This window comes from Crotalus tigris, unplaced genomic scaffold (assembly GCF_016545835.1).
Source record: "Crotalus tigris isolate CLP2741 ecotype Arizona unplaced genomic scaffold, ASM1654583v1 scf7180000018105.1476442, whole genome shotgun sequence".
NCBI lineage: Eukaryota > Metazoa > Chordata > Lepidosauria > Squamata > Viperidae > Crotalus > Crotalus tigris.
Window position 1 is genome coordinate 352,034 of NW_024096826.1, and position 210,133 is coordinate 562,166.

The 210,133-nt window shown below is 37.6% G+C and overlaps 2 protein-coding genes across 12 annotated transcripts; both read right to left on the minus strand.

Moving 5' to 3' along the window:
- Window positions 1-1,704: 1,704 nt before the first annotated feature.
- ANKRD44 (ankyrin repeat domain 44) lies at window positions 1,705-167,416 on the minus strand. Of its 7 annotated transcripts, none has more exons than XM_039347981.1 (28): window positions 165,398-167,415; window positions 94,287-94,370; window positions 79,304-79,382; window positions 72,520-72,590; window positions 65,207-65,407; window positions 64,856-64,943; window positions 60,851-60,993; window positions 58,756-58,968; window positions 57,396-57,474; window positions 55,194-55,308; window positions 53,947-54,029; window positions 51,304-51,421; window positions 46,285-46,353; window positions 44,731-44,871; window positions 39,711-39,791; window positions 36,921-37,032; window positions 31,043-31,114; window positions 28,292-28,493; window positions 26,305-26,383; window positions 24,806-24,923; window positions 23,327-23,540; window positions 22,559-22,646; window positions 21,145-21,228; window positions 19,487-19,632; window positions 17,436-17,518; window positions 16,407-16,489; window positions 15,747-15,838; window positions 1,705-2,996 (listed from the first exon to the last, which is right to left on the minus strand). In XM_039347981.1, exons 1-28 carry the CDS (start codon window positions 165,422-165,424, stop codon window positions 2,968-2,970), a joined length of 2,994 nt encoding a protein of 997 aa, XP_039203915.1. In that variant the 5' UTR covers window positions 165,425-167,415; the 3' UTR covers window positions 1,705-2,967. The 7 variants fall into 7 exon arrangements, with proteins under 7 accessions (XP_039203915.1, XP_039203914.1, XP_039203909.1 ...); XM_039347980.1 differs by lacking the exon at window positions 1,705-2,996 and adding an exon at window positions 4,457-9,756; XM_039347975.1 differs by lacking the exon at window positions 1,705-2,996 and adding an exon at window positions 4,457-11,184.
- Window positions 167,417-168,440: 1,024 nt separating this feature from the next.
- SF3B1 (splicing factor 3b subunit 1) lies at window positions 168,441-196,663 on the minus strand. Of its 5 annotated transcripts, XM_039347972.1 has the most exons (25): window positions 196,529-196,556; window positions 192,025-192,191; window positions 191,732-191,833; window positions 190,659-190,773; window positions 188,792-188,871; window positions 186,135-186,302; window positions 185,587-185,824; window positions 184,899-185,111; window positions 184,330-184,451; window positions 183,635-183,832; window positions 183,444-183,545; window positions 182,948-183,127; window positions 182,151-182,237; window positions 181,614-181,884; window positions 180,602-180,747; window positions 180,372-180,518; window positions 177,368-177,493; window positions 176,689-176,910; window positions 173,269-173,451; window positions 173,063-173,174; window positions 172,855-172,975; window positions 171,842-171,973; window positions 170,943-171,215; window positions 169,675-169,891; window positions 168,441-169,057 (listed from the first exon to the last, which is right to left on the minus strand). In XM_039347972.1, exons 1-25 carry the CDS (start codon window positions 196,554-196,556, stop codon window positions 168,899-168,901), a joined length of 3,909 nt encoding a protein of 1,302 aa, XP_039203906.1. In that variant the 3' UTR covers window positions 168,441-168,898. The 5 variants fall into 5 exon arrangements, 3 of the variants coding, with proteins under 3 accessions (XP_039203906.1, XP_039203908.1, XP_039203907.1); XM_039347974.1 differs by lacking the exons at window positions 191,732-191,833; window positions 192,025-192,191; window positions 196,529-196,556 and adding an exon at window positions 189,189-189,244 and having other exon boundaries at window positions 168,899-169,057; window positions 190,659-190,680; XM_039347973.1 differs by lacking the exons at window positions 190,659-190,773; window positions 191,732-191,833; window positions 192,025-192,191; window positions 196,529-196,556 and adding an exon at window positions 189,189-190,637 and having other exon boundaries at window positions 168,899-169,057.
- Between the last annotated feature and the right edge of the window lie 13,470 nt (window positions 196,664-210,133).

The window sequence follows — 210,133 nt, forward strand, 5'->3', positions numbered from 1 at the left end:
TTAGTGGAGTTTAATCCAAATTAACCCTGTTTGCAAATGAGTCCAACATTTCTATTGCTAAGCAAAACAGTTTAGTGAACTTTGCCCCATTTTATATTTCTTTCCACAGTTGTTGTGAATCCCTGTACTTATTAAGTTAATAACACAGTTGTTAAGTGAATCTAGCTTCCCCATTGACTTTGCTTATCAGAGGGTCTCAAAAAGTGATCATATGACCCCAGGACACTGTAACAGTCATAAATGACAGTTGTCCCAAGTGTCCTAGTTTTGATCATATGACTATGGGAATGCTGCAACGGCATAAGTGTGAAAATTGGTCATAAGGCACTTTTTTCAGTGCTGTTGTAACTGAGTAGTTGCTAAGCAAATGGTTGCAAGTCGACGACTACTTGTATTCTATTGACTAAGCCACAATTGACTGGGTTTGCATAACATACTGTCCTATGCTTTAAATCATGATTGACATCTACAAATTTATGGAACAGGAAAAATCAAAACAAAGCATATGATACCTTAATGCAATGCATAATCAGATTTCATTTGCACCATAAATATACCTCTGTTTATACTATGCTGGATAACAATAAATAAGACCAATAAAAACATTACTCTAAATCAGTGGTTCTCAACCTGTGGGTCGGGACCCCATTTGGAGTCAAACGACCATTTCACGGGGGTCGCCAAACAACGCAGTCCGCCATTTTTTCCCCCTTTTCCTTAGCTGTGCTACTCCCTTTTATTCTATTGGCTTTTGAAAGCCAATAGAATAGACTCTCTTGAATAGAGTCTAATTCTATTGGCTTTCAAAAGCCAATAGGAATTGTCCAGGCTGTCTCTGCCCTGCTGAGCCCACCAAAAGTCCCATTCTGCAAACGGTGCTGCACCAGTTGAGTAGTCCTCGACTTACGACCGGTTGGGGGTCGCGGCATTAAAAAGGTTCAGAACCACTGCTCTAAATGCACTCAAAGTAAGAACTGGTTAAGTTTCATTAGATTAAAAGGAAATTATGTATATGCTTCTACTTGAATTCTGGTCCCTTTTTTCTAAAAAGATAAAGATATTCCACAATTATTTTGAAACCTGCCAAACTTGAAATGTAAGGTGCAAACATCTATGCCCAGCCCTTAGTTAAAGTTACGCCTGCTTGATAAATAAATGTTTAATGAAACACATATTCTCTGCTCATGTTCTTTATTTATACTGTGTGCAAAATGCCTCCAGAAGGGAACGCGTCCTTTCTCTTTGAAATATATAAAAATTCAGGAATCAGGGTGAGGCAGAAGATTTTGTAATTAAGAAAATGTCATAGAGCTATTGTGTTTTTCCTACCAAAAGATCACTGTTGTACTGAAGATTCAGATATTTGTGATTTAGAAATAAATTGGTTTAGTCTCTGTATGAGCCAACCTCATGGCCCTGAGTCCCTAGGGATTGGGCGGCATATAAATTTTATTAATAAATAAATAAATAAATAATAAAATAAATAAAATTACAGTGGTTTGACTTTTTTTTCCTAAAACCAGTATAGAACTACTAAGTGAAAATGCTCTGTCTAAAGGAGCCCTGGTGGCACTATGCTTAGAATGCAGTATTGAAGGCTAACTTTGTCCACAGATTGCTGGGGGCAACATGGTGACTCTAAACCACTCAGAGAGTGCTGTAAAGTACTATGGGGAGGTATATAATCTAAATGCTATTGCTAAATGATTTTCATTGAATTATTTTGTTGTGAAAATCATGGAACAAATATCCATGCTTCACATTTGCAGGAAGAAATGAAGAAATCAGGCAATTAGAATGTTGGAAAATTAATCTTAATACATAAATTTAATACATAAATTTCCAGTTGAGAAGCTTAGAGAACATATAAAATCGCTTCCTACAAACAATAACTTTTTACACAATTATATACCAAACAATTTGGGAGGTAAAGCAAACCATCCAGCACTATGGTTCCAGCAGCAGTCAGCCTGATGTCTTCTGGAAGTTTCCAAACAGTTTCCCTATTATTTACAGTATGTTTTCCCCACCTCCAGTAAATAAAGATGAGGCAAACTCAGTCAAAAAAGTACTTTCTGACCAGGTTTACAAGGGTTTCAATCAAACAATTTTTAATTATGGTTCTTAAAAATAGAAATCAAATTTCAACAGATGATTTGAAAGAAAGAACAATTGCAAAACAAAATAAGAATTTTTTCCAGCAATTTATTCTTGTTTGGAAATGATAGCTGTGATTTCCTTTCTTACATATTGAAATTAACAATCCAATAATTGATTATGGGCCTTCAAGACATTTTTGACTCCTAGCAACCAAAAGATAGATTTGCTATTTTTAATCTCTGACTTTCTCTGATTACAGCAATGAGTAATTTTATTAAATTATTTCAAAGACCTGTATAAAATTGACTCAAAGTAGTATGTGGGCTATCTTTTTTATTTCCTGCAATTTATATGGGCATATTAGTTCTGTTTTTTGGGATGTTGTAACATTTCGACTACTGCAATTTGGTCCACATTGGGCTGCCTTTAAGTACCAGACTGAAGAATCAATTTGTACAAAATGCAATGACCTCAGTGCTCATGGGTGTTTATAGATACTTGTCACACCTGTCCTGAAGGTTTTGCACTGGCCTATCAGATTTTGGGTGTAATTTAAAGTGCTGATCTTAATATATAAAAAAAAGCAGTTACAACTTTGAATCTGGTTGTATGATACCTCAATTTATGATCACAATGAGTTACCACAGCAATTCTGGGTTCAATTACAGTTGTAAATTGGCGGACTTATTGGCAGCAGAAGTGAGAAGACATTAGGAAGATGAGGAGGGTACATCTAAAGTAGTTGTTGCCTCAGTTAGATAGCATCTCCCATCCAGTGTGGTAGAGTGGCTCTGGAGTTGGACTAGGAGTGAGAGTGGAGACCCAGATTCTATTCCACTTTCAGGCCTAGAAGGTCACTAGGGGACTTTAGGCCAGCCCAATTCCCAAGGTGATGGCTGTGGGGAAAAAACAGAAAGGAGTCTATATAGTAAGACTCAGTAAGTCACACTGAGTTCCTATACAAAATATGGGATATAAATCAAACAGATAAACAGATGAGCAGCTGGATAAATCCTTTGATTTTGGAAACCATCTGGCAATGATCCAAAAGATCCATTGTATATAATGCTGTCTCACCCTTAGGCAATAAGTTTTATAATGGATGGCCCGCCTACAGCCTTCTTCTACAATGATTTATAACCGTCAGTGGTTAATCTTTTTACTTGGGACTTATTTCTGGATAACTGATTTTGAGAACACTGCAATACTCAACTCTGGTTTCTGTACAGTTTACTACCTATGCAGTTATTGGACATGGAAATAAGTAATAGGCCACATCCATACAAATGCCTTTCTCTAATAGAATGGAGAAAAAAAAAACATGTTATGAATGAAATTTACCAAAGCTGTTTCATGCAACTCTATAGTTTAATGATGGATGAAGGCTGCTTACATAGGCACACTTCTTCAATTAATAGGCAATTAATTTGTTTCCCAATTGTCACAGATTCAACCATCACATGTTGCTCTAATTGCTAGCAGTAAAACTGTTACAGCTCTGAAGTGCAAATAATTTAAACTGGAAGAATCTTAATGCAGAAGAGAGCCATCTAAGGAATCATATTTGGTTCTTCTCTAAAAGTCGTTTCTCCATTCATGCCTGCTCCTTCAAGAATAAGCAACAGGGCCTTCCAAATTTTACCATACACTTCCAATCAACTGAACTTAGTATGATAATTGATAGAAGTTTATAGAAAATGCTGTTTTTCAAGATCTCCAGAGGCATATTTGTTATACCCATGCTATAGAACAGTGATATCGAACCTTTTAGAAACTGAGTGCCCAAACTGCAACCCAAAACCCACTTATGCATCGTCAGGTGCCGGGTGGGTATGGCCTATTGGCTGGGTGTGGCCCATTGGCTGGGCGTGGTCAATTGGGTGGGTGTGGTTCCCATTGGCTGGGTGTGGCTGCGGTGGTAACGGCAGACTGGGTGGGAGTAAAAAGTTCAATCAATTCCAACTTTGCAAGATCTTTTTTTTCCTGCAAGAAGTTGAAATTGACTGATTGATTGGACCTTTTTTTTTGCACATGGCGGCAGAGGCCTAAAGCAAAAAGGTTTTATAAAACCCAGCTAAAGGCCTAGGACTGGGCGACGGCGCACATGCCCACAGAGAGGGCTCTAAGTGCCGCCTCTGGCACCCATGCCATAGGTTCGCCACAACTGCTATAGAAGAACACATTTTTATTTTAATACCTGGATGAATATTATATAATATAATATTATTCTAATATAAGCACTATATCAGAAAGCTGTACTGACTAGTATTTTTTCTACAGTTATGTATTTCTTTTTGTTTACAGGTATTCAGAAACCTGAATGTATGTAAAAGTACAGATGAATGAATTTGGAGTATGGTATTTGTATCATTTATTTGTAAAAAAATCCATCTGAATGCATTTTAATATTACTGTAATTTGCAGTTAAAAGTGCCCATTACAATTAATACAGCATTCAGTAGTCGAAAGGATATTAAACGTGAATGCACCTAGTATATGGTTCAAAATAATATTTCATATCCATTTTTACAACCATGTAATTTAACACTTTGGATAATTAAAATTCAGTTTACATTTTTTAAAAATTAGCAACAAACCAACAATATTTCATACTGTTTATTACAAATATTTCATACAAAATGTAACACTGGCACCAGATTCATGACACCATGGTTTGTAAAGATATATTGCACATGCTAAAAGCATAAAATATACAGACAAAACTACAAAACATTAGATATTGGCTTTTTAAAATGTATGTCACTGCATTACAAACACAGATAGCTGCATTTAATACACACTCAAGATTGTCACCATTTTAAAACATCCTTCCCAATAACACTGACTTAAGTTTTGCTTTGTGTAATAAGAAAATGTATAAATTCCTATACAAATTTAGCATATTAATTTTATGTCAACACAAATAGATTTTTTTTAAAAAAGACAAAGCTGTAAAGCTTTGAAATGAAAACATATAGGTATTATATTGCTTCAGTATGACTCATATGAAGGAAAGACATGTTCACAATAGATATCCAGCATACACAAATATAAAAAGGCACTCTAAAAGTTTCTTACATTATGAAACCCAGGTGCATTATCAAGTTTCTAAACAGAGAAGACAAGAAATTGAATTTACTCAATTCATAGTTAAATACAAAGGTTTGCTATAATAGTACCAAAACACAACATGGTGCCCTTTTAGTAGTGATACAGATATCCCCTGAGCTAGTTTATCTTAACACTTGAAACAATACAGATCAGCAAGGGGTAAGTGCCATGCATTGTAACCTGGCAGCTGAAGTTTCACATGAATGGAATACAAGCTGCTAACACGGAATCGTAATTATAGAGAGGTGCATGCGTTATTACTCACCTTCTAGATCATGCTTCTCAATCTTTATCAAATCAACACCACTGATTTCAGTAGAATAGAGTGCTTATTTTTTGACAAAAGCTAATGAAACAAATCAAAACAGGCCATAACTGACATTTATTACTATAGTTAAAATACAGTACCTTATTTGCTACTAACAGTATTGCCATTTAGATAAGAAAGTGATTAGAATGGAATCCATACTCCAGTGAGACTAATTACAATTTTCCCATTTTAATTATGATGGTTTTATTACTCTTTTATATGAAAATAATACATATAAAAGAGCTAGGTAAGCATAATTTTGGGGAAGATGGCACTACAAATGAATACAGATCTATTCAGAAACAAATTTTGTATAGCCAGGGATTTTAGCCCTATTGTCTTTTCATGACAGTAGGCTGGGATTGTTGATAGGACAGAAACACACAATGCAGTCTGAACTCAGGAACTCAGAACTATATCCTATTATATTTCTACATAGCTGTGCAAAGGATTTTAGCGTAACATATTGAAAAATGTATTTATAGAAGTCACTATTAAATCATTTGGGTGAGAAGATTATTGTACTATGAATGATGTTGTAGAAGATTTCTGTTTGCATGGTGGACTGTCCTTTGACCTCTGTTCCCCAAACTTGCTCTGCACAGTATGCCCCTGCTCTCCTGAGGTTTTGTGGAGGCTGTGATGGTGTGTGTGCATGCGTGTGTATTTCATGGTGACTAACTTGATATGATCAGCCAAGAAGAAGGAAGAAGAAAGTGATACGTTTTTACTCAATTCTACATGGAAACATTGGTGCTTTGTTTCAAGTGATGTTTAATTAATATTTAGTAATGTTCTAGAGAATTCACTTCAGTTATAAAACATTACAGTATTAAGAGAGAAAACTTATAGATTTGTAAATGTAGTTTAATTTCCCTGATTATTTGGTGATCCATTTTTTTGGTCATTCTGTTTATTTCATGCTTTTCTTCATAGCTATACCATTATAACCAAATGCATTGCTTCTTATTTGAAAAAAAGAAACATAACAGCAAACTATTGCTAATAGATGACAAGTAGGCTCCGGGTGATTCACAACTATGAGGGCATCTCCACACAACCACTGTTGCCATTCTATGAACTCAGAATTATTCTGGCATCAACCTGTTATAATCCTAATTTTAGCTGCCGAAAACCCCTCATGAGCTGATTAATTTTCTTTCTAATGGACCAACAGGGAAGTGCCAAAAATAACATCCCCTCAATTTTCTTCCATACTTTCTTTTTCTAGAAAAAGCATAAAAAGAGAGAGACTGTGAGAAAACATGGACAAGAATGCAAGGCCTTTATAGCCGGAGCTGCAAAGCCACATTTCTACAACACTAAAGCCTGGCAGAAGGACATGATAGTGCTATGGCAGCTTAGGAGTTATGGAAATATGTGAGGTGAGAGTTCCCACCAATAAGAACACAGTCTGTCCCCAAAATCTAATGTAATTTGCTGAAAAGTAGAAAACTAGGGAATCCTCTTGAGCTGCAGCTGAGCTGGATATCTATTGGCTCAGCTACCTAACAAAAATTATAATGTAAAATTATAGAGTGTTGTCCTGATGCAAGCATGGCATGAAGCATCATATAAAAATTTTCTTAGTTCTTCTATAGCAGAATTTATTAAAGTGTGATCCAGAGGGTCTCAAGTTTATAAAATCAAAATAATTTGCCTGCCTAGATTAAGAAATAATATAATATTAAAATCCCATCAACAATCATGAGAAGCGAGAATGTCAATTTTAATTCTTAATATAGTAAAGATTGATAAATATAACCCATTCAGACAAAAGTTCTTTTGGAATCCTCCATGATTTTCAAAAGAGGGAAGAGATCCTGAGAGGAAAAAAAAAGTTTAAGAAACCAAAAGATTTAACAAGCAGAAATGACTCAACATTAACCTTTTCCTCTTAAAGCACATTTAGAACATACAATAATCTCCCACTTCTTGAAGTGCCATACAACTGGGCTATTATGCTCTATAAAATGAAAGTATTCTAATTGTTGGCTCATTAATGAAGTTTGTGACTTGTGCAGCCCTGGGAGATATCCAAGTGAAATTTTTGCTGAACAGTCAAGAAAACAGAGTGACCTTCCTATATTTTCCTCACTTGTTTCATTTCCTTTTCTTTTTTCAAAATCAACTAAGCTGTAAAACTACTTTTTATAAATGATTAAGATCTTTCTGCTGGGAAACACCCATAGTTTCACTGCAAAACTTTATTTCTGGGTTTTAAGGAACATCCAGTAGTCCTCAGGATTTAATAAATACCTTAAAACTCATAACAGGATTTAACATCCTCCATATTTAATAGGAATCAAGGCAATAACTAGTGAGGCCTCTTACATTATAGTTCCTAGTCAACATACAAATATCATTTAAAAATACATATATGCTAATATTGCAATTTCAAAATATGTGCATAAATATTGCCTTTTACTTAAAAATTCATAATTACCGTTTTGTGTTTTAGAGGTCTGTGACAATTTATACACACTTGCATTCTTAAGAAAAATAGTCTCTTTTTATTTTATCATTGCTAGAGAATGCAAATTGTAGTATGAAAAACTTTTCTAAGACCTGGCTGAAAGTGTGTGTCGTGATGGAGAATTTTGTTAATTATCATGGATCAAATTGAAAAACAACTGGAGAATATTTTATTACCCTAATTCATTCAAATAGAGCTTGTGGTAGTAAATGTTCTTAGAAAAGAAGTGCATAACTTTGTGCTTATTTATATGGTGAGAGAAAAATTAATTGCTAATATGTTAATCAGTAGTTGGGACAAAAAAAAATCAGCCATGTGGCAGAAAGATCAATTGATTTATGGGAGTACTTCTGATTGTAGTTTTTCTTTTGGTGGGGGTTGAGAAAGAAATTTCGCAGATATCATATCTGTCACAGCAGTATTTGCTGGGAATTTTCTCTCTCAATAGATATACTGGCTGGGGGTTAAAAAAAAGAAACAACTGAGAGTTTTGGTCAGTTTTAATGATACCTTTTCATCTCAGGCATTTTTGTGTGTGAGTGTAACTACAAAATGGCTGAAATCTGAGGAACATTGTCACCTGTCTGAAAATAAAGGGTCTCCTACAAGGATTACATTTTAGATATGTACAAAGCATTTTGAATTTGTAACATTTCAACAAATACTGGTACAGTACAGCAACAGAACACTTTCAGTGAAATCAGAACAATATTGTGCAGAAACAGCTATTTCAAAGTGGAAATATTTGTAAATTCCATTACAATGCAAGATATCTATTTCTGTCTATTTTTTGCAACATACAGTCCAGAATGAAAATACATTTGACTTAGAGGAAGGTGCAGTTTCAAGATGGAAGCTTTTCTGGCAAATCTTGTTTATAGAAGCAGAGCGAAACTGTTGTGCTGCTGTTTGTTACTGATCATCCAAGAATAAATTCACATATTCTGTCTCCAACATACTTCGATATATAGCAATGAGTGGTTATATTAAATTATTTCAAATACCTGTGTAGAATAGATAACAAAGCAGCAGGCTACTGCTTGTATTTCAGGTAAAAATATATTTTGCTTCCATAAACGAGGAAGGACACTTTCCTCTTTATTCTACAATTCTCCTTTTGAACTTTGACAAATTTTCAACCCCTTTTAAAGACTAAATCACACTTTTTTTTCTTTATATGTTCCCCTTTGCTCTGCCAACAGTTATTGTGCAATGTACTCCTCCACTGCGTTTGATAAAATGTGCATGAACAACACTTGGCTTTTGAAGCTATTTCCAATTGGCTATATAAGAGCTGAAAATAATAACTATGTGCATTTGTTCCATCAAATTCAGCACACTAAATTTGCTTAAATTCATAACTAATAACACATTATAGAATTAAGAAGGAGGACAAACCATGGTCAATTTTTCTGGGCACTTGTTTCATTTCAAATAAATATAAACACATTTAACATTACAAGTACGAACATTGGTCTGGAAAAATAAACTGTGATCAACACATCATCATCGGTTACAAATGTCGAAGTATCTACTAGAAATAACCCAAGACTCTTAATTACAGAAAACACTATTTGTGCATTTGTGATTAGAAAAGTTACTTGTTTTTTTTCCTTGCATTATTAAAAAAAAAAATAAAGTCTTCTGAAGCCTTTTGGTCCTCGTGGTATAGCTGGTTAGTTCTTTATATTTTAAGAGTCTCACTCTTCTTTCTGTACACCTTTCTCAGGCGAGGAAAAGGGTCCGTTCGACCTAGAAGCTTTGGCAGAAGGAGTAGATATTCATAATGCAAATGTTTAAAAAGTAAACTGATGCCAGCAGGACTGTTTTAGTACAAACTAGTTCCCTTTTGTATGATTACTTAACTTTTCCACTTTATGTTTTGGTTTTGTCTCCTGTTTGCATCTTAGCACAGCAATGGTAAATATGAAGGACTGCAATCTATCTCGTTGTATACTTTCCAAAAAAGTCAGACAATGCTTATGATAAAAATCACATTACACATAAAGATAACAAAAAGTCAATTCAAATGAGCAGGGTGAAACATTTAGGTGCGTTAGGCATTATATTTAGAACCGGTTTTTCCTAAAACAAGTAATTGCTGGACAGCACAGGTAAGACAAGTTCCCAAGGATCCCTACTTGGAGAGTGCAAATAAATCACGCATGCTTGTGCTGAATGGTAACAAAAATAAGGCAAATCTCATCTGCCTTTACAATAATCTCTTTGTTGCAGCTGCAGGTGGGTATGTTGTGACTGAGGCAAACAAGATTTGATCCTAATGATTTTAAATTGCAAATGGAAGCAGCAAATATCTGTTGTTCTAAAAACACCTATTGGGTATTACTGTGATGAATTTAGAAGTCTGAATTGCCACAGAAAATGGTGATATTGGCAGTATTTGTTCAAACCCAAATCAAAATTTGTGGCTTTACCTTTGGTTTTTATAACAAAGATACCTAAAAATGAAGACTATATATCTATACAAGAGATACTAGAGATGGAAAGGTCTTCTGACAATCCAGAAACACCCTTCTTGAAAAATGATTTTATATCAGCGATATAATATAGCTAACATATTAATATAAACATAACAGTTCCCTGTTTACTTGTGCTGTCAAAACAGAAAAAGGCAGCTTCTTTTTTCTGCATATAATAGGAGGTAGAGACTTCCAAAAGAGCCCTTAGAATTTATGGAAAGCACAGTAGTGCCGGAAGCAAAACATTAATTAGAGTGCATTTTAAAAAAAAAAAATCCTTAAATTTTCTAAAAGGCTCTATTTAACTGCAAATTTTAGTCTTTGCTGTTCTCATTCATAAATGAAGGTCAGGTGAAAATCAGGAATTCGGGTGTTTCTAAAGAAAATTTCAGATTAAATGCAAATGCAATCAAGAAAGGGGCACTGAATGTTAAAAAGTCAAAATGTTTCAGAATCAGAATCATTGTCATTGTATCCATTTTCTGCTCCTTCATCATTCATTAAGGTTTTACTATATGAATTAAGAGTGTTGCTCATATTGGAGCTACTGCAGAGAAGAGTCCTGCTCAAAGGGTCTTTTTTAAAAGAAACGAAGTTGAGCGGCGTCATTGTACTGGAAGGAGAAAAAGGCATCATGGTAGCCAAAATGAGTGCCAGGCAGTCAGCCACGTCTTTGTTAGGAGCGCAAGCCAGGGCTGGTGTATGACCTGGGCACAAATGCAGACAAAGCCATGGTTAGTACTAAGGGAACTAGGAAAAGATCTGAGCATTCCTTGGATACATCTCCAGATGAGATCATAGCTAGGAGATGTATGTTTAGTCACCATCACAGCAGACAAAGCCAGGGTTACTTTTAAAATTAGACATGCTGGGAAGGTATGTAATTCACAAAGTGGTTCTCATAACAAGCACTATTTAATAAAAAGCAAAAGGCAACTTAAAATCTCCACAAAATGAAATAAAAACAGATAGACCACGGTCCTGGAGGACAATGTGAATTAATATGAGCCAAGACACTGTTAGACTTAATCACAAGGTAGAAGTTCATATAACAGTTATTCTGAGAGCAATGGCTTTCACTCAAAAGAAACTATGTAATATTTAAGAAAACAAATTAATAATATAGATTATTGTATTTTACAGAAATAATAATCTGATTAGCATTATTATAGTAGATGATTAATTCTGCAACATTTTCTATTAGAAAATTAAATATTGGCAAGCTATAAATAATCCAAATGTTCAATTTTAGCTAAATTCAATCATGTTTATTAAAATGTGACAGCTGAGTCTCTCTGTAGGACAGTGTTTCTCAACCTTGACAATTTTAAGGCATGTGGACTTCAACTCCCAGAATTCCACAGCCAGCATTGCTGGCTGTGGAATTCTGGGAGTTGAAGTCCACATGCCTTAAAATTGTCAAGGTTGAGAAACACTGCTGTAGGACAAGCAATGTGCTCTTTACTATATATTGGCTATTGAGATAGAGAAATCTACTCTCATAGGGAAAGTGAAAAGCAGGTGGCATCTTAAGAAAGTGGCAACTTCTTTCTTTCTGCTTGTATGTTTCCAGAATATCAGCGAAGCTTGTTGGATATCCCATGACAAATAGCATCACAGAAATTGGATGTCAATACACACACATACATGCACATACACACAAGTGTCTTTTTAAAAAGCCTGTTCATAAGCTGTCTTGCACTGTGCAATGAGAAGGAAGCTTGATATCTTTCCACAGATAAGAGAAATAAAGTATTAACAACAACAGCAACAACAATAATCCATAGAAAAAGACACAGATATTTTTTTCTGCATAGGCAATACTTTCCTTAGTTTAAACACAGTGCAAATGAGACTAGCTTCCCAGTTAGGTCTTTCCATATAGTCAGGAAATTGAAATAATTTTTTTTTCACTTCTGTTCCAAAGCAATGTTTAATATTAGTTAAAACTACACTTGCTGAAGCAGATGAACTTTTCAGAAGTCCTTATTGCTAGACAGGGAATGGGAAGAATACTCAGCCCCAGGGGGAGAATAGGTTCATTCCATTTCACTAACTCAATGAATGAAGACTAAACACAAATACTATGGGCAATCTACAGTCAATATCCCAATAATTATTGTGGTGCACTAAATGCTAGATTGTCTATTTGAGACATAATATTAAAAAAAATCAGAACATGTAGCAAACCATCAACATGCTGTAAAAGTATAAGAGATGTTCATAAACTATGTATTTGCTGAATCTCCCCCCCCCATACCTCTACTATTAGTGGATTGCCTTTTATACACACACATTTAATATGGAAATTGATATGGATACCCTTTGCACTTATAGTAATAATTTATTTAGAATATGGACTTCCATGCAGCAGTAAGATATTTAATGGGTGTTTTCTATCTGCTGTGAAAATAAAGGGAAGCTTCAGAATAGATCTGAAGCCATACAGATGCAATTACAGTTTCATTCTAATTCAGTGGTTCTCAACCTTTTTAATGCTGCGACCCCCAACTGGTCATAAGTCGAGGACTACTCAACTGGTCGTAAGTCGAGGACTACTCAACTGGTGCAGCACCGTTTGCAGAATGGGACTTTTGGCGGGCTCAGCAGGGCAGAGACAGCCTGGACAATTCCTATTGGCTTTTGAAAGCCAATAGAATTAGACTCTATTCAAGAGAGTCTATTCTATTGGCTTTCAAAAGCCAATAGAATAAAAGGGAGTAGCACAGCTAAGGAAAAGGGGGGGGGAAATGGCGGACTGCATTGTTTGGCGACCCCCGTGAAATGGTTGTTCGACCCCAAATGGGGTCCCGACCCACAGGTTGAGAACCACTGTTCTAATTCAAATACTACAGTATATCTAGATAAATAAATGGCTCAAAACCATTTTCCAATGGAAATGAAGGACACAGTGCCATACCCTATTTCATGTAGAATATTAACTGGAAAGGTAGTTGAACTTTACTTTGAAACTGATAAGACAACATTCATTACCAGAGAAGGCAGTAGGCTAACTTAGGGGATTCAGGGAAGTCATTAGCATATCCTCTTTTGTGCACCAGTTACTACTGCTCTGCAACCTTCCAGCAAGAGCAGCAGCGGCAGCACTAGATATGTAGTGATACAGTATGTAGTGTATCACATAATTAGAGCAACAAATGTGCATGCATAATGTCTACTGGAAAATATATCTTATTCGGGTTGCCTACCACCTGCTTGCTAAGCCTTTCCCAACCATTTTGCCTTTGAGGCTTTGAGAGATGTTAACTACTGGGGTAGCTAGACAATATAAGCCAGTATTATACAGCAGCATGATCTCAAAATTGTGAAAACAATCTGGATGCCAACTCTTTGCAACTACCCAATCTAGCTGGAGTTTTTTGATTTAGGTCTTGCTACGTAAATCGGCATGTCCTACACAATGGTTTTGGATGATTATAATGCTTAATAAATTCCTTTAAAGCACACAAACTTACAAATAAGTTACTCATTTGGCTGAAAGTGCAACCTCTAGGAATGGTTACTGAAATAAGGAAGGTGACTCTTGAATGTTATTCAAAGCTTTCTGAATAACTGAATCAGGGCCAGTAATGAAGAATTGCTGGGAGTACTATTATAAAAATCTCTATGTAAGTGTTTGCCTTTCCTCCTGTTAGTGGGCAGAACTTCGTATTCTGTCTCCTGCGAAGTTCAATAAATTTGGCTTTTCACTTGTATATTGGATCTAGGGACTTTTGCCCTTCAATTAGTATCAGCAGCAGTATTTATTATACATGTATCAGCAAACCACTGGTGGAGTGTGTATATTTTATAAAAGTACTTTTTTATAAGGTAGTCTCACTTAACAATGGTAACTGAGACCAGAATTTCCATCACAAAGCAACAGTCGTAAATGCAATATCACATGACCATGCTGCTTAAGGACAGAAATGTCAGCACTTCCAGTTGCCTTCATTAAGTGAATTGTCACAGATTGAAACTACTCATGTCTTTTTCAAAATTTCACAGAATTGCGAAAAATGCCTCCTCCAAAAACTGAGAAAGAAGACTGGTTTGTGTTTGTGTGTATATGTTTGTGTGGGTGTATCTTACTTCAGTCCTTTGTTCTTATTTTAAAAAGTTATAAGTTTAACTGCCATCATACAATTCAAAATTATTTAAGAACTAGCTTAGCATTTTTAATAAAAAAATACATAAAGTAATGGGCCTTCCTTCCCCTATGAAATGTCTTTAGAATTTTATGGACTTTTGAATATTAAAAAAAATACCTCTTCTTTAATAAGTACAGAAAGAAGCAGTCAATGACTTCATAAAAACATGCCAGTATTTTTTGATATAACTTTTCTTCAAAAGACCAATTTCTATCTTTGGATTCTAGTTAGTATTTTACTTCCAAGTGTGCAATATCTGGCCAATATTTAATTAAGAATATGGTTAATATGATTAATATTTAGCTCTCAAAGGCCAAAATCCTAAAAGCTATATTAAGTATATCCTTAAGACTTTCATACATCCATATAAACATTTGGCATATTTAATATAAATCTCCTTTCAAACATGACAGTACATGCCAAATGGAATTTAAACTTCTCTCAATGATTTGTAATTTAGTATAGGAATGACTTATGGGAAACCTTCATCCAAAGCACTCAGAGTCTACAAAGCCAAGCTCATAAGATCCTGATTGAGATATAGTTGATTAGAGATTGGTGTACTTTTCCTAGAAGATTACCATCTAATGATCAGATATGTCAGTTGCAATAGTATATGTAAATTCAGGATGAAAAGTGATTTGTCTAAATATTATTCATTATATTATATTTGTTTTATTATTCATTATATTTCACCCAAGGCCACACAATGGCAGTGACTTATTGTGAACAGAACAGGAAATATAGCTTCAGAAAGAATCAGGATACAGTTAAAAATTATGTTATAGGCTTTGCATTCTTCTATAAAATGAATGCATCAATACATTTAAAATGCAGCCCTCTTCCTTATCAGAGTTCTGATGTCTTTATGAAACTAGAAAATTCTAAGTTGTGTTACTTTACATAAGGTATAGTCAACAAAATACTTCAAATGAAATAATAATGGGAGTTGTTTTTATATAATAGTTTAAACAAAACTGTTTGTGATAACACAAATTCTATTTTTACAATTTGGAAATTAATAACCACTGTCAGCAAGCTTAAAATATTTCAGAAAAACATATTCATATATTGTTCATTTATTGTTCATAAATGATAATATGAATATCTTCACTTACCATTTTCATCTACTGCCTGTACACATGCCCCCTTTGCTAACAATTCCTCAACTACCATCTTCAAGCCATTCTGTGCAGCAATATGAAGAGGTCTAGAAAATGTAATATCTAGATTCAGTAGGTTTGATGTATTTCAAAAGGTCTACTACAGTGGTTCTCAACCTTTTTAATGCCGCGACCCCCAACCGGTCGTAAGTCGAGGACTACTCAACCGGTCGTAAGTCGAGGACTACTCAACTGGTACAGCACCATTTGCAGAATGGGACTTTTGGCGGGCTCAGCAGGGCAGAGACAGCCTGGACAATTCCTATTGGCTTTTGAAAGCCAATAGAATTGGACTCTATTCAAGAGAGTCTATTCTATTGGCTTTCAAAAGCCAATAGAATAAAAGGAAATAGCACAGCTAAGGAAAAGGGGGAAAAAATGGCGGACTGCGTTTTTGGGCGACCCCCATGAAATGGTCGTTCGACCCCAAATGGGGTCCCGACCCACAGGTTGAGAACCACTGGTCTACTATAATATTATGCACAGTTTGTTCAAGTGCTTAATTACATTAAAACACTATGTGAATTCTGTTTCCAAAATGCACAAATATAAATTATATGACACTTTGATGTTATCAAAATTGTTAAAAAAATACACATTAATTAATATACTTACGTTTGCAATGCATTGTTTTTTGCATTAATAAGGCTCGGTTCTTGTATCTTGTCAAGTATCAACAAGGCACATTTTTCATGACCCTGGAAAACAAACACACATACACAATATCTAACTATATTTGTAACATTCTAGAACACATATGTTTTTTTTAATCTGATCTTAGTTAGCTATTAAGGAAGTCTAGCAGATGTGAAAACAGGGATTTCCATCTGAAAACCATGGAAATGCATTGAGCTGAAAGAACAAGATGCTTCGATTGAAATGCATTTGTTAGTTTATGGGTACTTTTCATTCTTTCTACTGATAGAACTTGTAGCTTGTAGCCCCCCCCCCCGGTGATGTACTGCAGGGTTGGGGAGACAAACAAGCTACAAGTTCTACAACAGAAGGAATTAAAAATGTTGGAAGGCAACCTAACATCCAAGTTTCCTAAATGCACATTATTATTGCCTATATCTTAGTCACCTGTCTCTTGTTTTCTACTTAGCCAAAGCCATCACACTGCAGATGGGGGGGGGGGAATACACTCAGTTATAGCAAGTCATGATATTCAAGCAAAAGAAAAAGTGACATAAATTGTTCTTCAGGTTTAGAGAGTTTTCCTTGTTCTGTAAGCTTCCTCTATCACCATTCCTACTGATGATTGTTTGGCTCAGTAATAATTGGCTGAAAGAAAATCCAAGGATTGGAAAAAGACTGCTATAAAGCTTTTTTTTTTAAAAAAAATCACTTTACCTTACTTGATCTTATTTAAAAGATTTCTTTTGGCACCCATCTTAAACACAACTCACAACAATAAAACAAATAACTATAAAATCATAATTATAAAACTAAGATCAAAGAACAGGAGTTCCCTAGGATAAGACAGATTATTACTCCCTGTCTACAGGATTATTTCCCTTAAGAATATAATAGTGAAGACTCAACAGAAGCTGATATATATGGGAAAGCTATCTTGGGTTATGGGTTCATACTGAAATTAGAAATTCTCAGAATTAACAAAGAGCAAGCAAATTTTAAACATACTTTACTGCTAGCCAAGTGCAATGACGTATTCAAGTCATTATCCATCAAGGTTAAATCAGCTTTAGCACTGTTCACCAAAAAATCTAAAATACCAAAGAAACAAAATATTTCGTAAGTTTACATACATAACATCAGTTCAATTATCTTCAAACTCTTCAGATAAAGTTTACATAATAAATTAGTAAGAAAAATAAAACTATGATAAAAGAGATGAAAACAAAATTCAATAAAGTAGCAACATAAAAGCAATGTTTTTCTCCCCAAATGGCTTTTAGTGTTACTATTTTAAAAAGCACAGTGCAACTATTCTACATTTTTCTTCTTAATTGATTTTCTGTAACATGAAAAATGCTGGAAGAAACTGTAGAAAAGGTAGGATCACATATGGTGAATGATATTGTCTGGGTCATGTTTGTTCCAGGATATCACCTTGGGTTAGAAGTATAAATGGGCTCCGGGTGTTATGAGGAATATGGATGGAGGGTTTTGATCACTACTTCTATTGCTATGGTTATTTGGTACTGTTGTTTGAATTTTGTAAAGCTGTCCAAAGTCATCTGGAATGGGGCATCTTATAAATTCAGTTGCTCAGACAATCAATTTTTATTCCATATTTTATGTTTTCTGAATTCTGTACATCCATAAGCCTGTATGGTAAACAATTTATATGCGGCCTAATTTCTTCAACATTGCTTTAGAGATACATTTATTTATTCATTTAATTAATTAATTAAATTTATTTGTCACCCATCTCATTTCAAAGTGACTCTGGGAGACTTACAGCATTAAAAGCATTAAAGTCACAAAAGATAAATATTTCCATAATAACTATGGAAATTACAATGAAAAATAAAATTTTAGTTAAAAGTTGGAAAGGGAGGGAACAGGTTGTGCAGCGGAGGAGGTGGGATTCCCTCTTAACTCATCAACCATCCCCCAGCGGGATGTCCAAGTCGTCTGGTACACCAAGTCATCTGGCACAGCCAGGTCTTCAGGCAAAGGTCAGAAGGATGGGAGCTGATCTCAACCTAAGGGGTAAGATGTTCCAAAGGACAGGAGCCACAGCAGAGAAGGCTCTTTTCCCAGACCCCATCAGCTGGAATTCCTTGACTGATGGGGCCTGCAGCATGCTGATGCGAATGGGGCAGGCCAGTCTCAGTGGAGTGAGACAGTTCCTCAATAACCTGGACCCGTGCCATGCAGGGCTTTAAAGGTGATAAGCGACACCTTGAATTATACCCAGAAGCGAACCAGCAGATAGTGCAGCTCTTGGAGCGCCAAGAACTGCCCATGCTGCTGCTGCACTCTGCACCAGTTGAAGCTTCTGAATGCTCTTCAAGGGTAGCCCCACGTAGCGTGCATTGCAGTAGTCCAGACTAGAGATAACCAGGCTTTAAATGACTGTTTAACATTTCATTGCTACTATTCCACAATAATAAAGTAACAAGTTCTTATACTGCTGATGTGTTCCCTCATATGCTCTTTCCTGGTAGCATAGTACAAATGATGGAAATTTTATATTTTACATTACTCAGAGGACCAGTTGATAATGAATAATTAAAACTTTATTTAAGAATGACATTATATGAATAGATTATATAAAAGTTTCTCTTGAAAAGGATAGCATATTTATTAAAGACAGGTAAATGGATGGGGAATTTTAAGATTGCAACTGCTGATATAAATATATTGCAAGGAATATTTATTGAAAATATAGGAGGTAAAACCAGAAGAGGTAGTCTACAATAAATGGGTGCTGGATAAATGAATGTGGACTGAATACAAAAGTGAATGGCCAGTATGAAAATACATTGAATGGACTGGTCATATAGAAAAAATTAATAAAACTGAATTGCAAACCAAATATCTAAAGAAATAGATATTGGAATGATATGAAAGGAAGGAGAAAATGGAGAAAGATATAGCTGGATGGAGTTAAGGAGATCCTAAAAAGAGAGAGATATAGCAAGATCTGCAGACGTCATACGCAGAAGCAATAAAGATATATAATGATATCAGTTTTATTCAGTTCCTAGGAAGCAATTCCTTACCTACAGTCCCTACATGCCCCTTTTCAGCAGCGATGGTAAGTGGAGTTTTCCCTGAATTATCTGCAGCATTTACTTGTGCATTGTGACTTAAAAGTAGCTGCAAGCATTCCATGTGATCAGCAAAGGCTGCTGCATGAAGTGGCGTTCTAGGAAAAAAACGGAACATAGAAACATTTGGCTACTTGAGTGATTTATTATTTCTATCATTTATCTTTATTTCTAATCCATCTCTTAAGGTAATATTTCAGGACAAAATATATTATCATTTAAAATAAAGTAATATTCATAGGTAAAACAAAATTCGACACAGAACAAAAGCCACAAAAAACCAGGGATGCTCAATAGCAACACAAATCTGATTCCTTCAAATCTTAAAGAAAATGGATAGGTTTTAATAATTACTTAAAAGGAGACAAGTGTAAATCTTATAAAATAAAAGGCGAGGAGCCACAACTGACAAAGTTTTGTTACAAAATTTCTGTGAAGATTTCTTTATTAAGGCAATCAATACTTGGTTTTAGCTGAGTTCAGCACTAATTATCAACAGTATCACCATGCCATCACTCTGCTAATTCCCACAGCATTGTCTTCGGTCTAAAGATATTTACCCATGTAGTAGGCTGTATTGCTGTTATCCTTCTCATCTTCTCATCTTTTTCATTTCTCATTCTTTATCATCTTCTCATCTATCCTACTATCTTCTTCTATTGGTATCTTATGATTTATTACTTGTTTGTATCTTATGATTAATTATTGTAACTATGATTTATGATCTGTAACCTATCACTTTGTTGTTTGACTGAGAGCTTATGCACCAGAGACAAATTCCTTGTGTGTCCAATCACACTTGGCCAATAAACTCTTCTCTTCTCTTCTCTTCTCTTCTCTTCTCTTCTCTTCTCTTCTCTTCTCTCCTCTCCTCTCCTCTCCTCTCCTCTCCTCTCCTCTCCTCTCCTCTCCCCTCCCCTCTCTTCCTCTATGAAATTAGTAAACCCAGCTTTTTAAGGGTTTACTAGTTATATTTCAACCCATCAAATACAATCAGTTTGGTATTTCTTCACTGAAGCAAGTATCTATGACGGTGAAAATCTTTATTAGTGGAAATAGACTTCCTTTTATTTCTTCTAGCAATCTTCTTTTGGACAATTGGGTGAGGTAAGTGGGCCACAGGGTGCTCAATAGGGAGGAAACATTTTTAAATTGTTTTTTCGTTCCATTTTACTGACATATGAAATGATTTTCCATTAATAAATGAATACAAACCACTGTCTCCATTTTTAAATGGAACTATAATTCATTATATACATTTATATATTAGAGGCGAGAATTATATATTAGAGGTGAGGTCTCTGCCCACATTCTTGGCCTTCTGGTAGAGCCTAAAACCTTGGCTCTGCTACTTGGCCTAAGGCTCCAATAGGGGCCTACTACATTGCAGGTGGCTGACTGGACAGAAAAGATCCTCACCACAAGGCGCCCATCATCATGATTTTTAGTTTTTCTATTCAATTTTTCTGATTTTAATTGTTTTCTAGCACTTTTTTACTTTTTATTATAAGCCAGCCATCATCACTGTATCAGTGAGATGGGCAGCATAGAAATTTAATGAATAAAACAAGTTAATAGACTGCATAACACTTCATCAAAGTAATTCTTACCTTCCTTTTTCATCTTTGCAATTAACAATGCCAGCACCAAATGCCCCAATGAGTAGTGAAGCACAATTTTCATGATCATTTATTCTGTTAAGGAAGGATACTATTTAATACAATGTAATTTATTTCATTAATTTGATAGCATACTTCAACTGGATTTCCCTGGGTTTATTTTCAATACAGGTTTACCATTACATTTCACTCCAGAATTTTGGTAGCCTTAGATTTATAGCTTTGTCCATAGCACAGTCTGCACAGTACGTGTATAATTTATAAATCATAACTGGTTAACTGATCTTTACATATTATTCTCCTTAGAACTGCTTATATGTTCACATGCAGGAACAAGGAACCACTAATGCACACAAATCACACTCCATTGGCTTTTTCAGGAATTATAATAAATGAATATGAGATCAGAATGGGGAATCAAAACATGAATGAGGACGGTTCCCACTTCTTCCTTTGTACGGTCACTTTAACCTTTATACATATTACATACAGTATATAGACCTCCTATAATTTTTAATAGAAATGTGTGAAATGACTTCCTTAAAAGATATTCATTTAAAGCAAGATAATATATTTTTTAATTTGTTTCTTATTATAGCTTTCCTGTTCACGTAACTCTGCCACTCTGGGATGCTGCTTTCATAGCTACTTAGCAGCAATAACAGAAAAAAGCCACAATAATATAGACAAGGGAGCTAAATACTCTGTCCCCATTTTTACTTTGACTACATCAGTATTATTAAGGATAATAACATCCCCAGACATTGATTAAAGGGAGAGTGGGAGTTATTAACATAGTATCACTATGCAGACTCATTGTCACTAAGTACGTCTTCTCCAATTTATTTCCAGTAATCAAACATCCCTCAGCAATCATGAGTTAACACTAAAAGTTTATGTAATAAATATATTAATGATCAAAGTGTCCCAAGACTTTTTCCTGTTTCTGATCTGTGCCCATTTAATACCTGGATGGGTGATCAACAGAGTATATTGTACTGTAGGCTAAACATATTAGCCTCAAAGTAATGGCCAATTACTTTTGTACTACAGGCAAAAAATGAAAATAATTATGACCATGTCTCATTAATGTTCAGTTCAGGTCAAACCCATCTTTACTTTTGCTTTTATTAAAAACCTCCAAGCACAATTTGAAATTAAAGTTTATGGTACAGAAAAACTGGCAATCAAAACTACATAAATTATAATGAAAATGGTTCATTTCCTATTACAGAAATTTGCTGAGAAGGCATTTTAACTGCTGATAACTGTGTGCATGTTTGAATTGGGAACTAATATTATAAAAATAGCATTATCTCAAAGCTTTACTATTTTTTAAATTCCAGCTTAGCTTGGCACACAGCCTATGCTATAGGAAGTGAAATTGATTGTTGTTTCTACTTACACCGCACAGTGCAATGGAGAAAAAGAGTTTCCATTAAAGTTGCAAAAAGCTTTATGTTCCAGCAGTACCTCTATACAGTTTTCATTTCCTGTAAGAGATTAGATGATAATTTCAAGTTCCAAAATAAAAAAAGTGCTTAGTATTGTCAAAAGAACTATATTGTACCATTCAGTTTGGTATTGATTCTATGAAGATACTTTATCCAGAATCAAAATGGTGCCCTCCGTTTCTAGTCAGCATATTGCTCATGCTGATTAGAAAAAAATTCTCCAAAGTGGTTGATCTGAAGATACAAGTTATTAAACCTGAGACAGTCTGCATATGCTTTATGACTCCCAGTTTTTTTAAATAAAATAATTTTATTCATTCGGTAATATAAAAAAGCGATTGTGATTGCTGTTTGGGAGTGCTGCCACAACTCCACCATATTGCTCAATACAAAGCATCAATATGTTCAAAACACAGATAGTGCCCAGTTTAAGAATGAGTTCCATTTCCAAGGTCTGTCCTTAAGTCAAATTTGTATGTAAGCCAGGACAACATTATTGTATAATACTGTCTAAGTAGTATGGTGTAATGAATTGAACTATTGTGAATTTAACTTGAATCACTGTATATTTAACTTAACTAAAGATCATCCTTAAATTGGGGCATTCTTAAATACAAGATACCTTTTATTTTAGAAGCTCTGTAATCTCTCTTTGCATGCAGTTTCCCATACCAAACTTAATAGTCAACAATAAATATCTGCTTCACATAAAAGATTACCGTTATAAGAAGCCCAGTGCAATGGTGTATAATTCTGATTATCTTTAAAATTGTAGTCTTCTGAAAGTGCCATCTGCATTAATTCACTCAGCCATGTGGCATGACCACGAGCTGCTGCATAATGTAGAGGTGTCCTGCCTCTGGCATCTTTACATAGAATTAATACTTCTTGTTCCAACAGCATTTGAATGCATTCCTCATGCCCTGTCATAATCTTTTTCAAATAAAAACTAAAAATTAGATTCATTTTAATAAAATATGCCTTTCATCCCATAAAGCTACACAAGATAATCAACAATCCCAAATAAATATAAACAAAAATTGATTATTATTATTTTTGTACTAACTGAAAAAGCTTGTTTGAAATATTAATGATAACGTTTGGGGTTGTTTCTGAAATAAACATGTTCTACTTGGGCAGTCAGTGACAAAGATTTTTTTAGTAGCTTGCATATATGGAAACATGGACAATGGATTCTGTCTTCTCTAAAAGTTTAATGAAAGGAAATAATTTTTAGTGTTCTTTATAAAAATATCCATCAGGGTTCCTTCCAGACTTCTAGACCAAGAGCTCCTATCACTATCAGTACAAACACAACAAGTTTCAAAAGTGTTCCAAGCATGCTGGGAGTAATGACATTTTCAGTAAACATCCACAAGAGCTAATCTAAAGTGTTTATGGTGATGGTGCACTGCTAGGAATTATTTTAATTTTCCCCTGTGCATTCTTGGGATAAAAATTGGGCTACTTGAAAAAAATGATTAAATAAATACAAGAATGAGGTATCTTTGAAAAACATGTTCCAAGTATTTCATTATTTAAATTTGAAAAATAGAGGAACTTAGATTAGATATGCTAAATAAAGCACTGACATACGTTAGTACGCATATACAATCTTACTATGAACCCATGACTATGCTATGTGTGAAGGATTTTTGACAAATCCGATGTGTAAAACTATGAGCACAGTCTCCTCAAAAAAGAACTGTCTTTCTTCTGATCATCATAAAACCTTAAAGCCTTGATAATAAGTAATTAAAATCTGGATTACCAAAATTCTGCCTCTCTATCTCCATAAAGGCATTTTTCTGGTACTTTTCCCAACTCCAACATATATTTAACTCTAAATAGTATGACCAATCTCTCTCTCCAGGGTAGTGCTATATAGCTGTGTACTGCAAAGCTTTTGTCATATTTTCTTCTCCAATCAGGATACATATTATAACATTCTTTTATAAAACACTGCTTTAAAAAAAAATTAATTAAGGACTAATTTAGGCATCTAATAGAGCAGTTTCCAGCAGTTTTCAGCTTCCAGGTCATTGTTGCTGGTCCTAAGCAATTTGCATTCAGAGGCTTGCATGATATATGTTACAATCAAAGTCAGCTTTAGCGTTCTATATTCTTCTCTACTATTATTAGGCATATGTGCAGTTGAAAAAAATACAGCAGAAATACAGGATAAAATGAGAAATTACCCCTCGATGTAAAGCAGTACATCCCAGGATATCAGCTGCATCAACGGATGCCTCTTTTTCAAGTAACAAAGAAACAGCGTCTATGTGCCCATAAGCCACAGCTAGCATCAGTGGAGTTCTAAAAAATGAGAGGCCCATAACTATCATCATATATTCCTGGATTTGTGACTTTATTCAATGTATTATCCAAAAGTATTTGCCACTTCTCGAAACATTGTAATATTCATTAGTTACTCTCCATGTTGCCAGAGATAGCTAGATTCAATAATATTGGAGGTTCATGAAGCATTAATATTCAATTTTTGTCCATTATCTAAAAATGAGCAGCAAATGTTTATTTCTTTACCTAGTGCTGCTTCTCCTAAATTAATTGTTTCTGTTTACATGAAAAGGAATAGACATCAATCCAACCTTCAATTATGGAAATAAAACAGCATGTTAAATTTCTATCCCAGACATATCTCCCACTACCATTAATTTAAAAAAAATTCAAAACATAGTAGTAACACTACACATAAATAAAACTATAGTTAATGATAGTAAATAAAGCCATTGTATGTAGCTAAGATTTTTATTTGAAATGAGACTGCATTTAAAAAGCCTCCATATTATCACTGAATCGTTTCTTTGTAAAATGTTATGCTTAATTCTTAACCTTATTATTGAAAAAAATAAATGTAAAGTTCAATTTATGGAATAGGCCAGAGTCTACATAAAAAGGTTTATATGGAAACATTTTCCCATATCTACTGGGGAATTTGCCCATTTTGAATTTGTCCATTATGGGAAAAAACGAAGGGATAAAAAGTTGTGGTAGTTCTATTCTATCCTATTGTCCATAACGTATAGCTATATTTATGAACCAGCCTCTGGATTTTAATTCTTTGTCACACTGCAGTATTATCAGAGTCAGTTTATAAAATCTAGAAGAAAAAAAATGTTTTCTGCCCTTCAGCAATTCACAGCTGGATGTTCTGAGGGAAAGCCATGCATGCTGACTAAGGAATTCTGGGAGTTGAAGTCCACAAGTCATAAAAGGGCCAAGTTTGAAGACCCTGGTCTAATATGTAAAATAAAGAACACATGTCTGGCATCTGGCATGGGGTGGAATGCTTTCTGTACCAGAAATCCCAGAAAAAACATCTACTGAACGTACATTGGCAGTGCAACGCTGCAAATTTGCTTCTTCTATTTCTTGCCTCATACAGACTTAACCATGATTCTTGTCCTTCGTCACCAGTTTCTTACAGCTGTAACTCTTGTGTCCAACTGCTTTTCTCCTCTTTGCCTCCAGTGTTATTAGCTGAAGAGTTCATAGCAGCACCATTAACTGGCTTGCCATGGCATGGGGAGCCAATCCTTATCTTAACCTGAAGATATTAAATTAACTTCTGAACATCCTTGAATGAGGACATAGCCACGATTGATATCTAAATGTTACTGCCTAAAATGTTCTCAAGGTCACTCAAATTATAAATGACAAAATGAAACAAACTTACTGTCCTTTGGCATCCACCACATCAGGGTTATCTGTTACTTCTAATAAAAGTCGTAGACATGATGTATGCCCATTGATGACTATAAAGGGGAAAGACATACTTTAAATGTTTTTCAAATAAAAGCCATGAAGGAGTCATTATATCAAGTAACATTTAGGAGAAAATGTCTATGAATAATCCATCAAGGAAAAAATATATCCCTATATACTCACCCTGAAGTTCATCTTCTAATATAAGAAGTAAATTTAGATATGAATTTTGGTGATTTAATTCATATTCATTAATATTTCAATTATTTAATCTTATTCTCCAAAAATATTGACTATCATAGGAAGAAGAGCCAAATACATATTTTCTTTGATGGGATGAGAAAATATAGAGTTGAGAAACGACGTTCAGATTTTTGTATGTGCATTATATTTTTCAAGATTGTTTTCAACACTGCAGTAGCACCCAAAGACATATGGCAAGTAGCAGCAGCAGCAATTTTGAGTTTCTAGTATAAAGAAATCCAATCTAATTATAGTCAAATATGGCCTGCTTCAACTGTTATTGGTGGACAATGTAAACCTATATTCAGCCAACAGAGGTCTCTATCAGGCTATGCTAAGATAATGCATCATTTCAATGCAAAATATTATACAGTACTTGGTTTATTTGTTAACTACTCTAAAATTAATGGTGACACAGCTATATATATCATCAGTTCTAAACTATGGCATAAGGAAAACTAATAGGTATATCCAATTACAGATGAGTTGATCTAAATTCAAAATGCCTAACAGGAAGTACAAGTCAGAGAAACAGATTTGTCACCTCTAATTCACACAGTACGCTGAGATCACCAACAGGAGCCTGGTTCAGGTGAGGCAGAATTCCGAACCCAGGAATTTTGTTCTAAGGGCTAGAACTTGAGTGGAACTTCATAGGCCAATCCAATTTTGGTTATGCTAAGCTTTCTTCATTTCAGTGATATATTTATGAAGTGTTGGGGTACTGTTTGGTTGGACAAAATGATCATGCACAACTAAGCGTCAGAAGATCTGTAAAGCCATTACTACTCAACCCTGCAATAAATCATAATTTGATGAACTGGTAATAAGATTCAAGGATCATGATTCATTATAGATATCTGATCACACATCCTCTCCGTTTTGGGAATATAGGTAGTCCTTTAACAACCATTTATTTAGCGACCATCTGACATTACAGGGACACTAAAAAAGTGACTTACAATTGGTCCTCACACTTACAATTGTAGTATCCCATGCTCATATAAGCACAATCCAGGCACTAGGCAACAGGCACGTTGCAGGGTCCTGGGGTCACATGATCACCACTTATGACTTTCTCAGCTGGCTTCCAATAAGCAAAGTCAATGGGGAAAACAAGATTTGTTCAGCGACAGTGTGACTCACTTAATGACCAGAGTTATTAACTTAATATCTATGGCACAATCATGGGATTATTCACTTATCGACCGTATCGCTGATACGGAAATTCCAGTTCCAATTGTAATAGTAAATCAAAGACAAGCTGTAAGAAGTTGTGCTTACCTTATTTCTTCATTTTTGGAGATTTAGTAAAAATTCATTTTGAGCATAGCTCATTAACAAAGAAGGAGGATTTACAGGGGAAACAAATTTCAGAGATTTTCACTCTTATTATATTTTCTTATTCGTGAAGAACTCATGTGGAATAATAATTTTCTAAAATGGCTATAATTTGTTTCACTCTTCAACTTGAATTATTATGTAGAACTCTGAGGTCATACAATACACAAAATGACCCCAGCATACCAACGGGAATAGATGTAAACTACAGTTTGCAATTTTTGCTGCAGTTATCTCCCACTACTAAGGAGGTAAGAGGTTTTTCTGTTTAAAAAGAATCCAGACTTTGTCATAGCCGATATCCCCATTAGCTTTTCTACATACTGTTCTTTTTAACTGTAGTCAGTGTCTCAAAATAATAGCATCTCACCTACCTGAGGCATGGAGCGGGGTTCGTTGTGTGATGTTATCTTTCACTGTGACAGAAGCACCCTGACTGATGAGCACTTCAACACATTCCATGTGTCCTTTAAATGCAGCAAGGTCCAGGGCAGTACGTCCTTTTTCATCTTTGATATCCAGATCTACTAATGACTGAAGCAGCACCTCTAATGCTTGATGGTGACCATTATAGGCCTAGGGAATAAAATGAGCTATTTAAGACCAGTGATTTTCAAACATTGAGAATACACCAAGATTTCTCCTGATATGAAAACTGAACAGTGAAGAAATCTCATTAGTCCGGTGAAGTTTCACAATGTGATATTTATCTCTTCAAAATAAACTATATTTTTCAGGGTTTTCTTCTGGAATTGCATTTTAAAAAGATAATTAAAACTGGGACATAAACTAACCCCATAGGGATTTTAACCTATTAAAAATTAAATGAATTAAGAATAATTTTTGGAAATAAGTAACATGTGTATCCCAATAGAAAAGAATCTGAATTGGGTGACAAACATTTTTTTATTTATATATATATATATATATTTAAAAAAAAGTTTTTATAACTCACACCAATCCAAAAGAAACCCGGGAGGCATATAACATCAAACAAAAAAGAAAACAGAGAAATGGAATACTAATAAATACTTAAATCCAAGAACCATCAACAAGTAAAAATAACCACACAGCTAAGATAAAGTCCTAGATCAAAGGCAAGGTAGATGCCACAGTCAGTCAGCTGGACCAGAAGCTGAAGGAAAAGTTTACATAATCACAGAAAAATGGAAGCTGGACATAGTTTGGAGGGAGAGTACTTCGTAAGCTGTTCTGTGTATGTATTTCTGTACACGTGGTAATGAATATTAGCCAACTATTTTGCAAGAAAATTTGAGCGGGAGCTCAGCAGGGTCTATGACAACTCGCCACAGCCAACTCGCCACGGGACAAGAGTTACACTAATATCGAAGAAATAGTAGAATGGAATCATGAAAGAAAGGATGCCAAAGGAGGAACAAAATGAAATGTGAATGACAGAAATTAAAATAATTTTTAAAATTATTTTAAATAATGAAAGTGAATTGTTAAATGGTCCTGCAGCAAGTTGTACCTTGATGAGTAGGCCACGGTGAATTGTTCTACAGTGAATTGGCCATGGCAAATTGGCCATGGCGAACTGGCTGCGGCGAGTTGTCCCATTCCGAACTCAGCAATGGGCAAATTAATTGTAAATAACTTATATAAACAATTCAATTTAAACCTTCAAAAGTTTCTCAGATTCCATAAAAAGTATTTTACAGGTGGTCCTCGAGTTACCGCCTCATGGAGCCAGTCATATACCTGTATGGCAATTTTATGACTTTTTTGCAGCAATCGTTAAATGAACATGGCAGTATGTACGAACACCATGGTAGTTAAGCAAAGGCCACAGTTAATATTGTTCACTATAGCATGGTTTTGCTTGCTTTACTTGCTTATCCACTTTTGCTTCTCAGTATGTGCAGCTGCAGCTGAATTGATGTCCTGAAATTAATTCTTAAGTGCACAAAACTACATTTAATATTAACTAGAGAACCTGTGATCCATTGAGTCATCATTTTAGCGATATTTCCTTAACTCAGTGGTTCTCAACCTTTTTAATGCCGCGACCCCCAACTGGTTGTAAGTCGGGGACTACTCAACCGGTCGTAAGTCGAGGACTACTCAACTGGTGCAGCACTGTTTGGAGAATGGGACTTTTGGCGGGCTCAGCAGGGCAGAGACAGCCTGGACAATTCCTATTGGCTTTTGAAAGCCAATAGAATTAGACTCTATTCAAGAGAGTCTATTCTATTGGCTTTCAAAAGCCAATAGAATAAAAGGGAGTAGCACAGCTAAGGAAAAGGGGGAAAAAATGGCGGACTGTGTTGTTTGGCGACCCCCGTGAAATGGTCGTTCGACCCCAAATGGGGTCCCGACCCACAGATTGTGAACCACTGCCTTAACTAAACAAAGAAACAGAATGACCACGGGTGGGGAAAAAATCAGTTGGAGCTGGAGTGAGTTATGACTTCCTATTAGCTTCCCCACTGAATTTCCTTGTGGGAAGCTGGTAGCGAGCATTGGAAATCTCCCTCCCTCCCCTTTCCCTTCTCAAAGAGCAGGTAGATGACCACAGCAGTGTGATAGTGGCACTAAAGCGGCAGAACCCTGGCAATGCTGAAGCAGCCACAGATTCCCCAGAGTCATTGACTGAAATGAGTGGCCGTAGAAATTGAACAAATAAATAAATAAAATTTTCATTCTCTTTGTAGTAATAGGTCCCAGCATTTTGTAAGTTAGCCCATTTGAGGTACCTTGGTTGAAAACATTTTGCCCTGAGAGGCTTAATTTTGACCAGTTGAGAATTTAGTTATCTATAGATATTCCTTATATGAAAAATTTGGACATAGCAAAGAAATAAATCCTCACACAATTCTTGGATTTGTTATCTAACCAGTAATATATTTAGATCAGCCCCAAAACTAGCTTAAATAAATCTGACTTTGACTCTTTCCCATCTCTAAGAGGAGGCGTCTGCTTTTTAGAAAGTGCTGGCTTTCATGCAATAGCAATGTTTTCACTTGGTATCTTGGCCCATGAATTTGGTTAGAGAGATTTGGGTATGCCTGAAAGAAAAACAAGTAATAACCAATAGATTTTAGATAAGAAACAGAAAGCCATGTGATCTTGTTAGAACAGCATTTATCCTAATCTATACTTACAGCTAAATGCAAAGGACTTCTTGCTGATGTTGAATCTGATTCCTCAAAAAAGTTATTTGTTTTCTCCAGGAGCTATAACAAATAAAAGAAGGAAACCATTTATATCTATGGTGAAGAGGTAAAGCAAATAACATGCACATTTAACATATATCTCCTGAATTAATAAGAGATACTAAACCTGGATTGAAAGGAATGGATTTTTGTGAATTGGTCCTCCCTAAAACTTTTCCTTTCTTCTAATTTGCTCTGAAACATTGGGGACTCTTCAGAACATCTGGGAAGTTATGCAGGGATTGCAAGGAAGATAACAGCAATATTTACATTGCATCTTTATTTATACAACTCAAGGCTTGATACAGAATGCTCCCACCTCCTATTTTCTCCACAACAATAACCCTGTGAGGTAGGTTGGCTGAGAGTGACTGGCCCAAAATCACCCAGATGGTTTTCTTGCCAAAAGAGACCTCACTGTCTTCCAGTTTTTAGTTCAGCACCTTAGACCAAACTGGCTCTCAGTTGTTAATTATCTTTTGTTTTTTAAATTTCCCACCTCTTTTTCCAAATCATATCAACACCACCAAATTATGGCTTCCTCTTTTTTCCTTTCTCTTCACCCACTCAATTATATCCTCATTCATTCTCTCTTTAACCAGAACCTTTCAAAGCATTTCTTCTGTAGTGCTGGCTCACTTCAGTCAGTCATATCTTCTTGACTCTGTATTTTCTTATTTTTTTGTATTCAACTCTTTTTAGGTTTCTTCTGACATACCAGGCCCATTTGATTCACTTCCAGAAAAAAAGTCCAGAAACACTCTTCTATACATAAAAAGTATTGCTTTTGACAAATATTCATTCCTTACAACAGATCATGTACTATTCATTATTTTTATGCTTCCTCTTTTTCCAACAACTTTCCCATTTTAAGAAAACATTCTATCAAATAGACAAAGTCATCTACTTGCTCTCATTTTTAACTATTTAGGTATAATTGATACATTAATTTTCAGATCTATACTCTTTTCACTGCATCACACAAATTGACTAACATTTATTACGAATCATGTATTTCTCAATAACTTACTGAAGAACAAATCATAAATCTCTAAAATACTCCTTCCAGCATTCTTTCATTTTAGTTTCATCCCCAAATCATTTAATCACTAAATCAGTTCTATTTTTAATGTCATGCATTCTGATGGAAGTTCTTTGTTTAGCTTCTTCATGTACTTCCAAAACAATGTTTTATTTCTCTCAGAATTACCCTACATTTTGTCTGCCTTTTAACATTTTAACTGTAAATTGATTTTTTTATTTCACTCTTTGTAATTATGTTTTTGTCTACATATACATTATAAAACTTTTATTGTTTTTTGCAGCAATTATTCTTTTATGTGGTTAATAATATATCATTGTTATTAATGCTCAAGCAAATTGCATTCATTCAAAATGTTGTAATTTTGAATGTTGTAATTTCTCCCCCCAAACTATTATGGTTATTATATTACCACCATTCACTGGAACACAACATGCAACTATCACCAACCTATGGATTTTGACTTCATACATAATCAGAACAACTTAGATCAGGGGTGTCAAACTCAATTTCATTGAGGGCCGCATCAGCATTGTGGTTGCCCTTGGGGGCCAGGGTGTGGCCAGGGTGAGTGCGGCTGACTGGGTGGGCGTGGATGGAGTGGGTGTATGCGACTGGGTGGCTGTGGCCAGCTCTACATCATTCGCGTCAAGGGTGCCTGTGGGGGCCTGGGCAGGAATGGGACAGATCTGAGGGTCTCTGGCAAAAGGGGGTGGGACCAGGGCAGAGCCCATCAAGCCAGATATGTGAAATAGGCGAGGGCCATTTGCTGGCCACTTCCAGGCGATGGTGCATTTCTTCATTCCTCACAAAGGATGACACCTCCCAGCATTCACCCAGGGGGTGGGGCCAACACGGCAGGGGCTGGTTCCTTGCTGTTTCCAGACGGCCTTATGGAGCTAAGATTGAATGCGTTTCAGCATAGATGGCCACCATAAAATTGTACATTGGCTCCCTCCCGGCCGGCCTGGGCCAGGCCCAAGGCAGCAGGGGCCGTTCCCTCACTGTTTCCAGGATGGCTTCGCGGGCCACATGAAACCACTTCGTGGGCCGCATCCAGCCCCCAGGCCTTGTGTTTGACATGTCTGACTTAGATTGTATCAATTTGCTATATATTTTCTGACATGATTTTAACTTTTTCATCACTCCACAAGATCAGATTACTTGCATTCAGATCTATGTATTCTTTCTCTTAACCTTAGTTTTGTCGATTGTTTTCTTATTTCACATATATCTGGAAGAATATCAACATTAAGTAGATGTAGGGGAACATACTTTTTTTTTGGACTCCAACCCTTTAGATTTTTTTAGACTTGTTTTATATATACATAACATATATGTTCAAGGTTTTTTCTTTTTAAATTAGACTTCAAAATATCTTTTATGCTTTTTAATGTACCCTATACTCCTTATACTGATTGTATCCTACCCATCTTATGCTGGACTACAATGTAATAAAGATTTGATTTGATCATATACTTAATACTTTTCAGATGTAGATCAGTTTACCAGATTACTTAACACAATTGTAGCTATGCCACATGCAAATTCCATACAAATAGTAAAAATAATATCAGCACATTTAGCAAATATAGGATATCAGCAATTCAATCAAAGCCCTGTTCACCAGAAGCACAAGCACACTCACACTATTCTATTCAAGCTAAGAATACTAATCTAGAGGCTATGCACTCTTGCCTGCGTGACACCAACTAGAGTATGTGCAATGTACTGACACATGAAATGATAATTGAACTGAACATTTTGAATGGAATGCTGACTGTCACTACAGTATATTTCTTTTCAATCTGTGTGAGACAGACAAGCTGCCACCTTCATTGGAAGGCAGATGCCACTGTCTTTTTAACATTCTTTTAATGTGTTTCAGTTAAGATGTCAAGAGAAACAGACCTCGGCAACAGCCGCAATAGATTTTATTAGATTTTTGCCAGTGCATGGTATGAGTATAGTACTTCAACCATTTGTTTTCAGTTTCATGAGCTATGACTATGTTAATCTCTGTTCTCGGTCTTTGCTGCTCATTCTCCAAAAGGCCTTCCAAATAAAAATAAAAATAAAATTTTATTATTTCTGATTATTTTTATCTTAATCCATGAATATGACTCAGTTACCCAAGGATCAACATGAAAACACTAGAAATCTTTTTTGTACAAAGCGACAAGTTGATTTCTGAATGAAAAAGGATGAGAGATAGTCATTTTTTAATGGGGGAAAAATTGGTAGTATTTTTTAAAATATCATCAAGCTATTAATCAGAAAGCAAATGAGATACAGGTAAATAAAGGTTAATTGGCTTGCTGCTGAAAAATATCTGATGTAACGTCAAGCATAAACACAAAGTTAAAACCGAGAGCTCTTTAGGTTTTCAGTTGCAAGAAAATAGGCAATGACAAACTAACTGAAGAAAATGAAACATAAAAAACCTTTAATGATTTTCTAGCTCTTAACAAACTTACTTCTTCATACTAATTGAAGATAAATTACCATGGGAATTTTGTATAATTTTATATGGTACTATAAAAATTGATGCCCTGGAAAAATGCTTTTGCCAAATTTCTGTATAAATACCTCCAGGCAACAGGATTTGTTAGACTAAACTGGCTCAACATTAGTTCATAATATCTATTTACTGACACATTTGAAAAAGGAATAATGTGCCTTTGGGGCGTACAGTTATGACTCTGAGTCCTCTGTGTTTGATCTGCAACTATAATCACACAAATTAGGTATCTGATATTATGCATATTAAAGCACTAGTAAGTTGCCAGTTTCACTGGTGATGCTCTCACCCTTCTGTTTAACATCTATATGAAACAGTTGAGAAAGGTCATCCATCAATTTAGGGCAGGATTCCACAAAGTGATCAATATCAACCCCAAAGTTTGAGGGGCCTATCCACTATTGTTATTGTTGTTGATATATTATATCAATATAACTATGAATGTTGTTATTCATAGTAATATTAACTAAAGTAGTATTAAATTATTTTCATGTCATATATAGGGGTAGTTGTACAATCTGAAACCTCATGAAGGGGTTGACATGCTGAAGACTTTAGAGCTCTCTGGTTTAGGGTCTAGTACCATCAATATATTGTAGGTTTTGCCCTAGGCCCCCTCCAAGCAGTGCTGTTGATGTTTCTCTCCTGATGCTTGAGGATGTGCAAATCTGACTGGGGAGAAACAGACTCAGGCTCTATCTTGACAGTGTATTTGGATCCCCCAATTCTGGGAATTCTCTGTCTTCAGCTTGGGTGGGATTGTACTTCCCCATTTGAAACTAGTGTACAATCTGGGGAGTTTCTTGGATTCATATTTCCTGCTCAAAAAAGCAGGTGGCAACTATGGTCAAGAAGGCCTTTGCAAAGATTCATCTAGGGCACTGTCTTTGTACTTGTTGATCATCAGGAGATCCTCAAAATAATCAAACATCCCTTTGTGATCTCACAATTGGACTGCCACAGTGCATTCTAAATGGGGATTGCCCTTAAAGACCATTCAGAAACTACAACTAGACCACAATGCAGAGATGCAAAGAGTAATGGGCACACATCGGAATGCCCATGTGACATTATTGCTCTGTAAACTACATTGGCTGATACTTGGTTTCTGGGTGCATTTCAAGATGCTGGTTATCCTGAAAGAAAGCCCTTCATCTTATGATTGTGAAATATCACTGAATGATCACACTTACTTTTTCTGATCACTGCAGGCTCAAAAGAATTAGCACAATCAAGAATGAATTCATTGTAAAATGAAACTAATTTTAACATAGTAAAAGCAGACTACTATAATGCTCACTCATCCACTAATGCCTAGCTCTGTCATTCACATATTTTATGAATGCTTGTCTACAGAAAGAGATGGTAAAAGTCAAGAATCTCTTCATTCCTTTTCATACTGAGACATTATTATGAGAGCACAACTACTTTTACTTCTGGACTGACATTTGGTAGATGGTCAGGTCAGCATGCTTATTTTAAAAGTAAAGAAGTTGAACCATGATAATAAAAGGGAACTCAAACTTGTAAATTGTCAAAAGCTACAAATTTAACAGCTTTAAATACTCCTGTTTTCCTATGGGTCAGCATCTTCTAAAAAAAATAGTAACAAAACAACTATTATCTAACTAATTTCACAAACAGTCTTGTACTCATCAAGTATATTGCTATGGGGAACCTAAACAAAGGCAGGTATGAAATTCAACTAAATAACTGCACAGCATATGGTAGAGTTGATAGTTGCTTGGGTGGATTACAAAGAACAAAACACAATGATTCAACTTTTCTTGACAAATTAAGGAAAATACTAGTTTACTTTGGTAGTTAACTATCAATCAATGGTGTTCTTAAACAATGTAGAACGTACATTGAGTAGACTATCAAGGAAGTTAGCCCCAAACATTTTCACCCATCACATTCTCAGTACATATCCCAAAGGAAGACTGTTTTGACCATGACAAGAGCGTTTCTTTTTCATCTCCTCATCACTACATATTCCATAGGCTTCTGAACTTGCAATGCAGAAGAATTTCATAAGTCAATTCTAATTATCCCTCGTTTCTCTATCAACTTTATGTTGGAGTAGTAAAGTAATGAAAATGTTTGTATGTCTCCCGCATAGCCATAATCCTAGGCAAATTTACAAATGTAACATTGTTCAATGTTACAAAATAATAGTAATAGCTCTGCAAATTTAAGAACATGTTAAATTTGGAAGCCACTTTTGCAATGCAACATCTCAGCAGTGATTCAGACCTACTCACCAGTTCTAGACACTGCCTGTGTCCATAGGCAGCAGCATAGTGCACAGTATTATAGCCATCTCTGTCTTGGATTGAAGGGTTTGCTTCATTTTGAAGAAGAAATTCTAGACACCTGTGGATTGTTTAGAAATATAAACAAAAATGTTACCATTTAAATATATGTAATGACTGATACCAAGATAAACATCCACTTAATGTTAAAATATTTAATACTAACTTTTTATTTCTACTTAACTGAATCCTGTACCTGTTGAATCTTCAGTTCTGCCATATTCACTGGGCTTTTGTACAATAGTAATGGCCTGGAAATTACATATTTGCTATAAGATGCAATTAAAAGCATTTCCACTATACCATTTTCTATAATGTTTAGTTTCTATGAGTGAATTAACCATATATTAAATATGTTTTCTTATGCGGAGGTTTAGCCAGATTTGAGTTACATTTTTCTCAACTGAGGGTTCCAAGATGCAGCAATAAAGTTGCTATCTATACAGCCAAAGACAGCTTTTGTGTTTCAAATAACCACACAGTGATAATGAGAAATGCTTTTGTCACTTTAGCTCTTCAATGACTATCTATTGAAATGTTATTTGCTATGCAGCTACTCAAACTGAAGAAACTATTTGGGATATTGGAGTCTAACATAGTTCCCAATAATGACTAATTTTTAATGTCAATTGCTTTTGTTATGTTACTTTTTTTAGGATTTTTTTTACGACAGAGATTTGATACATCACTAACTATTATGTATATTCAAGATATTGGTTATTGATATAACAAAATCTACAACAATAATCAGAAAGATACCAACTCAAAGTATCAAGTTTATGAAGAGAAGATTTTTCTTACAGTAGTGATTACAAAATTCATGACATAAAGACAACAGAGCCAATCTTCAAGCCTTATTAAAAGGCTACAGCAGCAGCTAACACACATATACACACACATCTTTAAAAACACAGACATACATAGACATAACTAGGTCAACACATGTAGACTATCTTCTATGGACTTCTGGGGGGCGGTGCCAGGAAAGAGTATAGCAGTTTGAAATTAGGGGACTTTAAATCTATTCCTTGCAAAGGTCAAATTTGCTAAACTTTTTAGACTTCTGTCAATTATTACTTGCTGTAGGGGTGGGGAAATCTGTTAGAGTTAAGATTATGATTCTGAAAATTAATGAATTCTAGTTGATTCCAGGTGGCATAAAGGGAAATTTTCTGGCATAGACAACAGACGTTTGTTTCTGAACTTCTTCTAAATCCTTGACATGTACCAAGCTGAAATAAGTAGAGACATCTGCAGCAAAACTCATTTCAAAGTTTTTGGTCACTATTAAGATCTCATTATTACATTTTCCCGCCACCACTGTATTCTTTTAGTGATATCCAGTGAACTTCTCCAAGTGACTTGGAAACTTCTGAGTTCTCATCCAATAGAAGAGAACCTAAGGTAGTTTCATGTGACATGCCAATCAAGATCCTTTGAGAGCAAAATTTATTGTAATCATCTTGACTTGGATTCTGCAGTTTTGACAATTAGATAGTAGAGGAATCCAGGACAGCTTTAAGGCATGACAATATGTTCAAGGAACTTCATAGAGTTCAAACAGGCACTTATTTGCTAAAACTTTGCTTCTCGTGGCTTATTCAAGTAATAGAAAGGGAGTGCTTAGCTAGATCCAGGCGTTTATACATTTCTTCTTCTTCAGAAATGGTACAATCTTAATTAAAGAAAGCAGGCAAACATCTTTCAGGGAAAGGTACTTGAGCTGTTGGTAGATAATCAGATCCAGACAGTCTTGAATAAAATTGATTTTTAACAGAAGTAAACCTTGGTCTTGGCATTAAATGTGCCTTGATTAGGTGGTGGGATAATCCCCTCACTTTACATGCAGAGAAATGTGGAATTGCTTCTACAGGACCTTCCAGGTGTTTCTGATACAATCCATTATTTTGGAGGGATTGAGTTAGCTCAATCTCTATATCAGGGGTGTCAAACTGCCAGCCTGCGAGCCGGTTGCATCAGACGGAAGGCACGCCCACCCCAGCTCCAGCAATGCAAAAAAAGTCGTGATACATCGCAACATGTCACATGAGGCGGCGAGTTTGACACCCGTGCTCTAGATAGTGCTACTGGGGAATTTATGCTCAAGGCTATATCATTTAAATGGTTTGGTGCCATGCTGTTCAATGTTTACATTAAACTGTTGGGGGAGATCATATGAAATTTTTAATAAAGTTCCATCAATTTATTGATAATATGCCAGTTCTGTAGTACTTTTTTATCAGTTTCAGGTAAAGATTAGTCAGTGTAACTCTTCAGTAATGTGGTCTATTGGATAAAAGTCAGTAAATCTAGCCTCAGCCCAAACAAGATGGATTTCTGTTAGTGGACGGTTAATCAATTTAGGTGAATGAGTGACTCAGGTTCAGTCAAAATGATTAAAGCAATATTATTCCCTCAAACTGTAAGCATTGCTCTTTTTAGCTCTGCATGCATTGTATGAAAGAAGGCCCTGCCAGTGTCATGATATTGCTTTCATCATTTTGCAGATGGCTATGTAACTTTTAAAGTAGCTAAATATGAAATAAGCCAGTACACATAAACATATATCTACATCAATACACAAGAATGCTATGGTTAGCATTTTATGGTTTCAGATGTCAAATCCAGCACTAAACAGAGAGACAGAACAAAACTAAGGAATGGACATAACTGCAGCCCACAGAAGGAGAAGCGTAATGCAGAGATGTGGTCAAAGCACTGTACTGATGCCAAACTTACAATGCAGCTTCTTTTTCTTTCTTTTCATTGGATCTTTCAATTTCTTCAGAGTTTTCATGGGAGTTACCCAAAATATTCTTTCTGAATGAAAAAGGCAACTCATTTTGAGATTCTTTGGTATAAACTACTCTTAATCGTTTCACTTCAAACAGTAAATACATTTATGAGTGCTACCAGGAAACTTTTTAATATAAATGTTTCACAGATTGGCATATGGCAGGAGTCATAAAGAGTACTCAGAAATGGGAAGTATTTCTAGGGTCCTCATTCTACACCACAGCATCACATTCAGCTACAGTATTTTTGGAACTGCTTTCTGATATTTATCATTTCATCTCGTCTTTGCTAGATACAGTCTCCCTCACCAATTCTAACCTGTCCCTCACCAATAAAAGTCTTCATGAAACTACCTATTTGCAAGGAGAAAGTAATATATCTCATCTATAAGAAATGTTCTATTGGATCCTCTACACAAATACTACTTATGTGTTCAACTCCTCCAGAATCCTCTCTATTCTAGACCCTTCCTAAAAGGCTTCTGCAATGGCAGAAATTGCAATCATGTCTAATTCAATGCAGGTACAATATGAATTGGTATTAGCTGTGATACCAATATCAAAAGACAGTGGATAATAAAAAAAATGTTGAGAATACTAGAGTATAAAAGTATTATTCTTATTTTAAAGATATTCTCCCATTGGTAAAAGTATAGATGAAACACCCAGAGTAGCTAATCAGAACAAGTAACAATGACAGCCATAGTTTCTTTCTCTCTAAATCCACACACCATTTCTTATGTAAGCACAAAGATCTATAAAACACTGTTTGCAATAGCTTGCTGATTCACTGAAGGAGTCATGAGGCCTACAGCTTCATAATTGCTATCTTAGCAATGTATTATGTTAGTAATTCATCTTGATGATGATCTTAGTATGTTCATTATTATAGTCATATTCTTCCTCAATACAGAAGCCTTTTATGTATCCATTTAACTTACAATTTAATTTAATTTACATTTAAATTTAATTTACATTTAAATTACAATAATTTACAATGCCTTGGTAAGGCCACACTTGGAATACTGCATCCAGTTTTGGTCACCACAATGTAAAAAAGATGTTGAGACTCTAGAAAGAGTACAGAGAAGAGCAACAAAGATAATTAGGAGACTGGAGGCTAAAGCATATAAGGAATGGCTGCTGGAATTGGGTATGTCTAGTTTAATGAAGAGAAGGACGAGGGGGGACATGATAACAGTGTTCCAGTATCTCAGGGGCTGCAAAGAAAAGGGAGTGAAGCTATTTTCCAAGGTGCCTGAAGGCAGAACAAGAAGCAATTGATGGAAACTAATCAAGGAGAGAAGCATCCTAGAATTAAGGAGAAACTTCCTGACAGTTAGAACAATTAACCAGTGGAACAACCTGCCTCCAGAGGTGGTAAATGCTCCAACACTGGAAGTTTTTAAGAAGAGACTGGCCGGCCATTTATCTGAAATGGTATAGGGTTTCCTGCCTGAGCAGGGGGTTGGACTAGATGACCTTCAAGGTCCCTTCCAACTTTATTATTATTATTATTATTATTGATCATTGCACAGTCAGCCAGATGTTCAGACTCGATTTGGCATTTTGTCTACCTATCGAGTCCTTACCCAGGACCTGGGATAGGCAGATGTGGATGTTTGATGGTATTACAGATATCGTCGCAGGATGGAAGCAGTTCCTAATAAGGCCGCCTTTTGCAATTGACTAATAGCGAATTTGTCAATGCCAATGGTGTTCAAGTGGTGCTCCAGTTGTTTTGGGATTGCACCCAAGGAGCCTATTACTATTGGTACTACCCTTGCTTGCTTTTGCCACAGTCTTTCTATTTCTATTTGTAGGTCTTTGTATTTTGTTATCTTCTCCAGTTCTTTCTCGTCTATTCTGCTGTCTCCAGGCACTGCCACGTCCACTATCCAGACTTTTTTGTCTTTCTTATCGACAATTGTTAAGTCTGGGGTGTTATGTTGCAGGTGCTTGTCTGTTTGAATTCTTATATAATATATATTATATTATATTATATTATATCAATAATATAATTATAATTATGATAATAATAATTATTATTATTAACTTGCAACTGACAAATGAGCCAACAACAGTAAGACAACATCATCATAGTTTCTCTCCAATGTTTAACAAAAACATTGTGGTCCATTTAAATTCTTCTGAAATTGGTTTGTTAATTTTTAATTTTAACTTAGACAAAAAATTTTACCGAAAATGGCAAAAAAAAAAAAATCTAAATGACCAAACACCACGTGTGTATTCACAGTGATGGACAATACATGCAATTATAGAAATACAAGTGGTATTTTAATTTATGTATACAACTGTATACACACAGGTAGAAAATTTGCAATATACTGTATGGAACTGGGATTTAATTTATTTGTGGTTAAAAGCATTATTAATAATTTTACACATAATATTGTCTTCAAAACACAATATAAATACCATGGATATGTGAGACATTATTTCATTAGATTTCATAAATCCACCCAAAATAATTGGAAAATGATGTAACATGGAATTTTTAAATTTTGACTGGTTGCATCTCTGGTTAATATACAGTATTATTCTCATTACTAAACCAGTTCTTCCATCATCCTTAAATGTTTAATTAATACTGCATATGTCCCTTCAAGTTCACTGTCTGCAGAACAGTGTAGCTCTTAGAATTACAAAAACTATTTTTTCCCCTAAAGCAGGGGTAGGCAACCTTGGCTCTTTTATGACTCGTGGACTTCCTGAGCTAGCCATGCTGAGGGGAAAGGGAGAGGTTTCCAAGCTGAACCATGCTGGCTCAGGAATTCTGGGAGTTGAAGTCCACGAGTCATAAAAGAGCCAAGGTTGCCTACCCCTGCCCTAAATCAATCTGTTTATCAAGACAGCTCCAAGTAACAGTATGTTAAACTAGGTATTTTTTCTATGCATGACTTTATTTTTCAATAATAAGACTAAAGGGGGGGGGGAATTGACTCAGTCATCCATCATAATTCTCTATCTTCAGACACACTTTTCAAATAAATCTTTTTATCAAGAGTTAAACATTTTTCTAATAACCTACTGGAGAAAAGGTCATGGATTTGATGGCACACAGTAGTATGATCCACCAGGGAATTTTTATGATCTTAATGTGTAAATTATATAAAATTTAACTTCCAGTGGGAAAGATGAACCTATTTTTTTTATTTCAACTGTATGGAAATTCATAGCTCCCAAAAAACCAGCTATTCAATTATAGCCTTTCCCCAGAGTTCAAGATATTCTTACTTGCTCTCAGTAATAGAGGCAAAAGTGCATGAAGTTTATCATTTTTAAATATGAATAAATCATGAATCCATTCTGTTTTATAAGCACAAATCTTGGCTGAGCCCCAGAAGCTTCTTTCCGATTTCAGTTTTCCAATTAACAATGTGTGTACAGTCACACAAATGGTATAGATAGATATACATATGTATATGTTTCTCTATGCATTCCCATATGTGGGTGTGTTTGTTCAGTGAAGTCCTGCTGACATTGGGATAAAAAGATAGGATTGTTAGGATAATTGTCTTTTAGGAGACTGGAGAACACTTCAGATCAGCATAGGACAGGAGTGTCAAACTGCCGGCCTGTGGGCCAGATACATCATGGCGAAATGGCACCCACCCATTGCTGCCAATGGAAAAAAAAGTAGCTATACGTCACAACACATCACATGACATTGCGAATTTGACACCCCTGGCATAGGAGAATATTGGGGTCCTGGCTAATTAAACTAGGGGAGAATAAAGTACACATGAGCTATATTACTTATCCACTCACTATGGTAGAGTTGTTCTTTTAACTGAAGACAAAACTCCTTTCACAATAGACTAATATTTTTCTTAAGGCATACTAAGGAAAGATTCAGTTCATAAGGTCTATTTGATACATCAACATGGCAAGCCTTATACATGTAACTATAAATCAGATGCAGATACCAAAGACAATAAATTTACAAGGACAGCAGAGATTGTCCTTGTAAATTGCAGCTGCCCATATATGCAAATGGTATCAATATACATATTTACTCCTTCAATGCATGAAATTATAAATTTTCTCCACTCCCTAAATTTCATCATAATAAAAAATTGATTTCTTCAGAATTTGATGGAATTGTTTTACATATTATAGGATATTTAGATTTTGAGAACCAGTTTATAGAGAAATACTTCATTTAACGTTATCATTTTAAAGAATATATTGCTAGAAATCTTGTGCTTCTGATATAAAGAACTATATTATGAAATGAGCACCAAAGCCAGAAATATTGTGGCATAGTGGAACACAACATGCTTACAATTTCAACATTCATTCAAACTAAAAGAAAATGTAAAGTTTCAATCACAGGGATCAGGAGCATTAAGAATATAAAGAGGATATTTTAACTCCATCATAACGTCATGCTCCTTACAAACTTTTATCCCATTGCTTGAAACTTAAAACTATTTTACATTTTCATATGACAAGAGTTTTCTGAATGTCTCCTCTAATTCAAGAAAATTTAATATTCAGAAAAAAGCTTAATACCAGTCTAGAGGATTTTTGAGCAACTGGATAGTTTTATATGCAAAAAATAATGATTTTTTTTTAAAAAAACTATCATTTTTGTTGTTCAGTAGTTTTGTTAACATTTCGGAAAACAGATTAAACATTTATATGCCATATCTAACCATGTGAAAAGCAGTAGCAAGGTAAACACAAATCAGGGAATAAAAGATAAAGAAGTTGAAGCTGGTTTATGCAGAAATCAGCAACCTAGAAGGAACCATGCAATTGCAAAAGTAACTCAATATGCAGGAGCAAGTAGTTACTGAAAGCAATTCTAGTAGCTGGGACATTAAAGAGATATTTGATTCAAAGGGGGAGTTTTTGCTTAAATGAGATGAAGAGAATAGAAATGACACCGGCTTAGCAATGAATTAGAAACAAGGAATACAAATAAGCTTGTTTACTTTCTGTCCATGTCGGAGGCTGCAGCATAATGTAAAGCTGTTCGTTCCCAGTCATCAGTTTCATTAATATTGGCCCCCGCAGTTACCAGCATCTCAATACATTGAAAATGACAATTTGCAGCTGCATAGTGCAAAGGTGTTCTGAAAAATAAATAGAAACATATTAGCCAAGGCACTACTTGAGTAACAGGATACTATTATGTTAATTGTTTCTGACAGCAACATTACTATAGGGAGAACCCATTTCAAGGTACAACAGCAGTATTTAATTGAATGCAGAACATATTCGTTCTTTTGCAGTGAAGATTTGAAATAAGCATACAAGAAATGGCTAAGAAGTGAACCAATAAAAAGGGTATGAAATGCTATTCAGCTAACTATAAAGAATAAAGCATAATAAACCATTGGCTTAGTGTAAAAATAAATAAGATTTGTTAGAAAGGAAAACACATACAGAAAGATATCTAAGCTGTTGTCTTTATAGCAGTTAGCAAACAAAATACTCGTATGGCTTTTACTGCGTGCCTAGTAAAAAAATATTTAATTTTAGGGTAGAAATGTTCAGAAGGTAGGGTAGGAGCTTTGTTTCTTCTTTCAGATGTTTAAAAGTTGCTTAGTTAAAGTGCAGAAATACAAGAGATAGAGTGACTAGAAGAAAGGTACCTTTTAGAAAAACTCCTGATTCAGCTGCTTAAATGATAACGGAGACAGTGCAACTGCCTATTCTACACTTAATTTTTTTATACTGAATCGTTATTTCTAGGCAGCCATATAGATGAACTCTGGTGCAAAATAATATAGAACAAAACTATTCAAATCTTACTAGGAAAGGGGAAAGAATATACCATTGATATAGCATATATCTGTCTCTTTTAGGATTACACTTTGGACAGGAAAGGTTTATTTCCTATAAAGGAAGTTGTAACCTTATACTGTAATAAACATAGCCATTGCTGTCATATGTCTGAGTCTTAATTCTATCCTGTTATGTTTGCACTTCACCTAGTAGGTATAGTATAAGTAAATGTATTATTGTTATTATTACATAATCTCAAACTTTGCTTTTACTTTGGGAAGCAGAGGGGAGAGGAGAGGAGAGGAGATCATCCCAGGTTTAGGATGCTAGTTAACCTATATCCTTCAATGGATTCCCAGTCTGGAAGCAACATGTTTCTCCATTGCCAAAGAAAGGTCTCCTGCATTATCGGTCAAAAAATACTGTGTAAACATTATATATATATATATATTTCTCCCTGACAGATTTCCTCAGAGGAGGATTACAAATTGAGACTGTTCACATCTGAATTCAATGCTAATCCCACGAACAAAGAAGGATAAGTAACTGAGCAATAATAGTCTTGTCTGACATCCTACATGATATTCTTGATCTTTCCAGAACATTGTTGGCATTAAGAATTGTAATAGATGTTTTCCAAAGATGAAGTATGACAGCCAAGCATGAACTCCTCTTAATCCTGCTCAGCTAATTCCAGTATCATGAAACTGAGATCTAGATTTCCACATTGATTTTTAAAGTTTTTGTAAGTTACAAACCTTCCATATTTGTCTTTTTTATTTACATCTGCTCCACTGCTCTGCAAGAGTTTCACACAATCAACATTGCTGAAAAGATACAGAAAGAAAAGAATGCATAAATAGAATAAAATAGTGCTGATGGGGGAAAAAAATCTAAAGTTGAAAAAAAAACATGGTTAACCATTCAGGAACTGGGAAGAACAAACTATAACATAAAATATGAGTAAAACAGTAACTATTAGCCTTTCATGACATGGGTCTAGGTTACTTCAGGAACTGTTTAATCCCACTGGGATTGGCCCACCCTACACGTTCTAGCAGAGAAAGAATGCTGCAGGCTGTGTCAGCAAAAGAATTCCAGCTGATGGGGTCCAGGAGAAGAGCCTGCTCTTCTGACATTCCCACTCTCCTGACATTCTGCAAGGGTTTGAAGACCTGGCTCTGCCAGTTGGGCAATGGGGCAACGTCACACTGGAAGTGGTTGATAGATTAATAATAGATCCCACTTCTCCCCCACTCGTCCTACTCCCTGCCTTCCCATCTTTTATTTATAACAATAGCAATAGCACTCTGACAGAAGGCCACCTGAAGAGACTAGAAGCATTTGAAATGTGGATTTACAGGCGGCTGTTACGTATAAGCTGGGTTGACAAGATCAGAAATGAGGAGGTAATAAGCCGCCTGGGAAAGCCAAGGGAAATCATCAAAACAATTAAAAAACGAATATTAGAATATTTTGGACATGTGATGCAACACCCAGAAAAATACGGCATACTCCATTTAATCCTCCAGGGAAAGATTGAAGGTCCAGGCAGAAGAAGGACATCATGGCTTCAAAATCTAAGGGACTGGTTTAGACAAAACTCAGCAGCACTTTTTCGTGTGGCTGCTGATAAAAACAGGATCGCCAACATGATCGCCAATGTCCGATAACGGATATGGCACAAGAAGAAGAAGAATAGCACTTAGATTTATATACTGCTTCACAGTGCTTTACAGTCCTCTCTAAGAGGTTTACAGAGTCAGCATATTGCCCCCAACAATCTGGGTCCTTCTTTTACCGACCTCAGAAGGATGGAAGGTTGAGTCAACCTTGAGCCAGTGAGACTCAAACTGCCAAATTGCTGGCAGCTGGGAGTCAGCAGAAGTAGCCTGCAGGATTGCACCACCAGAGATCTTATAGCTGATAATTTGTATTTTATAGTGTTTTATTCTTATTGGATACATATTGTTGCATTGATTTTTTCTTTTTAACTTTATAAGCCACCCAAAGTCACCTCATGGTAAGATGGGCAGCAAAAACATTAATAAATAAAAAAGAAATTGAGAAAATAGTGTGTAACCCTGTCTTCCTCAAACTCTAAAACATCATTTGTACTGGTTAGCATGTATAGGAATGTATCAGAATGTACCAGAGCTCATTTTAGATGACAACGCAATCAGCCCTTGGAAAAGAAGGATTCAGAATTCACACCTGCATACATGAGCCTCTGAGCTGATCATTACAAATGAAATCAAGCATTTTCCAAGGCAACAATCTTGTGAAAATTTCCACATAGGGATCCCAATGTGCTGTCTTAATTGCTGTCTGAACAAGGTTAAAAAATATTTGGCTCAAATTGAGAGCAGCATCTAAATTTATGTACCAGCACTGCACTATTAAAAACAGACTTGCTAATTTACAATTAATCTGTTCTAAAGCTTTATCAACCATAAAACTATATGTTATAAAATTGTTGAAGATGATATGATAGAAACATACCAAATACATATTTCACGTGGCTTGAGAATCTTAAAACTGGCCAAAAACGTTCTTCAGTGGGATGAACATGGTAAAAATGTGTGTACCATATTATTTTAATTTAACTCTCGGGGAAAAAATATTATTACTATATTTTGTGACTGGCCGAATACTGACTTCACTGTTGTATTCAAACATTCTAACTTTTCTCCTCTCTGTGATACAGTAGTATGAATGTTTGCAAGTTCAAAGGTAAAGACATTCCAAAAATAATTATTTAAACCAGTACTGTAAAGGCTCAGCTTCATTGTCTTTACTCATTGCACATTCACAACTGATTGAACATAATGGATGCTGAGTTGTTTTGCTTGAAACAATGGAGTAGGTATAGTCCTTTTCAATAGCTACTTAACAAAAAAACAAAACAATATTTTGTGGACATACACCTGTCAAGGTTGCTATGACAGTAAAGCACTTTATTGTTAAGACAAGAATCTATCGTGTGTTAGATTAGCCTGGCACCTTCCAGATATACGGAGGTTTCCAAACCAGAATGGTCTTTAAAAAAAAAAAAGTACTTAAACCTCACTGAGGGATGCAACATAAGCAAATATGTCTATTTAGAAGAACATCCGACCAAAACTCAGAGAACTTTAGTTCCAGTTAAACATATTTAGCAATATAACCCTAGGACAAGCTGTATTTAGCATATTTATTTATTATTTATGTATTATATTTTTATCTGCATTTATTAGTTTATAACTCAAGGGAGCAAAAATACATAATACTCCTTTCTCTATAACAATAACCTTGTGGGAGAGAGTGACTGACTGGCCCAAAGTCTCCCAGCTGGCTTTCATGCCTAAAGTGGGACTAGAACAGTGGTTCTCAACCTTTTTAATGCCGTGACCCCCAACTGGTCATAAGTCGAGGACTACTCAACTGGTGCATCACTGTTTGCAGAATGGGACTTTTGGCGGGCTCAGCAGGGCAGAGACAGCCTGGACAATTCCTATTGGCTTTTGAAAGCCAATAGAATTAGACTCTATTCAAGAGAGTCTATTCTATTGGCTTTCAAAAGCCAATAGAATAAAAGGGAGTAGCACAGCTAAGGAAAAGGGGGGGAAAATGGCGGACTGCGTTGTTTGGCAATCCCCGTGAAATGGTCGTTTGACCCCAAATGGGGTCCCGACCCACAGGTTGAGAACCACTGGACTAGAATCAGTTCCCTGATTTCTAGGCCAGTACCTTAACTGCTACAGCAAACTGGTCCTCTCATATGGCCAGCATACAAGAGGTTCATTCTAGAGCAGGCAGGTCAAACTCGCGACATCATATGACATTGCGTGATATATTGTGACTTTTTCCCCATTGCCGGCAATGGAGTGGGCACGGTTTCAATATGATGCATCCGGCCTGTAGGCCGGCAGTTTGACACCCCTGTTCTAGAGGACCCTAGTTATGCTTATTGCGATGAAAGTTAGGCAAGAACAGGAAAAAGCTGGCCTACAGCTGCAATACCTTGTTTCCTTTCCATGTATGGAAGGACATATGAATAGCTGAACAATTCAAGGAAGAAAGTTCCTTAGTCTCACTATTCTTCCTTCTCCTGGCTAGAGAAGTAGACATTGCACTTTGATCCTTCCCAGATCTACTGAGATTGCTCTGTTCTCTATTACTAATACTTACCAGTCATGTTCAGAATTACGATACATACCCTTAAGGAATCTTTTTTTTCCTGAACCTTTAGACAATTCTTAGTTAAATATGTGAATAACAAGAGCATTCTTTTTAAACAAATTATATAAATTTAATCTCATTAATTTAGTCAGGAAGAACACTGTATTCAATTCATTTTAACACGGCTTAATTTGTTCAAGACCCTTTGACTCGAAGTTATCTTGCACACAGCCTACTGTGATGAATGAGGACAGCAGAAAAAGACAAAAAAAGCACAGCTTTAGATCATTTCAATACATTTATAAAGTGCAGGGGACTATTCTGTTGAGAAATGTCTTGAATGAGCTAAGAAACCTTGAAATAAATTTGATGCATCGGCTCTTTCAAGTGTAACTAAAAGAATTGTTTATATTCTTCTTCCATCAATCTCTTGACTGGAAGAATTGTGTTACTGTGCAGTCCATGGCCTGCTTTTTTCTCTCTTATCCCTTAAAACAAGTCTTCAGATGCATAAATTTTAGAATAGTAGATGTTCACCCTTCCTTTTTATAGCTTGCCTTTGATACAAGGGAAGGCACACTCTATTAAAAGGAGTGATCTGGCTGTAGAACTATGAGTATTTATTTTCTTTCCTGTCTGGCAACTCTGTTTTCCAGGACAGTAATTTACAATTTGGCCTATATTATAGAACGAAGTATGGGCTTGTCTGGTCTAGCCTGAATGTGCAACGAAGAGAAATCCTACCCATTTGGGAAAGAAAGTAACAAACCTAGAATGTAACTTTTGTCCTTGAATGCATGTCCATTTAGTGTGTGTGTGTGTGTGTGTGTGTGTGTGTGTGTGTGTGTGTGTGTGTGTGTACTGCTATCTGGGCTAATTCAAATTTGCAAGTGTAGAAACCTGAAATAATTCTGGTTCAGTATAGGAATGGATGTGAACACACTGCCCCTGTCCTGCTTTTCCTTTATGGCACAGCAGCCAATTCCTTGCAATACACTGGAGGGCAACCTCCGTTTCTGGGTGAGGGGAAATCTGCCCTATTAAATGGTAAAGAGAAACAGCCCCTAGGCCCTGGAAAGGATTCCCCACATGCCAGTGGATAAAAAAGGGCAAAAGAGAAGCGGCTCAAAATTTGGGTCTCATTATCTCTTCTTTTACACTGTTCCCACATTACTTGGCCCATCAAAACATTTTATGCAAGAGACAGAACCCACCATTAATTTGTAAAGATTTATTGTTACAGATGGGGTTTTCAGCCTGATAAACTGCAATGCTTGTGTGATGGGTTAGGAATACAATGACCAAAAAAGGAAGAAAAACCAGCTGAGGGTGAGAAAGCCTAGTCTGTGATAGGGAAACAATGGTACCTACTTAACTGAAGCAAAACATAGTTTGTCATGTGCAAAAAGAGTTTTTTTTTCTAAAGTGAGGTAAGTGTGTGTGTGTGTGTGTGTGTGTGCCTGCGTGCACTCATGCATTCCACAAAAGAGGCCTCATAAATTACAGTAGTTTTTGTGTCATTTTGCTGTTCCTCTTTGGGGGGGGGGGAATTGCAGGGAAACCACAGAGCTAAAATTACATATATCTATTGCAGTTGTAATTTTAAAACTACTCACCCTCCTGCAGCAGCAGCATGGAGGCACGTCCTTCCAAATTTATCTGGGGTGTCTATTTCAAAGCCTGCAGACAGCACGTGCTCATTACTAAACAAGGACACTATGCTATACTTTTGTCCTAGTTAAACCGCAAGAAACATTGCAGAGATAGAAAAATCAGTTAGTAAGAAAAAAATTCAGAATGAAGACACAACTGTAGTCAGCAAAAGGTTGTTATGGAAACGGACAGGGTCTGTTCAAGCTTGGCCGCTACAGAAAAAAAAAGAACCATAAAGCCAAAAAGAATCTATTTTCACATCCAGCCCATTGCTATTGAAGTATTTAAATCATGCAGCAGGCATTTCAGGAGCAGACTTTCAAGAGAAGTGACAGCAGGCATGAAGGCAGAGACCTCTGTGAGGAAAATGAGGAAGTCACAAGAATTGCCTCAGCATGCATCAAAAAGAGTTTTATTTACTAATGGCTTCAGATTTTGCACAGGAACAGGAAATGATGACTTTCTAGAGAAGGACAGATATTTTGTATGGAGAGCAGCACATTTTTACTGCAGCAAGAACTACAGCTAAGGAGGGGGTGGATTATCTGTGAAATTGCAAAAAAGGAGAAATGATTATCATTTCCCTAAGGCAACAGACAGTGGATTCACAAGGATGTCAAACTGACTTCTGACTGCTTCTTTATCTGCATTATCCCCATCTCATTCCTTCACCAGAAGTTGATGGGGGCTTCTGCCATAGAGAGATGGAGAAAAGGAAAATGACCAAGGCCACAAATTGTTTGAAGTGACTAATAAAAAAAGAACTTAAGCTTCACTTAAGATGTTCTATGGCTCTGAAACTAGATTTAACGTTTGTTTAGTATGATGATGATACGGATAAAAACTAAGATTAAAGAGACTCATCATAATTTTCCCACACTTCTGCAATCTCATCCACCTAGAGAATACAAGTACTCTAATCTTGAGCATTTGAAAATGCAAGCAATGACTATCTTATTAAAAATGTCTAGAAATGTACTTGCAAACCAGTTTTCATTATCTTTCCTTTGCCATACTGTACTGATTTTAACATTAATGGACAAAATAACAGATGCTCCCTCTACAGAAAGGCATCTTGTAAGGATTAGAACTGATGGCAAATTTTGCCCAATGGAGGACAAGGCCTAGTTGGTAGGCCAGATCAAAGGACAGCTGCTTCACTAATTTTGGAGAACAAGTAGTTAGCCACTTGGAATAGCCCATATTGTGGGAAACTGATATTCCAAAATCAAAGACTAGCATATTGGTCTTGGATAGTGAAAACAGCCATTAGTTCTATTGTCTCTCACCATTATTGTTCATCAAAAATGGTGATAAAAAATTGCACATAGAGTCCCTGAGCATTGCTTGCTGTAAGTTTGATCCTCTCATACAGTCAAATTAAATTGCCTTAATTTATGATATCAAAAATATTTACAAGACAAAAATAATTGTATGTAGCTTGCTTTAATCCAGTTTATTATTTACGTATTTCTATAGGACTGCAGAGTGCCACACAATTCAATAATAAAAACCAAATGAGATTGAAATTAGAAATTTGAAATAAGATTAAGCTTTCAACAAAGGATATAGTAAAAAAACAAGTGAAGGCTACAAAAGAGAACAACCTGATTTCCTGTTTATACAATGCATTACATTTTTATCATGTACCTGGGAACCAAAAAACAGCCCTACTCTAAAGTATGTCCTATTGGCTTATTATTAAACTAGATTTGTTGAGAATTCTGGCTTATTAAAGGTAACAGTCAAGCAAGCTAGTACATACTTCCCAAGTATTCCTATCTTGAAACCTCCTACAAGCCAGAATGGAAAAATAATCAGAAACATACCAGCCATAGAAAGTTTACCATTGGTGAGATCTGCAAATCCTCTAACAAGCCAGAATTGTAAATAAATTATGAGTCCTCTCAAACTTTGCAGTTTAGGTTTGGATGTAAAATTAATCTTATTTTGACTGACAGAAGTCATTGTAATTTACTTGAGGGGATAAGCAGAAGCAACTGTGGATTTAGTAAATTCCTGGTGGTGAGAATAACTAAGAACCAAAATCCACACAAACCTGGTTTACCTTGTGGCAAATTATTGAGAACGAGCCAGCTTATTTCCAGGTAATCAGATGGTTATTTCATAAACAAAAAGCTCCTTTGATTCATAGAAAGGAATTCAGTTTAACAAAGGCTTGTTCAATGATGCAGCTGTGTTCCTCCACCCACAATCAAGACCCATAGAGTTGCTCTCCACCTTGTCCCCCCTGCCTGTAGATTTTGCAAGGCTCCACAGATAGAACAGCAAATGACAAAAAACACCCCCCCTCTTTTCCTTCAGAAATAGTACAATGTTCTATAACGGGTGCTCAAATGACCATTCTCTATGGTCATTAAAGAAGGGAACAGCATTCAGCATGCTTTAAACACAGACTATACATAAAACAGGATTGTGTATACATTCAAATAGGAACACGTAGATTTGCACATATAAGCATACAACAGCGTGTGTTTGAAACAAAATGTAAGGCCTTCAGTTTCTAAGTACATGGACATACATTAGTGACCTATAAACAGCTCATTCACAAGGTTAGTTTTATATTCTCTTTTGCATTTGCTTACCTGATGAAAGCAACTTCCTGCAGCAGTCAGCATGTGCATTAAGTGCTGCCAAGTGTAAAGGAAACATGCGATGGATACCACATCTGCAAAACAAACCAACCTCTGATATAAACATTTCTTCAAATAAAGTTTTTAGACCTCTCTCTGTATATGTCTTTCTTCTAAATCTATTTGCTACAGGGAAATTAGGGGTTATTTCAGAGTGATAGGACGGCAATATGTTTTCTAGTGATATATGGTAAAGCATTACAAAAATTTCCTGCTTACTAAATAACGATCCCTTCCAGAACCAATTTGTAATCTCCCTGTCATGCAAATATGTTATCAGACAGATTGTACATGTCCAAGAATAATCTATTAGGATTCATTAGAACAATTTCCAGGTTACATCTTAAAATTTTCCTATCTCAATATAAATAAGTCAAATTTAGTTATTTACTCCTTCATTCCCCCTACACATAATTATCTTAAATAATGCCCTTTGACTTTACTTCTTTGAGCATTCTATTTGCAAAGCTTCTGCTTCTGGATGTCAATCTGGAAGGACACAAAATGATCTTCACAAAAAACAATTCAAATTTTCATTTTAGATCCCAGATATATTATCCCATCCTGACATTGATGTCTACCTATTTCAAGCGGGATTCTCACTTCACTGGACATCTCAGGCACCGACAGAGGTGTTTTATTTGATCAACATACAGGTCACTGAAGCATGAAATAGAAATTTTGAGTGGATAACCTGGATTGCTGAACCCTTTTCTCTCACTGATGCTCATTTCTGTCTTCATCAGTTAGAAAAAGAATGGATTAAAATTCATATAGAAAGAAGCCCAGAATATTGTAGATCATATCCTTGTAAACCTCTTTTCTAATAACAGTTTGTGGTATTTTTTACCAGAAAGAAAATATAGCAATAGTTCTGAATTATACATTCCAATCATAATATTAGATATAGAAATCGTAAAGGTTGAAATAAAAATATAATTTCTGTTAATTGCAACTATAATTAATTTGTTGATCCTGTCTTGCTATGGACTTTAGTCAAAGCTATTGGTGTCATACAGAATTATTGGGTTTAAAAACAAATTTAAAAAGGGTTCAGCAACCATTAATCCACCTTAAATATTCACAAGATATTACCAACTGTTGCTAAATAGGCCACCTTCCCAATCCAAGGTGATGATACACTCTAAAGTTAATGATATAATTCTATAATGTGGAGTATTACTTCTTCAGAAACTTACTTGGCAGCATCAGCTCCACTGGTTATTAAGGTATTAATCAAAAGTTCATGTCCATATCTTGCAGCCACATGAAGGGGAGTATTGCCATCCTTATCAACACAGTCTATTTCACCTCCTGAATATGTCATTTTAATATGAAAATATTATGTAAGAATCAAGTGCAATTTAACAAAAAAAAAACCTAACACATTATTTGCAAGGAGTAGAGAGTTTCAAGCCAGCAAAAGAAATTATACAACTGTCTTTTCACTATATACACTATATTATCTGAGATACAAATATGAAATTATTAGCAATGAATTTATTGAATTATTATATCATATATTACTAATCAAGAAATTCTGCACTATTGGATCTGGTACTATATATTCTGAAGGGGCAACCAAAGTACATAAAATTATTACTATACAACTTTGATACTGATACACAAAACTGCTAACAAGCCTTAACACAAACAGAACACATTATGACTTAATATGATGACTTGATCACTATAACACATTAAGGCAATGGAACATTACGAACTACAAAGTACCAAATTCCATCATTCAAGGACTTGACCAATTGACCAATTCAAAAGAAAAAAAATAAGACAATTCCATCAGGTGAAAACCCGTGGGTGGCATTTTAATTTCTCATACAATATTTTACTTAAATGAAACAAAATTATCAATGGAAATCAAAAGTGCCAAGACAAGGGGGGGAGGGGGAAAAGTTTGAATCAATATGAGAGGATAAGAGTCTCAGGTTAGGCTAGGCTGGCCTTACAACAAAAAACACATATCTTCCTTAAGAGTTAGGCTGCATCCTCTCCAAGGTAGTGAAGAAGTTATGTGATTCCAACTGGGTTTTGCACAGAAGTTGTGCCTTAACCCCATCCAAAAATTTTATTGCAGCAAACATGAATTATGCACTTTTAGAATATCACAAAGATTTCAGGGATATTGCCAATTTCTGTGCATTTTGAACAACATGTTCCATGTGTGCCTTGCATTTACAGGTAGTACAAAATATTACCCTTAAATACTGTTCAACTGCATATTTGGAATGCTTCTGTTTTACAACATAAATTATAAAGTCAGAACTTGTAAGACAATAATATTAAAAGTGAATTTGAATCAATAAAAATCTATATAACAGAATCTGGTCCTACCCAACTCCATTTTTACTAAGGCTAGCATTTTGTGCGAACCCAATCTAGAAGTTCCTCTAATTAATTTACCACACATTTAAATAAGTTAGTTCATCTTCAAATTTTCCCATGAATTTTTAGCTGACCCACATTGTCCGACATATGTTTGCTTTTCTTTTTCTTTTTTTTAACTAAACTTTTGCTAATGAAATTCAGAAATTCATTAGCCTATTTTTAGCTTGTTAGTATTCCTATTGCTTTGTCAATTACACTTAAACTATAATGAGATTATGTTTATTACACAATTCAGTTCCACGCCAAACTGATGAAAAAATTTGAGTAGGAAGCTTGTAGGTTTCTACCATCCTCAATATTTTTATAATTAAAAATATTAGTAAAACGAAGAAAAATATTTAGTCCCTATAGATTAGTATAAGAGATCTATTTTTTTAAAGACTTTGGATAAGAGCAATCTGTTCCTTCTCTGAACAGAACAGGTTGACAAAAAGCTAAAGAGAATGAGAAAGAGAGAGAAATTATTATCCATTCAGGGTGTTTGATGTAGGTTTTCTGGATCATTCATAGTGATAAATTATATAGTGGACTAAATTCCCACTGTGATTTTGTGGCTGTATTTCCTTTTAAACTGATATCTATGTGTATATGTATGCATACCTACAACATATGTCAAATATATATTTATTGTTTCTACTATTTTCCCATGGTCCAAATATTTTTTACCTGATTAAGAAATCAAGAAATAATAGTTTTGTACCAGATCTGTGGATATTCCAATTGTGCCCCACTTATATCTTCTTTGGACATGTTCTGCAACTGTCTGCAAACTTAATGAACATTAAAAAGATAACAAGAAACTAAAAATGCTGTTGCATCCAGAACGGATGCAGAAATGTAAGCTCTTAATTCCATTATTTTTCACTCTTGCTTCTTTTGACTGTATACCCAAAAGAAAGAAAATACACACAATTCTTCATTTTCTAAAAGATTAAAACTTGACAAAATTAGTAAAGACGCTTTAAAATGATACAATATTAAAAATACTAGCTTACCATTCTGAATGAGAGTTTGTGACCGTGTAAACCTCCCATGGACAGCTGTCATATGCAGTGGGCTTTTCCCGTCTTTACTCTGTCGAACAAAAAAACAAACATAGCACAGATCACACCTATTGGTAGTGATGTGCCTATTTCCTTTAAGGTGCTCTCGATGCCCCACATTTAGATGTAAAACGGCAACATTGGACACTTCCTAAATATACAAAAAGATGGCTTTCTGTATATCAATTAAAATCATATTCAAAGCACCTCAACATTCATGGCTCGGTGAGCTTCTAAGACTTTATAAAGGTAAGGTTTTTTTACACTGTGTTTGCCTCTTGATCAGGCCGTTTATAAATAACTGGATTCATGATCTGAAAAGATTTAAAATATAGAGAACAGATGGGTAAGAAGAAATTAACATACACTTCTAAGAAGGGACAGCATAGCAGTAGCCTAATGCAGGGGACCCCAATCCCCAGTCCATGGACCGGTACCGGGCTGCGGCATGCCAGCAACTGGGTCACACAAACAAGCAAAGTCTCATACGTGGGATGCAGGAAGTACACAAAACCACACCCCCTCTGGTCCGTGGAAAAACCTCTCTCCACGTAACTGGTCCTTGGTGCCCAAAAGTATGGGGACCTCTGGGCTAGTGAATCACATTCCCCCCACAAATATCTTTTTCTTCCCAACTTTAAATTATCTAGTGATAGTAAAACAAAAAGATTCAGGGATGGTTGCCAAACTTCTAAGTAACATTGCAAAAAAACGTGGGGAAGAAGAAACATGTCTCCATTTTCAGACTATACCATTGTAGTTAGAAGTAATCCTGCTAAGGGATGGAGCAAGAAAGGAACATTTTGTTTCTGATCCCATTTGTGATATACAGAATACCTATAATGGACAAGATGTGTCTACGTGTTTAATGAAGGCAGTATCTTAAGAGAAACTGAATAGGCCTTGATTTCAATTCTTTCCCTCTGAACCATGTGAAGGACACTGCCTCATTTTTCTTTGTTCTCCATGTAAATTCATATCTATTTATTATTTATCTATTTATTATATTTATATGCTGCCCATCTTGCTATCCAGAGAAACTTTAATGTAACAGTTATCCATTCCAAGCGATTTTTGCACAAAAAGAATATGTCTGAATTGGAAAGTTAAAAATATTTTTCTCTTTCAATAGTCTTACTGTTCAGAAAAGAAATGTACTCTATATTTAACAGGTATACCTCAAAGCTCAACATTTAAATGTGTAGGTGTAACACATAACCTTCACTTACCTGATCTCCATTCCATTTATCCGCTGTTTAAAGATGTAAGAAATGGAAATCAAAAGGAAGAGATGTGAAACCTGTAATTTTACCTGAATGTTTACATCTGCCCCATTATTCACAAGCAGTTCCAGACAAAGGGCCCCGTGAGTAGAAGCAGCAGCAAAATGGAGGGGAGTGAATCCACTGTTATTAGGCTGATTGACGTTAGCTCCATAGTCTATTAGCTCATTAGCCACAGAATCCTGGCCATTATAACAAGCAATGTGAAGGGCAGTATTTCCATAGATGTTCATTTCATCAATCTGCAAGAGCAAAAGATCACGTGAAATCACTCACATTAAGGCATTACTTTTGTCTACTCATGTCTCATTTCAATTTTTTATTAGTTTATCAGAATATAAAATACAAAGGAAAATGAAAATAATGGGAAACTGGGGAGGAAAAAGAGAAGAGGAGAGAGTGTGGGGTAGAAGAAGAAGAAGAAGAAAAGTGTTGACCTCCGACTTAGCACAGTAGAAGAGAACATTGCATGTTGACTTAGCTAGAGAATTGCAGGACATGGTTTGTTATTAATCAACAAAATATAATCTAACTATTATAACTATAAAATATTAACAATGCCATATGAGTTTGTGTAAAAGAAAAAGAGTTTCCAGTAAGGATAAAGTGGTCCTTAATATTTCAAATAGAAGGTAATGCATTTCTTCCAGAAAAAGTACAACAAAAGGTCTAAATATCACATGACTACATAAAACATTATATGAAAAAAAATAATTTCAACTTAACAATTTCCCTCCTATGGCTACAAAATTAATTATTCAATTTTATGAATAAAGCAAAAAAAAAGTTATATCCTCCACGAGGATGTCTGCTCCTGAACTTGTTCTTATAATATTGATATCAAACTCTGAAGAAAGGAGAACAACCAACAATAAACAAAATAGTGGAAATATGGCCATTCATTTAAAGCAGGCCTTGAAGAAGCTAAATGAGATTATTTTAATTTGGATTTAAGCAGGGGAGATAATAGGAACTTGCAGAACTATGGATCCAGATCCAAAAAATATACTTTATAGTATTAAAAATATTAGCTTTTGACTTTTTAAAGCACCATATTGGAAAAATACATTGTCACTTAAAGAGAGACAACAGATACTGCACTGCATTTTCACTTTTGCACTGTGTTCCAATTCTATGAAATTTGTTCCAAAGGAAATATGGCTGGTCTCCATGTAGTTTTTTTAATGTGATATTAAAGACAATGTTGGAAATTTTGCTTTAGCATTTATAGGATAATTCCACGGCCTGGCTTTTTTTGACTGCATTTTAAAATATTTTTTAAAAAGAACCTTGTTATATTGTTATTCTTTTAAGATTGTTGGTTTGATCTTTGATGACTTTATTTAATGTTGTTTTATTGTTCTGTTACAAACTGTTTTGGACTCCTCAAAGAGTCGTGGAGAAACTGTGAATTAAACATAACAATGTTGTTTTTTAAAAAAAGAACAGGTTTGCATTTTTTTCAAGAAATTGCATTTTTCCCAGGTTTTAGGTTTGCACAAAAATCTTGCATATTGCTCTTAAATGCTTATCTTTGTTTGGATTCATTCAAACTTGGACATATGTTAGTTGGTAGCAGAAAAAGGAAAGAAAGAAAGAAAGAAAGGAAGGAAGGAAGGAAGGAAGGAAGGAAGGAAGGAAGGAAGGAAGGAAGGAAGGAAGGAAGGAAAGATCAAAAATAGCATGGTTACCTATGTTACAGCTATCAGTGTTAAAACAAATTATTTATGCAATAAATTAAGAAAATTTGTCCAATCATATAGGAACAATTACTCTATCCTCATTTCAGTATAAATAGTGCATATGGTCTGTTGCACATCATATACTTCAGTGGCACCTCTATATTTTTATTATTACATCATATCTAAAGGACAGAGGAAGTTGGAGAATTACACTTGTGGCTATATTCCCAACAGCTATATTAATATTTAATATTATGATCCAGAATGATTAAAATAATTTATAATCCAAAGAACAGAACAAAGGTTCCTTCATCAGCCTTGTCAAAGACAGTTTACGTTTTTAAAAGATTGTAAAAAGTTCATTTCATAGAAAAATTAAAGTTTCCACAGCCAGGATTTATAACAATTCAATCTTTATTAGCTTGTAGTATTAACTTCTTACCTCTACATCAAGATTGAGCAAATGCTTCACTACACTGATCTGGCCACTGGAAGCAGCAGCATGAAGTGGAGTGTAACCCTTCTTATCTTTACATGTCACTTCAGCACCATGACTGATCAATAATGAAACAACTTCCAAATGGCCTAAAAAGAAAAGGAAATTTGTAGTATTTCTTGTCCATCTCTGCAGTGCAATTTAATAGGCCCTCATTGTTGGCATGCCACTCTAAGTTCATAACCGAATCACAAACAAAAAGATGCTCATTCATTAGACAACTTTTATCACATTAGACAACAGAGGGATAGAATCAAGATCACGTGAAGTATTAATATCACTTTACAATGCCTTGGTAAGGCCACACTTGGAATACTGCGATGTAAAAAAGATGTTGAGACTCTAGAAAGAGTAGAGAGAAGAGCAACAAAGATGATTAGGGGACTGGAGGCTAAAACATATAAGGAATGGTTGCTGGAATTGGGTATGTCTAGTTTAATGAAGAGAAGGACGAGGGGGGACATGATAGCAGTGTTCCAATATCTCAGGGGCTGCCACAAAGAAGAGGGAGTGAAGCTATTCTCCAAAGCACCTGAAGGCAGGACAAGAAGCAACGGATGGAAACTAACCAAAGAGAGAAACAACCTAGAACTAAGGAGAAATTTCCTGACAGTTAGAAAAATTAATCAGTGGAACAACCTGCCTCCAGAAGCTGTAAATGTTCCAACACTGGAAGTTTTTAAGAGACTGGACAGCCATTTGTCTGAAATGTTCCTGCCAGAGCAGGGTGTTGGATTAGATGACCTCCAAGGTCCCTTCCAACTTTATTATTATTATTATTTTAGTGTGTGTGTTTAAGACAACTGAAGGAAGTTGGGAGATCTAATTGTATATGATGCATATAAAATATAAAAAATCCTGGATGAGTGTTGCTCCTGGACAAGACAATAAAAGCAATAAAACCTGTCTATCTGAAGATGGAAATTTAATTGTAACACACACAGAGAGATATATATCTATAACCCTTCAAGTTGTCTTCAGCCCTTTGAAAAAAGAAAAGGGAAAGCCACAACAGACAATGCCAAAATACCAGTTTTCGGATATCAGAAGATGAAGAGATCTTCATGTAAATCATTCCCCTTTTTAAAAAAGAAATTATTTTAATTCCATTGTATTCTACTTTGGGCTTACTTGCATTTCTAAGATAATTCAAAAGTTGCATTTTTTCAGTTAGATAAAGGAACATGAACAGCTGTTTTTAAGGAATTGTATTTTTTTTACACTTCTTCTAACATAATTACTCCAATTGTGAGTCTTTCACTTTCATAGGGAAGAATCTATGAAAAGGCCTTTTAAAGTATGAATGCTGATTAGTCCACTTTCTGCTATTAACTAGCTGAATAGTTGTGCTATGAATTATTTTCATAATAATCAAGTTACCATCATATACCTGGCAGCAAAAGAAAAGATTACAAAAAAGGGTCATTAATATGTGATAATCGTTCTGTTGAATTTCACAATACAGCAGATAAATGTTAATTTCTTGTCCTTAACAGTTGCAGTTAACTCTATTGATGCTTATTAGTTAGTAATCCCATTTTCAAATATCCTATAAACATAAGTATTTAAAGATGGGGCTGACTGAGAATTCAGGGTTTTTGGATTTCTGGGGAAGAAATGGGGAGTTGAAAAAAGCTCCACTAACAGTGGCGCCAAGAAGCACAGCAAAATAAAAGAGCCAGCAAGCAGATTGGCTCTTCGCAAGTCCTCTTTGGACAAGGAAAGAATTTACGATTGCCGACAAGTGCTCAATACAGCTGTACCTTCGAAGGAGACTGCAAGACAGCAATCTCCAATGGGTTTAGAGATTTGGGAGACAAGGGAAGGGCCACCTTGCTTAAACCATGGTTGGCAACTTTAAAACTGGGTTCTCACACTTTCTTTGCTAAACACTTTTAAAAATTGCTGGTTAACTGCTCTTCAGCTATAAGGAACCATTGGATTGACAAGTCTGAAAACACCTGGTGAGTTTCCTTTAATCCTTAGCAAAATAGCAATAGCAATAGATTTAGACTTAGATACCACTTCACAGTGCTTTACAGATCTCTCTAAGCAGTTTATAGAGTCAGTATGTTGCCCCCAACAATCTGGGTCCTCATTTTCCTGACCTCGGAAGGATGGAAGGCTGAGTCAACCTTGAGCCAGAGATACTCAAACTGCTGAACTGCTGGCAGCCGGGAGTCAGCAGAAGTAGCCTGCAGTACTGCACTCTAACCACTGCGCCACCTTGGTTAAATAAGTTTTAAATACAAGTTTAAGGACTTAATTTGTTTTAATAAACAGCAAAAGGCTGATTAAAACTTTGATTTTGGAAAGTTTCAAGTAGATTTCAAATAAGATTTTGGAATTCTCTGTGGGCAAAAAGCTTTTATTTTGAATTCTTTAAAAGAAACCATAGGCTGGGAAAGTTAGAACTACAGGGAATTAAATTAAAGCAGAAAAATACACTTACATTCGACTTACAAGTACAGAAGGAAATGAATTATTTTAATATTGCACACACTGGAGGATAGTTTTGAACAATGGACCCACACTTATTTTTAAGAGTGTCTGCCTCTGTAGATAGATCGCCTTGAATTTCTGCAAACTGCAGTTCCTGAACCAGCATCACTGGGCAATGACAACATCTAACTTGTATCAGTAATTCCTGCAAAACTGTCCCAACCATTTTCAATCAGACTTGCTTACAAAGCTTTGCAAAGAAAAAGTGTCAATTAAGAGCAAAAGTCTTCCTTGTGCAGCAGAATATGGTTGTTAAATCTAAAGGATGAGCTCCATATATTAATGACCTTGATCTTTTCCCATATGTTTTACACATTTTTGCCTTTCAGCTAACATACAGAGAACTCTTTTGTAAGCCACCATATGGTTTCCTGATCAAAAAAGATACGTAATTGAAAGCAATATTTCTAAAGAATAGGTTCCTTAGCTATCTCGTAAGATGAAGTTCTATACATAATAAATTACATGCGCTCTCTGATATAAACTAAAGATATGATTCAGTTCAAAGATAGGGTCCCATTTCTATTTGTGATTTCAACATACTGTAATTTTAAAAAGAAATCATGATTTTCACAAAGCTAGGATCCTTGAGAGTTCTTCTTAAAAAATTCAGTTGTTGATAACATATGTCAACTTCAGTTTGACCCAGATATTATGTCCCGAGTCATTTTTGCTTTAATTCTTTTAATTCTTTTTTTGCTTTATTTTGGATAAATTATATACCTGTATCATTTTATGACTAATGCATTTTGATTTTCCTTTCTGCTTAAAGACTGTGTGTCAGTCATCTGTTTTCATGTGCATCAGTTGGTAAAATTTAATGCTTAATGTTTGACCTTACTGGTAAGAATGAGCCTACCTTTCCCTGAAGGAAGATGCTAAGGTCTCCACAGAAAGTTTCACTGATATCTGCAATGGCTCTAATGCATATTTTATTTATCACTACATGAACTCTGAACCATACAAAAGCTGAAAAAACACTTTAGTTTGAAATATTTAAAAAATATTCAAATGAACAGTGGCCAAGTATTATTTTTAATTTAAAGACATTTAACTTTTTCTCCTTATAATATGATATAAACCTTTAAAGCTGGGGTGTCAAACTGCCGGCCCGTGGGCCTGACACGTCACCAGGAAACCATGCCCACCCCATTGCTGGCAATGGAGAAAAAGCTCCGATACGTCGCACGACGTCACGTGACGTTGCGAGTTTGACATGTCTGCTTTAAAGGGATTTATTTAACCCTACGATACAAACAACAACAGAAATAAATTATCAAATATCAGCATTAGAAGAATATATCAAACAATAGAAGAAGTTCAAAGCACTACATGAGATATGCTTATTAAATTAAGGAGATATTGAGTATTGTAATTAGACTATTGCTACTTATTGCCAATCACGTTACAGACATTTTGCCAACAAGAAAAAAAGAAAAACTTTCTTACCCTTATATGCTGCCCAATGTAAAGCTCTTCGGTCCTTTTTGTCAAACGCATTAATATTTGCCCCTTTAGCCAAAAGTAAACTCACCATCTAAAACAAGCAAACGGCCCCCAAATGTATGTCAGTCAATAGTTATAGACCATGCAACAATTGACTTGATGTTGATTTGTACTTCACAAATGTATTTATTTTTATTTATTGATTTATTATTTATTCATTTACCCAATCCATTGGATACAAATTAATAGAACAATTCTGAGTCTATTAGCTCACATCACCTAAAGGAAAATGATTTTGCCAGACCAGACCAGACAGATTTCAAAGTAAAAGAACAATTTTATTAAGGCACTCACTTCAACATGACCATTCAGAGCTGCATGGTGTAATGCTGTCCGACCTCCTCTGTCAGAGACATTGACACTACTCAGAAGTGGAATTATCACTTCAGCACACTTCACAGCTTTATTTGCAGCTGCAACATGTAAGGGTGTCTGCCAATTCTTGTCTCGGGCATTGACGTCAGCTGAATGCTTAATCAATACTTGTACGGCTTCCTAGAAGATCACACAATTAAATCATAAGGAAAGCATTTATTAGAAACTATAGATTATATTTACAAATTTTGTACTGAGCAGTGGGGTGTGTATGTGTGTGTGTGTGTGTGTGTGTGTGTGTGTGTATGTGTGTGTGTGTGTGTGTAATAAAAACAAACACGAACACCAGGAAAAATTTTTAAACTAAAAGTGCTCCTCCTCGCTCCATTGGTCCGTGCGCTGGGTATTCTCCTCTCATCTTTCCCCCCCGCTATCCTTCCCATATGTTCATGGCCATGTCCTACGCATACATCACCTCCTATGGTCTCCACCCCTCTTCCTCGTCTCCGATGCTCATTACGTTCGCATCGCCCCGATCATCGCATTGCAGTCTCCGTTTTAATCCGTTGCCTTCGTCTAATGTGGGTCATATGCATTCCCTCTCTACAGGGGTATTGTTGCATTGTGTGTTTGAGCCTACACCCCTCTTTCTCGTGGCCCTATGCTTGCATATAGGGTTAGTTGGTGGGGTGGCCCAATGGAGGAGGAGCAACTGGGAAAACACGGAGGAAACGAATGGCCAAAAAGGGGGGGGAAGGAGTATGCCAAACTCAGGAGCCTGTAGTGAGGAGATAGATAACAACACACGCACAAAGAAGGAGAGTGGAAGAAGCAGAGCAGGTAACGGAGCAGTAGCATCAATCAACATCAGGAATATAACCAACATGCAGCCCAATCAAGTAGGACCGATGACGAGGTCCAGGAGCCGTGTGCACAAACTGACTAGCACTACAAAGGAGACTCTCATCGACTGGTTTTAAGCCCTGATGATGTCGGCAGTTGGCCGACAAAAGCTTGGCACTAGATTAAATGCTTTTAGTTTAAAAAATTTTCCTGGTGTTCGTGTTTGTTTGTTTTTATAATATGACTTTACCCAGGATTCGTGTTTTTAACGAAATTAGTAATATATTATATATTAGTAATATATATATATATTCTCTCCTGTAAAGTAAAATGGACGCCATTACCTTTATACATACTGAATAGCTATAGAAATGTTTCTCTAGCTTGACTGAAGTGTTTAAATTCAATATGGAAGAAAATGCTATTGTTTTTTTAAAGTTTTTTTATTTATAACACAATTAAAAAAAAGAAAACATTGGACATGATGTAACATTCCAGTTTGAACATTTCTATCAAATTATTTCTCCTCTTAAATTCAATTCTTTATCTCTATAAATACCGTATATGCCGGCGTATTAGGCGACCCGGCGTATAAGACGACCCCCGTCTTTATAGCCGGGCCGCATTCCTAGAACGTCGTGTTATACGCCGGAAACTACCAGTATTTCCGGCGTATAAGATGACTCGGCGTATAAGACGACCCCCGTCTTTGGTGCCGATTTCAGCGCTCGCAGAAGTCGTCTTATACGCCGGCATTTACGGTATATATAAACTTTTTATACAATACTTAATACATTTTCTCTATTTGCTAACCTAAGAATATATATATTTCCATCTTATTGCTAATCTATAACCCCAACAGTCCTCTTCGATTCCCACCAATGGTACAATTTATCCCAGATTTCAAAATATTCTGATCCGCTTTTATCTTTCAATTCCATCGTAAGCCTGTCCATTTCAGCACAAGATAGTATTTTATGCAGTATGTCTTCATCTGTGGGAGTTTCTTTGTTCTTCCATTTTTGTGCAAAAGCCAGTCTAGCAGCAGTCAAGATGTGCAACATCAAATAGACTATTCCCTTGTCATATTTATCTGTGGTTATGCCCAATAAAAAGAGTTCAGGTTTTAGCTCTATCTCCAACATTAATATTTCTTTCAACCATTAAGAAAATGTTATTGTTGACATCCTACAGTGAGATAAATTCATACTCTGGTATGATTTCCTGTAAATCATACTTCTCCAACTTGATATGTAGGGTTGCAAACTCCATCATTCCCAGCCTAGCGATTCAAACCCTGTTTACTCAAAATTAAATCCAACCTAGTGGAGCCTACTTATCAGTAGGCTTAGATTTGGACTGTTAAGCTACTGAAAACACTTTCAAATGTGTACTCTGCACCAGTCTGAAGACTTCTGTTATCGCACAGCATTGGCAGGAGTTGTAAGCTGAGCTGATGTTTACCTGGTTGGGCTGTATATGTATATGAAATCACACTTAAAATGGTTTCTCTTTTGCTAGGCTAACAGTTCTGGAGAGCTTGTCAATTTTCCACTGGTAGGAATTCTTCTGTTTAACCTCCCTCCAAATGCCTTAATTCAATCTAGCCTCTCCCTCCTCCCACAAAGAATCAGCTGTCATTACTTGGGACTGATGCACTATTATTAACTTTTTAAAAAGTATCAAAAGACAAAGCCTTGGTGGCTTTGTAGCTCCCTCTACTTGACCAGATAACTTTCCAATTGTTTTGGAGAAATTACCAATCAAATATATACAACATGTAAATAAAAAAGAAAAGGGGAGATGAGGCACTGACTGAACACAGTGTTTGCTGCTTGATGATTGATCAGCTGAAGGAATACTTAAGGTTTCCCTGCAGTGTGAGAGGCAGAAGCAGTGCGGAAAGTTATGGGTTACTTCAAATCCTTTTTAAGGGATTGAAGGGGAGGGGTGGAAATGGCAAAGTGAAAGTACATTTTTACTGGTTTAATCTAGATTATATAGTAGTTAGCTTTTTCACAGTGGTTGCCTTCTGAAGAATTCTGGCCTAGTGTGAATGAATTCAGTCACTCCAACTTTGCTTCTGCTGCCATTGTGAATGATTAAACAAACCACAGCATAATTTCTTCTTAGTGTATTTTAATGTGATGTGCAGCTGGGGAATTCTGGCTTTTTCTCATTCTAACAAGCCAGATTTGAAAGCCAAGAATTCAGTATGTAAACCTGCTATCAAAGACATGGAAAGAGCTGGAAAAAAACTTGCATCTTACTAAACTATTAAGGAGAGAAGAAGGAGGAGTAGAAAGTGCTTTTCAGCTTGAGAAAATCTGGGAAACCTAGGGAAATCATCTGTAATCAATGATTTTATCCACATGGACATTATTTGGCTATATAGTTATGTAGTTTCCCCACTGATTGAGAGTACTACATAAAGACTTTTGACTAGCAGACATCTGCCCACAATGCATGGGTGACAAGGGGATAGTGAAAAACCATGCAGCTTCCAGAACTGTACCAACAGTGTGGCTCCACCGTTCTTTTACTTGTCCCTTCAGACTCGTTATATGCTTAAAGCAAAATGATGATCAATCTACACATACATATATGTGAGCTACAGAAATATAACTGCATAAAACAAACAAAAAAAAAACCATGTGAATACTTTTAACTGTTCAATTATATATGACACAGATTACAAACCATCTAAACCAGAGGTGTCAAACTGCCGGCATGCAGGCCAGATGCATCACAGTGAAACCGCGTTCACCCCATTGCCGGTAATGGCAAAAAAAGTCGTGATACATCACGTGATGTTGCAAGTTTGACACCCCTGATCTAAACACATTCAATAGAAATCAACAGGTTTGACAAGGTAAAACAACTCCAACACCTTCTATGTCAAGCTTGTAGCTTTATCACTTTTCTTTTGAGATTGATGTTAAATTATGCCACCAAGGAAAGGCAATTTCTATCCACCTTCCTTTCTTTTCAAGGATTTGTAATGTATTAGAAATCCCCTTCAGTGGACTTTTACCAAAAGCCAGCAGCTGGGAAACTCCATTAGTGTAGTGGCTATAGAATGCTCAAGTTTAGAAAATCATCCCCTTAGGCTTGGCAAGGACCCAGATAGTTGCAAAAGCAATTCCACCAATCTTGGGAGAAATGCCAAGCTGGCAACTTTTTAAAAAGACTTTCTCAACAGCCAATTCATTGGCATGCATTGTGTAGACCCAACTTTGGAAAATGAAAACACTCAGCAAAATGGCAGCTTAGAATGAATACTTAGCCACTCCTGGTTATTTCTCTCATTTATTAAGTCTTAAGTGAGTAAAAAGAAAGAAGGGATAGAATATTTAAAGTATAAAAAATACCATTCTGAGCTATTTAAAAAATAACTCCAGATAGGATAACATAGAATTGACTTGCAGACAGTAGACATATAAGGAACTTGTCAAACAGGTTTTGCTGGATTGTGCATCATTTTCAATATTTTGATAAGGGATGACTGGATGGGGGGAGGAGAATGTGCACAACCAAACCTTCATGATATTACTTTCTGGCACACTGCTATCTCCTTCTAATATTGTCCTGTTCTTAGCAGGTGTCCTAATCTCTTGGGAAAGTTCCATTAAAGATAAAGTTACACCATGTTTTATTAGCCCATCACATAACTTTTCCTGTTACAGGAAAATGCAAATGTTTTCTGCAAGGATGTTAGAAGGCAGTGAGACAATATTCCTGAGTCTTTAAAAATGAAATTGCTTTTAGCAAAAGTATTCATTCTTCACAGGGAGTCTGACTTTAGAAGATCGCTAGCTAAAGTGAAGAACGCTATGAATGATTAATTCTATTTGTAGTTAAAATCACTAGGGACTTAAATGTATCAATCAGCATGTTAAAAATAAGTTTCACTCTGACCCCAAGATTCGCAAAGTGGTCGATTAACAAAGGCAGATATGTCATTTCTTCTGCTTCTGAAATGGGTTAGAATGTGGACATTTTGCCGCCTTCCCTCTATCCCTCTGGTTGCCCTGTTCAGTGGAATTAATGGCTCCTTGCATAGTAGATTTCTCTTGTGCGAGACCACCTGCCTGAGGCCTTAAGCACAGGGCTCAGCCAGGTGGTGATGGTAGTAACTGGCTCATTCCCAGAAACCCTAGAAGCAACAGCAGTGGAGGGGAGATGGCAGGCAGTTGTAGTTGTCTCATCTGTGAAAGAAGAAGGGGGAAAGAATGGGGGAAAAGAAGCCTACTGCCCTGCTGTGGCAACAGCACTGTTGCAGAGCATACTGGTATTTGAAAGAGGATGCTCACCAATGGCATTGCAATGGTTGTTTCAGAGGTTTGAAACCAATAGAAGAGATCTCAGTACTGTATGCTGGTTCTATTCCATTTTGAGACCAGCATAAGAGCAAACTAGACAGAAGCTAATTCCTAGAGACTCCAATATTTCCTCAACCAGTTTCTGTCTCCATCAGAGAGAGTTACAGAAACTGTTTCTCCTGGATTGTTCATTCAAGAGAAACCAAGCAATATTGCTGAAATTTCAGCGTTCTCTTTAAATCCAGAATCTGATAGCACTTTACTGGTTAATAAGTTTTATTTTTAAAAAAATAAGCTGTTGTGAACTGCGGTTCACTCCCTCAGATGCCTTTTTGATCTGATAAAATGAGTTACTACGCATGAAAGCTGAGGCCTTTTAATAAACGTGATGGTTGAAAAAGATGCTACCAAACTCCTTTGAATTTTAGCTACCGTTCACTAAAACAATTGCAAAGCATTCTCTATAGTCTCTCTTACTTTACCAAATATATGGGTTGGATCCATTTCCCTTTTTTTTAATAGCACAACTTGTGCTCTCCAAATACAAGTCAGGAGATAAATCATAAGCAACGCTAGCTCAAGATACTATGGTTCTTGTTTTCTTTCCTTGCACCAAAACAGAGATTAATAAATTGTGGATCATTTCTTCATTTTAGTTCAGGTAGTCCTGGCAATCTTATTTCAACACTAGTAACAAGACAGTATTGGTCAGCGACCTGACTACATCAAGCTACGGTAGTTTAGAAAGTACATAGTTCTGCTTTAAGAAATAAAGAATCGAGTGTGCTCTAAGAGAGAGTATCTCTCTTTCTGACACTGACTGCAATGTAGGTAACCACATTGTCTAAAACAGAGGTAGGCAACCTTGGCTCTTTTATGACTCGTGGACTTCAACTCCCAGAATTCCTGAGGCAGCCAAGGTTGCCTACCCCTGGTCTAAAATAAGGTTAGGTTGAACTGATTAAGTTAATGTGCTTTGTAATCACATTGCCAAACATTTCTCTTAGACCTGCTACCTTTTAAGTGGTATTTATTTGCAGCTTATCCACAAACCTTGCCCCTGTGATCAAACAAAGTAAATGGAAGGTAATGGAAGTTGTCTTCTCTTCTGTTGTTTTGGCAAAGTGAAGGCTGGGATCCAGTACAATTACTGGATTCATAATTATGCAAGAAATACAATCTCAGCTTCTGTTTCTTGAAGATGTTTATGTTCTTCACACTTCTGAAAACTTTAAAACTTTCAGATAGATTTCAATTAATTTTCTTGCTAGCAACAATGGAACTTGGTGAGTGTTTATTACTGTTTAGGCTTGTCCAGAAACGGAATTCTGGATCAGCATGCGATATCAACTTTTAATTTTATTTCTCTTCCCAAGTAAGTTTTTATATTTCCTATATTTATGCTTTCTATTAGTGACCATGGAATTATATTTCATGGTACAAATTCATTAAGTAAACCAGATGCAGTATGGCCATCTAAACCACAAAAGCTTTGCATACTAGCCTCTTTAGGTTAAAGTCAGACTTTATTCATTTGTGTCATAGACAAAAATGATCACCGGATCAAAGAATACAATGTAATCATTACCAGGGCCACAAAGAATTTTGGGAAACAACTACTATGTTTCCATTTAGTCACCAAATAGTTAATGTAAAGAAGCTTGTGCTGTAATTTAATTTATTTATAAACCCTTTGGAAGTCTCAGGAAGACAGAAAGACAGAATGTTTATTGGGGTTTTACAGATACAAATGAGCTGCATCTTCCTGGCCCACATGAATTGGTTGACAGTACATGACACAATAGACATAATGGTGAATGTTATACCACATAACCTGCAATGCAGCATATACCCTCTTCCTCCTTTCCTTCCTCTCCCCACCCCAGCCCTCAAATGTATCTGCTTCGCAGCTTTGATTCCCTGATCCAGTTGACTACTAAATAAACACATTAAATACACACAGTGGCCCATTATTCAAGACACTTAACTTGGAATTACATAGACAATTATATTGAATTGTTCCTTTATGGATGTGTGTATAAGGGACGAAGTAACAGTAGTGCATCTTTTTTTTTAAGTTGAAACCTGTGAAACACATATTGTTGAAGCATTGGCTGTATTACTCACTTCACTCCTTGAAGCAACAGCTCGGTGGAGAGGAGTCAGCCACATGTTATCCTTTGCATTGACACGGGCTCCTGCAAATCAAATGGACATCTCTTAAATATCACCTCACCCAAAACTGATGTTTGGTAAAGAGAACCGCATGCAATATGGAATGCATTCCAGACCATACTGCCCCTTTTTGGGTGTTTGTTTCAAGATGGCTGCTAACAAAGGCAAAGTAACCTTGCTGACTCCCAAAATAATCCTGGAAAGTTGGGCAGGAAAGAGAAGCAAAAAGGATTGATTTTCTGAAATTAATACCGCCTACAGAAAAAGAAAACTAGCAGTAGGAAAGACTAGTGAGGCCATGGATGGAAATATCCAAAGAATAATGACTTTAAAAATGATCAAAGGCTTCCCAAATGCAATAAAAGCTATTCATTTATTTATTGCCTTCATTATTTTTATACATAACTCAGGATGGGAATCATACCTAATACTCTTTCCTCCTCTTATTTTCTCCACAAAAACAACACTGTGTGGTAGGTTGGGCTGAGTGACTGGCCCAAAGTCACCCAGCTGGCTTTTATGCCTAAGGCAGGATTAGAACTCATGGTCTCCCAGTTTCTAACCTGACACTTTTACCAAAAAAATCATGAGAGGCATCTGCAGGTAAGCACCAATAGTTTGCTTGGAATGCTATCAAAGGTCAGACAGTTCAATCACTTGCATTGTTGATACTGATGCTGCTCATACACACCCTATTCTGTAGCTATCCATACTCACAGTATACAAAAATTAAGTCCATGTGCCCTGGCCAACTGCCCTTCAAACATGGAGCAAATGAGAAAGCGGAGAAGCAGGGGAAGGGAAGGTCCAGTATTTATACTGTAGCTTTACCGAGACAGCATTTTATTGCTTTATTGGATTCATTGTCTAAGACCTAAAATAAGCTAGACATTCATTCATTCATTCATTCATTCATTCATTCATTCATTCATTCAATATCTATACCTGCCCATCTAAGCTAAGTGACTCTTTCCTATTCTACTATTAGTAGAATCCTCATTCTACTATTTTTTAAACAAAAGAACTTATCAATACTACTTATTTTCTTCATTCTACCCAAATCCTTTCCATTCTGTCAATAGGTTCTGTTTTTCCAGTTGTGTTTTCTATCTCTACTGTCCTATTGTTGTTTAATAAGATTTAAAGAGAAGATGGAAGAAATCTTTTTGTCATCAATAAGCCCAATATTCTAATATATAGTTTGGATATAATACCTTTTCTTTTTTTTCTTTTTTCTTTTTTTTTTTTAAAAAAGGGAATTCACATTTTACTGATAGCTTGACTGCAATCTCCGAAAAAATAAGGTGTAAATTTTCCTGGGGGCTGCTAAGCCACAAGGTTGGCAGAAATGAAACACATTTCTAAGCACACCACAGAAGTACAATAGGTGCCTATGTTAATCAGATCTGGTTTCCACATCCTCTGCCTTTGCCAATTTTCAAGGTGCTGTTTATCTAACGTAGAGAAGTTATCTGCACATCATTGATGTATTTAAATGTATTTTAAAAGCAACTATTCAGAATGTCTGATTAAGAATGCAACCTTTCCCACTTGAAAGTCATACGAATCTGATATTATAGCCTCGCTGGCTCAAAGAACATGGCTCTGTTACATGAAATTCCTCTCTAGACCACTCTCAGGCAACATATTTTAGTTTACAACTTCCATAAGTCTCAACCAGCAACTCTCAGGGTTCTGCCACTTGTACCTGCCCTTCAAAAACATCTGACGAGCACAAGGTTGTCTACTGCTCCCAAAGTGTTGGGCGACAGAAGAGCATGAATCCATAAACCAAGTTCTCTTTCCTGATCATCTGGCCAATGTTCTGTATTTGACAGCACAGTATTGAATTGGGGAGAAGGGACTATACTAATCAGAGCTCTTGTAACTCTTGGGTAGAAATGTCACTGTGCAGTTCACCCTTTAACAAATCTAACACAGTCCTAACCAATATTAAGCATCCTGCAGATGTGCTCAGACATTCATTTTAGCAGCTTCAAAGAACCAAGCTTCTCTTTGAAGTTTGCTGTGCTGCTGAACACTGCCTTTGGCCCACAGCTATCCAGAATCAAGCAACCTAATCTGCTCTGAATTGTGTAGCTAATAATCATATCATAACATGGTTCTTTATTAAATTTAAAGCTGTGCTGATGGGGTGATTTCATCAGGGGCACAGCAAACATGGAGGGGAGATTTATACCGCTATGAGACTGTGGCCCTTAATGGCATAAAAATTTAATCAGATACATAAATAAATTAACATTAGAGGGGAAGGAGAAGTCTCCTTCGTGCCAAAACTAAGCAAGAGCTATATTTGACAGGATTGCAGAAAGGGGAGAAGGGTAGCCCTTCTCTTTTTGCAGCATGCTCCTGACAGATATCTGTCTCGCCCAAACGGTTTTCAATTTTAAAAATTCCAGAAACGGCTGCTAGCCATAGAGAGCAAGCAACTTTTGGTGGGGGCCTTTTGATGTTATACAGTTCAGATATTGAAGCGCAAATCTCTGGTGTGAGAACACGGGCTCTGTGATTCGGCTACATATAAATTCAGGCAAGATTTCCAAAATCCTTGCAATCTCAATCTGACAGCTTCAACCTACATAAACAGTCACGCTGGCTACAGTTTCACTATGCTGCTTTGAGACATCTGGCTGCTGGTCTTTTGCATTAACTCTGAATAATTTTTGTTTAATGGTAACCCAGAGGCCCATTCCTGATATGTCTCAATGCAAAGGACATATGCTTTATTCATTACACGCTATGTTTATTTGTACTGCTGGTGCACCAGTTCATGTGCCACAAGACTAACTATGAACATATTTCACCAAATGTCTCTCCTGAGCCTTGAGGGAAATTCAATGGGCCAATTCTTTTTGCAGGATCTAGCCTCCCCAACAGGATTGCTACAGGTTATAAATCCTTCTTGCATTACTTTAAATATAAAAAATGAACAGAAAAGATTTGAGGAGTTTCGCTCTCTGCCGTTTATGCTGATCAGTATTCAACAAATCCATCCTTTATGAAGCATCACCCAAAATGTAGACCTTTTTTTTAACAAACGAAATGGCATTAGTTTGATAGAGAGGAGCTTGCTTCCCATCCATTGGGGCACTACAGCGAAGTAATTTATGAGTCATAACCTTGTATTACTCAAAAGGGGTACAAGCAATGATGTGCTTGATAAATAATGGCACTTCAGAGTTTTGCAAGAAAAAAGCAGCCAGAAAACACACACAAACACAAAAAGCTAGCATTGCCCAAACCTCAAAAACATGACTGGGCTGTACTGCTAGCTCAGAAAGGGAAGGTGTATTTATTTATTGATATACATATTTATTAATTAGTTATTTTATTTACTTCATTTGTGTGCCACTGATTCCCTTTGAGGATAACTTAAATTACTACTTTAGAAGGAAGAGTCCTCGAACATAGGTTTTTGATTTTGAAGATAGGATCCCAATGTTTTCCCCAATGTCTGCAACAATACTGAAGCACAATACAAGGCTTGACATCCAGAAAACATATTTCAAGCTTCCCAATGGGTTCATACTCATTATCTCCATCATCCTTACACACTATCATGGGAGAAAGGCCAGTTTTATCAATTCAGTAAAGAAGAGTCAGGGAGGAAAGCTGAGGAAAAGAGAAAAAACTGGAATGTGGATTCTTCTACAGGTAGCCCTTGACTTATGACCATTTGTTTAACAGTGGTTTGAAGTTATGATGGTGCTGAAAAAAAATGACCTATGACCCACCCTTATAGATAGTCCTCGTGATCATGATTTGTGATTTTCCCAGCCAGTTTCCAACAAGCAAAGTCAATAAGGGAAGCCAGATTTGCTTAACAACAGCATGATTCACTTAACGACTATGATTTGCTTAATAATTGGATGATTTAACAATCACAGTAAGAATGTCATAAAATCAGGTCTTCTATCTCTGGGGCTCTGCTAATACAAGTACATTCATTGTAAGGGCTACCTAATAGCAAATCAATAAAGTATTATTAAGTAGATTTGTGTGTTTTCACAAACAGAATTAATTTTTGGATTTTGGTTTTGAGTATCTGCTCTTATTTGAAGACGTTTTGGCCACATATTAATTATTCAGAATGGGGAAGAAATAATTTTAACAAAAAATGTTGGTGCTCCCCCAATTATATAGATTTTCTATTCCATTGCTTAATTTTCTTTATTCATTTTCTCCTGTTATTTTATCTCCTTTGAATGACATTAAGTAGCTTGGCTCATTAGTGAAAAAAGTAACAACACGGATTTTTATAAAGCTGATAGGATGTTATTAAGTTTTTAATATTACTATTTTAATTGTAAAATATAAAAAACTTTCATTTATTCAAACCTTAAAAAAAAAATACAGAGCGCTGATTAGGCTCACAAGTCCTGTTTCATTCTAAAATACCCCAAAACATTTTTTTTCCTCTTAAAAAACATATGGCTTGAGTTTTGACAGCTAATAAAAATATTTTTATGCATCTGGAGGAACTATAATTAATCTGACATTGTAGAAATTACCTGTCTCCACAATCAGCAGATTTGGAATCTGCAAGAATTGAATAAAGGCATCTAAATGTTAAAATTCCAGCCAAGATTTCTCATGTGATACCATGCTGTATAATAATAAGAACTGGAAAAAAGCTACATCTACATAAAGCAAGGATGACCAACCGGCATCTTGCCTTCTCAGATGTCTTTTTGGGTAATGGTTGATCTCAGCAATGTCTGATTTTCCCAAATTGGAAAGTTGTGAGGAGTAAATGGGGTCTTCTTCATCTCTTAACCTTTCACTCAACTCTTAACCTTCCAAATTGGGCCTCATGGCATTATCAGCAACACACCTACAGACTCCAAGGTCAAATATATACATTTTTAAACTGTACAGCACTCTACTGTAAGAAAATTGCCTACTTTGGCTAATGGATACTATCCAATTTCCAATGACTCTGGGAGGTTCTGCAAATAAATAACATTAAAGGGAACATTAAAAGGAATAAAACAATATAATAATAAGCAAGAACAAGGAATAAAAGGCGGCAGATTAGACAGGAATAAAATCAAATCCGCACAATCTAAAAGGGCTTTGCAAAAAGCTTATGCAATAACCCAAGCCTTGAAGAGTGGGGACCATCCACTTCTCGAGGGAGGTTTGTTCCAGATGGCAGGTGCTGTGTCGGATGGTATGGTTTAAACAAAGATACCCAGAGCATGCCAAATCTACCAGATCAAATCAGCTGGGCAGATACTATGGAAGACAGAGTAACCTGGCTCATGTAGGGCTTCATAGATAACCAGCACCTTGAATCACACCTGCTTGGAGACAAACCCGCAAACAAACTTGTGAAGCAGAAGTGTTACATGGGCATATCAAGGAATACCAATGATGTTGCATTTGGGCCAGTTGAAGCTTCTGAGTGGTGTTCAAGGGAAGCCCCATGTAGTACTTGTTTACTCTGAAGTTTACAAAATTCCCTAATTTTAAGAAAAGGCTCCAGCAAAGTAAACTGCTGTTTGGGGCACTCTTTTCAATATCTCTTTTCTCAGTCTCCCCACCACTTTCCCTACCCCCACCACCATTTCCAGTCTTTATTCCAGGAGCTCAATAGTTACTTAGACTTTTCGGGGCAGTTGTCTTGATTACAATGCCCACTTAGATCTAATACGTTAAAGAAAAATTTTCTTGTATTGTTAAAAAACCTTGTGTTTCCTATTTCTGACTTGTTTTGATTACAAGCCTGTTTTGATTACAAACCAGAAGCACTCAGACTTATACACTGGAAACAAATGGTTGTCTTCTTTTTACGTGATAATGGAACATTCCTTATTTTTTAGACATAGGTATCGTACAAAATTCTGGACCTCTAGAAAGGATCTAGAATTAGTGATATTGGAAAGGGGATAGTCATTTATTAAGAGTTAAATGCCATCAGAAATATTTGGCTGGCACCTATTACTTGAATAGGGCAAGGAACAATTGTCTCAAAGCCTACTCTTTAACCAGGTGATTGCAACCTTATGCCCACTAGATGTGCTGGCAACAATTCCATAAACCTCCACCTAAGGGAGCCACAGTAGCTCAGAGTAATGTAATCAGTAATCCAAACTCCAATATTGCAAAAAGCTGCTTTCAGAACCACAGTGTTTTTCAAGGCATTCCAGCAACAGAGAATATAGCCAACTTTTCAAAGTGATTTAAGTAAAATAAGCTTTCTACTGAGTCCTTCATAACACCATATTCAGTCTTTATATTAGGTTATGAAAAAATAGCATTACTGTTCATTTTTAAAAGTTATATGACTAACACTCTGGCATTAATAGGTAATCATCTACAAAAACCATTTTGTGAGCCAAAGCAGTATTTGAGAGAAACTTAACATTTGACAGTGTCAAGTTGCTACAGATTGAACATGGAAAAAGTAGTATTTAGAATACTTTCAACAAAAAAAGTAACTTTGTACAGTTACAAACCCAGACACATCATGCAGCCTTTCTTACCATGGTGCCCTTCACATATTCAATTCTAGTAAATCCCAGCTGGTGTGGAAGTTGAAATTCAATATATATGGAGGGTACAAAGCTGGGAAAGGCTGATGTAGTAACTGATGTATTACATATATTAAACCTCTTAGTTTGCATTACAAAATGAGGTATTTAACTCTGTAGCATTTACGAGCATTTCAATCATTTGGCATTCATAATTGCCAAACAGAAAAGATACATACCGGACAAGATGAGGAGTTCAATAATCTCTGCATCTCCCAAGAAAGCAGCAACATGAAGTGGAGTGCGCTTCTCCGTGTCCTAACAAAAAAAAAGAAAAGTGATGGTAAAAAAAGGCTATTGTAGATCTTGTGCCATATGAACTAGAAGGCTAAGACCATAACTTTATAGTAGTGTAGATGGTTTTTTGAAAGAGAGAGAGTCAGTGTTGACTCCTGGCAACTATTTGGTTTAGTCCCTGAAGTTTTCTTCGCAAAGTTTTTGGAAGTGGTTTCCTAGGCTGAGAGCGGCCCAAAGTCAACCACTCAAAGTTTAGTCTGGTGCTTTAACCAGTACATCAAACTGACTTTTTCTGTAGGCTTTAGGTCTGTGAAAAAAGAAAGGTTAGGTTTTATTTACTCTTCAAAATCAATACAGAATGGCAGGTAGAGACTTCTATGCCACACTTTCTCTTGTTCTAGCTGCCCTTACCTCCCTTAGCAATAGTACCAAATAATCGGCATCATAATGATAACTTCCCTATGTGAGACACTGGTATTTGTTACCCCTACAGTACTGACTTGAGGACCAAGAAAGACCTTCGGAAATTGTCTTATTATTTTATAAACAATGGATTACGCAAAGTCATATGGCATTGCTTACTGGGACAGGAGTGAGAAAGTTGGGTTGATGCAGCCAAACTTTAGAAAGTCAGCGACTTCCCATCCTCCTTCCCCTTAGTTCATTAATTGAAATCATATTCAGATTTTCCTTCCTTGGGCTTCTTATATGTTGTTATATTGTTGGGACTGTACATTTTGCTCTAAAACTGTGGATTTGGGGGAAGATTAATCTGCAAATCAGACAACACATTTGTAATTACTGCAGGTATATGTTGTATTCCTGATATTGTTTTATCTGCTTAAGACTTTAAGCATAAAGATCAAAGACATGTAGTTGATACTTTGGGGGCTGCGTATGAATTCAAGTTGCCATCTGGATTTTAATTAGTTAATGATGGCTGGTATCTCATCAAAGTTTAAGGTTATTAAATACAAAAATGCACTTATTGTTAATTTTCCTTATAGAAACAATACATTTGCAATTTATGTAACAAAAAACAAACAATGTAATGGTACTTAAATTTATGAACTGCTACTTGAAAGTTTAAAAGAGAATAATATTTATGTGTTGTGTACCATCCATTTTTTATTTTGTTGCTGTTCTTTCTTGCACATTAAAAGTTTTTTTTAAAAAAAACAGACTCCTTATTCTTATTGTTCCATTTTTTCAAAATGATGTAACAGTCCCAGAACGGGTAGAATTTAGTTTGTGGTCTGTTCTCTCTCTTGCAGGTAGCATCTATTTGGATGCTACAAGAATGGTTTGGTGGGACTAATGTTCACCTATATAGAGTACCTTGTTTGTTAGATGAAGCTGTAAGGTAGAAGTCTATATGGGTCCCACAGTTTTTTCCACTGTAAGGCTTTTGATTTAAGCTCTTGAAATATTCCATTTGAACTATTTGTATCCAGGTCTGGTTTCAATTCTCAGGGGGCAGAACTTAGGAGTATTTTTGTATTATTTTGCAAAATGGTACAAAGCTTTTTGTGCATGGAGGCCAAATTTGGAAACAACACTATGTTTAAGTAATACCTATATCATGTTGTTGGGGATGGTAGAAACTGAGAAATTGGAATGATTTGTAAATACTATATCTTTTTAAAATAAGAAAGCACCTGCCTTATACTCTGCAAATAACAGGCATATGGTGACTTAGGCAGCTAACCCATAAAATGATTGTGTTATGTACGTTTGGATCCAAATGAAAATAGTGTCTCTATGTGTGTGTTGTGGTCTACGAACTGCTATGAGGTCTATCTAGTTCCCCTCCTGTCTTTAATCCTAAAACCGCTTTTCCCTATAGTGCTAACAATTCATGCGTATTTCCATAGTGAGTGACCAGCACTCCAGTATTTGGTTTTATCATATTTATCTACACTGGAATTTCTAAATGAGTGCTGTCTGCAGGTTTTGTCACCTATTTGATAATATGTCCTCCATGCCCCCAGCCTGAAGCAGGTCCTCTCTCCAGAATGTTATTATTATCTGCCTTCTGCTTTGTGTCCAATCAGGATAATTTGCCTTCTGCTTTGTGTCCAATCAGAATAATTCCTCTGAAGGTAAAGGCAAGGGGAAAGGAGCCCCTCCTTGCTGTTTCTTTTACCGATTTATGCCACTACTTATTCATTTATTTAAAAGATTTATGCAAATGCCCATCTTATAAAGCACAATTCTGGATGGCTCCAGAATAAAACCAAAGGCAAGAAAAACAAGAAAACTATGCATCTCACAATATCCAGTCCATTACACCATACAGTTCTCTGGGTCCTACCTCACCTTCTTCTAGTGCAGTGGTTCTCAACCTGTGGGTTGGGACCCCATTTGGGGTCAAACGACCATTTCACGGGGGTCGCCAAAACACGCTGTCCGCCATTTTTTTCCCTTTTCCCTAGCTGTCCTACTCCCTCTTATTGGTGGCCACACCCATTTGGGGGTCACCACAACATGGGGAACTGTATTATGGGGTCACAGCATTAGAAAGGTTGAGAACCACTGTTCTAGTGCCTGGTTTTTGTTTTTTGTGTGTGTGTGTTTAGAAAGCACTAGAAGAAAACAGTATTAGAAGCTACTATTAAACAAGCAAATCCAAAATTTCTCAGTGTGTCTCCTAGCCTTAATATAGAATAGGCTTCATTTATCCTGTCATTGTTACAGTATCTCACTGATACGGTTTTAAAAATTAAGTCTAACCTTCTGAAATTATCCGGAAACATCTTACACTGCATCACTGCAGAACTTCTGTACCAAAATAAGTACCGCCCTTAAATCTACCATCTGGGGCTTTCTTGAATCACAGGGCTCAAAGTAGAAACTACAAAGGTAGCAATTAGCTAGAAGCAGATATTCTGAGTTTCATTCAAGTTGCAGCAAATTTACTGTAGACCATATTTTAGGAACATGTGGACATCCTAGATATAGCATTAAGCTCAAATAAAATTAAAACACTTCAATCAAAGATTTCCTCAAGTTGCCCTTGACTCTTGATGATGATATATCTGTGTTTTCGTGCCAACAATATAGAAATGTTTTGTGTTGCCTTCCTTCTCATTTCTTCCCAATGTAGCCTACAGAGCTGGCATTTTCTGATAACCTTTTATTAATCTTTATAATCCTACTTGGCTTTTTCACTATTAGTTAAAATAGGCCAGATATTCAAGAACAAATGGCAACTGGAGATCGATTTGCAATATGTAGAAGTTATCAAGTTCTATACCAAAGGACAGAAAAAAACAAATATCAGGGCTCATATATTGAAGACATCTGTTCCTTTATAAATATTTTGAAAGATACTAGTTTAAATAAATAATTGAATATAAGAAAGTTGACTACAGAGGAAGGTCAGTTCACCTTGTTAAGATAAGCATGGTATGTTTTAAGCACAGGTCTTAAACAAACTAAAAAAAGTTGAGCCAAAAACAATAGCTACATTAAACAATGCCAAGGATATATTTGTGGGATGCAGAAGCAAGATTAATTTGTTTTTTTACTTCGTTCTTCAGTAAAAGTATTTTGCATTGTTATATAAGTTAGTACTAAAAAAAAAGCAGACTGATATATGAGGAAGATAACTTTTGCTGAGAAAATCAAAAGAACAATGAACGGACAACTGCATATGGGTATTGTTCAATCATTTAAACGTATCTTCCTTAATCTAATTAAACCTAAATGTGTTGGACTAGAATATTGATCATTATGGAATTATGGGAACTGGAATCCAACTAAAGTGGAGAGCACTAAATTGTCATCAGCCATTCAGTCGTGTCTGCCCCTCGACCACTGTATGGATTAACACTCTCCATGCCCCTCTGTCTCGTACCGCCTCCTTCAGATCCACCACAGTCATCCCAGTGTCATCTTTAATAGTGTCCAGCCAGCGGGCACTACATTGTGAAAAGTTATTATTTACATGGATTTTCAATTATTCTGTAATAATGTGAAAATAATCAATTTTCCAACATTGCCAAGAAAACTGAATGCACTTCTCAAAAGCAGGGAAAACAAAAACATTAACATACTGACTGCATTTTTTTTAAGTGATAGTTCAAGCAGGATCAAATACTGTAAGCCTATTGCTAGCGCTTACCAATTAGGGAAGTATGACTACATACATGCATAGGAGTCACGAAAATACTTTGACACTGTTACTAACAGAACACAGCCAAAATACTAGTAGAAGAGAATTCTGTCAAAATAATTTTAGGGACTGGATCACAGCTCCAAAACATGAAACCTACCTGCTCTAAATTCAGGACACAAAATGGCTCAATCTCAGAATTGGTCCATCCATCTTAAAATATTGAAAAAAATCCTATAAACCCTTACACTAATTGTCAATTCATTGCAGCTTCATATTCCCTCAGGCTCAGGATAACTGAATAGATCCTCATAAGATACAATGGATTTCAGACTGTGCAAAGAATAAATAAGAAGAGCAACCTGTCAATATAAAAAACTTATTAATTATAGCCGTGAAATATTAACTTTCACTGAAATTTAGATATACAATAATGGGAACCAGCCAGGTCTCTAAACTATTGTTAGATCAAGCAGATATATTTGTGCTGTATAAATTCAGTATGAGGAATTCTAAGTCCCCTTGTTCCCTGTGGATAGTTAGCCTATGAAACCACATGCAGGAACACTGGGTTTACAACCAGTACCATAAAGTAAAAGATACAGAGAGGAAATACGGTACCTTGAAGAAAAAATAGAGCAATCAACATATCTGAATTAGCAAGAACAACCTGAACTAAGTAAATCCATAGTGAAACACTCCCTATTTATGCCCACATATAATCATACTATATTTCTACACATATTCACATTAGGAAAGGAAACAAATGCTGTATCTATTCTTTTTACATTCTGCAGCCAAGACCGTTATCATTGTAGGAAGCCCAAAATCACACCTTACTGATTCTGAAAATTACAACCCAACACCAGCCCTTCATCAGTAAAAAGTTAGATGTTTTTTCACATAGGTGAAAACACAGCAAACTGCACTGACTATGCAGTAAGAAAGAGACTGTTAGAAAACCCTAAAATAAATTACACATAATGGCCAGGATCACTCAAATAGAAGTCTCATACACACACACAAACACAAATACAGAATGTGATCCTCTTCTCACACTTTTTAGTAATGACCTAATTTTGTGTTTAATATTAAATATTAGGTCCATGAGCTTTTGCAATCCCTAAGCAAGACTTAACTGCTGTACATCTAGAAAGAGAAATGGTTTCACTCCTCACAATAAGACTTAATGTGCTTTGTTTGGTTTTCAGGTATTCTGAACAAAATTGCTATGGTTTATTCACCAACCCCTGCTTAAAATATTTTTATTTTATTTTATTTATTTTATTAAATTTATATGCCACCCATCTCACTCTACAAAGCAATTCTGGGCAGCATATAAAACATATTTTGTAAAACCAGTATTACATATTAATTCCATTTTTCCTAACTTCTGAATTGCATGTTGTGGCTGTTGTTCAGTCAGTCAGTTCAGATTCAGTTCACATACCGCAATCAGGGAATCTATGACATTAATAATTAGTGTGATGTCTCTATAGTTTAACATTTTGTCTAGTTCTGTCGTATTTTTTGCTCAAGTAGCAGATGTTTTTGCATTTCATAGCTTTAGTCACCATCCTTGTGAAGTTTGGAGCCCACTTTTTCATTACTTCAACTTCACCTCTTCGTGTTTCCATTTTATTGGCATTGCCTGACATAACCTTAAGGACTTTTTAAATAACAGGTAATTGACCAACCTTTGTACTCTCTTCTCTTACCTTTAATAATGTATAATTATTATAATTTATAATTTAGTCTTCTTCATTTCTTGCTATAATAAATAAGTTTTATTTTGCGGTCACAGACCAAAATACAAGTGCAACAAAAGAAAACACAAGAAAAATATAATCACAAACAATTAACACCAGAAGTGTTAGCTAAGGGGGATTACAACATTCTCTTCTAATAGTTACAGCTCTTAAAAGAAATTTAGAAACCTGAGAAGTAATATAGGAGGAGCCATCCCTTAGACAACATAAAACGAAGTTACTAACATTAGAACCAGAGGGATCAATTCCAAGGAGAGTCAATAGTTTAATTCTGGCTGTATTATACATGGGGCAGTATAATAAGTCATGCTCCACAGTTTCAACTTCAGCCCTATCACAGGGGCATAATCGCTCACTAAACGGGAGCCTCCTGAATCGCCCGTCGAATAGTGCTGAGGGCAAGACATTGAAACAGGCTAGGGAAAAGACTCTTCTATACTTGGGATGGTTAGAGTATAGAAATAAAAGGCCATCCTCAATCGAGCCGAAGTGGCGCAGCAGTTAGAGTGCAGTACTGCAGGCCACTTTAGCTGACTGTGTTCAGCAGGTCAGCGGTTCAAATCTCACCGGCTCAAGGTTGACTCAGTCTTCCATCCTTCCGGGGTAGGTAAAATGAGGACCCAGATTGTTGGGGGCAGTGTAAATATATATATACATTGCTTACTGGTGTACACCGCTTAGAAAGTGCTTGCACTTAAAGCGGTATATAAGTCTCATAAATAAATAAATAAATAAATCCATAATTATTAGAATGGCTAAAGATCAGAGGGGAGCAGGTTTTGTTGGCTCTGGCTCTTAAGTATTGCAAATCTATGTCCACAAGCTATTGGACTACCCTAAACTGGGCGTCCTTGAGACCATAATCTCCCAGAGCATCCCCCGTAAAAGCTAGCAAGTGGAGTTTCTTCGTCAGCTCCCTCTCCCAACGAGAAGTATGAGAGTCAGCAAACACCAGGGAGAGGTAGCTACCAGTGGCTGCCAAAAAGAGCACCCGAAACTACCATTTGAAGGTGTTAATCCACGCCATGCATTCAACTGAACGAATGCCCAGTTCCAGGTACATTGAAGCAAATCCAACACAGGGAGGAAGACCCAGAAGTTTCCTAAGAAAAACAGCCTGGGTACTTTCAATACAGTTCTTGAAGCCTCGTATCCATATGGGAATTCCATAAAGAGTTTGGGCCAGGGTTTTGGCTTGATATATACGCAGAGCAGAAGGAATAAACTGGCCTCCTTGGGTAAAAAAAAAATCTTATAACTTGCTGATGGCTACAGGAGGCCGAATTCAGCACTTGGGTTCAATGATTAGTCCAAGCACCAGTATTCTGAAATTGAATACCTAAATACTTAAAATGGAAAACCTGCCTAACAACATTACCACTGATAGCCCAGTTGTATAATTTACGGGCTCTAGAGAATACCAATACTTTGGATTTGTCATAATTAATAGACAAATGGTTCTCAGCACAGTAGAACCCAAATGCAGAAAGTAATCTTTTTAGACCGAGCCTTGATTGTGATAGAAGGACCGCATCGTCAGCATAAAGCAGTGCTTCTCAAATAGTGGGGCATGCCCCCCAGGGGGGGCGTGAGGCTCCGTAAAGGGGGGCTCGTTTGACCTCGGCAAATACTGTCATATTGGATTTCTAGATCGGATCATCCGACTCACCCGCAAGCGGCAGCCCGACGCGGAGGACAACATGACCGCCAACGCACGTGACACGTGCAAAGGACCCGATTGGATAGACATGATGCTCTATCCTGATTGGCCAAACCCGCCCGTGTGACTTTTAGACCCGGAAATCAGTCCTCTGTACAGAAAAAAATTTTTTACAGTCGCGCGGGGGGCGCGAAATGTTTTCTTCTTCCTAGGGGGGCATGACAGAAAATAATTGAGAAGCACTGGCATAAAGAAGAAGCGGAATCTTCGTATTTAACAACTTTGGGGTATGGGACTCAATGCATTCAATATAAGAGGCCAGGTCGGATAAGAATAGATTAAACATAAGAGGGGCCAGGACACATCCCTGCCTAACTCCACTCTGAATCGGGATAGGATTTGAAAGTTCTCCCTGAAAGCCGCACTTAACCTGGCTAGAGGTCTGATTATACAAAGATCTGATTAAGAACAAAAGATGTCTGTCAATAGAACTTTTGCGCAATTTTGACCACAACAGTTCCCTAGGGACTGAGTCAAACACTGTCTTTAAATCAATAAAAGCAGTAAAGAGTTTGCCACCTGGTGTAATAGCGTATTTATCAACCAGGTGTGCTAGGACAAAACAGTGGTCCAATGTGGCACAGCCCGCTTTAAACCCAATCTGCTCTGCACCAATAATGTTAGACTCCTCAACCTAAGTGAGGAGTCTACGTTGAAGATATTTAGCATACAATTTCCCAATGATGGAAAGCAGGCTTATAGGGTGATAATCGGCAGGGTTGTTCCTGTTTCCTCATTTAAACACTGGAATAATAATTGCTAGACTCCAAGAGATAGGAATCCTACCAGAGGAATTAATATGGGTGAAGAATGTTGCCAAAAGAGGAATCCACTACTCGGGATTAGATTTTAGCAAAATGGGGGGGTATAGCATCGGGGCCAGGGGCTTTGCCTGACTTAAGTTCTGAGATAAGCTCAGCGATTTCAGCATGAGTCACGGGTTGCCATATAGGAATTGCAAGAGGCAATTGTGATCCAAGCTCGGTCAAAATTATTGATGCCTGAAAGATTGACAAAAAATGATTTTCCCAATCTCTGTTAGAAATACAGCAAAGAGGGAGTTCTTGGTAATCAGAGAGAGAGCTGGCAACAATTTGCCAGAATAGTCGGGTGTTCTTCTGCTGGATAGAGAAGAGAAGTAAATCCCATTTCTCTCTCTCTTTAGCCCTCTTTTTCTTAACAATTAGCCCTTTATACTCCCGCTTCAGATGGTAATAGTCCTCTGGTGAGCGTTTGTCCCCACGGTTACGGTAAAGCAAGTAAACCCGGTTAATCTGGTTCCTAAGCATCAGACATTCTTTATCAAACCAGGAATTGCTTCTTAAGTGATATGGACCCCTTGGCCTACAATCAGCTCCTAGCTCCCTTTGAACACTATTAATTAGTGATTCAAAGGCTAAGATTGTCTTTGAGCCACTACATTATAAAGGCTAAGACATTCCGGAGATGATAAAAAGGAGTGGAACTTTCTTTCGGTATTAGAAGACCATTTGATCCTCTTTATATAGAAGGCCACATGGGGATCCAATATCTGGGGGCCTTTAGTTAAGTGTATATTTGAGGAAAGCCCAATAATTGTAACCAGGGGGTAATGATCACTCTCTGTGCGGCAGTCCACATAGAAAGCATGGACTGCCTTTCTTAGTAACTGAGAAACCAGCACAAAATCAATAATGCTACTCCCACGCGAGGAACTAAAAGTAAACTCACCGACTAGATCGCCTGGGGTACTCCCGTTAAGGATTATCTTGTCATGTTGGGATGCTAAAAGTGCTAACTGAATACCAGCAAAAGGTGTTAGTTCATCCTTAGAATGTCTAGCTGAAATCTGATGGCCTATTACCTGAAGGATTTCTTGGGAGTAAAGTGCCTCAATCGATGGAGGAACTTGGACTTCCAGTTGGGCATTAAAGTCACCCCCTATAAGGGTGTATAGCCCTGGAAATTTTGTTTCAATACAAGTAATATAGTTCTCCAGTTCATCCCATTGAGACTTAATGTTGGCTTGCCTCACCATCGGGGAGAGGTAGACTTTAAACACTAGCAATTTGCTGTGTCCTCTCTTAATTAGGAGTGCCATAGCTAAAGAGCCACAGGGGGACAACTCCACTGTCTCCAGCTTTAAAGAGGTAGAGACCAAACAAGCCAAACTACCCTTGGGTCTTCCCGTTGCCAATTGTTTGATGGTGGCCAAGGAGGTGGCCGTAAACCCTGTAAGGGATATCTTATCACATGCCCAAGTCTCCTGAAGCAGAACCACATCAAATGCCTGAATATAGTTGGTAAATTCTATAGTACCACACCTTCTCCACCAACCTGCTATGTTCCACGAAAGACATTTAAGAGTACAGAGGGGGGTTGCCAAATTTGATAGTCATTCTACATAATTAATTTTTTCAAGGGAGCCCTTCTGGTCCAAAAAGATACACCCGTTATTAAGAGGCAGTGTCACCCTCATGGGAGATAAAGGCAGGGAAGGGAGGTGAACCTTGTTCATGGGGCTGTAGAACTCTAAACGCACTCCAGTTCGTACTTGTAGCATTAGTTGGATGCTTGGGTGGCAAGCATTCAGTGGCATCAGCAGACGGGGTCTGAGGGAGCCCACGATCTTCATATTGATGAGTGAGACATCCTGGAAAAGGGGCCAGGAGAACTTCCACTGATGAATTGGTATGGGCTCCCTGTAATCCAGTGAAATCCTTATCAGATAGTGAGAGACTCCAAAGCTTGGCTTTAACTGCAGCCAGACGCTTAATAATTTGGGTCCTTTCTGAATGTGGGAGCACACGAAAGGAGTCGAAGAGCTGTATCTCCTCCTGGTTCCAGAAATTATCTTGAGATAAGTCAGTCACATGAATAGATGGAATCCCAGAGTCACTGGCCTGGGGCTTATTCGCTAAGAAGCCTTGAATACCCTGGGCTGATGTCGCTTCCTTTGAGGCCATTTCTTCCCAGAATGATCAAATCAAGGCAAGGATTCTGAAGAGATGTTACTTGCTGAGAGGCGTTGGTTGGATTGACAGTAGGAAGATCAGTCAAAACCCCATCAGAGAGGGCACCATCAGGAGATTTTACAAGCACAGATGTATATTTAGTAGATGGACTAATATCAGAGACGACATTCAAGGTTGGCACATTAACACATGCTACTGAAGATCTTTTAGGGGCAGTAATTCTCCTAACACTCACAGGTGGTCGATTACTTAAAAGAGGCTTAGTCGACATATCTTTGAAGACTCTTCTTGGCAAAATGCCAAAAAACCTTAATAGAGATCTTCTCTTGAAGAATAGTTTTGGGGTGTTAGAATTGTCAAAACTAAGTAACACTCGAGTGCAGTATATAGAGGAGGGTAAAAATTCAACCTTCTTCAAATCATCAGCTTCCAACCCCAATAGCTGTAGTATATGACCCCTTGCCAGCCATACTGAGCCCCAGCACGGCAAGTAGCCGTTAATAGGATTAATATTTAGGGCCATCTGTTTTGGCTGTAAAACCAGGTGACCGTTTGCATCTAGGAAATGGTTCGAACTGTTGATTTATTTATTTATTTATGAGACTTATATACCGCTTTAAGTGCAAGCACTCTCTAAGCGGTGTACACCAGTAAGCAATGTATATATATATTTACATTGCCCCCAACAATCTGGGTCCTCATTTTACCTACCCCGGAAGGATGGAAGGCTGAGTCAACCTTGAGCCAGTGAGATTTGAACCGCTGACCTGCTGAACACAGTCAGCTAAAGTGGCCTGCTGTACTGCACTCTAACTGCTGCGCCACCTCGGCAGGGTTACATTGAGCAGATCTTTTGCTGAGGCTTGACAGGGGAGGCCCTGCTACCGCATCGGGATGCCAAGTGGCCAGCCCAGCATTACCACTAGCAACTCAAGAAACCAAACAATTTAGGGTACTTATTACTTTATCAAGCTGGAGCTGTATGTTCGCTGTTTTATCTGCAACCAGGAAACATTGCTGAGCCAGAAGTTCTGTAAAGGTAGGCTCGTTTAAAGATCAATTGGGGACCGTAGCTTTAAGGGAGCCTTTGTTCTCAACTTGAGGGGTGACACCCTCAACCATCGAAGGATCGCCATGACTCGCAGCAGCCAGTAAAAAAGGAGCTGGAGTTTTCAAACAAAGAGGCCAAGCCAAAACAAAGTCTTCCATCTTGGATTGTTTCAAAAATGGTTGAGGAACCAGGTTAGTAAGGGATCTGCACCTTTCCTTTGTCTTCATTGTGTTAAATAACACAATAAAGGAGGAGCAGTGTAATATAACAAGAGACTAATCCTCAAGACAAGTCCTGGATCCAAAAAAGCCAAGGGCCAAGAGTCAAGAACAAGCAAGTCCCAATGCAAACAATAGAAAGGCTTCTCACAAGTAAGGCAAAAATCCTACCCTCCCGCCAAAGCAAGGAGTAGGGAGTGAATAAAAAATCACAAAATAGTAAAAAGAAAATACTAATAAAAAAGAAATGGTAAAAAGTAGTAGGTATATAAATAGCTCAAATAAAATTACTCAAAACTAGAAAATACTAGGTTTCCTGACAAAGCAGAAAAACCTATATAGCAACAGCAAAAAACAAAAAGCAGCAGCAAGGCATTCCCATAGCTGAGGCCCAGCTCGGGATATCAAAAATACGGCTAAAACACAGCTAACCCGTAGCTGAAATATAGCTGAGAGTGGATTAGTGACCACACTGCATAAAGTTTCAAAAATGTAAGAGATTTAAATTTAAGAAGATTGAAACAGTAAATTGGTTTAATCTCGGTAAAAAGCAGAAAGCCTACTTGCCTGCTGCTGCTATCAAGGTGGTATCATTAAAATATTCAAAACTATTAATGTTTCTCCTAGCAGTTTTAATTTAAATTCTCTTTCTTCTAGCCAGCTTTTTAAAGATACATTCTGCACATAAGTTAAATAAATATAACTACATAACCTTGACACACTTCTTTCATTATTGTTAACTATTTTGTGCTTTAAAATAAACTTAGGCTGTAAAATAAATCAGAATCACTGACTTGTTAAACAGCTAGTAGAATTTGTTCTAAGCTCCTATTCCTAGTTCTTACTAATAAGAATAGTAAGGAATTCAACAATCATAAATATGCTATTTCTCTACCTGAAAAATCATAGGAAACACACATGCTCTGAGAGCTTTAGCTTATCTACAAATGTCCTATTATTTAAAGTTTGAAAAGTATATTTAGTATATTTTCATACAAAGAATAAAAGATACTTTAAATATAAGATGGCAGTTTTATCTATTAATCCATCCATGTTTTTAAATTCTGTTTTATTATATGCTATGCAGCAAAATTATATTGTGTTTAATTATTTTATTTTCATTAACTGCAGAAGACCTGTGTAATAGGAGTTCTGTTGCCATTAAAAATTCATTGCCAAACCAAACCCTGAATCTTTCTATTCATCCAGCTTTACAAATATCTAAAGTGAGAGAAAACATGCATGAACTCATCAGGATTCATTTGCTTTATTCCAGATCAGGACTGGAGAACAACCTAGATGTTTAAATGCAAGCTAATCTAAATAACAAGCAATTACCCATTTTATTTGCTCTTTCTTGAATAAAGAAACTTAAAAGAGAACCACCAAAGTACACCTTTTCAAGAAAGGCAATTCTATCACTCAGTTGGAATCACACACTCCCAACCACCAAGAACTGCTATGTAGCCTCATCATGAGAGGGGAGAAGCGTATGTCAAGAATATACAATCCAACAGAGTCATCCAAGATATGATGGTCATCCCAACTACCTACCTAAAGCAAGCAGGTGGCTATATTGGTCAGTAACTAAATGGAAAGATGCTGGAGGCAGAAGATCATTTTAATGATAAAGAGTAAGGTATCATTTCATATTGTAATACAGAAACCAATGGTAAACTGTTCCTATTATACCAATATTTTACAAGAAGACCACGTGAATGCAAATTATAAAATGATTGGTGATCATCAGTGCCTGATGATGGCCCCACCTCATAATGCATGGTATTCAGCATGCTTCTGAGGAAGAGCTAAGGATCTCTCGGAATACTAATGGTGATTGTGACATAGTTATATTAAAGCCTTCAGGACATCTAGTTATTGATGTTGCCATACAGAACATCTTTATACGTGGACATTACCAAACAGAATACATAGAGGTATCAAATTGTCCACATTAATGGCACAAGGAAGTAGAAAGTACTCAATTATAAGAGCAAACACAGTCAGAGGCTGATTGTGGAATGGATCATAAATTGCTCAGGTGAAAATTCCAAGTTAAACTAACAGCAGAAGAAAGCCAACCACCTTCACTGATGTAGTCTTAAGCACACTCCCATTACTTTCAAGGAGAACATCAGGGATCACTTTGAAGTCCCAAACCTCATTGGGAGCCAATGGAACTGTGAAATGGACTTAAAGTTGTTAAGGATCAATGTAAAAAGAGTAATAAAAGGAGAGGGAAAATGTGATAATGGGTGTGCTATTTGAAGATTTGAAGAACCAGGTTGAGGACAGACCCTCCTAAAGAAAATCTCTCTATATGGTCCCTAAGAGTCAACACTGATTTGATGGCAATTAATCCATGTAGTTTGAATAAATACTGTTAACAGAAGCTGTGTTTATCTTGCATACAATCAAAGTGTCCCACAAATGTCTTAAAGATCTGATACTTTTAATGTGTCACAAAGCCTTTGTATTTTTGTTAAATTTGCCTGCCCTCTGGAATTTTTTCCTTACACTATAAGTTGTATCTCACAAAAAAATGCAAGTTTTACACATCTTCCTAGTCTTTTAAATAAATGCCTTGCAAATTTTGTAGTCTTAGTAACAAACACATCATCTTGCCCCAGAAGAGCAGCTACTATTTTTGAAATGTCAGTATTTACTGTCTAGCTGATGACTAACCACCTCACCATAAAAATGTTATTGCAGTGGATTACAAAAACAACATACTATGCAGCAGCAAATACAAACAAACAAAAAAGCACTTCCATGAAGAATGTAAGAAGAGAACACCGGGGACCATCCATAGAGGATGGGAGCAGAACTGCTCGATTCTATTTCCAAGCACAAGGTCACATGGTTCAATATTGGAATACCTGTGTGAGCTTAGCATGTATTAAGTTAACAAAAAAAGGAGGAATTATTTGTGGTAGTTTACCAAATCACAATTGTACTTTGAAGGTAAGAGGCAGAGAAAATTATTCTGAAAGATTCCTGACTTTGCTATGAATCTTGTCTCACCTCCACCAGACATTTTCCTCCTATTGATGAAACACCAACAGAATTAGAAAAGAAACGTATGAAGTTCCTTACCAACGCATTAACATCTTCAGTTTTGTAGATTAATATGCGTATCTCATCAGGATCGCCATTGAAAATTGCTTGGACCAGCGGTGGCTAAAGAGATAAAAACAGGAGGGAGGGTGGTGGTAGAAAGAGAGGTAAATGTATTTATTGAAGAGATTCTACAATCAACAAATGTTCAAACTGTTGCATACATAGAAACAACTGAGCTTTCTTGAACAGCCTCTTTTCATAGAAAAAAAAGGCACCTTGATGAAGCTGATGATACAGTCCTAGAAATACAGGTACATTCAACCTCTTAATAAGGACAAATTATTTTGGTTCTCCAAATTCTGTAAATAAGGTTATGTCAAATTCATTCCAGAATAAAAGTAATGAATACTTGTACTGTACATACAAGACTTTCAAGCGACATAAATGTTGGGCTCAATTGTGTTTGTAACTCAGTACAGAGAAGAGCAACAAAGATGATTAGGGGACTGGAGGCTAAAACATATAAGGAATGGCTGCTGGAATTGTGTATGTCTAGTTTAACAAAGAGAAGGACGAGGGGGGACATGATCGCAGTGTTCTAATAGCTCAGGGGCTGCCACAAAGAAGAGGGAGTCAAGACGCCTGAAGGCAGGACAAGAAGCAATGGATGGAAACTGATCAAGAGCCGAGGTGGCATAGCAGTTAGAGTGCAGTACTGCAGGCCACTTTAGCTGACTGTGTTCAGCAGGTCAGCGGTTCAAATCTCACCGGCTCAAGGTTGACTCAGCCTTCCATCCTTCCGAGGTAGGTAAAATGAGGACCCAGATTGTTGGGGGCAATGTAAATATATATATACATTGCTTACTGGTGTACACTGCTTAGAGAGTGCTTGCACTTAAAGCGGTATATAAGTCTCATAAATAAATAAATAAAATAAATAAATAAATCAAGGAGGGAAGCAATTTAGAACTAAGGAGAAATTTCCTGACAGTTAGAACAATTAACAATTAACCAATGGAACAACCAGAAGCAGTGAATGCTCCAACACTGGAAGTTTTTAAGAAGAGACTGGACAGCCATTTGTCTGAAATGGTGCAGGGTTCCTGTCTGAGCAGGGGGTTGGACTAGATGACCTCCAAGGTCCCTTCCAACTTTACTACTACTATTACTACTACTACTACTACTACTACTACTACTACTACTACTACTACTACCTGTATAAGGAAAATTTTTTCCCAGATCCTATTTTTTCCAGATTCTTGGTTGGGATTATAGTTTTAGTTTTAGATGATATTAAATGATGGCTTTTCTTGTGGAATGTAGCTTTAAAATAAATATTTTGTTACAATATTATATGCCCATATTTTGGATGTCATCTGAAGTGATGTTATTTGACATGTTTTCTTAAAAAGACTGACTCTTTTTATGTTTCCTGACTAAAATAAAGATTGGCTATACTTGTACAGAAATAAATAGAGGTTTATTTTTTTGCTTCCTGCACTATTTTTGGGCAGAGACTTGGTTTCAAAATGGCTGATATCCATTTTTATTTTTATAACTAAACTGTTGCCCTCAGGATCACTGTTTCCAGGTGAACCAAAGGCCACTTCCTGTAATGCCCTGGAATCTGGCCATTTTCCTATCCTAGAAAATTACAACAAAATAACTTACATTTCCAAATGTATCAAATAGGGCTTTGACAACAAGCACTTAAAAATGTGTGTTGTTCCTGGAAAGAAAAATATCAAAAGCATATTCTGTTCTGAACCATTTCTTTTGGAATGATATCCCCCATCAAAAATCCCTTAGTTTTGTGGTACTCTAAATATATAGAGCTATAAATTAAAATGACATAATTATTCATTCAACAAATGTTTTATTCTTAAAACATACAAATAAAGGTGAAAAAGCCGGAGCACTAAAAAAAAAAAAAAAGCTCCAATAAAAATTCAAAGACAAGAACATGGGCAACAAAGGTTCCAGATCAGGTCTTTTCTGCCTCCTTTCCAAAGTTTCATGGGGAGTCCAAACAACAAAATAATTATTCCACTGTTTCCTCAACTTCCTTTAACCTTACATATGCAAAACACTAAAGGAAAGAAAAATGCCTTTTAATTAATAGTGTCTTTCAGGATGCACCCTAATATGAGGAATGTCCAAGATGAATTTTGAATAGTAACAGAGTCAGCAGAAAAAAATCACACTCTCCATTCACATAAACATAGGCTAATAATTTGCATAGACCCATCCTGAAGATTAATTTCTTTTTTTACCAGGCAGAGGCCCTTTCCCCACAGCATATACAGTACATGTCCTGGCAGCATCTTTTCTTCTGAAATATCCTTACATTGTTGCTGTCATCTTTTCCATTCCTCATGAGTTGGACAGATTTAAGACATCACAAATGCTTGCACAAGGACTAATTCGTTAGGTTCAACGTGGTGACACACAAACTGAGACACAAATTACTTTTAATCATTCTTTTGTAATCTATCATAGGTGGGCCATCAGCTGTTGCATTCCCAGAAGCACCACCAACCTGATAAAGGATAAGTAACATTGTGTCCTACAGTATTAGAAAGACTGTTGCTGAAGATAAACCTTATTTTTTTTTTAAAAAAAAAGAAAAAGCTTTAATTCCCAGGAAAGACATGTTTATTCCTGATCCACTGCCTCTGGAAGTTGGAAGTTTCTATTGAAGGAAAAATGGAACAAAGACTTCATAGACACTCCTGTGTCTATGAAGCCATTCGACAAGCATTTGAGACAGTTGTTACAGCTCACTCCTGCTTCTTCAGTGCACATGTTGGTACTGAAGGGGCTCTTTCTAGCTTTCACCTTACAGGAACAACCTACCCAACTGACTGTCCCTCCTAGAGCAAACCACTAAGCTACACTGGGGCTCCTTTGATTCAGATAAGGCAGTGGTGGGATTCAAATATGTGAACAACCGGTTCTCTGTGTGGATACCGCTTCTGGAAGTCCATTCTGGACTGCCAAAGTGGTGCAAACCAGCTGAATCCCACCACTCAGATAAGGCCCCTGGACTCTGTTCAGCCCTTTCATGGGTCCAGAGGGAAGATCACTTGGAAGGGTGATTCAAATTTTCTTCTTTGTTCTTTCTCCACTTCTTTGTGGGAAGAGAGAATTCTTTCACATGAGAACCTTGTTTATAAAATGTGTGAAGGAGGTAAATCAAAGCACCCTTTGCTCCCCCTCCTGACTTTCCATCAAGGAGGTGGAAGAATTTGTTGAGACCCATGGCCTTGCAACCATTTATCCAGCAAAGCTCTGACTGGTGGATGTTTTTATAATCAACTATTGATAAACAGTATAGAGAGGCTACAAAGACAGAGGATTCAATCAACCACCTTGCTTATCATGTGATGTACACACATTTTCAAAACATCACCTTTTAGTAATGAAACAGATCAGGGATGATAAAGGTAGGACAGAGATTGGCAGTTGGGTCAATAAATTCCACACTGGATTGAATAGATACAAATAGATTACAATGAACATGTAATTGCTAAAATGTATGAACTTTTACTGAAATTTGAAACTGAAAAACAAGTACCGTAAAAGAATGTATGATACATTGAGCTAAAAAAATTGGTTATAGTATACGTAGGAAAATATTGTCAAGAATATATAAAGGTACTTCACATTTACACTGGAAATGTGGACACAAGAAGGAACATTTGTAGTGGATGTACAAAAAAAGCTAGAAAATTCCAGATTAAAATACATATGCTGATTCAGAGGATTTTAAAGATTAACATGAAATTGAGGCCAGAGGTTTTTCTTATAGGAAAACTATATCCATATTGACGGATAAATTGTAGGAAAAAAGTTAGATTTTTTTACATGATAACTGCACTATGATTATTATATGCCCAAAGATGGAAAGATTAAGTACTTACAATGAAGATTATGGATTTTGCTGAGATCGCTAAACTGACTTCTTTAATCAAAGACAATAGTTATCCTTATTCCTGACAGGAAACCCCCTAAGGACTTTTTGTGTAAAATAGAAAAAATGAATTTATGGTTTATGGTTTTAATGGTTAGACAGGATAAATTATAGAAAGAAGAAAGTTATACTGTAATCACAAAGTTGAAGGTAAATTTATAATTGTACTTTTAACAGATACAAAGAAGATCAGAAGCTACTTCTTTGTGTCTTTTTTCTTTCTTTTCAATTTTAGTTTTTACTTTTTTCTTTCTTTTCTTGCACTTTTAGCTTCCTCTTTGATTACTTTAATTTTGTTTACTTTATATTAGTTTTTCTCTTCTTTTAAAAAATACCTTTAATAAAAATTATATGAAAAAAATAAATTCCACAGTTTTCTACCAATTTAAAAATCGATAGATAACTCTTACATTCACTTTGGTTTCCTTGGTTCTGGGATGCCTGCTGAAAACACATTTTATTAATAAATATTTGCAAGCCACCACTGACTTTATTTCAGACTAATTAATTTATTAAGGCAATAAATTATTCAAAGTTCAGTGTCCAGTATCCTTTTCCAATGTACTGGCTGTAACTGGTAGGAAATGTAGCATTGGTTCAGAGGAATACCTTGCTCTTCTATCTTACTACAGCAAGGGTGTCAAACTCAATTTCATTGAGGGCCGCATCAGCATTGCAGTTGCCCTTGGGGGGGCCGGATGGGTGTAGCCAGGGTGGGTGCGGCCTACCGGCGTTGGCGTGGAGGGAGTGGGTGTGGCCTACTGGGTGAGCATGGCTAGCTCTACATTATTCACGTCAATGGTGCCTGTGGGGGCCTGGGCAGGAGTGGGACAAATCTGAGGGTCTCTGGCAGAAGGGGGTAGGACCAGGGCAAGTGCCAAGGCATGGTTCACTGGAGGAGCCTCACTGTTCCTCTCAGGCTATGTGGGGGAGGGGGCTGGATGGTGGTGCGGACTGCTCGGAACCCTGGGCAGCAGAGGTCAAATGCCCAGCCTGGCCCTTGAGCACCTGTGGCACCAAGCTCAGCCCCACTTCCCCAAGGGGGGGGCAGCTGCACTTACCTCCTCCTCAAGGCTGCTGCTGCTGTGCTTGCTCTCCTTAGCCAGGTTGTTCATAATGGGTACCAGGGCAAAGTCAGAGGGAAACTGAATGCATTTCAGCATAGATGGCCACCACAAAATTGTACATTGGTTTCCAGCCAGCCGGCCTGGGCCAGGGGCAAGGCAGCAGGGGCCATTCCCTCACTGTTTTCAGGATGGCTTCGCGGGCCACATGAAACCATTTTGCGGGCTGCATCCAGCCCCCGGGCCTTGTGTTTGACATGTCTATACTACAGAGTCCTCTTTTTCTCTCCTGAAATCTATTTGCCAAAATTATGTTATTATTGCAAGAAGAAGAAATGAAGAAGCCTCCATTATCCAGGAGTTCTTTATTTCTGACTGATTTTTTTAATGGAATTTTGATAGAATGTGCTTTCTTCAGGGGAAGATTGCTAGACTGGAGGAAAAGACTGAAATTCCATTTCAACATACCCTGCATTACCTCCTCCTATATTGAAATAGGAGCCTAGGAATAGGGAGATTAAAATTATTTAGGAAATGAGTGAAAAGGCTTAAACAAGGTGCCTCCGGCAGAGTGACTGGAATTAATAACAGAGGTGATGAGGAAATTTGGGATGAGACTGAACTGAGAGAATTCTGGAAGGAGTACTTTAGAGATCAGTATGGAAATGCTAATAATAGATCAAAGAGTAAAACTGAAACGAATACTATAAATATTAGAATTCAAAATAAATTGATGAAAAGGAAGTCATAAATGCTGTGAGAATGTTGAAAAATGATAAGATTGCAGTCATAGTTTGGAGAAATGTTAAAATATATAAGTAGTCTACCGGTAAAGGTTAGGCAACTTGCTCAATGTGTTTACAAAGATTGCGTCTGTTCCTGATGATTGAAAGAAGGCTATTATTGTTCCCTTATAAAAATGGAAATGTAGCAGAGTATGTGCAAAACTATAGAGCATTCATGTGTTAAGTTTACCTAGAAAGGTGTTTGGCAGAATTCTGTTATATGGAATAAGAGAGATGGCGATTAAAGCTGTCCATGAATTGGGAAGCATGCTTTGTTTCATGTAAAAGCAGACCCACTGTGTCTCAAAAGTTCTGCTGAAGCATTCTAGGTGGTCTTTGGTTGAGCAGAACTGGAACATGGAACAGTTTTTTGTTCCAGGTTCTGTCCAACTCACTTAGAAAACTGAATGGGCCAGCTGGATATGCTGCATCTGAAACCGAAGATATTGGTGGCACAACCCACCCACCTCTAATCTCCTTAACACCTTCCTTTCCCTACTTCCATTTATATGTCACCATTGCTGGTGTTCTTGAGCATCAAAGCAGGTTGCCTTCCCATGCACTTTCCAATCTTCTATCTACTTTTCTGTTCCTACTTCTCCTTAGGAAAGAGCAAACCAGCCATGTTTAAAGCTAGGGACATTAGCAGCAATGGCTTGTTTAACTTTCACCACCCCCATCCTCCTAACACTTTATTTTCCCTACTCAAATTTTCATATTGCTGGCACTATCACCAGTATCTCCAGTTTCAGGTGAAGTATATTCAACTTCACTCTGATCTTTCCTACTGTTGGCTGTGTTTTCCTTGAAGCCAAGGACATGAATGCCAGCTAAGTGGATGTATGTAATCAGGAAATGCCTATTAATCTAACCCCCTTAAAATCTAGAATCGCTGCCAAGTGCTGAAGTGTTTTCAGGCAAATAGAGCAACTTCTCCTTCGCTACAGCTCCCTTAAAACAATTCAGCACCCATTGATTTCACTGCCTCTTTAGTTCCTTTAATTCCCCCTGCTACTGCCTTTTTAAATTTGGTTTGCTACATCAAGTAGCAATCAGGAAACTTTTTTTTAAAAAAGAGCCTCAGGCAGGGATATTCTACACAAGCTCCTTCAGAAGATTTAAGCTCCGGAAATCTAAAGCTTCGCTGTCTTCTCTGCTTCATTTGGTGATAACAGGAAATTAATGCAATGAGGTTTTCTGTCAAAGCCACAGGCTGAATATTTTTGTTTTACACTAGAACCATGTGTGAAACTTTTTCTGTGGCAATATAAAAGTACAGCCCATGTTTTAAAGGCATGAGGAGAGGGAGGGAGGGAGGGAGAGAGAGAGAGAGAGAGAGAGAGAGAGAGAGAGAGAGAGAGAGAGACTCTGTCACTTGACATTATATCTCCAAATGGTAGCAATTTCAGAGAGCGTAAAAAATTTTGCTAATTTTTTAAGCATGCCACATTTAAGCATGCCGCAGGAAATGGAATGAAGCTGAGAGATTCACAACTTTCATCATACTCAGGACTCGACTTCCTAAAACATCCAGTACTGCTCACAAAGTGCATAAAACTGAACCAACTCAGGATTTTTTAACTCCCTTCTCAATGCATGAATCTACTTATAATCTTCATGATCAATTTTACAAAATTTATCCAAGATTTTGAGTGATTCCAAGATTTGCCTGATTCTCACAAAATCAGATCCTAATCCTTCCCAGCATTTTTCTTGCAAGTGCAGAGTCTGCGTTTTGAATCAACTGAATACTGATTCATTGGTTGCGACAGGAATTGACTGACCAGCTTATTTCCCAAGCTTGATGTTGTGGGCTGGGAGAAAGTAATTGGCCCAATGTCTTCCAGCCAGCTTTCATGACTAAGGTGGGACTAGAATTCAGTCTCCTGGTTTCTAGCCAGGTATCTTAACCATAATGTCTACAGCAGTGGTTCTCAACCTTTTTAATGCCGCGACCCCCAACCGGTCGTAAGTCGAGGACTACTCAACCGGTCGTAAGTCGAGGACTACTCAACTGGTGCAGCACCGTTTGCAGAATGGGACTTTTGGCAGGGCTCAGCAGGGCAGAGACAGCCTGGACAATTCCTATTGGCTTTTGAAAGCCAATAGAATTAGACTCTATTCAAGAGAGTCTATTCTATTGGCTTTCAAAAGCCAATAGAATAAAAGGGAGTAGCACAGCTAAGGAAAAGGGGGAAAAAATGGCGGACTGCGTTGTTTGGCGACCCCCGTGAAATGGTTGTTTGACCCCAAATGGGGTCCCGACCCACCGGTTGAGAACCACTGGTCTACAGCAAAACCATACTTTTGTAAAAATTAGAAAAATTACCCAGTTACAAAGGTAATTAATTGTAGGGTGATGTTATTTTTAACATGTAGAAAAAGGTACAGTACAATATAAAGAAGTATTTCAATTTCTTTTGTTAATACCAGATTTACTCCAGCAAAACATTGGTAAACAATACTTTTTCTTTGATGGACATAATTGCAAATATAAGAAACTGCATTGGCTGAAAAATTAAATATAAGCAAAGAGCCTTTGACAATCTTTTAGTTACAGACTATTCCTCTCCAAATTGATCTCTATTTATAGTTATATTAGTAAAGTCACATTATTCCCTAATAATTGCCTCTTTTTTTACCTATAAAAATGCCTTTTGGGATACAAATCTTGAAAATAGAGGAATAAAATATTGTATATGTCAAATATAGCAATAGCAATCATTGTCATCATTATCCAAGTTTATCATAATAATACAATCATTCATGTTATAAGCAGATCCAGACGGTCAATAAACCAGCACCCCACAGAATGTATTTTGGATTCAAACATTTCTTTTTTATAAAAAGTAACCAGACTGAACACAACAATATAAAACTGAGTTTTCATTAAAACTTTTCAAGATGTAATTTTTGTAGTGAGCTCACACAGCTAACCCTATAGCATCTCTGAAAACATATGGAGTGAATTTGCCATATGCACATGGAAAGAAAGGGTCATAAGGAAATTTTAAAGAGACTCAAATATATGTGCAGACAGTTGTGTTTCTCAAGTAATAAAGTATGTGTACAATTTAATAACATATCTCAAAATAAGCTATTTGTCTTTATGCAAATCAAAAAATACTAAGAATCTGGTATTTCACATTTAGTTTGTACAGGTGTGCAGGATTGTTCATTTAGAATAACATATAAAGGAATCCAATCCTAATTAGGATTAAATACTATATTTCCATTTTGTCCCAGAAAACCCTGCATCTGTTATTTTGCACAGGAAGAAAGGCACTAAATGTTCTCTAGCTGCAGCCTTTTCCCCAATCAGGTTGTAAGCATAGGACAAAAATGATTAAGGTAAGACCCACAATAGGAGGTTAAAAAATTGCACGTACACTTGCTGAATAATGTGGTTGCAACTGCACACAGAAGCCCTACATTGGCTACTCAGAGAGAAAAATCATGCACTCAAGAACATGCTGTGTGATTAACAACCTGTCTGGTTTGCCCCAGTGCCATATTCATAAGAAGCATGCTAGACAATGAATATTATAAACAACCCTACAGTGCAATGCAGAGTTGTGGACTTGAACCATTATGACCTAAAGCAGACCTAAATTTTATGCTAAAGCTTACTGATACAAATTTTAATCAAGAAAATGAGTATAATGCTGTTTGTTTTAAGCCTGAAAGGAAATGTAGAAGGCTGCATGGACTCCTGACTCTGGATTTTTATCAAAACCTGCTCCCTGATCCTCTGAACTGCAAATAATGGATAGGATTTAGGACTTTTCTGAAGGCAAAGTATGGATACTGCCTCTGACACGGAGTTATGGTTTTTCTTGGAAAGGCAGGCCGTAAGCAAGTCACTAGCTCAGTTCACACATGACATTAATTTGAAGTTTGATTCAGTCATGGCTCAAGGCACAAAACCATGGAATCAGATTTCTTTTTACATTAATTCAATGGTTTAAAAATCACATTGGCTAATGCATCACACCAGGCCAGAATCAAATAAAAAGCATTATGCTTCAATATGAAGTGTGATCACAACCATTTTCACTTAGGCTCCCATTCGCAGAATGAGGAAATGCAAATGCTTGTTGGTTTCCTGAATGCACCAAATTAGTCACAGGACCAAGTAACCTCTTGTATTTTTATATATTACAACAAAAATAAGTAGTAAAGGTTCAAATGTTTGGAATTCTAGTGGAACACACGTTACCTCATTCATCAAAGAAGAAAATAACTTTCAAAAAAATGAATATTGATATAATTTCCTTCTTAATTATGGTTTTCTTGAAAGAAGTGAATGAATTTGGTGATGAAAAGATATAATTATTTCCATTTTCAGTACTGGAGCAGCAGTATGCAATCAGCAAATTATTGGCTACCAGTGAAACCGTGCCAAAGTTCATTAATGGCTATGCATTTACATTTAGGTGGTTTTCTAATTCAGCCATTTCTTGGGAGGGATAAAACAGGGATGTTTGAAAGGTTTATTTGTCTCAGTGGAATCCAGATTTATGAAATTGAAACAGAGGTTCAGCTGATGACTGGAATAGTACATTAAAAAGATAATGACACTTTCTTTTTCAATCACCATGACACAAGCTTAAATTTTTACAGGGAATCCCATGATTTTTCCTTGTTTTTTTCCTTCTTCATACCCCATAAAGATCCCTAGGATCGTTTCCTATCCAAGCACAAATCAGGTCGGATCCTGCTCAGTTTTTGATCCCACAGGTAAGCCAGGTGGAATACCTGTATTTAGTTTTCATAAAAGACATTGCTTACCATTATGCAAATTGCAATTGTTGTCTGTTTCAAAGCTGATATAATAGCCAATTGTACTAGAAGAATATAGCAATGATATACAACAAATGAAAGCTCCATATTATAATAAAGCCAAGTTAACTCAGGAAAATATGTGAAGGCTTACTATAAAATAGAGAAGCAGCAGTATGATGGTATTAGGTGATAGCATATCTGATCCACCAATTCAGACAAAGCTCACTACCTATGAATTATTGATGGTGAACATTTAATCCACTTCATTCTGTAACAAGAGCTTATGCCCACTTGCAAAACTCTTCATAAATAAGAATAGAACTTCAGATCTTAGCAGCAGAATAAAGATAAAAGCAAAAGGTCAGATTATTTGTAGAAAGTATATTGTGGCCGGCAGAGATGAATTTGGATGAGTGGGATACACATTGGACAGGCTCGGTATAACCAGGGGGAAAATTACACAAATTGCTGTCTCAGTTATGTAAGTAACCAACATAAGCAACTACTATATCAAGAGGCACTTTCATCTCCCATGCAGTAAAAGTGGAAGAAAAGCACATATTAGGAACAGCCTTATACTCAGGAAAGGAAGAATCAACTGGTTGTTGACACAGTACAAGAACATGCAAATAGACCTTTATGCATGCCATTCCAGTTCTTCACTACCACTCTCTTCTGCCATACGGGACACCTATGATGCCATATATGCTAAAATATGATCCTTCCAACCTACCCCTCTCCCCCTCCCAATCCTGTGAGAACTAATCCTTCCATCGTCCCTACCATCCTGCTGGAACCAATGAAGCTTCTTGGATGAGAAGCAAAATGTCTTCTTCTTCCTCAATGAGGAAAAGCACCTTTGAGACATACATGCTAAAAAAACTATTCCTATCTATGATCTGAAGAGCAAGAACAGCTCCAGAGAACCAAAAGATACATGCAAACAAGTTGCTGGCTGCATTCAGCCCTCCATTTCTAAAGGCCTTGTTCCATTTCAATCAGAACAGAGCTGGAAGGGATCTTGAAGATCTTCTAGTCCAACCCCCTGCTCAAGCAGGAGACCCTATACTATTTCGGACAAGTGACTGTCCAGTCTCTTCTTAAAAACCTCCAGGGATGAAGCACCCACAACTTCTGATGGCAAGCTAATATTTTAAACTTTCATCTACTTCAGACATGTCAAACACAAGGCCCGGGGGCCGGATGCGGCCCGCGAAGTGCTTTCATGTTGCCCACAAAGCCATCCTGGAAACAGTGAGGGAATGGCCCCCGCTGCCTTGGCCCTGGCCCAGGCCAGCCAGGAGCCAATGTACAATGTTGTGGTGGCCATCTTGGCACTTGCCCCGGTGGACCATGCCTTGGCACTTGTCCCGGTCCACCCCTTCTGCCAGAGACCCTCAAATCTGTCCCACTCCTGCCCAGGCCCCCACAGGCACCCTTGACGCAAATGATGTAGAACTGGCCACACCCACCCAGTAGGCCACACCCACTCCATCCACACCCAACCAGTAGGCTGTGCCCACTCTGGCCACACCCACCCAGCCCCCCAAAGGCAACCTCAATGCTGATGCGGCCTCAGTGAAATTGAGTTTGACACCCCTGATCTACTTGTCCTAAAGGCAACCATCCAACTATTTTGCAACTAAAGATCTCTCACTCTGAGTGTTTCGGATTCTTTTGTGCCAATTAATCTCAGCTTTCAAAGTGACTTACTTCTAAAGGTTCATCGTGAATATGTGTAATTTTTGTGTGTGTGTTCCAAGTGACAAGCATTTCTGCTCACATTTAGATAACTCTTCCTGTCTGCATTTTCCTGGTCATGCCTTTGCTAGGCTATTTATTGCTATTTGGTATTTTACCCGAAGAGAGAAAACAGCATTACGCCTAATTAATGTTGGGTTTTTGATAAAGGAGAAGGCAAGTGCTTTAAATTCCTATTCTACAGAGCACCTGCTAGTTGCCAGTGCTTAGATTATACAGTTATCTATTTAGCGGTTCCAAGGCCTCCTCTATAATTTCCCCGTTTCCATGTCCTTGTCATATAATGAGTCTATTTCCCAGACATTAACTATGATCAATTGACACCAGTGTGTTTACATAGCTACCTTGACACTTTCACCTTGCCCAAAATAAAATGGGATTGTGGAAAAGGAACAAGGAGAGGAAATGTGCTGCCTATTAATTCCAGAAATCTCCATGCTGTTTTTCCCTGCAAGCTTTTCTCTATGGGTTACATCTTTCAAAGGGGTTCTTCCTAGGAACTGAAATGTGCCATTAAGCCGGGGTAATGTAACAGTTGTGCGTCTGCAGCAATAGCAGCAGGTGGCTCTCGTTCAAACTTCCTTTTATGCCTGATTGACTCTACCAGGCCTGCCTCTTGGACTTCTCAGTTTTCATCTCTCTGCAGAGGAATGATAATGTATCTATCTCCTTACCAGGCTGGAATAAAGATTGGGAGGTTGCACCCAAAAGTTCTCAACACGTAGAAAAAAACGCTATGAAATAACAAAAAAAGTAATAATCATGATTATTAATATTTGAGCACCAATACCATTTCTAATTACAAGTGATATGGGCAACTGTTCTTTGGAATGGGCTGCAGCTCTTCTGAGAGGGGATGAGCCTTTTACAGGTAGTCCTTGACTTACAACAACAATTGAGGCCAAATTTTCTGTCGTTCAGTGAGACATTTGTTAAGTGAATTTGCCCCATTTATTATTATTATTATTATTATTATTATTATGGATCATTGCACAGTCAGCCAGATGTTCAAACTGGATTTGGCATTTTGTCTACCTATCGAGTCCTTACCCAGGACCTGGGATAGGCAGATGTGGATGTTTGATGGTATTACAGGTATCGTTGCAGGATGGATTATTATTATTATTATTATTATTATTATTATTATTATTATTATTATTATTATGTTGGAAGGGACCTTGGAGGTCATCTAGTCCAATCTCCTGCTCAGGCAGGAAACCCTATACCATTTTGGACAAATGGCTGTCCAGTCTCTTCTTAAAAACTTCCAGTGTTGGAGCATTCACCACTTCTGGACCTGTCTTGCCACGGTTGTTATGTGAATTATTGCAGTTGATAATTTAGTAACATGGTTGTTAAGTAAATCTGGCTTCCCCATCGACTTTGCTTGTCAGAAGGTCGCAAGAGGTGATGACGTGACCCCGGGGATTCAGCGACCGTCATAAGAATGAACCAATTGCCAAGCATCTGAATTCTGATCACATGATCACAGGGATGCTACAAAGGATGTAAGTGTGAAAAATGGTCATAAGTCACTATTTTCAGGGCTGTTGTAACTTTGAACGGTCACCAAATGAACTCTTATAAGTCGAGGACTACCTGTATTTTGATTGAGGTGGGGGAGGGAACCCTACCTTCCAGCACTTCTTATGGAACCCCCATGGTTATAATCCTTTCATGGCTCCAGACCGAAATACTGTTCTTTATTAAGCTGTTATTTTGATTTTATTCTTATGCATATCCAGTTTGTTTAGTTTTAATCTTATTGTTATTCTCAAGATTTATTAAGTTGCTCAATCAAACATGACTGGAGAATCATCTAAGCCTAATAAAGTAAAAATTTGGGGAATCACTTTCCCCTAATAGTTTGCTCACCCAATAAGATCGGGTGGGCTCCCTCCATGTTGTCCTCTTTGAAAGAATAACATCACGCAAGCTGTCTGAGGAATGTCTTCCTGATCACCACCCCTCTGAAGTAGTAATCCCTGGTGATCTGATTTGTCCCAACTTTACAGGGAAAACGATAGAAAAATAATAAAAACTCATTATCTCAACAAGGCTCCATCCTCCAGATGGAAACAAATTGATTTAGCTCCCTCCTGTTGGAAGAATGTTTTTGATTCCTCAGTTTTAATTAGGCCATTATTATTTTTAATCATTTGTTATTTTCTGTAAATGATAAAAAATTGTTGGATTGTTTATATCTATTGTTTCAATAACAGTTATGTAAAGAGCAAGTATTAAACTGGAGCAGCATATAACTTTAAATAAAACAAACAGATTAATTAATTGATATGCATACTTGGTGTTTCAGAAGAGGAACTTCCTAGTTAGACTTTCCTGAGAGAATGGAGCAAAATGGTTCCAAGAGATATAATATCCATCTATTTAATTGTTTTGACAGGATAGAGCAGCAAGCTAATAGTTTTCTCTCTCTTTCTTTCTCTCTTTCTCACTCACAATGACTTAGATGAAGGAATAGAAGTGGAACTCATCAAATCTACAGATAACACTAAACCGGCAGGAACAGCCAACACCCCAGAAGACAAGTTCAGGATCCAAAAAAATCTTGACAGACTTGAACAATGGGCCTTATCCAACAACATGAAATTTAATGAGAAAAGCAAGGTTTTACACTTAGGCAGGAAAAACCAAAGGTACAAGTACAGATTATACAAAATCTGGCTCAAAAACAGTAACTGTGAGACAGACTGTCAGAGCGTGCACAGTCTTATTGCACGAGATAACCCAGGAGTAAACAGAGTAAACAGTGGTCTATGTTAAATGGTGGTTTATCTTACACTATCGACAATATCACACACCAGGAACAATATATGTACACATGCTAATACAGCAGGATCCAACAAACCACAATTACAGCAGGAAATGGAAGAGAGAGAACACATCAGCAGAGCCTTCCCTTTATACAAAGACTCTTAAAGAAACACAGACCCTGCTGAGTCATTCCCATCATTACAGCTTATAGTATATAAGCTGTTTAGCCGTTAAATCATTACCTTGACACTCTTCCCATTTAAAGCTAACAGCTGTTAACCCAAATGTTTTTACATACTCTTGATACTTCTTTTTATATACCCATTTACACCCCACAGCCTTTTTCCTTCTGGTAATCTCATAAGGGTAAACACCTGATGCACATTCATAGACTCCATTTCTCTGTCCACGGCCTCCTTCCATTTATCCTGTTCTACTTTAGACAATGGTAACATCTCTTGGTAATTACAGGGTTCATACCTTACACTATACACTCTAACCCCACTTGCTGACAACCGATTGGGAGGTACGCCTTTATTGCTATGTTCAGACCTCCTCGATATCATCTGTTCCTGTGTTTCTGTGACTTCTTTCTTTATCTCAGGTCTATCCTCTTCTATTCCTGCTATTTTAGACTTGCTATCCTGTCCTTCCTTCATTGGGCTTTGTGTAGCCTCTCCTTCCTGAGAACTAGCTCAACGTGTTGGCATGAACACCTCGGTGTTAGCATGCACCCTGTCCCAATTGTTTTGTTCTGCAAAACTAGCAGACTTTGAAATCATAACCTTCTTTGTTCCATGTGTGAATATATACCCTTTGGAACCTGGTTCATATCTAACAAACCTAAGTTTCCTGGTCTTTTTCTGTCCTTTTCTTCTGGTACTTTTGTGAATATGCACCCAGGCATAACTGCCAAATGTCCTTAGGAAAGCCAATGAAGTTTTCTTCTATATAAGAGATAATATGGAGTTTCATTGATAGCAACGCTCCATACCCAGATAGTTGGCTGTTTTCATGGCTTCCCCTCAGTACGTTTTATTTATTCCTGCATCTGCCAGCAGTTAGTCTTTCATGGTTTGTAATACACCATTCCTCTGTTCAGCAACTCCATTTTCTGCTGGCGAGGACGGATCCATATGTCTATGCCTTATACCTAAGCCACTTTTGGAAATTGTTGGACATGAACTCTGTTCCCCTGTCTGTTTGCAGCTGGCATACTTTATGACCATATCTCCACTCTACAAAGTTCACCTACTGCCTGAACTGTTTTAGAACTTCTGTTTTGCTCTTTAATAAATAGCAAAACCCTTATCTGGTGTAGTCATCTACTAAGACTAGTACGTACCTAGCTCCTCCTAGAGAGGGTGCCATAGGACCAATTAAATCAGCATGCACTAACTGCAAAACTCTGTTTGCCTTGAGCTTTTCTTACAGGATACACTCTGGACTTTGACTCTTTGCAAATAGTGCAATCTAAATATGTATTGCATTGCTTAATTTGTAGTCCGTCAGCTAGGTCTTGCATCCTTTGCAGCACTCTAAAACTTGCATGACCTAACCTGTTTAATAAATGTACACAATTATCATGAGCGGGAGTGTTTGTAAGTGTTTGTGCACAACCATCCTGCTGCTTCCCTAACATGTATAAATTATCCAGCTTAACAGCTTGTACACAAGTCCTACCACCTTTCCTGGTGGTGTATAGACCCTTTGCAAACAGTACTTCATACCCCATATTACCCAAGCTCAAAATACTGAGTAAATTATGGTCTAACACTGGTACATATAATACATTATCCAATGTTTCTCCAATACTAGGTACATAAACTTTACCTTCCCCTTTAACAGCAGCCTATTGTCCATTAGTCAAGCTAACAAATGTTTGTTTAGTTGGTCTTAGGTTTGAAAACATTTGTAGCTCATTTGTGATATGCTGACTCACCCCACTGTCCAACAGCCAAGTGTTTTTTTCAGTTAACGTTGCTGCCAGGGAAAATGTCGGTTGTATAGCTCTATGACCTTGTTTCACTGCTCCTCTGTTTCTCTTCTCAGGGCAGCATCTCTGGAGATGCTCTGTAGAACCACATGTGAAGCAGTGTTTCACCATGCAAATGTTCTCAGCTGCTCTGCTGGCATCTTTGGACATTACAGTTTTAGGCCTGGTCTATGTGTTGGCGTCACCTCATCTCTGCTGCCTTTCCAGCCGTTCCGGTTCCTTCTGCAGCAACCAGCTAGTCAAATAATTCATGATTAAGTCCCTTTCTTGCATGGACTCTAAATTAGTCACTAGGACATCCCATGAAGTATCCAATGAACTGAGCACCACATACACCTTGTGTACCTCAGTAAAAGTCATTCCACTTTCTTCTAACTCTAGGAATGTCTTTCTCATGGACTGCAAATGCGTAGACATGCTTTCTCCCATTTTCAGTTGGGCTTATATAGCTTTCTTCTCAGCTTTACTTTGCTGCTCGTAGTCTCTCTCATGTACACACTGTGCAAAGCTTCCCAGTACTCTTTAGCAGACTGGACACCCCTCATCTGTATCAGCTGGCTATCCTCCAAACTCAGGATTATGCTGGCCAATGCTTTCTCATTCTTTCTCTGGTCCCCATCATCCAGGGCTGCAGGTGGATCAGTAACTATCATCCACAATTCCTCCTTTCGCATGGTATTTTCAGATACCAGGAGAGGTAGTTTGTCTCATTCAGGCAAGATACTACGAAACCTCCTCCCATTACACTGACAGAGTCCATGTTATCTGCTACCACCACAAACCATAACAAACCACATGCCTTAACTCCTCTGGCTCTGGGTCAAGGTCTCACTGGGTTTTTCTTCACTCTGGGCTCATAACCTGTCAGAGCATGCACAGTCTTATTGCACAAAATAACCCAGGAGTAAACACAGTAAACAGTGGTCTATGTTAAATGATGGTTTATCTTACACTATCGACAATATCATACACCAGGAACAATATACATACATGTGCTAATACAGCAGGATCCAACAAACCACAATTACAGCAGGAAATGGAAGAGAGAGAACACATCAGAAGAGCATTCCCTTTATAAAAAGGCTCTTAAAGAAACACAGACCCTGCTGAGTCATTCCCATCATTACATCTTACATTACATAACCTGGTTAGAGACTTTGGAGTCCTAGTGGACAATCACTTAAATATGAGCCAGCAGTGTGTGGCAGCAACCAAAAAAGCTAATACAATCCTTGGTTGTATAAACAGAGGAAAAGAATCAAAATCCCGTGAAATATTAGTACTACTTTATAAAGCCTAAGTAAGAGCACACCTGAAATACTGCATCCAGTTTTGGTCACCACATTACAAAAAAGATATTGAGACTTTGGAAAAAGTGCAAAGAAGAGCAACTAAGACAATTAAAGGCCTGGAGACTAAAATAAATAAAGAATGGTTGCAGGATTTGGGTTTGGTTAGTCTAGAGAAAAGAAGGACTAGGGGTGACAAGATAGCAGTATTCCAGTATTTGAGAGGTTGCCACAAAAAGGAGGGGGTCAATTTATTTATCAAAGCACCTGTGGGTAGGACAAGAAACAATGGATGGAAACTAATCAAGAAGAGAAGCAACCTGGAACTAAGGAGAATTGTCCTAACAGTGTGGACAATTAATCAGTGGAACAGCTTGCCATCAGAAGATGTAGGTGCTTCATCACAGAAAGCTTTTAAGAAGAGACTGGACAGTCACTTGTCTGAAATGGTATAGGGTCCCCTTCTTGAGCTGGGGGTTGGACTAGAAGACCACCAAGGTCCCTTCCAGCTCTATTCTGATTGATTGGTAAACATATACAATCATCTAATTGCTCTGGATTTATTGCCCCTGGATTGTTTTTACAAATTTTTTTTTCAGTGAGTAAAAGCAGAAAAAAGGCTCTTGACGCTTCTTTGTATACTTAATATGTGCATTAAAGATTAATTGCATTCTTTCCCAGAGCGGTTACTTTCTCCTTATTTGGACAAAAAAAAAAATGATGAAGAAATGTCCTCTGAAGAATATTTATGGACTTAAATGCCACGTTGAACAAAAAAGGTGAAGCTACCTCCAGAATCAAAGTGAATGGTTTACAATGTTTTGTGGCCAACAGAAATCTGGATTAAAAAAAAATATTATAAGCCCAGCCGGGATGTTGCATAGTAATTTACCTCCACATTGATAAAGCATAGTAAACAAGGCAGAATTCTCAGGCCCAGTCCAGAGAACCTAGGCTTTGTGGCTCTGATTGCACAGTGTTAATGATAAAGGGAGCAATTGCAATTGATCAATAATATTGCATACTTTTAAGAACAGCCTTCTGCCTCCCTCCTACAACTATGAAAGGCTATCCTGCCTTTCCCACTGGTCAGAGAATGAAAAAACGATTGCATACACACACACTTATCTTTGCTGTCCAAATGCCTGCCCTCTGGAACTATGTTGCCCCAAAGATTTATATGGCTTCCATCCTAACAAAAAATTTTGAAAGTTTTTAAGGATGTTTCTTTAGGATTTGGGTTACAGGGACGGAGAACCTTATATAGTACTTTATATTTAGTTTGAATGTTTTTTCTCTGGAGCTACATTTATTGTTCTTACTGCTTTTAATCTTGTATGCTGCTCAGAGTTTTCATGGAGTTGGGTGGCCATAAATACATATCTGATGTGTCCACATCCCGAATCTGCATCATTAAGTGAAAACAGACTGACAAGCTAATCTGTATGCCACATGTTTGTCTGTTTAGCAAATTATTAAAGGCAGAGAGAGAGAGAGAGAGAGGTGGGAACAATGTGATTTCCATTATTACATAGCTGTATGTAAAAGCAGAGTCAGATATGACGATTAGTTCTGTTAGCATGAAAAGGATCCAATGAAACTAATTGAAGAACTTGGCTCTCATCAAGGCTGTCCTATTATTAATCATAACATATAACTACAATAAATGCACATAAAAGATTTTGCTGGAAACAGATATCAGATCAGTTCAATTAGTCTTTGCCAAAAAGTGCTTTTGGTCAACTCACCAGCTACAAGACCATGTTTTCACACTCCTTCTATGTTGTTACCTCCAAATCTAGCAGTAGAAAATCTGTCAGTTTTAGATATTTTTTTAACCTGGTTTTTACTTCTTCCTCCTTCTATTTCCCCCACAACAACAACTTTGTGAGGTAAGTTGGGTTGAGAGAGAGTGACTGGTCCAAAATAACCCAGGCAGCTTTCCTACCTAAAGCAGGGCTAGAACTTACAGTCTCCTGCTTTCTAGCCTGCTTTTTTCTTTTCACAATATAGAGTTTTTCCAAACAAATGCCCAGAAGATCCTGCCATTCAGATTATCTTGCTTTGCTTCAATCTTGTTTGCATACCGAGCTGGCTCTCTCAGATTGCTAATTAAGCCAAAGCACAGGAGATGGAAGCCAGCAAGACTGCATGCAGTCTCTGTGCATCTGCTAATCTCCACATACTGCATAAACTCCAGAGGATATCATGAGTTAATGCCCCCAAGTATTATGAAGCAACATAATACCGTAGTTGCAAAACTGTGATGTGGGAGCTAGAGGGTGGTCAACGCTGAAAAAATGGAATAGCCCTTTATTTATAAGCAATCTATGTTTTAAGTTTCTTCAACAGGCACTTTTCTTGTATCTGGTTGCAAACAGACTACACACCCTGATGCCAGCATCTTCGAGGACTAGTCAGCAGCACAATTTCCTTCTTTTTATTCCATGGAGGTGGATCCAGATCTGACTCCTTGAAGATTTGAAATCCCTCTAATTAGCCTCTAGGCTCCCATAACCAAACTCTCAGGGAGCAATGTTTTCAAAGAGGTAACTGGAAAAGAAACTTTTTCTTTTGTTCAGCTGCTACATGACCAACCACCATCTGCAAAGGGTTTGATGCTATTTTAGAAACTGTCAGAAGACTGGTGCTCATTCTTACTATTTGCCTTGCATTGGATTGGCACGACAAATTTTTATAACAGAATCTATGACGCATCATTTCTCATTTTTGTCTCACTGCGGCTCAGCAACTGGACCAAATATTACATTTCTTGAATCCTACCGTTTTTAAGTTTTAAAGATTTTGCTGAATTGCTTCACTGAGACAAACAGGAAGAGCCATGTCTGCAAAAGAGCTTTCCTATGGTAATTTAATACCTACCACAGGAGGAAAAAAAAACTTGTTGTAAAATTATTTCAAACATATAGAATCAAACTTACTGGGATTTCTCATTTTGGCAGAAGCACTTGAAACAAGGCCAGGATGAAATCATTTCAAATGATATTTTGCGCTTATCTTACATACATCTGAGTTTTGCAAATAAATATAACAGAATATACCTCTTACCATTTAATGGTTTTGAGGGCCATACAATTTATTTTTGCATATTTCTAATGTATATACCTAGTATGATTCCTTTTTGTCTTCAATTTCTGGTTAAAACATTAATAGTAACAAATTCATTTTCAAATACTGGGGGAAAAGGTATCCTCATCTTACCATTTTCTGCAGATCCCTCTATGACTGTTTACAGACTAACTTGGGGCACCTTAAAATTAAGTGTAAGCATGCCTTGCATTTGCATGCATTAAAGGCCAAAATCGATCCCAAAGTCTTATCTACAGGGTACATGTTTTAGATATATACATTAGAAATATGCAAAAATAAATTATATGGCCCCCAAAATCATTAAATGGTAAGAGATATATTCTGTTATATTTATTTGCAAATATCATGACCGGACAAGGGAAACCTTTACCTTTACATATTTATGTAAAGGTAAAGGTTTCCCTTGTCCAGTCATGTCCAATTCTAGGGGGTGATGCTCATCTCTGTTTCGTAGCCGAGGAAGCCAGCATTGTTTGAAGACATTTCCATGGTCATGTGGCCATTATGAGTATATGCCGAGGCACATGGAATGCTGTTATCTTCTTACCAAAGTGGTACTTATTTATCTAGTTGCATTTGCATACTTTTGAACTGCTAGGTTGGCAGGAGCTGGGGCAAGTAATGGGAGCTCACCCCGCCACACAGTGCTTGGATTTTGAACTTTGGCTGTCCGCTTTCCAGTTGACAAGTTCAGTGTCTTTAATTACTAAGCCAATGTGCCCCCCCTAAATTTATAATAATAATAATGATGATGATGGACTTCCGGTGGTTAAAGCGGTGGAGATGGCGGCTACTTTGTAGCCGTCCTCCTGAGAAGGTGTCAGATCCGCGGAGCACAGCGTTTACCAGCTGGCCCGCGGCTCGCAATCCCCTTCCCGGGCGAAGGGAAGGGGTAGAGATCGCATGAATAGAGGTAGAACCTCTTAACTCTCCCTGGATTTTTATTTTTAGGGGGGTAGAAAGAGGGTTCCCTCGGAGTTCATTGCCTTCTCCGCCTCTCAGCTGTCTTTGTTTCTTCGGAAACAAAGCGAGACGCCGCTACCATCTCCGTACTTAAAGAAACCGTGAGTAATCTTAAACCGGACAGAACTGTTTAAAGGATTTTATTTATAGTTTAGCTTTATTTTATTTTTTTTTAGTTTATTTAGTTTATTTAGTATCTGCTGATTTTTTTTTTATTTTTTTGAGCTTTCTCTTTTTTTTTCGGGCGGAAAAGTGAGAGTGAAAGTAAAATGGCGTTTTGAAAGTTTTTTCCTTTAAAAGACGGATCGGCTGAATTGTTGTTTAATACTGCTTTTTTTTTACTTTTTTTACTTTTTTATTCTTGGGGACTTTTAGATTGATCTTATTTTATTCTATTTTATCTTATTTTTAATTTTTTTTTGGATTACTTATTTTTATTGGTATTTTTAAGAAGAAAGGAAGATAAATTAAAATGGCTTCAAAACGACAACCAGCTACTGCAGCTTCTAAAGTAACTTCTTCTCCTGCTACTTCTACTGTGCAACAACAACTTAAAATAATACCCTCAGTGCAGCAACCTAAATCCACTCCACCTTCACCTCCCCCATCTGGCACATCAGCACAAGACATTAAAGAAATAATGGTAAGTGCTGTCTCACAGTTTAGGGAGGAAATGAAACAACTTTTGGACCAGAATAAATCTGAAACTAAGGAGGAAATGAAGAAAGAAATGAAGGAGCTTTTAGAACAGAATAATGCTATTTTGAGGGATGATATACTTCTAGCTCTATCTGGAATGGCCTCAGTGGTTGTGAAGCTGGACTCCAGAGTAGAGGAAATTGAAGAAACAGTTGAACTTTTGGATTATAAATTTCAAGATATGGAGAAAAAAGTGGAGACTTCACAAGATGATATTCTTATGTTCCAGTATAGACAGATGGAATATGCTTTGAGAATAAGGGGTCTGAAAGAAGATAAAACTCAAGATTTGATGGAAATGGTGATTAATGACTTGGCTGTTATTTTGAATATTGATAAAGAAGAGTTACGTGGGGATGTGGAAAGAATTTATAGAGTTAATTCTTGGATTGCAAAACAGAGGAATTTGCCTAGAGATGTGGTGATATATTTTGCTAAGAAGTCTCTGCGAAATCAGATTCTACAAATTTTTTATAATAAAAGATTTCAGATTGCTGCCCAAGATATTATTATTTTAAAGGAAATTCCACCTAAAATTTTAAGAAGCAGAAAAGATTTTGCTTTTTTAGCAAATGAACTTAAAGCAAGACAAATGCCATTTAGATGGGAGATTCCGATGGGCATTGTTTTGAGCCATGCGGGGACACGTTATAGACTTAATACAGTTGCTAAAGCTAAGGAATTTTATAAAACGGTCCTGGGAGCAGGCTCTCCTTTGCCCATGATGCATAAAGTCTTGAGTGACAAAGAGATGGAACAGAAATCTGAAGGTACAGGGATGATGACTGCTGGACAGGTGGTATGGATTTCTCAACCAGAGGTTAAAGAACAGAGAATGACCCGTGCAGCACATAAACGTAAAGAAAAAGAACAACAGAAAAAAGAAAAAGAAAAAGAAATTGAAGAATCTACTCAGCAAATTGCTTCACTGCCGGTGGGAGGAGCAAGACCCAAAAGCTCTGCTACATATTCATCAGCAGCAGAATTTGAGCGGATCTTCTCCAGGCTGAAGGCCAAGGGAGATGGCAAAGCTCCTGTCCTGGAATGTTAATGGATTAAACATTCCTCAAAAGAGAAAAAAAATTTACCACTATTTGAAACAACATAACAATGATATTATTTGCTTGCAAGAAACTCATATTACAGCTAAAGATCAAAAATATTTAAATAATCCTCGCTTGGGATCTCATTTTGTATCTCCCGCCCCTGGGAAGAAAGGGGGTGTGGTAATCTATGTTAAACAGAATTTATCTGCTACCTTGTTAGAATCAGATCCTTACGGAAGATATGTTATGCTTGAACTTGGTTTATATGGCAAGAAAATTCTTATTGTGGGGTTGTATGCACCAAACCAGCAACAGGAGCAATTTTATAGGTTACTACATCAGAAAATAACTTTGTTGGACTATAGATCTGTGATTTTAATGGGAGACTGGAATGGTGTCTTAGATATACAAATGGACAAAAAAGGCTCTTCTACCTTTTTTAAACAGGCTAAATTACCTAAAGCCTTTTTTGATATGAAAGAAGATTGGGAATTGAGAGACTATTGGCGTGAACGTAATCAAGAAGAAAAGGATTTTACGTTTTTCTCAGATAGACACCAATCTTTCTCAAGAATTGATTTCTTTTTGATCACAACAGATTTATACAACAGGGTGAAGAATGTAAAAATTTTTCCTAGGACATTGTCCGATCATAGTCCAGTTTGGATGGAACTGTTTGTAGAGAAGGAAGATAGGAGATCCTGGAGGGTGAATGAGAATTTATTTAAACAAGAAAAAAATGTTCATAAATTAAAGGAATGTTTAAAGGAATATTTTACTTTAAATATGAACAAGGGAACATCAATCTCAATGGTCTGGGATGCAAGTAAAGCTTTTATGCGTGGTATTTTGATAAAAATGAATAATTTGCATAGACAGAAACAGACTCAGAAACGGAAAGACTTGGAAGAGGAGATTAAATTAAAAGAGAAACTTTTAATTTCAAATCCCTTAGATGAAAAGGTTAAAGGAGCTTTAAAATTGTTAAAAACACAATTTAACATGCTGATGGCTGATCAAGCTGCAACTAATTTGCTATTTATGAAACAAAATACATTTTGTAATGCTAATAAACCAGGGAGATGGTTGGCTTATCAGTTAAGAAAAAAACAGAAACAGAGGAATATAGATAAAATAAATTATAATGGTAAATTGGTTTATCAGAAAGAATTGATTAAGAAATCTTTTTTAGAATACTATCAAAAATTATATAAGGGTACTAATATTCAAATTACAGATATAAATAATTATTTAGGCAAAGTTAACTTTCCTAAATTAACAGAAGATCAGGAAAAAAAGATTAACGGTTTAATTACTAAGGAAGAAATTGTTACAGCTATTAAACAACTGAAATTGGGCAAAGCGCCGGGTACGGATGGGTTGACATCTATTTATTATAAAGCTTTAGTAGAAGAGATGATTCAACCGTTGTGTGAACTGTTTAATAATTTATTACAGGGGTTAGAGATCCCTCCATCCTGGCGTAATGCATTTATATCATTGATTCCAAAAGATAGTCAAGATCTTACTTTGCCTAAAAATTATAGGCCTATATCTCTTTTAAATGTGGATTATAAAATTTTTGCAAAAATTTTAGCTAACAGGCTTATGGGGATCTTGCAGCAGTTTATACATAGGGATCAATCGGGTTTTATAACTGGAAGGTATATGAAGAATAACGTTAGACAAATTATTAATTTATTAGAGTATTTAGAAAAGAATAACCAAGTCTCTGCAGGCCTGATATTTTTGGATGCTGAAAAAGCCTTTGACCAAGTGAATTGGCAGTTTATGCTGTGTTTAATCAAGGAGATGAATTTTGGACAAAATATATTACAAGTATTATCCAATATATATCAAAAACAGACTGCTCAAATTATTGTAAATGGGGGTTTGTCAGAGGCTTTTGTAATAGAAAAAGGAACAAGACAGGGATGCCCGTTGTCTCCGTTATTGTTTGTTTTAACACTGGAAATTTTGTTGATTAAAATTCGGGAGTCTCAAGAAATAAAAGGAATAGAAATTAATAAAAAAGAATATAAATTAAGAGCCTTTGCAGATGACTTGGTTGTTACTTTGTCTCAACCTGTTTCTTCGGTGGTGAAATTATTACAATTGATTCAACAATATGGACGTGTTTCTGGCTTTAAAATTAATAATAATAAGACCAAAATATTAGCTAAAAATATGACTAATGGTGATAAACAGGCTTTAGTTAACTTAACAGACTTTGAAATCGTTGATAAGGTAAAATATTTGGGGGTTACATTATCTGCTTCTAATGTAAAATTGTATAAAAATAATTATGAAAAGCTGTGGATGGAGGTACAGAAGGATTTAAAAAACTGGAATAATTTACAGTTATCCCTTATGGGCAGAATTGCAGTTATTAAAATGAATGTCCTGCCAAAGTTTATTTTTTTGTTTCAAATGTTACCTATTTTAAAGAACGAACGTAATTTAGATGAATGGCAAAAAGGTATTAATAAATTTGTTTGGGCAGGGAAAAAACCAAGGGTGAAACTTAAAATAATGCAAGATTTTCGTGAGAGAGGTGGACTCAAGGTACCAAATATGAAATTGTATTATGATGCTGTAGTATTGACATTGATTAGCGACTGGGTGAATTTAACAAATACAGAAATACTTCATTTGGAAGGCTGGGACCTACTTTTTGGATGGCATGCCTACTTAATATTTAATAAAAAAGTGGATTGGGTTTTTAAGTCTCATATTATAAGAAACTCTTTGCTAAGAGTGTGGAGAAAGTATTATAAAAGTGACTTCAAAATACCATTATGGGCTATACCTCGGCATGCCATAGAAGGTATAAGGAAAGGGGTAAATATGGACAAGGTCTCTTACGTACAGTTACTAAGATGGGATGGCCAAGACTGGCAGTTAAAATCTTTGGAAGAATTAACACATGAAAATTTAACTTATTCATGGTTCCAATATAGACAAATAGTGGATAGATGGAAGATGGATTGTAAAACGGGCTGGCTTAGAGAAGATGAAATTTTTTTAAAACAAGTAAGAGATCAAAGGCCAACCCATATTAAGAGAGTTTATGGGGTTTTAGTGGAATTAGATTCAGAACCTGAACTAGTTAAAGATTGTATGATTAAATGGGCACAGAATATTGGTGAAACGATTTCAATGGATACTTGGGAACTTATTTGGATAAGAAATGTTAAATTCACACAAGCGCAAAATTTAAGAGAGAATTTTTATAAGATGTTTTATAGATGGCACCTTGACCCAAAGAAAATGTCCATTATGTACCCTAATCTACAGCCGAAATGCTGGAGATGTGGATATTTGGATGCTACCTATTACCATATTTGGTGGACGTGTAAGCATATAAAAGCTTTTTGGATTAAGATATGGTGGAATATTCAAAGAATTTTTAAAAGGAGGGTAAAATTTACTCCGCAATTATTTTTACTAGGTATTGTTATTGACTGTGATGCTAAGGAGGTTATATTGATGTTAAATTTGATTACAGCCGCTAGGTTGTTAATAGGACAATATTGGAAGAAGGAATCTTTGCCTACTTTACAAGAATGGTTTCATAAAGTTTCGTATTTGGCAGAAATGGCAAAGATTTCGGCTTTCTTAAAGGAGCAATCTCAAGAAAAATTTTTTGCGGTATGGGAAAAATGGATAAATTTTATACAACATAATTTGGATATGGAAAAATATTATTTAGCCTTTTTATAATTTGTAATGATTGTTTTTTCTTTCTTTCTTTCTTCTTTTTCTTTTTTATATATATACATTTTTTACGTATTATTATTCATATATATTTTTTTTTATATATATATGCTTTATTCTTCGTCTACTTTCTTCTTTCTTCTTTCTCTCTCTCTCTTCTTTTCTTATTTCTTTTTTTTCTTTTTTAGTATATATTATTCATTTTAAAGTTTATGTTATGTATATTATTATTATATATATTATTACTGTGATTTTTATTATTATTATTAATTATTTTATAAATTGCAAATGTTATTTTTAAAATATTTGTTAAATAATCCTATATTCAGTTCTGGGAAGTCGGGGGGGGGGTGGGGTGGTTGGGGAGGGGGGGGTGGATTCTTATTTGTAAAACTTTTGAAAAATTTCAATTAAAAAAAAAAAATAATGATGATGATGATAAAATTGGAAGGGACCTTGGAGGTCATCTAGTCCAACCCCCTGCTCAGGCAGGAAACCCTATACCATTTCAGACAAATGGCTGTCCAGTCTCTTCTTAAACACTTTCTGTGATGAAGCACCTACAACTTCTGATGGCAAGCTGTTCCACTGATTAACTGTCCACACTGTTAGGACATTTCTCCTTAGTTCCAGGTTGCTTCTCTCCTTGATTAGTTTCCATCCATTGCTTCAGGCGTTTGGAGAATAGCTTGACTCCCTCTTCTTTGTGGCAGCCCCTGAGATATTGAAACACTGCTAACATGTCACCCCTAGTCCTTCTCTTCATTAAACTAGACATACCCAATTCCAGCACCGTTCCTTATATGTTTTAGCCTCCAGTCCCCTAATCATCTTTGTTGCTCTTCTCTGTACTCTTTCTAGAGTCTCAACATCTTTTTTACATTGTGGTGACCAAAACTGGATGCAGTATTCCAAGTGTGGCCTTACCAAGGCATTTAAAGTGGTATTAATACTTCACGTGATCTTGATTCTATCCCTCTGTTAATGCAGCCTAGCTTTTTTGGCAGCTGCAGCACACTGTTGGCTCATATTTAGATGACTGTCCACTAGGACTCCAAGATTTATTTATTTATTTCTAAAATTTATATGCCGCCCAATCCCAAGGGACTCAGGGCGGCGTACAAAATTTAAAACAATAATAAGACAATAAAACAATAAAATAAATACATTCATACAGTGTGTCCGATCATATCCCCCCCCCCCGGGGACATCAGCCCCAGGCCTGCCGGAACAGGAGAGTTTTAATGGCTTTCTTAAAGGCCGGCAGGGTGGGAATAGTTCGAATCTCGGGGGGGAGTTGATTCCACCAGGTCGGAGCCACCACAGAAAAGGCCCTTCCTCAAGGGCCCGCCAGTCGACATTGTCTAGCCGACGGGACCTGAAGGAGGCCCAATCTGTGGGACCTCACCAGTCTTTGGGAACTGTGCGGCAGTATGTGGTCCTGTAAGAAACCTGGTCCTATGCCATGAAGGGCTTTAAAGGTGATAACCAACACCTTGAATTGCATCCGGAGACCCACAGGAAGCCAGTGCAGCTCACGGAGGATAGGTGACACGTGGGCGTACCTTGGCGCGCCCACAATCGCTCTCGCGGCTGCATTCTGAACCAACTGCAGCCTCCGAACGCTCTTCAAGGGTAGCCCCATGTAGAGCGTGTTACAGTAATCCAGTCTTGAGGTGACAAGGGCATGAGTGACCGTGAGTAAAGCCTCCCGGTCCAAATAAGGCCGCAACTGGTGCACCAGGCGAACCTGGGCAAAGGTCCCTCTCACAGTTATTACTATTGAGCAAGGTACCTCCTATACTATACCTATACACTTGGTTTTTCTTGCCTAAATGTAGAACCTTACTTTTTTCACCACTGAATTTCATTTTGTTAGATAGTGCCCAGTGTTCAAGTCTGTCCAGATCTTCCTGTATCCTAAGCCTGGCTTCTGCAGTGTTGGCTATTCCTGTCAACTTGGTGTCGTCTGCAAATTTGATAAGTTCCCCATCTATCCCCTTGTCCAAATTGTTGATGAAGATGTTGAAGAGCACTGGGCCTAGAACAGAGCCCTGGGGCATCCCACTACACACTTCCCTCCATGTAGATGCAGTTCCATTGAGGACCACATGCTGAGTACGGCCGGTCAGCCAGCTACAAATCCATCTGGTGGTGATGCTGTCTAACCCACATTTTTCTATCTTATCAAATAGTAGGTTGTGATCTACTTTATTAAATGCCTTACTGAAGTGTATCCATAGCATTCCTCTGGTCCACTAATTTTCTCACTTGGTCAAAGAATGCAATAAGATTTGTCTGGCATGATCTGTTTTTGACAAACCCATGTTGGCTTTAATAATGACTTTGTTTGCCTGTAGGTGTTTGCTGATTCATTGTTTGATCATCTTTTCCAGAATCTTCCCAGGTATTGAGGTCAGGCTGATAGGTCTGTAATTTCCTGGATTGCTTCCCCCCCCCCTTTTTTTTTTTGAAGATGGGAACTGCATCAGCTCTTTTCCAGTCCTCTGGTAGTTCCCCAGTGTTGAAAGAAGCTTTTTTTGTTATTTTTGACTTTGGTCGCAAGACTTAGTTCATTTTGAGCCTTAGCTTTCCTCACTTCATCTTTGCAGGCTCGGGCTATTTCTTGATATTCTGACTTAGTTATGTGCTCCTCTTTCCACTTTTACTACTTGTCCTTTTTATCTTTCAATTGATCAGAGAGTTCTTTATGCAGCCATGCTGGTTTCTTTTGAGAGCTCTTTATTTTTCCTCTTTGTTGTTGGTATTGTGCTAGACTGGGCCTTTATTATCTCACTTTTGTACTAAGTTGAATAGTCATATGAACCAATGGTTAAGGAGATACCCCATACACACGTTACTCCTGTGCATGGAGAAGGTGAAATAATAAACTGGGCTTTTATTATCTCACTTTTCAAAATTTCCCAAGCTTCTTGAGTTGTTTTTCCCTTGAGGATTCTCATTCATGGAATCCTTCCCAAGCCCTCTCTAAGTTTATTGAAATTAGCTCTCTTAAAGTCCATGTCTCTAGTTTGACTGTGTTCTATTGCTTGTGCTTCCAAAATGTTGAATTCCAATATTGCATGATCACTTCCCTCCAAGGTTCCTGTGGCTTCAACACCTTCTATCATTTCATCTCTGTTAGTGAGAATTAGATCTAATATGGCTAATCCCCTAGTTCCCTTCTCTACTTTTTGGGAGACAAAGTTGTCTGCTAGGTTTGTCAGGAATCTGTTTGATCTTCCACTTGGTGCAGAGTTTGTCTCCCAGTTGATGTCAGGGTAATTAAAGTCCCCAATTACTATTGTGATATGCTTCCTACATACCTTAGTTAGCTGACTAGCAAAAAGTTCATCTATTTCCTCTGTTTGGTTGGGTGGCCTATAGTATATACCTATGCCAATGTCATTTTCCTCTCTTTTATATTTAATTTTAGAAGAATTTGAGACAGTACAATTTTGAATAGTTGATTTCTGTTTGAGATAAATATCTATAAATTTGACTGAAGCTCTCTAGCAGAAGAAAAAGACTGACCACAATTTGTCTGACATATTGGCTGGCATAATATTAAGCTGTGCTATGGTCCAAAGGGTACAGTTCTTCTATTAACAGTCCCTGGGCAATTGTCAAAATGGAAATGAAGGCTTCCAGTTTCATTCATCCTACACAAGGGATGTATGTGTTGGGCCAGCTGAAGGAGGGGATGAGGGGGCTTAATCTCGTCAAAGGCAGAGTTCATTCCCAATTCAACCCAGCTAAGTAAATTCCCAATGAGCAATTTATGGAATCGTAATATCTTAACTAAGTATAGGATCATATCTAATCTGCAATTTTGAATATCCATTACAAACATCTACACAACTCCTGTTTTTGAAACATATACTGTAAATCATGCATAACAGGGAGGATCAGAAAGTTGTATTTTCTTCCTGGGCTCTGTTAGAAGACTTGCCCAGATTGACAATGTCTATCTAAAATAAAAAGCTTAAGTGAGCAATATTTGTCATTTATAAAATCTGATTCGTTTCTTGTATCAGAAGAAGTTTAGAATTTAGAAACTCAGAGTCAGGCTCATCCACATGTCTAACCAGCTTGAGTTCATACCATTGCCTGGGTTGGCCAATTTGTGTCCTAGGCCTGCATGTGGTCCCTGAGCCCTTCTATTGCCTCTGATTACAACATCAAAATGAAGCAACCTAACAGTAATCAGTAACCATCATAATCCTTTCTCTCAGAATGGAAAAAGAGAAAATTCAGTCCTGTTACAGTCCCATCCATTGTGTGTCATTGCCTCATTCCCTGTGGCCTCCACTCATCCCCCTTCATGGAAATTGCAGCCTCTTGCTCTAAATTCAACAAAGCATGGTGAATGGGAAGAACTGATACTCCTGGTGGAGAGCAACTGCTGGAGCTTAAAAAACATGATTTCTGTATTCTCAAGAAGTCCTATAGTTGTAAAGGACCTTCAGCTCCAAAGTCAGATGAATCACGGAAATGGTGACAGCACCTGATTGCAAAAGGAAGCTCTCATTTTGAAATTTCCTATCTTCTTTTCTCCTTTCTGAATCTTCACAGCCTATGTCAAAACTGAAAAAAAATCATCATTGGTTATCCCAAATATGCTTTTTCACAAGGTAATTGGACTTTCTTGTGTTTTTTTTTTTTTTTTGAAGACGTTTCGCTTCTCATCCAAGAAACTTCTTCAGCTCTGTCTGGATGGTGCGGAATGGAAAGATTTATACTTCTTGCAGAGAGCTGGTCATTTGCATTCTTTTAGCAAGTTGTTAGTGTTACCTGGAGGTTTATCTATGTCCTCGGGTCACCTGAGTGGTGCAAACCGGTGTGGAGCCTTCTTGGAACTGCTGAAAGGACTGTGTTGTAGACTGGAGATAGATGATGTTGTATCCCTCCCCCTCTGTTGAGAGAGGGCTGTTCAGTTTTGACATAGATGGCCTCTTTGATCCCTCTTTCAAACTAGTGGTCCTCTCTGTCCAAAATGTGATGGTGGGTCCATTCCCTACCATCCAGTCAGAGCTGAAGAAGCTTCTTGGATGAGAAGCGAAATGTCTTCAAAGAAAAAACAAGTCCAGTTGCCTTGTGAAAAAAGCATGTTTGGGATAACTTTGGGATGACTGAGAATCTCCATAGACAATCATCATTGGTTTTTACTTTTTTAGTACTAGGCTGATCTTCAAATGTATTAATTGTGGATAGGTCTATAATTTTGCCCTATAAATACATCAATAATGGTCACAAAGAATATGAACTAATCAAAAGTCTCTTTTGAAGACTCAACCTAGCTAGCAGTCAAATGTCCATCCCAATCATGGATAAGCAACAACTGATGTACACCTCCAATTATCTAAATAGCTGTCATTTGCCTTGTGCCTAACAAATCTCTAAGGAGTTTCTGTACTTGAATGAGGTGTGAAGGAAGTATAGTTGTTTAACTATAAGTGATCCTGCCTTTATTAACTTTCTTGCTGTAGTTGGCTAAAGAGGAACATCTATCTGAAATATGACCAAACTGGCAAATTATTAAACTTATTATGGTGAGAAAAAAAGATCAGTTCTGAGTGATTAATACACACATAGCAGAAGTTGCTGTATGTGCTCTGGTTAACCATGAAACAATTATTGAACAAAGGAACTAAGAAAAGGAAGATCAGGGACAGTGACAATTCGCTCTGTGGCAAACAAATCACCTCTTTTTGGCTGCAGAAATGTGGCAGTAAGCTTTCTGAATTTAATAGCAATGCTCATAAGGTAGCAAATTTTAGATAAACAGAAAATAACAGGACAGAGGCATACGGATCACTTTAAAGGCTATGACAATTATGAAAACTGTGAATAAACAATGCATTCTCCTGATGGATTAATATAATCCTCCGCAAGAAGCTGTGATCTGCCTCAGAAGAATGTTGTTTTTTAATTTCTTTCCTTCCCATATATTAACATATGTTCACTAAGACCTCCAAAGTAACACATTTTTTGACTGAGAAGAGTGCCTTTGCATACAGTACTTTTATCTTTCATACTTATTGGCGAGACGTGGCCTCAGGTTCAACATAAAACATAAGCATAGCCTCATAGTTATAAAACGCAATGACACGAAGAATAGCAGTTCTCTTTCTAAAGTTTTGGCACAGGAAATGAGGCCAGGTTTTGAAGGGTACTGCACCAACCCGTTAATGTAAAAGTGATAAGAAATAAACAAGGCATCCAAATTCTCTGAGGGAAATGAATCAGAAGTTTACATATCAAGTACTTTTTGTTCTACTTTAGAAATGCTAAATTACTATCAAAATTCCTCTTCCACAAAAATACAGAGTAAAAGTGAATTCTTCGCTCATTAATTTGGATGGTAAATCCTTGACTAAGATGCTTGTCACTAATCATGCATTTTTACATGAAAAATGAACTGGAGTATTCACTGCCCCTGTCAAGCAGCCAAGATATGAGGAAAACTGTCCCAAAATAAATCTGTCTTGCCTTCCTAGCTAGAGAAAGAATGCAAGACTTCAAATGGTCCAAAGTTTTCAAAGTCATTTAATTTACTGATTTAAGAACAGTGATGATTGCAATAAATACAGAGAACACCTTTAAATCTTGTGTTATTATGACAGGCCTCTCCTTAGTTCAGAATTCTTCCTAACAATGATAAAACTTGAAACGTCAGGGTATGAAGTCCCGTGAAACATATTAGCAGCTTTCTCTCTATGAATAATTGTCCTTTCAGAGCTATGTAAAAAGAAATAAAGAATTGGCATGGGTGAGTAAGGACTACAAGAATAAATGAAGGCATTTGATGCCACTTCCTGTAGTACATTCTGTTTTCTGGCAACATTAATAATCCATTCAAGAGCATAGACTATTCTAGCCCTCATCCTCCTGAAAATAAAACATGAAATCCTCAGACTGGCCAGAAGCCAAGCCCGTTGGGCACTTAAGGCCTTCCTGAGTTTCTTGCAGCACTGGATTTCTGAAAATAGCCAGGATTAGCAACAAACCACAGAGCACTGCCATGTGGTGCTCAGAATGCAAATACTTCTTCGGCAGAAGGTTTCTACTTCAACCACAGACAGCAAAATTAAACAAGCAAGAATGGGCCTAACTGCAACGTAAGAGTATCTGAGAAACACCTTCTTTTCCCCACTGAAATTGTATATTTTCTCAAATTTGGAATATTTCCTTTTACCAAGTTCCAGGATATGCACAGACCATGTTTTTTTAAGAATTTGTGTTCACTTATTAAGCCTCCAGTATAGATTCTGGTCAAAGAGATTTGGCATATATTTCTAGCATTTCAAAAACTGATCGGTAGAATTGTACCATCATTAATATTCTCCTCAGTTGGACTCCTCTATGGGACTTTTAAAATCTGTTTTCCCCATATTTTTAGTTTGGTGGGGGGGAGGGACGCTGCACTTTTTTTCTCTGTTTCACATAAGTACTTAAGCGATTAGAAGGGCTGATTAAGGACAAAATGAACCAGGAGATTATTATTGGTGCTTCATGGAGTGTTTCACTTGCAGGACAAGGAAAGCCTTGAAAACGGGACACCAGGGGTTGAAAACTGGTGCCTCAGCTTTTGTTGAACTACCTCTCTCAGCTGCAACTCTCAGCCATCAAGGCTAAAGAGAAGGGATGCTGGGAATTAAAGTTCAGCAATGAAGTACAACTAAGTTACTACCTCTGATTCTAGGATCTTAGAATTCTGAAGTCCTGGAATGTTTCAGATGCATACCAAAGCAAGAAAAATACCGGTGGCAAGATAAAAATTTAAAAACCAAAGCAGTGGGATGTGTGATTGTCTAGCAGCTTCAGGGGAAGAAGGTCCCAAAAAACAGACAAGTGATAAAACACTTGCTCCTTTCACAAACATGAAGGCAAGCTGCCTCGCTTCATTTCTATCGATTTTGGGGCTCCTCCTCATTTTCTCCTAACTGCTTTCTTCTGACATATCCTCATGACACAGCCTGTGCCAGTGCAGAGGCAACTCAATTATTCTTAATTGTTCCAGTTTTAAAATGGATTGGGTTTTCTTGTTGTTGTTGTTGTTGTTCTCCTGACACAATTTTTGCTGTGGATACAATCTGGTGCACTTTGCCAATTATGTGATTGCTGTCACACACAGTCAGGGATCAATTTATGCAGATGGTCAATGTAAACCAGTGGTTCTCAATCTTTTTAATGCCGTGACCCCCAACCAGTCATAAGTCGAGGACCACTCAACCGGTCGTAAATCGAGGACTACTCAACTGGTGCAGAATGGGATTTTTGGCGGGCTCAGCAGGGCAGAGACAGCCTGGACAATTCCTATTGGCTTTTGAAAGCCAATAGAATTAGACTCTATTCAAGAGAGTCTATTCTATTGGCTTTCAAAAGCCAATAGAATAAAAGGGAGTAGCACAGCTAAGGAAAAGGGGGAAAAAATGGCGGATTGCATTGTTTGGCGACTCCCGTGAAATGGTCGTTCGACCCCAAATGGGGTCCCGATCCACAGGTTGAGGACCACTGATGTAAACCATGAAAGAAAGTCACGTTTTGCCAGCTGTGGGTTGCCAGTTCTGTTACTATTGGGCACATTATGGGTTTTTCGCTGCTTCTGACAACAAGGGGTTTCAAGCGGCTGTATTGTTTACTATTTTTATTACCTTGATCAAGTGCCTATTCTACTCTGACTTTTTATTGCAATAGTTGCCCTAAATGTTTCTTACAGTTTTTACCATCCACTTATGGATTTTGCTGACCCTGAGGACAGAACCGGACTCCACCCACTCCAGTTATTAAGTGCTAGCCCTGGCATTTACTTGCAATATTAGCTGAAGGTGCTGCTCACAATTATCATTCCATTCTGCTAAGTTGTACGCCACTCCTCCAGGCTTGAGACTTGTCATGTTGTCTAGGGAGACTCTCAGTCATCCAGATCATGGTTGAAAAAGCATCTTTGGGACATGTCCAAGAGGTTATTTTTGAACACACGTTTTGCACTCTTTCAGAAGAATGGCAAACTTGTGTTCAGAAACAGCCTGGTCACGAGTACGGAGGATTTGTGTTCAGCCTGAGCATTGGGTGATGCTTCCTCCTGTTTCACTACAGGCATCCCACTCTGCTTGCAACTTGTTAATCTAGCAACTTGATAGAGAGCTAAATTTGCAGTTCAAGCATCCCAATCCATCTCACCTCATATTAGGGAGGGTGATTACTGGTTGTTTTCTCATTAGCAAGTGGAAAGAAAATGAAACAGGGGAACCATTTCCATGTTAAGTTGGTCAGCAACAGGTGCTTAAGGATAGCATTCCTCATCTGCCTGTTTACTGCTGCAGAACAGGAACTGGCAATAGAGACAGGACAATTTTCGCCAACATGCTGGCTTAAGGTCTGGAGGATCATTGTGATGAGGACATCTGCAAGAGCCTCTCAATAGTGTGGATCCAAAATGAAAATCAGAAGTTGCATGCTGACTTTGATGTGTCAGGCAGATCTCACTATTACTATTCTTTCCCGTACTTTTCTTTTTAAATTCCTCAAAGCTTGACTCTTACTTTGTTCTCGTTTTTGGAACTGTTGTATGTTCCATCTTTGTTGTGAAAAGGCCTGGCTAGATTCTAATGATTACAGTGGCAGAATAAGACAACAAATTTGTTATAAACAAAATGTGAATTAATATGCTAAACTTTATCAAAGAGTCCCTACACATTCTCACTTGACTCCATGATCTCTGCAGAAATGAGATACTATTATTCACAAAAAGCAAAGGAATGGTTCCAGCACATATGGCATTATGAATATGAATCTCTGTTTTGCTCAGACTATTTATATTAAAAGCAGCAAGAATTTAAAAAACAACAAGAAAGAGGTTTGTTTATATTCATTTTTATACCATGTGCTCCCAGCCTGAATGCAAATAAATCACAGAAATCAAGAATGCTGAATATTAAAACAAGAGGAATGTTGAAATTCTCCCTAAATTGTACAATAGGTCCACAAGTTTCAAATATGCACAACTTCTGTTTCTGGCAAATAACAGGTTTTGCTTCCCTATTATTCCAATATTTGATTGCCTATTATTTGCAAAAAGAAATTCTCTCCTAATGGAACAGTGCAGTCTGTTGATTTTAAGCCTGATGCTAAAATAGTATATGAACTCTGGAGTTGCTTAATATCACTTCCTGTTTGTGTCCATCTTTCATTTCTCTTGGGGCAGGCAGAGAAGAGAGAAAGAATTTTGAATGAATAGAAAAAAAAAATGAGCGATTAAGCCAACATGTTCTAAAACTTGTAGTTTTAATTCATTTCTTTTCCATATCTAGACTTTTATTTTGTCTTTTTCTTCCATTTTGGCCCAATGTTCTTTCTAAATTACCAAAACATTCAAAAATATACAGGAAAATATTGGCTGACATATGCTAAATCCATCAAGGATCATGTGTTACCAACTTGGTGAGCAGAGAAAAGACTTCCTTTTGTTAATGATGCCCACAGAAAAAAATCCCTGAGAAAAGTTTGCTTTATTTTTAAAAGGCATGTAGAAAACAATCCACAAATACATTTTTAATGATTAAAATATACAGGGCTCATCCACATAGCAACCTTAAACTGCTTACCTCCTATGATGAGCCCAGATGGAAGTGAAGTTAGCTTAAGAATTTGTTGCGTGGATTTTAATCTGTTGGCTTTGGCAATGATAATAGTCAGGTGTTCCATTCAGACAGTGTTTACCATGGACCTTGATTTACAGATTCCCCTGCTATTTTCCCCCTTGTACCCATGCCAGGACAGCCAGCACCAACCATGTTCATTTTTGTGGGTGGGTCTTTAATCCAGGGTTTCCATTTCTCAAGCTTTTCCATCAATCCCATTCTGGATGGAAGGCAATGACCAAAGACTGGGGGGGGGGGGGGGCTGGGAGAATGTCTGCTACAGCACACATAAGGTCAGCAGTGATGAGTGACATAGAACTGCCATCTTGTCAATATACAGCAGTAACATATTAGATTTTATATAGATAATACTTAATTTCAGTTGAACATTTATCCATTAAGTTTATATAAAAATCAGGATTATTTGCTCTGTGTCTGTTTTCACCATATTACATTTTTACAAACTGTAGGCAACACAGTATTAGAATCTTATTTGTATGATCTATAGAACATGGAGAGAAGGTAGTATGTCAACTCCCTTTCTTCCGTTCATTGAGTTAATTTCTGAGGTGGGGGTGGAATTATATTTTGATCATTCTTAACATTAAATGATACTAGAAAGGGTCGTGCAAGCAATGCAACAGCCTCTCATCCTGTCCATTGTTTTTTCTTACTGTCCTCTATTCCTTAAGCCATCTCCCCTCCCCACCTCTTTATGAATTAAACCAGGTTGTGTGAAATGGAAATAAAGTAAAAATGAAGCAAGAAAAATAGTAGAAGCAATAATTTTGCTTTTCCCTCTCCCGTCATTCTTTTTAGAATTAAAAATACCCCACCTTCACAGTCAGACAGCCAAAATGCATTTAATAAGTGGACATCCACTTGATTTGACTCTCTTCTCCAGTGATATTTTCAGACAAGGTCTTTATTGTGCTACCACATTGCCTCATTCATGGAATTTTACATAAAATAGTTAAAAGAATCATTGCAGCTTGATAGCTAGAGCCAGGAAGATGATAGATATAGGCCATTAAAGTTAAGATAAGTAGCTAAAAAGCCAGGAATTGATAAGAAATATGAAATTATACATTCATCCTAAGGTTCAATTAGTTAAAGGGCCACATTTAAGCAGCACAATAATATCCATGGGATGATTTATTTACTGATACAAAACTTAATCTCTAGCTTCCACTGGTCACCCAAAGTGGAAAAAAAACTTTGACGAGTTGCTACAAAGCCAATATGGACACCCAACCAAACACAGGAAATAAATGAACTTTTTGCTAGTCAGCTAACTAAGGTATATAGGAAGCACATCACAATAGTAATGGGGGACTTTAACTACCCTGACATCAACTGGGAGACAAACTCTGCACCAAGTGGAAGATCAAACAGAATTCTCACTAACAGAGATGAAATCATAGAAGGTGTTGAAGCCACAGGAACCTTGGAGGGAAGTGATCATGCAATATTGGAATTCATTATTATGGAAGCACAAGCAATAGAACACAATCAAACTAGAGTCTTGGACTTTAAGAAAACTAATTTCAATAAATTTAGAGAGGGCTTGGGAAGGATTCCATGGATGAGAATCCTCAAGGGGAAAACAACTCAAGAAGCTTGGGAAATTTTGAAAATGAGATAATAAAAGCCCAGTCTAGCACAATACCAACAAAGAGGAAAAATAACAGCTCTCAAAAGAAACCAACATGGCTGCATAAAGAACTCTCTGATCAATTGAAAGATTAAAAAGGACAAGTATAGAAAGTGGAAAGAGCGACACATAACTAAGTCAGAATATCAGCAAATAGCCCGACTCTGCAAAGACGAAGTGAGAAAAGCTAAGGCTCAAAATGAACTAAGGCTTGCGACCAAAGTCAAAAATAACAAAAAAAGCTTCTTTCAACATGTAAAAAACAAGAAAAAAGTGAAGGAAACGATTGGTCCATTAGTGGGGTAAAGTAGCAAGAAGGTGACAAGCAACAGGGAGAAAGCAGAACTATTTAACTTGTTTTTCGCATCTGTCTTTACACAAAGGGAACAAACAGACCAACCTATCAAAAATAGTGCCATAAAAAACAAAATAGAAATACAAGTTAAGATAGGCAAGAAAATGGTAAGTGAACACCTGACCAGCCTAGACGAGTTCAAATCACCAGGACCAGATAGATTACACCCCAAGGTTCTCAAGGAACTGGCAGATGTGATTTCAGAACCACTGAACTATATTTTTCAAAGATCCTGGAGCACTGGGGAATTACCAGAGGACTGGAAAAGAGCTGATGTAGTTCCCATCTTCAAAAAAGGAAAAAAAAGGAATCCAGGAAATTACAGACCTATCAGCCTGACCTCAATACCTGGGAAGATTCTGGAAAAGATAATCAAACAACGAATCAGCAAACACCTACAGGCAAACAAAGTCATTACTAAAAGCCAACACGGGTTTGTCAAAAACAGATCATGCCAGACAAATCTTATTGCATTCTTTGACCAAGTGACAAAATTAATGGACCAGAGGAATGCTGTGGATATAATTTACTTGGACTTCAGTAAGGCATTTGACAAAGTAGATCACAACCTACTACTTGATAAAATAGAAAAATGTGGGTTAGACAGCATCACCACCAGATGGATCCATAGCTGGCTGACCGGCCGTACTCAGCATGTGGTCCTCAATGGAACTGCATCTACATGGAGGGAAGTGTGTAGTGGGGTGCCCCAAGGCTCTGTTCTGGGCTCAGTGCTCTTCAACATCTTCATCAACGATCTGGACAAGGGGATAGATGGGGAACTCATCAAATTTGCAGATGACACCAAGCTGGCAGGAATAGCCAACACTCCAGAAGACAGGCTTAGGATACAGGAGGATCTGGACAGACTTGAACACTGGGCGCTATCTAACAAAATGAAATTCAATGGTGAAAAAAGTAAGGTTCTACATTTAGGCAAGAAAAAACAAATGTATAGGTATAGTATAGGGGGTACCCTGCTCAATAGTAATAACTGTGAGAGGGATCTCAGAGTCCTAATGGACAATCATTTAAATATGAGCCAGCAGTGTGCTGCAGCTGCCAAAAAAGCCAACACAGTGCTAGGCTGCATTAACAGAGGGATAGAATCAAGATCACGTGAAGTATTAATACCACTCTACAATGCCTTGGTAAGGTCACACTTGGAATACTGCATCCAGTTTTGGTCACCACGATGTAAAAAAGATGTTGAGACTCTAGAAAGAGTACAGAGAAGAGCAACAAAGATGATTAGGGGACTGGAGGCTAAAACATATAAGGAACGGTTGCTGGAATTGGGTATGTCTAGTTTAACGAAGAGAAGGATGAGGGGGGACATGATAGCAGTGTTTCAATATCTCAGGGACTGCCACAAAGAGGAGGGAGTCAAGCTATATTCCAAAGTGCCTGAAGGCAGGACAAGAAGCAATGGGTGGAAACTAACAAAAGAGAGAAGCAACCTAAAACTAAGGAGAAACTTCCTGACAGTTAGAACAATTAACCAGTGGAACAACTTGCCTCCAGAAACAGTGAATGCTCCAACACTGGAAGTTTTAAAGAAGAAACTGGACAGCCATTTGTCCGAAATGGTATAGGGTTTCCTGCCTGAGCAGAGGGTTGGACTAGATGACCTCCAAGGTCCCTTCCAACTTTATCATTATTATCGATCATCGCACAGTCAGCCAGATGTTCAGACTGGATTTGGCATTTTGTCTACCTATCGAGTCCTTACCCAGGACCTGGGATAGGCAGATGTGGATGTTTGATGGTATTACAGATATCGTCGCAGGATGGAAGCAGTTCCTAATAAGGCCGCCTTTTGCAATTGACTAATAGCGAATTTGTCAATGCCAATGGTGTTCAAGTGGTGCTCCAGTTGTTTTGGGATTGCACAAGGAGCCTATGACTATTGGTACTACCCTTGCTTGCTTTTGCCACAGTCTTTCTATTTCTATTTGTAGGTCTTTGTATTTTGTTATCTTCTCCAGTTCTTTCTCTTCTATTCTGCTATCTCCAGGCACTGCCACATCCACTATCCAGACTTTTTTGTCTTTCTTATCGACAATTGTTAAGTCTGGGGTGTTATGTTGCAGGTGCTTGTCTGTTTGAATTCTGAAGTCCCAGAGCAGTTTAATTTTATCATTTTCTATGACTTTCTCTATTTTATGATCCCACCAGTTTTTGCTTACAGGCAAATGATATTTTTTGCAGATCTTCCAATGCACCATTGTTGCTACTTTGTCATGCCGCTGCTTGTAATCAGTCTGTGCAATCTTCTTGCAACAGCTTACCAAGTGGTCCACTGTTTCTTCAGCTTCTTTGCATAGGCGGCACTTACTGTCTGTTGCTGTCTTCTCAATTTTGACTTTGTATGCATTTGTCCTTAAGGCTTGGTCTTGTGCAGCCAGAATTAGTCCCTCGGTCTCTTTCTTCAATTTTCCTGCTCTTAGCCATTGCCAGGTTTTATTATTATCTGCTTTCCCAGCTATTTTTTTCATGTATTGGCCATGTAGTGCTTTGTCTTCCCATGCCTCTATTCTGTTCTTCATTTGGTCTTTCTTGTAGGCCAGTTTGGTCTCTCCAGTAGTTAGTAAGCCTTCCTGATATACTAATTTCAGTGCATCTTCATCATTGTTCTTCAGATATTCTTCCAAAGCCATTTTTTCTTCTTCAACCATCTGATGTACTTGTAGCATTCCACGCCCACCTATTTGCCTTGGTAGATAAAGTCTATCAATGTCACTGCGTGGATGAAGGGCATGATTCATTGTCATTATTTTTCTGGTCTGCCTATCCATTGCTTTTAGTTCTGCTTGAGTCCAGTCCACTATTCCAGCTGTGTACCTAATGACTGGGATTGCCCAGGTGTTGATTGCCTTTATGGTATTTCCTCCATTGAGTTTGGATTTTAAGATCTTCTTCACTCTCTTGATGTATTCACCTCTAATCTTTTTCTTGACTTCAGTGTGCTTGATGTTGTCAGCTTGAAGGATACCCAAGTATTTGTAGTACTCTTCCTCATCCAGACTCTTAATGTTATTTTCGTGGGGCATCTTGATTCCTTCAGTTTTCACTATTTTTCCTTGTTTGATAGTAAGTGTGGCACATTTGTCCAAGCCAAACTCCATTACAATATCTTGGCTATATATACGGACAGTGTTGAGCAGCGATTCTATTTCAGATGATGTTTTTCCATACAGCTTCAGATCATCCATGTAAAGGAGGTGGGATAGTCTGGCAGATGTTTTTGATGTTTGATAGCCATGTCCTGAGTTATTCAGTATTGTTGACAGAGGAAACAGTGCAATAACAAATAGTAATGGTGATAATGAATCTCCTTGAAATATTCCTCTCTTGATATTAACCTCTCCCAGCCTCTCACCATTGATCTGCAACTGTGTCTTCCATTGTGCCATCGATCTTTGCACAAATTTTCTGATGTTTCTACTGACTCCTGTTATTTCTAGGCACTTTATTATCCAATCATGTGGCAGAGAGTCAAATGCCTTTTTGTAGTCAATCCATGCCACATTCAGGTTGGTCTTCCTTCTCTTGCAGTTTTCCAAGATCATTTTGTCTATTAGGAGTTGATCTTTTGTTCCTCTGCTGTTGGGGCGGTTTCCTTTCTGCTCAGGTGGAAAGAGATTGTTTTCAACTAGATGCTGTTGCACTGCATCAGCTACTACACCAGTTAGTAATTTGAAAGTTGTTGGTAAGCAGGTAATTGGCCTGTAGTTACCTGGTGTTGCCCCTTTTGCTGGATTTTTCATTATTAGGTAGGTTTTCCCAGTTGTTAGCCACTTTTCAATTTCTCCTCCTTGTAGTATATTGTTGAACTGTTTGGCAATGAGTGGGTGTATAACAGTTAGATGTTTCAACCAAAACCCATGCAGTTCATCTTCACCTGGTGCTGACCAATTTTTGATTTTTTTTGCTCTTTTTTCTACCATTTTTGTTGTTATTACTAGTTCTTTCATTTCAACTTCTGTTTTATTTGCATCCACCTCTTTTAACCAAGCCGCATCCTTGTTGTATTTCTTTGGGTTATCCCATATCTGCTTCCAGAACTGCACTGTTTCTTCCTTGTCAGGTACTGACTGATTCCTTGCAGTTTCTCCATTGATGGATTGGTAGAAACGTTTCTGATTGGATTGAAATTGGAGGTTCTGCCTATAGTTTGCAATTCGAGCTTCATATCTACTGATTTTCCTGGCTATAGCTGTTATTTGTTGCTTTATTATTTCCAGTGCTTCCTTGATCTTCCTTGTTTCTAAGTGGTATTTCTTGATTAGGTATTCTTTGGTCTTCTTGTTCTTCAGCTTCTTTTCTTTCATCTGTTCTAGCTTGCTTGCATGTGATCTTAACTTGCTGATCTTATTTTCTAGTCTAACCTTCCATTTTTCTGGTGCACTGTTTGTTTGTTTTTCTTCTTTGTTGATTTTGCATCCCAGGTATTCTGTTATAACTGCAGCTGTGCTGTACATTAGTTGGTTTGTTTCTTGCAATGAATTGGTGCTTATACTTGATATTGCAATATTTGCATCTTTTAATGCTTGTGCTAGCTGTTTCTTTGGAACAAGCTTCAATGCAGGTAGCCTTATTCTGTTGTTTTTGTGCTGTTCTAGATGCTCAGTTATTCTTTGTTTCAATTCTTTTATTTCTTTAGTTAGAGGGTTTTGTTCTTCCTGAGGTAGAGGTGCCTGGTTTCCAAATGAGAACAGTTGTATATCTCTGCTGGATTCCTTCACTGCCAACTCCCCCTGGTTTGCCTCTACATTCTGAATTACTTCTGGTAAGGCTTTGATTTCTTTGCCCTGGGTAAACCTTTGCAGTTCGTCCAATTCTGTTTCTGTGAATACTTTATTTCGTGTTATAAATCGGCGTTGATCTGCTAGTCTCTGTTCTGTTATTTCTGATTCTGGATGTTGTTCTTTCCAGAACTGGTGCATTCGTTTTAGATATCCTCTTCTTGTTGGACTTGATCTGTAGTAACAGATCATTATTTCTTTGTTTTCCATCACTGTGTATCTGCGACGGGTAAACACCTTTTCTTCCAGTAGTTCTGCAGCTGCTGGCCCTGGTTGCTCAGCCAACAGTCCTGAGTCCTGTAACCCATTTTTCACCAGATATCCAGGAACTCCAATATCTAGTGCGGACCTTGTTAACCCGGGCGACGTCCGAGCCGGTATGGCATTCTGAAATTTACGTCTCACCATATTTTTTATGGGAGAGACACTCTTTGTCTGACTCCTCTGATGAGACCTGTCCAGTATGGTTGAACCTCTGGCATAGCTCTCATCTTCCTCAGAGTACACAAGCCCCACAACCACGTCAAGGTAGTGCCTCACTGGGGGGGGGGGGAAACAGGCTGTTTTTTGTGGAAAAAACCAGGCTAACTAGATAGGTAATAATAATAATTATTATTATTACCTATCTAGTTAGCCTGGTTTTTTCCACAAGCAGGAAGCTATTATCTTACATCACCTTTAACTAACCTTACAGTTCCCATAATTCCCAGTTACTTTAGTTACCTACAATGATGCACTCCTAGCAACCACAATTTATATTTTATATTTCAGTACTGAAGACAAGATTCTCCATCTACTTTCAACAAGATTGAAATGAGTTTTCTGAGTTATATATTAGACACAGTCCTTTCTTTAAAAAGCCTCATGCTGGGTTGTTAGCACTGCCTATTATTTATATCTTTCATTATTAATCAGTCACTGCGAGATAAAAGCCTTGGAACAGCAGGTAAACATTATAAAATGTGTTTCAGACATATGAAATACAGAAGGATTCTGAAAGATTGTGGGGAGGGAGGGACATTACTATGGTGCAGACGTTCTGGAAATAGCGATGGCTCCACAATCAGACTTTGTCTCTGGATGTAGAAAGCTTAACAAACAGGTTCAGGCTAGTTAATGAAGACCATAACCAGGTTGGGCTGCCAGATCAAGGAAAGGATTCATTCATTGTAAGACTAAAGTGAATCTGATGATAAGCATACCATTTAAAAATGCTATGATGAGGGTAGTTATTTTTATACATTTCCTCAATAGTTACCATGGAGAAAGGGGAGAGAAGTAGTGGTTTTCACTAGGACAACAGGGCAAAATGTGAAGTCATCCCTCTGCCTTCCTCAGGAACAATAGCAACAACCCAAAAATGTCCTCCAAAGGCAAGAGCTGTCCCCAAATTAGGGATTCTGGTTCTTTACACAGTATTTTTATTTTCCAGCCAGTTGTTGTGAAAGTAAGGATAAAGACTCTATTCTTTTTTCTTTAATTTTTTTTTTCCTGGAAAACAGAAAAAAAAAAGAGATGGAAGAAATGTTGGGAAGGTTTATAAATGGAAAGGTGAACAATTTACGCGATCTGAAGAGAAACCAGAGAAAAATAATATAATGCGAATCTCCTGTAAAATTGTATGAATGAAGCAAAAAGGTTATATGACAAAGGTTTTGTCAGGAAGCACCTTGCTTCCATCGAAATCTGTTAGTTTATAAATAAATGGTGCAAAATATTCTTTCCAGTTATTCTTCCTCCTAATAGAATAGAATAAAGTCAGTAATCCTGGAGCTCCTAATTACTCAGAGAAACAGGGCAAATACATGCTTGCCTATGTTGCACATCTATTTTTCTTTGTCAATATTTGGCAACCCTAACAGAATATATTACTCAATTTTCCTTCCTCTGTGGCTTTTAGCTCCTGCATTTGTGCTACTCTGCTGGAGATGGATTTCATGATACTCCTTTTTTAAAATGATCATATTTGGTTTTGTTCTAAACTGTTGGGTCAGTCAACCACAAGATAATCAATAAAGATTGAGCCAAGATATTACAATCAAACTAGTACCTGAAAGAGAAATTTAAGATGTTAATGGCAGGAAGGCATTGTGATAGCAAAGATACTTAAGAGCAAAGGAAGAGAGTCTACTTTGGAAACCAATAAACCAAGCATGAGAACAAGTTCTCAGATGGTCATAGGCAAACAGCCTGAGAGGCAAGTGGAAACCACCACTCTAACCCCAAAGAACTTTTAACTTATTACTAATGAGAGCACCTTCTAGTAATGGCCAGTGACCTATGGCCCAATATTTTATGGTCAATTGTGAAATTTGCCCATTAGATATCACTTGAGACATGCAATGTTTCTGATGTAACTCCTAGAATGAAAGCAGGGCAACAATAAAAAATGCATGTGGGGGCAGCTGTTGGCTTAAATGCCCCCTTTTCTCCATCAAGACTTATTACATTAATCCTGGCAGACCAATTTCATGACTAGGGACAATGGCCAAACTACCTAACAAAATCTTACCCAGGTATTTATCTCATTGTTGCCATGGTCTGAGATGCCACCTGGTGATAACAACACTGTTTATATTCCTGGGAGTATAACTGAAAGATCAGTGAGGAGGAGATGGTCATAATTTAAGCTTATAATATTTGACCTGGTTTACAAAACCAACAGAATAAAATAGATTATATCACTGAAATTAGAGATGAGGTTGCTGGTTTTGAGTACTCTCTGATATTGAGAATATTAAAAAAAGATTTTTATGCAATAAATTTGATTTTACCTATGCTCCAAGTGCAGACCTGAAAGGAAACAAAATAAAATATTGCAAATGTGAGTTTCTGAAAACATAAATCTGAAAGGAGTGAAGGTGTTCATGCAGGAGCAATGGGCTCTCTTTGCAGATATGCTGATTTGGAGAAGTTTTTTCCATGAGAGTATTCAAAATAAAAACACCCATAACTGCAATCCCAAGCAACACATTTAAAAATCTGCCACTTTATTGCATTGCATATACCAATTTGGGCTTCACTGGTTTAGGACCACATCTATAAAAACTCTGGAGAAGGCTGTAATCTTGGGAAAAGTAGAAGGAAAGAGAAGAGAGTTCAAACATCAATAAGGTGGATAGACTCAATTACAATAGCAATGAGTGCACCACTGAAACAGATGAAGGCCTGGGCTAGGGACAGAAAATCATAAAAAAAAATCTATCTATGTGGTCACTAAGAGTTGACTGCAACTCGATGGCACATAATCAATCAATATCAATCAATCAATGTAAGCTGTTTGAATCTATGCCACAGCAAATGACCAGCATAGCCTTCCCCACCCAGATGCTCTGTATTGGGGATGTTGGGAGACATGAGAGAAATTGCAGTTAAAAGTATCCGGACAGCAACATGTTACAGAAGAATGGACTCCAGGACTCAAAATGCAAATATTTATTTAAACTATGAGCACATACAGTAAATGAAGGTACACAAGATTCTTGAACTGAAGTGGAATATTGAAGAAACGAAGACAGGAACAACTATGAAAATCACTTCAGGAAATTTTTTAAAAACAGGAGATATCCAAGATAACTGTGTGCCTGTCCATTGATTATTGTGGTTGCTTTTAAAGGTAGGAAAGGCGGTCAAGTGTGCATGTTCGAGTTCTAGAAAATGCCTGCATTATACGTTCCTCTTACGCTGGAAGTACATTAAATAACAGCACAACATTCTCTATTCTCTAAAGCAACCAGAGGCAAAGATCACATGTACAAATGCCCAGCCATTTCTGTACTTTGAACAAAATACAGCACTAAAAGACTGAAGCAATATAATGAGACTCCTCTTCACATTATACATTCACTTGATCCTATATTTTCTTCTGTAGGTATACTTGTCTCAATTCTATTCTGATTTATTCTGTAAATAAGTGTATGTAAATAAGGGGACGGGGATAGAAAGTATCTATTCTACTAACAGAATAGATTGGTTGAATACAATTCAATAAAATATTACACTATATAAGACTTCATGGGACATACGATGCTGATGAAGTCTGTTTATACCACATAATTGTAACTGCCTTTCAGAAAGAGTGTGTAACTTTTTAGGGGCTGACCACATGCTTGGCTTTCAAATGGCATGCTGTTTCCAAGATGAAGTAGTGTTGGTAGGCCAAGGAAAGAAATAAATTTGATTTAATTTAAACGTGAACACAGTTAAAAGTGATTCGATACAGGCTATATGATTATTCTTTGTACATTCTTTTTTTTTTTTTACTTTTTCACATTACAAGTGATAATTTGACAACTAATTCTGAATGGATTCAGTGGCCACAATGTCTACATATACTCAACAGTGTGTGTAATACAATTTGTTGATGTGTAAGTTTTGGCTATAGATTTGAATAAGGTCTCCTCTCAGTTCCTATCACCACCATCAAATTAAGAAGGAGAACCAGAAGGTGAGGAGAAAATGCTGACGCACTGAGAGCAAGAAAGAAGAGCAGTAGCAGATGGAATATGGCTGGTGAATCAACACTGGGACTTCTCATTAGGTGAGCCTCAATAACACGGAGCCCTTGGATATGTTTCAGGAATAGTAAGTTATGGCTTTATTTTTAGACCTATATAATACTCCAGCTATATTTTATGATATCTCAAATGGCAGCCATGAACAGGCTTTCTTTTCATCTTAAAAACCTGCTCTGAAAATATCTCTCTCTCTCTCTCTCTCTCTCTCTCTCTCTCTCTCTCTCTCTCTCTCTCTCTCCCTCCCTCCCTCCCTCCCTCCCTCTCTCTGCAAGCCACAAATAATACATTTAGTTATGTTAACCTGAATCTATGCAAGTTCTGTCATCAGACTGATAACAAAAGCCTAGAGGGCACAGTAAAGGAAATGACAGCCTCCCGTTTGTTATTCCATCCTTCATAGCTTTATCAAAGGCATCCTCATATTACATTTTCCTTTGCTTCCTACCAGCAAGCAACATTCCATAAACACAGTTTCATCAGCTTTTTCTCATTTCAAATGCTTTCTTCCATCACTGCAATTCCAGAATTCAGTCTACTGGGTGGACTTGGAACAGAACTCTTTCTGAAATGTATGTCACATGTAGAGCTTTTCTTTCTTTTCTTCCCAAAAAATGTTACTTTAAAAAAGCAAAGGGAAAACAAAATTACTATTCATTAAATTCTATTCATGAACTTAAAACTTGAAAATTCATGAACTTGAAACTTGATTCCTGAATTATCTATTTTTTTTTTTAAGAGTCCCCTCTAGCTCATTCAATAAGGTTTGACTTTTTACTTTCTGCTCTTACTTCACTGAAGCAGAAGAAATACTACAGGCGGTACAATTGCCTCTCTTGGAGAAACCTGCTGCTATCCTTAGGATATTCACTGAAGCTTTGTCTGTATTTCCTGAGGTTTGGAAACAGAGCCCATAATTCCCAGAGAGTTATGGTACAGTGCATACAAGAATTGTTAAACTTTAGATTGTGGTGGTCTTAAAGAAGTAGAGCTATATTTGAGATGTTAATGGGAAACATTTATTTCAATATGTAGTAAATCATATCTACTGCACTTCTCCATCCCTAGACACTCTTCCTGCAATGCTTCTTTATCACAGAAGGTCTTTTCTGGCATGACATCTCACTCACCAAGCAGAAAGACCAAACAGGCAGCAATGTGAATGTGCTTTTGGCCCTAAGTAAAATCATTTTGACCTAGCCAAGCTTTCCAGTTTGAATCCAGTTCTGCAACATTGAAACATCAAGGTTGGGGTGTTTTTTTTAGTTAGTTCTCTAATTATAAGGTTTGTCAAACATTGCTTGTAATTATTACAGGGTTTTGTTGTTGTTTTGTTAGTCCAGTTGTAGGACTAGAAATACTGAGGGATGGAGTGAAAATGATTTAAATTAAATATTTTGTTGTTGTTGTTAGTTGCGAAGTCGTGTCCAACCCATCGCGACCCCATGGACAACATTCCTCCAGGCCTTCCTGTCCTCTACCATCTTCTGGAGTCCATTTAAGTTCACACCTACTGCTTCAGTGACTCCATCCAGCCACCTCATTCGCTGTCGTCCCCTTCTTCTATTGCCCTCAATCTTTCCCAGCATTAGGCCCTTCTCCAGTGAGTCCTTCCTTCTCATTAGGTGGCCAATGAATATTAATTAAATATTTAGGCACAAGTAAATATTTAAATATAGGCACAAACAAGGTGTATATGGGCATTTTATCCCATACACACAAAATAAATAAAAAGTATGAGTATGTTATCTAATTAAATATATGTAGTTTCACCCTCAGTGAAGAGCCTCCTTCTGTGTTGAAAGGGGCTTTGCTTCAATGGGATTCTACATAGTTATTTTCTTCTCACCTTGTATCAAGGGCAGATCACAGGAACAGTGAAACACTACTACTTTTAGGAAAACAAGGACCGCGGTAAAGAGTTGTTCCATTGCACGCAGTTACAACAGACCATGGTAAATCACACACATGCACAAAAGTTGCATATATCTGTCTATTTGTACACCGTTTTTTGACTATAATAAATAAATAAATAAATGCATACCTTTGAGCTTATACCTCAATCCTGTCTTCTCTAAAGCTCATCAAGAAGTAGTTCTGAATCTGCTGATACTGAGGTTACTGAAAATTACTGGATGATTGATTGGTAAATTACTCCCAACTGCTCTTTATGCAGTTAGTCTAGGACAGTGGTTCTCAACCTTCCTAATGTCGTGAACCTTTAATACAGTTCCTCATGTTGTGGTGACCCCCAACCCCCATCCAGCTGGCTGGGGAGGGGGGGGCAGGAAGGCCACTCTGCCGGCTCCGCCCAGCCTGATTGAAGAAGCGCCATTCCTGTCCCTCTTTCTCTTTCCTCTCTCTTCTCTCTCTTTCTCTCTTTCCTCTCTTCCTCTTTCTCTTTCCTCTCTCTTCTCTCTCTTTCCTCTTTCTCTTTCTCTCTTTCCTCCCTCTTTCTCTTTCTCTTTCATCTCTTTTCCTGTTTCTCTCTTTCCTCTCTCTCTTTCTCTTTCCTCACTCTCTCTTCTCTCTCTTCTCTCTCTCCCTCTTTCCTCTCTCTTTCCCTCTTTCCTCTCCTTTTCTCTTTCCTCTCCCCCTCTTTCTCTCTTTCTCTCTCACTCTTATGGAAGCATCGTCAGGGGTCCCCGCTGCCCCCGGCCCGGCCTCCGCCGTGTCCTCAGCCGAATGGGCGGGGAGCAGGACGGGAGGTAGCAGGTCTGGGGGCGATGGCACGGCTGCATTGTCGGGGGTCCCTGCCGCCCCCGGCCCAGCCGCCGCCCCCGCCGGGACTCCACGCTGCCTGGCCTCGCCCTCTGCCCATCAATGGAGCCATGGTGGGGACAGCACCCGCCCGAGCCACCTGGGAGGCAGCAGGACGAAGAAGGAGAGGAGGATGGCGAGGAAGCAGCCATCCCAGCCGGGACTCCGTGCTGCCCAGCCTCGCCCTCCGCCCATCGATGGAGCCACGGTGGGGGCTGGTGCTGCGTGGCCTCTGCCAGCCCCTTCACCAGCCCGGCTGCTCCCTCCCAGGCACCCCTCTTGTCCCAGCACCCGTCTGAGCCACCTGGGAGGCAGCAGGAGGAAGAAGGGGAGGAGGAAGAGGAGGGCAAGGAAGCCACCGCCAGGGCCGGGCCCCAGGAGGAGGCTCTCCTCTCCTACCATTGCTGCATCTCCTTCTTCCTTCCTGGCAGCCTGGACTCCGGCGCACCTTCCCGGCCAGCGGGGCCAATGGTTGGGCTGGCTGGGCATCGCAGGGGCTGGTCTCCCTTGGGCCACGGCTTGCAGGAGGGCTGGCCCGCTCAGCGGAGCCTCCAGCGGGCCGCTCCCAGCAGGGATCCTGGGGCTTCCCCAGGCAGCTCCAAGGCCACGAGGCCCTGGCCACACTTCTCCCACGGGGTGGGGCACCCAGGCACAGGGCTTATCAGGAGCCCTGCAGGAGGTAAGTCCACCTCAGAGAGAGAGAAGGGAAACGAAAGTGCCTCCTGTCTCTCTCTCTCTCTGCAAATGGCAGAGGAGGCTATGCGGAGACAGATGCGGAGTGGTGTCTCGGTTCCTAAGACCATCGGAAATATGTGTTTTCCAATGATCTTAGGCGACCCCTGTGAAAGGGTTGTTCGACCCCCAAAGGTTGAGAACTGCTGGTCTAGAACATGAGTGTCAAACTTGATCGCATCAGCCGGGGTGGATGTGGCCTGTACATCCGGCCCATGGGCCGCCAGTTTGATACCCCTGCTCTAAGAACAGGAGACCCAGGTTTTAATCCACTGTGATTGTGGAAGCTCAGTGGAAGACTTTGGGACAATGGTTCTCAACTGGGTTGTTTATAAAGGAAAAATAAGAGGAGTTTTATATGCATTTCTTGACTTCCTATACAAGAGATAGGATGTAGATTAAATATAAAAATTAAAATCAACCAGCAGGGATTTCTGATTGCATGTTATTCCTAGAAACAAAGTACATGAGATGAAATACAGATATCAGGAGTGGATATTCTTGTAGAGAGAGCTGAGAGTTCCATTCCTGGATTTTTATTTTTTTTTTTTAAAGTCTAACCATATGTATTTTGCTGAGGGTTACAGAGGGTACTTAAGGCTGTAGCAGAAAACTAAATTGCTCTCACATACTGTATATATAGTCAGCCTTCCCCTGGTCTTCTTTTACTGGGCTAAGGGAGTCTTTCCATGTCTCAGGTGATGGCTATAACCATCACTTGCTACCTGACACCTTTTGGGAGGACGGTTTTAAAAAATATAATGAAAATTTAGGGTTGTTTTAGCTCGGGATTCTGCAATGTAAAAAGAAAAAAAAGAATCTACTAGATTTCTTTCATTACATTTACTATGAATCTTAGATAAATTTTATAGTGATATGGTTGGATTCCCGTTGCATGTTATTTCCAAGAGCCTTTATATTGTGTAAATCAAAGTTTATGTTATTATTTGAGAAATGATATATACATAACTGACAGTTTAGCACAGGGGTGTCAAACTAGTGGCCCACAGGCCTGATGTGTCATGCACAGGCCACGCCTACTCCAGTTCCACAGAGGCAAAAAGCGTCACGATATGTCATGATACGTCACATGACACGATTGAGTTTGACACCCATGGCTTAGTACAATGGGGGATGATAGTCTTCTATTGTCGCCCTTACTCCCAACTATATTTTTTTTACAGGATTTTCCTTTTAATGTTTGATACACATACCACCGTAACATTTGCTAATGCCAAAGCTATGTAGCAACCAATATGGACAACCTTGTAGTTCTTAACCAAAATCACTGCTCATATTGATACTATTGACAACTTACATCACAACTTGTATAGATTGTGATTTTTCTCCCGCCTCAACTTTATCCATATGACTTTGTTCACGCTTGTATTAAATACATTGTTTATTTATTTATTTATTCAGATTTATATAACGTACAAAATTTTAACTATGTCTTACAAACAATGTTAACAAAACACATTAAATCAAGACCAAATAAAATATACTTTGACTTTAAGTAACTTCCTCCAACCTGCAAGTGTTCCAATTGGACTTTGAGTCCAAGAATTCACAACAAATGGCTATGTTAGGCTACCAGCTTAGGAGAGGCAACTTTAATATAATTTGTGAACCCAGCCATACAAAACTAAATTTAAAAAAACTAAGAACTAAAGATGTTGCTACTATTCCTGCTATCATGTCTACAACCAAAACAAACTACCAGCATGGGAAAAAAATTGCTTGAGTTTTCTGTCTTTGAAGGAAACCAGATGTTCGGGGCAGCAGCTAAGGAGGGAAACAGATCACAGCAGATCCCTATTGGTAAGGTCAGAAATCTTCTATACAACATTCACTTCATGTTAGCTAGAATGACATAGTTTGGAAAAGAACAAGTAATTAGCTTAACATTGGAATGTGGACCCAAGGCAAAATGAAATCAGCATAAAGAAACTGAATAATGATGAAACCATGAATAAATACCAATTACTTCTAAGACAACTCTTTCCACAAGTATAAAGTTCTTTATCTTCTAAGCTAATCATTTTCTTGACAAGTCTAGGAAAGCTGAAAACAGAGCAGTATGCTTCAAGAGGAAAGATATGCAACATCTAGCTGAAGGGGAAGGAGACAAGGAAAGGAAAAGCAATTGTTGCCACATGCCAAAATGGCAGGTGCTGAAAGTTGGCTAAGGGCAACTATATAGACATTTTAGATCATGCAAATCAAAAGCCAGGTCCTTAAAGTTCTGCCACTCTAACAGCCCATATCACTCAGTAGCCTAGCAAAATAATAATAGATTTTACATTGCCATCAGGACTTAATTAGCTACAAGAACGGCTTTTAAATTAAACAGTAGAAAAACATATCTACCCAAATCCAATAAATCTTAATGCAGTTTTGGCACTGTAGGCAGTTCTGTTGATTTTCCTTATTTCCTTATTAAGATCTTAGTGCTTTTCTTCTAGAAACTTTCACAGCTTTGACATCAATCTCAGCCCCATCTTCCTTAACCATGTTCTGTTACCTTGTGCAAATCAGCAATCATTATTTTCATCCTAAAATAACTATCTCAAGTTCCAACCCCAACAATCCGATCTCTAACATACAGCTTCTCCATCTGACTACACTAGCTTTGGTACCAGTTTCTTGATGTAGTGCAGGTACACACAGAAAATACTTGCACATTGGAATTCCTTTCTCCTGTATATAAAACTATTCATAATCTTGGATCTCCGTCTGAGGCTGTTGTATATTCTACCACTCAGAATGGCAAGATTGGTGAGAAATAGAAATACAACAACTAGCATTTGGTGCACAATTAAAAAAGATGGGATATGTGTCTCTATTACAGGGGTTCTCAACCTTGGCAACTTTAAGACTTGTGGACTTCAACTCCCAGAATTCCTCAACCCCTGCTCTATTAGATTTTTAAAGTTAATTTGGCCTGTTTTAGACAATTTTTCTTTTCTTTTAATATTTTATTGAATTATTTTTTACACAAAGATTAAAATATTGGACTAGGTGTGGAGACCCAGTTTCTGGTCATCTCAGCCATGGAAGCTCATTGCATGACTTCAGGCCAGTCACTCTCTCAGCCATTACTTCACAAGATTATTGTTGAGAAAAATGGAAAAAAGGAACCTATTGTACATTGCCTTGAGCTCCAGAATAGAAGGCAACATATACATTTAACAAATAATAATTGTACCTTGACTTTTGGCAAAGCAAAGGACTCAACCAATTTTCAGCACCTGCCATTTCACCAAATGGCAACAAATACTTTTAATAAATGGCTTAATGTCTAATAGTTGTCTAATATGATGTATTGGTAAAGGATCAAGCTAGAGACTAGGAGATTGTGAATTCTAGTCCTGCCTTAGGTACTAAGCTAGCTGATGGGTCACTCAACACTGGCTTAATGATATCTAACTTAATGGTTGAAAAAAGGAATAAACAGTCCATCTGTGAAAATAAATCTAAGTTTAGGTGACAAAGCAGGCTTAATCACATTACTTCAACACAATAAAACACAAACACCTGAAATACTTGCAACCATTTACGGAACATTGTGGTCTCCAGAATGAAAAAGAGAATTGAGTCAAACATTACAACTCTGGCTAGAAACACAGTGGCCCAACATTCTTCCCAGATATCTTAATGCAGCGGTTCTCAACCTGTGGGTTGCGACCCCATTTGGGGTCGAACGACCATTTTACGGGGGTCGCCAAACAAGGCTGTCTGCCATTTTTTCCCCTTTTCTTTAGCTGTGCTACTCCCTCTTATTCTATTGGCTTTTGAAAGCCAATAGAATAGACTATTCAAGAGACTCTATTCTATTGGCGTTCGAAAGCCAATAGAATCTATTAGCTTTCGAAAGCCAATAGAATAGACTCTCTTGAATAGAGTCTGGTTCTATTGGCTTTCAAAAGCCAATAGGAATTGTCCAGGCTGTCTCTGCCCTGCTGAGCCCGCCAAAAGCCCCAGTCTGCAAATGGTGCTGCAAGGCGAACTTTCTGGAAAGCTTCCCTCTCTGCTGAGCAACTACTAAAAGTAAATAAAAGAGGGCTAGGGGTGGGAGGTGGGAGGCCGGCGAGCGCAGGGAGGGTTGCTGGCGCACATGGGGCCTGGCGGGTACCTTACCTGTCTTGGGTTGAGCCAGCTGGTGGCCCAGCCGGTAGTTGGCCTGCGCCATCACTGCCGCTTGCCATGGCTGCCCAGGAGCACCTGGGCCTGCCTGCCGCTGCCCCGAACAGGTGGTGGCCAAGGTAAGGCTAGCAGGGCAGCGGCGGGCACAGGGAGGTTGCTGGCACGCGTGGGGCCCGGCGGGTGCCTTACCTGCCTTGGGCTGGGCCAGCTGGTGGCCCAGCCGGTGGTTGGCCTGCGCCGTCTCTGCCGCTTGCCAGCTACACCTCGGCCGGCGCAGGGGGCAGCACCACGCATGTGCGGCACTCCCGGGCAGAGAAATACAGGTAGTCCTCGACTTACGACTAGTTGTGGGGTCATGGCATTAGGAAGGTTGAGAACCACTGTCTTAATGCCAAATAAGTAGGTGGAGCTACAGCTATTCTGGATGGGTTTGGGCCATTTAAGTTATGCTGAGCTTTTTGCAGAGCTTAATCTATTTATTCTTTTTCCAAGAAACTCAATTGTTGTTGATGGCATGACTCCGCAAGATTCTAAGGAATTAAAAAACATCATAGGCACCCCACAGATGAAATATCTGCTTTCTCGTTAATAGTATTGATTTGACTCAATTTCTAACCCAGAAATACTCAATCTTCACAAAACAGATACTTTCATCAGTAAAATAAAATATCCAAACCCTGAAACATCGCTCCTAGTATTAGCAGAACCAGCTGACAGAATTAAACAATAAAACTATTATTGCCTTCCATAAAGATTGAACTATTTTTATGCCTCCCTTTTAAATAAAAATGAATATAAATTTAAGAAAGCATAGTAGCCTTCGGTTAACAAAACAGGTTGCTTTATGGTGAAGTAACTGATTAAAAGTCAGGAAGCAGTGAGGGGGAGTACATGGATGTTACTTCTAGAAATAGGACTCTTGAGACAGATGTGTTTCATGATTTTTGGTTTCATCCTACAATACAGTATAGCTGAATCCGAGGCAGTTGTTACAGCAGGTTTGTGGAAGTACAGAGGACAAAAACAAGGAAAAGCGCATTTCAAAAATGAAAGCCATTTTCTCTCTTTCTGCCGAAGGAAATGGCTCTCCCTTTTAAAATTTGAAAAATAGAAATAATAAATATTCAGACCTAGTGTCTAATATATTTCTTTTAAATGTATATTTTTTTTGGTTCTGGCTCTTGGGTATGCTATTTTAATATGCTGCTTTAACATCCCATTTTGCAGGAATCCATTGGCACTGTTTATCTAGGATGGTGTTTCTCAATCATGGCAACTTTAAAATGTGTGGACTTCATGCTGGCTGGGGAATTCTGGGGGTTGAAATCTACACGTCTTAAAGTTGCCAAGGTTGAGAAACACTGATCTAGAGCAGTGGCCCCCAGCTTTTGGGCACCAGGGACCGCTTCTGTGGAGAGAGGTTTTTCCACGGACTGGAAGGGATGTGGTTTTGTGTGCTACCTGCATTCCGCAGATGGGGTTTCACTTGTTTGTGCGGCCCGGTTTCTGGCATGCCACAGTCCGGTGCCGTCCATGGCCTGGGGTATGGTATGTATAGGTGAAGCCAACAAATCTAGTATTGCATTTGAACCCTAATTCCTTTAAGTCAGTGGTGGCGAACCTATGGCACGGGTGCCAGAGGCAGCACTCAGAGCCCTCTCTGTGGGCACACGCGCCATCACCCAGTCCTAGGCCTTCAGCTGGGTTTTATAAAACCTTCTCACTTTAGGCCTCCGCCGCCATGTGCAAAAAAAAAAAAAAATGTTCAATCAGTCAATTTCAACTTCTCGCAGGGAAAAAAAAGATCTCGCAAAGTTGGAATTGATTGATTGAACTTTTTAGTCCCACCCAGTCTGCCGTTATCACCGCAATGGGCCACACCCACCCGGCACCCGACAATACATAAGTGGGTTTTGCGTTGCAGTTTGGGCACTCGGACTCTAAAAGGTTCGCCATCACTGCTTTAAGTAGTCTTTCAGAAAAAAACTATGAAACAGTATGAGATTTGATACACATACCTCAGGGTCTATTACACAGTATTGCCATAAGCACATCTGCAGGGACTGCAACTCCCAGAATTCTCACTCCTCATAATTCTGGGAGCTGCAATTCCAACTCACCTGAAATTGGAAGGTGTCAAAACAGGGCAAGATACATTACAGCACATGAAAAAGTGCAGCCAAGGCCCAAAAGGGCTGCATGCTGGAGGAAAAGTGGAATTTGATGCTGCAATGTTAAGAAAAAGTAGGAGTGAGCTCTTAATTGAAGCCATATTTCTCCAAACCCACACCTTCTGGCAAAATAACAGCATGAACATACAATCTCAGTAGATAACAATTATTTCTAGATTCTTGTTTCTTGGGAAAGAGCACATATGGCCAGAGAGAGGGGGTTGCTAATTCAGTGTTTACGGCTGGAGATTTAAACTCTGCCTGCTTCATACTAAACAGGTAACTATAAACAGATGTCAGAAGGGCAAATCTGGTGCACTGATTGGATTGCTATTTTTGTTTTCCTGGAAGGGAAGGGAAGAGAAGGGAGAGGAGAGGGAGAGAGAGAGAGAGAGAGAGAGAGAGAGAGAGAGAGAGAGAGAGAGAGAGAGAGAGAGAGAGATGCCAGTTGGCAATGCATGCTATATAGTGAATAGTTTGCCTAAACTGCAAACTTTTTTTGCCTCTGTATAAACAGTGTGAAACCAGCTTTTGACAGATGTCTGCCGTTATTTAGCCCCTGCTTTAGTAGATCACCAGGTTTTAATAACCAGCACAAAAGAATGGGGCCTGAATTGCAATTGACCTGCTGGTTCTGGGTGGTCTCAGCCCAGCCATAGAAATCATAAACCTCAACATACTAATCATGACAGAAGCAAAGAGTAAATCCTATCCCAGACAATTGTTTGTATTTTCGTCTTTGGAGAAAGCTGCAGCCCAAAATTTGCTGAAAGAATCATTGCTTGCAGTTTCAGAGCATTTGATCTCTGCCTACCACAGGGGGTCTTGAGGATGAGGTCATATGGCTTGCATATGAACCAGAGATTTAAACCACCAATTGCAGACAGAGTTTCTGTACTAGAACTTGCTCCCTTCAGATACAGTACTGGAGGCTCTTCATGTGTTCAGGTGGCCCCTTCAAGGGCAAATCATCAAGCCAAGAGAAAGTACCGTACGTTCACTTCAGCTAAGTGAACTTCAGCCCAGTCTAGAGGAACTGCAAGTCTGTCAGTTATAACTCCAGAAGATCTCAAAATATATTCAAACTTCTTCACAGGGAATGAAATATTAACTGTGTACTTTGCAAAATGTCTGTCCCAGCAGCAGGCTGAAAAGTCTCCCTTAATTAGATTTTACCTGTTCTAAATAGTTTTAAGTAATATTTAACTACTCCTGTTTTAACACTTTAAAAACAAAATAAGACCATTCCAGCTTCCTCCTAACTCTTACACAAAGACAGAGCAAGGTTTGACAAAGGACTAGCCCCAACTCCTTTAACCATCTGACAACACCCATCCCACATTAAGATAAATGACTGATGGATGTTTTTCCTGCCATCCTACAGTGAGAGAGTGAATGAAACCAGGAAAATCCATCATTAAAACTGTAGTAACATCACCACACCCTGGCTTCATTATTAAAGCTGAATAGGGATCAGCAAAACATGTTGCTCTATTTTTCTGTCCCTTCAAGGCCTTAATGCAGTCATGAGGAAGAGCCCAAAGCCAAAGTTCATAATTGATATACGACCACAATAATGCTAGTCTTAGACTAACAAGGGCCCACTGTGAAGATGAGAACAGCCAGATAATTTGGCATGCTCAAGTTGGCAAAATGTGAAGATGCTTTGGCAGTGTAGCTAGCTATCATTAGTTTAAAACTTCTTTTGTTCCCATGTTAAAGATCAATAACTAGGGCAGGTCATTAAATAAGCAGGAGGCCTATCACTACAGACAGCAAGTACTGTATCTAGCACGTCTTATTAGATCTTCTTTCCCACAACAGAGAAATACACTATTGGCCAAGGGCATAACTAATGTGACCAAAATCCTGTAAACAGGAAAATGACAAGGCAGTACTAGAGAGCTGTACTGGATTTAACGATTTACACATCTAAGTCAAAGGCAAAAATGAACACTCCTTTATTAGTGAGTGGCTTATTAACACTTCTAAGCTTATTCTTACTAACCTAAAGGACTCATAAGACTCTTAGTATATGCAACTGATAAAATGAGCTCTCATCTATTAAATATGTCATAAGAAATGTATGTTGACTCTTAATATTCAAAGCAGCTTTTTTTAAAACAAAATATTCTTACAAAATACTCATTTCCTCTTTATATGCATGCACCAAATGATTTTTGAGGAAGTAAGAAAGGTGTAAGAACTGACACTCTCAGGCTTGCAGATCATTATAGAAAAAAAAAAGAATGAAATGGTGAATTAGTCAAAGTGCTGCTGAAAGACCAGTGACCTAACTACAAGATTTAGGATTAGGCTGCATTTCATAATACTCATTCTCTTTGAACAACAATATGGCATTTGAGAGCCATTTCCCAGAAGAATAGCCCATTCTTTACTACAAAATCTTATCTAACTATTCAACCCAGGTTTCTCAAACCTGTTATCTTCTCAAGTTTGAGACTAGCTTCAACTAGCCTGGCCAAGTGGCACATAGACAGTTAATTCCAAGTCTTGCTATATTATACACTTGTTTATTCAGATCTATATGGCATGCCACTCTAATTAAGACTCTACTTACAAATGTTGCAGAACAACATTTTGCATTCTCAGAAGAATAATTCTAAAATAAATTTTACCCAAGATGGCATGTTTTTTCTAAAATTATGCCTTTGGTGGGGATAGTGCCATGATATCATTTAGTCACTAGATGGCAATGAGCTCCTAACTGTATGGGTGAGTTAGGAATTTCCTATTTCAGTTTTTACTAACAGAAATAAAAGGGAAAAAAATTGGCTGGCTTGCCACCTAAGTATATCCTCTAAAAATCTTCTTTGCCATCAACAGCAATGCATTCAGTTTGTATTTTATCTAAAAATGAAAAAATTCATTTCAGAACTATTGTTTTATTGAACTAAAAATGAGTAAATAAACTTGAATAATCTGCTAAAGTATATTTAAGCGAGTGATATTCCTACTAGTTCTACAATATTATGTTTTATTTTAGGAGTTATGCTTTTAATCATTGCATTATTCATTTTATTACATTTTATTACATAGCATAGAATATTGAATGTTCTACATGTAACATCTGAGAAAAATACATGCAAAGGATCAATCAGTATTCATTGCCTACATTTCTTAATCACATGACAAAGAAACTTCAAGTACGATGCTACTGAGCCAAGTTTCACCCAGTCTGTTCATGTACAAATGGCTTTTCTTGACTAAGTGTAAAGTCTTACTTTTATCCACATTCAACTTTATTTTGTTAGATGGAGCTCAGTGTTCAAGTCTGTCAAGATCCTTCTGGATCTTGAGCCTATCTTCTGAGGTATTGGCTATTCCTGCTAGTTTAGTGTCATCTGCAAATTTTGATAAGTTCCCAATACATGATAATATTTTGATGAGTTCCCAATACATCCAATACAATATTCTATTAATGTTTATTCTGAAGATTAGGGGTGCTTCTGAAATGCAGGTAGGCTCACACTGTGCAAGGGGACAGAGTGATAGATACTGGGCCTGTCTCCTATATATCCGTGTCTTCACTTTTAGCTGAAACATGAATTCATTTGAACATGAATAGGACTTCCCACAGCAGTCTCTGTTCACTTTGTTCAGGAATTCTAGAAGTTGAAATCCACAGGGCATAAAAGGACCATAATTCCCTACCCCTGATTTAACCTAACTCCCATCCATCCCATGGATGTTGTGGCCATCGAAGTCTAACATAACTTCACAGCCTCAGGTTGGGGATCAGGATCAGGATCAAGGAACCTGATAGAGCTACGACTAAAACCATGAAATGTCATTGATACATGAAAAAAATATCTTCTTATCCCAAAAGAAAACAGGATTGGACCACTCATACTGAACTCAATGGGGCATCCTATTTTTCTGAACTATGAATCCAGTTACTGAGTCCAAATGTCACATATAGCAATTCCTACCTTTTCATTATGGCAGCATGGTAAAACAAATATATGTAAGTTCTGTTGTGATGAAAGTTTATTTTATAAGCCAGATGCTTTTAACAGGCAACTCCAAACAGTATTGTGACTAAATACATTTAAATACTTGTTTCATGATTCCCTTGAAGCTTGAGAAGGAAAAGGAGAAACTATAAAATGTGTAACATGCATAGAGAAGATAAGCAATATGCTGTTTTTTATATTTTTGGGACTATAAATTTCCATAAACCTGGTTCTTTAATATGTAAATGGGTTTGTGATGTTTGTAAGTCCACTTTTGTCACCTTAAAAATAACAGCTCAGTAATACCACAAGATTTGAGAGAAGTATCTATAGAACATTAGATTGCTTATTTCTGGATAGATCAATCAGTTTGGTCCAAGGAAGATAAAGAAGAGAAAAGAAAATTTTAATTTAATGTACAATTAAATTAACTTTTACAGACAAATCAGACTCCATTCATGATTCCAAAATACTCAGGCTGGTTAAAGCTGTAGTGGGGATTATGCTGGCATTTTATAGAAGGAACCATATTATAAGAAAGCTATAAGCAAAATTTACCTGCCTCTCTAGACTTATCCAAAAAACATTCGTTATAAGGTCAGATATGGCCTTGGGATTACGAGAGGACATCTATGAATGTTTGCACAGTGTAGGGTTCTCGTCTATTCAAAGGTTGGCATGACAACCAAATCCCTTTGCTGCAGCTGGGTGGAAAAGGTTACAAGTCACACATTAGGCACAGGAAAAAAATGTACCTTAAGAATCAAGAGTTTTGGTGAATTACATTTATATTTCAAAAAAGTGCAATTTGCCCAGCATGCACACCCAACCGATAGGCATAATATAACAGACTTTTATAGACTGCTGCACTTCCCTATTTGAAAAGCAAAGTTGTAGCTAATTACTTTCTGGGAGAAGCACATATTTTGATTAGGTTTCTTTTGGACGAGCCATTTGATAAACACAGAGTTAATTTTATCTCTTTCTTCCTTGAAGCTAAAGTATAAACACGAATCTTATCTGCAAGGCACTGAGGGGATGGTGGCAACCATCCTATTCCTAATACTTAGGAATAGCTCTGAAAATGTCACAAAGGTACAGAGATTCTCTGAAATTCTGTGTTCAAAAAGCAAACAATGAACTGAATAAAAGAAAAAGGCATTTTTTAAAAAACATCATTACTCCCGTTAGCAAGTTTGCAGAGTTCACAGTTTTGTAAAAATACTGAATTTTGACCACAGGCTATAGAGTGACTCTGAGAGAGAAAGAGAGAGATCTTTAAATGCAAACAGACATAAATGACTTGTCAGCTGAACTTTACACTAATAGTAATGTCTACTCTATGGTGAAAAGGGCTGTTGGACTAAAGTCCTGCTTGTGGGCTTTCGACTGGCATCTCCTTGCCCTTTGGAGGAGCAGAGTGTTGCATGAAACAGGCCTTTGGTCATATTGACTACAGTGCTTCCTCTAGATTTATCTAATCTTGACTGTGATGACAGAAAAATAATGAGGAAAGGGTTTATATCCCCTCAGTGATGGCTGGGTTATGCCAGAATACAATATAAATTACCTGAAATCAGTAAATGGTTTCTGTCAAATTTAGGATCATTTTGGTTTCCTCAACATATTGTGCTATTTTCCGAGGGCAACATTAAAGCTATTTCTACCCTCAGAAATGGACTCGTTATTGTTCCTGTGGCGTTAGTGGGGGTATGGGATACAACAAATGGTTGGGGTGGAATTAAGTACTGTAATCTAGGAGTTACAGCTTAAAGAACATTTAAGACTCAACTCTAGGGTTGATCATTTTACTCTAGGTCTAACTCAGTTTATGGCTGTTTGCTTCCTAAACCATACCCAGTCTGGTGAGGCAACGATATTACTTCTCCCACTAATCAGCTATTCTGCCTCTCTGTTTTTAATGGCTCATCTACAAGAGGAGAAAGATAACAGATAACAGAATAACAGAGTTGGAAGGGACCTTGGAGGTAGTCTAGCCCAACTCCTTGCTCAAGGAGAAGACCCTATAAAATTCCAGACAAATGGCTGTCCAATCTCTTAAAAACTTCCAGCAATGGAGCACTCATTCCATTATACAGGTTATACGCTCACTCCATTACGCACTCACTCCAAAAATACAGGTCATCCCTAACTTGCGACCATAATTAAACCCAAAATTTATTTTGCTAAGCAAGACATTTGTTAAGTGAGTTTTGACCCATTTTACGACCTTTCTTGCCACAGTTGTTAAGTGAATCACTGCAATTAAGTTAGTAACATGGTCGTTAAGTGAATCTGGCTTTCCCATTGACTTAGCTTGTTAAAAAGTCACAAAAGGTGATCACATGGTCCCAGGACACTTCAACTGTCATAAATACAAATCAGCTGCCAAGCACCTGAACCACATGACCTTGGGAACACTGCAATGATTGTAAGTGAAAAACTGTCATAAGTCACTTTTTTTCAGTGCCATTGTAACTTCGAACAGTCACTAAATGAGCTGTTGTAAGTCGAGGACTACCCACAACACGGGAGGATTAGTAATGGAGGATCATACTGATCACAGTTTGTGTGAAAACATGATTTGGTTTTGGATTAGCATATTAAGTCAAGCACCTGATTACTATTTGTAATTCATGATTGGGTTTGGTGAAATATGTAACCTCTCCTATTGTGATTTATTCAATAAACCATAGAGGAGCTAACCACAGCATAATAAAACATGCAAAACCAATCAACGTGTGGATCTAGGGGTGCCCAACCCCCAGTCCGTGGACTGGTAGCGGGCCGTGGCATGCCAGCAACCGGGCCGCACAAACAAGCAAAGCCCCATCTGCGGGATGCAGGCAGCACACAAAACCACGCCCCCTCCAGTCCACGGAAAAACTTCTCTCCACGTAACCGGTCCCTGGTGCCCAAAAGGTTGGGGACCTCTGACCTAGGAAGAATCTATGAGTTACGTCAACAAGATTCTCATCTGAAAACACTCACCTACACAATTCTACCAATGGCTATATATGGTTTTGCTGGGTATTTCCCCTGGATGTTTGTTTTACTAGTAGGCATAATTTTCTTGACACTTGCAAAATAATGTTCTATGTTTTATCATAGAACCAATATTCTACTCCTGCCCAGCACTTTCCCTGTGTTTAGAAATGGTTTTTCATATAATACACTATTTCAAAGTATAACATGAAAACAGGTACATTTATTTCTGGCTGAGCATGCAGTAACAATTGCATTCAGATTCATAGACTTGAAGCAAATCCAGGGGCATGGTATCTTGTAACATGTGTCACAAGAATTAATTGCAGAAGTTCTTGCATGTAACACTCACAAGCAGGATGTTTACACAAACCACCAAGTCTCTTCTCTCCCTAAAAAGCCGAAATTGGTTCTTAACAGTATAACGCATTGACTGAAATGGGCTTTTGCTGAAACACAGCCAATCTTAAGTAGCAAATGTGGACAGTATCAGCTAAAGACATCTGGCAAAAATCAATCATTTCAACAATATGAACATATAGTGTCTGCTATGACAGCTGCAATAAGCCACAAGTGTGCAACTTTTGAGGAGTGGAGAGCCGATATAGATTTGAATTGCTTGTAAGTAGTCATGCTGGAGCCAGAACAAAAATGTAATTAAAATTAAAATTTTATTTACATTTAAATACGTTTTAAAAGACTGTTTGGTCATTTTGTTTTATTAAGAAAAATAATCTGAAAACAACTTTGGGATATGTTTAGGGTCAAAACTAAGATAACGGAGCATTTTTGTGTCACACAGAAGAGATTACCCAAGTCTATTGTAAGGGAGGCAACTCAAGCATGCATAATGTTTGGCTGTTGAATGCAGGATAATTTATTAGAAATGCATACCTTTCTAAGGACTTATTTTATTATGGCCATTGAATTGTCCACAAGAGTGACTGGATTCATATATTACATTGATCCATGCTCTGGAATAAACTGAACACATAAGGACAAATCATACAAATCTCATTAAACTGCTCTAGTAGGCTGAATGTAAAATTTTCATTCTATTCATGCTTTTTCCATTGGCAGAAATTTTATTTATTTGCAGTTATTTTCTCCCCAGCTTTGCTATTTGAAAATGGTTAACAATGATAATTCAAAACAGAATTTGAAGTACAATGGTCTCAAAAGAGGGGGGAGGGGGTGGCAGGGTGGACCAGTCTATCAAAGACTATTAATCCTGAAGACTGAATGTTACCTCTGGAAGCAGCACTCCTCCAAATACCAGCAGGAGAACAAGGGTGGAAAAATGGTATGTCTGTGTTTCTGCCCTACTAAGCACCCAAGGGGCATTTGGTTGCCTATTTTCTGAGGAGTAAAATACTGGATTAAGATGACCAGCAGGGCTCTTATCAATATTTCAATATTCAAAAACCCAACATGTGCACTTTATTGCAATTGGTAGGGATAGAAACAGTCTCTCCCTGTGCATCTTTACGGCCACCTCTCCCACTTCTGGATTGCTCCCCAGCCTTCAGGGGAAAAGGCTGCTGGCAAGGATTGGCTCTTCTCTTATTTAACCAATGAAAAAGCTCCAGGGAATCAGAAGGCTTCCTATTTGGGATGGGATGGAGAGGGGATGTTTGCTGGAACTAGCTCAAGAAGAGCAGGAATTCTTGCCTTTACCTTCCAGATGTGTCTTAGATTTCTTAATGCTACATTTGGCTGATTAAAACTAATTTGCCTATGACTAAAACTAAGCAACATGAGGAAAAAAGTAAACTCCTTTGCACTTTGTGCTAAAATATTGGTTTGCTTATTCATGGTTTTTTAAATAAATCACAACATGCTAAGCCAAAACATAATTTTTACAGAATGCTAAACCTTAAAAGTAATTCATTTAGTTTGGATTTACTATGTTAGGCAAACAGTAATACCTCTCTCTCTCTCCCTCTCTCTCTCTCTCTCTCTCTCTCTCTCTCTCTCTCTCTCTCTCTCTCCCTCCCTCCCTCTCTCTCTCCCAGTTCTAGTGGCTTTGGTCAGCTTAAAAACTAAAATAATCTCTGAATAACACATGCCATTAATCATCAAGGCTCATTAAAGTTTTTAAACTCTTATAACTCACTCCCAGGAAAATCTGGCTTCAAGAAAAAGTCTAAGCATTGAAATGATATCTAAGCACAAACACCTTTAGTATTCACTGCAGCAAAGATGTTCAGTTTACAAATCTTAGCTGGATTAATGGAACTTGGAGGTATGCTGTAGAGGCCAGAGAAAGCCACCCAAAATGAAAGAATTTTGTCATAAATTAGAAGTATCTATATAAAAATAAAGTAGTATCAAGAGGTAGATCAGAGACAGCACTTATAAATGCTACTGGCCATACAATTAAAAAAAATATATCTAGGGTACCAAAATGTATAGTCTACTTTACAGAATAAATGCAGATTATTTCATGTAAGACTACATGAAGTTATTAGCTAACACTACACTGCAGTGCAGTATTGGATATAGAGAAGAGGAGGTGTATCCTATAAACAAAATGTAAGTAATACTTTAGGAAAAGACTTAGACCAAATCCATGTGACAAATTATACACACACTAAATTAAACCAAAATTAGTAGATTAAATTAACTGAATGTAGAATAGTCAGCATATTTTAGAGACAAGTTAAACTACTAAAGGAACTTAATGTCACCCTTAAATGCTTTGACTATTGATAAGAGAATTAGAAATTCACAATTAAATTGTGCTATTTAAGAATAAATGGTTTAGAATGAATTAGGTCAAAGTGCTCCTTAATATGCATTTAAAAGTTCTTTCCCAAACATCTCTAAGAAAATAATTCTTGCCCAATGAACAGCATATACTATTTCATACAAAGACAACCAACAATTTCTTCTCTGCAAATCTAAAGGGATAATCCCTACTGCTGGAATTTTTGAGACAATTTTATTACAAGGTTCCAGGATAATATTTAAACTGAACATTTTGAACTGTGATAGTTAAAACTTCCTGTTAGTTTTTTGAGTGTGTTCCAAAGCTAATGTGTTATAAATCTCTATTTTTCAAATTAGATGTATAATGTGTGGGCTTTGGAGCACACTTGAGGAAGTTTAATTCTCACACCCCACATTTCACTCATTTATGAATCTCTGCCAAACTCACCCACCGCCTGCAGCCTAGAGAAACATTAAAGGGCTCTATTTGCCTGGAATCTAAGGCATAGCATCCCTGGGCTTGGAAAACAGCGAGGTTGGTCCTTCTTATTCTTTGACAAGGATGCACTCAAGAGCACTTTTCACAGGGGCTTGTGTTGCTTTTCATCCTACCAAGCGCTTTAACCCAGTTAAGGCAATCAGCTCTTCAATCCACTCCTCCTAGGCTTGTCCTTCACCCAATCTAAAAGTTCTGAGGATTGGTTCAACAAACAGCCTATTAGGAGCGGCTCCTTTTTTTAGAATTCTGGCTTATAAAAGCTGCATAAATAGTTGAGCTCACCAGCAACTGAGGTATGGCCCTGACTGAACAGCCTATTAACAGCCACGAATGCAGAACACTATAAAGTATCAACGTTTCAACAGGGGAGATGAGAGGCGGGGGCGCAATAAAGATGCATTAACGTTTCGGGTGAAGCCATTCGTGCCAAAGCTGGGACTGAAGGGAATCACCACTAACAGAGTAATTCAACGATTTGCTCTATATCCCCCGTCGCTCCGGAACACATTACAGGTTTATTAGGAAGTGCCCTTATCCATTTCCCCTCTCCTCCCCCCCCCCACCCCCAGCAGTAGAGATGCAGGTCAACACGTGAAAGCATCTCTCCGGCTCGATAAATGCCAAGACAGTCAAGATGAAGGCAAAATGCGCCAGTATGTATTAAAGCCGTGGGTCGGAACTGATGGGGGGGGGGAGAGGCGGGCACGAAAACATAATCCGCTACTTTGAGGTTTGGGACGGGTAGTCCGTGTGGTTCATTTAAAGGTCAGCCTGCCGTGCGAACGCCGAAAGCTCGGTGGGGTTGTGCGAACGCAGCCAAAGCGCTGCAGTTCCGAGATGCCCGCCCCATCTCCTCCTGTTTTGACAACTGCTCCATTTCCTAGACAATGAGAAACTTGACGGGCGATCCGCCGCCTCGACCGTATCCTCACACTCCACTCTCCTCTGCCTCCGCCCCTGGGGCAGCGCGGCACCCGCAAAGTGGCTTGCAAGGCTCGCGCCCGAGAGGAGGAAACCCCGGCGCCCAGTTTGGGATCCCCGACCTTCCAAAACGAAGACCCGGCCTCCGACCTGCTGCTGCTGCTGCGGCGGCGGCGGCTGCTCTCCAAAAGCCTCCCAGCAACGCAGCAGCTATTCGTGGGCTTCCCCCACCTTCGCCCTCCCCCGATTCTATTGTTGGTGGTCTCTCTCTCTCTCTCTCTCTCTTTTTTTTTTTTTTTTTACCTGGTCGGTCAGTTTGAGCACTGCCATGATCTCCCCCGGGCTTTGCTCGGCCACATGCAGCTCTCCCGCCTGCAAATGCCAAGCCACGTTCCGAAGGGGAGACGCGGGCTGACAATCCTCCTCCCGCAGCAGCTCGCTAGGTCAGGAGGAATAAAACCCGCTGGTATTTAGCCAAGCCTGCTCTGATACAGGAAGTACGGATGCATTCAACCCAGCTAGCCCTGACATCACTCCAACACACTCTCCGGGCCGCGCTCGCTTTGAGCAAGAGCGCCCCTTGCCGAGCGTAGCTTCAAACTGCGCCTTGGCTCTCCCCTCCTCCTCTTCCTCTTCCTTCTCCTCCTCCATTTCCGGAAATGCGAGGCTGCTCCTGCCGGCTGCTGAAAAACCCTTTGTTCCGCTCCCTGGTGTCACCCGCCCCTCTCGCGCCAAATCTGCACTTTGCTATGGCGCTCTTTGCTTGGTAAATGCGCGATTTATCGGCCATTAAAATAGCGGCGGGATTCGGTGTTGTAATTCTGTACACGATGTATCTCCTTTCACGCTTCTGACGGCATTACGTTTGAAGTCAGCCTTTTTTGTCCTTGGAGGATGTCACTATATGAGCCGCTGCCTCTTGACTGCGGGTCGATCCTGGACTTGGGGTTCTTCTAGGATTTATGGCGAAATCCCCATTTGGTGAATTAATGGAAGGCAAATGAAAGATAAGGAGCTTTTTAGCGTGGAGTGGGGGGGTGACTAAATTAAGGTATATAAAATCCTGCATGATGTGGAAAAACTATTCTCCCCCTTTGGACAGGTAAAGAGAAATACTTGTTGACACAGTGGCTAGTTACAATAATGGAATTTGCTGTCATCAAATGTGGATATGGGATCCAATGTTAAAAAAGAGTTTTTGGAATTATTGGGGGAAGGATGAGGCTAGCGCTGGTGGAAGGCAAGCATCCAAAGCTGCTAAGCCTGTAGCTTTTTGAAATGCATAGTGGTTTTTTTATTAATAGCCCCTGAATCTCTTATGCGGGACTCTTCCTCAAGTTCCCCTGAACAACTTAAAGGACATACTCCAATGTTGTCTTGACCCCTTCCCACAAAAGTGATGGCTTAAATTCACCTGTAGCAACCATACTAAATGTACAGTTGTAATATAATAGGTCAAATGAATGACTAAGGCCATGTTGGCTGGAGGTAGTGATTCTCATTGTCTGATACTTGGAAGATACCATGTTGTCAGAGATTGTTTTATGTTATTAATTTTAAGTCAATTTTAAAGGTAATATTTATTCTAATATTTTAATAATTTATCTTGCTTTTTTTACTTAAGTCTAAGCAAAGATGGGTGGCATAAAAGTAATAAAATAATGTTGGCTCTATTTAAAAAAATGTGTGCTGTGTTCAACTGCTATTCTTTGAATAGTAATAATTTGCATTTGTTTGCTTTCATCTGTCATTGCCCTAAAAATAAATGTTGATAGGCAGCTGTGTACATATATCTTAAAAAAACTAGTTTGGAGTTCCCAGTTGAAAAATATCTGATGTCAGCAATAAAGTAACATCAGACAGGCCTTTCCAAAGAGGGGGAGCCTAAGAACCAAGAATTCCTTTTACTCAGGTACTATGAAAGGTTCATAAAATGTTACACTTGTTATTGGATCCATTAAACTATTTTCTATTTGAATAAGAGATGGGGAGGGCCAAAAGACATTGTATTTTCAGTTCATAATGTACATTCATCCATGTGAATAAAATCAACATATAACTTGTTTATTTAAATGTTTATATACTTGTTCCTGCTCCTTATGAATTTAAAAGACCCAGGGAAAAGGTAACTAACTAGAGAGATTCTCACAGGGCAACCTTAAAGGAACTTTGAAAAGCATCTTTGTCTTCCCAATGGGGTAAATAAGCATCAGGGACAGGGGGGAAAAAGTGAGACTAGTAAGCTACTGGGGTTTTTTTTTTTTTGCCCCTATGTAGCTTGGGAAATAAAAAAATATTCTTCCAATAGAAAATGGAAAGAAAACCACAAATTATATGTAAGCATCTGATGCACATTATTTTAGTCGAACTCCAAGCTTAAAATACTGTAAAGCTTAAAATGCGAGACTAAGTTTTCCATGAATCTTGTCAAATAAAGCTTTCTGTAAGTCTCAGATTCTTTGATATCTTCAAGAGCTTGAGAATCTTAAGTGTCCTAAGATTCTGGCATGTTTAAAGAGAATCTGAGGTAGCAATCAACACACAACTTTTAAAAAATGTGGCATTGGAGATTCCATAAACATTGCATGAATCCCAATTTTTCACTGCACATATTCATCTGGCTTGCTGTAGCCTTACTCTCCTTATAAATTAACAGGGAATGTTGTCCCTGACCAACAAATGAATGCTTTCCCCTGTGCTAACCCTTGATTAAAGTTACCACAATGTGTGAGCCTAGAACAGGCATCCCATTTAAACCCCGGGTTTGCAATGTCATCTGAAATTGAACTGAGTTTCTGTTAATCAATTGTCAATTTTCCTTTCCAATCTCCAGATAGTTAAGAGGGAACAGCAGCCACAAAATGACAATTTGAATGGCATCTGTTAACCACAGGCTTCATTTTTCTTTTACAGTGGGCCTGAAATGTGCTCAGTCTTTCCATTTTCCACATACAATGACTGCTATCATCAGTTAGACATCTGTGCCATTTGCCCCTTTTGAACAAGAGTGTTACCATGACCAGCCACGATAAAATTTGCTGGTGGATATTTGGTGTAATGTTTACCCACTTAACATTACATATTGTACACAGCTTCCCAATAACATTTTAACGCCACATATACACCTATTTTAATGTATAATCCAGCCATGTTTCAAGATTCATTAAATATCGAATTTTGAATTCATTACTGCTTCAGGAGAACAAGCCATAATGGAAGAAAACTGAGCATATCATAGGAAAATATTTGGTGGAGAAAAGAAAAAATAAAGACCCAAATCTCAAGGCAATTCAGTACAAAAGCCATTTTTTATAACAAGTGCTTTTTCAGGATAAAGACACAACAATCAAAATGTGAACGTTTCTTATTTATTCAAAAGCTAGGGTATGACAAAGACAATTAAAATGTAATATGCCACCTTTTTACATAAATTGTTTGATGATCTGAGACTTATTATATGTCTCCCTGCCCAAAAATGCTCACACACGAATAACCATTAATATTTTATACACAAATGTTTATTTCTCAAACAGCCCCTTTAAACACAAGGAACAGAATCTTAAATCCTCATCAAAATGCTTCCCCCCCCCTTCCCCATATTCTCTGCAATCATTGTGTTCTTGGTCACTACTGGCTTTAACATCAAAACAAAGACATGTTATTTAAAAATCATGCTATTGATTTCTAAGTTCTGCCTCTGACCATTCTAAGGTACTCTGCAGTGTCTTAAAAATTGTACATCACCAGATCTGAACCAAATATGGAATAGCTGTCTATTGAACACAAAACAAATGAGAAATAAAATTACAAGACATAATCAAGTTCATAACGAATGTAGGTATTCTTTTCATCGTTGTAGATTCGTGGATAATGTGCTATTAGAGCATCCTGTGAACCAATATAGATGGAATTATAAATCTTCCAGTATACATCTCTGACTTTTCTGGCAGGGTGAAACAAACCCTAGGAAAAGAATAGAACCAGAAATTAAACTGCACTTAAGTGAATCATCTTTCTTACTGATCATTTACAAAGAAATGGCATTTTATGACATGTCAGAAATCTGGGTATCGTGTTATTCAGTTTGATCTATATATTGTCTAGCTCATCCTTCCCAGAAATAATTGGCAAAACCTTTGAGAAGCAGCTTACATAATAGACCACAAGAAGGGAGTTGTAAAAGCCACATTACATTGATGCAGAAGTTCTTACCTGTAGCCGCCGCCTTTCTACTTAATTGCAAACAAAATGAAATTCTGCACAGAAATCCTATCAGTTGATTTTATACTTTGTGGTTTATGTAGTGTTTTATTAAAGTAATTCTGTTTATTAAGGCAAATGTATCGTTGCCCATCCTAGATATTATTTCTTATCATATGAATCATCTTGGAGAATTTCATTATATTAATTCGCAAACCATACACTTGGAATTTTGCTACATTACAATTCTTTTCTAGAGGTCAATATAAAGAAGTCTTGAGGACAGCTGTAGGATACTCTTCAATTAAATAGTTTTCCTGATTTAATATTCTTTTTTAAAATTATTCAGAAGCCTAGGCAGGCATTTTTATCCAACTTACCTGTAAACAATACTGCAACATCCGGCAAGGTCCAATAGCCACCCTTAGGCCCTCCAGTGCTCCCATAACGGCTTGGATGACATGAGGTGATGTTTCAAACACGTTGGGCCACACATAATTTAGCAAGTGATTCAGAGAGTCCTCACAGCCAAACCCATATACTCCAAGAGACATATGCTGCACAACTGCACTAGCTGTTTGCCTGTGAACCAGATCCCTGAAAAAGAAATTGTACAGGCATTATCAGTAACTTGCTCCCTATTTGTTTTTCTAGTCTCTTTCTTTCTTCCAGAAGTTGTTCTAATTTGATAAAATAAAATCCTTCAGTATCAAAACGTGACTGTTCATCCTTTTCTCTCCAATAATCTTGGGGTTGGTAGCAGGCAAGGTTATCTTCCTCCCTTTTTGATTCGAAGTCAAAATTGTGCTTCAGTACCACAAAAAGAAGAAAATAAATATTGCCAGGTCAACGAAATTCCTAAAAACAGATCAGCATAAGAAGGTGGCCAGTTTTAAGATTCTCAAGCCACGTGAAATATGTATTTGGTATGTTTCTATCATATCATCTTCAACAATTTTATCAAAAAGAGAAAAATTGAGAGGGAGCAGCAGCACTTCAGCAGCCCAATGAGCTGACTCCCCCAGCTCAGATAGGTTGCAAGACAGGGATAGGTAGGTGGATGGGTAGAGAATAAAAGGAACATCAAAGAACAGAGAACTCTAATCATTACCCTCGCTTCTCTTCTACTTACACAACCAGTGTACACAACCAGGAACCATATCAATAGAAACACCCTCTATCCAGCACCTATATGTGCTCTGGAGCTGAATTCCTATTCAAATAATTAAATAAGGTTAAGAAAGGAACTGTCTTTTCTCATTTCCCTTCTACTATTGGGGTAAAGGAATGTAATAGGAAGATTAGAATTTAAGATTATTAACTCCAGACCTTTGTAATTGCAGTATTTAAACAAAAGCTATATACTGTAGAATAACTCTCAAATATACTAATGATTCATTTATTTAAATACATAAGGGAGGCCTAAAAGTAATTATTACATATATGTATATTCCTCATGTCCAAGAAACAGAAAACCACATTTTTCAGCTATCTCAAGAATGTCACATCTCAATGAGGAGATCTCTGTGGTCCTTCCGCACTGTCACAATCATGAACCTAAGTAACTGGCTTAATATTTACTAGGTTTACTATAACCTGGCAAATAAGAGCAAAAGAAACAAAAAATAGTGTAGAGGGGAAAAATTACCTGTCCATTAAAGCATCTTCAAGTAAAGGGGTAACAGCGTAAATGTAGTCTTTTCCCATTTCTCCAATATATTCAAACAGGAAAGAAAGAGATTTTAATACACCATTCTGAACATTCAACTCTGGAACTCTGTATTCATTCATAAGTGCAGGCAGTACTGTAAAAGGGGAACAGGTTTCAGCCACAATAGCAATTGCCACTGTTGTACACACTCTGTTTTGTCGTTCTTGTACTTTCAAATTATTTAGCAAGGTTGCCAGCACATCATGTGGTCTAAAATAAGGGAAAGATAAAAATGTTAGAGAATTACAGTTAGAAATCTATCTGCCTGGCTACCTGCCTGCTTATCCACACAATTAATCCTTCTCAAGAAAAGACTTCTTGTAGTTCTGTTGACAGAAAAGTTTGAAAAGAGTAAACTTACTAAAACCATGGGCAACTAAATAAGTAACTTTAATTATTACAAAAGCTTACAATGATCATGGGGGAGTTCATGTGATAATTTCTGATACACAGTATTTTCCTTGGTAAAAATTCTAATTGTTTATAATTAATCCATTCAGAATTTTATTACATATAATGTGTAGCCAGATTATCAGGGTTTTTTTTTTAAACTGCTTACGTAATTCCTGTTCTCATTCTATTCCTCTAGTTTTTTCTTTCCAATTCTGCCACAAGATTACATTAAATACCCTCTTTTGGTTCAGATGTTAGATTCTGTTTAAATGCTCAAGAAGTTCATTTCCAGATAAACACACAAAATCTAAGCTAGGAGAAATGTTTCACGTGAGAATGTCTTACCACTAGCAATCAAATAGATACAATCACAGTGGTGTTAACTGTAGCATTACCTTTTCATTCCCCATTTAAACAAACCAGTACAGGAAGCTTATACTTACCCAATAGCTTTTGCAATATAACCAAATGTATTCACAGTAGCTCTTCGAATAGCTTTCTTATGTGCTTTTAACAACTCAAGCAATTCAAAGCAAATCCTCATCCATTCCCTTGCAGAAACATATTCTGCCCCTCTGGAAGGAAGAGGAAATGGTATTAATAATAGTAATACAGAACATTTAAATACACTTGCCAAATTAAGTGAAATAGTGGAGATCAGGTATCATCTATAGAGAGGGTTTCCTTTCCCCAAACCCTAACCTCTAAATCAAAGCACCTCTTCAAGAGGGCATTCTCTATCCTGACAGATGCAGTCACTCTCTTTATGCTAAAGTCTTTCTGTGCCTTACAGAAAAAGGCACTGAATAAGATGGGATTTCTAGGAAGGGGAGCAGCCTTGTCCTGACTTCTCTTCGACAGAGACAGCAGTCAGCAAGTTGGAAATTTTCTATAACTTTGAAATGCACTGCTAAATTTTGAGAGAAAAGCAACGATGGAAGGTATTTAATGAGGCACTGACAGTAGGCACATACAAGGTCTTCATCAGAACATTCAGATTTCATAAACTCTGTATATGAAGACTTAAGACAATTGAACCCAACATTTCTGCTGCTAAGTGAGACAGTTGTGAGTTTTGCTCCATTTTGCAATCTTTCTTACCACAGTTGTTATGAGAACCACTGCAGTCATTAAGTTAGTAACATGGTTGTTAAGGGGATCTGGCTTCCCCACTGACTTTGCTTGTCAGAAGGTTGCAAAAGGTGATTACATGACCCCAGAACACCACAACCATCATAAATATAAGTCAATTGCCAAGCATCTGAATTTTAATCCTATGACCATTGGGGATGCTGCAACAGTTGAAAAAAATGGTCTTAAGCCACTTTTTTTCAGTGCATTACAACTAAATGAACTGTTGTAAGTCAAGGATTACCTGCATGAATTCATTTTAAGAAGTCTTTTATTTGTAAGACATATTTAACAGTTTATAATGTTGTGCTACAAATGAATTTACCTGTCTGCAATACGTCCAACCAAATCAATACAATTCTCTTGTACTTTTTCATGCCTGTTCTTCAAGATAGGTGTGAGTCTTGGCAGCAGATCTTTAATTGGAGGAGTCATTTTGTGCATACCTGTTAAATGTGGGAAACAATACATTTAATCTCTATTTCTGTTTTTTAAAGTAAAAATGTCATTCTAACTATAAGTCACATACTTACCTATGACATTCACAATGGCTTTAAGAGCTCCTAGAATACTGCCCAGTACTTCAGGGTATTCTTCACCCAAATACTCATACAATACCACACCCAAGTGGCCCATCAATTTTTCCTAAGACCGAAAAACAGAGAAAAATATACTTAGAATCCAACAACTTTAAACCAACAGCAGATGTTTATGGAAGAAGATAGCAAACAGTGAATACCTCTTGACAGGTTTTCATGACAACTGCAGTACGAGATATCAGGTCGGCAGCTTGCTGTCTCACTTTGGCTGATTTGTTGTTCAAACGCCACAACACAGTACCACAGATCTGGGGTAAGTATGGTTTCACTCGCTTGCCAAGAGCATTTACCACTGTACCAAAGCCATTCAACATCACTGAGTCCTATCAATAAAAAAAAATAGAACAATGTTAAAATATTATCTGACAGGTGTGATTTTTATTGTCACAATCTGGCTGTCATGGTTCCAACAGACAGAGACAAATAAAGCAGAATTCTGAGGCTTGGAAATCCCTCAAAGAACATGTTTATTAATTACAAAGTATCAGCATGGTCAAAAGTGAAACCAAGTCTGAATACCCCATAACAATTCCCATTGCAAAGCATAAAGTTCCCACCCGCAAAACTATGTAAGTGACTACGTTCCCCAATAAATGCAATTGGTGGGCTTTCTTATAGAACACCAAGTGCCCAGTCGGGATTAACAGATGACCTTGGTTCCCATGGGACAGCTGATTGTTTTGACTAGCAAAGCACCTGGCAATCCCCATCAATCCCCTCAAATGAGGAGAAAAAATGGCTGTAGCCAGGCTCATTTGCAGAGTTGACACTGGCAAGATTAAATGCTGGGCTGTCATCTTTTGAAGTGACTTGACAAGCAAGAAATATTACAAGTACTAAAACTGCAGTCTTCTAATATATTAGTAAAATGATAATGTAAGAAGAATTTGCTACAATTTAACTCCAGCCCTTATAGTGAAATAGATCAATTCCGTCTTGAGAGTGCTTAACCAAGATGCCCATCAAAGAGAGAATTTGGGGACTTCCGGTTTGCCAACACAGTCGCCGTGGACGTTTGGAAGGTGAGCTCCGTCTTCCATGTCCAATTTCTCTTTGCTGGGGGACCCTGGAAAGGGTCAAAAGTCGCCCTGTACGGGCAACGAGCAAGGAGGGGAACCTCGCTTGATCGCGGGAGGGCAGTAGCCCTTCCACTTGATCCGGAACAGCCCTCCAAAGTGGTGGAGGAAAGACTGGCCATTGCAATATGGCCCGTCATTAGGCTGCAGACAGTCGAAGTCAAACTCACTATCAAGCACTTCGAAAGCAACGCGGATGAAATTGGGTGAGATCTGATCTTCTCTTTACCCTAAGTACCCTCTCTCCCTGTAAAAGGTGTCTGGAATATCTATCCCCCTGTGAGGAGAGAGGGAAGGGAATTTCTATCCCACCCTCTAAGAATAGCGGTGTCTGACTACCCAGGGGAATCAAAGCATTAAAAGAACAATTTTAATCTAATTGGATTTATATTTCCTGAAACTTGGGGACCAAAAATTTTCCTATTTTTACTGGAGACTCTTGTTTTTATCTACAAAAAAGAAATAAAATTGGATAAAGGATTAGAAAAATTTTGGACTTAAAAAACCTTAAATGGCATCAGTGACATCGTGTGGCGAAGTTTGGTATTACAATTTGTTATTTCCTAAAAGTGATTTCACTTTGAGCCCAGACCTTAGATAAGACTTTTCTGACCTTGGCACCACCTGTGATTTAGCTGTAAGAGAACAGCTGGGCAGCATAACTGGCCTACTGGAACTGTGAATGTAAACCTTTACTGACTTTCAGAGTTATATGTGGAAAATTGCTTTCCTATCTCTTTACTTGAGGAATATTGGTCACTATCTGAGATGTTGAAATACTTTGGACTATAAAATTTTGCTTGACAAACAACTTTTACTAGAAAGACTATTTATAAACACATGAAAGAGATGGATGAAGACCAGGAAAAGATTCTTTCCATGTTTAAAGCAATACATGAAACCATTCTTAGCCTGTGATAGAATGAAATCTAACATAAAAGATCAAGATGCCAGCTTAGATACACAAATCCAAACTTCGACTACAACCAAAGAACCAATAATGCAGAAGATAACAGAAGAAGTGGGACAATCAAATAGTAAGACAGAGACTCAATTGACCAACAAATACAGCTGATGGAAAATCCAGAAAAAGAAGTGACAACACAGAAAATGGAAATGACTTTCAATATAAATCAGAAGAAATTTGAGAAAGAAGAACAGATTGAATGGAAGATAAATATATTAGAGCAAACATGGGGAACTGGAATAACAGGGAGACGATTTAACGAATAAAAATGGGCTAGTTCTTCCAGAAAACTGGCAATTAAATGGTCTCCTTCATTTCAAATAGCATGTACAATAATAAAGGGAGATCTACTTGATGATCTAAAAGCACTGATGTGGAAGCCTAGTTGGCAAAGGAATAAAGCCAGAATAAGGTTGAAGAAGATTGGGGTTTTGACTTACTAGAGGGGATTTCATATTATTAATTAGGGGGTTAAAGGGAGATGTTGAGATAAGGGGAATTTTGGTTGTTAAATTTAAAATACTTGCAAATTAGTTGAAAATAAGGATTTTATCTGTTTAATATTTAAAAATTAGACCTAAAAGGGAAAAGAAAATGAATTATCATGAATATGTTTATTGATTAACCCAGATAATATACATAATGGTTTTGATTTATTAAAGGGAATACTGTACTATTAAATAGATGATTTAATTATGGTGGGAAATAGACAACTTTTAGGAAATAGAACAAGATTATATTCAAATAGATAAAATGTGTATTTTAGATATTATATTTTGTTATGAATTGAGACAAGGAAATCTTGGTTACCCAAAGCCTGAACATTATAAATATCAACAGATAAATTGGAATAACAGGATATGGATTGTTTATGAAGATTGAATGTAATTAAGATATGTATAAGCTAAAAATTTATTGATAAATGTAATAATGATGTTTTTATTGAGTTGATATAACCAGAATTGTACTAACCTGAATACGAGACAATAAATGTTAAGGGAAAAAGAGAAGAAATATCTGATGTTGTAACCTGAGATTTGCACTAAAGATTTTGTTATCGAACTATTGATTAACCCAGTCACCACATTGCTTTTTAAATACTTAAATGTAAAACTGGAAAATTAATAAAATGTTATAAAAAAAAGAGTGAATTTGGTACAGGGCTATTTCTATTTGAGAATTTTAATGTTGATTCTATTCTATTGAAAAAAGGACTAAGCTGACCCCAAAAGCAGGAAGTATTAGATGAAGAAAACCTGAGGGCTTTTTCCCATCACGAAAAAGATGCTGAGTATTTACTGGGACAGAGAATAGTTTATCTCAATCCAAGCATAGCCCTAAAGAGAGATGAAATGTTATCTAATTATACAGACTGTGTGTATCTCTAAAATTTATTAGATTTGCCATCTGCAACAATCAAGAAACATTTGATGGCATAAATATCTGATATCTTGCCAACATTTCCTAATATTTGTCATAACTTGAATCTGAATCCAAAATATCTCTTATTCATATACCTCTGTAGTCTGTTCTTGGAAAGCATATAGAATACCATCAATAAGTTGTTCTTCCAACTTGTGGTCAATGTCAGCTGCACCCAGATTCCCCATGATCTTTTCAATAGTTTCCATAACCATTTTTCTATATTGCTCAGCTTCATCTTTCAGATCATCCACAATCCTGGAAATAATTTCGGCAGCTCCCACTTTGTTTGCAAGCTCCACAGTTGTATCAACCAACTACAATGAACACAAAAGTTTGTGGAATCAATGATCAATTTAGAAATCTGGAACCATCTCAATTACATTTCCAAACAAAAATAATGCATTAAGGATAAAGGCAAAATGGATACATCTTGGTCTTTGAAAAGTACACTAGATACTATCACAAATTAGCTGCCATGTAACAGGTAACCAATGACAAAGTAAAACATGAGGGGACACCCCCCCATTTCCTTCCCCTTTAGAGTATATATGTATCAGGTACACAGTATTTATTTCTTTTTATCTTTTTTCTAAGCTGATTATCTCTGCTAAACCACCTCAATAGATGTTCCCAATTCCACTTCCTAGTAATTGGAATTAAATTTTGTCCAACAATAAGCATCCTTTAATTTTATCTATATTCGACTCAATGTAATTATTAGGAATTTCTGCTAAAATGTGCTTACTGTACTGATGTCAATAATAGTAATACCTGTCTATAATTTCTTCTATCCAATGCCATTCTATGCTGCCAGAAATGCTTGAAAAATGGAGGCAAAATTTCTGTTTTAATGTAGTTTGCTTCAACACCATCTGTGCCACAACACTGCTTTACCACCTGCAAAAAAAAAAAAAAAAAAGACAAGCTAATGTCAAATTTTCCAGAAAATAAAAATGTTATTCTACCAAGTGTGCTGTATGCATCTCAAATAATTATTTGGAAGAGCATTACAGCAAGAATGGGCAACACTGAATGTTTTTGCATTATGTGTAGTGATTATACTAATGCAGAGCTGCGAATTTAGCAAAATCCAGAGCATTACAAGCTTCTCATGTTTACATTAACAATCTTTAGAATTTCCTCAGAAACCAATTAGTTCGAAATCCAGCTCAACTACTACTTTATTAGCCAATTTTAAAAAGCTGCTATAGCTTTATTTCAGAATCTCTTTCAGCATTATTTGGATAGTGGACAGAAACATATCAACATACTTTTAATATTGTGAAGTCTAATTCTTCAGCTAAAATGTAGATGCTAATCATGAATATTTTTATTAAGAAACTGAAGTTCTCTTCCAGTTCCGGATCGCGGTGCTTCTAGTCGTACGAAGAGACTTGTCTCGTCGGCTAGTTTCTCTCCACCGGTAGACCCTTATGCGGGTCGAAAGTTGCCCTGGAGGTTGCGTCGAAGAGGCTTCGCTTGGCTGTGGAGGAGTGGTGGCTCCTCCAGCTGTCCGGGCCAACTCTGAGGCCGATGGAGAAGACCGGCCAGTAAAATGGCCGATCACCTAGCCGCTAGAAACCGCAAGTCAAAGAACATCTAAGCTTGAAAATCCACCGTGATGAATCCGGATGAGACTTTTTTTTGCTCCTCTTTTTATTCTAGTTTGCTTTTTTTTTTTTTTTTTTTTTTTTTTTTTGCCTGTAAGAGCCCTGTTGGAATTATTTCCCTGGCTTGGAAAAGCAGCTCCTACATGTTTGGGAAGAAAGGCGTTGAACAAAAGAATAGAACAAAATCTTAAAGACTACATTTTTTTTTATACATGTTTTGGGGTACTGAAAATTTTTTTTCTTAAGAACTGTACTATCAGTTTATGCTGTCGTTCTTTTTTGTTGAGCGGTATTATTATCTTATATTGGAAAAGTATTTCTTTCTCCACTTTTTCCTTAAAAAATAGAAAAAAGGGGAAAAGGGGGGGAATAAATGACTCTTGAAAAAGATTTATTAGCTTATTGAGGACATCTACTGGTCAAAAGCTAATATTGTAATTGTTGACTATTTGGAGATGAGATGGTTTTGGCCTTTAAACTGTTTTTTTAAGAGAAAGATAACCTGATGCAGCTGAACAACTTTTAAAAAGACGCCGCATTCACACTTAAATTGTAAACTTATTCTGGAAAAGATCTATGAGGCTAAAGAAGAAATATGTGCTACAATGAAAGAGATTACTACAGAATTAAGAGCCAGAATCTCTCCTTTAAACTTCAAAATTGACTCTCATACTACTTCTGACTATTCTATAAAACAGACTACACAAGAGGACTTAACTGAGAATAAAGAGAAATTGACTTTGTCTCACAAGCAGTTCACTTATGGTTTTGAGGATCAGGAAAAGCAAAGACTGAGATCTGAAATGTCAAAGCAACGAAACTTTATGGTTAAGAGAAACAGAGGGCCAATGCAGAGGCCAAGATGGTTTTCATGGATCCAAATGATACTGCAAGCAATAAAGAGAGACTTATCAGCTGGAAGGGAAGCTCTGTTATGGAAACCTACCTGGCAGAAGAAGAAGGCCAGAATAAGACTGAAAAGAAGTGAAATTTAAAATTTTATGTAATGGCTTAAAAGCAATTTAGAATTATGGATTGATTTAAGGACTAAGATTATGAGCTAGATGTAAGAGAAACGGGCAATTAATGGAAGATATATATTACATTGACTAAGAATGTATTTTTTGGATTGATAGGTTTAGTGATATGAAAATTATTATTTTTAATAAGATGATTTTGTTTGATGTCCAATGGATTGAAATGATTTAAGGTTTGATATTATCTTGTCAGCTTAAAGAGATTGACTGATGGATTAGATATGTATAGGCTAGATAAATATTTTAGCTTAAAAAGGAGATATTTTTAGGTAATGGAATTATGGATTGATTTAAAGTCTAAGATTGTGAGTTAGAAGAGAAAAAGGGGTGATTAATGGAATATATATTAAATTGATTAAGAATGTGTTTCTTTAGAATGATAGGTTTATTTATAAGAAATTATTATGTAATGTTGAGTTAATCTAATAAGGATTTGTTTGTTTGATAACACGGATGTTATTAGTTAAGAAAATTAACTGGATGAAATTTGAATTCTGTTGAATGGTTTGAAATGATTTAAGGTCAGATTTTATTCTGTCAGCTTAAAGAGATTGATTGATGGATGGATTAGATACATATAGGATAGATTAATATTTTATCTTAAATAAGGGATATTAGTGGAAGAAGAAATAAATAAGATGTATGATAAAATTAAGGAACTAGAACATATTTGGAAGGGATACCCGAACTGATAATGTTTATACTTAAAGTTATTTTGATTATGGTAGTGTAAATTTATAAAGCCTTAAAAACAGGTTTAGGTTGAATGAATTTAAGCTAGAACTGGATTATTTTAAATAAAATATGTTACTTCAGGGAAAAAAGAGAGGGAATGTTTGATGTATTGATTGAATTATGTATATATGTTTTGTCTTTCGATCTTTGACTACCCTAACACCACGGTGTGTCTTAAGTACTTTGTTTTGAAAACCAAAAAACCAATAAAACTTGTTTTAAAAAAAAGAAACTGAAGTTCTCACAGTTTTACCACCATCTTTACATTTATGTATACCTCTCTACTTTTATGCATCTCGGAGTCATATTTTTTTTAACCTGATGGCGAGGCTTCTACCACCAGAACAAAGCAGAATCCAACAAATTCCTCCGTGTTCAGATATACTCACGTACCTTCAATACAATCTTCTTCATTTCTTCATCAGGAGACTGAAACTCTCTGATAAGAATTAGCATTACTTCTCTGGTATAGTAGTTGGCATACTCTGCATCCATGAGTGGAATAAGATAACCTATGGCTTTCAAGAAAGCAGCCAGACCCTAAAAATATATAAAACAAATATTATTATAAATAACACCACCTGTTAACTAATATTACCTGACTGATGTTAAATCAGACATACCTTTCCTCTGTGTTGACGTATGCCTTTCCAGAGGGGCTTTAGAACAGAGTCAAATGATTCAATGCCGTATGGGGTGGCTGCTTCAGCTAAAGCAGCAATGGCTAAAGCACTAATGGTGCGTACTTTCTGTTGCTCATCCACCAAGCCTGCAAAACAAATACATAGTTTGTTCTATATTTCAGACATATTATAGTGAAAGGAAAATTTGTAACTAAGCTGCCATTTTTAAAAACTCACAAAGCCTCTGCTGCTGATCTGTCTATCCCAAAGTTTATAAAACTTAAGTAACTGCTGCAGACTTTCCATCTGCTGTCATGTTCATCCAAAGCTGCCATCATCTAGGCCAGGGCTCTTCAAACTTGGGCCTTTTATGACTTGTGGACTTCAACTCTCAGAATTCCTCAGCCAGGCATGCTGGCTGAGGAATTCTGGGAGTTGAAGTCCGTAAGTTATAAAAGGGCCAAGTTTGAAGACCCCTGAACTAGGCTTCGAGGAGGACAGTCGCTGACTTCCCATCAAATGTTATCTCAAAAATTATCCTAAATTATTAACCCTGCAGAGCAGTTCCTTTAATGTCTGAAAAAAAAACCTGATGAACACAGTCTTTCCCTTTCTCTGAAAGCAGTAAAAGAAGTTGTCTGAACCTTCCTTATTTAATAAATGCTCTGCCTGCTTTTTATCATTTTTCCTGCTAAAGGAACAGATAAAGAACATCTAATTTATATAAAATAAGGTGTTAAGATGTTCTTCTCCTGCTCCCTAGCAGGAAAAGAACATCTAATTTATTTTATTAAATAAGGGAGGTCCAGGCAACTTCTCTTACTGGATAAAGATCAACTGTTAAGTTTTATTCTTAAATGTAAAGACTCTGCTAAATTTCAAAAGAAATAGACAAAAAGACTGCTTTAATCTATTTCATTTGTTACAGATTACTAACATCCAATTCTAAATCATTCGATTCCATAGTTACAGAACAACAGCACTGTATAACTAACATATTTAACACACCTACCGTGTTCAATAATTTCAACCAAACTCCTGAGATGGGGTAAAATTGCACAACCCATTAGAATAGCAATCTGCTGCACAATCTTGATGCCAGTGTGTCTGGCTTGCCAAGACTTCTTGCTTTTGCACACAGCTTTTAAAAATGGCAACAAGGATGGAATTCCTAGGGCAGAAGCAACAACAGCAAAAGCTCGAGCTGTTGTGTTACGAACATATTCATCCATGTTATCGATATCAGGTCGCATAGTAGAGATCATTGTTGCCAGCCCAGCTGCCTGAATGGACCCAAAACATAAGAATCTGTTAATCCAACCTTAAACCAAAAACTATAAACACCCATGTTCCATATTTTGTCGTTATTGTCGTTACTTTTCAGTGATAAAATATGGCTTCAAGTGAAACATTCTCGTTAAAAAGCTCAATTGTGTGTGCATATCTATAAATCAATTTAAATTCTACACAACTATTTGGCACCTCTGTTCCTCCACCTCTAAGCTAATTTCTGTTAATATCAACGCAATAGATTAGAAAGATATATTACCTTAGCCAGGTTGGAAATTATTTCTCTGCCTTCCACTCTAGCATAGTAATCTTCATCAATCAGCAAAGGTTCAATGACCACAAGAATCTAAAAGAAATTTAATGAAAGTTAAAACTCTTTTAAAACTCTTAAATGTTTAATACAAATAATGGAATATTAACTCTGCAAGCAAAAATGAAGCCTCAGTCTCTTGTAAGATAAACACTTGATGGTCTTAGAATTCCACTTAAAGGTTAATTTTGGAAAACTGTATACCACATATATATTGAAACCACCTGAATTAATCATTTAACAAGACAGCATTTCATAGGTAACACTAAAGAATCCTTTGAAGGATTATTTAAAACCCGTGGCTTGCCTGCTCACTCTCTGTTGCTAGTGTGGCTGGGAATGAAAGAAATTATGGTTCAATTATCTCAATTCTTAGCCTATTAAAATGATACTTTTAACCAATTGCTAAAAAAAGAAAACCTGCCAACCCCTAGTACTTTAAAAAAAAAAAGCTTATAATCACAATCCTCTATTTTTACATGATGCTAATTCTCCTGTCATTTGGAAGAAAGGAGAGGCAAGGGAAAAGTGCCTGAATCAAAAACTGCACAAAGATTAGAAGCTTGCACATGAAATCCTATATCCTAGAATAGTGTTACACAACAATTATAGCCAGTATTGTTCTACATTTATACGCAGAATATAGTTACAATTATGATTTTACAACAGGCAAGCATCTATTCTAAAATTGTGGGCTTCTGATCAAGTATGTAACACACTGAAATACTGTATTCAGAGACACAAACCTTGTGCACATATGGCCGGACTAAATCATCCAACTTATATAAGATCCTGTCAATAACTTTAACAAGCAAGTGGCGTTCTTGATCTTCAAGGGTTGGAGACATCAGAAGGGGCAAAATTTGATTGAACAGTGGGCCAGCTCCAAATTCTCGAGCTTTGTCAGTAATCTGTCGCAAAGCAGCCTATGGAAGTAGAAGAAAAAAGCATAGCATTATACATGGTCTGTTCATTCCAAAATTCCACCAAGTCAAATAATCAATTATAAAGTTGCATTTCTGTTACATTTGACACCACAGTGCATTTCTACATTGGAAGCATTTTAGTTATGACATGTAAACAAACAAGCATATTTACGAAGACCAGCTTATTAACAAAATGTATGTATACACACACACACATCTCAAAGCTGAAAGCAATCTGGGAACAAAGAAAAGAAAAAAGGAACCAAAAGTGGGGATAAAAGGAAAATGCCATTGATATAGAAGTAGTTTATCTTACCTTCCTCATTGGAGGGGTGCCATTTTTTATCTTCAAAAGCAGTTTCATTATTTTTCTTTCTTTCTGTTCCTCTGGACTAAGAGTTGATTCATCAACATCAACCTGTAATTGTCATATATGTACAAGATTAATGTATATTTACTTGAATTCCTTCACCAAAGAACACAACACTGTCAGTCCAAAGAACTCACCAGCAGTTTATCAAAATATTGTATGTCATCTGGCTTTAAGAAAGGAAGATTTCCTGAGGGCTGGTCATTGACACTCTTCATAGTTCTGTCTTCTGTTTGCATGTGGAATCCAGTCATACCACCCAAGGGGGTTGGTGTTGCTGTAAGTTTACGAGCTGGAGTACGAATAGGAACATAACCTGCCGGGGGAGGGAGAACCTGAACGGACAAATAAGCACATAGTCACATTACAGAAGTAAAAAGGAATTTCATATTTTAAAATGAAAAACTTCACAGCTGTTTTTTTATAGGAATAGTTGCAATTTATTTGTTAGATTTGTTATTTGTTAATTTGTACACTCCCTTTGTTCTAGAAAAGGGGTGTTAAACTGGTGGCCTGCGGGCCGATGAGTCACGCACAGGCCACGCCCACCCTGGCTCCGCAAAGGCAAAAAAATGTCACGATACGTCATGTGACACGATCGAAAGAGACATGTCAAACTCACATCACATGACGTCGCGCAACGTATCAGGCCAGTTTTGCCATTACTGGCAATCAGGTGGGCGTGGCTTCTGGATGACGCATCCGGCCCGTGGGCCGGCAGTTTGACACCCGTTCTAGAAGCTCAAGGTGATTTATATAGCATTCCCTATGTTTCCCTAAAACAAGAACCTTGTAAGAGAGACGTTATCATTGTACAAGGCTTATTCCTTACCCGATAGCCCTCAGGAAACATAGCATCCAACTCTTCATCAGAAAGGGGTCTATTTCTCTCATCAATTTCTCTTTCCCATCGCCAGGCTTGAAGTTGTTCAGGAGTCATGCTCATTATGTGCCCTATAAAGAATATATTCAATATACTAAGCACATGGAGACAACATGCGCATTTTTTAAAATTCTTGGCAAAGTTTTCAAGCCATTGCTATAAGCAGTTATGTTTCCAAAAATGCTTTAACTTCACCTGATAACTATGAAGTTTGAGTAAAGCACAAATATGAGACATTAGTTAAGTATGACGGATATTCAGGCTAAGTTCAACATAAAGCAATTATGATTATAGAATAGGATTTCATTTGTTCCCTACTTTCCTTTTTCTGTTTCCAGAATGTTCAGGTAAGTTCCTATTCAAGGCAAATTGCAGGCAGAGCAAATGCATGCATGTGCGCTTTAATTAAACTTTTAAGAATAACAAAAATTCAACTGGCAAAAGATCACTTCTCATATAATACCTCGGAATCTAGCTAACATAATTAGGTTTTTGGCTGTTAACGCAACTGAAATTACCTGGTGTAGGTGTTGCCATGTTCATAGCTGGTGTACCAATTGGTGTTTTGCCTGGTGTTAATACAGGGGTGCTGCCACCCATCTGACTTGCCGGTGTCTCATCCCAACGTGATTTTCTTTTACTTGCTCCAGGAGTTGGCGTTTCACCAATGGAATCCCCCCCTCGATCAGTACGAGGAGTTTCTGCCCATCCACTCCCATGTCCCGGGGTATCTGGAAAACAAAATCCAACCATTTAAAATTGATTTCAGTTCACACATGGAAGTAAAAACTTTCACAGTACTTATATCTAACCACCTAATCTCAGGTTTATCAAACCAAGCAATGGGTCATTAGTTTTAATTTCCAGGACTGATATGCAGAGAGCATACTAGCATGCAACATTGTCCTGTTTCTCCATCAATGTACCTGAAATACATGATTTTTTTAAAAAGTGGCTTATTAGGTTACTTACACTCGACTTTTAGCTTAAGTATCAATATGTTATCAAGATATAGCTAAAGCTTATTTGAACCTGGGGGACAAATCAAGTAAATAGAACAGAAACTCCTGAACTCAAAAAGCTTTCCAACAGCATACCAAATAAAAAGTTGGCCTCATTTGAAATTAGATAATCTGCTAAACATAATATATTAATTTACTGATTGATACTGATTAAACATATTTTATTATGTTCCACAAAGAATACCTCTTTCTGTTTTGGGAGTCTCATCCCATCGATTCTTCCGAGCACTGGAAGTTGCCCCTCCATGTCCGGGGGTTGCATGACCAGGTGTATCACCACGCCCAGGTGTTGCAGCTCCTGATGGTGTATGACTAGGAGTTGGATCCCATATTTTAGATCCAGGGGTTGCTCCAGGTGTCTCACTACCCTTTGCACGGCCAGGTGTTTCATCCCAGCGCAGTGACGGAGTATGTCCAGGTGTCTGAATAAAACAAAACAGGGTTTAAAGAAAAAGTATTCTGAGTTGTCATCTTTTTAAAAAGACATCTATTGTATCTTTCAGTCCATGTCTATTTCAAATGACAGGATACATTATTCTTCTTAAAAATGTTAAGGCTTAGACCTGCAGATTCATTTGCACTGATGGATTAATTTACAAATGTCACAAAAGAACATCGTCTGTGCTTGAAAGAGGTATCTGTTGAGCACTATATAGCGCTATATATTTTATTTCTAAGTTGGCAGATTCAAAGTTAATGAATAAAAAAATAGAATATGCATTAAGATGTTACCTCAGCTTGATCCCAGCTAGACAATTTCTTAGGTGTGGCACCAGGAGTCTGGTCAGCAGTCTGGTCCCAACGCCGTTTGCGTTTTGATGGTGGCTGGGATGCAGCACCATTGACGACTTTAAGTTCACCAGCTTTAGCCTTTTCTGCTAGTTGCTGTCGAATTTCTCTCTGTTAAAGAGAAAAGATCATGTATCAAATACTGCGAACAGAAAAATAAGTTCACCAAGTTATTGGTACATTCATATCTTCCAAATGGGTCCACATTTTAATTTGGGGTGTAAGAGTAAACACGTTTCTACAAATGAGCATTTCTAATTATTGGTATTAATCAATTACAAATGATCCTCCTTTAACCAGCATTCAGCAGCTGTTCAAACTCATAACAGTGCTGAATAAGTGGCATTTACCACCAGTCCTCATACTTATGTTAGTCAGTCTCCCCATGGTTATGTGAACTTCATTTGAGACCTTCACCATTGGCTTCCAAGAAGAAAGTCAATGGGGAAGCTGTCACAAATGGTGACTTACTTAACAAATGGCAACTGGAAATACCAGAATTGCTGCCACTAAGCAGCATGTCATTGCTTAGCAACAGAAATTCCAGTCCCATTACTATTATTAAGTGACGACTACCTATATAGCCAAATGAATAGACCCAAACCATATAAAAAAGTGGCATATTTGAAACAAACTACAGAATATATTGGTCTAGAGTTTCCAAATTAGCACATTATTTCCTGGCTAGTGCAAATCACTGTTTTTATCTGAACAAGTATTTATCTGAATAATTTATGCCCAAATTATACTTACATATGTGGCTGAAACATGCTTTATGTACTTCAGTTAATGAACTATGTATGTCCATGTGTGTGTGCCTCTATGAACTTACAATACGCTAAACGACAACTTTTTATATATTCTAAGAGAATCTGAACCATGAGTTAAAGTGGGCCTGGTCAAAGCATTATCTATTCAGCAGACAAATCAGCCTACTTCATGTACAATACCAAGCCAGAATTTTTAATCAGTTTATTAAGCCAGGCAGTCTTCCAGGCTTTTAAATGTTCATTTAACTATATACGAGGGCAATTTAGAAATAAACCTGTTTGGTTATCAATGACATACTCACACAAATACAGAACTTTTATTATACACGTTAGAAAACTACATTACATTACTTTTTGACATAATTGCCATTCAAATTGAGGCACTTGTCATAATGTCTTACAAGGTTTGAAATTCCTTAGTATTAGTTGCTCGGTGCCAAATCTGGGCTATAGGAAGATGATCAAAAACATCCCAACGGAACTGCTTCAAAAGTTCTTGGCCACGTCTAGCGGTGTGCGGGCGAACCAACACCACACCGGAACTCAGCATGCCGATGCTTGTTATGGATGGCCTATCTGAGTTTTCGTAATGTTTCACAGTAGATGTCTGAATTGATGGTCGAACCACGCTCCACAAACTTCACTAGCAGTACTCCTTTGGCAACTTCACATTTGGCAGGATTTTCTATGGCACCACTTCCGGTGTGGTGTTGGTTCACGATAATACTCGCCTGCACACCGCTAGGCACACCCAAATACTTTTGAAGCAGTTCTGTTGGGATGTTTTTGATCACCCCCCCCCGCCATAGCCCAGATTTGGTGCTGAGTGACTGCTTGTTGTTGTTAATTGCGAAGTCGTGTCCGACCTGTCGCGACTCCATGGACAATGTTCCTCCAGGTCTTCCTGTCCTCTACCATCTTCTGGAGTCATTTAAATTCACACCTACTGCTTCAGTGACTCCATCCAGCCCTCTCATTCTCTGTCATCCCCTTCTTCTATTGCCCTCAATCTTTCCCAACATTAGGCTCTTCTCCAGTGAATCCTTCCTTCTCATTAGGTGGCTACTAATGACTGCTACTAAAGTGACTGCTACTAAGGAATTTCAAACCTTGTAAGACGTTATGACAAGTGCCTCAATTTGAACGGCGATTATGTCAAAAAGTAATGTTGTAATTTTCTAATATGTATAATAAAAGTTCTGTATCTGTGACTGTCTGTCACTGATAACCAAATGGAGGTTTATTTCTGAATTTCCCTAGTATTATCTGTATTTCATATTTTAGATTTTGGTAAGTTTTAATGTTGGGGCCCTCAACTTTTCTGGGTTGGCAGCCTGGTGGGAAACGGAGAGGCAGACACCTTTATGCATGCATGCGCATATATACAAATGTGACTGCGCATGCATGCGAACATGGCCACGAGCATGTGCACTCTACAAATGGGGCTGCCAGCGCCGGGGCTGCAGCAAAGCTAGTGCCGGTGCAAAACTCACGAGGCTAGCACCAACACAAGCTGCCAGCCACTCACGCAGCCTGGGTGGCCAAGAGGCCACTGCCCAGTAGTGGGTCGCAGCCCATAGGTTGGAGACCTCTGCCCTAAAGGACCTCTCTGTGTGTTGCCTATCATTATATTTTCCTATAATATTTTCAAGTATTGTTTCCAAAGCATTGCAAGAACTAAGTAGTGGTCATTAAGCAGAGAGGAAATACATCAAAACGAGACATCAATACTAGTGGTTCTTCAGGACTGCCTCAACATGCCATGAACTAAAAAAAGCCCTGCCTAAGAGAAATGAAAACTGAAATTTAAGAATATCATAACCTACTAACCTCTTCTTTTGTTAAATGTTGTTCACGCATAACATCCATGTATGTTCTAGCATTCATTTTAGGATCAGGTGTCTTCCCACCTGCAGAAGAGAACAGCAACAGGACAAAAGCATAATAAGTGCAGGAAAAACAGAAAAGTTGGCTTTTAAAACTGCTCTATTCTAACTTTATTTTATTTCAAAATCAATTAATTTTAATATTTTGACTGATTTTTTTAAGAAATTATATGTATCTTACTTTTATTCACTTTGCTGATCAATTTAACCTGTTTGAACACAAACATAACTACAACAGCTTAAAACAAATATTTTAAAGGAGATAAGAATGATAAAATGACAGCACAGTTAAGAGTCTTCAGAAGTGATGGGTTCCTGGGTTGCTAATCCGGAATACGTACACTTTCGTGCCTTTGTCTCCATCAGCAGTTCTGACTTCAAGCAGCAGAATAGAAGCCTAGAAAATTATCTCTTTACCATTAGTAACACTTTGGAAAGATATTTATAATCAACACATTACCTTGTTCAAGCTGATAAAGCCTATGATATCTGACTATACGTACTACGGTAAACCTAAATAACTCAAATTGTTTCATCATACAGATCAGTGTATATGTTTGATGAATCTGGACATTGAACCCCAGATTCTTAGTCTGTGGAGGCATGTTAAAAGGGCTTCACTTTAAGAGCACCCAATTTCTCCCCCCACTTATTCTGAAGGTATAATTACAACTGTGAACTGATTGCAGTACACTGTTTTTACCATAAGGATACTCACAGGCAAAAAGTCTTTCCCCACATCATAAATATTAATTTGAACCTTGAAATTTATTCTAACTTCAAATATTTACAGAAGCCCAGCCATATAGTAACAATCTTATCTAGGAAGCACTATTTTTAAAGTGCAGATTGGCTATACCAGTAGTATAGCATAAGTATTTAGGTCAAAATAAAATTCTTAATACATTTGCTATGCTGAACATCAATGCCCAATTGGCAGTGTCATTCTGACACTAGCTTTGATAGGACTTTCCTTTGGGATACTTTTTCACCATTATCTACACAGGATGTGTTGAACTGCACCCTTAAGAATGCAGACAGGACTGGCATATAGCAGTACTGCTGTAGGAAAGAAATTAAGGACAGTTAGTATGGGCCTGTGAATTCTGACAATACATGTTTATATCAATGACAGTTAAGCAAGTAAAATCCATATCCCTATTAATTCATGCAGGCTGAAATGCTAATTTACAAAAACCTGCAACCAGTTATAGTTTTAATTAACAGGTGCTCTAAGGTTCCTTGGCAAACTAACTCACCCAAGGAAAGTTTCCATGAGGCCCACAGATACCCCTTGCACTAAGCTAAGTTTATAAAATTTATCAGAATATTTCTGAACTGCTAAAAGTAACAAATGTTCTTAAATGTTACTTTTGTTTCACTTAAGCTTAACTTCTTGAAAATTCAAAATGTGAGAATCAACTGCTCAAGTTTGTTAGGTACCATTTTAAAAGCAGTGACTCTTTATATTCTATTTTCGGATTGAAAGCATCCAGTAAGTTGGAAGATTCTTGAGCACTAAATATTAAAATCACTCAAAGTACAGCATATATAACCAAGCAATAAGAAAAGAAAAACCTTTAACCCTTTGTGTTTCTATGGCAATGGTTCATTATTTTCTTGTCCTTCTACCTGGAAAGAAAATCTGTATTATAAAAGATGAACAAAATGGCAAACTATGATTTCAAACAACTTTCAAAGTATAAACTAAAACTCCTGAATTTTCAAGCATGCCAACAGAAATCAAAGGGCTAAAGATAATTTAAGGAAACAAAACTGATAAAATTGAGTGAAAAATTAAAATAATTTACCATCTGCAAAAGGATCAAGACGTTCAGGGGAAATAATCATCATCCGCCTCCGATTTTTGTATTCATCTTCCCTATCGGCAATCTTTTGTGGACGATGTTCAGCAAATGGATCATACTAAAAGTCAGATAAGTAAGATACAACTCTCAATAAAAGTTGCAGGTAAAGGTTCTCCCTTAACACCACCAACATAAAAAAACGTGTTTATTTATTTTATTGTAATACTATCATAATACTTGGAAAGTATTGCTGAATGCGGACATTTCTATAGTTGCATTCAAAAGCACCATTCTACTGTTGTTACAAAGGTGTAAACCACTGGAACAGATTATTCTATCATATTCAAAACCTGTTCTGGAGTGTTGAAAGACATTCTGGAGAACCAGGGGAAAGATGGGAGATAGACAAACTGAAGACAATTTCTGCTAAAAAAAAAAACAACAACTTTATGTCGCTATAGTCAACATTGCTTCAGCAGTCTAAAAGGGTAGTGATTAGTACTACGGTTGTATTACATTAATGGCATACTATTTATATCTGAGTTCTAATTTCCAGTTGATCTTACACGGGCCGGACAAGGCTACCCAAGGGCCAGAGGTGGCCCGGGTGCATGAAGTGCCCAGATCCATCAAAATATATTCTACTAAATAAGGAATCTTGTCTATGTATAAATTATCTTGATCAGAGGTAGTCCTTAATTATCGTAATTGGGACCAAGATTTATTTTGCTAAGTGAACATTAAATGAAATCATATAACCACACCTCCTAGTGGAAGCAGTTCCTGCTGTGGTCATTAAGCCAGGACCATGCAGTCCTGGCTTAATGACCTCACATTTGTTTTGTCCTGCACAAACAGCCTCCACTTCAATTCCTCCCCTACCTATCACACTCCTTCCATCTTTGGTCTTTTGGACGCCCTGCACAGGATAGCTGATAAAGAGGCCACTGTATTCCACTGACCCCAATTGACCCTTGTTCTTTTTTTCCTTGGCGCAGGGGCTGTCAATGCTCTACATATTTATTATATATATAATACCTCTGTATGTTATTGCATTAATATATTCTAAAATTCACCTGTTCAGTTGACTGTGGTATGTCATTAAGTAATGCCACCGGTGCATGATACCCAGGCTTCTTCTGACCAAGCAAACTTGTAGAAGAATAGTCGTCGTCATCCTACATAAATCAAGATGGTTAGGAGACATCAACACTATTTTTATTGAATATATTTTTGTACTAAAATAATTCAAGATTTCTTTAAAAAAAATTAAATGCAACTGTTTAAGCATAACTGTTAAACAACTGAATCCATGAAGTCTTTAAATAATACAGTTGTGCTATTACTAATTAAAATAAGTTACACTTACATCTTCAAGTTCAGTTGCTGCAATTGAAGTTACATATCCAGCAAACCTGCTGTCACTTCCACCATAGATCTCTTGATCATAATACCCTGTAGAATCAAGGCCAACTCCTTGAGCTTCATCAAGTGCAGCTTTTTTGCCTTGAATTTCTCGAATCTGTGCTTCAATATCTGTGAAAGTTACAAGCCAATATTATATACATTTCAAAACAATTTTATAAACATACTGAAAGCATTACATTGACCTTTTCTATAACTTTTATCTTTTCTCCACTTAATTTGTGAATCTTGACAAAATTGATTTTGAGAACTTACATACTACTTCTGTGTAAGATTTAAATGTATAATTTGAATGTTCTAATACACACCTTGGTGTTAAGAATAATTATATGAATATGCTTAGAAAAACATCAAATGCACAATTATTCTCTGGGGAAAATTCTGCCACTCACTGATTTTGAAAAGTTCATCTTTATTCCCAGTCAAATTTGGTTTGTGTGACTCCATAAACCATAACGAATTTTTGGATGACAGAGTGTAATTACACTCTAACCTGAGTCAGACAACTGTCTGAAAACACAAAAAAACAGCCAGGAAAAAACTCCTATGTTCATTCATCACATACAAATTAGGGTTTTTTCTTTCTCAAAGAAGTCTAACAGAATCCATTTTTCTGTTATGGTGTTGTAGGACAATTGGTTTTAGGTATCCCACAGCAGCATTTTTAGCATTGTTACACAGTGGAAATACCAATATGTTAGGAACTGGTCTCAACATTTCCTAGTTTTTCTACCCTCTTTTTTAAGATTTTGAGTTGGAGAGCAGGAACTAGCTTTCTATCACTCTATACAAGAGGTCCCCAATCTTTTGGGCACCAGGGACCAGTTACGTAGAGAGAGATTTTTCCATAGACCAGAGGGGGTGTGGTTTTGTGTGCTGCCTGTATCCGCAGATGGGGCTTTGCTTGTTTGTGCAACCCGGTTGCTGGCATGCTGTGGCCTGCTTCCGGTCCATGGACCAGGGGTTGGGGACCCCTGCTCTATACATCAAATGCCTACAGTTAATAAGCCATGGATTATACTGTCAGCTCGCCCTCCCCTCCATGCATAGGAAAAGAAAGTATTAAAGCATTTTTAGAGAAAACTTAAGTTTCACATTATGTGGGGAATGCATTCTGTTCTAACCAAATGTATTCAATGATACTATATCAAACCATATTTTGCTTAAACCAGTTATATTGGAATATATTCCAGTTTCATAGTCATCCATAATGCAAAAATACATTTTTCAAGAGAGTAAAAGTTTTATTTGTTCTTATGCACAAAAGAACAACAGCACATATGCCCAATTCTTAATTAACAGGATTCTTCAGCATATCATTCAGCAAGGTAAAAAAGGTAAGGGTTTTCCCTGTCCAGTCATGTTTGGCTCTATGGGGCGATGTTCAATTCTGTTTCCTAGCTGAGGGAGCCAGTGTTGTCCAAAGACACATCCATGGTTACATGGTAGGCATGATTATATGCCAAGGTGCACCGGCTGTGTTATCTTCCCACTGAAGTGGTACCTATTTATCTACTTGCATTTGCATGCTTTCAAACTGCTAGGTTGGCACAAGTAACAGGAGCTCACCCTGATGCCTGTGGCCTGGGTCTCAAACACTGGCAAAATTAAGTAACTGTCCCCACAACAAACAACTGGCTTACTGGTAACCAATATTCCAATTTTGTAAAAATGCTACCCATACATTTTAGAACAAAATAATGCATCATATTATTAAAAAGGTTACAAATAATTTTCGAAAGCTTAAAGCTCTTCTAACTTATCAGAGAAGATATTATATGCCAGAACTTTTACTCATATGCACTGAAGTGAGAAAAACACATTGTTTAAGAACATTAAAAAACACACTTCTATAAATAAAGGCTATGCTTGCATCACTTTAGTTCTTAGAATTCATTTTAGAATCTTTATTCATGACTTTCAATTCTGATTTGTAAGAGTGGAACTAATTGGAAGTCTGAATTCAGACATCATAGATAGTACACTTTGGTTGATTGGTTTCAATCTATCCTGACAGCAACAGCCAAATGGAAGCACCTGAGCAAAAATACCCTGCCATTCTGATCAATCCCAGTTAAGCAGGAACTCTTAAAGTTATTGCTTAATGTGATATGCAAATACACTCTTTTGAATAAATAAATAAATAAATAACATTGGAAGGGACCTTAGAGATCATCTAGTCCAACCCCCTGCTCAGACAGGAAACCCTATACCATTTCAGACAAATGGCTGTCCAGTCTCTTCTTAAAAACTTCCAGTGTTGGAGCATTCACCGCTTCTGGAGGCAGGTTGTTCCATTGGTTAATTGTTCTAACTGTCAGGTATCTAGCACCGAATACATGAATATCTAGCTATGGATAGCTAGGCATTTCAATAAACGCACTGTTTTTTATCCAGCTCTGAATATGAATAGACCAACTTATTAAAAAGCAAACTTTTTTGCTTTATTAGTTGTAAAACATAATTTTTAATCTTTCCCTGAATATTTTTTGGCATATATCCAAACTAAATCATTTTTCTATTAAAGAAACTGACTCACCAGACTATTAGGCAAATTCTCAAACCGCTGATTAAAGAACACATTTACCCCAAATTTGGCTCCCTTTCCATGCCTAGAAGTTGGTTATGCTTAGAATTGTCTTGGGTCCTGCCCTCCATGTTTGTTTTCACATCCTGACCTACTCTAGTATATAGATCAGGCATGTCAAACTCACGACGTATCGGGACTTTTTCCCCCATTGCCGGCAATGGGGTGGGCACAGTTTCGGCATGTAGATGTACCATTACCAGAAATCTTAATGCCATGAAAAATACTTCCCAGTTCAAATTTTTAAAATAAATTGGGGGGAGGGGAATGATGAAATATTTTCTGATCAGTTCTACACATATGGCACTAATTTTAAAATATATATTATGTGGTACATTTACTGACTGCCATAATTAGTAGATAGCTAATTATTAAAAAATTATTTTGGATCATTTTCCCCATTCATAAATAACAGCTCCTTTTTTATGCAATGGGAACACTGAATTTTCATTTAATTTTTCCAATATCTTTATAATTGTTTCTAATTATATAATCTCTAGTTTTCCTAAAACCTTTAAAACTGTTCAATGTTCATCAACCAACATTCATGACATAATGTGTAGAGTTTAAAGTAAAAAACCCATTTCCTCATTATCTAAAAAAAAAAAAAAAACCTAAGATGCTTAACTTAGTTTGATACATCTTGAACTTTCTACTGAAAAGAACAAGCCAATCTGAAATAGAAAGTTCATAAATAACCCAGGCAGGAAAAATGTAAAAAGAGCTGTAAGGTCCTCTCTTAACAGAAGCCACTGAAGAAATGGAGAATACCAAATGTGCCCAAAGTTACACTTGCAAATTATATTCCCACAATATGGCATGCTACATATGGAAGGTTACAAACTGGCTACCTTTACATAACAGATACAAATAACATTTTGCCTTATAACTGCTTACAATTGCTTTAGAAAGGAAGAAAGATCAAAGTACCGGTATGTATGATTTAACCTGCCACGTCTATATTTTTTTCTCCAAGAATTCAACAATAACCCAGTGAGGTAGAGTATGTTTATTAATACATTCATTGAGAGTAAATCATGATCTTAGTAATCCTATTAATTTATTAAATAAAGTATGCTTAATAAATTTACTAAGAGTAAATCATACACCTAGTAACGCTAACTATGATTTATCGTGAGAGTGCTTCCACTGTTATGAGTGAATCTAAACTTGGGTCTCTTCATCCTAGTTCAAAACCGTAACCACACACTCCCGTATTTTGAGCTCCCTTTCTCACGTCTGTCACTTGCAGATTCCCTTGGTAAACCTTTTACACCTTTTAACCGTCCTACGTTAAACAACGAGCTCCCCCTCAAAGTAGGCGATCTTTCATCAGACGCCCAACATTAAAAGAGAAAACGGGCCTATGTCCAAACATGTCAATCTGGATCTACTCATTCTCGCACATTTTTCTCCAGTCGCGTAGTTTCATTAACAAAACATGATTGTAAAATAAAGTCGTCGTCGTTTAACGAACAAAAACGTTCCCCTTTTCATCCCGTGAGCTGGCACCAAAGGGTGCGCGCTTATTTCGAAGTGGCAAAGAAACAGATGTTCGTATCTTACGGGCCCATCTTAACGCCCTTTGCTTTCCAACTCACACCCAACTTCTCTAGTCGCCCTCCGGGCCTACCCCTCGGAGCTACCGACACACAGGCCAGACGGAGAGGAGCGCGCAAGGCGGAGAAGATCGCCCCGCGACGCCATTACGCGCAGGCCCGGGCCCGCCGGAGAACCAGCCGCTCACCGCCCGACTCTCCTCCCACCCTGCACCTTTCTCGATGGCGAGCGACCGTTTGAAAGGGAAGGCACGGAGCCGTGACCAAAAGGAGCCACGTGGACTAACATAACCGTTTCCTACCTTCGTGGGTCTTGGCGATCTTCGCCATTTTGTGGAGCTCGAAGAAAAACGGGAAGCGAGATGGAAGGGGGCGCCGAGCGCCTTCTCGCAACGACGTCAACTTCCGCTAGTGGGCGGGGTTGCGAGGGAAGCTCCCCGCGCAGGCGGGGAGGAAGGAAGGCGGGTAAAACGGTAGATCGTAAAACTTGCGGAGTCGCTCAAATGCAGAGAGAGACGAGGTCCCTGCTCTTGGAATTCTGCCCTTTGTATAAAACCCCAGCCTTCGCCTGCTTCTCGGAAGGCCGCTCGTTGCGAGTGCGTCCCCAAAAAGTATCCGTTGGGTTAAAAATACAGAGATCTTTATAGGTGGCACAACGAATAGGTTTGTTTCTATTTAAACGAGACTTTCAAACTTTATTTCCCGGTCCAACCAAGAGACTTGACGCTAAGGTGTTGGGCTCTTGATCCTGATTTTGCTGGATGAGAGTTTGAATCGGAGGTAATTATTTTAAACGCGGTGTCGTTTGTTCAAAGGCGAGAGGAGGTTTTGAGGAGCCTCGATTGCTCTGAGTATGAAATTAAGGAGGTAACAGCTGCACCGTGCCTTAATAGCGAAGCCTATATGATGGACTCCACTTCTGTCTGCATATGGACCTGAATCTATTCTTGGATAAACGTGCAATATATTTTTATTAAAAGACAACATACATGACAGTGTTAAATACATGATATTATTGAGACTCTTGAACATGATTAGAATGAAAATTGGAAATATATGTACTCTATTTTCTGGAGGAATATTTAAACTAAACAGCGGGGACAGTGAATTAATTGATACAGAACATCCCTGTCCCCGGCAATCTAAAAACTATAGTGTTATCAGTACATGTAACATAGATGTGTGTGCGGACAAGAATATCAACCTTGTTGTCAAGCAAAATCAAGCTTCTAATAGTGAATGTCACACGAAGTGCACTAACCAAATAGGTAGTAAGACAATAGGGGAACTCAGGCACCACACAGGTTACATAGAAAGTAAAGACAGGGTCAGTCCTAAAGGACTCAAATGTCTATACACCAATGCACAGAGTATGAACAGCAAACAGGGTGAATTAGAAATTCAGGTTAATGAGGGCAGATATGATATAGTTGCCATTACGGAAACGTTGTGGGACGAAACACACAGCTAAAGGGATTTAAATTATTTAAAAGAAACAGACCAAATAAAAGAGGAAGCAGAGTTGCTCTATATGTAAGAAATAACTACATCTCTACAAAAATAGAGCACAAACAATAATGAAAACTGTATTGAATGCATTTGGGTCAATATAAAAGGAGAGAAAAAATGACATTACCATAGGTGGATACTACAGGCCACCCAACCAAACAGGAAATAGATGAACTTTTTGCTAGTCAGCTAACTAAGGTATGTAGGAAGCACATCATAATAGTAATGGGGGACTTTAACTGCCCTGATATCAACTGGGAGATAAACTCTGCACCAAGTGGAAGCTCAAACAGATTCCTTGCAAACCAAGCAGACAATTTTGTCTCTCAAAAAGTAGAGAAGGGAACTAAGGGATTAGCCATATTGGATCTAATTCTTACTAACAGAGATGAAATGATAGAAGGTGTTGAAGCCACAGGAACCTTGGAGGGAAGTGATCATGCAATATTGGAATTCAACATTATGGAAGCACAAGCAATAGAACACAATCAAACTAGAGTCTTGGACTTTAAGAGAGCTAATTTCAATAAACTTAGAGAGGGCTTGGGAAGGATTCCATGGATGAGAATCCTCAAGGGGAAAACAACTCAAGAAGCTTGGGAAATTTTGAAAATGAGATAATAAAAGCCCAGTCTAGCACAATACCAACAAAGAGGAAAAATAATAGCTCTCAAAAGAAACCAGCATGGTTGCATAAAGAACTCTCTGATCAACTGAAAGATTAAAAAGGACAAGTATAGAAAGTGGAAAGAGAGACACATAACTAAGTCAGAATATCAGCAAATAGCCCGAGCTTGCAAAGACGAAGTGAGGAAAGCTAAGGCTCAAAATGAACTAAGGCTTGCGACCAAAGTCAAAAATAACAAAAAAAGCTTGTTTCAACATGTAAAAAACAAGAAGAAAGTGAAGGTAATGATTGGTCCATTAGTGGGGGAAAGTGGCAAGAAGGTGACAAGCAACAGGGAGAAAGCAGAACTATTTAACTCGTTTTTTGCATCTGTCTTTACACAAAGGGAAAAAACAGACCAACCTACCAAAAATAGTGCCATAAAAAACAGAATAGAAACGCAAGTTAAGATAGGCAAGAAAACAGTAAGTGAGCACCTGTCCAGCCTAGACGAGTTCAAATCACCAGGACCAGATGGATTACACCTCAGGGTTCTCAAGGAACTGGCAGATGTGATCTCAGAACCATTGAACTATATTTTTCAAAGATCCTGGAGCACTGGGGAACTACCGGAGGACTGGAAAAGAGCTGATGTAGTTCCCATCTTCAAAAAAGGGGAAAAAATGGACTCAGGAAATTACAGACCTATCAGCCTGACCTCAATACCTGGGAAAATTCTGGAAAAGATAATGAAACAACGAATCAGTGAACACCTAGAGGCAAACAAAGTCATTACTAAAAGCCAACATGGGTTTGTCAAAAACAGATCATGCCAGACAAATCTTATTGCATTCTTTGACCAAGTTACAAAATTAGTGGATCAGAGGAATGCTGTGGATATAATTTACTTGGACTTCAGTAAGACATTTGATAAAGTAGATCACAACCTACTACTTGATAAGATAGAAAAATGTGGATTAGACAGCATCACCACTAGATGGCTCTGTAGCTGGCTGACCAGCTGTATTCAGCGTGTGGTCCTCAATGGAACCGCATCTACATGAAGGGAAGTGTGTAGTGGGGTGCCCCAAGGCTCTGTTCTGGGCCCAGTGCTCTTCAACCTCTTTATCAACGATTTGGACGAGGAGATAGATGGGGAAATCATCAAATTTGCAGACAACACCAAGCTGGCAGGAATAGCCAACACTCCAGAAGACATGCTTAGGATACAGGAGGATCTAGACCAGGGGTAGGCAACCCAAAACACTCAAAGAGCCACTTGGACCCATTTCCCACCAAAAACAAAACACCGGGAGCCGCAAAATCCTTTTGATATCTAAAATGAAGATAACACTGCATATATCCTTTTTTACCTTTATTATAGGTGTGTGTGTGTGTTTGTGTCTGTGTATATGTGTGTGTGTGTATATGTATGTATACACACACACACACACATATATATACACATACATACACATACACATACAGGTAAAAAAAGGATATATGCAGTGTTATCTTCATTTTAGATGTCAAAAGGGTTTCTCTCTCTCTCTCTGTCTGTCTCTCTCTCTCCCTCCCTCTCTATCTGCCCTTGGTCTGCCTGCCACTCCTCTTCCCCCACTCTCTTTCTTTCTCTCTCTCTCTTTCCTCTCTCTCTCTCTCTCTCCCTCCCTCCCTCTCTCTCTCTCTCTCTTTCTCTCTCTCCTATCTGCTGCTCACCTGGCAAGCTTCAAGCTGTTGTCCAACAAGCTCAGGGTAAGCAACCTCGTCTCTTTTATGACTCATGGACTTCAACTCCCAGAATTCCTGAGTCAGCCTAGCTGGGCTAGCTAGCTCTCTCCTGCCCTTCCTGCTTCCTGCAGAGACGCAGCAAAGGGAGGAGCTCCGTCCAGAAAGCTTTTCAGCTCCTCAGAGAACACTGTGAGTGCAATCTTTTTTACACACACACACAGAGAGAGAGAGAGAGAGAGAGAGAGGCTGGGAGCCACCGGGGAAGGCTCAAAGAGCCGCATGCGGCTCTGGAGCCGCAGGTTGCCGACCTGTGATCTAGACAGACTTGAACACTGGGCGCTATCTAACAAAATGAAATTCAATGGTGAAAAAAGTAAGGTTCTACATTTAGGCAAGAAAAACCAAATGTACAGGTATAGTATAAGGGGTACCTTGCTCAATAGTAGTAACTGTGAGAGGGATCTCAGAGTCCTAGTGGACAATCATTTAAATATGAGCCAGCAGTGTGCTGCAGCTGCCAAAAAAGCCAACACAGTGCTAGGCTGCATTAACAGAGGGATAGAATCAAGATCACATGAAGTATTACTACCACTCTACAATGCCTTGGTAAGGCCACATTTGGAATACTGCATCCAGTTTTGTCACCACGATGTAATAGAGATGTTGAGACTCTAGAAAGAGTACAGAGAAGAGCAACAAAGATGATTAGGGGACTGGAGGCTAAAACATATAAGGAACGGTTGCTAGAATTGGGTATGTCTAGTTTAACGAAGAGAAGGACAAGGGGGGACATGATAGCAGTATTCTAATATCTCAGGGGCTGCCATAAAGACGAGAGAATTAAGCTATTTTCCAAAGCACCTGAAGGCAGGACAAGAAGCAATGGGTGGAAACTAATCAAGGAGAGAAGCAACCTAGAACTAAGGAGAAACTTCCTGACAGTTAGAACAATTAACCAGTGGAACAACCTGCCTCCAGAAATGGTGAATGCTCCAACACTGGAAGTTTTTAAGAAGAGACTGGACAGCCATTTGTCTGAAATGGTACAGGGTTTCCTGCCTGAGCAGGGGGTTGGACTAGATGACCTCCAAGGTACCTTCCAACTTTATTATTATTATATTCTTTCAAACGCAGTGAGCTCTTTTCAGTTGTCATAGAGTATATAGATATAGCTTCTAGTTTTTGCACCATTATCCAAAGATATTTGGATCCTTTCAGCAATTACTATTTTCCCCATTCCTGCTCCTTATATTTACAGCTGTTTAAAAAAACGAACCCAACCAATCATGTCATCTTTTCAGTTTCCTATAAATCTCTCTGCAACCAAATATTTGCCTCTGAAAAACTTTCTATCTTTTTTGCTGATCATTTTCACATGTTAAATGGTCCAGACAGTTAAGAAGAGCTATTTTTAGTCAAAGATCATTTAGTGCTAAACTACTTTTTCTTGGTCCATCTCTTAGATTTTTGTTTAAGTTTGCTTTTCATTTAATAACTAAAAGTCAGGCTTTTTCCCTACAACAAAAATCCTGAGGTTGGGCTGACAAAGTAGGATTGGCCCCAATGAAAGAAGCTGGGGTGTCCCGTTGCTCCTTGTTCAACACTCTAAGCGCCACACCATACTGTCTGTTTTGTATGGTGAAAGAGTTGACAAGGAAGGAGTACAGTACTAACAGCCTCTACTAATCTGAAGCAGAGATTACATGCTTCTGGGTCTCATAATGTACCTGTTCTGGCCCATAGAGCTCTATGACCCATATAGCTCTATAGCCCAGCTCTATGTTGGAAGGCCTGGCAGTTATTGGGTTAAATGCTAGGTATGTGGATGGGTCAGTGGGAGGAGTTCCAAAGGTCTTGGGGGGACTTCCTGGACACAAGCCACTTGGGAATCTCTTTGTCTGTAAGAAGCATGGGCCATAGAAGGTTTCCTTATAAGATGGTATAAAGAGCAAAATCTTCTTACCTAAGGAAAGGATTTGAAAGATGAACAAACATGTAATTCCAGCAGCACCAATCTCAACGTGAACGCAAGTAATCTTTCTCATTAAAATATCTTTGTTTGTTATAAGATCGTTTCCTTTGAGTTAACTATATGACTGGATTTGAAATATAACACTTTTAAATTTGAGTCATTATAGTAAGAAGATTTTTTCATAATTTGTGCCATCTTTTGAAAGCAAATAGTAAATTGGCAAAGATTAATTCTCCTCTCAAAGCTGCAACAGTTTGAAGAAAGAGAATCAAATTGGTCAGCCTTTTCTCCGCATAAACCTTCAAGCAAGTAAAAATTCTCTTGATGCTTGTAAGAGCCTGCAAAGCCAAGCTGTGTCTGTGTAGAAGACAGCTCTCAAGGAGTGATTCAGAAGTTTTGTTATGCTAATTCACTTGCTAGCTAACTGACCTAGGTGTCGTGTCATCAACTCTGAGGTTGACCAGCGACTCAGGTCATTGAGATTCCTCTGTTTGTCTACTCGGTCTTGGGGGGCTCGTGGCTGGCTGTGGTGCTCTCATCTGTGCATTCTGGAATGTGCTTTGGTTGTCCACATAGGTCTGTACGCGGCTACGACGCTCTTCGTTTTCCAGTTGTTGTCTGTCTGGCAAGAAAGTGGTGTACTGGAGTATTTTCTGAAGGCCTTCCGCTCTAGCCATTTTGTCTGCCATAATTCTTTGGCATTGAGTAAGTTCAAGTTCGTTTTGGGCGTCCTTTCTTTTGGCTGCTATAGCCTTCAGCTTGGCCTCTATTTCAGTTTCCTCAAGTTCTATGGCCAACAACTCCTTCTTTTTCTGCCTCTCCTCTTGTGCCACACGAAAGACAGCTTCAGCGGCTTTAGCATCTAAGATTATTTGCTCTTCTTGTGAAATTCTGGATGCTCGGCTGCGGCGGGAGGATGCCTTCGAAAGGCGGGAGGCGCCTGTGACATGTGATTGTTGGGACACGCTAGAGTGTGCCCTGGACATGTGGCGGAAGGATGAGGCCTTTCCAGAAACCTGAGATGGATCTGCGTGCGATCGTTGGGATGGTGCATGTGAAAGGCATGAAACTTCGGGCTCGGCTCTGTCAACCGGACTGCCTCTGTGGTGAGGCTCGGGCTGTGGGAAACTCTGTGAGCTTTCTAGAAACTTCTTGCGTTCCTCGTTTAATAGCTGGAGGCTTTGCATCTCGCTGTCGACACTTGGGTCTCTTAATTGTTCTTGAACGTCCTTGAGTTGCTGTTCAGAGTCCATCCATTGCACATAGGCGTCTTCCTTATCTCCTTCCACTGCGTGTGCCCATTCTGGGGAGAGTTCCTCCTTCTGTTCGTGGTAGAGTTTGTATAATCTCTCCCAGCTTCTTTCATGGCGCCTGTGGATGGTGTGCCATTTCTCCATCAGATGTGAGTGCATGGCTTCTGTGAGCTTTCTGCATTGTCTAAGATCGTATTGACCCTGAGACGTTTTGGGCTTTGTTGAGGCTTGAGTTTCAGCCTCTGCATACTGGTCAATGTTGGTTGTGTGCAGAATCTCTCCTGGACTGACTGGTTGGGGTGTGTCAACTAGGCTAGTTAATTGAGCCCCTTTGTCCAAATCAGTAAGACACTCCTCCATGGTTAGGGTAGGTTCCGTGTCCTTCTCAGCTATTTTGAAGAGAATTTGAAGAACTTCTCTCTTTGACCACTAGGGGTCGCTACTTGTAGATCAGCTTCTGAGGTGCTGTCTGTGGGTGGAGATGCCACTGGGTGCGTTCTCTTGTGTTTGTGGGTACTTCAGTGCAGTTCACCCCTTCACCACTAGGGGTCGCTTGCTGTGGGTCAGCTACCAGGGTGCTCTGGCTTCGAGGTTCACCCTTTGTCCACTAGAGGGGCTTCTCTGGGTGCGGTTAAAGGCTTGCGTGTAGAGCTCCTTTAACCACTAGGGGGCGTCTGGAGAAAGGCTAGCCAAATTCTTCCTATTACCACGTTACTGCTAGTGAGCCACTGAGTTGCAGGCCGGAACTCCGGGTCATCAGCTGTGATAATGAGCGAAGGCAATTGGCTCTTGCTTCCTGTCTCTCAAGCTGGAACAGCTTAGCCTTCAGCTTGAGTGAGTGAATGCTTCTGATAAGATCACTCTGTGCCCTCTGTGGGGTGTTGGTAGCTTGGGATAACTTTAAGTAGCTTGTACTTTAACTAACAGATTTGCTCTGTTGTGTGCTGAATTAATTGTGGCTGTTGTGGCTCAGCTAGAGAAAAAAAAAAAATTGCATGACCACCAGGGGGTGCTTCTTCGATACCTAGGGCTGTCACTATGGCAACAGATGAGTTTATTGAAAGGCAATAAACCTTGCTTTTGTTTGAACTTTAGAGGCAGTCATTAAACAGTTCTTTGTTTCAGGCTGCGTGATTCACTGGCAAAGAGGAGAAGGGGAAAAGCCCAAGCTCCTTTTGGTGTTAAAATTCAAACTTTTCATGCAAGAAACAAAGTAATTTTGAATCAGATACAAGGCACTTTTCATTTTGAAAGTTAGCTAGCAAGTGAATTAGCATAACAAAACTTCTGAATCACTCCTTGAGAGCTGTCTTTTACACAGACACAGCTTGGCTTTGCAGGCTCTTACAAGCATCAAGAGAATTTTTACTTGCTTGAAGGTTTATGCGGAGAAAAGGCTGACCAATTTGATTCTCTTTCTTCAAACTGTTGCAGCTTTGAGAGGAGAATTAATCTTTGCCAATTTACTATTTGCTTTCAAAAGATGGCACAAATTATGAAAAAATCTTCTTACTATAATGACTCAAATTTAAAAGTGTTATATTTCAAATCCAGTCATATAGTTAACTCAAAGGAAACGATCTTATAACAAACAAAGATATTTTAATGAGAAAGATTACTTGCGTTCACGTTGAGATTGGTGCTGCTGGAATTACATGTTTGTTCATCTTTCAAATCCTTTCCTTAGGTAAGAAGATTTTGCTCTTTATACCATCTTATAAGGAAACCTTCTATGGCCCATGCTTCTTACAGACAAAGAGATTCCCAAGTGGCTTGTGTCCAGGAAGTCTCCCCAAGACCTTTGGAACTCCTCCCACTGACCCATCCACATACCTAGCATTTAACCCAATAACTGCCAGGCCTTCCAACATAGAGCTGGGCTATAGAGCTATATGGGTCATAGAGATCTATGGGCCAGAACAGTACCTCTTCTCTAGGCATTTCACCTCTTGCCAATTTTCCTCTCCCACAGGAATTGAACTTCCATGGGTAGATACAGTGGTGTAAATATTTGGCAGGAACAGAAAATCTAAAAAAAAAAAAAATATAAAAAAAATTAAAAAGAAATGGAATTGAGTGATAAACTCCATTGCTGTGTGAAGAGGATCTAGCAAATTGTCACCTGGACAATGTATCTCAAATCAGGCACCACAAGATCAAAGGCTGAGTTCAATCACCAGCAGTGGAGGGTCTCCAAAAAGGCTGAATGGTAAAGTAACTCATCCTTCTAATAGAATAAGGTGTGCTTCATAGACATTGTAGCTCACCAATTTTATTTTGGTCTTTTATATAAGGTTAAGTTATTTTTGGTGTTTTGTATAAGATTAAGTCAAGAATTCTTCAGGTAAGTATAGTTCATATTAAGAAAAATAAATGTAATTGAAGAGGTTTCAAGTTTAATTGCTTGCTGCGTACCACAGAAAGGGAATGGTTGCTTGAATATTGGTTTATTAAACCAAAGTTTATGAACACAATCATGAAGTGTATTTTATTTACTTGTTAATAAAATAAAACATTGGCTTTTGGAAATCCTTTTGAATTATTTTTCCAAGCTGTATAACTAACATGATTATGTATGTTTTGGAGAAGCTTTCCTTATTAAATGTAAAGTGTGTTACAATTGTTTCTTTTTTAAAGCAGTTGCAATTTTTGTAGTCAAATGTTTGCACAATCTGTGCCTCCTAAATTCTTGGGTAGTCTCTAGAATGCTGAAAATAACCAAACTACGATTTTATAAACTAAAAGAGAAAAGGAATACAACTCTTCTAGGAGGTCAATTAAGTTTGAATTAAATAAAATATAGGGGGCTTTAGTGGACTTGCCTGTTTATTTGTTTTGCACTCACTCCCATTTAAGAAAGCATCTTTCCAAGTTTTCTATTCAAAAGTTCCAGTGGATTCTTTGGCCCAAAACCTTATAACAGTGATATCGGGTTGTGGATGCTGTCAGAATGTTGATCTTGCAGAAGTACATTTTGGCGGCATACAAAGCAAAAATCTTTAAATCACAATAAAACCTAATGGCAACTCCCCCCAATGAAAAAAAAAGTTACGCTGAACAAAATGCAAAATCAAGAGGAAAAGCTACAAAACAAAAATGAATTAAAGAAGAAAGTAGGAAAGATTACAGTATTTTATATAAAAGAAATAGCTGGCTGAAAGGCTCATTTAACAATGTGCATTTATCAAATTCAAGCATGCAGAAGTGGATGAATTTGTAAAAGTATGTATTCTGGAACTGGCAGCTCTTGTTGCAGCAACCAACTCTGGGCTAGCTGTACTTAAGAAGTTATATGCAATTGATTCTTATTTTATACTAGATGTGCTTATCACACTCCCTTTGTCTGGGATATCGAGAGTTCCTGAGTAGATGATTTCACAGACTTGCTTGGAGTTTTCTGGAAGACACTCAATGATATACAGCAATTAATATTGGAGAGAATGTGCAGAAGACGCTGCAGTTTTATTGAAATATGGTACCTGTTGATTGATGCTTTTATTAACATAATATTTAGCATGATTTTGAATATTTAAATAGATACGTCTGGTTTCATCTGCCCCCAAATATACAACATCCTAAATCGTTTAATAATGATGATAATGTCCATTCAGTCGAGTCTTACTGTTAGCGATTCAATGGGCCAGGTCTTGCACTATTTCTTTGAGTTTTTCTATGCTCTGGTTGGTGTCAGGTCTGATAATGTCTAGCCACAATGTTAGGGTTGATATCCTTTTACTTCTAAATCATTTAGTGGTCTTAATTCTTTTTTTTTATTATTCTGTTTCCTTTAAGATTTGTAATTTTTCAGTCTGAATTTGGAATAGCAAAATCTGGCAAAATCTAGATGCAATTTCCTGGACAAACACAGATGTCCAGATAATCCAATTCTGGGTAGAAGTTGCAAAACACTTGGAATTATAGCTCTTATGTTTAATTGAAGAAATTCCATTCACATTATATGTAAAAGTAGCTGTATATATTGCTTGCATTATCCCTGTACCAAAGATTTGTAGACATAATAAATGCTGAGTTTAACACATAAAATTTGTGCTAACCCCAGGGAACATTTTAGTTTTCCTTCATAATATTGCACTTTTTACATTTTATTTTTAATCCTGAAAAGTAAAGCATATAACAAATTGTAGCAACTTGTATTCAATATTTTAGCAAACTTGGTATGTGAGGATATGCTATAACTTTTTCTACTGTTTGTTTAAAAAAGCCATGCCTTTTTTCAAGCTTGTGTTGCACTCATGCAAAATTCAGGCTGTTTAACTGAAAAGTGCAAAGCTACCATAATTGTACAAGGTCTAAAGTACTTCTATTGAAAGTATGCGCAGCCCTAATATGTCACATTTTTATATGTAGAAAAATAGTATTGATTTAATGAGTATGCTTAGTTGGAACTTAATGCTTTTTTGAATTTTGGGAGGATGTCTAAGAGCAAATGTATCTTAGATTGGATTATAAATTGCAACACAAAAGTAGATATGAAAGAGAAAATACCTATGTTTAAAAAACAGATTTGCTTCTTTGTGTCAGAGGAGTAAAAACTTTCCTTTTGTTTTAATTGCATTTTAATGAGGGTATTTTTCTTCTTACATTGTTCAATAATTAACAGCTTGAGCCATTACCTAGTAGATTTTTGACACTTTTTGATACTTGCAGTTGACAGTAATAAAATGCACATAAATTTTGGACTCATTCAAACAGGCTTTAGCAGACATTCTTGGGATTATTTTGCATCATAGTTTAAGAAGCCATAGCATTAGTTGGTCATAATAAAAATATGGTGGGAAATGCTGCCTTAGTTCCAAACATGAATACTGTAATTTCAGCAGATTATTTGCTGATAATTTTGCTTAGACTAATTTCAATAAATGGGACTTCAGTTATGGCCAGGTTGGCAATTTTTTTTCACTGAAACAACGCTAAGCAAAGTGAATAATGAAAACTTATAGGCATGCTGCATAGGATTATGTGAATTTCATTGATACTTCTCAGAACTTGGGTAATGGGGTTAAATTTGCATGCAACTCAGTTACATTTTAAATAATGCTGTTGAAAATTCAAATCTTTCTGTAGGTATGCTGCAGATCAGGAAGGGCACATGGGGTGCATGAAAAGCGCTGAATGGGTCAGGTGTATGGAAGTGCAGTGCAGATTGCTAAGATGTAAGGGATGAGGTGCTGTGTGGTTTGGGCATGCAAGGATACTGCACAGGTCATGCAGGGTGCAAGGGGTGTGTAAGCGGTGTCATGGGAGTCAGAGTGTGTGGGTTTGTGAAAAGGGTTGGGAAGAGTATATGAGTGGCTGATGCAGCAGAAGCTCAAGTGGAGGAGATCAGACTTCACCCAATTGAAGGTTTCAAACATATAGATATGAGAATTTTAGTGGTGGTATGTAGGTAGGTAAGTAGGGATGGGTGGACAGATGGATGGATGAGTAGTGTGGTGGCCTAGTAGTGAAGGTGCTCACCTTCCACTCTGAAGGTTGAGAGTTCAGTCTTACGTAGTGGCAGATATTTTTCTCCAAGGGTGCAAAGAAAACATATTTGCTGCGAACTCCACATGGCATCAGGATGGGCATCCGGCCAATAAATAATCAGCTTTATCCAGTTGCCCTACTCTATCCTGAATTAAGGGATTACAGGCTTGTAAAAAGGGACTAGATAGATAGATAGATATTACATTCTGGCTTGCTAAACTAATATACTTTTCTTTTACTAACATAACATTTCTGATATTAAGGAAAAATGCAAAACTATTTAGATCTTCTAACAGATCCCTGTCTCTGTTAAGGATTGATTCTTCAATGGAAAAATCCCATGTTTTCCCATTAGGACTATTGTATCTGGGTTGTAAAAATCCACATCACCACTAGATGCCAGGAAACTTTCTCTGTCGCCATGTATAGTCATCTGGATTTTTGCAACCCAGTATGGAAGCCCAAATTACCGCTTGTATAAATTCCCCATTTTGTGAAATAAGAGTTGAATTACAATAATGCTTGTTGCTAAATATAGTAACATGTGTTGCTATACATAGAACAGATGATCCTGCTCATGCAGAAATGTTTTTCAGTTTTAAAAAGCTGGTGTGATTAACAAATGTCTTCTTATTTTATGCCCTAACGCTAAGAAATTTTGGTTTAAGATTCATATGTGGTTAGAAAAGATGATTAAAATAAAGATAGAATTTAAACCGGAACTGTGTTTGCTAGGAATATTAGGATTCAGTTATGGAAAAGAGAATGAGTACTTAATATTACATATATTAACAGCTGCGAGAATAGCATTTGTCCAATTCTGGAAAAACGAAAATCTACCATCTGACCATATTATGATAAGAAAAATACTCAAATGTGCAGAAATAGACAGATTAACTTTAGAAATGAAAGAGAAAGAAGACTCAATCTATTTTAAAACATGGGATACATTTTACCAATGGTTAGCAATACGATAGAATGAGAAAAGGATATGGAATTTAATGGGATAATTGATATTTTGTATTTAAATTTCATGTTTACTCCTATGAATTTTTCTTTTTTTATTTGTGATTTTAACAATAAGTAATTATAACCAATAAGTAACATATTGATGTGTTAAAGTTATTATAATTAATTAGTAATATATTAGTAATATTATATTAAGTATTGCTATTTTATATTAATTACTATGATTGAATATGTATGCTTCAGCAAGTAAACCGGACAGGTTTACTTGCTGAAGCATTGACTTACTGTGGGGGACAACCCCACTATTGTACCTATCCCTTCCCCTGGTTTAACCTTTTTTGTTTGTTACCCGTTGTCATACCCTTATTGACCCCACTTC

Bases quoted from the DNA above. Each gene is read 5' to 3' on its own strand.
- ANKRD44 (XM_039347975.1), bottom strand. From the start codon at position 165,424: ATGGCAGTGCTCAAACTGACCGACCAG. The intron at 64,944-65,206 runs GTGAGTGCCTTA...TGCTTGTTTTAG, and splicing joins CTCTGAATGGTCATGTTGAA to ATGGTGAGTTTACTTTTGGC. The intron at 31,115-36,920 runs GTGAGTAGGTCT...TATTTGTTATAG, and splicing joins ACAGGCAGTGTCTAGAACTG to CTCCTGGAGAAAACAAATAA.
- SF3B1 (XM_039347972.1), bottom strand. From the start codon at position 196,556: ATGGCGAAGATCGCCAAGACCCACGAAG. The intron at 185,112-185,586 runs GTATTCTTTGTG...TTTGTTTTCCAG, and splicing joins GACTCCCAAAACAGAAAGAG to ATACCCCGGGACATGGGAGT. The intron at 180,519-180,601 runs GTATGTCTGATT...ATATATTTTTAG, and splicing joins TACGTCAACACAGAGGAAAG to GGTCTGGCTGCTTTCTTGAA.